Source organism: Rhipicephalus microplus, chromosome 8 (genome assembly GCF_043290135.1).
Source record: "Rhipicephalus microplus isolate Deutch F79 chromosome 8, USDA_Rmic, whole genome shotgun sequence".
Classification (NCBI taxonomy): Eukaryota; Metazoa; Arthropoda; class Arachnida; order Ixodida; family Ixodidae; genus Rhipicephalus; species Rhipicephalus microplus.
Genome location: NC_134707.1, coordinates 30,328,485 through 30,616,842, shown reverse-complemented (window position 1 = coordinate 30,616,842; position 288,358 = coordinate 30,328,485). Strand labels below are relative to the sequence as shown.

Here is a 288,358-nt window from a genome sequence, read left to right as displayed (position 1 = left end):
GAGGGAACGATTTCAGAGGAATTCATTGAGTCTCACTGATGAAACATAATTTGCCCTTTGTGCTCAGTTGGACTCTTGGATATCTGTGCACCTAAACATTCCTATTGAAACGGGGTTTATTGGCGCAAGTAGTACTTGAACAGCAGGTCTACTGATGCGGAAAGCGGGCGGCAGCAACCGACGCAGGAAACACAACGCTTGGGGGAACAGCTCGCGCTCGGCTCCTCTTGCTAAAGACGTGACCCACTGCGGCACATATTCTTCTTCCTCTCTACAATACCCCGGCGACAAAGACGAGCCATCCTGTCAAGTCAAGGTGACGAGATTAGGAGTGGGTAGTGATATGGCTTGAGACGACTCACGTGGACAGTCTCACGACCAAGGCATCGCCTGTCTGTAGATGGCGTGACCGGCTCGATCACGTATGTGACAGGAGATCGACGTTCGACGACGTGATAAGGACCGTGAAACTTGGGGGCAAACTTAGCGGACAGACCTGGGGAGTGGAAGGGCAGTCGGAGCCAGACAAGCGAGCCCACGGCAAAAGTCTCGACTTGCTGGTCGCGGTCGTGGCGGTCTTTTTCGAATGCTTGCTTGTCCGAGGTCAATGATCGGGCCAACTGACAACACTCTTCAGCGTGGTGCAAAATTTCAGAAATAGGGCTGAACTCTGAGACGTCGGGCCGATACGGCAAAATGGTGTCAAGGGTGGAGCATAACTCACGCCCATATAGAAGAAAGAAAGGCGAGAAGCCTGTGGTTGACTGTGTCGCGGTGTTGTACGCATAGGTCACAAATAGGAGAATGACATCCCAGTTTGATTGGTCGGAATTGACATACATGGCGAGCATGTCTCCTAGCGTTCGGTTGAAGCGCTCAGTTAGACCGTTGGTCTGCGGGTGGTAGGCTGTAGAGGTGCGGTGCACCGTGCGGCATGCCTGAAGGAGTTTTTGTACAACTTCGGATAAAAAGACACGCCCTCGATCACTTAGTAGTTCACGTGGTGCCCCGTGACGCAGTACGAAGCGTCGCAAAACGAATTTGGCTACGTCACGTGCACCTGCCGTAGGCAGTGGAGCTGTTTCAGCATACCTCGTCAGATGATCGACGGCGACAATGATCCATCGATTTCCAGTGGCAGTGTAAGAAAGGGGACCATATAGATCGATATCAATGCGGTCGAAAGGGCGCGCCGGACACGGTAGAGGCTGTAATAATTCGGGTGAATGGGCAGCTGCCTTCGTCGTTGGCATAATCACCAAGACCGAATGTATTTTCGTACAAAAGTGTACATACCACGCCAGTAGTAACGCTGGCGGATCCGCTGATATGGTTTTAACACACCAGAGTGAGCATGTTGTGGATCGGCATGGAAATACTCACAGACATCAGATCGCATGTGGCGTGGTATAACCAAGAGCCATTTACGACCATCCGCATGGTAGTTTCTGCGGTATAGTTGCGCGTCCCATATCGCAAAATGTGTGGCTTGGCGGCGAAGAGCGCGTGGGTACGCAGACGTTGAAGAGTCGGAAAGAATGTTAAGGAGAGATGTTATCTATGGGTCTTTCCGCTGTTCAGACGACATGCTTGTGACGGAAATGGGAGCGATGGAGAAGTTGGTGTCCGAATGCAGGTCTGCGGTGGATCTCACTGGTGATCGTGAGAGGGCGTCCGCATCAGAGTGTTTTCGTCCTGAGCGGTAGACGACACGAATGTCGAATTCTTCTGGGCGAAGAGCCCAACGTCCAAGGCGACCTGAAGGATCTTTTAGCGACGCCAACCAACAAAGTGCATGGTGATCGGTCACAACGTCAAAACTCTGTCCGTACAAGTAAGGACGAAACTTGCTTAGCGCCCAAACGATTGCGAGGCATTCTTTTTCAGTTATGGTGTAGTTCATCTCCGCTTTTGTGAGTGCGCGGCTTGCGTATGCGACGACGTACTCTGGAATACCGGGCTTTCGTTGCGCGAATACTGCTGCCAGACCAACGCCACTTGCATATGTGTGCACTTTAGGGGGGCCACTTGGGTCGTAATGGCGTAGAATTGGTGGGGACGTAAGTAGGCGGCGCAGTGTAAGGAAAGCTTTGTCGCATGCCGGGGTCCAGTTAGAAAGATTAGCTGGACCGTTCAGTAGTTGTGTAAGTGGGGCTATTATTGTTGCAAAGTTGTGGACGAAACGACGAAAATACGAGCACAAGCCGATGAAGCTCCTAAGTTCTTTGAGTGAAGTCGGCTTCGGAAAGTCGGCTACGGCTCGAAGTTTGTCTGGGTCGGGGCAAATTCCATCCTTTGACACAACGTGACCAAGTATAGTAAGTTGGCGAGCCCCAAAGCGGCACTTCTTTAGGTTAAGCTGGAGGTTTGCCTTGGTAAGACACTGAAGAATAGTGCGCAGACGGTCGACGTTGGTAGGGAAATTAGGAGAAAATACGATTACATCATCGAGGTAACATAAGCATATCTGCCATTTAAGGCCACGTAAAATGCTGTCCATCATTCGCTCAAACGTTGCAGGTGCATTGCACAGACCGAATGGCATAACCATGAATTCGTATAGGCCATCCGGCGTAACGAACGCTGTTTTGGGACGGTCACACTCTGCCATCGGAACTTGCTAGTAACCTGAACGTAAGTCCAGCGAAGAAAAGAATTCGGCACCTTGTAGGCAATCGATAGCGTCGTGGATGCGGGGAAGAGGGTATACATCTTTCCGTGTAATTTTGTTCAGTCGCCGGTAGTCGACACAAAATCTAATCGAACCGTCTTTTTTCTTCACTAGCACAACAGGTGAAGACCAGGGGCTAGAAGATGGTTTGATGACACCGCGCTGAAGCATATCGTCCACCTGCTTTGCAATTACACTTCGTTCCTTGGGTGATACGCGGTAGGGGCGTTGCCGCAAAGGAGAGTTCGTTCCGGTGTAGATTGTGTGAGCGACGGTGTTAGTTTGACTCAGTGCCTTTTGAGGAAGGTCAAAAGAATCTCGGAATTCATGCAGTAGGGTTATTAGCTGGTCCCGTTGATCCGGAGGAAGCTTGCTGTCTATGGAACGATTGAAGATATCCGAGGAGTAGTCATCCCGCGTAAAAAAAGGAGTTCAGTTGAAGTTGCTGGCCAGGGTCGTGGGACTCAATAGGCACAATAACGTTGTCATCAACAGGATGAACATAGCCCAGTGTTTCGTGAGCTCTTAAGGTCAGAGGGCATGAGCTAGGATTGCAAACGACAATTCCGAAAGTATCTTAGTGAGGTGGCAGAACAGCGTATGGCAGAGACGTACCGTGGCGGCGACTGAAAACGTGAGATGGGGAGAACACCATGGTCGAGCCGGACAATTCAGTGCGATTGACGGGGACAACGATGGCACTAATAGGAGGAACATCAACGTCGGAAGCAACAAGAAGCTTGCCCAGGTGAGTGCGCTCATTGTCTGTAGATGGCGCATCTGAAAACACAGATAATTCCACCTGCGCGCGAGCGCAGTCAATCACGGCGTGGTGGCGTGACAAAAAACCCCATCCTAGTATCACGTCGTGAGCACAAGTGGTCAGCACGAGAAACTCGATGTGGTACAGGACGTCCTGAATGTTTACTCTCGCCGTACATGCTCCGACTGGTCGAATTGGTTGTGCACTCGCTGTATTCAGCAAAACGTCGGAAGGCGGCGTCGTTACTTTTCGTATCGAACGGCAGAGTTTCTGACTCATCACAGATAAGGCGGCACCCGTATTAACGAGCGCAAGAGTTCGTAGACCTTCAACAAACACTTCCAGAACATTTGTGGGGGGCGGGCGAGGACCTGTACAATGCTACGAATTCGCAGCTCGTGCCTCCGGAGCTGCGGCAGTCAGTTTTCTGTCTCTACAGGGTTCGGTCGGCGACGCAGAGGGGACGGAGAACGGTAGCGGCGTGGTGAGGATGAGCGACGGGGACCGAACGATCGGTAGTCGGCAGCAGGGCAGTGGCCTAGTTCGGTTGGTGATGGGTCACGTTCCACTGATTGTCGGTCGCCTTGACGTGGCAGTTCTCGTTGCGCGTTGTACGGGGCCGGTAAAGAGTAGTCAGGGTAGCTCGGAGGTGCAGCCGGGCCTGTTGCGAAGGGCCGGCGACAGAAGCGAGCCATGTGACCTGGATACCCACATGCATAACAGATCGGGCGATTGTCAACTGTGCGCCAAGAGTTTCCGTTATAGCGCTGTTGTGTTGCTGGAAATGGCGTCGTTGATACTCGTACAGGCTGGGGAGTCGGCCCAAGCGGAGATCATGGCGGAGTAGCAGCAACAGCAGCATAAGTCAATGGCGCGGTGACGGGTGCTGTCTGAGAGACGGACGGCAATGCCTCAGAGACCTGCGCCTGTATTACCTGCCTGATGGCGGGCGCGAGACGCTCAGAAGAGGGTTCCGTTGCCGGTAGATACGACAGGCACGAAAGTTGTCGGGCCACCTCCTCGCGCACATATCGTTTGATTTCGGACATGATTGTGCTGTGGTCTCCACCCAGGCTTAATGTCGCGAGAGTTTCATCGGTAGCCGCTGGACGCCGTGTCATGACCCGTTGTTTGCGCAACTCCTCGGAGCTCTGGCAAAGGGTGGCGAGTTCGGACACGGTACGTGGGCCCTTGGCCAGCAGCATCTGAAAGGCGTCGTCGTCTATCCCCTTCAAAATATGTTTGATCTTGTCTGCCTCTATCATTGAAGGGTCAAGGCGCTTGCACAAGTCGAGCACATCCTCGATGTAGCTTGTGAATCCTTCTCCTCGAGGCTGTGCGCGTTCCCGTAGGCGCTGTTCAGCACGGAGCTTGCGTACCTCGGGGTGACCGAACACATCGGTAATGCGTAGCTTAAAGGCACCCCAAGTGGCGAATTCCGAGTGGTGGTTGTTAAACCAGAGACTCGCCACCTCTTTCAGGTAGAACGGTACATATTGCAGCTTCGATGGGTCGTCCCACTTGTTGCTTGCGCCTACTTTTTCAAATGTCGACAGCCAATCTTCTACGTCTTGCTCATCAGTACCGTCGAAAAAAAGTGGATCGCGCAAGCGTAGCGCAGTGGGCACGATGACGGTCGGAGGCTGGGTCGTACCTTGCTGGGTGTTTTCTTCAGCCATGTCTGGGATGGCAGGTAGTTTCCTGTTGCGTAGTTCCAGGTTGAGTTACCCAGCACCTCCACCACTCTGAAACGGGGTTTATTGGTGCAAGTAGTACTTGAACAGCAGGTCTACTGATGCGGAAAGCGGGCGGCAGCAACCGACGCAGGAAACACAACGCTCGGGGGAGCAGCTCGCGCTCGGCTTCTCTTGCTAAAGGCGTGACCCGCTGCGGCACATATTTTTCTTCCTCTCTACAATATCAACATCATAAGCCGAACTACGCGTGGCACCCTTCGCTCTCGTTATTTTGAAAGACGAGTGATCAGTGGTTGTGAACCAGTACGAAAATTTTATTGAAAAAGATTTCTTGAACGCGATATCTTGATGAAGAACATTTCCTGAAAGAGCTTGCGGTTTGAAAGTCAGTGCAAAGTCGTCGTATTTCAAGGCAGTTTTTCAGGCTTTTTGCATGTTTGATTTTTTTCGTTTGGGCTTTCTTCTCGAGGTTGTGTGTTGTGTTTATTAGTAGAAGTTCTTTAGCGTGTCCCAGCAAAAGACTACGCAGTTTGGTTCTGAATGGGCTCAATACATAAGTGTTACTATTACTGAACTCTTAGCGGTAAAGGTAGTAGTGGTGGTGCCGTACTAGTTATTATTCTTTCCCACAGATTGCTGGAATAGTATAGCTGCAAGTGACTTCAGGCCAACCTGTACCAAAAAAAAAAGCAGTTGAAGCGATATCGCTATATAAGGTCTTGCCTTAATGAGAACATCCATGAATGTGCATGACATCGCGTCACTACCCATCTTCGGATAGTCGTTGAAAACGTTCTTTGCCTCTGCCAGCTTCTCGCGATGAAACTGGCGCATCCTGTCCAGGTCTCTTCTAGGCCGCTGCACATACCACAAATAATCATGTTTCAGTGACTTTGTAAACTTTGTGAGACATTTGTACTTACGCTTTTCATTACTGATATATAATGCTGTCTGGCTTTGTCCGTTGCTGCCACATTGGTGGCATTTGCAGTCGCCTGGAAGAGCACAGTGTCTTAAAGAAAGTTCATGGTACTACTTTCGGTACCTCACCATAAGCATGGACGCTGGCACCGGCAAGTCACTTCCTTTGAAAACTTCGACATAGGTCTAGAAGAGCAGGCTTCATTAGTAATGTGGATGTCGTATGGACACTATGCCTGCTTACCTTGAAGTAGGTCATTAGGTGCTCGCACGATAACCTTTTGCCGTTAACCTCCTTGACCAACAGGTTTTCTGGTGCGAGGATGGAAGAAACAAACTCTTGAAGCTCATCTAGAAATTCTTCACTTATGTCTGCAAGACGACCGTCGAACGACGTGTCACGCACCACCTACAAACAAGTGAGAAAAAAAGATGATTACTGTGTTTTCCTTCGTTAAACACGCAGCGTTAAAAAAGCTATATTGGTGAAACAGAAGCATGAGATATAAATCAAAAACGCTGCTCCTCAAGGTAGTGTCATGATGTGTGTGGATTCGCACCAATGTCTACAGATACGCAGAAAAGATTTTGCAATGAAATACTAACGCTTACGGAAGAAACAAAACCGAAGCAAGAACAAGTTGGTAGCTTCTCAATGTACTCATCAATTTACTCATATATCTGTTTTCACTGTTACTGCTAATTGAGTAATTTTTGTAATCCCAATTTGAACATGAGGTCCCCCTGCAGCCTTGTGCTTTCAGACCTCTTTTGTATATTATATACTTTGTATGCTGTTCTTTTTCTGTGTTAATAACTGAAAAATGAACTTGAAACTTGAAAAATTATTTTATGCGGCAGTAGTGGAGGGCCCCTAAAAACTTCATTCGGTTATCAGCGCTCGTGTCGTCGGTCCTTACCTGTTTCTGTTATCTTGTTGTGTGCTCGCTGTGTCAAGATGAAGATCTATAAGTAGCCAAACGAACTACTTTTATCGCGTAACATAAGTTTTTCCAAACCATCGAGAAATGTCAACTTCAAGCACAGTTACAGTGTCTCTACTAATTCATATTTTTTAGATATTTATAAAGAACGGAGTACACGTCCAATAGGCAACACGCGGACTCAAGCATCTGCCCCTTTGCTCATGCTATTGTTGGCGATTATCTCGATTTTTACGCCTGAGCACTCGGTCATGGGCAGGCGTTCAGTTACCTTCTTCTTTGTGCTACATCATATGTATTGAATACTCGTGAAGTTCTACTCATCTGCCACACAATATTACCCGTAGCTGTGACACTAATCCCTCATTACTTAACATTCATGTACTTGCTTTCTCCGGAGCAATTCGGAGCTCGGTATAGGCTCTTTGGCAACATACCTACTTACCACGCAGGTGGCCTGGGTCTGATGCGCACACAAATTGAAGATTTATTGTTACTTATTTATTTGCAATTATGCCTACTTCAATGTTTCGGTATTGAACAACGCCAACATTTCAGTCATAATCAGCGACGCCGACACCGACGCCAACAAAAGTATTACGTCGAAGTCAGCTTTATAACGCCGTTGCGTCAAAACAGTTTACCTTCTGTCCAGGACTGGGCATGAGGAAGCAGTCGATGTCTGAAAAGCAAGACAAGAGATCCTGCCGCAACGTCTTGAGCTCCGAAGCTTGCCCTCGCGTGATCTTCAGACGACTCGCGATGAGTGATCTACCACCGCGGAAACCAAACTCAAATTCGTGTGGCCAGCTCCAGTCTCGAACCAAAAACAAAAGCTTTTGGAAGGCTTGTGTTTTCTTGCCCTGCAGTGACACAGAGCTGTCAGTAGAAAGCGAATCCCTGAAGTTACGCTGTTGTTGTAAATACCTTTTGAGCAAGTCTGCCGTACTGAGCGAAAAATTGGAGGTGTTGAAGATCATCCTCTTTTATATTAGTCATGACGTTGTAAATCTGCACAGAGCTGGTCAACATGGAGAGAGAGAATATGACGGTGCTTTCTTTCATTGTTGACTCGGAATCGAAGGTCCCTTGAGTGTCCATCAGTAAAACCGCCACCTCTTCGCCATTCGGATCGTTCATCTGGAAAAATGGACGCAATTGCTAAAACAGCTTGGCTACTGTGTAAGAGGAAGGAAGGAAGAAAGGAAGAAAGAAAGGAAAGAAGGAAGGAAGGAAGGAAGGAAGGAAAGAAGGAAGGAAAGAAGGAAGGAAGGAAGGAAGGAAGGAAGGGAGGGAGGGAAAGAGGGAGGGAGGGAGGAATGGAGGAAGGGAGGGAGGGAGAGAGGAAGGTAGGTAGGTCTGGTTTGCTTTGTAAGAGCCCCACCAAAAACACTTCGTTCCAAACCAGGATTCCCGTTGTCTCTCGAACACTGCCCGGCCGCCATTGAAAGCCATGAAGTGGGGCATGTGTGTCTTCCATCCAGTCGGATCGACCTTTGTGTCTCAGGTACCGCAGTAAGAAGCTCAGCAGAAAGGACTTTCCTTGTCGGTACGCCCCGGCCACCGATATTACGACGACCGGGCGATCTTTCACGTGGTCAGCCAAGAGAATTCGCTCCAGCTCACGCTGGTTGAACTCGATTCTTTCTCCATCCCCGACTCTTAAGATTTGAACTGGTTCTCCGCCCATCGTAGCAACCACCAAGGGTGACCTGCACATGGGCAGGAGATTGGTTGGTATTGTTTCAATAAATGTGCTATTTAGTTTTGTCCGTTATAACTGAAACATTTTACTATACCATCATCCGAGTATCCACTAAAGATATGAGAAGCTTGGAAAGAGTCAGTAAAGATAACAAAAAAGAACATTGATTATCCTTCTGTCATGGCTATTTGTATGACACAGAAGTGAAATGCTTGTCAGATGCGTAAAAATAGAACACTGCTCTTCAGCGAAACTCGAAGAACGCTTGAGTTTATGCAGAAACTTGAAGAACGTGACAGCGTCATCGGCCATCGTAGGCATGACCTTTTCAATTGTGAGCCTCGGTTCAGTACTGCGTGGGTACCTCCACCACATTGCAAGGAAGCGAATGTCTGTGCTCGTAATTTTTCTCGCTTCAAGCTATCCTACAATGTGTACTGCAAGTACAGTTGTGCAGGGTCTAGTTCTGCTTGGGGAAACCACAAAAGGCCCACTTCGTGTCTGTAAGGCAACACGCGAGCAAGGAAAGCTGCTGACTTTGTTGATGCTCTTGCGCATGATAATTATTAAATACATCTGTGCGCTCTGTGACTAGTGAGCCAAAAAAAATCCACTGCTTGCGCCATTCCCCTGCTTTGACACAGGGCGTGGCTCGACGCATCTGCTACGCACCCTCACACGCGTTAAGGAGAATCCTCCCGCCACACTATATCTTTAAGGAGCTTTGTTCTGAAGTAGTTCTTTGTTTAGAAAAAAGCGTGGCTCTGCAACATTTAATGAGCAACGCCATTACTAGGAAACTAATTCGAATCGACTGAACAGGATTTGCTTGCTCTTGTGAAGAAAGGGCCTATTTCGCCAATGCACAATTGATGTTTCTGAGGAGTGGTGCATACAGAAAGACAAACTGCAAAGTCCAGATTAGGCAGCAAAGGCATTTTTGTATCCCGGAATACCACACACTTTATTGAATTTGTTACCTTTTCACCTTCAAAAGGAGGCGCTTGTCTACGTCAAACCACTAGAAATGTCGATGGCGCCTGCATACCCAGATGAGCAGGTACCGTTATTTTAAAATGAAATTAAATTGACTTATACGTGACGCTAAACTAAGTGGTCATAAGAGCCCCCATCATGCAGGATTATTAAACAACACGATAATCTCCACTATGCAAATTTTTTGCCAGAGGTTTTTTAAGGAATGTGAATAAAATGGCATATTCAGCTATACGAAGTCCTCAAGCAACTGCACGACAAAGCATACTTTGAAACACTTTTTATTTAGTTTTTGTGCTTATTTGTGATTTTCGAAATTATTTAGAATAACTGCCATATGAGCGTTTTGGTAGGCGTTCGTGATTAAGAACTGAAAAAAGCACTCAAAGTAATGGCATTCCACAAGCGAACTACTTTTTTCTCAACTTGCCATTTTCATTCAAGCACTGCTATTCTCTACAAGTCTTTCAAAAACGTACCGCGCTAGTGATTCCCATTCGAAGGAAGAAAAGAACTGAGCTATAATAAAACTAAATCAATTACAAGGCACAATGCATTCAGAACAAGAAACAAGCACCAAAGGTGTTAGCAATAAACACGGAAACTTGATTCGGCGTACAATCGAGGTCATATTGTAGAAATCTGATGCGGACTAAAAGCCATAGAAGAAGTCGTGCTGTGTGTAACATTTATATGTAGCAATATATCTCCAGATATATTAATATGCGATGGGTCGTAATATACATAATGGTCGCATTCTCGCTTAGATCACCATAACTCAGCAGTCGCATTTTGATGCGGGTGAAATGAAAGAGACCTGTGTACTGTGCAATGTCGGCGCACGTTGACGCACACCAAATGGTCGAAATTTCCGGAGCCTTCCGTTTTGCTGTCTCTCACAATCGTAAGTGATTTAGAGACGTAAACCTCACATAATATTATTGTTGTCATTAACTATTTCATTGATATTATTACGATATGATGAATTACTGTTATATTATTATTTTATTATTGGTATTGATTCCTATAGCAGGATTTTCATCAACAAGAGAACATAGTGGTGGACTTAGAAATGTTTAAGGCCACATTTGGTTACAGAAATGTAACATGAGTATGGCCAACCGGCTGTTCACTTTTCATCAAAATAGGAGGGACGGCGTGCCATAGCGAATACACCAGTTTGGAGAAAGGAGGAAGGGAGGGAGAAGCCAGTGCGTGGGCTGAACGAGGAAGTGAGCAGTGAGCCGTTACTTCCATTACTCATTTTCGCTGCTCGTTGCAAGAGGTCTGCAATGCCAAGCTCCCGAGCCGCCGAATTCGGCGACAGTGTTAAGAAAGAATTTGTATTGTTTTTCTCAAAGACCTTCGTTATCACGAAGGTGGTTGACGTTGTCAATCCTGGAGTTGACATCAGGCATTCATGAAAGTGTGTGTTTTAATTTTTATTCGTTAATTTTTCGAATGTAACTAACAACGGTTATATGGTGCAACCAATGTAGACTGGCGCTAAACGTGACTAAATAAATCTACTTTATTGTTTCTTGCACAAAAGACGTTGCACCGATGCAACTAGCATCTCTGTTCTAACCTCTCAGCGAACGTAACGTGGGGTTATGAGTTACTCTTACAGCAGTCCACTTTCTCGGACTAATACTACGATTGTAAACAACTACTCAATTTTCACAAACAGATCGATGCAGACTGTGTGGCACTTCGTTACAAAAAAAAAATCTTCATCGCTGGCTGCTTTGCGTGTAAATTACACCCATGGTGCGTCGGGTGCATGCATTTTATCTCCTCACGAATGCACTTTCCCTACGTCTTGTGTAATAAGGCTTTACAATTTCGATACTGTTACACTGTAGCGGCCGCATCACGTAGCTATCGTACCAGTTAGCGGCATAAGACGAAACCTCACACGTAAACAATTTGGGCACGCTAGCTGACTGTCTAGATCTGTCTCGACTCCTTTTATCGATGGGAGCCACGACTGAGACACAAACACACACACGCATATACATACGCTCGCACACCTCCGTCTTGTACACACCTTCGCCTTTCTCCGCCTTGTACAAATATGATCGCTCTTGCGATGATAAGTTATAAGTATTAACTTTTTGTACTATATTTGTTACGGCATTTGCAAAATGAAATGCCGTATTCAGAAAATAATGGCGAATTTTATTCAATATTGCCTAATTTCGAATGAAGCATGAAATAGTGAGACGTTGCCACAAAAGCCTGTCGCGAAAACTACATTGCTCAAACCGACCAGGCTTGGCGTATGGGCCGGGCGGAGCCTTGTTTTTGTGTAGGCCTGAACGCGTGCTGTTCTCAAACTGCGCAAGCAAGTCAATCGCTGTTGTGAAATTCACTCGTGGTAGATTGTCCCCAGCACTGCGCCTCTTGAGAGTGGCTCAATGGCGGACTTTGGCAAGCAGTACGCGCGAGAAAGTATGCGCTTTTCATAATCACGATCAAATGACTTCAGCCCTGTGTCTCTTCTATTGAAGTCTCAAAGTCTTGCTTCGACTCTTACTTTTGTTCTACAGCAGAAGGTACTGCTTCCGTCTGTGAAGGGTGCATGAGTCATATCTAGCTGCAGATGCCAAGTGTGTCGGCGACGTAGAGTGGAAGGCACCTGTGTCACGCCACAACAAGGAACCGACACTGCAAGCCAACGTTGACACACGTTTTTGAGTCATCGAACAATGATTTCAAGTGCGCGTATCAGTTGCGACAATTGCGCGACGTAGAACGTTAACGCTTGAAGCTATGACGTGGCTGCGATGTTAGCTGCCGCCGTCTGACCGATTAGATCATGCTGTTATCCTATTTCTCCTTCGCGATGGTCATTAAACCATGACGGAAAATAAACATACAGTATTCACAGGCCCGAACTATATCCAGAACTTTCTCGCCCGTTACGGTTTTCGGCCATGATCGGTCTCGATGCAACCACGTTGCACAAGCACGATCGAGTTCAATTTCGTGTAAAGGCTACGCGGAACCCTACTGAAAAAAAAACTGATCTGGGACATATGTCCTATAACTAATAATCTCGTATGATCAAACAAAAACGCGTATGATTCATATGGGCTCATACGAGATCATTGGAAGTGTGGCGTATGTGTCACCAAAGTGAAATAAATAGCAGTAGTAGAACAAAGGGAATGTAATGAATATATTTGTTATTCAATCATTTTTTCCTGCAATATACGTAAGCTTTTGTTTACGAAGAAAGATTTACAAGAGATCGGGGGAAGGGAGGGGTGTAAAAGTTCTCAGGTCACTATTGCTGGGAACGTTTAACCAGGACTGTACATAGAAAGAAAAACATTCCGCGAAGCATTCTCCAGAGCGGCTACTAAGCACCAACACAGATCTGCTGCGGAAGCAGAGATGTTAGAAGGCGTGACTGTCCGCTGCATCGGTTTTACGTGTTCAATCATATAAAGTGCAACTTCAAGCGAGTAATTGTGCCACAGGGGGGTTCTTCAACACGATACTGCACGTATCAGCTGCTCATGTGCGTAGTGGCAAGGTGAGAAATGTAGCATTTCCATACCTCTCAGTGTTTGCCACGCTTGTGGGTAGGCAGCTCAATGTGCGACCACTGCCTATATCCCCGCAGCTAGCAATCAATATCGCCGACACAAATATGTGGAATGTTTTTTATCGTTGATGGGACACCAAGACGCCCATAAATTCGTACTCAACGTGTTTTGCGAGTTTATATATATAGCAGTGTGATGACAGTAATTGAATAGGCGCGTCGAGAATTCCACGTGTGCTTTATGTGAGCAAGTTACAGCAGTCCATAGTTTTCAAAACTAGCATCGCCCAAGCTTAGAAAAAGCCTGGCAAAGGATAACTGAAAAGGATGCGAAGTACACGCTCTGCCTACCCAGCTTTCTAGCTTCCTAGGTGTTCCCAGCTTCCTATAGGAAGCTAGAAAGACCCCGACACTGCTAGATGGCGTTCTTTTTTAGCTCTAACGCTTTAATTTACACAACTGGTATAAAGTTCACACGATTAACATGTTCCCGGTGGTGACTGTGTGTGTTGTAGAGTCTGTCACAAAATAAAACGGACCCCTTGAGGAACGGCCACATTAGAATTATCAGCGTGTAATGCCTAGCTGTATTGTGTTCAGTGTTGGCGTCTGATCGTGCAATGTTTTTATTCATTCATTGAACGGCGACAAACAGCCCACACAAAAGCGATAGTACTGCTTCCCTGAGAAAGTGTTAGCCTCCACCCTCTATACTTCGGTAAATCTCCAGTTTTGGTAACGCCAATGTCGTAACTGCGAAATAGTGTCCGCTGACAATATCATGGGCGTACGGAATAAAGACCAGTTAGTGCTTGGCCTAAAAATGTGAACTAGTACTACAGTCTATAAAATAGACCTTGGGGCTCATAACACACCTAACGAAATGGCAGAATGACATGTAAGGTGACAGTTCATTAGACTAACCTCAAATAATACAGGCGGTGTCGTTCTCCATAAAATCCAGATGATTCCGTCATAGCAATTGAAAACTACGTTCAATCAATGCAATTAAGTCATCATAATACAACGTTTCTGCTATAACAAGAAGAGTGAGCCCTACTTACAATCAGGAAGCTGGCACACGCATAAGCATTGATCAAGTAAGTAGTGGGAGCAAAATCTAATTCCTGCATGAGGGTGCTACAAAGTTCGAGAACTTTCTTAGCTGCTCCGAAATTTTAGTCAACCACAAAGAATGTTTCGAGCATCCTGCTTGAAGCAATACTCAAAACCAAAGAACGGGGGACAAGCCACTAAATGGCTATAGAATTGACATCAGAATCATCACCTTCAGTCACTGGAGACTCTTCGTTACACCTGCCTACAATAACATTGACCTTCTCCTTCCACATCAACCTTTTTACACAACTAAACAAGGTATGTTCATATTTCGCGTGCGTAAGCATGACATTGAGTCGGAAAGCGTGCCATTCTGCCACCTAATAAATGCTAATTTGACTACATTCCTTCAAAACATAGCTTACTCTAGCAGATGGTTGCCCAGAATTGTAGCAAACAGACATAACTGGGTTCTGATGCTTATTTTTGAAACTCACTATTTATCTCATTTAAAAGGTCAACAATGTAGTGATATCTAAAGTACAAATAGTATGTATTTAAACTTTGGCTTTCTTCCCAACACGCAAATGTTGGAGGTTAGCCCAGGCAAAAACTGTGAAAATCAGCTTAAAGCGAATGAATAGTCTCCTAAGAAACGAAGAATGTTAACTTCTTAATTGCCATAACTGAAGTACAATTTTTGTATAATAATGACATAATTGCTAACGTTATTTTATATTTTGAAGGTTGTTGGACTGTTTCATGCCTTACGTACTTAACATTCACATCCATCTGTTTCTCATGTATTTTAGTTTTGTTTTATGCAATATTGTTGCAGTGCATATTTTTAGAATATCATTCCTGTATTATTGTTTTTTATTTCAAGTACTTAATTAGCTATTTCTTGCTGCCTTTTGCTTGTCCAGAATTCAATCGATGCGATATCCCTAGGGAATCCCCCTTGCAATGTTCATATGGGGTTCTCCTTGTAAAGCACCTGTAAACTAAGTGACCTGTATTCTCATGATGTTATACAGACTCAATCTCAAACAGCGTACGACGTCGTTACAGAGAATTCCTACTAGACGCACGGGGCACTGACCAACAATTGAAATTGTATTGAAACCAAGCAGCCTTTTCTATTTTTGTGACCATAAAAAACAAGATTTAAAAGTCATGTGCAGATACAACATTAGTGTTCTCAAAAAGTGACGTGCCTCGAATTTAGCACTCAAAATACTTGATTTCTCTTCGTTGCTAACTTTTCAACCTGAGTAGCCTAGCTTGCAGTGTGAGTGAGTTCACGGTTATTTTCTTCTAATTGGCAATCGATGCAACGTTAGGCCATGAGGCCACAAATCCGCGGGACATTGTAGTAGTGGTCTTTCAACAATAGTTCGACCCTACTTGAGGGTCATTCTCGCATATAATTCACCATTACCAAGGCAGAAATGAATCTAATTTTTCTTACATCCGACGAAGGCAAACCCGACACCCTGTTCTTTCTTTCTACGCTTATAGCGTATCGCTTAAATGGCCGCGTGCTGTTTTCGCTTGACTCTCATCAAAACAGAAGGTAATATCAGTTTGCAAGTGAGAAGAAATACAGTAAACTACCAATATTCTACGCAATGTGGAGCGCTATTCTGTGCTGAAGACCGCACTTTTCATATGCCTACAATTTAACTGTAAGTTGAAAGCTGTGCTGTTCAGGCTTTCTAGCAACATTAACAGCGAAGAGAGGATGTTTCTCTCCACTTCCAGTTTTGTGTAGAAGATTTGCTTCCTTAAACATGGTGCGGACTGACGATAAAGATGGCGCACTTCTAATATACTTATGACACCAGGAACCTTGAAGAAGGCCCTTGGTGAACTCCAACCAAAAGGATCAGGTTGGCTAAGCGTGAGGGCCCGCGACTCTGCGATTTCAAGGTACCTTCTACTTAGAGCACATATTTGAAGCTGCTTTCTACACAACGGCTTTTTCACTTAGTATAACGACTTCACAGCCAATTTCATATTAGGTGTTCGAAAGATAGTTCTACCACTCACCCAATCTGCTCCAACACTTCTCAGCGTGGGGATGTTTGGCGATCGCGATGGCTTGACCGCTGTAGTTGTCGCGGCCAGCGCTGCTCGTCGAATCCGAGTCGAGATTCGCTCGGACTCGCGGACGTCCGCTCATATACTGTGCAACTTTGTTGTAGCCAGATCTGTGAATAGCAGCCGGTGCAGGGGGGGTGAGTCACGTCCCTTGGAAGAGAAAAATAACCGATGAAAGAGGGTGGCGGAAGGGCTCTTAACAGATAGCACCAATCGACACCGGCAGTTGGAGGGCGAGCAATCCCTCTCGACGTTTTCTCCTTCCACCGAGCGTGTCAACGCCATGCGATAAGGGGGAGCGGGTACTAAAAAAAGGGCGTGACGCCAGCACCAAATATCTATCTATCTATCTATCTATCTATCTATCTATCTATCTATCTATCTATCTATCTATCTATCTATCTATCTATCTATCTATCTATCTATCTATCTATCTATCTGTCTATCTATCTATCTGTCTATCTATCTATTTACCTATCATCTATCGATCTATCTATCTATCTGTCTATCTATCTATCTACCTATCATCTATCGATCTATCTATCTATCTATCTATCTATCTATCTATCTATCTATCTATCTATCTATCTATCTATCTAATCTATGAAGGCGTGCACCTCTTCGTAGTCTGTGGCTGTTTCGTTAACTAGACACACGTCAAAACTGGCAAAAGCGTACCCGAACATTAGCTACCGGCTATGACGCGAATATCTTGCGAATTACTTCACCAACATCCTGATAAGCATTCCGCGATTTATGTGCTCTAGTGGATATTTCGTGAAGACCATGTTGCAATGTTAACATCGCATGACATGTGCGCATGACACTCATACAGGTCAATGGCCAGCTTCGTGCCGCAGAACACGAAGAGAAGCACGCGTGGATAGATAGATAGATAGATAGATAGATAGATAGATAGATAGATAGATAGATAGATAGATAGATAGATAGATAGATAGATAGATAGATAGTGCTGGTGTCACACCCTCCTTCCAGCACCCTCTCCCCCTTATCGCGTGGCGTTGACACGCTCGGTGGAAGGAGAAAACGTCGAGAGGGATTGCTCACCCTCCAACTGCAAGTGTCGATTGGTGCTATCGGTTGATAGCCCTTCCGCCACCCCCTTGCATCGGGTATTTTTTTTTCTTGCAAAGGACGTGACTCACCTCCGCTGCAGCGGCTGCTATTCACAGATCTGGCTTCATCAAAACTGCACAGTATATGAGCAGAAGCCCGCGAGTCCGAGCGAATCTCGACTCGGATTCGACGAGCGGCGCCTGCCGTGAAACCTACAGCGGTCAAGCCATCGGGATCGCCAAACATCCCCACGCTAAGTAGTAAGTAAGCAGATTGGGTCAGTGGTAGAACTATCTTTCGAACAACTAACATGTAGTTGGCTGTGCAGTATTTATACTAGGTGAAAGCAAATTTTCGAGACAAAGCCAGTCGATAAAAAAGCCTTTGTGTAGAAGGCAGCTTCAAATATGTGCTCTAAATAGAAGGTACATTGTAATCACAGAGTCGGGGGCCCTCATACTCAGCGCACCTGGTCCTCTTGGTTGGAGTTCACTAAGGACCTTCTTCATTGTTCCAGAAGCCATAAGTGTAATCGATTAAGTGTGCAATCTTCATCGTCAGTCCACAGTATATGAAGGAACAAATCTTCAAGACAAAACCGGAAGTGGGGAGAAACATTCTCCCGGCGCTGTTAGTATTGTTAGCAAGCCTAAACAGCACCATTTTCAAATTACTGATATATTGTAGTTATACGGAAAATGTGGTCTCCAGTATAGAAGTGCGCTCCACATTGCATTGAATATTGGTTCTTTACTGCATTCCTACTCACTTACAAGCTGGTCTTCTCTTCTGTTTTGATGAGAGTCAAACCAAAACAACACGTGGCCATTTAGGTGATGCACTAAATGTGTAGGAAGAGAGAACAGGGTTTCAGCTTTCTTTTTCAGTAAGTGGAGTTAGCACACCAAGGTGTTCTCGCTATACAGCCCGCAGTTGACCGCAATAGGTTTGTGATATGCGTCTTTCAAGGTGGCTGCCCATAATGCCTGCTTTCAGTGACATTCTGTCCCAGTGAAAGTGCCCTCACGTGCATATGCTTTATTCACGAGCTTTCAATTTATTTCAGTTTATAATTTAAATATTTTGCAACACGAAACTCTCAGATCCGAATCTGTTAATGGTGAAATTTCGTTTGTAGTTGTCTCAGCACAATAGCTTAATCTAAGTTTGCGTGGAGGTGTCGATAAAGTTGTCATCGAAATAATATGCTTGGCGAGCTGGTTTATACCTGCCATATTCACAGCTCAACACGGCGACAGGAGAAAGAAGGCACTTAGATGACACGCAGTGTTTTCTAAGCACTTAAATTTAACAAAAACCAGCAAGGCTTTCAAGGCGTGTAGGTTACACATTTATACACTCGCTGAGCATCGCAACGTCGACGAGTGAACTAATGAAACCGATACAGCCAGCTGACATCTACGAATTAGCATCTTTCGTTCAGTAGCTGCCGTTCAGTTCCTTTTCGTGGTTGCCCTTGTAAATGCCTCTCGCAATGTTTTCTTAACGTATATACCTGTGTTTATTACAAATATGTTTTGGCATCTTGCTTTAAAAGAGTATATTATCTATTTTCTCCAGTATTACTTGTTCCCTTGTGTCTTTTATTACGTGTATTTCTTGAATGGAAAAATACCCGTCTGCTTTGTAGTACACACTGCCATCCACACCGGCCAATATAGGCTAGATGTCATAGAGCTGAGTGCGGGCACCTAATTTCTGCACGTCCCCACCTGAACTTCGCATTTGTTAGGGAAGGACACTAGTTAGGGCTGATAAAGAAACATCAGCACATGCCGACACGTCAGATCGCCGGCCAGACAGTACAAAATTTCGAACATTGTTATTGCAACTGTATCGTATTGTGTTGCATTGCTATTGCAACTGTATGTTTGGCTTCAAGTATGCACTCAGCGGCACAAGTACACTCGTCCACGCCAGCACTCCTTATCAGTTGTGCGTGAAACGGGCGCTTACACTCCTCGACATCGCTGACCTTTTTATGGCATGCGGCCAGATAGGAACCATATGCAACTTCAATAGAACGAAAGCGGTACCCTCTGCAGTAGAACAAAAGTAATTGTTGACGCTGCTTTTGGGGACTGGAACCGGACGAATAGACATATCTCTGCAAGTGATTTCATCATCCTTCTTCGAATCGCATACTCGTTGGTTGGTACAGCTCACTTATTGCCACCATATTGTTCTTCTCAAGCGCTGCAATTCTGTTTACAATCCTGCCTAAGTGAATGCCCCTGCAATAGGCTGACTTGATTGATTGATTGATTCGTTGATTGATTGATTGATTGATTGATCGATATGTGGGGTTTGAAGTCCCCAAACCATCATGTGATTGTGAGAGACGCCGTATTGGAGGGCTCCACAAATTTTTACAACCTGGGGTTCTTTAACGGGCACCCAAACCTGAGAACATGGGCCTACAGCGATTCCGCCTCCATTGGAAATGCCACCGCCGCAGCCGCGATTCGATCCCGTGACCTGCGGGTCAGCTGCCGAGTACCTTAGCCACTAGACCCCGGCGGCGGGGCAGAATTGGCTACCTTGTGAACTTGAGAGCACTATAGACGTGCTCGAGCTCAGACGTGTCAGTTCGAGACGAACCGCGGTAGCCTAGTGGTTGTGTCACTCGGCTGCTAACCGAAACGTCACGGGATCGAATCCCAGTGGTGGCGGCTGCACTTTAGATGAAGGCCAAAATGTTTGAGGCCCATGTGCTCAGATTTAGGTGCATGTTCACGAACCCCACGTTGTCGAAATGTATGGAGCCTTCTACAACTGCATCTCCTAAAATCATGGTGACGTTTAGGCGCTCTAAACCTCAAATAATATTATCAACGTGCCAGGTGAGCCGAAAAAAGTTATCCTTATGATAGGCCAGTGTCAGGCTAGGTTCTGAAGCTCTGGGCTCACGGTTAAACCAATGGTTCGTCTTATGAACTACGGTCGGGCTGGCCTTCGTCTTAGATTGGTTGTTAGTATTGTTCCACAAGTGTTATGAATACAGGTATTTTCTTCTCATTCTGTGTAAAAAAAACTATTTTTATGGGGGCAAGCCATTCTTGTAAGTTATATGGGTGATTCTTTTACTGCTTGCATAAGAGGCCGCTTGATGATGCCGAACGGAAGATGCGTAGCTACTAAACTTCATTGAGGTCACAAGAAGTCTTCCTCAATTTTTTCATTGAGAGAGGACCACGGGCCGCTCAAACGTCGGTGCGGTACACTAAGAGTAGATATACCAGGTGCCTATCTCACAGTATCACGATTCCGTGCTACTCGTGATTGTGCTAATATTTCTTATCTATAAGGTCATTCTATGATTGTAGGGATCCATTTTATGTAATTAATGTAGTACCTTTAACTTATCATCAAAAGAGCGATCGCATTTATCTAAATTGAAGGAAGGGCTTGAGAAGGTTAGTTGAATTTACGCATTACACGCCAAGTATCAGAATCACTTTCATAGGCATTCTTTTTTCGGGTTACACCACGGCTTCTAGTAGTCGGGTGACGTGAGATGGTCGTAGTCAGCCTGCACCATGTGCTCAGTTTTTCACATTAGGGAAAGTAGCACGAGTTTCCGATACTTGTTCCACCGCGGCCACGGTACAAGAATACTTTGAGTGAGCGAACTCCGGGACTATATCCGCTGCCCGATAATGTTCTTCATCGCAAGGAGTCTGAGAGACGGTGCTAGAAACTATGCTCCAGCTCCACCCGAGCGCCTCTTGATGTGGGAAAGCTCCGTGACGCAGAAAAGTAGCGGCGCTCGTTTAGCACGGCCACAACACCCCCACTGCCCCGTCAACCTTCTCTCTTATCAACCCCGCTTTCATTTCGCGGCACCGCTCTATGCGTGTTGCATGGTTTATATCGCGCGATAACCTGGTTTTCTCAGATTTGGAAACCATCGCTCAGGTGCCGAATGTGCTTTGCGGAATGTCCCAGCAGCCCACCATGGTCTTGAGTCCGGTCAGACAACTGTCGGCATGCCGCAAACGAAAACACAATCGGTACGTCCCGGCCAAGCACTCGCATCACGGCGTTCTCTCACCTAAGGTATTCTTTCACCGTAACCGTGGCGCAACTTCAATCGTGAAAGTGAATGCACTCGCGAAGAAAAACTGGCATTGTCACGGCCTCGTGGCATTACCGAAGGCAGCAGTCGGAATAATCAAGATGAAACATTTCAACTGAAGAGCGTGTGTCCCGAAACAAAATGTTCGAAGAACAAGCAATTCCAGTTGTGTATACTGACAGCTGCGAATAGAGCGGCGGTCATCGATAACCTGATCTCTAATCAGGTGTGTAGACATTTATGAATGCAGCGAACACTCGAGCTTTATCGCTAATGCTTGCGTGAGCTCCGTCTAATGTCGCGAGGCTTTTGAAGTATTGAGGCCCACCGGTCGGTGCCGACCGTTACTAACAGTCCAGTCTTTGTGGGTGTAACGTGAAACCTAAACATAACGCACCCCTGTGACTATATATATATATATATATATATATATATATATATATATATATATATATATATATATATATATATATATATATATATATATATATATATATATATATATATATATATATATATACATATATATATATATATATATATATATATATATATATATATATGTGTGTGTGTGTGTGTGCAGAAGAATGAAATAACTTTGGTTGCCGCAAGGTTATAAATATAAAAGTAGATGTGCTTTGACATATCAACTGTTTATTCTGCCGACGTTTCGATGGGAGCCCCGCCTTTTTCCAGGCATAATATTTTTTACACATGCTCGGTGTCTTCTTATAGCCTGTCGAGACAGGAGGGAAAGGGGTCAAAAGAAAAGTAAAAAAAGAAAAAAAGAAACAACGAAACGGGAGGAGAAACGTTAAATAAGTATAGAAAATCTAGGAGAACAAGCAAGACCGACATGGCGCAATTAGAAAGGGGCAGCATCTCAACAGAGTAGGGCAGAGGTAGACGAGCAATGCCATCATTGTTAACAATGCCTCCCCCGCACACACTCTTCCTCAAGTGGGCAGTGTGCCGCCGTTCTTGTATTTCACCTTCCCGTGTAATCCCCTGGCGGCTCGTTCCTCTTTGAAGTTTAAGACAAGTTGATGGGGAGAGAGAGCCTAAGCGCTTCGAGTGCGTGCTGGTGGAGTCGGGAGGAATGAAAAAGTTGGTAATTGAGGCGCCGCCATTGATATTCATTATATGCAATGGCTCCTGTCAGTGAAGGAACAGAAAATGTACGTTCAAAATTAAAGAAGAAAAAAAATGGGGGGGGGGGGGGGAACTGTACGACATCCTAACTACTTGTACGTTCCGGCTGTGCTTGATGAGAAAAACAATTTCTATGTTGTCAGATGCGTAGGTTAAAAGCTATATTAGCGGGTAATAGTACTGTCGTAATGAGAACGGACCGATTAGAGAGAAGCATTCGCGTCTTTTATCGGTCGAAACGCTGACAGAGTGCCTGGGTGTTCATTTATTCCGTATTTTATCGTGTTACATTTGTAGATAAAATAAGATTCCCGTTGTTCCCGTTCTCTGATTGTTCGAAAGTTGTTTTAAAATAGTGTAACCCTGTGTAACCCTGATGTCATCAAAGCTGTGGTCTTTTAATGTGCTGTGTTTTGAAAGTAGAAGGCCTGGCAGGGATCGTACATGGGCCCGATGGTTGTTGAATCTAATTATAAACACATTGTCTGTCTGGCCGACGTATTTCTTGTTACATACCCCACAAAATAAGATTATATATTCCAACAATATATATATATATATATATATATATATAGGCAGGCATGGTAGTTTAGTGGCCGTAGCGTTGCATATAGCCCAGTAGATCCTTCGTGAGCGGTCACAACGTGGTTTATTTCGACGTTCCGGCCTAGAGTCTGGCCTTCATTAAGATGGCCTGATGAAGGCCAGACTTTAGGCCGAAAAGTCGAAGTAAACCACGTTGTGACCGCTCACGGAGGATCTACTGGAGTATATATATATATATATATATATATATATATATATATATATATATATATATATATATATATATATATATATATATATATATATATATATATATATATATATATATATATATATATATGAGTGTGTGTGTGTGTGTGTGTGTAAAGGAAGTGTATACTTAAGGGCTCGTTTTTCCGTGTTTTGGCATAATTATACCAAGGAAAGTATACGGGAAAGTATAGAGTGTCCTTCACTCGCCTCCATAGCTACTGGTGGCGCTGACTGACATTCCCACGTTTAAATTCACATATATACCCAATAAAGTGGCTGGGGCCACCGCGGTAGCTAAGTCGTAGAGAATCGAACGCGTTATTCGAAGGTCGCAGGTTTGGTTTCTGCTCCCGGCAAGTCATCGTTTCACCGACATTTTTTTTTACACTTTAATAACGGTTGGGTCTAATACCTTCCCCTATGCTTTCCTTGGCATTATTGTCTGATAGTCTCTCTCTCTCTCTCTCTCTCTCTATATATATATATATATATATATATATATATATATATATATATATATATATATATATATCGCTCGTAGTTTTACGCGTCAAAACTACATGACCACAAAGAATTTCGGTTTTTTCGACTAGCACCTAGATATAATTAGGCCTGCCTCCAAAAATTCTCTTCCACCCTAAACATACCACTGTGGCGAACATCAAATCGACAACTTTTCTGTTAGGAGCAGAGCTCTGTAAAAATTGTGCCATTGGACATTAAGTAATGAGAAGGAGCTTCGCTTACCTTCTTGATCATAATTATGATTATCACGATGATGTCGGCTACTCGGCACCGGCCCACTCATGGCAATTGTCGAAAATTTTGGTGGCTCACGTGAGCGAAGTATATCAAATTCTGCTGCTGAACCTGCAGGAATACAATGAAAACTGCTTTTCACATTATGCACGTCATCACATTCTAGCGTGTTTGTCATTTCAATAAAGTCGGCCCCTCTGAGTACCAATGTTACGTGACGCCATAGATGATGGGCTTTGTTCGTCCGTGTAGTCGACGTGGAAGCCACCCCCATAAAAGATTGAACATACTTTAAGTCAGCGCACGACTACGTGGATACAAGAGAAGAAAAGACAAACGAGAGGAGGTTGTCTAATTTTCAAGTGTTGTCAACATCTGGCCCAGTTTCAAATCCTTCTACCCATAACAAAACCCACAGCATGGTGTGGGAGAGTAGTGGAGTAGGTGCCTCCTTCTTCTTAGTGTTGCTTAATCCAGTAAATAGTTTTCTCAAAGTATGTATTTTCCTCATATGGTGAAGCCCTTCAGCATGTGTGTTTTCACTCAACCCCACGAAAAAAATCTTTGTTACGGCCCTGCCTCCGATATATGCAGTGCTCAGTCCAACTCGCACCGTTTGACTTGAATCACGAATTATATAGAGCAAAGGCCACCAGTGCCCACTTTTTTTGCGTAAAAGACTCCAATAATCTACGCCACCAGCCAAATTTTTGCCCAAAGGGCAGGAACATTGCTCTTTCGGTGTGTTAGATCGAATTAGTCGAATGCTGGTGTTGAGCACAAACAATTAACAGACAAACGAGAGAGTGTGAACGCATCCGATGCGTCTACGTCCTCTCGGTTGTCTCTTGTCTAGTGTTTGCGCTAAACATCATTATGATTGCCCAGAGGGCGCACCAGCACGTGATCATCTGACCAAACGGCAGTTTCATACAAACCCTCGCATGCTACCCAAGGCGTCAAGCGTGTACGGGCAAAGCCCTCGATATCGAAGTTCACCCGAAAAACTGGCCTGGTCTCTGGCTCACACTATAAACGCACCTAACACGACGTCGAGGCAAAAGCCGTGGTGTTCTTTTTAGTCCATCAACCGATCCTGCCCCGTCCATCTTCGAAAGCTTTGAGCACCTTATCGAATTTACCACTGGCTCTGGGAACGAAAGCCATTAACATGCTTTTTCCAGCTCCTGAGATCGGCCCGCCTTTAACCAAGCTACGATGTAATCTAGTGGTGTTATCATGTGACGTTACGTCATGTGATGTCACCTCAATGTCCCAATGGCACCATAAACACGTCACAAAGTTTGGAGATCTATCTTGTCCCAGGACATCATCACGTGATGTTTCGCACAACTAGTGTAGACGGCGCCAACTGGAACGCACACGAGGAGCGCTACTCAATTTTCATGTGTTTGAAGATACATTTAAAATTATATATATATATATATATATATATATATATATATATATATATATATATATATATATATATATATATATATATATATATATATTATGTGTGTGGGGGGGGGATTTGTCGGCTTAAAACCACCATGTGACTATACATGAGACACCGTAGTGCAGGGCTTCGGAAATTTTGACCCTTTAGGGAACTTTACCGAGCACATGGGCCTACGGCATTTTCGCCTACGTGGAAAATGCAGCCGCCGCTGCCGGGATTCGATCCCACGTCCTGTGGGTCATTTAATGCTTAAGCCTTTAAAGGTTATTCCACGCACTTCAGTTGAAACACTACAGAAGCTGCACGCTCAACATATACAGTGGGTACCGAAGCAGCATGCTGAGATTCTTGCGAGTTTCTATTCAGTATTTTGGGAGTAATCATAAGGATTTATTGCTTCCCTACGTTGTACTTTACATATGAAGGTACCACTTATATGCTTTGAATGATACGCTCATTGAAGGAGAAAACTTCGTTCTATTACAGGATAGTGGCAAAATACTGGACATTCGCATGCTATAGTTTACAGGTGTTAAAGGTAGAGAAACTATTGCATCTCTTCCCTTGGAATGATCTAAAACACGGCTTCGTAGCTTCATGATACGAGCCACTAGCGGCGCTCCACTCACCCAATCACCCAACCTCGAAGTGGTAGAACGGACTGTTCTTTTTTTTCTCTTTTGTAGCTTCTGCTCACTCTTCCCGGGCTTCCGGTATTTCTGATTTTTATAGTAATTATATTCAAGCTAAGCACTTACCTCATTATTATAAAAAATATTAGTATGAACGTTTAATATTATTATGATAGTTATCAAAACTACTAAACTGCATTTTTTTTTTCAGATCGCGCACTGTGAGTTCCACTATGGGTGGAGAGCCTGTGCAAATCTTGCGCGTCATTGATGACCAGAGAGTTGAATTCAAGGACACTGAGCTTCAGCGCATTCTGTTGGCCGACAATGTGAAAGATAAGCCGGTCGTCGTGATATCGATTGCCGGATCGTATCGACAAGGAAAGTCCTTTTTTCTAAGCTTCTTTTTGCGGTACCTGAGGAGCAATGATCGATCGAAATGGATGGAGGACACAGATGCCCCTTTACGTGGCTTTAAGTGGAGGGCCGGCTGTGAGCGCGAGACAACGGGCATTATGGTTTGGAACGAAGTTTTCACGGTGAGGCATTTGCACAGTAGACATGGTGGTTGAGTAATTGCGCCCATTTTTCTAGATGACCGACTCGAATGGCGAAGAAGTGGTGGTATTGCTCATGGACACCCAAGGGACCTTCGATTCCAAGTCCACAACGAAAGAGAGCATGACCATATTCTCTCTCTCCATGATGACCAGCTCTGTGCAGATTTACAACGTAATGAACAACATTCAGGAGGACCATCTACAGAACCTTCAATTTTTCGCTGAGTACGGCAGGCTTGCGCAGAAGGTATTTACAAGACCCACGTAACGTACTCTTCACAGCAGCTGCAGCTGACGCGTACCGTTGCAGGGCAATGAAACAAGGCCTTTCCAGAAGCTCTTGTTTCTGGTGCGAGACTGGAACTGGCCGGACGACTACGAGTTTGGCTTCAGTGGTGGCAGATCACTCGTCGAGAGTCGTCTGAACATCACAGAAGAACAAGCTGCTGAGTTGAGGACGTTGCGGCAAAGCATCTTGTCTTGCTTTTCGGAAATTGAAGGATTCCTGCTGCCCAGCCCTGGGGAGAAGGTGCAATTTTTTTCTTACTATTGTACGGTTCAGTCAATCAAGCGTTGAAGTATTTTATGATGAATAGTGCTTCATATTTCACGCGTGGGATCATTATACTTAGTGCACTATATACGTTGAAATATTTTCAAGTAGAACGAATAATATATATAATTGAAGAGCAGATGTTTCTTTGTAGTAAAGGCACATTTGAGGCACTACCTTTAAAAAGTGCGCCACCGCTTCGGTGGCAATACCGTTTCAGTGCTTCCCTGCTGACGCATAAGTCACTGTTTCTGTTTCTTCTGTGGCTTTAAAGTTTGAATGGAGGTAAAATGCTTCTAGCGGTGTGTACTAGTTGATGACAGGGCATGATAAAATATACCAGAGAATCTATTCAGCAACAGCACAACATGGAGCAAAAGACGGTAGACGAGAAGACCCACAAAGAATCGCTATCAATTCATGCTTTGTTTCTCTAAAAATTCTTAATCAGTTTTGGAAGTTTGCAGAACCCTTCATTAAGACGTGCTTCATAACGGTATCCTTATCTTAGCATTTAAAATCTGTATATTATTACTATAAGGTTTAAGTACATAACTTTGATGCACTATTTTACAAAAGTTTGATGCACTGTTCCGTTTAACCAATGAACACAAGTAATCTTGTGGTATTAGAGAAATTTTAGTAGCAAAAAAATGTAGAATAGATTTGGAGTGGGTTGGGCTATGTAAGGGGAATGTCGAGAAATTTGGGACAGTTGGAGGAATAAGTCAGCGCGTATATTCATTCTGCAGTTACTTCAAAGGCGTTAGCTGACAGCTCATTCAATGGTGCTGGCAAACTGAATGCATAATTGCATTGAAGAGCGTCTTCGGCGAACGAAGCTTTGTGTAGCTCGTAGTAACTTTTTCACGTGGCAAAAGTAAGTTTCCTCTACCACAGTTGTATTGCTCTCAGAATTCAATTCTTTTGCGGCGGCTACTATCAATTTTGTTCCGAAAACACTCTTCATCGCTGTACTTGTTTTGTTTAAAGTTAAGGCATTACGAGAAGACTTTAGCCATGGAAGGTCGTTTACTTTGGAAAACGTAGCTTCAAAGGCATGGGACAGTAAAGCTGAGTGAAGAATGGGCACTGTCCCAATAATATCTTACTTCTACACCATGGTACCAAGTGCAAAAAAGAACAGTTGGGAGGCATACGATTGAACAGGAACTTACAGAGGTCAGCGCAACAGTCTTAATATACATAGCTCATCCCTCCGTCGTAGGAATTGATATCACTCAAACGAAAGGGAAATGGGTTTTAATAGTACAGTAGTGCTTATTTTCCAGTGATATATGAGAGATAATACAATTTACGTTTGTGCTGGGCATCTGTAGCACAGATTGACGTGAGGACTAACGTTCATGACTACGATTGAACCATTGTGATGGCTCAAACGGTTAACGTATACGCAGACACAGCGAATCGTGAATGTCGCAATAAGATGACGTCAAGAGGCACATAATAAACACTGACACTTGATAGTCCCTTCTTTAAAACGTCGTCAACTAAAGAAAGAAAGGACATAGTATACGCTTTCGAACAATAGGTAGCCGGCGCCTGCACTCCAGCTACATGGGAGACCGACGTGCATAGCTTGGGCACCAAACGTACGCATGTGTTGCACGTCCCTTTAGACTCGGTCTCTCTCTACGAAGCCACGACATTCGCCCGTTCACATCGGTGTCTGTCTGCAGAGCTTATTGTAGCAGTTTTGTTAGTCGTTCTTGAGGCACTCTAGGGAGTCAGATTTCACACAATCTCGAAGGTTATCTTTTAAGCGCGTGAATGACGTTCCCTATCGATACAAGCATCTGTCAGGGCACGTTGCATCACTGTACCGCACACGGATGATGACATCACCCAGCTCGTTTGCACTGCAGCTCACCCTACCCTGCCGACGATGAGCATTTTGCGATAAAGTATGTGCGAGAGATCCGAGGCGCGCTCTTGAAGTACCTGATATGTGTCCCACTGTCTCAGTTAGTAAAGAAAAAAAATGTCCCGCTATCTCAGTAGGTGAAGCGTCAGGCACCTGCCGTCACGTTCGATGCGTCATAGCTTTCGTTTCCAGCGGCTGATATAGTTGTTGTTTTCAACCGGTTTTGTATATTCTACCACGCACCATACACGTGGCGGCACTACGTCACTGGAGTCATAGTGGACGATCGAATAAAGCACTTTCATGTTAAAAGAAGCGCAGCACAGTCGAGCAGCCATTACATCCCACCCAAAAAAGAAGTAAAATAACGTTTCCTGGAAGATTGCTGTTTTTCAAGTAAAGATGACAAACTTGCCGTGACGGATTAGACAACGACATGTCAGGTTTCGATATTGACTGGCATGACCTCAGTGAAATCAACTGAGCTACTGAAGATACAGAAGTGTCGAAATTCAATGTTAGTATCGTCTGTTTACGTGAAAAAATGGCGCTCATAACATGGTCGAAGTCTGTAGCTCTGATAACATGTCAATGTCACTGCGCAGTTCCTGCGGAACAAAACAAAGGTGCACTAAGTTATAACTCCCTCCTAAAGAAGATACGATTATCTATCCAATTACGGGCATTGTGATGATGCTCCCAATGTCAAGAACTCTCGATGCAGCAAAGTTTTATATTGAATGTTAGCCATTGGCTTATAATAATCACTGAAGACATTTGTATCATTCTATTACAGATGCTTTTTTCCTCTGTCCCAGCCACTTACTATACAACTGTACGTGGTAAATAAACTAAACTAAACTCGACTCAACATGTCTCAAACCTTCCAAACCATGTCTCTCTTCACCCACTGAGGTGGGTGTAATGGGGCAGATTTTAGCTATCACAAAATATTTTTACAGCTGTACCAGTAGCCATAGGAATCATTGCGTCTCAGATGTTTTAAAGCTTGTTTAGAATTGTATTGCAATCAATCAAACACCCTTCTGCATTTAAGTTCAATCAAATAAAAGTACAACTATGAAATGTGTCACAATACTTCTTACTGGCTCTATAGTGTAACGAGTCATAAGCTCCCAACAGTCGCCTTTGGTAGAGTAAACGGTCCCGCCACCAGTGTTCTCTGAAGCATTGTGCACCAGCAGAGAAAAAAAATTGTCATAGCTGGGAGGAAAATAGTAATTGTAGTTTACAAGCGTCACAGTTAATACTTCCCTGTGTCTGATCACAGTGAAGTAACAACTGAGACGCTTATTCGCGTTCGTCTTAACCTGTGAGCACGTTCTGTGCGTTATTTGTGCGAGAAAAATGCGGGGCATCTTTCAATCTGCTTGCCGTTCTGAGCGTGACGTTCCAATTTGTTGTGAACGCATTCATTGCTTTGTTTTTGGGGCAATGCTGTGACTTTTTTTTCATCTTTAGTTTTTTTTATATACAGATATTATACATATACGGTGCGTGATGGCAGCTTTGCCAACGGTAAAAAACCAGCCGAGACTGTCCAGCTGGTTTCTATCACAATAATATTTTACAGCTTCGTTTCATCATATGGCGCTGACGGAGAAAAAAAAATCGTGCTGCGAACGGTAGAGAAATATTTGGATTGCCGCTGTACGGGCGCACCTCTTTGCTTTAGAGTAATTGGCACATCGCTGGTCTGCAAAGTTATGGCTAACAGCACAGCAGTCAATTTTCTTTCTTGCAAAATCGTAGTGACCGCAAAAAGTTATTGATACCTCGCAAATTTTTCGGACTTGCAGCAGTCGCCTTAAGAAAGTTCACGACATTCTGCATGACGTCACTGAGCCCGCTTAGCAGTGCTTTTTAAGAACTTGTTCCGGATTTCTTTTACACATGTTTATATTTCTCGAAATGTCTGGTTGCGCAAATCTGTGGACATTGGCGCAGATGATCACATAATTATATTGGTTCGCAGAGAAGGTTGTTTCGCTTACATCTTACGCTGCCGTATCAGTAATAGAGCTATATCTTAATACGAATTGTTTCAGGGAAAGCGACAGACCCATTTTTCTTTTTCTTCGTAGGTGGTGCGGAAAAAGTCGTTTGACGGCCGTCTTGCCGATATCAATGAAGAGTTTTTAGTGGGGCTTCAAGAGTTAGTTCCGTCCATCCTCGCACCAGAAAACCTGTTGGCTAAGCAGGTTAAAGGCAAAAGATTATCGTGTGAGCAGCTTATGACCTTCTTCAGGGTAAGTAGGTGCATCGTTCATGCAGCATCTGCATTACTAATAGCACTTATTCTTCCAGACTTACGTAGAAGTCTTCGGAGGAAGTGGTTTGCCTGAGCCAGAATCCGTGTTTCTGGTGAGTAACGACAGATAATGCTGACAATGTCGTTCTGATGTTCGATTCCTCTCTAGGCGACTGCAAAGGCTACCAATGTGGCTGCTTTGGACCAAGCAAGAAAACATTATATATCTGCGATGGAACAAGTGAGTGAAAATGTCACACACTGTGGTACAAATGATTAAAGTGTAACTGTTTTTCATCTGTGCAGAGGCCTCGAAGAAGTCTTGTTCGACTGCACGAGTTTCATCTCGAGAAGCTGACAGAGGCAAAGAAAGTGTTTGACGACTATCCCAAGATGGGTGGTGACGTAATATCTGGCACGTTCATGGATATTCTCATGAAGGCAAGGCTTAATGCTTCTTTAATTATCTTCCTGAAAGAAGCTGGTGTAAAAGCCATGAGAAGGTATACTTGTTCAACAGTGAACGATAGGGAAGGACCGCTGATTCTACTCTTTACTAGTTATACCAACCACAAATAATAATGGTAAAATATTAAAATATTATGGATATTTATTATCAAATGCGAATCATTTCTTGGGGAACCTCGGTTAGTCTGACCGTATCTATCTATCTATCTATCTATCTATCTATCTATCTATCTATCTATCTATCTATCTATCTATCTATCTATCTATCTATCTATCTATCTATCTATCTATCTATCTATCTATCTATCTATCTATTTGTCTTTCTGTCTGTCTGTCTGTCTGTCTGTCTGTCTGTCTGTCTGTCTGTCTATCTGTCTGTCTGTCTGTCCTGCCACCTACGGCTCATAGCTCTCCTGGCCGTTGAGATAATAACATATATACAAAAAGTTGTATATCATAACATGACTGTATGACGAGCTTAAGTAACTGCTTCCAAGATGAAATGAAAATCATGCCATGCATGTCATGAATGTAATAATTTCAATGTCATGGTCATGCTGCTCCTGCGGTGGTTTCGTTCACTTGACAAATCACATAACTGGTATGGTAGGACATGACTCTATGGCGAACATAAGGGACAGGCTTTCATGTGGAAATCATGACACGCGTGCCATGAAAAACATGACTAGCACATAACACGCCCATGATGTGCTCGTAATCATTTCGCTAGATTCCTATATACCAAATTTGGCATTACGTGACGTGAATGATTGGAGAAGCTATAAGACTGGTTCGAACATGATAACCCTGGCGTGCATGTCACCAAGAACATGACTGCATGCCACGCTAATGATGCAGTAGCGATCCTTTCACCAAATTCACAAATACCAAATTCGGCATTACGTGACGTGAGTGGGTCACGAAGGTATGAGACTGGTGGAAATATAATAATCATTACATGCATGTCATGTAAAGCATGACTACATGCTACGCTTATAGTGTGCTCATGGCCATTTCGCTAGCTTAATATATACCAAATTTGGTATTACGCCACGTAAGAGATGACGAAGCTATGTGACTGATGCAAACATTATAATATGACATGCGTGTAATGTAAGAACATGACAACTTGGCATGCTCATGATGCGCACTCAGCCGTTTTGCTAGCTTCACATATACCAAATTTGGTATTACGTGATGCCAATGGACGTCCAAGGTAAATGGCCCGTCCAACACGATAATCATGACATTCTTGTCATGTAAAACGTGACTGCATGCTACGCTCATTGTGCCTTCGCGACCATTTCAGTAGCTTCCCACATACCAAATTTGGCGTTACGTGGCGTGAGTAGATGACAAAGGTATATGAAGAGTGCAAACATGATAGTTATGATATGTATGTCAAATGAAAATATGAATACACATCACGCTCACGATTCGCTCGTGGCCGTTTCGCTAGCTTAACGTGTACCAAAATGTGGTATCACGTGACGTGAATAGATTACCAAGGTAAATGACACGTTGAAACAGGATAATTATGACACCTGTGTCATGTAAAACATGACTTCATGGTACGCTCATGGCTGTTTCGCTAGCTTGAAATATACCAACTTTGCTATTATGTGACGTCAATGGACGACAAGCACGAACGTCAGGCGCAAAAATGATAATCATGGGATGGAAGTCATCTACAGAACAATTTGTCTGCATCGTAACGTTGTGCTGATTTTGTTTGTTCATTTGTAGCCCGGAATTCATGACAGATACCAACTCTGAAGGATTGGCCAAGAAAAAATATAGTATTGTATCGACAATAACTGTACTGCTTCTTGCAAAAAAAGAAGAAAAAAACAGATATAGAAGAAAGACAGTATATTAAAAAAACACTTTCAGAGAGTGAGGAAAAAACAACAAGAAAATAATCCCTAATATAATACCTATACCGTTATTTTGGGAGCCGACCAGACATTTGAGTTTGCCAAACCCGATTATTTTAAGATGTTTCTCTCAGACTTATCCACATTTCAAAATTTTCTTCCCAACCCACTTTTCTTTGTGAGTATTTGTTAAAGTGTGCCTTGTGTTGAAATACGTTTAGTCTTGAAATAAATTACATACCGCATCGCATACGTCTCTGTAGGAAATTCCCAAAACGGAGGCACTAAAATTTAGAGCATTTTCAGTGATTAATTTTAAACCTTGCTTCACGAACGGAATAGCTAGAAGTCTTTTCTTATATACTGCGTAGTTACGACATGAAACAAAATAATGTTCAATAGTTTCTGATTCTTCGCAGAACGAACGAATAGGGGAGAGTGTCAGACCAGCTTTGTCTAATGATAAAGATTTAATGGGGGAACACGGCACCTAAATCTGAAGATAACAACTTCAAGTTTTTTTTTTCGACAGACTCCAATGAGAAGTCCATGGAAATTTGAGGTGCTGATAATCTCACCATTTTGTGATATATTTCAAACCATCCGCAAAAAAAAATAGAGAATTTCTTATGTTTAGCTCTTGCTAAGTATTCCAACCTAATGTAACAATTCAGTGTTTCTCATTTGTGCTTCGCATATTATTCATTTCCACTTCACGTGTCATCTACCAATTTTATTATTATTATTATTATTATTATTATTATTATTATTATTATTATTATTATTATTATTATTATTATTATTATTATTATTATTATTATTATTATTATTATTATTATTATTATTATTATTATTATTATTATTATTATTATTATTATTATAACAGATCATGCCCCGCCGCGGTGGTCTAGTGGCTAAGGTACTCGGCTGCTGACCCGCAGGTCGCACGATCAAATCCCGGCTGCGGCGGCTGCATTTCCGGAGGAGGCGGAAATGTTGTAGGCCCGTGTACTCAGATTTGGGTGCACGTAAAGAACCCCAGGTGGTCAAAATTTCCGGAGCCCTCCACTACGGCGTCTCTCATAATCAAATGGTGGTTTTGGGACGTTAAACCCAACAAATCAATCAATATAACAGATCATGCATATTTAGCCAGCCTAGGACTCACTGCAAACTACTTCTGTGAAGACACACAAAACAATACTACTTATGGTGATGCAAAAGTGTCTCAAGAAAAAATACGAACTAAAAGAGCCAAAATGTAAGAGCGAAACGCATGAACAACGGATAAAAATACAACCTTGCAGGATAAGTCACACTACATTCAGCAATGTGCAAAATAGTACGAAAGATGGAGGAGTATATAGTATGTACGACTCGCAACACAAGCAAACTGCAAAGCGCCCTTGACAATAATTATTGTGACGCATAAAATTTACAGATATGAAAAATGTAAAAAGTATTGAGACTTTATTTGCTGTGGGCCTTTGAATGTGTGCAGATTCAGGCATATATATGAAACAGTCTTTGTTATTCGGTTACCTTACGTAAAAAAAAGAAATGCATACATTTGAGTAGTTGGAGCCCTTATGGCTAACTACTATCTCTAAAAGGAAGTAAATCAGCGAGATGGCGACGGCAAGGAAGCAAAGGCGAGAATAAATAAACAGTACAAGACTAGATGCAAAAAATGCGTACGTGCCACTTGCTCGTTCTACATTCCATTTACTGATTTTGCATCTGCTTCCTGCTACAATGACTGCAACTACACTGTATTAAGTGGCAAGTCTTTTTTGTGTTTTAACTAAGCAGACGGCTACCAGCTATGGCACCTTAACACGTCAGTTTTTGCGCTGCATAAAACGACGGCGCATATTGATTTGACGGCTGTGATGGTGTGGGCTTGGACGATGGTGAATTGCAAAAAGCACACACACACAAATCTAGGAACATGGTAAAGTATATTGGTTCGCCGAAAATTTATCTGGAGCACATCCAGTATGACGCACCTCTTAATTGCCCAATGGATATGTATTAGTCCTACAAGAATTTCTAATGATGACATCGCAGTTCTGGCAAAAAAACTGAGGTGATAAATCTATCAAAGCTTTTACTGTTTATATTATGTGGTTGTTCGATCTAACTTCTGAAGGTGTGATTTCACAGGCCACGTGACTTCAGGATGGCTTTCAATCCATTCACCAGGAGCATGTGTTATTCTTTTCGTCGTGAACCATCAAATTTATTCGTCAAAAGTCTTTTTATTGATTGATTTGTTGGTTTTAACGTCCCAAAACCATCATATGATTATGAGAGACGCCCTAGTGGAGGGCTCCGGAAATTTCGATCACCTGGGGTTCTTTAACGTGCTTCGTCAAAAGTCTGTCATTATACTTTGCTAGCTTTGGCATGTTTTAAGGAGCCAGCAATGAGGGACAGAAGAACGGACGGTTGATGAAAAAAAAAACACGGCGCCGGCAAGGTGTGTTTCGTGTGTTACACGGCCACGCAATAACCAAAAGACGTACAAGGTTTCTCGGTTATTGTCTCGCCATTGACGAAGAATCTTTCTGTTTCCAATATGGGTATCGTCACCGTATCTCGTACTGACAATAAAGAAGTAGTTGCAGTTCTTTTTCAACACAAAAAAAAAGAATTTTGAAACTGACCATCTATATGTGTCACGCAAACAAACTGAACTGTGAACGCATAATATATGCAGCCTGAATACTCTAGCACGTAGTGTGTCCTCTACGTCTGTTCAGTTTGTTCTTCGCTAATACATATTGTCGCTTTTGTCTATTGTAGCTAATGATCGAGCTAATCCACTTACTCCATGTTGCACGCATATTGGTGGGATCACCCGTTTACTTTTTGTTTTTATTTAGCAATAACATATTCATGCACCCTCCGGCATTTGTCGGCCACTTCTGCTGACCTAAAGTGCAATATTTCCTTGACATGAAGATTATAAATTTGATGCGGTAGCCTTATAGCAAGAGAACCTTTAAACGACAGTGATATTTTATTTGAGAAAATTCAATTTCGTTGATTCAGTGCCCTGTTCGTTTGCTTGCGTCTGTTTAAATGCTAAAGATGGCTTTCCACAACGTACAACTTCATAGCGGCCTTACTTTTTTTATTACCATGTGAATTAACAATCAGTGTTCAAGTAAATATTTTGCGCATATATCTACTCAATAGAAATATTTATTTATAGCTCTTCCTAAAAGCGCCCTCCGACATCGTTTTGATGTTTCACCATGGAACGTGCAATAGGTTTCATCGACGCCGTTTGTGACGTGAAATGAGCAGCTGCGAGGTGCTCCTGATGCCGAATCACCTGCGCCATTGTGCTCAGAAACGAAAATTGTTTGGGCTGTGATCTGCTTCAAGATGAGAATTTAGCTGGCCCGAGTATGCATCTCTCCTTATCACCAGAGGACCACTACCAAATAACTTCCGTAATCAATGCCAACTCATCATCAATGCAGTTCATCATCTGCGGATATTTTATGTATTCTCTGAGCTTATACGGCGAGCGAGTTACTGACGCCACTGGTGCAAACGTAGAAGATCATGGCTATTACCATGGGTCATGTGTTGATATGGTAATATTTTTTGCATATCGCTTCATAAATGGTGACCACATGAAGAATACAAATGTATAAAGCTTGGTATTAGGTATAATATTTGTTCAGAGCACCCTCAACATCTTGAGTTGATTAAGGTGCTGAGAAGGACTCGTAATTTAAAGGAACTGTGAGGAGGTTTATTAGCCGTTAAAGACAGCGACCAGACAGCGTGAAGAACCGTCCAGCGATCGGCACAGCAACGAACCGAAGCACGAGCCGAGAGAGCTGGGCGTTGGCGATGCTGCTTGCTGCAGACACATCTTCTTCTTCACAATCACCCCCGCTGAAAAAGGAGCCATCTTGGCGACCTAAGAAGTTTAAGGGAGAGGCTCCTGATATGGTTTTAGGCGGGAAACATGGACGATGTCACGTGCACGCCGGCGCATGTCATCCGATCGGGAAACTGACTCAATTAGGTAATTAACCGGAGAGGTTTTCTCTAAAACGGTGTGAGGCCCCTCGTACCAGGGGACAAGTTTTGATGAGAGTCCCGGAGTTTGGTATGGGATGGCAAGCCACACGAGAGACCCTGGGACATAGTTGGGATCTGGAAGACAGGTGCAACGGCTTTCTTTCTGGCGTTGCTGCTGGTCCGAGGTGAACGCACGGGTGAGCTGGCGGCACTCTTCGGCTTGTCGAGCAGCATCGGAGATAGGTGGACATTCGGAAGCATCAGGATGGTAGGAAAGTAGAGTATCAATTGTATAGGAAGGGTCACGTCCATAAAGAAGAAAGAAAGGTGAAAACCCCGTGGTTGTTTGTATTGCAGTATTGTATGCAAATGTCACGTATGGGAGAACACGGTCCCAGTTGCTATGATTAGATGCCACGTACATTGAGAGCATATCACCCAGCGTGCGGTTAAACCGTTCCGTTAGCCCATTAGTCTGCGGGTGGTATGCTGTCGTTTTCCGATGAATGACGTGGCATTCCGAAAGCAGAGCTTCGATGACCTCGGAGAGAAAAGCGCGGCCTCTGTCACTAAGAAGCTCTCGAGGTGCACCATGTTGAAGGATAAATTGACGTAAAATGAAAGAGGCAACATCCTGAGCGGTAGCGCTCGGTAAAGCGGCTGTTTCGGCGTAGCGTGTTAGATGGTCGACCGCCACTATAATCTACCGATTGCCATCTGGTGTCAATGGAAGGGGGCCGTAGAGGTCAACGCCAACGCGATCAAAAGGCTTGGCAGGGCACGGAAGTGGCTGCAATTCACCAGTAGCACGTAGCGGTGTTGATTTGCGTCGCTGGCAGTCAGGACAGCACTGCACGAATTTGCGTACGAAATTGTGCATGCCGCGCCAGTAATAGCGATGGCGAAGGCGTTCATATGTTTTGAACACCCCGGCGTGGCCACATTGTGGATCGTCGTGAAGAGAAGCGCATACCTGCGATCGCAAAGTGCGTGGAATGACCAGTAGCCACCGGCGGCCATCAGGAGAGTAGTTGAGTCGATGGAGAAGTTGATCGCGGATGGCAAAATGGAAAGCTTGACGTCGGAGGGATCGAGATACCGGAAGGTTGGGCGTACCGGATAGGTATTCGAGAAGAGATGCGATCCACGGGTCACGACGTTGTTCGGTGGCAATTGAGAGAAAATTTAACGATGACAAGTATGGAGGCACGTGTTTCCGCACGTCGGATCTGGTGGCAAAGGTGAGCGGGACAGGGTGTCAGCGTCAGTGTGTTTGCGTTCACAGCGGTATACGGCGCGAATGTCTTACTCCTGGATGCGGAGTGCCCATCGCGCAAGGCGGCCAGAAGGGTCTTTCAGCGTGGAGAGCCAGCAAAGCGCGTGGTGATCAGTTACTAGATCGAACGGGCGGCCGTATAAGTATGGCCAACACTTTCCAAGCGCCCACACCAGAGCCAAACACTCTTTTTCTGTCACGCTGTAATTAGTTTCGGCTTTCGTCAGAGTGCGGCTAGCGTAGGCTATATGTATACAACGTATTCTGAATAGCCGGGATTTCGTTGGGCGAGGACAGCACCTAGCCCGACGCCGCTGGCGTCGGTGTGCACTTCGGTAGGAGCCGTCGGGTTGAAGTGGTGAAGAATAGGTGGCGAGGTGAGCAGAGGGCGCAGAGTAGTGAAGGCAACGTCACATGCAGGGGACCAGGAGGAGAGGTTCACGTCACCGCGAAGAAGCTGGGTTAATGGTGACATGATGGATGCAATATTGCGAACAAAGCGCCAGAAATATGAGCATAGGCCTACAAAACTGCGAAGTTCCTTCATGGTCGTCGGCTTGGGAAATTCTGCGACTGCTCGAAGTTTTGCTGGGTAAGGTAATACGCCGTGCTTTGACACGATGTGGCCTAGGATGACGAGCTCGCGTGCAGCGAAGCGGCATTTTTTCAAGTTAAGCTGCAGGCCAGCATTGGTCAGGCAAGTCAAAAGCTGCCTGAGGCGAAGGAGGTGCGTAGGAAAGTCGTGCGAGAAAACCACGACATCGTTGAGGTGGCAGAGGGACATATTCCACTTGAGGCCACGTAGCGTATTATCCATAAGTCGTTCAAACGTGGCGGGCGCGTTACAAAGTCCAAAGGACATGAGGTTAAACTCGTATAGTCCGTCATGTGTAATAAATGCAGTTTTTTTGGTGATCGGCTTCAGCCATTGAAACTTGCCAGTAGCCAGACCGCAAATCTAGTGACGAGAATTCCGCTCCGTGAAGGGTGTCAATGGCGTCATCAACGCGTGGCAAAGGATATACGTCCTTGCGGGTTATCTTAATCAAACGACGATAGTCTACGCAAAATCGTATAGATCCGTCTTTCTTACGCACCAGGACGACAGGAGACGCCCAGGGACTGTGAGATGGTCGAATGACGTCTCTACGAAGCATATCTTCGACTTGATCGTTGATGACGCGGCGCTCTTCAGTGGAGACACGGTATAGTCTTTGACGCAGTGGCTGGTGTAGGCCGGTGTCAACATGATGCATGACTTGCGACGTGCGGCCTAGTTGAGGTTGGGACACATCGAAGGAATTCCGGAACTCATGCAGAAAATCAAGCAGGTCGGCATGTTCGGTGGGAGTGAGGGTGTCGGCGATGGCGCTGGAAAACGTATCCTTGGACGACTCCTCGAAGGCCAACAGTGATTTTGGGTGGTCGCAGTAGTCATCCAGGACTTCAACCAAAGACGAAGGGTCGAGATCCTGCACGCGGCTGAGACATTCCCCCGCAAGCAAAGTGACAGGTGTGGAAAGCGGGTTGAGTATGAACATATTGCTTCTTCCGGCGCCAAGGTCAATCGTTGCGAAAGGCAGCGGCAGAGCTCGACGACTCGTGAAGATATTGGAAGGCATAAGAAAGACTGTAGCGTCAGTCTAGGCGTTGCATGAAGCTGGAACAAGTGCGAAATTTTCAGGTGGAATATCAGTGTCTTCATGCACGAACAACTTCGGCGGCTGATGAAGAGCGTCAAGTAATGGGACATCACAAAAGGGTGAAAACTCAACTTCAGCGCGTGCGCAGTCAATGACGGCATTATCGCGGGATAAGAAGTCCCATCCGAGGATGACATCATGCGAACAGTCAGCGAGGACAATAAACTCCACAATGTAAACAATGCCTTCGATGGACACTCTTGCAGTGCAGGCTGCGAGAGGCGTTACTTGCTGTGCACTTGCGGTGTGGAGTGACAGTCCCGAAAGCGGCGTCGTGACTTTACGTAATACACGGCAGACATTAGCGGCAATAACAGAAACAGCGGCGCCGGTGTCTACAAGGGCGAAAGTAGAAGAACCTTCAACAGTTACTGCGACCACGTTAGCAGGAGAGGGGCGAGGGCTTAGACAGTTTAAAAATGGCGCAGTTTTTGCCTCTTGAACTGCGGTGCTTAGTTTTCCTGGTCACAAGGTCTGGGCCGGCGACGCTTCGCGGAGGGCGATCGCCGACGAGGAGAGGGTGCGCGCAGCATCATGAAGTCGGGGTCGTTAGGAGGGGCATAGCGAGGTGACAAGACCGGCCCGTATTGCGCGAAGGGTTTTGCTGCCGGGATGCGATGATCGGACATGGTCGCCGAACGTCTGAGGTCGACGGCGGCAGTAGCGGGCAACGTGTTCGAGAGTAAAGCAGGCGTAGCATATCGGTCGGTTATCGGGCGTCCTCCGAGAATTGGCGACTGGTGGTGCCGCCCAAGGTGCAGTATAAGCAGCCGGGTGTGCGGGCTGTGAGCGCGAGGTGTAGGGTGGTTGCGGAAGCCTACGCACAGCGTCTGCAATGTGAATAGCGCTGCTACCGGCTGCATCACTTGCGAGCAGGCGACAGGAGGAGCCACAGGCTGCGCTGCATACGTTAGGAGCGCGGCCACAGGCTGCACGGCTGGCGGATAGGCGACAGGAGGGCCTACCAGCTGCGCGGCACGCTGGCAGTGCGCACGGCTGGATAGAGGCGGCTTGTGGTGAGCAACAGGAACAGCTTGGGCTACCTCTTCCGAAATAGCAGTGCGAAGCGGGGCAGGTAGACGGGTAGTGGTCTCGTGAGTGAAGGGCACTCGGGAAAGTTGGCGGGCGACTTCCTCACGGACGAAGGCTCGAACTTGCTGAAGCAGCGGTGAATCGTCAGGCAGGGTGTCGAAACTGGACTGTGACTCACCACCATGCTGAGGCTGCCGAGTCAGAGTGCGTTGCTTCTTCAACTCGTCGTAGCTCTGACACAAGCTGACGACTTCGGAAACTGTGCTCGTATTTCTTGCCAAGAGCATTTGAAATGCGCCGTCGTCGATGCCCTTCAGGATGTTTTTGACCTTGTCAGATTCGGGCATGGTGTCATTCGCACGTCGACAAAGGTCGACGACGTCCTCAATATAGCTGGTAAAGGTCTCGCCAGTCTGCTGAGAGCGGACGCGCAAGCGCTGTTCTGCCCTCTGCTTGCGAACAGCCGGCCGACCGAACACTTCAGCACATGACGTCTTGAGGACGCTCCATGTGGCGATGTTGTGTTTGTGGTTATTAAACCACGATTCGGTGACGCCAGTGAGATAAAATATAACGTGGCCCAGCTTGTCGGCTTCATCCCACTTACTGTTGGCGCTCACCAGTTCGTAGTGCTCGAGCCAGTCTTCGACGTCGGTCCCATCCGCACCGCTGAAGACCTTCGAGTCCTCTAGGCCAGAGCAGTTGAGTCATCCTAGGCCAGAGCAGTTGGCCATCCTAGGCCAACTGCTCTGGCCTAGGATGGCCAGAGCAGTTGAACTGGAGCGAAGGCGTCGATGTAGTGGCGTTGGCAGTCGTGACAGGTGGTAGCGTGCGGCTTCGCAGCTCCAGGGTGTAGCAACGGGGATTAACAGCACCTTCCACCAAATGTGAGGAGGTTTATTAGCCGTTAAGGACAGCGACGAGACAGCGTGAAGAACCGCCCAGCGATCGGCACAGCAACGAACCGAAGCACGAGCCGAGAGAGCCGGGCGTTGGCGATGCTGCTTGCTGCAGGCACATCTTCTTCTTCACAGAACATTCATATATTACTCATTAGGTAACTAATATGAGTGAAAATACGTGAAGTTCACGCTCTTCAAAGAGCGTGCAGTCGCTGTCATGTGTGAAATCGTGGATTTATTTTGAACCGCTTACCTCTTTGAGAAACACAGTATTAGGCAATTGAGTGCAACTGAATTTTTAATTTGAAAAATAATGCTCGCGAAAGATGATGCTCTTATTAAACTAATATCAACAAGAACAAGATTGATAAATATACTCAGAACAATCAAGACAGGGAATTCAAAAACTTGCCTTTCCTATGATAGACAAATGCTACACTAGTGGCAACTCTGCCACCCTACTGGCTTTGTAGTTTTAGTGTTCAGCTGCTGATGTAAAATACACCAATCAGTCCCTTCGGCTTTGCACAAAGTTCCATACATTAGCGCTGAGAGCATTAAATTTAAGGAAAAAGCCAGTTCTTAATAAACAAGACGTTATTAGTGGTACCTAAAGCAATTACAGCCTCTTGGCGTACCACCACACATAATAATAGTCATAGAAAATTTCCCGCTCGACTGTTAAGCGGGCAATCACTACTATCTTCAATGCTCGTAAGGCAAATAGTGATTGTTTCACCAGGCATCTTTTGTAATTGTCACTTGGCTCGTAAAGGTAGTATCGACTGTTTCACTACAGTGTCAGAGCGAAGTGACAATTATTACAGATTAAAAGCACCGTGCAGTCGAGCTTTCTAGTGTGACTGCAGCGCCATAACGTAATGGCTAGTGGAGAAAAAACGCAATAATAGGCTGGGGTCAGTCTAAAAGGAGCGCGATGGTGGCGTCTCCCTGCCCAGGTGGGTGAGCCGATCGCAGCAGAGATACACGGGGGCGCCTAACGGCCAACGTCAACGAACTAAGCATGGGTAGGGCCAGGAACGCAGCTACCTCTGGTCAGCGAATGGTGCCTATAGGCATCTGTTATAAGTGTTACTTGGTTATGTTTGCACCTTTGCTTCACGTGCAATAGAAGGACAGAGGTATTGAGAAGACACAGGTATTGAAAATAGGTATTGAGAAGTTCTACGTAACTATCTCATTCGCATGTCTTGTGTTTACAGGACCTTGAAGAACTGCTGAGTCACTTTGTGGAGGATGAAAAGGAGATCATCAGAAAAGAGCAGGAAGAGAAAGTGGAAAGGGAGAGAGAAAGACAGGAGCAGCAGAAAAGGGAAGAAGAAATGAGACACGAACAATTGCTGGAGAAATTAAGGCAGGAAGCGAGAGAGGCGGAATTGAAGAGAGAAATAGAAATGTTGAGAGAACAGAAGACAAAGATAGAACAAGAACAAGCGCGGGACAGAGAAGTTGACGCGAAGATGGAGAGATTGAAACAGGAATACAATATGAAAATAGAGCTCTTGGAGCTGAAATTGGCGGAAATGAGAAACGCAAGTGACAAGCCACCATTGATATGTGTCATTTCGTGAAGTTGCATGTGTAACAACAGTATGTAACACGTTGCGATGACATGTTAAGATTATGATACACCCATGTGGAAGAATTCCTTTCTTACGCAGCTAGCCCTGAGGGGGTTTTGTTCGATAACCACAGGACTTTAGATGCAAAGGATATAATGATCAGTATGCTGTGGGATTACTTCGAAGTTCAATTTTCTTCAGGGTGGATAGAAGTATTTAGCTGCTGTATGGCGACAAATAAAGCAAGCTAAATAAAACACGCTGTTGTAGTTAATTTCTTTGTGCAGCTTTGCAGTACTTAGCGCACATACTGTGACCGCAAAAAATATGTGAGTTGACAAAAATTTTCGAGAGCTACAAGAACTATCATGTTTTGATTGATTGATATGTGGGGCTTAACGTGCCAAAACCACCATATGATTATAAGAAACACCGTAGTGGAGGGATCCGGAAATTCTGCCCGCGTGGGGTTCTTTAACGTGCGCCCAAATCTGACTACACGGGCGAACACCACTTCCCCGTCCATCGGAAATGCAGCCGCCGCAGCGGGGATTCGATTCCGCGACATGCGGGTCAGTAGCCGAGTACCTTAGCCACCAGACCACCGCGGTGGCGCGACGCTGTCACGTTTTAGTGCACTTCGAAGGATTCTTGTATTTATAATGTTTTATAAAGCTAAGTGAGTGAGTGAGAAAGGAAAGGCCGGGAGGTTAACCAGATATTGGCATCTGGTTTGCTACCCAGCGCTGGGGGTGGGGAAGTAGGGGCAAGAAAGAGAGGTTAGAGAGAGGGGAAAAAACGCACGCGCACTCATAAAAAAAACGAAAACACACACTGGAGGGCGTCCCAGCTACAACCGTTCAGCATGGCCGGTCAATCGCAAAGAGTTCAGCAGCACTTTCAGGGCCCTCTTCTGTGAAGTCGCATCCTGACGATACTGCAGAATTTCCTGCTCCGACAGAGGCTGATCATCTAATTTGTTGAGTTCCCTGCGAAGGCATAGTCGCCACCTACTATACGCTAGGCACTCACAAAGAACATGTTGAATGGTTTCCTCCTTGCCACAGTGGCCACAGGCTGCGGTGTCGGCCATCCCAATGCGGAAAGCGTAGGCGTTGGTAAATGCAACGCCCAACCACAGCCTACATAACAGGGTCTGGTCTGCTCGGCGAAGCCTCGACGGGACTTGAAGACTTAGCGTAGGGTCAAGCGAGTACAGTCGCGCATGCTTGAAGTGCGGCTGATTCCATTGCGATGTGGTTTGCCGGCGAGCAAGTCTGCGGAGCTCTCGTGCAGCATCCGTCCTAGAGAGTGGTAGTCGCAGTTTATGATTTTCTGTGTGGGCTGAGCGGGCAGCTTGATCGGCCCGTTCATTGCCGATGATTCCGCAGTGACTGGGCAACCACTGAAATGTAATTTGGTGCCCTTTCTCAGTCAGGTGGTGTATAATCTCTGCTATCTCTAGTACCAGCTGCTCGTGTGGTCCACGGCGTAAGGCTGATAGTAGAGACTGCAGTGCCGCCTTCGAGTCGCAGAAAATAGTCCACTTGCGCGTAGGCTGATCAACTACAAATTGCAACGCGGCACGAAGTGCTGCCAATTCTGCTGCCGTTGATGTTGTTGCGTGAGATGTCTTGAATTTAATTGTCGTGGCCAACCTTGGTATCACTACTGCTCCTGTAGAGCTGTCCGGCTGAACCGATCCGTCAGTGTAGATATGTGTGGAGTCTTGATATTTCTCATACAAGAGAAGTAGTGTGAGCTGTTTAAGAGCCGGTGACGACAAATTGGCCTTTTTCTCGACGCCAGGTATGTTAATATTAATTATTGGTTGAGCGAGGCACCATGGCGGAGTCACAGGTCTAGCGGCAGGAGAGAACGAAGTTGGGATCGACTCACCATGTGCGGTCACTGTTTTGCAGTAAGATGTGCATGGTCGGACCACTGGTAGAGAAGCTAGGTGATGTCGAGGGGTTCGAGCAAGGTGTCGTATATGTGTCCTCAGCACTTCCAGATTAATGTGGGTCTTGATGAGGTTGTCCCTTGTGATGGCGGTAGTCGCCGCTGTTGATGCACTTTGGGGCAAGCCTAAACATATCCGGAGTGCTTGAGCCTGGACACTTTGAAGCATTCGTATGCTTGTTTTACTTGCGTTGGTTAACACAGGTAGGCTGTACCGAAGGAATCCAAGGAAAAGAAACCTGTATAGTCGCAACATAGCAGTTGTGGACACTCCCCAGTTCTTTCCAGCGAAGAACTTGAACAAATGACAGATGCCTGTCAATCGCCTTTTCATGTATGATACATGTGAGCTCCATGAGAGGTCTCTGTCAATTATAACACCTAGAAACTTGTATGATCTGAGGTGACGCATTCTTTCGTTGTTTATCAGAACGCTGTAGTTATGCATTGGTTTGCGCGTAAATGCCACTAGTGCACATTTCTCAGAGGAAATTTCCAGACCTCGTTGACGGAGGTAAATAGCAACTTGAGTGGCAGCTCTCTGAATTCGCGCTCGCAGCTGTAGACGTGTTACTGCAGACGTCCAAACGCAGATGTCGTCCGCGTACATTGACAATCTGACAGTACTTGGCAGATGCTCATTTAGAGCTATTAGCGTCAGGTTGAATAGTACAGGGCTAAGTATGCCACCCTGGGGAACACCACGGTGGCTGTAGTGTAGCGTAGTGTCACCATCCTCGGTTCTCACGAAAAAGGATCGCTCAGAGAGATAGCTGCGTATCCACTGAAACATCCGACCACCCACTCCTACCTCCTTGAGAGCGGTGAGGACAGCTTCATGGGTGACGTTATCGTACGCCCCTTTAACATCAAGAAATAAAGAAGCGCAGAGACGCTTACGGCCTTTTTCGTGCTGCACGTAGGTGACCAGGTCTATGACGCTATCAATTGATGACCGGCCACGGCGAAATCCCGTCATAGCGTCCGGGTAGATGTTGTGATGTTCCAGGAACCATTCTAGCCGTCCAAGTACCATCCTCTCCATCACTTTGCCCAAGCAACTAGCCAGTGCAATCGGGCGGTATGATGTGAGCACCAATGGTGACTTGCCAGGCTTCAGTAATGGAACCAAACGGCTGGTCTTGCAGTTAACTGGGAGGGTGCCCTCTCGCCACGAGTCGTTGTATATCTCGAGGAGGGCACTCCTCGCACACTCACCAAGGTGACACAGTGCTCTGTATGATATTCCATCAGGCCCGGGTGCTGATGTCCGTCTACACAAAGCCAGTGCTGCTTGAAGCTCATGAATAGAAAAAAATTGGTCCAAGGGGTGATCGTGAGATGTCGTGCCACCGCGTGAGAGCGTGGAGATGTTGGGATCTGCGAGTTGACCAGATAAGTTGGCACAGAACTCTTCTGCCACGTCGACCTCCGATCTCTGTTGAGAGAGGGCTAGAGCCTTGAATGGAGACCGCTGAATGGGAGATGTCCGGAGCCCTCTTATTGTCCTCCACAAGTGTGATAAAGGCTTGCGAGGATCTAACGAAGCGCAGAAGGCTGCCCAACGTTGTGACTCTAGCTTGTCTATGCGGCGTTGTATCTTCTTCTGAAGACGTCTAGCGATTCGTAAATCGTCGATTGCTTTCGTGCGTCGGTACCTTCGTTCCGCACGCCGTCGGAGAGCCCGAAGTCGTTCTAATTCCACATCAAATTCGGTTACTCTCGAAGAGCATGTGAGGGTGCACACTGTGTCTTGCACTGTGGACTTGATCACCTCTTCTAAGTCAAATGAGGTGTTCTCTTGACAGCGTTCTTCCATGAGAGATTCAAACTTGGTCCAGTCTACTCTTTGGATAGTTTCGCGTACCTTGCAAGGTGATAATCTTCTGATCTTGACATATGTGGGAATGTGGTCGCTCCCATGTGTTTCTATGTCCGCAAACCATCCGGAACATCTGACAAGACCTCGAGAAACAAAAGTCAAGTCAAGGCAACTGCTGTATCCAGGGCCACGTAAAAATGTTGGGCTGCCATCATTTAACAAGCACAGCTCGTTGTCTGAAGCAAACGTTATCAGACTTCTACCCTTTGCGCTGATCTTCGGGCTCCCCCATAGCGTATGGTGGGCGTTGAAGTCTCCGATGATCACCCATGGGCCAGGAGTGGATGATAGGATGTGTCCTAGTCTTCTGTGGTCAAATCTACTTGATGGCGACAGGTATGCACCGACAACAGTGACAGTAAGACCCCTTTTCTTCACTGTTAAGCATATATATTGGTTATCGTTGTCAGGTGGTACAGGCCGAATAATGTAGGTCAGGTCACGTCGAATAAACAGCAGGACCTTGCTGTTTCCACTATAACAAGCCGACATAAAGGATTCGTATCCGGAGAGTCTAATAGCGCTCGATAAATTTGGCTCGCAGATGACGATGATGGGAAACATATTAGTGAAAACGAACCGACGGAAATCTGCAATGCGTGACTTCAGTCCCCGTGCATTCCACTGAAAAATTGTTGCTTTTTTTGACCTCTTCCCTGAAAGGCAGTGGCTGGTGGGCCATTATCTACTCAAGAGCCGCCAGTACTGGACTCAGAGCGTCCAGTACTTGAAGTGCACTTTTGGCTGACGTTGTGCGCATGTTGTTTAACACAGTGCGAATGGCATTAATTATGGGTCGTAGAAGAGCAATCACTTGCTTATCCAAGTTCCGCTGCTCCTCTGTTGTCGCAGCTTGCTCTGATGAATGCGGCTTCTGATGTGGTTCTTCCACAAGTTGCGTGCGCGTAAGTGGCGGCCAATCTTCAGTAGAGAGAGATCTACTTGTTTTCTGTTTTCCATCGTCTGCGTTCGCCGTGGTGTATTCTGCAGTGGGCGCCGTTCCCAGATGCGTTGGCTTACTTCTTGTAATTGACTGCGGTCTTCGCGAAGATCTTCGACGGTGACGTCGTCGTCTTCGCCGGACTTTTTCTGCGGCCTCTTTGTGGGTAGAGCTGTCTCGCACCATTTGTTTAAGAATAGTAAACTCCTTCTTTATGCGTGGACAGTCTTTGGAAGATGCACTGTGGGCACCTTGACAATTAGGGCACTTTAGTATGGTTGCGCTGCATTTGTCCTCGGTATGTGGTTCTGAGCATCGGGGGCACACTTCGGAGTTCCTGCACGCTCCCTGCACATGGCCGATCTTCTGGCACTTATGACATCGCATAGGTTTTGGAATAAATGGTCGGACCTGGTGACGAAAGTGGCCAACCTTCACATGGGAGGGGAGACTGTCCCCTTTGAACGTAATTCTCACACAATGTGTGTTACCAAGGCGACTGACATTCACAATGACGTTATCTTCATTTGCCGGTTTTATTAGCACTGAAAGATCCGATTCTGGAATTTCAGTGGCGATGTCATAAATTACTCCTGTTGACGTGGTGCTATCAGCTGGTATTATAGACTTGACACTGATGTTACCCAGTTGCGTTACTTTCTGAAGCGCGTTTAGCGCACGTGGGTTCAGCACATCGATTGCCAAGATGTTCTTTCTTGCGTTTAGACGTATTTCTTTGATCTGATTTGGCGTAATATTCTCGAGGTACACAGAGAGCGCTTGCCTGTTCAGCCCGCGTAGACTGTCGGTAGCCTTCAGTGGCACAAACAGGATAGAGTGAGGCCATCGCTGAGGGGCAGTTTTCACGGTAGTCGTGCTTGATTCCGAAGATGCATTGATGATCCGTCGTTTAGCCTTGCGGTACAGGACGGGTTGGAAGCCGTCGTCCGAGGACTCGTCGCTTGATGAGGAGTATAGCTCAGTGTCCTCACTCTCACTGAACGCGTTTCCTCGCTTCCTCGAAGCAGTCCTAGCGGTCGAACCGGACTCGGACGGTGCCCCGTGAGGTTGAACATCCATCACCACGATATATGGGGCGATAGACCCCACAAAGCTTTTATAAAGCTAAAAATTCTGCATCATTAGGAACCTAATCGGAGATGAAGATATTCAATTAGAAAAAAATTACGAAACCATCAAGTTGCATAAAAATCAATGGGTAGATTGGACAACCATGTCACGTCCTCTAGATGCAATTCGCCTCCTAGGTGGTGGTTCATAAATCAACAGTATGCAGTAGGTTTTGTTTAAAATGTAGCTCATAATGTTCTCGACCACACCAATATAGTGCATTTCTCGACGACACAAGCATTGTTTTTTTTTTTGCTGCCTGCGATAACATAATTTTTTTACAAACTAACGCAGTTATTCGTTCTTGTAAACAAAAAATTCTGCAGGGCGCAAGTCACCTGTATTGCATACTGTTTTAGTGCTACCGATTCTACACATACATCGCAAATAATTGATTGATATGTGCGGTTTAAATTCTTAAAACCACCATATGAATGTGAGGCACACTGTGTACTGGAGGGCTCCTGAAATTCTTGTTGCGTTGGGTTCTTTAACGTGCACCCAAACCTGAGCACGGAGGCCTACAGCCTACAACTACTGCAATGGCCAAGCAACATAACAGTATCGTGAGGTGCTCCATCACGTTCATGAACTGGTGAAATCCTAATACCGTAGGCATCTAGCGGCAAATATTTTTTATAGTTCTTTGCAGAAACTCCCAAAAGAACACTCCTCTCGAACAATGCAGCTAGGCATGTTTGATGGCTTCAGCCTCACAATGAAGCAAACAGTGCTTTGCTGACTATAGAAACAGACCGCTCTTTCTTTTGAACATCTCTAGTCCCTGTATGGAGCCTTTGACTTGTACCTTCTATATTATTAGTTGTAATAAGTTTGAGCTGTACATTACAGGCAACGAATCCATACTCCTGATGCGAAGCCAACAAAAGTGGTATAACAAAGGGGTTTGATATATCATACAAAGAATAGAACCTATCTAAAGCAGACGAACAGATTCTATCTAAATAAACTTTACGAAGCAGATTTTTAGTCGGCGTCACACAAAGATATTTGTCGAAGTTCACCCGTAACGGTGAGTACGACAGCATGCAGTCGTATTCAGTAGCACGGCATTTTTTTTTTCTTTCGAGATACCGTAAAGTTTGGTCATTTACTCATGTGCATTACCATTATGCACTGCTCGAACCAGTCCTTTATAATATTCAGGTTGCTATGGAGGGTTTTACTATAAAATGCAAATGAATCAACGAAAAAAAAAATCAAAAGTAAACGGTTTTGAGCGAATAATTTAATTTCGACGCCAGGGCAAATGACATTAACAATATAAATGATATTGGAGGTTGTTTTGGGGAAAAATTACGGATGTCTTCATCGGAGCTGGGCAGAGATACTTGAAAAAGGATTTCTGAATACAGATTTCTCAATACAGTGGTTGGAAGTCAGAAATACAAATACTGCAATTCATTTTTCGTTGACGAAAAAGGATATTTCAGAGATACGTATGCCACAAGTCGCCAAAAAAAAATCCCAAATACAGATACAGCAGTGCATCTATAGAAATACTTTTTTTTTCTTTCTGTGATGACCATATTTTGCAAATACACTAATTAGTGCACGATTTTGTAAACAATTTCAGAGCACTGAGCATTACAGTTTATATTTTTATTGCGGTACGGACAGCGCCTCTAAGACATCACATTGGTGGAGGAAGGACTTATTAAGCACATCACCGGCAATAATTACATAATTACAAGTATCTATTGCAAATAAGAAATGGCTTGCCGCCAAAATGAGTGGCTTGCCACAAACTTACCACACCAAAAAATTAGGCGTGCTGTTCTGGCATTAGCGACAGCGACGTTCAGAGACCGACAACACTGCCTCTGCGCTCCTGCACATTAGTGCGTCGTGGGCTTTGCCACATTAACCATTCTTTATTTGAATGGAAAGTATCGTTGCCCTTCCTATGTGACCGACCAGCGGCACACATTTCGTGTTCTTTGCACGAAACCAAAAATATTCAAAAATCTTCAGTTACCGCTCAGGAGCACTGAAAACGCGCCTAAACTCGGTTTTCACAAAATAAAATTTGAAGAAAACAACCACGGCCTGGCCTCCATAATATCGTGATACTATCAATACATCATAAAAGTTATTTGCTACTGAGATACCAATGCGTTTTTCAAACGCCCTTGCAAAAGACTGCGTCTGAAGAGTGGTATTGCAGCCGTGTTTCGCAACTCTTCGCAACGGTGTCCCGTTCACTTTCTGGCTTACCATTGCCCCCGCGCTTCTCCTTCCTTACATCTGGCGTTCGCTACATGGCGCCGTCTCAAAACAACTGTTACAACAACAGTTTTTGTACTTTTATCACAGCATAATAATGTCCAGTTGGTTTTTAATTAGTTGCATCTTCCTAACCAGACGTGATCTAATAAATATTTGTAAAGCGACAGCACAATACGTTGTGCTGCTAATCAGATTGTGGTTATAGTAACAAAAAACAACACAAGATTGACAGTAATATTACGATCATAGTCTACAGTATTTATGCATTTAAAGCGCACTCTGTTGCGTATAAATACCCAGCAGTCAGTCCCACCACACAGAGAACATTTCTGAGCAAGAGCGCTATAGAACGCTCAGTCATGCTTCCATGTTTATTCCGGTCAAATCTGCTGTGTAGTTGTTGTTGTCGCTATAGCATTATGTTCTGTCATTGACTACGTTTTTGCATCATTCGCGATTTTTTCGTAGGTATTTCACTGAACTGACATCCCAACCATAATAACTTTCAAAGCACTTCTGTGGTGGCTGGCTTAAGTATAATGATTAGATAAAAACCGTATTAAAGGAGCATCATGTATATGACAAGCTTGCAATAAAATAACTGAATGAAAACTAATGTACAGTGGGCCGTATGGTAAAACTTGTTGATGGTATTAAACATTTACACGCAAACACACAGATATATATATATATATATATATATATATTCATATATATATATATATATATATATATATATATATATATATATATATATATATATATATATATATATATATATATATATATATATATATATATATATATATATATATATATATCATCGGCCTGACTACGTCCACTGCAGGACAAAGGCCTCTCCATGTTTCGCCAGTTAACCCGGTCCAGTGCTTGCTGCTGCCAATTTATACTTCTTAATCTCTTCTGCCCACCTAACCTTCTGTCTCCCCCTAACCCGGTTGCCTTCTCTGGGAATCCAGTTAGTTACCATTAAGGACCAGCGGTTATCCTGTCTACGCGCTACATGCCCGGCCCATGTCCATTTCCTCTCCTTGATTTCAACTATGATATCCTTAACCCCGTCTGTTCCCAAATCCACTCTGCTCTCTTCTGGGCCCTTAAGGTTACACGTACCATTTTTCTTTCCATTTCTCGCTGCGTCGTCCTCAATTTAGGCTAAACCGCCTTTTTAAGTCTCCAGGTTTCTGCTCCGTAGCTAAGTACCGGCAAGATACAGCTGTTATATGCTATCCTCTTGAGGGATAGTGGCAATCTACCTGTCATAATTTGAGAGTGCTTGCCAAATGTGCTCCACCCCATTCTTATTCTTCTAGTTACTTCAATCTCGTGGTTCGGCTTCGCGGTTATTACCTGCCCTACGTAGACATAGTCTTTTACAACTTGAAGTGCACTATTACCTATCTCGAAGTGCTGCTCTTTTCCGAAAATGTTGTAAATTACTTTCATTTTCTGCAGATTAATTTTGAGACCCACCTTTCTGCTCTCCTTGTCCAACTCCGCAATCATGAGTTGCAATTCGTCCTTTGAGTTACTCAGCAATGCAATGTCATCGGTGAAGCGCAGGTTACTAAGGTCCTCTCCATTAACTCTTATCCCTAACAGTTCCCATTCTAGGCTTCTGAAAACCTCCTGTAAGCACGCCGTAAATACCATTGGGGATATTGTGTCCCCCTGCTTTACACCTTTCTTGATTGGTATTCTGTTGCTTTCTTTATGAAGCACTATGATAGCAGTTGATCCCCTGTAGATTTCTTCCAGAATGTTTATATATACTTCATCGACGCCCTGATTCCGCAATATATATATATATATATATATATACTGCGTACCAGTGTATGTTTTTGTTGTTTTTGGATACACGTTTAACACTTTCGTTATTGCTACAATGATGCCTGATATATAGCAAATTAGATAATTCATGGCGGTAAAGGGTGCCAAGTAGGTGAACGTAACGTATAGTCAATGCAGCGAAATATAGGTGTACTAGAATGAGTAAATATGTGAAAGATAAGTGATCGAGGTAGCTCGCGCCACAATTTGTGCGACCAGGCCAGTTGAATTGAGCTAGAAACGGTAACATAAGGCACAATATTAGCTTCTCGTACCGGAGCGAGAAATTAACGACAGCCGGATAGAAGTTTGTTATAGGAGTTAGCGAATTCAGAAAGAACCGCTTCAAAGTTGTTTCATTTACGGGAACTTTCACATAAAAGCGGACATGCAAAAGATGGAGTAGGAAGCGCGAATGAGTTGACCAAAGAAGCATGTTCCCGAACAAGCGAACGGATGCTAACGTATACAAGGGGCTGCTCATTCAATGCAATACGTGCGTCATACCCAGCGATGGAAATACAGGGGATGCCCGGCAATGTGCGAAAGAGTATGTTCGCTACAAACAGGCAAGTATAGGAACATCGACAAACATGTGTTAGTCTGCAACGTGCTTTCGTAGCTAACCAGTTGTATATCAACTGGTGTTTTCATTCGTTTAATCTCTCTACTCCTGGTAAGCTGATATGCTGCGGCCACTGTTCCGGATGCACACACTTCACGGTATCCATTTCTAGTTCAGCGTCGTTTTTTCAGCGACAGTTGTTATCTCCCCTGCCCTACCTTTTTCTTGGTCGAACACGTAGATGTCGTCGAGCTATTGTTATTTCTCGGATGTGCCAGTCACCTTCGTTTTCAGTGACGGTGATGAATTAGGAAACACAGCACCTGTTACTTTATATTGATGAACCAAAGAAAAATATGTAGGTGATAAGTTTCTTGCGACACTTTACAACCAATCTAACTGAATCGCTTCGCGGTAAACGCGCTGTCGTAACGCGCCGGTGTGTCAAATAGAATCCGCGAGTATCACAATTGATTACACGCAGTCAGTGCACTTACTCGGCTCTTTGTTTCGCATTCAGCTCGCAGTTTTCTCTTCTCAATCGACGTTATACAAAGGCGTTGTATAGCTGAGAACAAAACATTGGCACAATTTTAGTATGATTTTGAGCGTTGTGAACTAGATAACTAGCGCTAAGTGATATCTTTTTGCTTTGCTTCTTGTTTTGTCATTAAAGGACATCGCAATAGTGCTGATGCGAGGTCTTATGTTCTGAAGTGGCGTGAATATGAACATTTTCGCATTTTGTTGCATTGCACCTACAGCTTGCCTTGTTTACTTGGTACTACGCAAGCGTGGAGGTAACCCAGCGCAATGTTGTCTAGGGGCGAGATTATCAGTTCCGCCAGCCAGCAGCCCGAGTTATAGACAGGGAAGACTTTGCTGTGCAATCTTACTACAAACACCCTAGTATTCTTTGGCTTTTTTTACGCGTTTATTCACGGTTATTGGTGTAACACGCCTATAGCTTGACAATTTATCATTATTGACAGGCTTCTGTTTTTCGTGCCCTTATGCGCCATTTGGTACATCATGCTACCTGAATGCATGCAACCTCTTTCAGCTGATGAACCGTCTGGGGTAAGTGTAGGAAGATTTGCGTGAGTCACTTAATTTTTACGAATGCGTGCGAGCATCGACGAGCAAGGCGCGCGTACTTGCCACTTCAAATCGACGCGCAGCGATGCGAGGAGGCTACGAGGAAAGGGAAGGTCCGGCCCTCCAGCTGCAGTTGGCTCCTTCTTCCAAGGCCGCGACCGCCCAAGATCCTCCTTTCTGTGTCCTACCTTCTTGGTGGTGGATGGTTCGCTTGTTAGTTGCTGCACAGTCGCACGAAGACCGTCGAAAAGAACACATCTTGAGTCGGCTGCGCGGAGCGCCGGCCGCCGACAACCCTTCCCAAACCTGGCCTTCAGTTTTGCCATATCATTCGAGGCAAGATAAATCTAGGTGAGCTACACCGTTGTTAAACACCTTTAAGGTATAGAAGTGGTTGTGAAAACCCAAGCTTGCGCTTCAAAATAGACAGTTTAAAAGCTGGGGCCCAATATAGGCTTGCGTAGGCTACGCCTTGCGTACAACTCTGCCCCACCCTGGCCTTCAGCTTTGGCGTATCATCGAAGCGATAAGCACTGAAGGTAAGCTAATTCGTTAATAAACACTTTTAGGGTATTAACGGCTCTAAAAACTGAAGGGCGTGCTTTAAAGTATTAGTTTCAGTGCTGCAGCCTCCAAGGCCCGATAGTGGCTCAGATATGCTAAGCCTCGCGTACAACCTTGGCCAACCTTGGCTTTCAGCTTTTCGCGTACGATCTAAGGCAGAACACAAGGTGAAATAATCCGTTAAGAACGCTTTTCAGGTAGTATGACTTGTGAAAGCGCAAAGGTGCGCTTTAGAATATGCAATTTTGTGTCAGGCCCCAATAGTCGCTTGCGTATGCTAGGCCTTGCGTACGTTAGGCCTCCGGTTCCTTTGTGTTATATATCGGTGGGGCGGGGAGCTCAAAGGAATGCGACATTGTGCCTATGCAAGCCACTTTGAGCCTCTGCTCTGCAACGGAGATTCATAAAGTTGCTGGAGATTCCTTGGATTTATATTGGCATTGTTCGCGACGCACCCGACGATATATCGAACGTGCCTGGATAGACACGTTTCTTTCGTTAAAGTGTTTATTCAGTACTAAAGCACCAGTACCTCGCCAGCTCTTTTGCAGCATTTACGCAAACCAGTACTGGGCGATTCTCGGAAAACCTAAATTGCCTCTGAATGCCTAAACCACACGACAATACTTATGAAACGATGTTGACTGAAATGATAGCCCCTGTCGTTACGCAAATATTGCGCCTTCTTACGACGAAGTGTTCTCTTTAACGTACCTTAAGAGAAAAACAACTTGCTTCACCACACTTTTAACTTCATTTGAGACGCGATGAAAAATTGTTCAACACGGGGTACCACTACAACCCATGTTTTCAACTTAATTCAACTTAAACTATGTGCTCATACGAATAATGCATTATGCACTGCACCAGGTAGCTAGAAAAAAAAAAATGAACACGTGAAGCTGGTTTACACACCACAACATTGTTTTAGTTTCTTTCACCTCGGAACTCTTTATACTGTGTAAAAAGAATGTGTATGACTTGATTTTTATTTAGTCTAAGTGGAAAGTGAAATGCTCCGTGCGCCTGTATAATCAGACGAGCTAAACTTCCGTGTCTTCAGCGAATAGTCTTGTCTCGTCGTTATAACGATTCATTTGGTTACATTACTTGTTCCCCAGAAATATGTAAATCATTTGCAAGGAGACCGAATAACTTTATAACCAGTGATCCGCAAGAGCACTGTGGCATGCTGGTGTTTTCAATGGTTCCCATGTTTTGTGCAGGTCACGTGATGAGCGGAGAACCAGTGCAGATCGTACGAGTGAGGAATGGACGTGACATTGAGTTTAACGAGGCTGCCCTCGAGGACATCCTACTGGCGGACCATGTAAAAGACCTTCCTGTAGTGGTTATATCGATAGCCGGAGCCTACCGGCAAGGTAAATCTTTTCTGCAAAACTTCTTCGTGCGTTACCTGAGGCACAATGGTCAACCGAGCTGGATCGAAGAGATGGACACTCCTCTACGTGGCTTCGAGTGGCGCTCGGGCAGTTCCCGCGAGACAACGGGCATACTGATTTGGAACGAAGTGTTTGTGGTGAGGCTCCTATACTGTACTATTGGTAGTGTAGTAAGTATTAGCAGTAGTAGACTAGTTATGGTAGTAGTAGTAGTGGTAGTAGTGGTGGTCGTACGAGTAGTGGTAGTAGTAGTAGTAGTATAGTAGTAAAAATAGAAACGATTCACTCACAGGAAGCAGAATACAGAGCCAGGCACTCGCAGAGCTCCCTGCATGCTCGAGGACTAAAGGCAGAAAAATCTGACATAGGCCCCTATGTCTTTTCTATCCTAGATATTTCTGCTATTTCGTGGTATAAGCTGTGGTTGCTGCATATTTGGACTTTATTTTTCAGGTAAAAACAATCGATGGAGATGAGGTGGCCGTTTTGCTGATGGACACCCAAGGCACCTTCGATGGCGAATCAACTGTGCAAGAGAGCACTACAATATTTTCTCTCTCCATGATGACGAGCTCGGTGCAGATTTACAATTTGATGAAGAACATCAAAGAGGACGATCTACAGAACCTTCAATTTTTCGCCGAGTATGGCAGGCTCGCGAAGAAGGTATTCATGACATAAATTTTCATACTAGTACGTTAAGGGGTAACAGGGTGCTAGTGTCTATTAGAGTTTCAGGGCAAAATGCTTCAGCCTTGTTACAAATTATCGGTGAAACGTCGATTCGCCCAAACTTCGCGTGACACGATGTGACTTGTCGCCGCTTTGTCGCCTGATAAAGTTCATTAAAAGTTTAGACGTTCCAACGTCAATGCTTTACGTTAACCATATCGGGTCGTCTTCTGAGGTTTCGTAGAAGTCTTTATTTAATCCGAAGCAAACAACACGACACAACAGTAAACAAAGTTACAAGTGGCAAGTGCGCTCGAAGCCACAAGCACGATGACTAGACAAATCCAGGTACCTCCATTATTTTTGTTGTGACGATACAACCGCAACGCCATTTTTCATTTTCACAAATATAGTATCAAACCATATGATTTAAATAAGCAGTCGTTACTTGCACTTACGCAAGCCCCTGAAATGACAAAATTGTACCATCGCAGGAAACAGAAGCAACGCCCTTTCAGAAGCTTCTGTTTCTCGTTCGAGACTGGAGCTGGCCGAAAGAGAAAAATTTCGGGTTCGAAGGAGGCAGATCGCTCGTCGCGAGCCGTCTAGAGGTGAAAGACGGCCAGCATATTGAGCTTGCACAGTTGCGGCTGAACATCAAATCCTGCTTCGAGGACATCGATGGTTTCCTGATGTGTGACCCTGGAGAGAAGGTATTGGTTTATTCACAACGTCTAATGCATTGCTCATGTTTCGATAAAGTGTCCTACATTGTTTCAGTCATTTGAGATTCTTTAATGTACACTGAAATTGCACTACAGCCCAAATACTTTACGTCCTCGGGAATGCTCCGCTATGGCGGAGATACAACCTGCTACATATATAGGGTCAGTCACCACGCACCATAACGACTGGGTCAATACGGTGGCTTTTTATGCATATCAGTTCCTCTAATCTTTATACAACGTTTAGAGAGGCACCCGCACTCACTTTTCTCTCCTTAATCTTTTTTGTAGCTTTGCGAGAATTTCTTCAGAGAACTTGTCTGTATATAAAAAAATCAACTTTATTTCAGGTGATCTCCAATGACGTATTCGATGGTCGTCTAGCGGACATCAAAGAACCGTTCCGGGAGAATCTGGCGCAGCTTGTGCCTGCTCTTCTGGCCCCGGAAAACCTGCTGGTCAAGGAGATTAATGGCCGAAAGCTATCCTGCCAGGAGCTCATGATCTTCTTCAAGGTCACTACCAATACCGATCCTCCAGCACCTGCATTACTAATAATAACTCTTCCCACAGGCTTATATAGATGTATTCAAAGGAGGCAGTTTGCCAATGCCGACGTCTATGCTACTGGTAAGTCATTGTAAAGTATCGTTTACGAATTCTATCGAGGAAAACCATGCTTTTTTTTTTCAGGCAACTGCAAATGCAAGCAACGTAGCAGCCATGGACAAAGCCAGACAATGTTACATGTCGGGAGTAGCAAATGTGAGTGCAAAGAAAGCAAAAAATAACGTTAATGATATGTGCGTTGTGCATTTTAATCTTTGCAGAGGCCTAGGAGGAATCTGGAAAGACTGCGCGAGTTTCATTGCCAGCAGCTGGAGGAGGCACAGAAGGTGTTCAGTGAATTTCCAAAGATGGGTGGCGACGCCATATCATCAACAACTATGGATGTCCTCACAAAGGCAAGGTTTCACCAAAGTAAAATGATTGCAAGTTGAGCATGTTGCTAGAAATTTTCTGTAGTATGGATCAGCACAACAGAAGAACGCACAAACGTAGGAGCTGAATAAGAATTCGACTTCTTTTGAATAATGTATTCATAAGTAGTCACAAAAGTGGCTACATGTAGTGAATTTCGATAGATAAGTATTGGAGAACTTTAGCACGCAGCTTATTAGGCATTTTCCTGAGAGCATTTGGTCCACTGTCTCAAGCAAGCCTACTGGAATGCGCATCATCCAACCTACGAGAAACTACAATGGCTCATAAAGTTAAAAAGATATTGAACTAGATATGAATGCGAGAAATTCTTTTTAAATTGATGGTTCTCACTCATCACTTCACTTGCCTTTATTATTTTGTTTTCTTTTTTTTTGTGGAGATAGCACAGGCTCTACATGGTATGTCCATTGTAACGACAAAGGAACAACGATTGAACGGAGAGAAACGAACATTGCTTGCTTGCTTGTTTTTTATCCCTGCCCCCTACGCGGAACTGGTCATGTATTCAGCGCTTAATAAGAGGGCGCACTATGATCTATCCGTGGCTGAATACGATTATTACAGAGTTGACCAATGTTTATGTTGTGCAGGAGCTTGAAGATCTTTTCAACCAACTCTTCAAGGAAGAGGAGGAGCTCATTGAAATTGAACAGGAAGAGGAGTTGAGAAGAGAGAGGGAGAGGCTGGAGGAGCTTAAAAGGGAAGAACAGAGGGAAAAAGAACGAATTGAAGAGCAAGAAAGGGCGGAAGCAAGAGAAGCGGAAATGCGAAGAGAGAGGGAGGCAATGATGGAGAGGGAAATAAGCCTGCGGAACAAAGCGGCGGCAGAACAAGCTGAACTGATGAGAAGTATGGAAGCAGAGAGAGCGCGTGGTAGAGAAAGGGCACTAGCAATGCACGTAGAACTGCAGAGAGAGAGAAAGGAATTGTGCAAGAAGATAGAAAAATTGGAGGCGAGAGCGAAGGAGTCCAGGAGCAATCCGCTCACAAGGACCTTTAAAGCAATCGGATGCGTTTTGGCAGCACCTTTTGCAGCCTTATTGCATCCGCCGGCTGCTGTCGAACTCATCGAAGAGGCAGGAGAAGCGCTTTCAGGGGGAAGTGGGCCTGCCATCAGAATCACGTGAGCAGAAAATCTTACCATCGGAGTCGCATGGTGGTTTCTTTTGGTTCTGAACGTTATACAAACGAGCGTAACCGCTCATCCAGCAGCCAATTTATTCATTATGCGCGCATCCCAATGGAATATGCGAGTCATGGGAATGAAGGATGCAGTATTCAGTGACTTGCTATTCAACTGCTTTTCTTTTACGTTTTTAATTACTTTGCGCTTGTACACTTTGATGGAAAACAAATAAAATATTAAAAACGTGTAAAATGAAAGAAATTTGAATTCTCGAGTTGTTCAATTACAGTCATAGGAATGACTGCTTTTCTTGTTTGTACAGTAATTTACCGCTAACAACCTCAGGCTATAAACGCAAACACTCATTTATGAACAAGCTATGAGGTGCTCAAGCAGTGTCAGTATTGGGGAAGTTCAAATCGGTACGACACCGAAGAGAACTTCGTTCCTAGAGCGTGACAGGCTGAGGTCATACACCGTCCCGAAATATAAGCTTTTTTCTTACAACGCATTGTATTCGCCATAAACATACCCCTCTATCTGATATCTATAGTAGTGCTTGCTATTAGATAAACATCGCGCTTATGTGGAATGGAGTCACCAGGTAATTGAGCAAACATACTGAAGAGATCCTTGGCGAAGCGGGAAGTCTAATTGCACTTAAAAAAGCTGCCTTTGTGTAGGTGCTCAGGAAATTCAGAAAATGAGTTTGCTCTTTCTTAAAGGTAGAACCGGCCGTGGGAGAGTCATAGGTGAAAACTTCCAACGAATCCAGGACATATAGCTGTCCCGACAGCTACGACGCGAGACTGCGGGCGCTACACAAAAAGTCGGGGCAATCGCGCAGATTTTGGCCCGGTTGGACCAGTGGTGCGAAAGCACATACTGTGGCCCGTGGAACAGGGATATTTACCACGTGTGTCTGTAGGAAAGGGTGTGATGACGTACGCGAAAATACTTTCACGCTACTCACGTCGCAACCAGCCAGGCACATTTTTCAAACCGTCATACCCTCCTGCAGCAATACTTCTCTACACTATGGACCCCGACATAGATAGATAGATAGATAGATAGATAGATAGATAGATAGATAGATAGATAGATAGATAGATAGACAGACAGACAGACAGATAGATAGATACGCTCAATATATATATATATATATATATATATATATATATATATATATATATATATATATATATATATATCAATGAAGGGTCAGCATTATTTTCATTCACTCCATCATACAATTTGAATCCACGTAACACAAAAAAACCGAAACTGCGGAAATGGGTTTTCAGTTATCATGATCTCCTGCGTGAGAAAACTTATTAACAAAGCTGTCAAATTATCGCACCATCTTCACAGATATTTCTGCTCCGTTTAAGGTGCACAATATTCTCTGTGTTGATACATTGAAAACAGTTAATAAAAACAACTACTCATGTGTCGATATTCACTAATTCTGCATGGCAATTCGAAGATGCATTACAATATCGGTCATACGTTCCCACTTAAAGGTTATAATGATTTCTCGGCTACTATGATTGCAATCTCGAAAATAAAATTATTCCGATTCGGGTCATACGTTTTTCTTGATCCTACGTTTATTTTCCACGTTTCTTTTTGTTTACTAAGGGGGGAGGGGGCAGAAACGTATGAAGAAGGTTTTACTGTATTTATTACGGTTATAAAATTGAAATATGTACATTAAAAAAACAACTACAATTAAGAGCTTTCAAATAGGTATCACCACACATTATGGAAAAACCACACATTATTGAACTGTATGCACAGTGAGCGATCACTTGTGTTGTCAAGATACAGAAAGTCCTTTCTTATTGTTATAATGATCACTGCATGAAGAGATTGAACTGGATACTGTAGCATGGCCGAAAAAAAAAAGAATACCACATTGTTCGCTACTTAAACTCAGTTTCAACTATATCGCACTGAGAGAGTACCAGAGTGAATATTCAGTGATCTATACTGAATTTCAACACACAGCTACAAACTACATCGAAGACTGTAGTCACGGTTGTGGAGGATATTACCTCATTCTACATAAGCATGCTATTACTTGTTGGTAAAAAGCAATTGTAAACAGTTGGAACCCTTGTCTTAAGTAAACTACGAAAAAATTGTCTCTGGACAAGAAAATGGTTCCCTTACTATTCGAAGTTATTAGAAGAACAGCCTATTTCTGTTCGGATCGTAATTAACATTATTCTGTTCCTGTTGGATTCGCTCGTAAAAATAAAACAAACTCACACATTCGTAAACAACTCATCCGATCCTATGCACGCTCGGCCATGCGTTCGCGTGCAGCCTTGGCCACTCTCTACTCCTGTCTCCGCGCGGAGAGCGACAGCGGCCCTCGCTCGCCCCGACGAGAGAAGCACGGGCTGTTGCAGGCGCATTGCATCTACCTTTGCAATCGCGTGCTCCGACTTCCTCTTTCGGATGGCGCAACGCTCACTGTCGCTGCATGCACTCCGGCACCGCTTGGCATCTACTCAATGTCGGGATATTCGACCGCGTGGTGTAGCGCTGGACTCTACCGAAGTACACCCATCTCACGCTGACGGCCGCCACTTGATCCAGTTTATATGACGCGGCCGTGTTCTCGCTCCGGCCATTGGCTGGGTGCGATGAGCGCAACATTGGCATTTCAAAAAAGATCATTACTATCCCTGACTGCTGCACTCACAAAAAACAACAACAACAGAAATAAAAACTACAACAGAAAACAATCATGTGCATTTCTTTACCGACACCATGATATGACCTAATATAGCCGCGGCAGTTGATCGATTGATATGTGGGGTTTAACGTCCCAAAACCACCATATGATTATGAGAGGCGCCGTAGTGAAGGGCTCCGGAAATTTATACCACCTGGGGTTCTTTAACGTGCACCCAAATCTGAGCACACGGGCCTACAACATTTCCGCCTCCATCGGAAATGCAGCTGCCGCACACGGGATTTGATCTCGCGACCTGCGGGTCAGCAGCCGAGTACCTTAGCCCCTAGACCACCGCGGTGGAGTATCACCGCGGCAGTCATATTTCGGTGGAGGAGAAAGGATAAAGACTCGGGTTCTTTGCGATGTGACAGCACGTTAAAGAACACCATATAGTCTAAATTTCCAGAGCTCTCTACTATGGCCTCCCTCATAATCATATTGGGGTTTTATGATGAAGAATTGAGATAATATAATGGTACCATGCAGAAAATGACGCCGGTTTGAAGTTGTTGCTCCAGTTCGCCATGACATCGCAAATTTTACTGCGTCTACGAGGTGTTACGTGGTCATTTATGGGTAAACATTAGTTATATAGTATTCTAACAGACCCAATGTCATAACTTAACTAGTTTGCAAAATTTCATTCAGCCGATGTCACCAAAAAACCCTAAAAGACTTTGGTAGTAGAGATGTCATGCTGCGGCTAATTCTGTGGCGCAACCGCAAGTTGCGCCACCAAATTCCAACATACGAAGGTTACCGTCACTTTCCCTTCAATTTAATAACCTATGATGACGACAATATTGGAAAATGAACTTGCGAAATATTAATTTTGCTTCCTAAAGTCCGATCATGGTTCACGTTTTTGTCGTTTTTAAAGGTTAGGTCGGGCCCTTAACCAGAAATTTTTCGAGGGGTGGGGGCGCTGGTTCACATGTTTATTGCTTTGAAGAACACCTATTTTTGTTATTTTTCATTTGTAAAATACAAGACGGTGCCTTGTTGAGCACCCTCCCCCCGCCCTTCTTCCGGCTACTGGTCTGATCTAGGCATTATGCGTTACTCCTTTAACTCAGTTCGGCTGCTGTGCATGACTGGCAAGCACCTAACGAATTGCATCTTGTGCAGATAACGACGGGTGAGCGATATTTTCGTGGACGAGGCTCGCAGCAATCGGACAACAGGTAAAATATTGAAAGCTGCAATTGCACGTTTCCGGCGCATCATTGACTACGTGAGACCACTGGTGCGCCTACGCAACAGCTAGGATGAAGAATGCCTTTGGGGAAATATAAGAGCGTATGACAACTGCACCTAGCTCTGAAAACCTTGCGGAAGAGATTTATACGCGTTTTTAAACTCAGCAGGCCCGTGTCTGTCGATTCAATAGGTGACCGGTAATATGGGCAATCGCTGGGAACTGTGGGATATGACGGCTTCCGGTTCGACGCAACACGCGAGATAGTGGAGGCACGCACGCATTTTTGTACGGGTCAATTGAAAAAAGCACCTGTCTGTGCATTGTCAGTGCTTTAGAAGTTGGTTTTTTGTTTATGCTAACCGTGACTGCGACGATGACAAGCTACGAAAGCCATGAGTGGTAAGAAAGCCTTCTTATTGCACTAAAATGATCTGCAATGCTTTTATGCTGCTTTACGTTAATGTCAGTTTGGATAGCAGATCAGTCGATACACAAGACAGTTTCCATTGTTGGATGAAAAACTGCAGATAAAAAATCACCATTTTAAAGATCTCAGGGAATGGGGATGACTGTAGCAGTGTGCTAAGAGTTCATTTCGGTATCGCTGCTTCGGCCGACATCGTCAGTAGATCGGCATAAAGCGCAGCACTTATTAGGGAGTTTTAGAACAGCGGGCCGCGAGCCCTTCCGGTGTTGTCACTGCAACTGCGCACGCATCGTAACGCGAGTCGCCATGCGCGTTCGCGGCCCGCACGCAGAAAATTCGAAATAGCGTGTGGTGATCGCAGCCTGCGAGACCCGCAAAGTGCTGTGAGTAGCTCTCATGCATTTGGGTTAGTGGTCGTGGCGAAAGTCCCCAGACTTTTCTCTAGGGGGAGCACACGCTATTCTAAAACTCATATGGTGCCCGCTAAGCCCGCAACGCCCGCAGCCCCGGCGAACGTTATTCTAAAAGTCCTTATCGAGTGCGTTGAGATGTCTTTCTTTTTTCTTTTAGCATTCAGCGCGCTATAAGATGCGTTTCTTAGTCGAAGCCACATGCTTATTCGAATGCAGTTCTTGGTAAAACTGCGAGGCACAGCTGCACATAAACAATGCAGTCAGACATACACGGCGCCGGATAATCGAAACCCTGTGTTTGTTTAACACACTTCTTTCTTTCTGCACCATCATGGCGCACATTTTGACCCAAATAAATGCCAATGAACTCGTAAAGCGTTGGTATAAACTTACTCTTAATTATGTGAAGCTTTCGCCTTTTTTTTTGTAATATATAGGGGTGCATTGGCCGGCGCTCATCTCGTATGGCAGGTAGATTTCACCCGTGCATTCCCATAATATATTTGCTAGGCGCCCCTGCACGACGATTTATTTCTCGATATGATATTTGCAGCAAATTCATGCGTAAGCTTTTTACTAGTGCGGATTATACACGTACTTGTGATAAAATGGTCTTCGCACACTCTGGCTTCAACGTTTGGTACCCAAAGGCTACCTATCGCTGTGGCTCTCTTCACAGTCGCGGCCCACCTCATTTGCATTTCTTCTTTCCATGGGAATCAATAGCTGCGTTTGCATTTCACGTTCAACTTGGAGCAGCCAACGGCTGAACAACCGACCGTGGCTTATCAAGACGAAGATAAATGGGCGACCGCATGCGCGAATCCTGAATAATCTGATGCTTGTGGCGGAGTGGTTCGCCGTCATCTACTCTTCTCGAACCGGAAGCCGGCATCCCACAATCCCTCGTTCTTTTGCTGGTCACCTGTTGCTAACTTTAGTGCACATATCAGCCTGAGGCAGCAACTAATATTGGCTCTTGATACCCACGGAAACAGAACACACATACTGTACACTTATTTCGGAAAATGCAATAAGCATTACATGGCGCCCTCATGAGCAAGGGGTCGTAGGCATCAACAAGGCACAAGAGCCACTGCCGAAACATTCCAACTTTTCGTTACCAAGTTCCGTGCTCTAAAATAATGACCCGGAACAGGCAATGTTTTTTTGTCGATCTTGTTTTTGTCGGCACTGAAAAAGGCCAAAATACTGCTCTCCTTGCTTGCCTACGCCAAAGATACAAGTTGTGCCAGTCCCATTTTTTTAGCCGTGCTGTTTTTTTTTTGTCTTTTTCGCACAACACTGCCTGAAGCACTCCTTTTATTTAGTTTGGTTTTCAATGGTTACGTCTGTTTTTTCCATGTAGCAGACATCGTGTCGGCAAAAAAATCGCGATAACATGTTTATTACTCTGTTTCGGAAGACAAATTATCAACCAAGCATCACACAATGCTAATTGCAAAAAAAGAGGGTTCATAAATGCTTCCAATCTATTACAAAGGTCCTCGTTCTTCTTTACCTATTAACTGTGGCGTGATGACCACTATGAGGGATTGACCAAGAATTCAGTGGTTTTATAAAATAGTAAGAGGTTTTGGAATATTGTATCGCTCACAAGTCTACAATGCTATCAGCTACGGCATCAAGAAAGAAAGCATGCCATGCGCTTTTAATGCCTACAAGGCTATAGCAGGTATCAAGCTTCTCCAAAGAATGAGGAGTAGTAGCACAGTTAATGCTTCTCAGACACTCAAGATGTGTGATCATTTATGGCGTAGTGTGTATCTCAAAAGTTACTTAGTTGCCAAGGAAATGCGCACACATGTATAACATAGCATTCTGGGGTACTAAAAAGACAAGCAGGTGCCACTTCATGCAAGTTATGTAATTTAGTGGGACGTTTATAGCTTCTGACCCGTAACAGAAATCGCAGATGTTATTCTTCAATGCAATCAGCCACTGGCTCAACAAAATGCACATAGCACTCTTCAGTTTTACAGCGAATACCTTGATTCTGCACAGAATAATGAATATTAGCACAGTGGGTGCTTTCATACTCCACAAAAGTTACGATGATTTCAGGCGTGCTCAGTACCATGAAGATGTACCGGTGCCCATGGCATTCGTATATCGTTCTGAAATGCGCTGTTTAGAGTTTTGTTTAGAAGGATTGAATAGAGATTGTTCTAGAGCCAGCCTAAGGGAGGGTATGCAGCTGTTCGTGAAGGTATTATCGCTTACAAGACTTTTCATTCATAGGCCGAGCAGATACAGAAAATTGTGGTCAGAAAGTTTAAGATAAAGTGAGCCTCAAGTTTTCAGCATTGAATAAGGGCTCTAATGTGTCGACAAAAACTAAATGGGGAGTTCTAAACTTGGCGCATAGGCACAATCAGCAAACGAAATTTTCCTATTTACGGCATATAGGATAGCATAAAAGGGCAAGACTACCTCTAATATTATTTTACTATGTTCCACCATAACCAGTTGCTTTTTTACTGACATTGTCGCGGTTGATTTGACTTCATCTGTTGCTTTAAAGGTCTAAATAACTACTTCTCAAGCTAGAGAGAAAAGAAAGCGGTAAAGACGAGGTAAAGTGACCAGCGATGTTAACGCCAAAGCTAATGAAGCGCGTATGCTGGTGAAGGTGTATACCGCAATTATTTAACTAAAATTATACTTTTTCGAGCTTTGTTTCGTTTTACTTACCTATTCTCACAGCGAAGCTGTTTTTGGTCGATCCTCTTACGTCCAGGTACTGTGGTAACGTTTGTGGTCACTAAAAGTGGTATGTGCCACGGACATTCGGTATCTCGTCAATCAAATCTCGTCCTACAAACTAAGGGCAACCGTTAGTTCAACAAACGGATATATGTGCCTAAGAAATATGCGCGGCTGCGAGAATACATCATAATCATAAAAACGCATGTACCACAGATGTTGAATACATCCTACAACCCACAACTTCAACTAAAATGAAAAACAAATGGCGTGCGCTTAATCATTGCCACGTCACTGGGACACGATACTTCCTGATTTTAATGAACTGTGGCTATACTACCACTTCAAATCTTAAGAAAGAGTGATTAACAAAGAGCAGAAATACAACGTATTGCTACGTGCCAGTGCATGGAGCTGAAGAAGACGAAGGACATAGACTGGCGCGAGCTAATCTGTGTGCTAATCTGCTTCAGACCAGATTCTCGAGATTGCAGAGATTAGAACGTCTGTCAGGCGTCAGGCGAACGCGAAAAGCGATTCTGGTTCCTGTTCCTGTTCGCGTTGATCCTGTTCTGCGCTGCTGCTCACGGGTTGGAACGGCTTGAACGACGGGCGGCGGGATTGCACTTGAGTTTAACGTTTGCTTCTTTGTTGTTTTAGTGATTTTTCGGCAGTTGTTTGTGCCATATGATTTTCTGAGTTCAAGCGACTCAGGCTATCTAGATGTCGGTTTCTTCGCCTGGCCAAGGGCCTACTCCTTGGCTAGCATCTATACCGGTCAAGGATTGGCCAATTGATTCTTTTCTTTGCAGTGGGGTTATTAACGTCCCCGTGGCTTTGGTACCGACCAATGGAGGTACGATACCTATGAAGAACCCGAAGATGATTCAAATGGAGCTTCGGAAAGCCACAACACACTTTCAAAAGATCACTGAGGTCCGGCATTTCAGTCGTGGTGGTATTTTGTGCTGCTCTGCCGATCAGGAGTGCGTCCGAGAGCTTCTCAACTGTTCCGAATTTGCAGCACAGCCGGTGAGCCCGTTTATTCCAGCGCATCTGGCATGTTCGAAAGGCATAGTCCGCGGTGTAGATACGAGCCTGACCCCTGCAGAAATTCTTAAGTTATTTTCAGTAGCAGGTGCAGTGTCAGTATACAGGTGCACGCGTCTGGTTGACAATAAAAAATCACCTACTGAATCGGTCATAGTAACCTTTGCGGGAACGATAAGACCATCTGAAATTAAAGCTTGGCCTCTTATCTATAAGGTAGAGCCTCTATCCCCTAAGCCACTGCAGTGCTTGAATTGTTGGAGATATGGCCACAGCGTGAAAGGGTGCAGATCAACTGCCAGATGTCGACTATGCGGAGAAAATCACGACAGCCGTAAGTGCAACTCGACGGAAGAGAAGTGCTGTTTATGTCATGAGGCGCATCCTGCAGACTCTTCAGATTGTGAGGCGAAAGAACGAGAAGTTAAGCTGTTGGAAATTGTGGAACGCAGGCGTTGCTCCCGGAGGGAAGCTGTGACTGAATTACAAGAACGCTCGAAAGGTTACGCAAGCGTAACAGCACGACACACCACTGCTATGGATGCATCGTTAGCAAAATATATAGCAGAGGCTGTAGAGAAGGCAACGGAAAAGGCGATGGAGCGTCTTGCCAGCAGTATTATTGGAGTCGTGGCTGAATTGTTAACATCTCAGTTGACCCAAATCATTGCTTCAGTGTCTATGAAAAATCAGACTTCACAGGATTTGGAGGTTTCAAATTGTGCCGGGACAGAAAGTCCGATAGCTCCTACACGATGCTCATCTCCTAAAGCAGGACCCTCCAATAAGATACTGCGGACAGATCTAGAAACCGTATCAGATGACACTGATGAATTCACAGATATGGATGCGGAATCTCATAATTTCTTGAAGCGCGCCAGATCTCCCCTATCGAAAAAGTCTTCACAGAAATCAAAATCTAAAAAGTTCCTGTCAAAGAAAGACGTTTTGGAGAACCTCTCCAAAAAAGACTTTTTGAAGAAAGATCTTTTGGATCAAGCAGTCTCTGCGGCGGGTTTATAGAATCAAAATAGGCTCCTTAAAAGTATTACAGTGGAATTGTCGATCAATAGGGTCGGCTACCACAGATTTATTGTGTATTTCTTCGCAAATTTCCCCAGATATTATTACTTTACAAGAAACTTGGCTTACAAACGGACAAAAATTTTACCTAAAAATTATCGCTTATTTCGTTTAGACAGACCTAGCAGAGGTGGTGGACTTGCCATTTTTATATCAACTAAATTTAGTCATAGAGCGAAGATTAACTACCTGTGCATGGATTCTAACTATGAAATTATGGTATTAGACATCACTCTGCCAGGCTGTTCCCCTTTTTCTTTTGTTAACGCATACTTTCCGGTAGGAGTACAGGACACAAGATGCTTAGATGCAATGTTAGCTTCCTGCAGGAAGGATGTAATATTAACTGGTGACTTTAATTCACACCACGTGCCTTGGGGTTTCAAGACTGATGTAAATGGAAGACGCTTGTGGGAATGGACTGTTGATAATAACTTATCTTGTGCAAATTTCCCCACTGTTACGTTTATTAGGAGACAATCAAAGTCGGCGATAGATCTGACCTTTTGCAGCTCCTCACTAAACATTTCGTCGTGGAAAACCTTAGATTGCGCAACAAACAGTGACCACCTTCCTATTAGCTTTGATATTAACTTTCCCGGAATATTTTTAACTGGTAAAATTGGCTCGTTTGTAAATTATGAGCGCTTACAAAAAGACTTGAAGCCCACTTTGGTTCTTCGCAAGGACATGCAGGAAGACATTCGGGCTATGAGTCTGTGTGCGGTACTGAAAAGAGCAATAAAAAAGTCAACTTTTTCAATAACTTCAGGCACAGGCGGGTCGTTTAGCCCATGGTGGAACGCTGATTGTACAAGGGGGTATAGAAAACGAAAAGCGGCGTGGAAGCAACTTATCCACAACCAATGCCCAAAAAACTGGTGTGACTATAAATACGTGGCAGCAGATTTTAAACGCACAGTACGCAAAGCAAAAGATGACTATGACAGTAACAAATTTAGCTATCTTTCAAAACCATACAACAGAAAGGCGCTTTTTAGATTTTTGCGTTCCAGAAAAATGATACCACCATCAGACAATACTGATTCTTCAATTCTATCGCCTAGCGAACTCACTGAAATCTTAGAAAATGTTGCTAAAGGATTAGAAGAAAGATTCAGATCAACAATGCCAAGACACATAGTAAAGCCAATTGCAGGGGAGGAGTTCAACGAGGTGACATTAGCGGAACTAGCGGGTGTAGTGAGGCACTTACCTCCTACAGCACCTGGACCAGATGGAGTAACTTCAGCAATGATAAAAGTACTACATGACATTTCCCCACATGAACTCTGTAATATGGTTAATTACTCTTTGAAAACTTCTTGGATACCGGCGGATTGGAAACTTTCCAAAATAATTCCGATACTTAAAAAACAGGGGCTTGGGTATACACTTGACAATGTGAGGCCAATTTCTCTTACATCTAATTTGGTTAAACTAACTGAAAGAGTTTTGAATGCACGTGTGATAAAATACATTGAGGAGAAATCAATATTGAACCCCAGTCAAATTGGTTTTAAATCGGGATGCTCCATATGGTGTGCGCACGCGGATTTGGAGAGTCGTATACAGTTGGCTAGGCGTAGAAGAGAGTATTGTGCATTAGTTACTCTGGATTTGGCCAAGGCGTATGACAAAGTGGAGCATAAAATACTAATAGAGCAGATGGAAAGGTCACATTTACCAAAATACATGACATCATGGGTAGCAGAGTTTTTAAGGGAGAGAGAGTTTTATTGCTTTCAAAGGGGTTGTTTTTCTAACAGATATCGACAATACCGTGGCGTACCACAAGGTGCAGTGCTCTCACCGGTGTTGTTTAACATCTTCCTCAGTTCGATTCCAACACATAGCGATATTCATTTATATCTTTACGCAGATGACATTGCTTTCTTTGCGACAAACAGTGATCTGCAATTACTTTATCAGACATTACAGAATTACCTAAACATGATAGAGGAATGGCTTCAAAAAATTGGAATGTCTCTAAATGTAAACAAAAGCGCGCTTCTAGCGTTCTCGTTCAGGGATCCTGTTAACATCTCCTTGATGTATGGCACAGAGCAGATTCCCCAGGTGGATTCACTTAAATACTTAGGCATCATATATAACAGCTCGTTAAATTGGAAAAGCCACATCGATCACATTGCGTCCAAAGCAACACGAGCCATGGGGTGGTTACGCAAGCTCAGCAACATAAAAGGGGGGTTGCGAAGAAATACATTGGTAATGGTCTATAAAATGTACATTCGTCCTATCATGGAATTCGGCTGCGTCTTATTTTCGGGCAGTGCGACATATAAAATGAGACCGCTAATACTATTAGAAAGGGAGGCCTTACGACTGTGCCTTGGACTGCCCAAGTTTGTTGCTAACAACGTGCTATACATGGAAGCGCGTCTACCGTCATTGTTAAATAGATTCAAAATGCTTACTATCCAAACATTTTTAAAACTATACACTGTGCCCCAGAGAGCATCCTTTTATGCTTTTATTAAAGAACCAAGTTTATTTTTTGAAACTTGGTGGTCACGATTCCACTGCCCACAGATCTTGTTCGTTCAAGCGCTGCTAGAACCACTCAACGTCAAAATAAAACATATTTTCACAACAAGAGACGTTAACTTAGATCTTATGATAGAATTTGAGAATATTTATCCCTCTAACGCAAAGCAAATGCCATTTCAATATTTAAATGATCGGCTGCAGGATTACTTGGCGCATTTGAACTTGAACAACATAATTGCGACCGATGCATCCGTATCAAATGAAAAGGCTGGGGCAGGTATCTTCTCACGTTCCCTTGACTGGTCCTTTTTGGTTAGACTCCCAGATTACACACCAATATTCATGGCAGAATTATTTGCTATTGTACTGGCACTACGGAAACTTCCTTTGGGCGAATCGGAAGCAGTCGTAATTACAGATTCTTTTTCAGTATGTGCTGCTCTGTCTTCAGGAGCCAACTTAACACTTATGCACATGTTTCGACAACTCATACCGACAAACTTGAAAAAACTGCAGCTCTTATGGGTACCAGGTCATCGTGGCATATATCTCAATGAGATGGCGGATGCACTAGCCACAGTATCTCTTAGCGGTCCCATTATCCCGATTTTGCCTGATACAGCTTACGCGACAGCAATAAGGTTTAGAAACCTCTGTTTGCGTGAATACGACTGCTACTCATTGGATAAATATCGAGATTTCGCACATCTAAGATGCCGCTGGAATAGACAGTGGTGTGCAACACGGCACTTGGAAGTTACTTTTACAAGATTGCGTTGCAGAATTCCTCAACTGAATTATTATTTGCATAAAGTTGGTCTAAAGGCGTCACCTTTATGTCAGACTTGCCAAAAAATGGAAACGATAGATCACTTCTTTTTGTTCTGTCGCCGGTATTCTCATCAGCGGAAAAGATACCTGGTAGCTCCACTTAAAAAATTGGGATTAGAATTAAATGTGGCAGTAATTTTGTCGTTTGGCAGCATTAAATTCGGTTATAGCCACAGGGACGTCTGCTCTGCGGTATTTGAATACATAATTGAAACAAAGCGATTGCCATGTTAATCTGCCTATATATGTATATATGTATGTGTATGTGTATGTGTATGTATGTGTATATGTATATATATATATATATATATATGTATAAATATAATATATATATATATATATATATATATATATATATATATATATATATATATATATATATATATATATATATATATATATATATGTGTGTGTGTGTGTATGTATATATATGTGTATGTATATATATATATATATATATATATATATATATATATATATATATATATATATATATATATATATATAGACCCACCATTACCTCTGTCTCAAATCGCATCTGATGGCCTGCATCGCTCCCTGCTCAGATATACTCCTTTTTCGATTTTCGGCTTTCCTTTCTATATTTTTTTAGCCCAAAATTACGTTTTCTTTGAAAAACCATTAGCCTTTTAGTTAAGATCCTGCCGCCCGGTTCTTGGCCGATCCCCCTTTGTGGGTGTGCGCCAGAGTGTCAAGGATCATCATCATCATCATCATCATCATCATCATCTGTGTGGCTGGCGCTGCTCGCCTAACCGGCTGAAAATACATCAGTGACTACCCCTCTGAGTCATTCTCCTTCCCGTAACATATTTGGTGGAGTTTTGCGATCCCCGTCCTCGCCACGGAACTCCGAAGTGGACGCTTCCTCGCGGCTTACAACATGACCACCCAAGACTCGGCTACACCCTCTCCGGCCGCTCCCCCTTCTGCCCAACCTGTCGACCCAGCGCCCGCAACAACTTTCGTGACGCTTCTCGCGCTCAAAGACCCCGGCGTGTTCTCGTTCAACGAGGGTTCCGACCTCGACCAGTGGCTACGCCTCTACGAACGCGTCAGCGCCACTTACAGGTGGGATCCCACTCTTATGCTCGCAAACGTCATCTTTTATTTCGACGGAACCCCTCGTGTTTGGTTTGATAACCACGAGCATGACATTACAAGCTGGGACAGCTTCAAGGCAAAGATCCGTGAGCTTTTCGGCAACATCTCTCGTCGTCGTGAAGCTGCGAAAAATGAGTTGTCGACTCGCGCACAATCTTCCACGGAGCCCTACATCGGTTATATTCAGGCTGTCCTTTCACTATGCCGCCAAGCTGACGAAAATATGTCTGAACCTGAAAAAGTTGCGCATATCCTAAAGGGTATCGCCGACGATGCGTTCAACTTGTTGGTATTCAACAATGTGTCATCTGTTGATGCGATCCTTGAAGAATGCCGCCGGTTCCAACAAGCTAAAAGCAGACGCATCTCCCATCCGTTCCAGTGCCTCCCGAACACCACTGCGACGTCCTCGTGTCTCGACACATATCATCCACCAGACACCTGTGACAACTTGACGTGAATCGTCAGGCGGGAGCTTTAAGCGGCTGCTCCAGCTAAGGTGGGACCAACGTCCCCCGACCCCTCTCCGCCAATTACGTTGCCTCTCATTCAATCAGTCGTCCGGCAGGAAATCGCCGGCTTGGGAATTCACTCTATCTCACCGCCTCCCCGCACCGACTACCAGCCCCGATACACGCCTGCACGTCCCTTCCCGACCAGCTCTCCCTCAACGTTCCGTAATCCATCCGCATGGCGAACACACGATGACAAGCCGATATGCTTCTCGTGTCACAGAATCGGGCACATTTCTCGCCATTGCAGAAGTCGCTGGGGTCGTCCTGCACAACCGTCCTCTCGTCCCTTCTATGCACGTCCTGCCTATCGCCATGAGACCAGCCGCGACCATTTTGCCCAGGAACCTGCTTCTGAACAACGCTACTCCCGCTCTCCATCCCCCCAACGTCGCCAGTCTCGTTCTCCACAGCCCCGCCGACCATCTTACCCCGCCTTCCCACGAGGTTCTCCGACGGAAAACTAAGCGTTGCAGCCCCCGGAGGTGGCGCTGCATCGCTCGGACTGACCGAAAATCCTCTTTTGCCAATACCAACAAAACGGAATCTCAAAGACGTACAAGTAGACGGCGTATATGTCACTGCTCTTGTCGACAGTGGCGCCCAACTTTCCGTCATGACGAGTGATTCTCGCCGCAAGCTCAAGAAGGTTCTCACACCTGCGACCAGTCAGTTCGTCCGTGTTGCGGATGGTGGAATAGCATCTATAGTGGGAATGTGCTTCACTCGTGTGAGCATTGCCGATCGACACACTGTTGTTCTCTTAACCGTCCTTGATAAATGCCCCCACGACGTAATCTTAGGCCTCGACTTCCTGTCCGCGCTGTCTGCCCTCATAGACTGTTCGACCAGTACGCTCCGTCTACACTTGCCCGCAACAGAACCTCTTACACAACGGCCGAGTCGCCTCTGCACAACGGGACACGTGCGCCTCCCTCCACAGACACTGACCTACATAGAGCTCGTCTCAATACCACCATTTCCCGACGGTGACTATGTTCTGACACCTATCACCGATGTCCTCATAAGCCGTGGCATTACATTACCGCACACCATTGTGTCCGTCGCAGGAAGTTTTACGTGCGTCCCAGTTGTCAACTTTAGCTTGTCACCTCAAGTTTTGCCACAAGGGATCTCTTTGGCGTTGCTCTGCACCTTAGAAGACAATGCGGTAGATGTTTTCGTGATGGCCGCCCCTTCTGACCCCCACGCTCAACATCAATCTGCCACTTGCTCCGACAGCGCTACTACTTCGATGATCGCTTCTAATTTAACGCCGCAGCAGACTTGTGAACTCCACCGGGTTCTGCTGTCCTACATCGACGTTTTTGACATCAGCGACCGTCCGTTGGGGAAAGCTACCGGTATGAGCCACCGCAAAAACACTGGTAATGAGCATCTTATTCATAGGCGTCCATACCGGGTGTCGGCAGCCGAGCGTCACATCCTCCAAAGTGAGGTCGACAAAATGCTCGCCAAGGACATCATTGAGCCATCCTGCAGTCCTTGGGCTTCTCCTGTAGTGCTAGTGCGCAAGAAAGACGGTGCGTGGCGCTTCTGCGTGGATTATTCACACCTAAACAAAATTACCAAAAAAGACGTCTACCCTCTGGCACAAATAGATGATGCGCTTGATTGCCTCTATGGGTCCCACTATTTTTCCTCCATAGACCTTCGTTCCGGCTACTGGCAGATAGAGGTAGATGAAATGGACCGTGAAAAGACGGCATTCATCCCCCCCGATGGCCTATATCAGTTCAAGGTCATGCCTTTCGGCCTTTGTAACGCTCCAGCCACCTTCGAACGAATGATGGACTCCCTGTTAAGGGGATTCAAATGGTCCACCTGTTTGTGCTACTTGGACGACGTCATCGTCTTTTCACCAACATTTGGGACTCACATAGAGCGCCTCTCAGCCATCCTGGGAATCTTCCGTCGTGCTGGCCTGCAGCTCAACTTGTCCAAATGTCACTTTGGACGCCATCAAATCACAGTGCTTGGCCATTTAGTAGACGCCAACGGTGTACAACCAGACGCGGCAAAAATCAGCGCCGTCAAAAACTTTCCTGTACCACGATCTGCGAAGGATGTACGCAGCTTTATTGGGCTATGCTCCTACATTCGACGCTTCGTGAAAAATTGTGCGCACATAGCGAGGCCGCTTACGCAGCTCCTCAAGAAAGAAGTCCCGTTTTCATGGGGCTCCGAAGAGGCTTCTGCGTTCTCGACTCTCGTCGCTCTTCTCACTACCCCAACGATTCTGGCACACTTCAACCCTGCTGCCCCTACGGAAATCCGTACAGATGCAAGTGGGCATGGCATTGGTGCAGTGCTGGCTCAGAAACAGCATGGCCATGATTGCGTTATTGCATATGCCAGCCGCCTCCTATCCGCCCGTGAACGTAACTATTCGATAACAGAGCGTGAGTGCTTGGCTCTTGTATGGGCGGTGGCGAAATTTCGACCTTGCCTATACGGACGCCCGTTTTCTGTAGTTACCGACCACCACGCACTCTGCTGGCTCAACTCTCTGAAAGATCCATCAGGCCGCCTTGGTCGCTGGGCTTTGTGCCTGCAAGAGTTTTCCTATTCGGTGGTCTACAAATCTGGCCACCTACACCGTGATGCCGATTGCCTCTCCCGGTACCCTGTCGACGATCCTGAGGATACTGACGAGCCCACGGAGAACTCTATTTTGTCAGTGTCCGACTTTCTTAATATTGGGGAAGAACAGAAGCGTGATCAAGAGCTGCTTGACATCATCAGCCGTATGGAATCCTCCACAAATGATGCTTTCGTCCGCTACTTTGTCATTCAAAAGGGTGTCCTATACCGTCACAATTTCCGACCAGACGGGTCCGACCTTCTCATTGTTGTGCCTAAGCATTTGCGCCGCTGTGTTCTCACCAAACTTCACGACGCTCCCACGGCTGGACACCTTGGCGTACACCGCACGTACGAGCGCGTCCAGCGCCGTTTTTTCTGGCCAGGCCTTGCTCGTTCGGTACACCGATACGTTGCCACGTGTGACCTTTGCCAACGTCGTAAAAAACCGTCGCTGCTACCTGCTGGCCATCTTCAACCAATTGACATACCCGCGGAACCATTTTACCGTGTTGGGTTAGACCTGCTTGGTCCTTTTCCCACATCAACATTGGGAAACAAATGGATAGCCGTTATTACAGACTACGCTACACGCTACGCTATTACGCGAGCTATACCGACCAGCTGTGCAACCGACTTCGCTGACTTCTTGTTACGGGACGTTATATTGATTCACGGTGCTCCGAAACAGCTTCTCACAGACCGTGGCCGTACATTTCTATCCCAAGTCATCGCCGACATTCTGCGTTCTTGTTCCACGCAACACACACTGACAACCACTTACCACCCTCAAACAAACGGCCTCACGGAACGATTTAACCGCACTTTAACAAATATGCTCGCTATGTACGTGTCGTCCGACCACCTAGACTGGGACCTTGCCTTACCCTACGCAACTTTCGCGTATAATTCATCCCGTCACGACGCAGCGGGCTTTTTGCCGTTCTACTTATTTTACGGAAGAGAGCCGACTTTACCACTGAACACAGTCATCTCAGCACACACCTCGTCCACTAGCGAGTATGCCCGCGACGCGATTGCGCGAGCCGATCATGCCCGTCAGCTCGCTCGCGCTCGGCTGATGGCGTCGCAAACCAACCAATGCCGTCGGTACGATACGGAACATAGAGACGTACATTTCGCTCCCGGTACCCTCGTTTTACTCTGGTCCCCTCATCGTTGGCTGGGCCTATCCGAAAAACTTCTGTCTCATTACACGGGACCCTACCGTATATTGCGTCAAGTAACACCTGTCACCTACGAGATCAGCATTATCTGTTCATCATCAACTACTATGCGGTCCAGTGATATCGTACACGTCTCGCGGATCAAGCCCTACAGTAATGCGTCAGATAACGGCCTTTCAAGCACCGGGACGGTGCCTCCGCCGCCGGGGTCATGCTACGTGCCAGTGCATGGAGCTGAAGAAGACGAAGGAGATAGACTGGCGCGAGCTAATCTGTGTGGCTGGCGTTGCTCGCCTAACCGGCTGAAAATACATCGGTGACTAACCCTCTGAGTCAGTCTCCTTTCCGTAACCGTATTATGTCATCTTAAGCGAACGCTTGTTTATCAACATGTCCATAAGAGTTGGAAGGTGAATATACAATAAACCTATACTACCATGTGAAAGCTTAACAAAAGGTGTTTAATAATTAGCAGTGGTGCAACATAAGTGAGAGACTTCCAGTACAAGGAAATTGTTTTGGCCTGACGAAATGAACTCAGCAAGCTTCATTTTTTCATGGGTTTCTTAGAAACGGTGCTATTCGAATTTTCGTAGAATTTCATTACTCACCCTAACACTGCTCTGCCTATTGTTCTTCCACCTTTTGCACTGTGTAATGTCCAATTGCAATATCTTCCAGAAATGTGAGGCGTCCGTAGACAAGTAGAGAAGTATTGTTATCACTGATGCGACGCGACGACTTATATTTACTGTAATGTAATGTAATGTCCTACGGGCCCTGAGGGTATTCTAATAAATAAATAAATAAATATGCTGCCTTATCGGTTTGTGTCTGCATGACAACATCAATCTACGTCATGCAGCTCGTATTTTCCACGTATTTGCCGGCCAGCAAGCTAAGGTTGTCACGTGAACAAGAGTACTGGATGGAACAAAGAAGGTACGTCAGGACCAATCCGAATCTCCAGCTGCAATGGTATCATTGTTCCTAAGTGAATACCACCTCATCCCTCTTTACCCTTTCCTGCCAAAGTGGGTTTGCTTGCGCCCTTTCTATCTTATGCACGGTCATATATATTCGATGCTCTTTGGCCTTTCCGAAGAACATTTGAAAAGCGAGCCACAGCCCGACTTGCGAACTCCACCAACACCTGTCGTGGTCTTTGGCGCTTTCGAGATCGATGAATTATATCGGGTAGGGAAAGCACGGTGCCACGCCACGTAAGCTGAGCAGTTATTCATGCCATGTTGTCTCGTATCCCTAAAGCCTGCCGAGACCTGATTAGAGGAAGGTTAACCTGCTTGCCTCTCCTGTGCTACGTTAAAGCAAACTCTATAGCAGAGAATTTCAACCTTTGGTTTGTAGTTATGATGAAGTTCATTCAGGTGCTCCTTCATATTTTCTAGAAACGGCATATAACAAATAGAACTTGGCAGTTTCAAAAAAATTACAAATTGACTTGTTCCAAAGTAAAAAAACGAACTTTCATCATGCATAAATACCACATCACACTGGACATAATTATTGTAGAATTATTCTTTATCATAAAACAGTACCCAGTGCATTAGTGGTCTGTTGCTGGTAACTGACGCCACTGCAGATACCCTGCCAGCGCTAGGCATGCACTTTGACCTCCAGAAATGTCTTCTCATTTCGTTATTCGCTGCTCCAGATAGAAAATCGATGCATACCATCAGAGACCAACAAGTAATGTGACTAGATCCTCTTGTGGGTGGTATAGTCTTGAGCCCGCTTTTATTTTTTCTACTCTGCATTGTTTCCTTCGTTTAACCACAGAAGTAGCGCGGATCAAACATATTTCTGGGGCTGAAAATGTCCTTAATTTTGTAAGTGTGATATATCCTTGATTGATTGATTGATTGACTGATTTATTGACTGATTGATTGATTGATTGATCGATCGATATGTGAGGTTTAACGTCCCAAAGCCACGATACGATTATGAGAGACGCCGTTGTGGAGGGTTTCGAAAATTTTGACGCCCTGGGGTTCTTTTAACGTGCAACTAAACTTGTGCACACGGGCCTACAACATTTCCGCCTCCATCGGAAATGCAGCCGCCGAAGCCGGGATTTCATCCCGCGACCTACAGGTCAGCAGCCGAGTACCTTAGCCACTAGATCACCACGGCGGGGCAGCGTGATATCTCCTGTCATGTTGTTACCAAATTCTCACAATCTTCACTCCTGTAGCAATGCCCTACATTTAGCAAAACTGAAAAAAAAATCAATTTTGTACAAGTGGACGACAAGAGAACATGGTCGCAATATCTCCTGTGTAATTTCTCAAACGAACACGTATGAATAGTTTTATTGATGATTGCACCCAGGCCCAAGACACTGTTTGCAGCAAGCATCGGCGTCTTGCGTGTTACGTCCGTCAGCATTTGTAGCCCCTCACTTTAAAACCGAGGTGAAAAAATGCACAGTGTCAATTTTCATGAAAGGGAACTGCTGGCGGCGCGTTATAGCGCGATCGACAGCAACCACAGTCTTTTTTATTTTAGCGTCTACACGCGGTCAGCAAAACGACCATTCGTTGTTGACATGGTACCAGCGGCAAGATCGCAAGCCCCTCCCCTTACAAGGTGATTATCGGCTCTTACAAAATTACTTTGAAGGGGGAGGAAGTTGCAATCTTGCCAATATCTGTAATGAATGGTTCCTTTCATCGCCGCGAGATGACGCGGAAAGAGGCTGTGGTTGCTCTCCCTCCTGCCGCTGGCAGAGCGGAAAAGAAGACACAAACTCAATAGTTGGTGGGATGAGGGAGTTAAGAAAGCCATTGAGAGTTAAGAGAGTCAGGAAGCCTCTAGGGTGCACATACATACTAAGCAGCGGGGTGAACCGAGAGATGACGTTGAAAGAAAACGGGACAAGCTTTCTAAGCTGTAGGCGGGAAGCATCCCTTCTGATCAGTAAAAATACTAGAAGAAAGGGGGCTCAATGGCTGGCAGAAGTACATAAAAAGAATAGAAAGGCAGCTGCAAACTTTTGGAACCATCTGAAGTCCCTAAGAAAGGGGACGTGCCTAGAGCAGAGGTTTATAACTACAGCTCAAGGTGCTAGGCTAGGAGGGGACGAAGCTATTGAATATATGAAAACAAGAGTGACAGAAAAAATTCAACAAAGAAGTGCTTTATGCACCACAATACACAAGGACGAATCAAGTGGCGCAATGGTTCCATTTTTACAACGAGGGTGGGGAAGGGCTGAGAAGAGAATTCCTAGTAGTACATCAACAGGCCCAGATGGCATTCCAATTATGCTGATAAAGACATCGGGTCCAAAGTCTAAGCAGTCTTTGAGAGAGGCAGTGAGCAAAATAATAATCGATGATGACGTCCCCGATGGATGGAAACTTAGCAGGATGAGCATCATCTATAAAAGAAAGGGGGACAAAGCTGACATAAACAACTACCGTCTTGTAACAGTGATGTCAGTGGTGTACAGGCTGGTGAAGCAGATAATAAAGGAAAGACTACAGGCATGAATAGAGAATAAGGGTGGCTGGGGGATCTGCAGAATGACTTTCGGAAGCACAGGAAGTTGGAAGACAGTCTGTTCTCACTGATGCAATGCATCTAAATAGCAGAAAATAAACACAGGCCCCTGTGGCAAGCATTTTTTGATATCATGGGCGCGTACAATAGCCTGGTTCAAGATGACTTGTGGGGAATACTGGACAGACTAGGTGTGGAAGATTGAGTCACTATTTTTTAAAAGATATCTATAAAGGTAACAAGGTAGATATAAAGTAAGAAAAACAGGTATCCAAGCCCACAGAGGTAAAACGGGGGCTTTGGCAGGGGTGTCCTCTGTCACCATTGTTATTCATGATGTACATACAAGGATTAGAGGCCAAATGAGAGGGAAGTGGACTTGGCTTCAACCTCTTTTTCCTCAAACAAGGAAAACTCATTGAACAGGCACTACCAGCATTGATGTACGCAGATGATATAGTGCTAATGGCCGACAAAATGGAAGATTTGCAGGTTGATGGACATCTGAGGTAATGAGGGAGATAGGTTAGATTTCAGATACAGTAAGGAAAATTGAGCAGTCATGGTGTTAAATGAAAATGAAGGTAGTGGGCTTAGAATACAGGAGGTTACGCTAGAGATAACAGATAAATACAAATATCTGGGCGTGTGGATAAGCAATCGGACCGAGTACATAAGGGAACACGAAATATGCGTTACGACTAAAGGTAACAAGAATACAGCAGTGATGAAAAATAGGGCACTGTGGAATTGCAATAGATGTGATGTTGTGAGAGGAATGTGTAAAAGGGTCATCGTTTCTGGTCTGACGTTCGGCAATGCGGTCTTGTGCATGAGATCAGAAGCTCAAGCAAGATTAGAAATTAAGCAACATAAAATACGTAGGCTTGCCTTAGAAGCTCACGGGAATACACCAAATCAGGTAGCACAAGATGATATGAGATGGACATCATTTTAGGGCAGGGAAGCTAGCAGGAAATTAAACTTTGAGGAGCGATTGAGAGAAATGGTGGAGGAGCATTGGTCTAGAAAGGTTTTCAGCTACTTGTACATGAAGAATGTCGATACAAAATGGAGGAAGCGTACCAGAAAATTTACGGGTAAATACTTAGAAAACAGCAAGGGGCCAAACCAAAAAGCATTACACGTTCTCCCTAAGATTATGACTGAGCTCTGGGTCTGTGCCCGAAACGCCAAGCTTGCTTCCTCATATATATATATATATATATATATATATATATATATATATATATATATATATATATATATATATATATATATATATATATATATATATATATATATATATATATATATATATATATATATATATATATATATACGGGGGTGTGTACATGTAGATATGATTACAGAGCCAAAACGGTTGACAAGAGACAAAAAAAAGATTGACAATATCCTTAACAGCATTATTAAGCATGCTACGAGTAGCCTTTGTGACAAATTGAGGCCCCAGCGTTCTGTATAGATATACTATTATCACAACATTGTTGAAGATAGATTATATGACACCGTAAGTACCATCGTATCATACAGTATCATACAGTATTTAACACCCTAAGCTCTTCTGCGCAGGACGACAAAGATGCATACAGCACAATAACTAATAGATAACTGTTAGGTAACTGTTTAAAGCTATAACAAAAGGGAGGTTCTAAAGCATGTTTCCATGAATGGTTTAAGAAAAATTGCGACAATGAACCCAAGCCCATACTCAGTACCAAAAAGGTAAAAATTAAACATTTTAAAGCCGTGCACACATACTATCGCCAGAAACTTAACCAGTTGTCCTTTGTCAATGTGTCACATAATTTAGAAAGCCAATTTTATTGCGCCAAGTTTAACTGCTGAGACCCTCTGCGTCAAGTTAAAAACAATGACTCATATAAACAACTACAAAGATTTTTTATGATCGCATTGCTGTTTTTTCGCTTGTAGTGTTTTCAATCAATTATTTGCAAACACTGTGGACGCCCTATTTTTTTTTCTTTTCAATTTTCATGCCTGCAGTGCTGTTCGAAATAACAGTGTGACACGACTACAAACACCACAAGCAAAGATGCAAACCATCAGCGACGAGGATCGTAAAGGTGCCCTGGCTGGCACTGGTCTTGCAAGAGCGGTATTGCTACCTGCGGCCATGGATGCGGGACCTTTTGCACCACTGGTTGCAGTTATAATAGGAGCAGCTGCCGCTGGATCAGCAGCAGGATTTGCTACTGCTGCCAGTTTGCCATCAGATGAAAAGAAGTAGCAGGTCTGTCTTTGCAATGAAAAGGTAACAATTCAAATTGAAAAGAAGTGAAGAATCATTTTCTTGGTGAAAATTACCCACTGCGCAATCTTGAAGGAACAGAAGTGTGAAGCGTCTGAAATGGAGCTTGTTGGCATACATAGTAAAAAAAAATCGTGAAAAGAACGTGAACGAGGCAGACGAAACAGGATAGAGCACTCTGGCCTGCGCTCTGGCCTCTTTATTCTCTCTCGTCCTTGTTCTTTTCTCGCTGCTTTTTTTTTTACTTTATGACCAGAAGTGTATTTTCGTTTCAACGCGTTTCTAATATTTTGCAGTACACTAAAACGGCGGAAAAATGAAATGTAAGCGGGACAAGCAGTACCTTGTTTCAAACATTCGCTGTAGCTTGTCTAGGGTGCCAGGTACTTTTTATGCCCACCTGTTATGTTTTGCCGCTCATAAGTTGATAGTGCGGATGGGACAGCACCAGAAGCTACGTTATTCAAAGCTTCTTTCTCGACTCTCTCTCGGTATGCCTGTGTAACTGTACACCACTTATCTCTGGAATGCAAACTACGTCCGTCTCCTCCGCTGCCGGAGACAAACACACAATGTGAAACGAACCCGCTCTGCCAACCGGCTTGGAATGTTTGTGGTTTAGAGACAGTCGCCACTGCCGGGGGCAAACGCGCAATGGGATTAAGCGACCCCGTCCTGCCTCCGCTGCCGGGCGCGAGCTCAGTGGGAGTAGGCGACACGCTATGGCCTGGCGATCGGCTCAAAGTCACAGCGATGCACGACCCGAACACAAGGAAAGCGGAGAAAGTCAAAGGCCGATTGCTACCTGCGGGGGCAATAACGTTCTGCGCGCGATCATTTAACTTCCGGCTTTGAGGTTCGTCTCGGCTCGCTGGGTGTGGGAAAAGGCATGAATGTACCGGGTCTACAATGCCGATATCTCCCGAGCGAGAGAATTCCTGAGCGCTTGGGAGGTGGAGAGAGAGAGACAAGAAGGAAAAGAGTACCAAAACGCCTGTTTAAACTGTAGAAGCGCTGCTGTCGAGAGTAAGGTCAGCCCAGTAGGGAGTGACTTAATCTGAGTGGAAACAGATTGGATGAGAGAATGTTGAGGCGGACCAGCAGTGGCCACCTCCCCTTTTTCTTTGTTACCGCAAGATGCTTAAGACTGGGGGGAATCCGTTTCTCTTCAGTCGAGGCTGCAATCACTTAGCTGATAGATCAGTACGACTCCGTACGATGCAACTTTTGTCTGGGCCGTAACCACTTGGTGGTCGAACAGTGAGACTAAGTACGTTGTATGTAGTAACAGTGTTCTAGGCTCTAACTTAAGAAAAATTAAGTAGAAGAGTAAGACGCTGTTGATGTCTGTGTTATCATGAGTGTGCTTCGGCAAGATGTACATATGACTGTAAATATTTCGCTGTAATATACCTTCAAGTTTTCATTACCTCCAACCTGCCTCCTGCTTCATCGACGCCGATCATCTCCTTGACGACACTTCAATCCACATAAAGGAGATCAACGAACAAGAAGGAAAAGTTGACTCCAACTTTACCTACATGAATAATCTGCCACAAATAGAGAAATCTTGCCTTACAAAAGGCTGAGCTTATATTTTACGCTGACAGCTTTAAAAATGTTACCAGAAAAGGTTGAATATCTTGAACAGGTAAACCTCAGTATTAGGTTTTTACTTTTTTATCTAGACTGGATGCTATAAAACTAAAAAAAATTGCAGCGATTACTTCTAGGTACAGTTATTTGCATCTATGTTTTGCAACATTTGAAATAACCTCTAAACTTTCATGTTGTAATGCCTCAGAAACAACCATGTGAAATATAGCACTAGAAGAATTTCGAATGGGCTCGTAATAATGGATTAAGAAGATAGAGCAATTAAGGAAACGCTGCTAAGTAAGCCATGTGAGCAAATAAGCTGTTTCTTTGACAAGTATGGCAGTTTGGGCTCGTTGGTATGACATGACCGTAGTTTTAGCGCGAGAACGAAACGACGACAAAGAGACAAGAAGAACACGAGCACTCGTGTCCTTGTTTTTTTGTCGTCGTTCTGTTCTCGCGCTATAACTCTCTTCCTTTGAGGACTTGTAATGTATACAATTATACTGTATTCCAGGACGAATGTGAAAGGAAGCAACGTGGGAGATTCATCGAGTTGGGGGGTTATGATGCCTCACTTGGGGCACAGGTGTGACGGTGTAGCTAATATGCTTGAGCCACTTGAACTTCTGGTGATTCCGAAATCTTTCTTAAAACGAATAAAAGTGCGACGCTTCCGTATTCAGCTGACATCGAAGCTAATACTTTGTAACTTCACTTTCTTTGTTTGCAGGAACTTACACACCGGACTTCTACGATGGTCTCAGCAAGGCCACCTACGAAAAAATTTCTTGTGGTTATTTTGGCATCCTAGACGGAAAAGGTCTTAGTAATTATTGGTTAACTGTAGTGACAGCAATGCTTAGGTATTAATCAAATAATATTAGTTAATTGTGGTGACGGTAATGCTTAGAGGTCAATCAAAAAGGAGGAAATTTATGAAATAAAGTATGCGTTAGCAATGTATTCCTGTCTCGAACTTTTTTCTTGGGCAAAGCATTATTAATTACGGATTTCGTTACGCAAAGAACCTGGTGTCATAAGGTGCACAAATATTCGGCGCTCGAAAGTGGGCCTGAAATGCATGTGTATTTATATGCGCTTTGTTTCGATAACTGTTGCTTTCTCGATCTTTCACTTATCGAGGGTGAACCGGTTCTGTTATGGCAACATATCGCTGTTTTATGTTGTTACTGTTATTCTTGCCTGGATGTGAATTCATGATCGTCATTGTCTTGAATCGACTGAGTGGTAGGGCTGTTAAGCAAGTGTCTAAATGTGCATTTTCGGCATGAATGAAGGAAAAAGTAGGAGAGGACAATGCGCAATGGGATCGCATGAAAGAGACAAACAGCGGCTACAAAGCACGCATACGCTGAGCTTCACTGATCCTACCTTTTTCTATAGGAGAAGGACTTATAATTTTCAATTTTAGTGCTCGAAGTGAAGCATGTACAGTCCAGTAGTCGAGATGCGATTGCGCCAGAGAGGTTGTGGCAGCCAGCAATCTCTTATTGCAATAGCAATAATTTGGACAGCCTGGACTGGTTTTTCCGAAACTAGCCTCACAAGGCTAGTAGCTTTAGAATTGAACTCATCTGAGTTCAACAAATGACAATTGAGTTTCGACAAATGAGCGAAAACGCCATGGCTACCAAGCTCGCACCAAACCATGTTAACATTTTCATGGGCAAAATAGAAACAGAATGTCTGTCCCAAACCCATTTGAAACCACTCCTATTTGTACAGGAGGTACGTTGACAACGTTTTTCTTATTTGAAACTCAGTGAGGACGAACTTCAAAACTTTATTAATAGTACTCACAATACTGTGCATCCAAACATACACACCTACTCACATTTAACCATACATTTTCCTTACGTTACCATACCAATAGAAGATGACAATCTTTCCACAACCATCTACCGGAAACCAACGGATCGACAACAGCATTTCGATTACCAAAGTGATCATCTACGCCATTGTGAAAACAGCATTCCATAAGGCCAGGCCCACCGTTTCAAAGGAATTTACTCAAAAGAACACCGATTTCACCGCCGCGGTGGTCTAGTGGCTGAGGTACTCGGCTGCTGACCCGTAGGTCGCGGGATCAAATCCCGGCTGCGGCGGCTGCATTTCCGATGGAGGCGGAAATGCTGTAGGCCCGTGTGCTCAGATTCGGGTGCACGTTATAGAACACCAGGTGGTCGAAATTTCCGGAGCACTTCACTACGGCGTCTCTCAGAATCATGTGGTGGTTTTGGGACGTTGAACCCCACAAATCAATCAAGAGCACCGATTCCATACCACGATCATGATGCGATGACAAAAGTGGAACGCTTTTCTTGCCAGCATTGTAACGCATACACAGCAATCATCTTTCGAGTCTGCATTATTTGCGTTCCTTGAATGTGTTGGACAATCTTAGGCATTGCTGTATAACGTGTTGTGCAGCTTTTTCAATGTGCTCGCTTGTGAAAGCTTAGCTGTGTTATTTCTTGCTTATCTTGGTCGACAAACTATGTATCCTGCGCATCTTTTCTTGTCTTCTTTTCTTGATAAAAAAGATGTTGTCACTAATTACTGTATAAAACCCCCCTTATATAATGACCTAGAGGCCGTTAAGGTATATAAATAAATAAGATTTGCCGTTCCGCTCGCGGCCATTTCACTAGCTTCACATATACGAAATTTGGTATCACGTGACAAGAATGGACGACGAAGGTAAATGACACGTCGTAACATGATAGTAATGGCATGGAAGTGATGTACGGCATAATTTACTTCCGTCTCGTAACGTTGAGCTCATTTCAATGTGACATATCAACCTTCTTTATCCGAGCTTCGCATATCATGCATTCCCACTGTACGTGGTATCTGCCAATATTTGAATGTACCAACAGGAGACCGATATTTTTGTGGCAGAACTTCGCAACATTCGAACAACAAGCAAGATAGAAAGCTACAATCGTATTTTTCCTGCGCATCGTTGACCACGTGGGACCACTGGTGCGCCTTCGCAACGGGATCAAGACTGCCTGCCGGGGAATATAAAAGCCTACGACAACTGGATCTAGCTTAGCTCGGCAGCTGCACACGACTGGCAAGTACCTCATGAACTGCATTTTTAGAATTCCACCGAGGGACCAATATTTCTTCAGAAGAGCCTCGCAGCAGTTCGACAATAAGCATGATAGAAAGGTGCGACCATACTTTTTCAGCCCATCGCTCCCACGTGGGGCCACTGGTGCGTCTGCGCAACTGTGTGGAGACTGCCTGCCGGGGAATGTAAAAGCCTACAACTGGACCATTGTACCTAGCTCAGTTTGGCAGCTGTGCACAACCGGCAAGCACCTAACAAACTGCATTTCTTTCAGGTAAAAATATATACTGTGAACCGTTGAAATTTCAACGGAGCGTAATTCTGGTGCACGGCTACCGAACACTGCAAAGTGTCGATTTTATTGCTTTTTTTGGAAATGAGAGAAGGATGGTCGTGCTCCTGCTAAAGATACCAAAGATGATATCAAAGATCATATAAAAAACCATTGATGCAAAATACGTGCGTGAGTTGATATGGCCCTTCAAAAACATTAAACGTGACTTTCCGGTTGAAGTTTTCTACGTGAAAGAGTGTGTGTGTGTGTGTGTGTGTGTGTGTGTGTGTGTGTGTGTGTGTGTGTGTGTGTGTTTTACTGAGGTCTGGTAATATGTGAAGGGATTGGCAGATGAAATCAAGGATTTGAGAATAGAAGTGGAAAATCACAAATAAACACAGAACTAACCAAAGAATATAGGCTGCTGTCACAAAAGTGCCAAAATATAGAGCAGCACATGCGTCTAAACAGCTTTGAGGTTGAAGAATTATCAGCCAGTGTTGATCTAGTGACAGTGAGAGAGATGATAGCCAAAAGTGTTGGTGAAAAGATGTATTTACCTCATATTGAGAGGTGCCATTGGGTCGGCCTTTTAAAACCTGGAAGCTATAACATCAATATTCCTTTTATAGGAAGAGACATGCGCAATGCTCTGCTGGCCAAATGCAAAATAAAACGGCTAGACACGACTTTGCTGGGCCACCATGGAAGTAAGCCAGTCTATGTATACGTGCTCCTCACGCAGCGTAGTAAATCACTGTTGGCCACTGCGAAAAAAAAGGAGGCTAAGAAGAAATATGTTTGGATTTCTAGTAAACGGGTGTTGACGCGCAATAACGAGAACTCGCCTGTTGTCCGCATTTCAGATACTAAAGATCTTGACTGTATCCCAGCACAATCTTATGTGAATGAATTAGGCCACATTGGATTCCGCTTCAAATAAGAATCACGATTATTTCTCCACTAAAGATTGCAATATGAGGTAGGCACATTCTGATGAATCATTTGCCTCGTTACACATAAACTGAAGAAGTATAAGAAGATGGTAGATGACATTACTGTATTTTTAGAGTCATTATCTGTTAATTTTGATGTGCTGTCATTATCGAGAACATGGACCACTAAAAATGAATACCTACTTTGCCTATTATTTTATTTCCTTAGATATTTATGTCGGGATAATAAGAAGGGGGGTGGTGCTTTGCATTTCAAGGAAGATTTTCTCAAAAGGTACGAGAAAAGTATTCTATTATTATTGATTATGTTGAACGCATAGTAATGCTCCTTGAAAAAACAATTATTCCTGTTCTATACACACCACCATTGTAAAGAAAAATTCATTTTATGATTTTCATGGAGACTCTACTTTCTAGGTTTTCTTTTAACTATAAGCTTTTAACTTTGGGGGACATCAAGTTAGATATCATGTCCTATGATACATATACTACAGACATATTGATATTATTGTCTGCTCACGGATGCACAAACAACATCAACTCCGCCATTAGAATAACTAAAACTACGGTCAGCTGTTCGGCATCTGCGTCAATAATCTAAATAAAAAAATTTTTAAAAAGTAATGCTTTTACACGATCTAAACGATCATTTGCCTATGTCTTGCATTATGTGTTCGGAATCCGAATACGACTCACTCAATAAGTAGATATGTTTTAAAAGGCGTATGAATGATGCAGCTAGAAATACTTTCTCCGATATTGTACGTGTCATTGAATCGAAAAGTGCGTACAACGAAAATAACGCTGATAAAACATATGACTTATTGTTCAGGTTTTCAAAGAAAAATATATTATAGTACTTTCCGGTAAGCGAATACAGTACCGTAAAAGTAAAAAGTACTGAAAGCCTTCTATTATAGCAGCGCTTCGCAAACGAATCAAGGCGAAAACCTCGCTGTATCAACGCCTCTGTCGGTGCCTGTGCAATAAGTTACTCATATTGACCCGAACTTGAAAAATAAAAGTCCAAGACGCGTATACATTGCTGAAACGTAGTTTATTTCATAAGATAACCAATTTCAATTCTTGGCTAAAATTTACCGCCAGTGCAGTTGATTAGCGCTACTGGCCTCGGTACAGTACATGCTGCTTTTAAGAAAAATAACCAGCAGATTGTCTTCTGGAGGTGCCCTTGCCGTGCCAATCACAGGATTCGGTTGCACGCATTCCTGCAAAGTTGAAAAGACCAGTTGCAAAGACTTACTTCCTCGTGATGTTAAATACTTTAACGCTGTGTTTTTATTCATTCTAAACAGGCTTCCACGGTAACACAAACCATAAGTTGCCCTCAAAATATTTGCAATAAATTGCATCGGTACCTGACGGCGTGCCCCACAACTTGAAAACTCCACTAAATTTACATGTTTTCTTTCTTTATTACGTTAATCTAATACAGTAGCATTTTTTATGTTACCTGTTTTTATAAAAATAAACACGTGTAATGTTGTTCTATTGTGAAATATTCCTTTTATTTTTTTATACATTCTCACGCATAAAGTAACAAACAATTTCGAAACAATGTAGTAATGCACAGTTTCCATACAAAATATGGAGGCATTGTGATTTGCTTTTGGGGATCACTTATCATTGGCAAAGCTTAGCATTCGAAGAACAGTACTATTTCTGAAATCCGTACGCCACCTTCTTATCAATTTACATACAATTTGAAGTAAAATAAAAAAATGGCAGAGCCCATGGGGTGCGGATATCAGTGTCATGGGAAGCAGCCAGCGAGTAATTGTCAATGCTGCAACTTTTAGCTTCGACTGAAGCGCTGCGTGGTGTATTGACGTGTTTTGGTAAGCGTATGGCAGGTGTGTGCACATGGTGGCCTAACTGGGAACGTCGACAACACTGGCGTTTCAAGGGTAACTTATGGTATGATGTTACATCAGCACTTCCATTCAAGCAGCGCTTGAATATAGCTTACTGTAATATAAGAATGCAGAAGGGCTCTTTATTGAACTGCTATAAAAGTGGTGCCAACTCTTAAATCACAGTTGACGTTATGCCAACGTAATGACTCACTCCTGGGAGTTATAAAAAGTGTTTCTTGCTGTCTCATAAAGTTAGATGGCCAGTACTGCTGCCACAGTTACGGTGCACCAACATTTGTCACGCCACATAGAGTATTTTCCAAAGGCAGTTTCTACTTCATGCATGGCTAGGTGGTAGATTACGTAACTGTCCTGCCAAATGATTGAGTTCGATTCCGGCTGGTATTGTGAATTATAGTACTTGCATTTGTCGAGCAAATTATTTAAACTCTCGTATTCAAACTACCACTCGCCACTCCATGTCTGCGTAGAAATAAACTGTCAATCACCTGTGGTGCACACCTGCATACTGCGTTTGCAGGTATATATCGGTGCATTCGACTGATGTCAAAGAAAGGTTCGAGGACGCGCAAGAATTTTCAAAGAAGGGTTTGAGAACGTGCAAGAATTTACTTGTTGGTTATGTCGTGACCAGAGAGATATGATTGTCAGTTTTTTTTATCTTCTAAGGATAATTGCAGTTTACACCGCGTTATAGATGGTTCATTGTCTCTAATCACGGAATGCTCACGGGAAAAACGCCTTCAACAATATATTTGTGTTGTGATTTTTTTTATCTGATAGCTTGAAACGCCATAATTGAGGGCTCCAAAAATTTCTACCAACAGCGGTTCCTAAATGTGCAGCCAAATATAACTACACGGGCCTCTGGTGTTTTAGGCTCAATCGAAATTCGGCTGCTGCTGCCGGTGTTCGCTCCCGCGACCTTCGGGGGAATAGTGGAGTACCACAACCACCAGGCCACCAAGGGTGGTCAGGATATGATCAAACTTTCTCCCGACTTGTCACCTTTTTCAAACTCTCCATTGTAAATTACCATGGTGTATATATTTATTCATTTTATTCATCACAGCACCCACAGAAAGTAATGGCATTACAGTTGGGGTGGAGGAGAGATCACAATACTACTCTAGTAAGATCCAGATTCCAACACATCAACAATACAATAAACGTAATTCACTTTGAACTTTTAAAAAGATACATAGGATATACACAATGTAAAGCAGGTTTACAGTGATCTGGAATTCTCTTCAATTAGCATTGTCTATTCATCGAACCTGTGAACATCTGGTCAGCAGGCAAGCACTGTAACTGCCGCACAGACCGCGACGGACTCCCACGTCAATATTGCTCTACCAAGTCATGTACGTGATCACGAGAGCACCGAGGAGTAGGCGACTACGTAGATAGATAGAGAGACCAGTTTGCCCTTTTACACAAATTTTCGTTTACCCCAAGTTAACACGGTAATCACGAGAGCACCCAAAAGTAGGTGGCTACGTAGATAGATAGAGAGACCATTTTGCCCTTTTACACAAATTTCCTTTACCCAAGTTAACACGGTAATCACGAGAGCACCCAAAATGTAGGTGGCTACGTAGATAGATAGAGAGACCATTTCGCCCTTTTACACAAATTTCCTTTACCCAAGTTAACACGGTTATCACGAGAGCACCCAAAAGTAGGTGGCTACGTAGATAGAGAGACCAGTTTGCCCTTTTACACAAATTTTCGTTTACCCCAAGTTAACAAGGTAATCACGAGAGCACCCAAATGTAGGCGGCTACGTAGATAGATAGAGAGACCATTTTGCCCTTTTACACAAATTTCCTTTACCCAAGTTAACACGGTAATATCGAGAGCACCCAAACGTAGGCGGCTACGTAGATAGATAGAGAGACCATTTTGCCCTTTTACACAAATTTCCTTTACCCAAGTTAACACGGTAATCACGAGAGCACCCAAAAGTAGGCGGCTACGTAGATAGATAGATAGATAGATAGATAGATAGATAGATAGATAGATAGATAGATAGATAGATAGATAGATAGATAGATAGATAGATAGATAGATAGATAGATAGATAGATAGATAGATAGATAGATAGATAGATAGATAGATAGATAGATAGATAGATAGATAGATAGATAGATAGATAGATAGATAGATAGATAGATAGATAGATAGATAGATAGATAGATAGATAGATAGATAGATAGATAGATAGATAGATGTCAAAAGTGCTTACAATACGCAAAAAATGCTTCGTATTTGAAGTGTATTTATGCCATCAGAGTGTGTCTGGTTTGCAAAGAAATTTAAAGTAAAATACCAAGATAGAAAGACATTGAACTAGAGATATAAACAGACAGAAACAAACAAAAATAACACATGAAAGCTAAAATGAAAAATAGAGAGCATCATAGAAAGAGAAGAAAAGAGAACGCTAAAGAGAAAGAAAGAAAGAAAGAAAGAAAGAAGGAAAGAAAGATAGAAAGGAAGAAAGAAAGAAAGAAAGTCAAAGAAGAAATCCAAGAGTTACAAAGGAACAAAGAAGATGGCGTAGAGAAAACATACACAAATAGAAAAAAAGAGATATACCGAAGATACTGAGAAATTGAAAAAAAAGCAAAAAAATGAAAGGATGACAAATGAAGTAAAATGAGCGAGACATCAAGATAAATAGATAGATGAAAAAGAAGTAGTACAAAACACATAAAAATGAGATACAAGTAACAAAGAGTAAGATAAGCAAGCAAGGTATTTCAGCTACGCTCTTCTTTCAGGCTTGACACCTAAACCACAAGTGCGATGCTTACAAAACCTTTTGAACCTGATAGCGTCAAGTATACGCTGTGCCATTTCTGACTCGTTCTTTACTGTCAGAGCAAGAAATCATTCAGGTTTTTATACTGCGTGGTACATGATGCAAGGCGCACTAAGTCGATGAGGAAGAAAGATGTCAACGCAATATCACTTGAGGGGCTAAGTTTTCCCTCGGGCGCTGCATTAATGTGTTCCACAGAGTTAGTCACAAGTTTTTATACAGTGTTGAATCCATAAGTTAAAGGTCCCTTCGCCAGATTGATGATTAATTTGTGGGGTTTAACGTTCCCCGAGCCAGAGTTTTGTCGTTATTCTATACTGCACTTCCTATTCGAACATAGTACTATTTACTAATAGTTGTTCTAAGTAAGAAACTTGTTTATTATTTAGTTTTAATGACTATAGTTTATTGCATGCCACTGACCTGCTACTCCTCCTCATCACCTGGCAAAGCTGAAACTGCAACCTTGGCAACAGCTGCTCCAGCGCCGGCCACTAACATTCCAATCGCTACCGGTATGCCTAGTGGTCCCGCAACAGTTGAAACTGTTGAGGCAGCATTAAGGCAATATTCGGCAGCAGCCCCGGTCGAATCCTGGGCCTTTTGACGATCCGTGGAGCTAATGGTTCCCATCGTGGCCTTCGCTCTTGTCACAGAGAAGCTCCCCTTGCTAACAGTGAAACAGGAATTGAAACATACAGGAAATACAATGAAAGTTTGTGAATGTCCTTGAGGTGACAATCACTTAGAAAATTTTAAGGTAATCAAACACTGACTCTAATTGGTTACCTGAATAACTGCTACCAATTTATTGCACACTTTGCAAGCGTTTTTAGTGTGATAGAAATAACGTCACAAAAATGACATTGTGAGGTACATCCGAAACCTGCCAGCACGATTTATTCAATTTTCGAACTGTGATCCCAGAGAAATGTTTGTAACTTTGGTTTATACAACTTTTACTTCATTTAGTAAGCGCTGTTACAGATTCGGTAATAGTTTTGACGCCATGCTGAAAAACCTTCAGAATCAGGCGGCGAAATATCTCTGATAAATTTACATCATTTATTTGCTAATTGTAAACGCATTCACATTTAGAATGTTTCCGTATACAAACCTTATGTTGCTACTGTCTATTTTGTGTGAGCTGGGCGTTCGCTTTCGTGTGATGTCATTTCCCTATTTTATCTTTTTCAATACTTTTGACAATATAGGAGCTAAGAAACAAGCCTTTTAATGTCCTTCAAAGTATGAGCAAATGTATAGACAACTTAAATTTCCTATTCTTTTTCCTTGAATAGGTATAAATTTCTTCGAGGAAGACTAATAACATATTTATTGAAATGAACAAACAGGAGAGGTTAGTACCATTATGGTGGCACCGGCTACTCCTTCTACTTTGCAAACAAAATATGTCGCAACAAAAACATTAGGTGGTCAAAATTCAAGGCAGTGGAGCATACGATATGAAAGTGCCCCGCAGCTCTACATCACATGACAGTTCAGATACGGCCAATAGGTTCATATGTAAACAAGTTTCAGACAAAATGTCAGTTCACATCACATGACAGTTCAGATACCTATAATAAGTTCACATGTGAAGAAGTTTAACACGGAACGTTCGCATTGAGACAAATGTTTACACATAATATTATACACACTTTCTCAATACTGCACACTTTATCTAGTATGAAGGAAACGAAACGTCGTGTATAGTGGACCAACACTTCCGTAAAATATTAAATTCTTCAAGAAACTTCTTGAAGGCGGCAAGTGCGTTTATTAGGAAACCTTCAGTTGGTCATGAACATAGTAGTTATTTCACTGTGAAAGGCCTCCTGTTTGAAAGTTGCAAACTTGCTCGTAATACTTTGCGTTATTTCTCATATTTCTGGCATTCGAGAAGGAGATGATGTACAACTTCATCAGGGTGGCCACAGGAACAACCTTTTAGAGGCACCTTCTATCCTGTCCAGGAAGTGTCGTAGTCGGTGAATCAATGTGTCGAATCCCCTATTTTCTATCAACTGCGATGGAAGGGGTAGTCATATGCAAGGGTCCATTAAATATAAGCGTGAACTTTTAGACTGTTCATTGAAGCATTTCTCTTTGGTGACACTACAAGTTATCTGGGTGTCTAAGGAACGCAGGAATTTTCATGCGTGAGATTGGAGGGGTAGCTGTCGCTTCGTTATTGTGGGCTCTATTTGCTGTGGCATCCTCTGCAGCGTTCTCTAGAATGCTGCAGTGACGTGGTATGCATTGAAATGCGATCGCGTTGTTCGCCACTTTCGCTTCTGTGTGTTTTTTTGGGGTCTCATATAATGAGAGAGTGTTTAGAAAAGGTTTTTTTCTTTTTCAGCGAATGCACTAGGGTTTGTCGATCACTAAATATGACCCATTTTCGCGCCCTTTTTATGGGTGTTATATAAAGCGCAAGGCCGATACAACTACAAGCAGTTCCAAAACATTAGGCAATGTCAGTCTACATAATTAAAGTGTCTGCTATACTTCCATGAATTGCTCACAAAAGGTGAAGAGGATGAATTCGCATGATGAGAATGGTCTGTATACACGTGAATATACAGCAGGTATAGGTATAAATATAGAATAGTGCCAGCTACTTTGTAAATGTCATGAACATGTCCCTTCTAGATACTGTTGCCTCGACTTACAACTGTACTTTAGGTCTTGGTGGCTACCAAGGAGGGAAATTAACATCTAGTCTGTTCATGTCATAGCTTGGTAATGAAATATCTCTTCTAAAAGTGTTTGTTGCTGAAGAACAATAGCTAATGCCAGCAACACCACTGAGAACGGCAGCAAATTAGTAACTGAATTCCCTGCTCCTCGTATTAGGGCAGAAACATTTACGTTAAAGTGCTCATTAGGAGAGCACTCACGTTGCTTTGGTTAAAACTTTGTGCATTAGCCTAACGGTAATTGTGTTGTTGTGGTCATGTCTTTATCGATTATGTCGTCATCCTGCCTCATGCAGTTTCATAGAGCGATGTGCACAGTCTCTGCGAAAATATGTGGAGCATTGTTTTTTATGATCATTATATGAGATGAAGTAAAACTCTTCGGGCGCTACTTTTCATCAAATTGCGCTGTTTTCTAACGGCACTAAATTTGTTAAGAGTTCGTCTGAGTTTTCAACCTGTTCAAGGCTGAATGGTTTTATTTCATGTGTATATTTGTTACAGCCGTGCACTTTGAAAAAGAAAGAGGACAAAGCTTATGCGAAAAAAAATATGAAACAAGACAGTGGAGCTTTTCAAACTGTCAATAAATTCCGTTAATAAGTGTTTCCCAACTCGTTTACAAATTGAACTTCGCCGCTCCATTGCTTGTATTCAATTAGTGTTTATATTCAATTAATAAATTTGACCTGTTTGTTCTTTGCTGTTTCTCTTTAACAGCACAATCCTAGTGTTTATTTAACAAATTATTTTATGAAAATATTCTGTTTTTGGCCATCTCTCAGCGTAGTTGTGTGCAAAAAATTCAAGAAACTGGACTTGTCAATAGCCAAACGTGACAAAGGTGTAAAGAAATATAGTGGTGGCAAAACTAATACATGACTTTTTTTTGTTCATCTATTTACGAACATTTGCGTCAAGTACTGAGCAGCATAAAATTTGTATGATTGTGTGAGTATGTGCAGCAGCTAATAAGGACATATTGCGAGAAAGAACTTGCTCTGAAAGCAATCAACCATACAGATTCTCTGTACCACCTTCTAACTCATACTGAAATAACGAGAAATGTAACAAATATAAAATGATGCTCGTTCAAGAACAGATGCATATTTGAATTGATTAGGAGATGCTCTAACTGGGCAAAACAAGTTTGAGGAAAATGCAATTTTTGATCCTTGCACTCGCTCAGGCGAAGCAGAGTAGTTTGATTTTAGTTATATGCATAAATGTAATACAGCCTTCCAAGACTCCCTTTTTTCTTTCAAGATGTTCTTCCTAATACGTTATTCACGGTAGTTCTCAACCGACAAGATTGAAGTAATCACTGTCTTTCTCCAACGGCAAAATGATATCTCACTGATAGTTTCTGGGAGCAGTGGCGGATCGAGAGGAGGAGAGGGGTAGTAGAAGCGATCGCCCCCTCCCTCCTTTAAAAAAAGTCAGTGACACCACCCCATCCCTTACTTTAGTGCTTGGAGTCCACCTCCTGTGACCAAATATGACAAATGAGTGCAGCCACTGTCAGCATACATTAACCCTACTTATGCTATGGAGCGTTCTTCTGCTAGTAAAAACAAAAAGTCATGACCACGCCGCCTTTTCGGTGTTACTTTAGGTTAGCGCTCCTCTTAAAATGAGTGGCTGGATCCTCTCCTGGCCGGAAGTTCATCTTGCCGAACAACCCTGCATGTTCGAATGGCAAGTGCGATCATATGCACCGCTGAGCCACAGCTGTGCCTCCCCTCTCTATCTTTCGTCTCCCCCATCCCCCTCTCACGCGCAGGGTAGCAAATCAGCTGCCTATAGGCTGGTTATTCTCCCTGCCGTTCTTTTCCTCCTATTTCCCTTCCTTCCTTCCTTCCGATCATATGCATACGGGGTTGGCTCTTTTAGGAGAGAATATTATCAGGAATTAGTTTTTTTTAATGATGAAGTTACTCAAACAACAACACCATGTGGAAAGACCGATGTAGTTTGCACCACCTAGTTTCATTCGGAACAGCTGTCATGTTTTCATTCTAGTCTATCTGCTGTTGAAACTGCTTCGTTGACTATTCTGCTTCAGTGAGTCATTACTGCACCACTGCAGTTGCCATTCGCGTCTCATCGCCGTCTTATTAAAATGGACCCAGCATCGATTCTGAGGACTGCCGCTTATGATAGTGTAGGTATACAGAAAGAGATAGAGAGAGATAAAGGGAGAAATTAAAGCACGTTACAGCACACAGAGGCGCAGCAACGTTTCCTCGGTCATGATTGGGTGGGCTCCAAGGAAGAATCGGCGCATGTCATCAGCGTACATCAACGCTATTTATTTGTTCCACTGGTCCTTTTCAATAGTGGCCTTCGCCAGTTTACCACAGTCTAAAGAAGCGTTACTAGTCAATGTAGCTGGCGTGGGAGGTACACCCACGACCACAAACGAAGCAAGGTGATTCTAAAAAAAAAATCTACTTACGTGCTGATATCGGAATGCGAAAAAAGGTATTGTAAAAAAGTTTTTTGTATTTTCTCCCAACTGCTGAATCAGGTGACACGCTCATAGCCTTCGAGACATTCTTCCGTACCATCCAACCTCTCGTCCTGGCAGGGCTATGGTAGTCGGAGCGAGTAAACGAATGTGTTAGATAGTATCGTTTGGGCGTACCAGTACAGAAAATATTGACTGGAGCCACTGGTGTCCGTCAGTCACACAGAGGGCTATGCTTGGAGAGCTTATCTAGTATGTGACGAATGGTGCTTCAGTGAATACGTTTGTTTCGACCGTCTCAGGTCATTTGGTGTCCGGGCTAGGCCTGTGTAACACCGACCACGGTATTCACAAACGCTCCTCAACTCGACTTCCATCCTTCACTTGACAGAGTTGAGCACTGCGCCACCGCTCGGCTGAAAATGACGTTGCGCTACTCAAGAATCGCGGAAGATTATCACTAATATGCAGTGATTGCCGTGCTTAGACACGGCGCTCCCATCGGCTTCCTCAAGTGAAGGTGAAGCGTTGAGTGAAGATTTTAAGATCTATCTGCCAAGTGAAACGATAATATGGTGAACTGCTTGTCGCGCTGATAAGAAGGGCATCAAGTTTCACTGCTTGCGAATGCTTATCTCGCTTCGACTTTCGCTGAGCTCATTGCGGTGCGATGTCAGCTATTCGCAAATACAACTTGTCGCCGCGTGTATAGCTGGTATGCGTTATTGTGCGTCGTAACTATGTCGTCAATAGAGCTCGCCAAGGGTTCACCATATGGAAAACGTTAGGTTTCGGTATGCTAAATAGAGAGAAGGGGGGTAGTGAGAGTTTGCCACTTTGCCCCCAATCCCCCTCGCCCTAAGAGCGAGTGTCAGCCGCTTGGCTAGACATAACGGCTTGAGGGAAAAGAATATAGTTGGGAAGTATGAATTAATGGCCCGAGACAGACATGTATAAACAAAGATGGCTTCCTAAGATGGCCTGGTTCATTTCTAGGTGAAAATAAGCCACTAGGAGAACACAAATAAAGACGACGCGAAGATTTGAACAGCCAAAGAAATTTATCTTTGTCGAAAATTGCGTGCCATGAGTGCTTTTTGCCATGGTCTTTTACATGCGTGTGGAACGTAACAAGTGCCAACGAACATAGCAAGGAAGGTGCCAATTCCACCCAGAGACAGCGTGTCGGGACATACCGCTATCCTCAGTGAAACTCTACATTTATGCATCTATTCAAGAAATCCGAAAAGAGGTAGTTGGATCATCAGCTTTGTTAATCATTCTCGTTCAATAAGTATAGTGGCCTAGAAGTTTGTAATGCATTCATAAATACTTACAAAAAGGAACCGTTTCGAAAATAAATAGTACACGAACCGAAGTGCTTCACTCACCAAAAGTACCGCTTTGTAAATTAGAGACATGCTTACTGTAGACCTGTGTGGCAGAGCTGGTATAGGTTTTACGATGAAAAAATCGAGGCAGCATAGAACTTATGGAACTACTTTCAATTTTAGTGCCCATAAACAACCGGACTGTCTATGTGTCTCTAGGAGGAGCGAAATCAATAAATATTCAAAGAGGAAAGACTGTATTCCTTCTACTCCTAGCGCGTTTACGGTGCCATCGGTCACCAACTAAATAATAAAGAGCAGCTCATAGATACGGTCACTTCTGGTGAAATATACAAAAGAGCCCCTGCTAAACATGTCGTGCCTGAGCCTATCTCCTCGTGGGGACGCGCATACGATTGACTTCTTTGACTGCAAGTTTAGGAATACTTAAACTACTGGGTCATGACTGTTATTCGCGGTTAATAGTTGAGATTGAATAAGCACAATAGGCAGACAACCATTGTGGCCCCTAAACCAGTCTTGCAATTCACCGATACATTTCAATAGGTGCTTAGCACTTCAAGCAGATAGGCTGTCGCATGCTGCCGTCGTCCGTTATTGTAACGCAGGCGCAACCGCATATAGTGTAACCAGCTACAGTACACTAAAGGCAGAACCGCATGTAGTATAACCAGCTGCAGTGCACTGACTGCTCTCCAGCTAAAAAGCAGCCTTCTTTCTCTTATGTATCAAGCGCCTGGATGATGATATAACTTCCGGATATTTCTACCATGTCTAGGCCAACTCGCTAAGACAAACGATGTATAAAAGTTTAAGATGAAGCAAATGACAAGAAGGAGAGAGAAGAAAAGTAGGAAGAAAAATCTATATTGATTGGAAATATAGAGAAAAAAACCACACAAAGAACTGTAAAAGAAAACAGGAGAGAAAGAAAGCCACAGAAAACCAAACACCAACATAGAAGACTGCCTAGCTCCGCATACGTTTCATGCTTGTAGGACTAGCGCGAACTACCCTATTATTGCAATAGCAATTTTATGGACCTTCATAGCTGAATTTTGCCGCCGGTTCAGTCAGAGTATAAGTACACGTATCTACGGATATGAAAATGCAAGAAAAATATAATCCAGAAAAAGACCCCTGCACGCAGAATCGACCACTGATTTGCGAGTGCGAGGCGTTAGCCACTGAGCCACGAAGGAGCACCTCTTTCATCGCTCAAAGCTCTTTGTATCTTCCACTTACCGCTGGCGATGCACATCTTGTGGAAACTGTCGTGTTCAAGCATTAACAGCGAGATGGCGCACTGAGCGCTCTAGCTCGTAAAACGGGGGCTTAGGCAGGGGTGCCCCCTGTCACCCTTATTATTCATGATGTACCTACAAGGATTAGAGGCAAAATTAGAAGGAAGTGGACTGGGCTTCAACCTCTCTTTAGTCAAACAAGGAAAACTTATTGATCAGGCACTACCAGCATTGATGTAGGCAGATGATATAGTGCTAATGGCCAACAACAAGGAAGATTTGCAGAGATTGATGGACATCTGCGGTAATGAGGGAGATAGGTTAGATTTTAGATTCAGTAAGGAAAAATCAGCAGTCATGATTTTCAATGACAACGAAAGTAGTGAGCTTAGAATACAGGAGGTCACGCTAGAGATAACAGATAAATACAAATATCTGGGCGTATGGATAAGCAATGGGACCGAGTATCTGAGGGAACACGAAATATACGTGACGACTAAAGGTAACAGGAATGCAGCAGTCATGAAAAATAGGGCACTGTGGAATTACAATAGGTATGATGTTGTGAGAGGAATATGAAAAGGGGTCATGGTTCCTGGGCTGACGTTCGGCAATGCGGTCTTGTGCATGAGATCAGAAGTTCAAGCAAGATTAGAAATTAAGCAACGTGGAATAGGTAGGCTTGCTTTAGGAGCTCACGGGAATACACCAAATCAGGGAGTACAAGGTGATATGGGATGGACATCATTTGAGGGCACGGAAGCTAGCAGCAAGATAAAATTTGAGAAGCGATTGAGAGAAATGGGGGAATAGCGTTGGGCTAGGAAGGTTTTCAGCTACTTGTACATGAAGAATGTCGATACAAAATGGAGGAAGCGAACCAGGAAGTTGACTGGTAAATACTTAAAAAACAGCAGGTGGCCAAACCAAAAAGAACTATCGGTTAAGAAGAAAGTGAAGGAAACGGAGACTGACATGTGGAGAATGGGCATGATTGAGAAGTCCGCACTAGAGATCTATCGAACTTTTAAGCAGGAAATTGCCAAGGAAAGGATCTATGATAATACTCGGGGTAGTTCTCTACTGTTTGAGGCCAGGACGGGAGTACAGCGAACCAAGACATATCGGGCCAAATACGAAGGGGTAGACACAGTATGCAGTGCGTGTGGAGAGGAAGAAGAAACTGCCGAACACTTGATAATGTTCTGTAAAGGGCTTCACCCTATAGTTCAGGATGATGGCGCAGAGTTTTTCAAAGCACTGGGATTTAGGGACAGCGAGGGCAAAATAGACTTTAAGCGGGTAGACTTAACTAGAAGGAGGTTATCTGATTGGTGGCTAAAGTCAAGGCACGAGTGAAAATTAAATCCTTCACTGCGAAGCACGAATCCTCAACTTCATTATTTAAAGGGAAAAAAAGATAAATGTAATGGTTAGTTCACTAAGTATTATGGCTAGGTGGCGTTAGCCGCCACCCGATCTAAAGGGTACAGCCACATCCATCCATCCATCCATCCTCGTGCACTCTAGCTCTTTCGCCCGTGCATCAAAGCACTCTAGCGACGGCAGATCGTCACGACTGGGTGGTACGTGATCTCATCTCGCAAGCGTGTTTTGCTCAGCAGAGAAGGGAGGCGGGTGCACGCTCACGCGTGAGCTCGCTTATCTTGCGCTGGATACATTTGTGTGCCTTGGTCTTTCTTCGGAACGATTCTGTTGTGGTTACCGGGCGCGCAAAGGTCACAGCATTCGTTTCAGTCTCCGTTTGCGAAAAGGGCACGCTTTTCAGACACGGTGAATTAACAACTAAGACCCTTATTTGAGTTCTTCAGTACTTCTCAGTACGTTTCGTGCGTTATTTGTGCGGGAGAAACTTGGGGCAGGTTTCGATCTGCTTGTCATTTTACCGGGGCCTTCCGATTTGCTGTTATCGCGTTCATTGCTTCGCCTTTACGGCAAAGCTGATACTTTTTTTAGCAGATAACAGGCAGTGGCAAGCAAGTAGAAATACTGTGCATCGTGTAGCGAAATACTACACTACCAACGCAAGAGAAGCGATTGCAATACTGCGCTTTCAGACGGACACACAGTTAGACCCAAAAAGTTAATCACCTCACCTCAAGTTGGCTCGCCTTTTCTTGGCTGAGTTATTACGGTGGTCGAGAAGCCCTGGGTGTGGTAGAAACGTTGGCAAATATTGGCAGTCCTCGCGAGTGAGTCGGGATGTGGCTCTTCTCAAAGCACTTCATGGGAATAGCTGGGGGACCTAGTATATATACAGCAGTTATCGCGCAGGAAACATGCCAGCATGCATAAGAAGGAGGAGGAATGTGTCACGTGAAATATGTCCCCACGTGATATATTCCTCCTCCGCGACGGAGAGGAATGTGTTCCATCTTCAGATAAGGAGGAATATGTCACGTGGTGACGTATTCCACGTGACATATACCGCCTCCTCCATATTCCTTTTCTCAGTCAGCTGATCACGCGATCCAAACGTGCTAGGGTCAGCAGAGTAACTATGAGAGGGCTTTCTGTCGCTGCAGCCTTTGCCAGGAAGTTGAGAGCACACTAGTAAGAGGTGGACAGAAAGACAGGGACAAGCGCTTGTCCCTGTCTTTCTGTCCGCGTCTAAGTAGTGCGCTCGCATTTCAAAACAATCATGTATCACCAACTTGCACAATCAACCATATTGCCAGCAGTAAGGGCACAAGAACAGCCCCACGAGGCGAAGCGCAACCAGGAACAACGCACCGAAGATCCAGCAGCCTCCAGAGCTGAAAACAAGCGATAACTGCGAACCGAGGAAGCGTCGTCGGCGAAATAGCGCTAAGGCGGCAATGCACGAAACGCGTTCGCCGGGTCTGACATCCGCTTTCAGCGGGTTTCTCAAGCGGCGCTTTGGTTTCATCTGCGGCGTCGGCAACCGCACGTTTTGGTTTCGTTGGTTACCCATCTCTATGAAAGGCTTGGGTGCTGACATTTTTTTTTCTACTACACAGTACTTTTTCTTGCATGTTTTTGTCATTTATTCCAAAATGCAGGCTGCGAAAGTTCGCAGTTTGATTACAAATGAACGTGATTGATTACATCAACTTACCCACCTGGATCTCCCCAATTATCCGCAACATTAACTGTAATGTTGCTACGGCAGTGACGAAATTGCCCCTAGAGCACCTGCTGTTCACAAGGCAACAATTCTGGCCGTTTGGTCCATTTCACTTTCTTATTAGCGTGTCTGGGATGGGTGACACGTGTTGTTGCGCTGTGGGCTGCATACGATTCACCTAACAGTCTCCAAACACTAGCAGCTCCCAATTACCCTTCGTTTCTAATATTATCAGTGTGTTAGCTATTAATGTCGCCTTACCGCATGGATAATACGGTAATACGGTGCCGGCTGAAAAGTGTACTTGCACGAACTTTACCGTGTTGCGACACATCCCGACCGGTAAGTGCATGAAGACACGGACAAGGAGATTACACACAGAACGCTACTTCTATAGCTGGTATTTTGTTACCTGGCACGGACCCAGCTCCTGATTCAGTAATCTCCATTCATCATGCCCTGGCTTATACTTATACGATGAGCCCCACATTGTGCGGTAGGTGGCTCATACTTGGCCTATATTTATTATCATCAACCCTACCAATGCCGTATCAAACGTGTGCTCACTAACTTGCTTACGCATTATTCACACATTCATCACAAAAAGTAACAGTTGGCCCGCACACTTCTCAGAGTTAGCATTTCGCTCAATCGCACAGGAACAATATTGAACAGCTTGGACAGTGAAGACTACCTTGCCTGGAACAGGCGATGTCCGCCCGTCAAGGGAATTACAGGACGTCAATTTTCCCCACTTTTTGCAATTTCTATCTATCTATCTATCTATCTATCTATCTAAAAATAGAGTTACTGCAATAAGTTTTTAATAGGCGCAACAATCAGAGGTAGTAGTTGACCTTGAGTTATATCACCGACTCCTATACATTCTTGTCGGATGCTACAATTCTGGCTAACCTCTTCGCCTTTCTTTCTATTTATTCTTTCTCTCTTAGTCTCGTCAGAGAAGGAATTAGTACTGCGAAATTTTTTTCTATTCGTTGTTTTCAGGACAAGGATATTTGACCAATGTTATTTGCTTGCAAGAGTTTAAAAAATAGTTGCATCGCCTCTTCAACGAAGAAGCACTCATCAACGAAGAGGAAGAAGAGAAAGGGAGAAGAGATATGGAGAAATGTTTGGAGTGAAGATGGCAAGAAGAAAGAGAGGGAATGAGTGTTTGAAAAAAAAAGCCAGCAACAAGAGAAACAGAACACGCCAGATAGAAGGCAGAAACGAGGTGCAGGATAGTGTGAATGAAAAAAAAAATTAGTTAGTCTGAGGAAGATCCAGTAGCCAAATTCTTCAGAGGCTTTGGATTGATTTTAGCAACACCTTTGACAGCTGTGTTTGATCCTCCCGCCATTCCCAATATAGCGAAAAAACATTGAAATGTCATTCAACTCTTAAGGAAGCCAGCGATATGCCATATAACGCTAAAATTGCAGGCAAGTCCAACAAAACGATGCTCGTAGTTCAAAGAATCATCATCTGTGCTTATTACTCACTTGTTGTTGTCACGATGTGAAGTTCATGTGTTCAAATTCGTGCAGTACTTAATGTCAAAATGTACCGACAAAAACTGTGTGGTTCCGCGTTAACTTGAACGAAGAAAAACGCAGTTCTTTTTGTTCTACTGGTCGGGCCAGCTTCAACAATTATAAATCGTGTGTTCATGTCAGCGAAATACCTGAAATCTGCATTGTTCCTAAGCTCAAGTAGCCTCAGCATTGCACAATGAAATTCGCATCTGGCTCTTCAAGATTGCAAAAGTTCATTTGTGCTTGATGTAGCAATCAGAAGTCTGAATCGCAGCATATGAATCATATATGAACATCACCCGACGTTAGATTAACACTTTCCTTATACTTCCATCGGTGCCATTTTTAGTTGCTTAGGTGCAATAGTTATTTCTGGATTTCTAAAACGACTGCACCACCGGCATCGCTTTCGTGTTCTTCGCATTTTGAAATACTTCAGAGAATTCGTTTCTACTTCTACGTCTTCTTTGTATCTAGTTTTTATTATGCCGTCACAGATCAATAGTTTTTGAAGAAAAATAATTTTTACCTAATATCTGCATTTCAGCTTCATTCAATTTCAAGTATACCGTCTTGAAGTGAAACAGCGACAGGATATTGTAGTGCAAAGCTGGAAAAGAAACAAGGCAGAAAGAAGTACAAAGCTTGGCCGTTTAGTTGTTATATTCGAGGTCATCCTTACAGCACCCCCTTTTTTTCCGTAAGTGTGAACTGTCAAGAAAGCACCATAGATCCAAATAAAACAGATCAGACGAGGTCATGTTGCTTGTTTTGGTCATGATAGTTCCCGAGGCACTGGAATAATGACTCTGACTCAGTTTCAATTAAACAGGTGAAAAATCTGGCTGACTCTGTCATGAGAAATTGCCTTCTTGACTTCATGTTAAATTGAATAATTACCCAATATATTTTTTATTAAATATGGTTTTAAAAATAAAGGTACTTTGGCGCACTTTATGACACCGTGAAGTTTAGCCGAGTTTCGGCTTTTGAATTTGGCTTTAAAAAAACACACCCCATATAAAGCACAGGACAGTCGTCACGCTTTCGCCAACAGACTGTTTGAGGAACATTCATCGTTAGGAAGAAGCGAATTTCGCAAAGCAGGATGGTTAGTACGTTATAGTCTCCTTGTCAGCCACGTCGACGTTGGTTCATCTTTACTAGAGGGAAAAAAAATTCACGCATCTCTACGAAATGGATCAGGACGTTTTGTTGAAGCTCTGCGCATTGTATCAGTGAGTAACCGTAAATTACGCTGGTGTTGGCCCACATAAAGTAAACGTCGTATTCTCCAAATCCAGCGTTTTGTAGAGCTACGCAAGACTGCATTTAAAAATGTTAGCGGTCAGCATTACTTCGTATAACAATACAAGTGGTTGGTATAACAATACAAAGTGTGGGTGTTTCGCCAGCGTAACTGTTTGGCCCGTGTCGCTGGATGAGGGGAGGGCAAAACCCTGCGCCCTGAGGCTTCATGGGTCTGACTATTTTGCTTGCGTAATCATACTGCCTGTACCAGTCCTCTGTGACGTGCTACTCTACAGAACAGAATGACGTTTCTGTTCAAGGCATATGTCTCTGCCACATGAGGCGGGGCAGGACGTTTTGCAATTACGCTTTTATAACGTTACGCGAAAGCGCTCCAGCTCAGGAATGACTAGTAGGAAGGAAGTGACTAGAGGGTTGTGAATACTGATAGATTTGGGTATTCTCTAATTCAACCTGCTTTACGCTGCGCAATGTTTCGTTGCTGTTCACTGGAAAATGATTTGTTTAAAAATAAATTATTACCTAACTAAAATTAAAATGATTTGAACGCCTGAAAGCCACGCGATCCCTCGGTTTTCAGGACTTCACCTGTTTGCGTTTGTATTTGAGTTTAGACGCTCCACTATAATGTAATCCTCTCGCGTGCGTTGACAACATGATTCTTCCCCTAAGGTGCTTTATTACCTGTAGTTCCACAGAAAAATCAGAGATGCGTGTAGCTACACGGAAAGGAAATAATTCATTCCATGAGAAAGCTGTTCGTTGAGCAAAGTATAATTATTACTGACACTATTGACGTCACTACTAATGGTAGTCGCAATTGGTATTAGTTATTGCTGCCTAAAGATGCTAAGCACAAGTTTTTTTTTCTAGAGTTAGGCTTGGCATGCTCATGAAAGTGACATGATTTCAAATTATATACAAATGACTTACATAAATTCATGAAGATTTTCTAATAGCGGATGACTACGTTATTGTTGGAGCACATTTGGACGTTAACATGTATTGAAGCTAACATTTTGGTGTTCTCGATCACTATAGCCTATAATTATTATGACCAAGTCAGTTTTGCAGTAGAAGGTAAATACATAAGAGGAAAGGCATTTTCGGTAGGTGTATGCATTCACGTGTTTCTCTTTGTATGTGTACCCATACCATTACAAAACAATTGTGATTGTCAAGCACAAATTTTCACCCCATAAGGTCATAAGAATTTACGCGCTTAAGTGTAAGGTTTGTCACAGTGGACTAGTGGCTATCGGATGCTCGGCTTGTTGTTTTTTTGTGGTGCAACGCAATCTCTGTTAGAGTTGGTACATTGCGGTCGTCATTCACCGAACCGTCAGGGTCTTACTCCTTGAGCCCCAAGCATTATATTTGCGAAGCAGATGTATATTGCACTCGCCACCTTAAATTCAGAGTCCCGGCTTAATAAATAATCATTGGACCCAGGGGTGCCTGATACAATAATGAGCAAACGAAAAATTCACACCCCGCTTTCGAAATCGTCCACGCATGGGAGTACGCAGATCCGACCCGTCACCATTTGTTTGGGCTACGGCTCATGCAGCTCTTGAGGCAAAAACGCAGCCGATGCCACTGCCCGAGCGGCTACTCAAGTGGCATCACCTCATCCGCAGCCATCTCCAGAACCCAAATTCAAATCAATCACTCTTTCTGACTTGTCAACTCTCTTCAGCAAATCTTTTAAGTCCTCTTCAATTCCTCTGTGAATGCAACTCCAGGGTGTAGGAGCGCTGACTGCTCATCCTCATCTGCATCACTGTTCTGGTGCATGTTTGCTCTGTGAAAAGAAGTTATCTGACACCTAACGAATGGTGTGCGCATGCCACTCCTATTCTAACTCTCCGACCTCCCGCACCAGTGTTCCAGAGTGCACACCTTCATTTCAATTTTCTTCTGAGGTCCTGAAAATGTGAAATGATTCCAGATTCACTCCGCTTCCGGAGCGTCCACTCCGCAACATTGTCCCACACCCAACACCGTGGGACTATAGAAAGCTGTGCTGTTTGGCTGCCCAGATCTCCAAGCCTTACAGGCACTATCTGAATTAGTGAATCAAGTTTGAATTAGTTAGCTTTGACTCCCTTTCCTTTAAAGAAATTGTATTTCAATTCTAGAGCTCCTTTGAAAGTTGTTGCCTTGCTATTGAAAGCCATTCGTGTAGTGGTCTAATCGTGTTTGATGATTCGACGTCGTCCTCCACAGTGGTTCCGTTGTTATTTGGAAATCTGCGGTGGAAGCGTGTGACGTCGTGCGTGTTGAGATGTCAGTGCAGGTTACACAACACCAGATGGTCGAAGTTTCCGGAACTCTCCCCGACGGCGTCCCTCAGAACCACATCCTGTTGTTCGGACGTAAAACCCCAGATAATATTATTGATCTAAGGGATTGCATAAATATCTGAAATTTGGTTCTAAAGCTGATGTAGCGTGCACATGGACAAGAAACAGTACTGAGTCTATCCGCACTTAACCCGTGTCTTCGCGAGACGAGCGAGAGAGCCAGCCCCTCTCGCCGGTGAAGGAAACGGTGCGTTTGCAGACGCGTTGCGTCTGTCGTTGCAATCGTGCGCTCCAACTTCCTCGTTTGGATTACGCAACTCTCGCATCCGTTGCACTCCGCGGCGACTTCGTATTTGCGTTGTGTTCGCGCTGTTATACAGAGTTTCAAGAACTGTGTCGAATATCATTTAAAATTACAGAAAGGAGGCATCTGCGTTCTACCTGTGGCATTCCCTTCACTTTGGCAGACTGCATATTCAGGTGTGTGCAAACATTATTTGTGTCAGTAATTACAGACATTAAAGCAATTAAGTTTCGAACTAGTGAAAGTATCCGGTCGAGTCAAGTAGGAAATTCATGTCCTTCCTACCATTATTCTATAGCCACATATAAATTTTGGAAAGACGGCCATTGGTTATCACCGCGGAGTGGCGAAATGTGTCTAATTTGGCTGGCGAAGCCGAACCTGACGCTCCAAGCAGCAAATTCACCATTTACTTAGACAACGCCCTCAATGGCGACACTGTTCCCCTCTCCTTTAGCAATCGTCAATCTAGACACTTCGCTTTGTGGGCTCTATTCTTCTCCCCGAATGCGAGAGAACAGTTTTGTCAGCTGAATTATATTTTTGGCCGAATTATAACCCAAAACAACATGGCACTTTTGCAGCTAATAAAACAGTGTTTCATCGTGCCTTAACATCCGATAGAGGGTGATTAGAAAACAAAAATTCGTTCTATTATGCAACTTTGGTTTTCCCGGAATCTTAATAATATTAGGTTGATAACGGATGAGTTTTTTTTTTTTCATTTAGAAGAAATGTACACTTTGGTACATTCTCTTCAATAAAACTAGCATAAAATGAGTGGCATAGTGCAGAAAGAAAAAGGAAGTAAGTCGAAAACAGAGACATAGATAAAAAACAACAAAAAAGAAAAAGAGAGAGAGAGTAAAAAAGAGTGAAATCGCTAAAACGAAAAAAAATGGAAAAGAACAGCAGTAAAAAATACGAAGGCCAGAAAGAAAAGAGTAAGATAGAAAAATTAAAAACAAGCAAACAAAGCTTCACAACTTGGCACTTGCTTCCAACTTCGCACCGCTACCGCAAAGCTTGTGGTCTGCAAACCCAAGAGGGTCAAAATTTCCGGAGCCCTCCATTAAGGCGCCTCTCATAATCATGTGGTGGTTTTGTGACGTTAAACGCCATATACCAATATCAAAGCTGGCTCAATCATTTATCGTCCATGCGTGTCGAAACCAGAGAGAGCCATTCACGTGACTATGTCTGGCGGGGACGGCGAATTTATGTTTACGAAACTAACTTGGCACTTTGTCTTGGTCGCCCTGCCACATGCTCTTCAGGTCGGAGTGAGCGTGGTTCACCGATGAAAGAAGAATTGTAAACCATTGTATCAAGGGCGATCGCTGGGCTTCCGTAATGTTTACAGCGTGGCGAATGGCAGGACAAGAAGAAGACATTTAGAAAGCTGGCGTTGTAAGTGTCTACATTTGTACGGTCGTTTTGCGCTGCTTTCAACATTAAGAAATAAAAACCACTTCGCTCTGTGGTGGGGAAGGCACTTTAGCAAGGCTCCACACTCCTCCCCGCTCTCCAGCCGTCTCACGCGCACCTGGATAACTCGAAGCTTACGCACCTCGAATGTTTTGACGTGGTTCCTTCGAGCGTATAACACGCTAGCTTCGCGAAGTTTCTACAGGCTTGTAAGCCATGTACTATGCGAATCTAGAATGGCGGCCACCGGTGTGGCTGCAGAAGTGGTCGAGGCATTCATTCATTGATCTCAATGTCTGTGCACGTGCAATGCCGCTAACTGCACCTGGTGGTCATCACGCGATTCCATTGCACTCGGGAGCGGGAGAGTTAAAATGATTGATTGACAGGTGGGGTTTAACATACCAAAACCACCATATGATTATGAGGGACGCCGTAGTGGATGGCTCCGGAAATTTCGACCACCTGGGGTTCTTTAACGTGCACCCAAATTCGAGCACACTGGCCTAGATCCTTTTTGCCTCCATGGTTATATGCAGCCGCCGTAGCCAAGATTCCATCCGCGACTTGCAGGTCCGCAGCTGAGTACCTTAGCAACTAGACCACCTCGGCGGAGCGGAGAATTAACATGGAGAGTTTTTTCTCGCGCCTCCAGCTGCTGAGGCCGTCTTTTCTACGAATTTGCAGCAGAGTCGCCGTTCCACTCGGCGCCCTTTCTTGCTAACGCCTAACACTCCTCTCCCAGCAGCCCTCGCTGCATCGCCGTCGCGTCGTTGCGAGAGCCGCTCAGACTCAGTTTGTCGAGCGAAGGTCGTGAGCGTGGTGATCTGCATACGCTGTCGCTAGGGCTGCCGCCCGCCGTAACTGCTGCAACGCTTTTGGACTTCGTGGTCGGCATACATCACCTGGACAGTGCCGTTCAATAGTAGGTGAGAAGACCTATTATCACTGTTTTGTTCTTTATCGGCCTGATTGGCGGCGTATGAACAATATTGCTGCGAAGCGTGTTTCAAAGTGCATTTGTGGGCTAGTTGTATCACGCGATGTTTGGAAAGCGCGACGGAACGGCGGCCGAGAAGAGAACGCGCCAGCAGAACATGATTAGGAGGGAAAGCTGGGCTCTCCGCTGCATTCATTGCTCCCTAATTACCAGCGCAGAAAGTAGTAACCGGAACTATATATCTTTTGATAAAACGCTTGGCAGAGCTGAAACGGGCCGACAAGGGGGTATGCTTCACACTATCGATTTCGCGCTGGCTTTTCTCACTGTAGGCATACAGTGCATTAGAAATGCGGAAGTGTATCTCAATGGCTATCTATTGCTGCTGCGACGCTACTTCAAACAAAAAAGTGATACAATGCGCCATTATCTCTGCCTGCATGGAACGTGAAATCTGTATTCATTGACAAAGAAAGGGACTTGTGTTTTGCTCGGCTCTTTTTTTCAGCTGCATGATGGGAGGGAAAGTGCGTCTTTCACTATCCGCCGCGCTGAGCTATTTTTGGCATGCGACTCTATCAATGCATATTGTATTCGGTGGGCTGGTTTTTAAGTCAATATAGATTGAAAGTTTCTTTCTTTCTTTGGTGAAGTTTCTTCGTACTACCGAGAGGTATTCGTTACCGTTACTGCGTGCGTGCTGCTCCCGTTGCAAATATAGTTGCTATCGGCACCTTGCAAGCAAGCTGCGGAATTTTCTCGCTCAAACAGTACACTTGCTAGTCTTAAAAAATATATGTTTTTTTTTAATGATCTTACGTGGTCTTGATACTTTTGACGCGCTGCCAGATAATGAATGAACAAAAAAACAAGAAACGACACAGCTTTACTGTCACAAATGTCTGGAAATCTTGACCACACGGCCTTCCTCGAAGGGCCTTCGCAGTGAGAAGGGACTTTCAGCAACTACCCACTCGGCAATGGTGCTAGTGTGTGTTACGTGCTCCTGTACCGACAGAGGGCTCGTATGTGTTCGGAGAAAATGACCAAGGAGAATGCGTTTTGCTCGAAGAGAATTACAGAGTGTCCCGCGCAATGAATTCAGTCGGCTGCAACACCGGGCACCCTCTTCGTTTACGTAGGCTGGCGAGACCTTAGGTGGCACATGGTTAACTCCCATACGTGCACCACGAGCTAGGCCTGGTTCGTATGAAACTATTTATTGTGAGTTTTCGTTCACCCATTATTTTATTATACCCAGCTTTTAATAATCTCCTGCAGTATGCTGCCTCGCAAGTTGAAAATCCGAAGTGCCAGCATGATGTTCTCGTAATTATTAAATGTGAAGTAGTTCCTTTACTCACGCGTGTAACGCCGTACGAACGCACCGCAATGCGTTCCCTTCGCCGCAGGTGTTGGAGCGGTGTCAAGTAGGTCAGCTAAGTTGCACTGTGACGTCACGCTTCCATCGCAAGCGTTTTGCGTAGGTGCGTGCGGACGCCACTCTCTCTCACCCGCAGCACCCTCACCATAGCGCCCGCAGCTGCCGGCTCATCTGCCCGCTCGCAACACGCCTCTCTTTCGCTTTACTCTTGCCACTGCCAGCAATGCTCGACAGCACATTAAGTAGGAATAATTTTTCGGCTCATTCATCACTCATCACCCTATATTATTTTTGTTTTTGTTTTCTGGTCCGTCTTACACCAAAATATAATAGGTCGGCAATAGGGGCTAGTCAATCGTTATGGAGGTGCTGATAAATCACCATTTGCGCACCACTGGGCATTCTTTCTCGCTTTATTTTCTCGTCCTGTCTTACTTGGCAGTGCATGAAGTGCACCAAGAGGTAACAACTAGCACAGTGATGCCATATCACCTTTTGGGATAGCTGGAAAAGTGACCATGCAGTCCTCCATTTTGCGCAGGTCGCGCACCGTGACTTTCACAATGGGTGGTGAACCAGTGCAAATAATACGAGTCAAGGATGACCACAGCATTGAGCTCAACGAGCCTGAGCTCAAGCGCATCCTCTTGGCTGACCGGGTGAAAGATCGTCCGGTCGTCGTGATATCAATCGCTGGAGAATACCGACAAAGGAAATCTTTTCTATTAAGCTTCTTCTTGCGGTACCTCCAGAACAATTGTCGATCCAACTGGATGGATGATGAAGAAACCCCGCTGATTGGCTTCCAGTGGCGGCCGGGCAGCATTCGCGAAACAACGGGCATCTTGATATGGAATGAAGCTTTTTTGGTGAGTCTTGTAGGCAGTTTTGTGAGTTTAGTAATTGAACCTCTATTTCCAGATGACTAACTCGAAGGGGGAGGCGGTTGCGGTTTTACTGATAACACACAAGGAATCTTCGATTGCGAGTCAACAATGAAAGAGAGCACCATGATGTTTTCGCTTTCTATGATGGCCAGCTCTGTGCAGATTTACAACGTAATGAGCAACATCAAAGAAGATGACCTGCAACATCTTCAGTTTTTTGCCGAGTACGGCATGCTTGCGCACAAGGTATTTACAAGAATGTGCTAACTCTACCTATGCTACAAAAGACTTTCAACTGACTTAGCTGTACCATCGCAGGAAAATGAGAGACACCCCTTTCAAAAGCTTCTCTTTCTGGTTCGAGACTGGAACTGGCCGTATGAGTGGGAGTTCGGCTCTCGTGGTGGCAGAGCACTCATCGCTAGTCGTCTGGAGATAAATGATGGACAAGATACAGAGCTGAAGACATTGCGCCAGAGCATCAAGTCTAGCTTTTCGGACATCGACTGCTTCCTGATGCCGCATCCAGGAGATAAGGTACGAGTATTATGAGCATCTCGAGCCCCAGCTGGGTTTAAGTAACAATAAGAGGGAAATGCCTTTTTTTTAAAGTAGGTCCTGCTTTGTATGGTTCTTCGGTAATACTTAGTGTTCCATTCGTCAGAAAGTCTCCCTTTCATTTTCTATTTCAATGAACACCGACCTCATCGTGGTACAAGAAAATCTATTGCTTATCGCTTTGCGGTGCACAAATCCCAGAACTCCGACATGAGCCTTCTTAGCAATAGGCCTAAAAAATATAGTTGCCAAAATTCGAGAATATCGCGACTTTTTTTAGAGGCATCGTAATTAGCAGTGGCACCGAAAGATTGTTACTATATGGACGTTTATCCCGCCAGTGGTAGTGCGTGCCGTAGTTTCACGTGGATCAAAAATATTTATGCATGGTAAATAAACCAAAGATACTGTTTTGATGTGCATCAATGTCAGAGTAGTGCGAAGGGTGTAATCACTCTTTACATATGGTGGTCCATGTATTTACTTTGCGCGTGGGAATTTACGCATGCGAAATCTATATCGGTTGTTCAGAACCACCTGAATGCCTCTCCTTGCTACACCAATTATCAGAATAGCTGTATTTGCTTGAATAATTATTTCAAAGATGAAAAAATACTACTGACACTTGTAATTGCCGCAGCGTGCGAAGTTTCGAGAATCAACTCTCTCAATTTGCATCTAAGCTACCATGTTTGCAGTACAAAATTCTGCGGTATACCTTAGGTCTAACGAATGAAATTTGACCTGTTTTTGCAAGTGGCACGCGAGAAATCCTTCGATGGTCGTCTTGTAGACATTAGCGAAGAGTTTCGGGAGAAGCTTCAAGAGCTTGTTCCTTCCATCCTAGCTCCAGACAACCTGTTGGTGAAGGAGATTAATGGTCGAACACTGTCGTGCCAAGAACTGATGACACTCTTCAAGGTACACGCATAAGCTAGCTGTTTGTGCAGCATCTACATTGCTAATGATATCGGCTCTTCCAGGCTTACGCGGGTGTATTCAGTGGAAGTGATTTGCCGAAACCAACATCCTTGATGCTGGTAAGGTCCCAAAACATGTATTTACAAATTGAATGCCGTACGAAAACCCTTTCCAGGCTACTGCGAATGCATGTAATCTGAATGCTATGGACAAAGCAAGAAAACATTATGTGGCTGGAATGAGAAGCGTGAGTTGTGATAGTATAGGAAATATGTGACTATTCGAAACTAAGCACATTCCCGTATATTTAGAGACCACGAAGAAACCTGGAAGAACTGCGCCAGTTTCACAGCACCCTGCTGGAAGAGGCGTTAAAAATTTTCAAAGACTACCCAAGGATGGGCAGCGAGTCGACATCCACCACATCTATGGACGCGCTCACAAAGGCAAGGTCTTTTGTATTCTTCATATATTATCCTGAAAGTGGTTAGTTTCAAGACACGAGTAAGAGTAATGAAGCAGAAAAGTGCGAGAAGCAGTAAGTGAAGAGAACATCAAGTAACAGAATAAAAATTTACATCTTCGGTCATTTTCAGATATCTTAATTTTAAAGTGTTAAACCATTATTGAAGAAAACCTGTTAACATCGCTTATAAGCAACCTTGCAGCGATTGATTAATGCAGGAGGTGTCTAAACACACCTGTCTCCACATTTCTAAATTAATAACGCTTTGATTATTTTTCTTATATAGTTTCGTCATTGTGTCTCGATAACACCCCAACATCAGTGAGGAGTAGCTTGCACTGCAATTGTATAAAATACCCGGAAAAGTTGAGTGAATGGTGCCCTCTTGACAGACTTTCACGGTTTATTGCACCATTATATAGACACTTTCTAGTCGGGCCATTGCAAGCTTACCGCAAGGCAAAGGACACCTTTGTATTGCAGTACTTTTTCGCCACGCTCAAAATTGTTTTGGGGGTTACCTTTGAATTTTTTAATATAACAGCACACAACAAAACAAGCAGACTGATTGAAGAAGTAGCGACAAACTTACAAGCACTCTTTTTACTATCTAGAGAACAATTTATTGCAACTTGCAGCACTTGTTGGGCGCATACTTTTATCGCCTATCAGTGTGCTTGTTTTGGTGTCTGCTGTTACATTAACCAATCTACCGATGTCAACACGTCCAAGTTGCCGGATTACATTTTCGCTTACTAATTCTACTAGCGCCTTATAACACCTCACAGCCACCTGTTAAGCTGACGCGGCCCAGTCATGTTTCACTGAAACAATAACTCCAATGCGAAACTGGCACCTGGCTTTAGTTCCTTCGTCATTTTATAAGGTTTGCGTTGAATGTAAGGACTACTGATGTTGTCATGGTATTGCTTACTCTATGCGGAAACGCAACCTATGTGAAAGTATTTTTGACGCTTTTTCGGGACTGATGCGTAGTCATTTTTCTGCTTGACTTGGGGGTTATTATATTTTCTGTTGTATGTCCGGCGCGTAATTCTGAACAAATAGAAAAGTTACATATCCATAAGTTCAACAAATTGCGACACTTACAAAATGCGACCTTGTCGCTGCTATTCTGCTGAAACGAATGAAAATTCTCAAAGCTGTTGGTGGTCCTGTCATGTACTGTGTACAGGAAATTATAATATACTTATTGAGTTTGAAAATCGTACTTCAATATTCTAGTAGCCCGTGCGTGATGTTGATGCAGGCAGCAGTTGGCGTGCTACGGAATAAATATTTTTTTTTCGGGTGAACTTGTGGCCATGAAATAAAAAATTGAAGTACAAGCAATAAACAGTCCTTCCTTATGGTGCTAGACAGAGTGTAAAAGTTTGGGCTATGTCATCAGCAGTGCAGTGTATGGGCATTTTATACTTGTAGCGTCACCGCATTCAGCTTTATAAATTATGACAACGTGTTGCAGAATAAGCTTCATACTGTTTACGTGATGTGCTAAAGCTTTACAGAAGATTGGAAAAGAATCTGGAAGGCACTGACGCATTCAGGTGCTGCATTTGCAAGTCAGCGCATACAAGTGTAGTGCACAGATTACAATAAATACATAAAGACACGCTACAGCAATCTCTAAAAATAATCGTAGCCCATCTCTGCACTTTATATTTTTGTGTAAGTGAAAAAAAAATTGCAGTATTTACTATCAGAATTATTTTTATTTAGTGGTCTGATGAATGACATTAGGCACCACGGCTTATAAAAAAGGAGACACAATCATATCTAGTGCACAAGAGATCGCTTTCATTGGTTGCAAGCATTACAAATCACCAAACTGTGATACAAGTAATACTGCTGTTTTCAAGATTGGTGCATAAGTGCAATGAACTGCAAAAATCCAAACACAAAAACATATCTACTATTCCAGCCACTATATACATCTAAACTAATGCAGGGAAGATTTTTAAAACACTTTGTGATATAGAATAACTGTTCTTGTAACGATGAATTTTCCCAGTTTGAATGATCCCGTCGGCAGCGAATTCCATTCGGTAATCGTTTTGGGTCAATTACTCTCTCGTAGTCTTCAGTGGGCACAGCTTCATAGATATTCTGTAGTTTAATAGGTTACTGACTGGTTCTGCCACAAGGGTTAGTGGCTATGGCACTCGGCTGCTGGCTCAAAGGTCGTGGGTTCAAACCCCACCGCGGCGGTTGCAATTCTCCTTAGAGACACTCGTTGAGGTCCGTGTACTGTGGAATGCCCCTGCACCTTAAAACAGCAGATGTTCGGAATTCATGGAGTCCTCCACTACGGCTTTCCTCATAATAATATTTTGGTATTAGGAGCTAAAGCCCCTAATATTCTTATGGGATTATTAACTGGAACATTTGTTCACAAAGAGAGCAGCATTTGTAGAAACATTTCCTGATGCTTCCCGCGTCTACCGCAGGAGAGTGTCTCAGGCATCTGCGTTTCACGCTTGCAGGAGCTCGAACAGTACTTCGAACAGCTTTTAAAGGAAGAGGAAGAACTGATGAAAAAGGAACAGGAAGAGGAAGCAAAAAGAGAGAAGGAAAGATGCGAGGAAAGGAAGAGGGAAGCAGAAAGGGAGAGAGAACGAGTTTCGGAACGACTAAGAGTGGCAGCGAGAGAAGCGGAAATAGCAGAAGGGAGGGCGGCTATGAGGAGGAGGGTAGCACAGTTGGAAGCGAGAGAGCACAATCGTGACGGAAATGTATTTACCGCTGTTTTCAAATGGATTGGATTGGCTATTGGAGCATTATTTGCAGGGTGTATTTCACAATTCAGCCGTAAGACAGATACCTGAAGAGATGACGAACTCTATTGATTCATAGAGGCACGCTGCGGTAAGGCTCCTTGATGCAAGCATACAATGCGATCCTTAGATTTCTTTTGACTTGGTGAGCGTCTACACCATGATATTAAGTTTCATATGAGAAAGCTGACAAAGTTCTTAATGAACAGCACAAAGCAGGCCAAACTGTGGAGTGCTTAACAGATTATTTTGTAATTTCAATATGATCAGACTGCTGTTTGATGCATTCATTCTGCACTGAGCCTTTTAGAAAGATCGGCGAATCGCATTAGACTATCCGAATCAGCGCATTTGTCAGGACAAAGTACATGCAGGCTGTGTTTGACACAATTTTGAAGTCAAAATGTCCAGCAGGGCAGAGTGAACTTCTCGGCAAGAAGGATTTCGTTGTCTGTGAACACCCATGGAGAGAGTAATCTTTTGTTCTGAATGCACGTACTGTAATTGTTGTGTTTTTAATCATAAATATTGCTATAAGGAACATGTCCACCGATGGACATGTTCCCGATATGGCTACTGGCGGCCTAAGCATTTACCCAGTCATCGCCAGTTAGTGTCCTGGATGAGGTATTCGATTTTATTCCTGTGAATCCTCAACTATGGGACCCCAAACTAACGCTCTGATGGCCTCACTTGCGTTTTCTATGTATCCATTCCTCACTGTAACTTACCATGGGCTATCAAATTCATGCAATACGTGCACTGCCTAGGAGAATTCATTTATTGCCACCAACCGGTATATAATTAGCGAAGCCATTCTTGGTTGCGCTTTTCATGACTTGAATCCGTGGTAACGGGTGCGGTCTTCACGAACGGCTATGCACCGGAGACACTGGGTAAATCCTACCACTCACCACTGATCCGCTGAAAATGAAGCCGACAGTTAGACAAACAAACGCTATCTGCCCATAAATTAGCGCTGCCTATACCCAAACACTATAATTATCTTGAACACTTATGTTGCACAGAAATCGCGTAAGTCTGAATGCACACAATTACCATCCAAAATGAAGATTGAAGCAGTTGACCCAACCGATTGCGCGCACTTTATCATATTTTTACTGTCACGTGCGACTTTGTGATTACATAAGTGGTGGCTATACTACGACCTCAATGCTTAACAAAGAGTGTTTAGTAACAATCAAAGATACAATGTCTAGAAACATCTCGAAGTCATATTTCAAAACCTGGGACTTGCAAATAATGGTATCTCGTTAGCCTCCAGCTTCGCGGTTTCATCGGTGTGTGCGAAGTGGAGCAGGTTGCATTTATTCACCACCATATTTTTAAGATCACAGCTCCTTAGACAAGCACTCCTCCGTCGCCGTCGAAGCTCCCTGAGCCGGACAAGTGCACTGAACAAAACGACAGGTACGCACTCAGGGTTTCACACTTCCACTCTTCGATCCTTTTCTGGAAGAGAGAATATTTAAAGGTGTCAATCTTTGTGTGTATGGGTACAAATTGATTCAGATGGCTTGATCTGAGAGACCGTTAAATACGTGACATTCTGTTTTGTATGTATCTGTGAGCGTTAAAGTTGAAGCAACCATGTTTTATTGGTCGAATGTATTTTAATCTAGCCACACTGCACCAAAGCACATTTTTTATTCAAAACAAGAACTATCAGTACCTGTTGGTTAGGAATGGCCGCCGATGATACTACAGCAATTACGTACGATTGATAGAACGTTCATATTTATGCTCCATAGCTAAGTACCGGTAGGATTCAGCTGTTGTATACCTTCCTTTTGAGGGACAGTGGCAATCTACCAGTCATGATCTGAGAGTGCTTGCCAAACGCGCTCCACCCTATTATTATTATGATTCCAGTTACTTCAATTTTGTGGTTCGGCTCTGCGGTTATTACCTGCCCTAAGTAGACATAGTCTTTTACAACTTCAAGTGCACTATTACCTATCTCGAAGCGCCGCTCCTTTCCGAGGTTGTTGTACATTACTTTCGTTTTCTGAAGATTAATTTTAAGACCCACCTTTCTGCTCTCCTTGTCTAACTCCGTAATCGTGAGTTGCAATTCGTCCCCTGAGTTACTCAGCAATGCAATGTCATCGGCGAAGCGCAGGTTACTAAGGTATTCTCAATTAACTCTTATCCCTAACTGTTCCCATTCTAGGCTTCTGAAAACTTCCTGTAAGCACGCGGTAAATAGCATTGGGGAGATTGTGTCCCCCTGCCTTACACCCTTCTTGATTGGTATTCTGTTGCTTTCTTTATGAAGCACTATGGTAGCAGTTGATCCCCTGTAGATTTTTTCCAGAATGTTTTTCTATGCTTCGTCGACGCTCTGATTGCGCAGTGTCTGCATGACTGCTGATACTTTATTGAATCAAACGCCTTCTCGTAATTTATGAAGGCTATGTATAGTGGTTGGTTGTAGTCTAAGCATTTTTCTACTACACGATTGATATTATGAATGTGGTCGATTGTTGAGTAGCCTGTTCAAAATCTTGCTTGTTCCTTTGGTTGATATAATTCTAATGTTTTAGTTCTGGTACTGATTGCATTTCTAAATAGCTTGTATACGACGAAGAGCAAGCTGATCGCCCTGTAGTTATTCAAGTCCTTGTCATCTCTTTTCTTATCTATTAAGATGATGTTAGCATTTTTACAAGATTCTGGTGCTCTTCCTGTCAGGAAACACTTCGTAAACAGGATGGGTAATTTTACTAACACTACCTGTCCTCCGTCTTTAAACAGATCTGACGTTATCTGGTCCTCACCAGCAGCTTTGCCTCTTTGGATTCTCTCGAAGGCTTTTCTTACTTCTTCTATCATTACTGGTGGGATGCCATCTGAGATACTGCTAGTTCTTATATTAGGCTCATGGTTTTGCTGGCTACTGTAGAGCTCTCTGTAAAACTCCTCCGATATTTAACTATCCTATTCATACAGGTGCTTACTTTGCCTTCCTTATCCCTTAGTGCAAACATTTGGTTTCTGCCAATCCCAAGTTTCCTCTTCACTGCTTTGACGTTTCCTCCGTTCTTCAAACCGTGTTCAATTTTCTCCACGTTATACCTTGTTACATCGGATACCTTACGCTTATTATTCAGCTTCGTAAGCTCTGCCAATCCTATTTTGTCTTTTGTATTTGAGGCTTTCATGCTTTGACGCTTATTAATCAGGTTCTTCATCTCCAGGAACAGCTTACCTGTGCCCTGTCTAATTACAGTACCTCCAACTTCCACTGAACACTCCGTAAAGATATTCGTCATATTATAATTCATTACGTCAACGCAAAGGCTGGTTTCGCTGACTTACGAAGAGGGTTCAGCTTAAATTGAGGACAACGCAGCGAGCGATGAAAATGAAAATGATTGGCGTAACCTTAAGAGACAAGAAGAAAGCAGAGTGGCTCAGGGAAGAAACCGGCGTTAAGGATATCATAGTTGAAATCAAGAAGAGGAAATAGACATAGGCCGGGCATGTAGCACGTAGGCAGGATAACCGCTGGTTATTAGGGTATTAGGGACTTGATTCTCAGAGAAGGGAAGCGGGTTAAGGGGAGACAGAAAGTTAAGTGGGCAGATGACATTAAGAAGTTTGTGGGTATCAAGTGGCCGCAGCGAGCACAGGACCTAGTTTTGTGGCGGAACATGGGAAAGGCTTTTGTCCAGCAGTGGACGTAGTCAGGATGATTATGATGATATTGATGATGATGGAACCTAGGTCTTCATTACAGGTAAAGGGGACTGCCAAAGTATTTTCATTTGCAGGTAATTGTGAACCAACGTATCAACCAGACTTCGATACAAGGGCGTAGGCAGAATAGTTTAAATGCGAAGCAGCCCTTTGACTGACGTACGTACGTACATCCGTACGAACACACCGCAACGAGCTCCCTTCTTCGCAGATGCTAGAGCGGTGTCAAGTAGGTCGCACTGTAGCTTCGTGTTGACGTCACGCTTCCCTCGCACGCTTCCCACGCAGGTGTACGCTAACGTCATTTTCCCTCCCCCCCAGCCACTGGTTCCTCCGTTTACTTGCAACACACTTCTCTCTCACTTCGCTCTCTCCACTGCCCGCAACTCTCGACCATACATCAACTAGAAAAACTTTTTCAGCTCGTTTATCTGCGATGAAACTTGCAAGAAAGCCAACCTGCCTTCCATAACGTTGTGTTTAAGTCAAACGTTTACTCTAGCAAACACTACGCCGTATTTCGCTCCCAACTGTTCCTCCAGCACATGCGTCTCCACCCAATGCCGTGCGCACTGCTCCTTCTTCGGCATATAGACTGACATTTTAAAAGTCGCAAGAGTCTCTCCTAAATACAAAAGGGGTGATATCAATTAACCTGGAAGCTACCAGCCTATCTCTCTGCTTAGCGCCTTAAATACTGTATTTCAGAGGGTAATCTTGGTTCAGCTGAAGCAGTACCCAATCGAAAACAAGCTTTTAACACAATCTCAACATGCATTCAGAAGTAATGCATCCACATCATCAGCAGTGTTAAAACTGACCCAGAATACACGCACAGCTGTACACAAGAACGATTTTGCCGTAGGGTTGTTTTTAGAATAAAAACAGCGTTTGACACGGTCTGTCATTTCATACTTCTAAAAAAAGGAATATTCAAAGGTATGGCTTTAGCGAAGCTAAAATGAACCTTTCTTCAAGCTGAAGTAATGATCGAAAAATATATTTAAAATAGTTGATTTGCTTCCAAATATTCTAATATTGATGTGACAGTTCTGCAAGGATCAGTATTGGGGCCCATACTGTTCTGATTATATGGTAATGGCCTCCCAGCAGCTCTATAGTCATCAAAAGCTGTGGCTTATGCAGATGATACCACGCTAATAATATCATAGAAATTCCTTAGTGATTTGCAGAATACTCTAAATGACGAGCTATTTAGTATATCATCTTGGTTTGCGTGCGAAAAATTAACACTGAACAGAGACAAGACAAAGTACGTAGTACTCCGCTCCCCTTATGCCATATGTGACACAACAGGCTTGAAAATTCAGCTCGTTGGTGAAAACATAGAACAACTTTAGAGAACATGGAGTATTTAGCAGTATTATTGGACTGAAACTTTACCTGGACACCACAAATGTTTAGTGTATGCACTAAAATCTCCCTTCGTCTTTGTTATTAAAATGCTGAGATTTCACCCAATATTATCATACTTAAACTCGTTTGCTTTTCGATATTTCACTGTTGCACAGTATCTTCTTCTGAATCATGGTACGCTTTTTAAAGCATATTTGGATCCTATCGTTCACTTACAGAAACAGGCCTGCGCATTTTGACCTGCACACGACCACACGATGATAATAACTTGCTTTACAGTCAACTCTGTATACAACCGTTCTCCATGACCTGCGAAATGAAAGTACGAAATGAAATAGAATAAAATTGAAAATCCATCAGGGTTTACTTCAGCTAGATGTTCCATAATTTTTTTTTGGGGGGGGGGCAGGGGGGATTGTGGCACGTTATTGAAATGCTCATTTTCGCACTGTATGCTATGGTAAAAAAAATGGGGGGGGGTGCATGGATATAATGGGCCCACATTATTTTTCTCGTGTATTTAGTTGCAAAACGCGTAAATAAAAAAGAATTGAATTCACCTGATTTGGATTCATTATTTGCAAGCATCGAATACAAAAATACCAGTACTGCTTGAAATCTGGTTGAAATTATGATACAGCGCTTGATGATGCTCTTATATAACAGTCTGCTCACGCTTACCGGAATCTTGGTTCAAGTGGATCAGCTTTTGTCCGATAATTCTGGGCGTGTTCCAACCAAACAACTATCGTCTGGGCGCCAGCTAATCAAGACTTTCCCGGCATCAAGATCGCCAACATCATGGCTCGATATTTTACTCATCGAGTCGATGAAGTCTAAGGGCATGCATACTCTGGTCTCGTTCCACACCATTGCGTGCGTTACAAAATAATCCACAGGAAGTGCTCAGAACGCACAATATTTAATCAGAATCGCAGCGACTAATGGCGTCAAGTGTTATATCGAAAGTTCATGACTATATTATGGTAAAATTGTGTAATGTTTCAGCAAGGCAAGAGTGGTCGTAAGTTAAAAAACCGGTTTTAAACTTTAAAAAATATGCCCATCTTCACTACACTGGTTTATCTGTCTATATAGACAAGTGCTGTCTTAGTCAATATTTCGAGTCTCTTTTAGGCGCAATGGTAGATCATTCGCGCGCATCAGAAGAAAGCTCAATACTTGCTAGTAAATGCTGAGCTGAAACGGCAAGAAAATGCTACGTCGGACAGGCGTCCGACGTAGCAGGTGTCACTACAGCCACTTTAACAGGCAGGCGATAGCACAACCGGTGATAAAGTTACCTACAATTTGCTAAAAGGAACAGGCACCGTGATCATTCAGCCATTTTGGTGTATACTGGTGGGTAGTATAATAATGCGCCTAGCGTTCGCGCTTGCGGCTTCAAATGCACTTGTAGCTTCGTTTATAGTGGCTTGTCGTCTTTCTTTCGAGTAAAAGAGCGAAACGTTGTGATCTTCGGGCCCCGATTTTCATTGGTGGGCTAAAAACGGTTACGGTGGTGAAGCGCATATGCTGAACATTTGCTGATTGTCGGCTCGTGACAATGGGGCTCCAGTTCACGCGAAGCAATACGCAGCCGAAAAACAAAACACAGAAGATTAGAAACATTTTCGTACTACGCATGATTTTTATGCTAGCTGAAGCGCCATGCTTTGCAGCTTCCTATAATGTTAGCACCAGAGTTATCTTTGGTGTATTTATAGGAAACACTATGTTGCCGACTAGCTTTTATGCGGCATTTTCAGCCGGCCATTGCTCTATTTTCACGTGACTTTTGAAAAGGATACGCTAACAGCAGCAGCAGCAGTGCTCCAATATTAAGCGCACAATTTACCGACGCAATAACCACAAGGACTTGTTTATGTTATAAACTTTGCCAATTGAAATGTTTGCAGAGTAAAAACCTTCCGTTTAGAAGGTGTGCCCAACAGCCATTGTTCTGCGCAAATTAGTCCCTTTTAGTACTCTAGTGGTGAGAATGTCGGACTCATTATTCAGTCTATATATAAAAACGGGCATGACTCGGTTGTAGGGCGGACGACGACGAAGTGATTCTCTCACAGAACGCTTGTGCCCGTGTCTCAGTGTTTTCAATTTGTTTTCCTGGAAATCCTGGGAGCTGCCGCTCCCTCCTTTGCGGTGATGCTTCAGGACACACCTGAGAATGTTCCAGGCGTGCAACCGTCGCGCCGGACTTCGTCGTCCAGGAAGCGTAGCAACGCGTCGAGCGACACCGACAGTGAGGCAACCGATTTGTATTCGGACGGCTTTGAGTCATCGGATGATGACTTCACGGTCGTCATGAATCGATCTACAAAACGAAGACTGCTGCGGACGGCATCGTCGGCAAGTGTTTCCACCGTTAAGACTGCACCACAGCGGTGGCCGCACACCATGTTGTTTATGCCTGAAGACCCTGCATCTAACTTGCGACTCCTCAACAGGCAAGTTGTTTCTGTGCTTCTCGAGGAAACCGCGCCGAATGAGATCAAAGACGTGAAGATCAATGCACGAAAGAATGTCCTTGCTGTAGACGTTATGCACCGTAGCGCACTGCAAAGCCTTCGGCACTTAACAGAAATCGGCAACGTGAAAGTTCGGCCAATGGTCGCTACAGGTTGTAATGGCACTGTTGGCGTCATTTATGATGTGGATCTTTCCATCTCAGCTAATGACCTGCCAATACTAATAAAGCCAGCGACTGAAGGCACCCGCATTACGCACATTACCAGACTCGGCAACTCACGCTGCTTGAGGCTTGTGTTCGAGGGAGACAGCCTTCCCTCGTATGTTAAAGTTGGCCATGTTCGCCACTCAGTGCGTCCTCACATACCGAAGCCACTGCAATGCTACAAGTGCTTCAAGATGGGACACGTAAAAGGTGTCTGTGAGAACAAAGTTGTGTGTCCGCGGTGCGCTGAGTCTCACTCAAAAGACGCCTGCAGTGCCACCATACTACGATGTCCAAACTGCCACGGCGCTCATGAGGCCTCATCCAAAGATTGCCCGCGGGTGCGAAACGAGCACGCGGTACTCAGGCGTATGGTGCGGGACAATTCAACGCACAGGGAAGCGGCCGCTACACTACGCCGACGACGGCGTCGTGGGCGAAGACCATCACGGAAAAACGCCTCTACCGATAGAGAGATGTCATCCTCTATCAAAGAGGCTGACCCACAAACACCGAGCTCACTGAAGACGGATACTGCCAAACAGAAGAAAGGGACAGCAGTCGCGCCTTCCGAACAGTGGCCCTCTCTTCCACGACGTCAACATACTTCGGAGCTGCATCAAGTCCCGCCGCCCTCGACGACCCCTCAAACCAGTGATGCGATGAATGAAGATCAAGTGATAAGCTTGCTGCAATCACTGATGAGTACCATGCGTGTCCTACTGAGTAATATGAAGACTTCTGCTGCGCAGACCGCACTGCATGTGCTGGACACCCTGAGTCCGGTGCTTGCAGCTCTAAGATAAAACCATGGCCAGCGAGGCACCGTCGTTTCGAGCGGAAGTCAAGAATGCATCAGTCTTTCAGTGGAACGCCAGAGGACTGAAGTCGCGCATGTCTGACTTTAGACAATTTGTATTTGTGAACCGCTTCCCCATTATTGTGATTTGTGAACCCAACCTGTGTGCTTCAATCAAGCTGTCAGGATATGAGTGCTTTATGTCCTCCACACACAGAGACTGCAGCAAAGTTATTGTATTCATGCGCCATGACCTCACTTACGTTCACCACAGAGTCTCGCCTGATGAAGGGAATCAGTATGTGTGCCTTACTGTGAAGAAGGATAAGGTTGCTTTCACGATTATCGGAGCTTACTTATCTCCATCAAGCCGCCTTGACTGCGAGCTCTTACGCGGTATTCTGACATCGACTCCAAGGCCATGGGTGATCACTGGCGACTTCAATGCCCACCATTTCCTATGGGGAAGCTCCAGGGACAACTCTAGAGGTAGGAAATTGGTGTCCTTAGCCTCGGAGTACGAACTATGCGTTTGTAACGATGGAAGCCCTACATATTTACGCGGATCAGCCTATAGCAGCTGCCTGGACCTTACATTGGTTTCTCGCTCACTTATCAGGAAAGTGCACTGGTTTTCGGATCTGGAAACGCGGGGCAGCGACCATATACCAACTTACCTGTGTATAGGTTTCACCAGCTCCAAGTCCTCAAGAGGCCTCAAGTACACCGATTGGCCGAAATTCAAAATGTTAATGGAAGACTGCTGTACCGACGGCTCATCATATAACCTAGAGGACTCGATAAAGGATGTCCTGCAGAATACCACGCATACACATTTGACTAGTCACAAGCGCACTGATTTCGACATCGAGCTTGAGAAACTTCGCGCAATACGCCGTCGTGCAGAACGAAGGTACCGACGGACAAAGTGCATGGATGATTTGAGGCTGGCTAGACGCATTCAAAAGAAAATGCAGCGGCACATGGATAAACTGGCTAGGCGACGTTGGACATCCTTTTGCGAGTCGTTGGATCCACGAAAGCCCCTATCACTGATATGGCGAACTGTCCGGGGTCTTAACACAACCTTGGGTCAGCGACACCCGTTTACATCTCTGGCACTTCACCTTCGATGCAGAGAGATTGACGTCGCAGAATCTTTCTGTAGAAGAATCGCCGGTGATTCCAATTGCACAGGATCAAGAACAGTAACTTTTGACAACCCACCGCCCTCACGTGATCCCCATATGGAATGCCAGTTTTCTATGGATGAGCTAGAGGCGGCACTGGCTCTGTGCAGACGTTCTTCAGCACCCGGTCCTGACGGCATTACCTATCGTGCCCTTTGTAATCTTGGAGACGAAGCTCGGAAGGCACTCTTACGCCTATACAACGACTCCTGGCAGACTGGTACTGTTCCCCAGGCATGGAAGTCAAGTCGCCTCATTCCACTTCTAAAGGCTGGTAAATCTCCTTTAGATATTGCCTCATACCGTCCTATCGCACTTGACAGTTGTGTGGGAAAAACGATGGAACGAATGATTCTAACACGAATGGAGTGGTATTTAGAGCACTACGAAATCTATCCAGTATCCATGACCGGATTCAGGCGCGGCCATTCGTCAATTGACAACGTTGTTGATCTGGTGACATATGTTCAACACCAGAAAGCCTGTAAGAGACTGTGCGCCGCCCTGTTCCTAGACGTTAAGGGGGCTTACGACAATGTCACCCATGAAGCCATCCTTGGTGCTTTGGAAACAGTAGGTCTTGGTGGCAAGATATATATGTGGGTGTACAGCTACTTACAGCTGAGATCATTTTACGTGATGACAGCGAATGGCCCAACACCTGATTATTACAGCAGCCGAGGAGTTCCTCAGGGAGGAGTGCTAAGCCCTACCCTTTTCAACCTAACTCTCATTGGTCTAGTCGAGCAGCTACCTAGCACTGTAGAACTTTCTGTCTATGCTGATGACATCTGCATTTGGACATCAGGTGTGACAAGGCCTCAGCTTCGCGCCCGCCTTCAGAAGGCTGCTACAACGACGTCATGCTATCTTCGTAAACAAGGCCTCGAGGTGTCCTGCGGAAAATGTGCAGTGGTAGCGTTCACGCGGAAACCAATGTCTGCTTACGGTATATCGATTAATGAGGAATACATATCGTTCAGCAGAAGCCACAGGTTCTTGGGAGTCATAATAGATAGAAACCTGTCGTGGACTCCACACGTGAACTATGTGAAGAAGCGGCTGATCGCAACATGCCACATGCTCAAATTCCTTGCAGGAAAAAATTGGGGAGTGCCCATACCATCCATGCTACAACTGTACAGAGTGCTGTTTATCGGATTCTTACGGTACAGCTTACCTGCAATGTCTAACACCGGCAAGACCAACCTGCGTGCAATTCAGAGCATTCAAGCCCAAGCACTTAAGATATGCCTTGGAATACCCCGCAGTGCTTCAACGGCTGAAACCATTGCCATCGCTCAAGATCACTCAATAAATACGCATATTATTACCGAGACAATGCGCATGCACCTCAGGCATTATGCCAGGACCCCTTCTCACCACCTGGCGAGCCTAGCTGCTGAAAGGCCCCGCACGACATACGGCACTATTGTCTCCAAGCATCGTTCACTGTTTGCTGAGACATACGCACCTGCATCAAAGCCACTGCTTCCTCCTTGGAGCTTGAGCCGGCCGCGAGTTCACTTATTGATTCCAGGAATGAGGAGAAAATCGGACTTACCAACACATGCCCTGAAACAACTCAGTCTATTCCTACTGGAAGAAAACTACAGTAACCACGTGCACATTTACACGGATGGCTCTACTACGCCGTCTAGTTCAGGTGGAGCAGTGGTTATACCATCACAAGGGATAACTCGGTGTTTTAAGACTTCACATGTGACAAGTTCCACGACGGCAGAACTCGAGGCTCTGCGCAATGCACTGGAACACATCAATTCAGAAGAAAGACCAGGTAAATGGGCTGTGTTTTCTGACTCAAAACCAGGGTTACAGTGCCTGACATCAGTTCTCCGACGCGGATGCCACGACCAGTTGACCTACCAAACCGTGAAACTTCACCACCTGTTAATGCAAAAAGGCCATGACATCGTCTTTCAGTGGTTACCTGGGCATAGTGGTATAGGCGGCAATGTTTCTGCAGATCACGCTGCTCGCACGTCACATAAAGAAGCGAACAGCGTTCTGATACCGCTTTCAAGAGCGGATGCGGCGAGGCAGATTCGTCAACTGGCCCGCAGTCTCACACTGACTGAGTGGAACACACCAAGCATACGACGTACACGACTGCACGAGCTCGACCCTTCACTACAACTCCGGCCTCCGCCCGGCCTACATCGACGTGAAGCTTCGCTTCTCTATCGCCTTTGGCTGGGAGTTGCTTTCACGAAAGCTTATACCACGTTAATCAGAATTACTGACAGTGCGGCGTGCGATGTTTGCGGCACCGACGAAAATATCGAACACCTGCTGTGTCATTGTCCTCGATTTTCCTCAGAGAGACAAGTACTTGCCAACGCAATGCGACGACTGGATGATCGGCCTCTTTCTGTGCAGGTGCTATTACAGCGACGTACACATGCCTCGACAGCCCACAAGGCAGTGAAAGCCCTGCTGCGTTTCCTGAGAAAGACAGGCTTGTGTGAACGCCTCTGACATGCGGTAGAGTTCTACACGCTGCAGTGAAATTACTGTCAGTCTCTTTCCCACCCCCTTTTTCCCTTTCTTCCCTCTTTCTCGTCTTTCTTGTTCCCTTCCTTTACCCCCAGTGTAGGGTAGCCAACCGGATGTTTTTCTGGTTAACCTCCCTGCCTTCTCCCTTTTTGTTGCTTCCTCCTTCCATATATAAAAACAAAGTTGCTGTATGTGCGTTCCAGCACACTTATTGATCGCTTCCTTCTTGCTTTTGCTTCTTTCTCTCATGTTTTTACACCACTTTCCGAACCATCAAAGTGCAGTAGCCAATGAAGATCTCGAATTTCTGGCTCACAGTCGCTCTGGCCGATCGGCCAGGAATCAAGTAGTATGTATATATATATATATATATATATATATATATATATATATATATATATATATATATATATATATATATATATATATATATATATATATATATTCATTGGTCAAGATCAAGCACATTCATGGGCTCTTATTTCCGTACGTAATTACAAAATTGCTGGGAAAGATTTGTTACAGATAATGCATGGAGCTGCTTCGTTTAATCAGCTTTCTAAGACGGGAGTGAGTGCAGCATAAGGAACAGCGAAAAGACTGTGTGAAACTTGCACGATACCACCCTCTCTTGGAAAGAGTTCTTGGTCGACGCTCGCTCGATGATTTCAGATCGGGCGCGACTGCAGTAACCAATCAACCTTGCTGGCTTTACGTATGTTATTCTTGGCTTAATTGTTACGCCACTCCTTGTAGGCTACAGGTGAGTGATAACAATTGTACAGAAAGTAGAGATGACTAGTGTCTTTTATATATACGATTACGAACAAGTTCGAAAATGTCTTTTAACTGTATTCGCTGTAAAGCCATGTATATGAGTCGTGTTTTGGTTTGCAGGAGCTGGAAGAGGTCTTTCATTACCTTTCGAAGGAAGAAGAAGAGCTAATCAGAAAAGAGAGGGAAGAAGAAGAGAAGAGAGAGATGGAAAGAAAAGAGGAAGAAGAAAGGGAGAAGGAAAGAGACCGAGAGAGGGCAGAGTTGGCAGCGAGAGTAGCGGAACTTGATAGAGAAAGGGCGGCACTCCACAGTGTGGTAAATCAAATGAACTCGAACCAGCGGGGAGACCCTGCCGCTCGTTTCTTCGGAGGCGTCACGATGAGTCTACTGACACCTCTGATAGCAATATTTTATCCTCCCGCTCTTCAGTCTTGGTCCGACGCAATAGGAGAAATGTTTAGGCCGTGAAGGGCGCCAGACACCAGCCACACAACAGGAAGAGCGCATGTGAAATGAAGTCATGGTTGTATAACATATCTCCAGAAGTATTTGTGTTGCCTTTCGCTTGTTATCCGGAAATAGCATGGCGATCTGCAGTCCCGTTTGAAAGTACTTATAGCATACCATGATTGATTGATATGTGGGGTTTAACAGCCCAAGACCGCCATATGATTATGAGAGGCGCCATAGTGAAGGACTCCGGAACTATCTACCAGCTGTTGTTCCTTGACGTGCATCCAAATCTGAGCACGCGGGGCTACAGCATTTTCGCCTTCATCGAAAATGCAGCCGCCACAGCCGACATAGGATCTCGCGACCTGCGGGTCAGCAGCCGTTTATTTTAGCTACAGTATCAGCATAGAGGAACCATAGCATACCATGATTAACATGTAAAAACAAAGCCAAATTATTAGGCAATGTGGTGATTGTCATTATTAGACTGAAGCTTCATGTTGATTTACAAAACTGCACCCTTCACAAAAGAAAAAAAAATGGCTAGCTCTCCCGTAATTGAGCCTAAATATAAGTATTTAATGTCTACTGGCAAAAACAAATTGGTGTTTAAATTTTACTAGCCGCATTTCTAATGAAACGGAACTTGTTTAGTGTTTATGTTAAACATTTTAAAGAAGCATTCCAAGCCTATTTACTCATTTTACTGTGCGCTAAAAGGAGTGTTTGCAGGTTCATTTACTAGATGGCACAGTTAACGTATTACAGTATCAACATTCGATGGCGTGACCCTGTGGCTGATTGCGCCGACTTGCTTGCGTGCCTTGTGAATCTGTCTTGTTGCAGGCTTTACAGCATGGGCACTATTCCTCTACAGTCAACATCTTAACCCTATGACGTTTGTGGTTCCCACATATCGGAACTTCTTCAACGGCTTGACATAAATCCCTTGAGATTGCGAAACGACCCCACGTGTGCTTTCCATGCTCCGACGCACCGTATGCGTAAATATAAGATCCGACATGCTTCCAAACTTTGTGTCTCTTTGCAACGTGGTTCACAAGGTGCGTAGCTAGAAAAAAGGTGCGAACGTGGTCAAATTATGTTACAGCGTTCTACTCTTGAAAGCGAAACTCAAGTGTCATCCGACTTTTTGCAACGTTCATTGCAGCGGTAAAGTGTTAGCTACGCAGTGTAAAAGTGTTGTTTTCCAACTATTAACGTTGTTTGTGGTGAATAAACACAGCAATAATGTTTGTATTAGGTGTATAATGCCATGTTTCTGTCTTTCAAAAAGGTTCCCATTGCACAACAACACACTGGACCATTCTATACGTTTAGTTGACTTTCTGAGAGAACAAAAGATATGGACCGGAAGGCTAAGTAGCACTTATCAGTACGCAGAGTGGTAAAACGTTAATTTATCTCCAGTCCTTCTTCAAGGCGGCAATGACAACCGACTGCTTACAGGCAGCTGATATTCGTAGTGGTACGTATAGGTTAAAAACGACAATGGCGAAAGCTTCATCACATTGGTAGTCTGTTGCAACCAAATAAGACGAATGAACGCACAACAAAGAAAGTGCTTTATTCAGTTGTACAACGCTGCAAGCCAAGGAAATTTGGCTAACGGTAAGTCAGTACCCCAAACAAAATCCCAACTTCCTTCAGTATATCAGCCACATGTTGCAGCATAAAACCTACAACGAATCTTATTCACTGATGGATCACACTTGTATTGGAGATGAATAAGATTGATCGCCATGCTCTTGGAGTGAACAAGGCTTCACCATATGACTGCGAAGTGGCAAGGAATGTTTGGAACAGCGTCTCTGGAGGCGTTAATAGGCTTCACGAAAGCTGAAATGACACTTTGCAATACCTTTATGACACTTAGGCATTTAGAAACTGTGGGCTTGAATAAGTTTTTTGAATGGTAACCCAGCACAATTTTCGTAACAATTTAAGGAAAGAGCAAGAAAACTGGCATACAGCTGGAGGCTGCTCAATTTCTGTTATATTTGATTGAAAAGATTCGCGAAGCGTTCAGATTGAAATGTGCATGAGAATATTAGTGCTTTCACGTATATTTCACGCTACGAGACAAGTCTAAATATCTTTCACACTGTGGGGCGCACTTGTAGGAAATGGTAGTTTTCACTAATCTGCATAAATATAGTACCTAACAAATGCCCAATTTCAGTGTACAAAACGAGACAACAAATAGAACATATATACATTATTCACGACAACTCGGTTTTGTATATCGCTGTGTGGCTTTCTTGCTTTTGTGTTCCTGCAATACAACCTCAGTTTCAACTATAAAACCTGTGTTGCATACTTGTCCAGTATTTCATACCTCCAGTGCTCTCTGACGTATCCAGAGAGCACTGGAGGTATGAGTATCCCAGTATCCGCACCAGTATCCACACCAGTATCCGCACCAGTGGTAAGTTCATGCTCACTCCCAACCTATCAGTTGATTGTGTGGTGCTCGAATACTGTCTCCTTGGTTCTGGCCAGAGGCGTGAAGCGAACCCTGACTCTGGGTCCGTCGAGAGGTTCACCATCGTACAAGTTGTATGCGCTTATGCCGACTGTGCACGGCACGTTTGGGCTGAGTGTCGGCATGCGAAGCCCCGTCCTGTCCGCCTCGAGGGTAACGCTCGTGCTGTTGCCCTTCACCTCGCCGCAGGAGATGCTGACTTCGTAACCGCCCGGTGGTCCGTTCCACGACTCCGGGGAAAGCCACCTAAGTGTGTGCCCGCCGTGGTTTTCCTCTACGGCCACATTTCTGGGCTTTCCGGGTGCTGCAAAATGGTTTAATGTTAATAGTAGCCAGTAACATTTCGTCACAAGGCATTTAATGGTAATGTTCTGTTCAAAATTTGTCATTCGTTCACTAAGTTTACTTTCTAATATAGTAAATAGTTTTTTCATCTTTTTATTGCTTTACATGTCTTTAATTGACATTAGCAAGTCGCAAAGCTGATGGCTGCGTCGCGCTCTTCTGTTAGAGTCCAATTATTATAATACTTAGTGTTCGTAGCAACAGTAGCACTCTTCTTAAGTAAGTACTAGACAGAACAGTAAATAAATATACAAAATGAAAAGAAAACATAACACATTGAAACAAAATGAAGCTACCGAAAAGACATTCAGTATTAGTAAGTGCGTATACCGAGTGAACTTCGGAGTGAATGTTTTTGTCCATCTTAATTAAGAATATTGTAGTGAACACGGTTGATACAAAGTTGGTGCCATTCGCTTCATTAAACGCCAGTTTATTTCGCCGTGAGCTGTCCCAACTAGCTTCATGAACAAATGGGTAAAGATTGCTTGCGTCCAGTTCACCGTCCTAAATTGAAATCGAAAGACACCACCGGGTCACAAAACTTGAGCACGGTTGGAATCTTCTCGGGGCCGGAAGAGACGACGGCCACCGCCGACATATGCCGACGCGAGTCCCTGCTCTCCTTGAGTCTACGTTCAGGGTTTCAAAGGTTTCTTTCTTGCCCGGTGGCCGACAAAACATCATTCACTATGGCTTGATGAAGTACAGCAAAATATTCACTGTTATGATGGATCGTGGTAATGCATTATAGAAGACTTGTAAACAGGGTGCGCCGCTGAGAGCGAGTCTATGGTAGTGTAGCATCAAATATGCTTCAGTTTTTTTCGGTGAAGCAAGTTGGGCCAGTTGTTAGAGACAAATTGTGAAGAAAAAAAGTGATGGTTGCTAACTCGTATGACTCAAGAAAGATAAACATACCACACAAAAGTCGTGAACTGCATGGTCACAGTGGTAAAACGAAGGTGGGCAGGAGGTTCGTCTCTGTACGCACAGGAATGGTAGCGCCGCGCATCAGTCATATGTGCGGGTATGCTGGTGCGATAGCTGTTTACGCATCTAACGTCAAGTTAGTTGAAATTAAACAAAAACAAAGTACCACGTGCACTTCCAACTATACTTGTACCTAAACCAATATGATAAATCGCATTTGTTTTGACTGGTCCTATTTCGTCTATGTTTGCAAGTTGGATATAGTTGATCTTGAATATAACTATGCAACACTATGCTAAAGATCAGAACACAGACGAGCAAAAAGACACCAACAACGCCTGTTACGTTCTTCATTAGCGTCATGCTAAATAGTTCTTTGGGAGCCGTACGTTCTTGCGCAATATATTCACAGTGATCGTGTAAGAAAGTTGAATGACTAGGTTTATAATTTCAGGACTGCACCGTTAAAATCCGAATGCGATAAATTTCTATGTATTAGAATAATTTTATTACTACTACTACTACTACTACTACTACTACTACTACTACTACTAATAATAATAATAATAATAATAATAATAATAATAATAATAATAATAATAATAATAATAATAATAATAATAATAAGTACTATATTCTTCATCAAGCATAGGATGAGGGAGACGGAGAAAAAGCTGACCAGCAGCTTGACTAGCTCCGACCGCCCAAAAAATGTACATTTCGGCACATTTACAGCGGACTGGACTGAACACAAAAGGAAAACAAAAAATTGACAATCAGAAAGACAAAGTGATTGGCTATTAAAAAAACAGTGTACGTAAATATAACAGTGAATATCTCGCTCGTCGCTCATTTACAAAAGTATCACAGCATACTCGGGATACTCGGGTGCTTCTTTTACTGTGTTTTGTCGGAGAAACCAAGAATATTTTTTCACTCTCCAGTTATTGATGTGGTATTCGTTTTAAAACACTGAAGCCTGCATTCTCGTAAAGCGCAGACCAAGATACTTTGATAAACAACCCACTCATAGCCTGTTCTTCTGGCTGGCTCATACACGACGTGCACATTACATGAAAATATTTAAGTATTCAAATGTGATGTACGTACTGCCGGCATCAAATGAAAACTGAGCAGCGGCAAGCATTCGTAAAATTTATAGCGTGCGCTGTCTAGTTATTACCACAATCAGACGTCCATATACGCCAAATGCTGACGAACCAGATGGGCGGCACTTGTCACTGGTGGTGACTAAAAGGGTTCGCACTCAACCATCATGAATGTTTCCCTCGCTTCGGGTTTAATTTACGCCAATTCACATGATTAGCTTGAACATGTCAAGCGCTTCAGCAACAAGTTGTCTTTGCATTTGCTCTTATTTGACTTGGTGCACCAGGATTATACCTTAAATCATGAACGACTATCCTAAATGTCACCAAGAAGATAAAATCAATGGGTTTCAATGACTAACTTTGTTGTGGCCGTTCGCATAACGATATGCAACATTACTGAACTTACCGGATACGAGAGTTGTGAAGTCCTTGCTTTGCATCCTTCCAACGAAGAGCTGCCCGTTGCCAAAGACTGTGGGAGTCACGGTGACAGTATAGTTCGTCCATGGCTTCAGCTTATCCAATTCGATGGCAGAGTCAACTGTCGTTACATTTCGCACAATTCTTTTCCCTTCACTAACGCTACCATTGATTGCATTGTGCGAGTCAGTCAGCTCTAGCGTGTTATTTGTAGCCGCGTCTTGTGAGGTCGGAGTGCTCAGAACGACGTTGTAATGCACCTCGTTGCTTTTGTCGAAATCCCTCAATTTCGACCATGAGACCAACGCGGAATTCTCCGTTACATCCGCAACGCTTAGATCGCTCAAGCCTGAAATCTCGGGCACCCAGCTTAGGCCAGTGGTCGCGACTCCAGCTCCTTCGAATATGTTATTTTCTGTCTTGACCAAAGGCTGGACTTCGGCTACCAGAGTGGCAAAATTTTTCACCCCTGGAAACGTTACGCGCGTGAGTGGTGCATTGAGAGATTTGATGCTGCACCTTGGGTTGCTTGAGTTGGACCCAACGCAAAGAGAGACGTGGTATTCCACGTCGATGTCCGAGCTATCTGTGTGACTGATAGTCCAGGAGACAACGACGTCAGACGACAATAAGGTCCGGTTTGTCGTTGCGATGTGGACACTCCTAACGGCAGGCAGACCTTCTGGCTTCGTCGTTGCTAACTGGTGTAGTGCGCTACCATGCCACTTCACGTTACGCACCTCGTATTCTGCAACGACTTCAATAGCATAGGTTGTGTACGGCTTAAGACCGTCGATAACAACGTGTGTGCTCGCGAAAGAGACAGTACGCGTATTCTTGTCAGCCTTGTTCGTCTGGTTGGTGTGGTGTAGCCACCAGGACACGCGGTAACCTATCAGGTCATCCTGCACAACAGGAGCAGCCCAAGAAAGTCCAAGTGATGTGCCACTGAGCGCTTCAGCGGTGAAGTTGGTGACGTCTCCCTGAAACCCTAGAAAATAAAATAAATGAACACTTTACTTATGCATTTCCCACAGGAATGTTTTTTCGCTTAACTGCTCTTGATTTACGGCCATGTGAAATAATATCTCACGTGTCAATAGTGCCGTCATAACCAAAAAGGAACCAACTGCAAGGAATAATATGACTAATAAAGTAGTTGACTGCACTCTTTATACAGAAAAAACGTGCCTAGTCGCCATATGAGCGACGCATTTTGTACAAATGCAGCTATTCTCTATCTCGACAGCGTAAAGCATTTCTGGCACTAGAGTAAACAAGCGTAAAACATCATTTTGTCTACACTAATCACGTGTTGTCATGATTAAGAAAACACGTAGTGTGTGCGGGTGCGTTTGTGACATAATGGTCTCATTTAGTCAGCATTGCTGCTGCGAGAACAAGTTATTTTTTTCTTCCATGTAATCGAAAACCAATCGCTTCAACAGTTCCCGCATCGGAACGTAGCACGAAGACTGCAGAAGCGAGCCATGGTTCTCTACCCCTCGTTGCGAAGCGCGTGTGGTTGAAGTGCGATAAAGGTCAAACTGGAAGGTATAAAAGTACGCACGTGCGCGCCACAGGCTTTGAATTCCTTAGTTGTTTATTGCGCAAGTTTTACGAACGTCATGAAAGTGCATTTACTCTTCTTTTCCAATGCATCATTTCTTTCGAGCGCAAGCGGTGATTTCGTTACTCCAGATGTGCTGGAGATATCCCACGCAGCAGTTCGTTGCCAAGATAAGCGTACGATAACGAACTTCACGGGCGCGCATGAGAGCGTAGCCGCGACGGAAGCACGGCGAAAACTAAGCGGCGAAGTGAGTGTATTCGACCCCCCCCCCCCCGTTCAAGCAGGTGTGAAACCGAAGTTCACCAGCAAAATCAACATGCGCTCCACCTATCTTTACTTGCCGCAAACATGCCGCGTCCAACACTTGGCGGCGCTGGCGTCAGTCGAAGCGAAGAGACGCCGTGCATCGGACTGTTCGTGCCAACCGTGCTGACGGCTGTGCATCGGCTGAGATGAAAAAGAAGGTGACTTTCCTCTTCGAGTCGTCCTAGGTCTACGTCTTCGAGTCATCCTAGCCTGAGGAACCCTGTGAGTTTTTTTTTTTAATTTCGTGCTGGCGGATTATTTTTGTGTTGCGCTGGGCGTGCGCTCCGCGAGGAGCTGATCGCAGTGACAATTCACGGCATTGGACAAGACCGCGTGACATCCAGTTCTACTATCCCAGTGATGTTCAGCTGAGGTACTGGGCTTGTGCTGCGACCAGGTAACCTAGGAAGCTTTCCATGTAACCGTACAAACAAGCCCAATTTTAAGTTATTCCGTTTCAGCATCAAGCCGCGTTACGGTGGTCTAGTGGCTAAAGTACTCGGCTGCTGACCCGCAGGTCGGGGGATCAAATCCCGGCTGTGGCGGCTGCATTTCCGATGGAGGCAAAAATGTTGTAGGCCCGTGTTCTCAGATTTGGGTGCACGTTAAAGAACCCGAGGTGGTGGAAATTTCCGGAGCCTTCTGCTACGGCGTCTCTCATAATCATATGGTGGTTTTGGGGGACTAAAACCCCACCAATCAATCAAATCAATCAACCGTTTCGGCAACATGCCTGGTCTCGCTCGGGGCTTCTGCAGCGGGTAGTTGACCGGAGAAGTAGCGGAATGCTGCTATGAAATAGCTCTGACAATCATTTCTTCGTGAACCTTATGTTCTGACACCCGAGTGTCAACTGACTTGTGTACCACCTATACTAGCAGTGCTTCACGTCGATCGAAGAGTTAGCAACACGTTTCCTGACTACGCATGCGTGGCCGAGAGCCCCTTCGTCACGTTCACCCTACGTCAGCGGCGATCAACAGCATCGTTACGTCGAAATGTATCCATTTTTTCATCGATAGCGTGGCTATATTTTCAATAGGAACTAGCATTTTCCGCCTTTCTTTTCTCAACGCGATGCGCCTTTCGGTAGCCACGGCTTCGTGCTCTTGTCTCTAGAACAGTCTGTTACCATAACTGCTATCAACAGAACGGAACATTGATCGAGGCACACCGCGATCAACGAAGAATCACGATCATGCTACTAATAAACGATTTGAGTGATTGGAACAAGTTAACGATCCGCTGTGCGGTGGTGGAACACGCCAATGAATAACAAGTAGACCCGTTTCCAGACATCGCCGAGGAAGGTGGGATGTGGCGCATTGCTGTAGGTGACACGGACACGCAGTTTAGCACGCGCTCCCATAAGCCTAGGCATTTTTTGTTGACTGTAAGGTTGCCTTTGTCACAGCACAATGTTTCCTATTCGTTCACTGCATCTTTGTTGAATGAGACATGGGCTTGAAGGTTCGACAGTGGCAATCTTTAGAGCTGATGTTAAATCATGATGTTCAAATAGCTCCTACAGATAAGCATGTATTTGTTATCTGGTTAAGTAGAGTTTACCAACATACATATCTTGTAAGTTGTTTTGCTTACTATTTATTACCAAGTAATAAGCCGAGTTCACATCGAAGCTTTTTGTGCGCAACCACTGACATCAATTGTATCGCAGATAACAGCAAATGCTTACGTGCACATCTTTCAAGTCATGATTAAGTATACGCTAATGAACAAATTTCAACATCTTGTCTTGGGCAGCCTACCAGTATTCACAAGTCACGCTTTCATCAGCTGCACGAGACACCTTTTTTTTTTCTAAACCATGTTGCGGAACGCAAAATACAGTTTAAGGTGGCTGCAGGGTATTGTAACGCATATTCATTAGTATGCTCGAAATATGTGAAATTCCACTCTTTGATGCCCAGACAAAACCAGAGAACGTGTGAAGTTTTTTTTTATTTTTCAATAAACGCGGTAGTGTCATAGTACAATAAATGATGTTGAACCTGGAGAGCTGGGCACGTAATTGTAAAGTACAGCCGCATCCACGTCTGTGTATAACGCGCGAGGAGCTGGCCTTGCTCTGCTGCCCGACGTCGCGTGCACCGGACCATGCGCGGCGTTAAAGACATGCAAGCCTGCTTTGCACGGGCGATAACGTTGAAAGGTGTGCTCGTCATATTTTATAAGACGAAGGGCGTTTCTTCTAATAACACACTCCTAAATAAACGACGCACTCTTTGTGATTGGTTTCATTTTGTGGCTGTCGGCTTCATCAGGTTTTCATATATTCGCATGTATTAAAGCATCCACAAGAAAGAGAGAGAAAAGACTTTGGGGAATTATCTGGTGGACGACTACCCAGCCAAGCGCGCATCGTTGATGCAGGCGTGTGTTGTCTGTCGAAACGCACTTCGTCTTAGCAAATCAATACGACAAAAGTGAACTGATTGAATGATATGTATGGCTTAACATCCCAGAACTACTATAAGAATATGGGAGACACCGTAGTATAGAGAGGGCTGTGGAAATTTCGGCTACCTGGGGTTTTTTAACGCGCACCCTGTGGTGTCTGTTTCTAATATATGTGTTGCCTCCGTACACCACCGCGGGTTCGAGCACTGCGAGCTACAAGCAGGGGTATCGCGTCCTCGTTCATACTGCTGCGCACGCGAACTCGGACCGTCGCTACGAAGGGATGGTGAGCCCGCGTGCGCGCAGTGAGGGAGAACCGTGGTGACGCTTTCTAAATAGCTAGTTTATTACCGGGAATTCAGTGCAATAATACATCAATCACTCGATATTACCCAATCGTACGTGAAATACATAGACACGCCAATTAGATAATACAAGTTACCCGATACATCGAATAGTGGCCGCGAATGGCGAACCTATATAGAACAGTCAAATAAACAAATAGACAAAGAACCAATTTTGAAGCGCCCGCCTACCCTACGGCCAGCGCTCCCACGATCGTGCACCCTAGAGCGTGCGGAACAATGAGCAGAATAGACATGCATAGTGTTGAGAAGCCACCGAACACTGAAATGGGTTGAACTCTCAAGTGCTTTCTAGTGGGTCTGCCCAAAAAGAACACCGCTCGCGCGGAGAGTCCGTGCTTGGCTGTTACTGTCGCCATTGTGTAGACTCGCTGTGGACCGGCTAATAAACGTCATAACAAACTGGTGGAGAGTGCTACGATCCCCTTCGATGCCCTTGCAACTACGCTCACGTTTTCTGCAATCTACCATGTACCACGACGCCTCTCAGCAAACGCCTCCTCCCATGCCACCCCCTTGTCCCGGTGTCCCCAGGATCCGCGATCCACCCATTTTAACGGGCGCCGATTGCACTGACGTGGAGGACTGGCTCACCATTTACGAGCGCGTGAGCGTCCCCAACAAATGGGATGAGGACGGCAAGTTGACAAACTTGGGGTTCTACCTTGCGGGTGCTGCAAGTTTGTGGTACACCTACCACGCGTCCGAGTTCGAAACCTGGTGCGATTTCAAAACTGCTATCACCAATGTTTTTGGCCGCCCTGCCGTTCGCAAGCTGCAAGCCGAGCTGCGCTTACGCGAACGCGCTCAGCAGGCCGGTGAATCATTCACCAGTTACATTGAAGATGTCCTGGACCTGTGCAAGAAATCCAACGACAGCATGTCCGAATCAGACAAATCCGGAACGTCATGAAGGGCATTGACGATGATGCCTTCACGATGCTGCTAGCCGAAAACCCAGGCACAGTAGCTGAGGTCATCACGCTGTGCCAGAGCTACGAGGAGCTCCGCCGGCAGCGTTCGATCACCCGTCGCTCTACACCACGAGAAGCAGGGCTTGCTGGCTTGGAGGCGAGATGTGATCAGGTGGCGCTGCTGGCAGACCTAAAGTCCTTCATCCGTGAGGAAATCGTGCGCCAGTTCTCTATCCTTCCCTTTGCCCACCCACCGGCTGTTCAACAATCGGCAACTACTATTCTTCCACCCATCCTCTGAGCGATTGAGCAGGAAATAGCGGAGGTCATACCTGCGTACCACCCACAACAACTTCCGGCCCCTGCGCTCCCAAGTTACGCCCAAGTGGTCGCAAGGCCACCTCCAGTCGTTCAAGCGCCTGCACCACTGACTTACGCCGAAGCTGCCGCACGACCTCCATCCTTTGCAACGGGTATGCCAGCTGCGTATGTTGGCGCAACCCCTCAGCCTCATTTTCAGCCCACCATGCAGCCTTTCGGGCCACCGTTCCGGGCGAGACCCACCCCGGCAAACCGATGGCGCACACGCGACAACCGGCCCATCTGCTTTGCTTGCGGTGACGCCGGTCACGTAGCCCGTTGTTGCTCTCGACTACAGCCAGCTCCCATTTCTTCTCCTGTTGCTGGCCACCTTAGCTGTTCGTATAACGACGAACTGCCGTCTGTGTCACTGTCGTCTCCCCCAGGTCCGTCTGCTCGAAGGTCGCCGTCTCCACGACATCGGTCTCTGTCCCCCATGCGACCAAGTTCTTCTGCTCATGAGCGGGAAAACTAGTCGTCGCAGTCCCAGAGGCAAGGACTGCGACGCTATTGCATTGTGAAAGCCCTCCGAGCCGCCAATCTAATGTCATTGACGTGCTTAATGACGGTGTTCATGCATCTGCTCTCATTGACACTGGAGCTGCGGTAAAAGTTATGAGCGAAAACCTTTGCCGCTTGCTTCGAAAAGTGACCACGCCGATTTCTGGACTGTCCCTTCGTACCGCTAGCTCACATCGTATTAATCCTACAGCAGGCTGTACAGCTCGCGTTGTCGTTCAGGACGTTCTGTATGTCGCCCAATTCATCATCATTCCTGCATGCTCTCTCGACGTCATCCTGGGATGGGATTTTCTCTCCTGCAACGACGCCGTCATTCATTGTGCCGCCGTCGAAATTGAACTCTCGCCCTTCTCGCATTTGACGCCACAAGACAGTCCCTCGACACTGAGCAAGATTCTTGTGACAGACGATACTATAGTGCCTCCAAGCTCGGCGATGGGTGTATCGGTCTACTGCACTGGTCTCTCCAACACAATTGCACTCGTTTCGCCATTCTACCATGATTCCAGAAGGAGAGGGTTGCTAGTACCTTTCGCGACCGTGCAAATCACCCAGGGCAACGCCGCTATTTTCGTGACCAACCCATCCCCGTACACTGTTACCTTGTTTCGAGGGGAATGTCTCGGCAGAGTGGAACCAGTCGACGACGCACAAGTCCTGGACGCACCTGAAGACTCGCGTTGTCCCGATTCGCGTACCATCAGTGCTGTGTGTACTTCTGGCCCATCATCTCCTGATGTATTTGGCTCATACATTGATGACGGCCTAACGTCAGTACAGTGTTCCCAGCTTCTAGACCTGTTGCAAGAATACCGTTCTTCTTTCGATGTCGGGCGAAGTTCTCTCGGTCGCGCATTCACTGTTACGCATCGTATCGACACTGGTGCCCATCCACCATTACGGCAACGTTCATACCGCGTGTCGCCTGCTGAACGCCGGGAAATTAACAAACAGGTTGACGATATGCTCCGACGCGACGTCATTTGGCCCTTGGACCATCCATGGGCGTCTCCTGTTGTTCTTGTTGCGAAGAAAGATGGTTCTGTGCGGTTCAGTGTGGACTACAGACGGCTCAATAAGATCACTCGCAAAGATGTCTACCCACTGCCGCGCATTGACGACGCAATTGACAGCCTTCACGGAGCCCAATTTTTTTTCTTCTCTCGATCTGCGCTCGGGGTACTGGCAAGTGCCCCTGGCTGATGGCGCTCGACCGGAGACTGCCTTCATCACACCCGACGGCTTGTACGAATTCAACATCATGCCGTTTGGTCTGTGTAATGCACCTGCGACATTTGAGCGCATGATGGACACCGTTCTGCGCAACTTGAAATGGCACACGTGCTTGTGTTACCTCGATGACGTTGTTGTCTTCGCTCCAGATTTTTCCACCCATCTCCAACGTCTGAAAGAAGTTTTCGCACGTGTGAGCAATGCCGGCTTCCAACTAAATCTGAAGAATTGCCGCTTTGCAGCACGCCAACTCACCATCCTAGGGTACGTCGTCTCCAAGGATGGCATTCTTCCTGACCCAGCCAAGCTTCGGGCCGTGGCCGAATTTCCAAAACCTGCGTCCGTCAAAGAACTACGTAGTTTCATGGGTCTGTGTTCATACTTCCGACGCTTCATACGAAACTTCGCCACGATTATATCACCGCTGACGAAGCTCCTTGGAAGTAACGGGCCCCTCAATTCGTGGTCGTCAGAGTGCGACAACGCGTTCTTGAAGCTCCACCATTTGTTGACGTCTCCTCCCATTCTCCGCCACTACGACCCTACGGCCCCAACGGAGGTGCACACGGGCGCCAGTGGTGTAGGCCTCGGCGCTGTCCTGGCGCAGTACAAACCCGGATTCCCTGATTATGTTGTAGCATATGCAAGCCGTACGCTCACGAGAGCCGAGACAAACTACACCGTGACGGAAAAAGAGTGCCTGGAGATCGTCTGGGCTCTTACAAAGTTTCGACCTTATTTGTATGGTCGCCCATTCGATGTCAACACCGACCATCATGCACTATGCTGGCTGTCATCATTGAAGGATCCCTCAGGCAGCCTCGCCCGTTGGGCTCTTCGCTTACAAGACTACGACAACCGCGTGCTCTACCGCAACGGACGCCAGCATGCCGACGCCGACGCCCTCTCACGCTTCCCTCTGCCTGAAGCTGACGTGCTCTGCTCAGTATCCTCGGTTGCTGTTTCTGCCATTGATGTTGACATCATCGCTACCGAACAGCGAAAGGATAATTGGATTGCCCAACTGATCGACTTTCACTCTGATCCGTCCGCAACGCCATCCACGCATGCCTTGCGTCGTCGAGCTCACCATTTCGCCATTCGGGGCGGCCTCCTACACCGGCGCAATTACGACGCCGATGGCCGGCAGTGGCCACTCGTGATACCCCGCAGTCTGCGGTCGCAGATACGTGAATCCTTCCATTCTGATCCACAGTGCGCGCACTCTGGGGTATTAAAACCTACCATCGCATTAGACAACGCTACTTCTGGCGCGGCATGTACCGCTACGTCCAGCAGTTCGTTCGCTCCTGTCTCGCTTGCCAACGCCGCAAACTCTCCGCACACATGTCACCAGCCAGTCTGCAACCGTTACCTTGCCGTGACCGTCCGTTTAGGCGCATAGGTATCGATTTGTATGGACCACTCCCTCTGACGTCCACTGGCAACCGCTGGGCCATCGTCGCCGTAGATCATTTAACGCTATACGCCGAAACCGCCGCTCTCCCTGCGGCTACTGCGTGTGGTGTTGCGTCCTTCCTACTACATCGATTCATACTGCGCCACGGTCCACCCCAAAAGCTTCTCAGCGATCAAGGCCGTGTCTTCTTGTCAGAAGTCGTCGACGCATTCTCACTGAGAGCCATTCTGTCCATCACAAAACTGCTTACCACCCGCAGACTAATGGCCTGACCGAACGCTTTAACCGCACCCTCGGTGACATGCTGTCGATGTAAGTCGCCGCCAACCAGACGAATTGGGATACCATACTGCCCTTCGTCACCTACGCCTACAACACCGCCCCTTAGAGCACGACTAGTTTTTCACCTTTCTTTTTGCTGTACGGAAGGCACCCGTCCCACACCATTGACACGATACTCCCGTACACGCAAGACCCATCTGAGTTTACACCTATTTCCGAGACCGCCAGGCTCGCTGAAGAATGTCGCGAGCTTGCGAAGATTTTACGAGGCATGAGCAAGAGCGGCAGAAGAGTATTCGTGATGGTTCCGCCACTTCTGAGCCCACATTCCTTCCTGGTTCCCTTGTATGGCTCTCAATCCCGACCTCTGTAGCTGGCCTTTCTTCCAAACTACTCCCGAAATATGAAGGTCCCTACCTTGTGATCGAGCGCACATCTCCGGTCACCTATCTTATCGAGCCAATTGAACAATCTTCGGACATGCGCCGCCGCCGGCACGACATAGCCAACGTGGAGCGCCTGAAGGCTTACTATGACCCGATCGTAGTGACAAGCTGTTACGTCGCCGGGCGGCTCCCTCTTCGACCCCGGGGTAATTGTAGAAAAGCCGCCGAACACTGAAATGGGTCGAACTCTCAAGTGCTTTCTAGTGGGTCTGCCTAAAAAGAACGCCGCTCGCGTGGAGAGTCCGTTTTTGGCTGTTACAGTCGCCATTGTGTAGACTCGCTGTGTACCGGTTAATAAACGCCATAACAATAGCAACAGTTGAGGGGATCATACGGTGCCTCATCGCAAGGCGCTGCCTCGAGACTTCCGAGACCACCGAAAGGAGCGCGCATCTCTGGGGACCGGGGCCCCGACGAAACGACGTATAACCACCGGCCAGCGGCGACGAAAAACGAAGGATCGCCGCCAGCCGGAGAGGCCAAAACGCATACGCACCCTCCGAAGTCCCGAAGTGGCATCCCGAACCCCGTTTCGCGCCCCCGCTTGTCGGGAAAGCGCGAGCCGGGTCCACATCCCACCAAAATTAGGCCAATTGGACACTTTGTTAAACTTTGAGCGGCGGGGATGGCAGTGGGGGGTGGGTGATTTATGACCGGCTACCATCCATCCCGTCGGGAGGAGAAGCGACGCGAGAATTCTCCAAGGAAAAATGGCGTCAAGCACTGGCGCGGACGCCGTAATTTCCACAACTCAAATCTGAGCACGCGGGCCTGCAGCATTTTCGCCTCCATCGAAAATGCAGCCGCCGCAGCTAGGATTCGATCCCGCGACCTGCGGGTTGGCAGACGAAAGCGAACCTAGGGAGCATAGATTTTCGGCTTAACAAGCACACCTTCCGCTGTGGTCGCCCGTGCAGAGCAGGCCTGCATGTCTGTAACACCGTGCATGCTCTTCTACACGCGACGTCAGTACCCGCAATGGCCGCAAGGTGGTGCGCCGCAGAGCAAGTTAAGACAGCGTTTTCGCGTTGACCGTACAGTTTGTGAAGGTGAATAATATCAAGAAATGACATAAAAATACTGGCACTGGGCATTGCAACATTTGTTCATTGTTGTGGTGCTTCAATACATGATGTTGGGAGCGCGTAAAAGCAAGCAAAAAAACAATTCGACTTTCCTGCATGCCTAAAACAGCGGATGCAGTACAGTGGAGTTTTTTCATGAAATGGAACGTGTGAGCGCGTGGCCAATGCTCTTCGGTGGCTGCCTGCAGTCTCATCATTTGGCAGCGGAACGGAACATCCGGGGTTACGGCATCACTTGCTGGCGAGAGAACTTACGAGGCACGGCTGATAACGGCAGAATTGAAGAAGCGTGCTTGCTTGCTAGATTACACATTGCAAATAAGGTGAAGTGTAACGCTTACAAGCGAAGTGGCAGAACTTTTGTATTTTTTTGCAGTACACTCGCGACGAGCAAAATTGAAAGCAGCAGACCAAGGACGATAGGCCAAGTTTTTTCCGCCACCACCTGCAAAGGGGCTCTCTAGTCTTGCGGACATTTACCTATGTGCCGTGTCTGGCTGTTCTTCTCGTCAATAGATAACGCCGAAAGCTACAGAGCTGCGGCTTGAGCACGCACTTGCTCTCGCTTTCGCTTGCACCACAGGCCACTAGTTTACGTGTTCAGTACATAAAGGACCACACCCTACGTGGGACAGAGACAGTCTTATACGTAACAGCTGCACAAGAATCGTTTGTTTTGAGGCTCAGGCTCTACACGCACTAGTTACTTACTTTCAGAAACATGTCGTGTAATTCGAGCGAGATATTTACGTCTGCTGGTGATGATTAGCTAGAAAAATATAAACTCTCCTCTCCTTCGTTAGGCTGCTCACTCCGACGTAAGTAGCATGACGTTCACTCATGTAAGGCTATGATTTTCTTGTTAGATTAGAAAGACAACGTGATTTGAAAGCGACATCACGTGGTGAATCTTACGTAACATCAGCTCTTTCTACGGTAATCTTAAGCACCGCAATATTACTCCACATAGCTTAGGCAGGTCTACCTCTTATTATTTTGCCGCAGACTTACATTGTTTGTAGGTCTTCTGCTCCTTGTTTTTGTGAGGCTGTGAAACAAGTTTCTCGAGCTAAGTTTATTGCCATATTCATTTTTCAAGAAAGTTCGGATCATTTGGTCGACGGTAAATAGTATCGTGAACGATTCTGTTACAAATTCTTTGTTCTATTGTGTTAACAAGGTGTGCTGACATACCTTGAAAAGATATTTCGTCCAATGTGACACCCTGACAGTCTTTTATATCTGTGTTGTGTGGCTGACGGGCAATAAAAACAAAACACTTCACTTCACTCGCGACATTGCTATTGCGACCTGTCCTTCGATTGTGTGGCAGTCGTGCTCAACAAATGCTCTCACTTCCACCACGTAGTCTCTTCCTGTTGACGCAGACTGTGAGAAGATAGTCTTTTTAACGTCCGGTGTCGTTTTCCGGCTTTGGCAATCAGGCTTCCCGCCGAACGCTGCGATGGTGGCAGTGTCTCTCAAGGGGCACAGAACAACTAAATATCCTGACACTGGTGCACCACCGGTGTTTCTTGGGGGATTCCACGTCACCAAGCTCTTCACAGAACTGCCTTCCGTGAGAATGTCGAGTGTCAGGTTTTCAGGCGGGTCACTGGGCAGTGGGCTTGTGGTCCCCTGACCAGTGATAAGTTCGAGTACGGAGCGGTCCTTGTATTCTTCCCTCCAGGAAGTCACATAAACGACGTATGCAGTGTAGGGCTCAAGATCTGTGATCACAAATTCACGTTTATGGTAACCTGGTGAGAATGAGATGGTCCTTGTTGCGACTTCACTGGGAAGGTTGCTGCGCTTTGGTCTCCAAGAGATGCTGTATTCTTGCGGATTCTTCGAATCGGAGCGATGTCGTAGCCACGTAGCCTCAAGGGCACTGTCATTAAGGGCTTTCACGGTGACTTCAGGTGATGAGTCAGTGCTGTCTGTTGTAACGAGGTGGTGGGGAAAAAGCCAGATGAGAAAACTGTTACAGAAGTCATTTCTCTGTGGCAGTCACCCTGAGTGTGTATTAAATTTTGTCGTATTAGATACAAACGTCCTTGAATTAAATGAGAATAAGCCAGACAAACTAGCATGCTCGTCGTTTAACGAAGTGAACTTCAAAGTACTTATGCAAACTCACATCGGTTTAGAACGGCGACCCGGCAAATATCAATGAACCCACAAATCCATGGAAGTTGTGGAAAATGAGTCAAGTGCGTGACCACAATTGCCCGCCCTCAAGACATCTATAAAGGTGCTCTATTCAGCCGGTTGTGGCATATAGGCTTTTTGGGCACTGGTTAGGGTGTCGGCTTGCGGCTAATAGTTGAACAGCAGTTGTTCATATATTTGAACATCTTTAGTCGGTATATGCCCGACGCCTCGCTCAAGCTACCTCCTCTCTCTCCTAAGGGAGAGCGCACACGTGTGTTTAGCGCGTGGCATAGTTAAAAAAAGTCTCGCAGCCAGTGGTCTTTTACAGGGTTCCATTTTACAGTGATGGCGTCCCTAGAAGCTAGGCAATTTGTTGCGCATTCTAAAATTTCTTCGGGTAGCGAACCAAACGTTACACGTGTTCAGGACTGAAGATAAAGCACATTGGGAACGAAATCAAGCGTTTTGAACATGTTTTCCCGTGTGTTTTAAGAAACAAGAAGAAAAGCATTGAAGATGCCTATATATTTTTGCTATAAACCAGGGTTTGGTGTGGCCACAATGAGGCTCTAACATATTGAAAAAAAAATAACGTGAGGTAGTGAATGGTTTTATAATGCATATAGATTTCAATTTTTTACGGTGATTGTGCTATGAGAGCTTCGTAACGCGATATTGTATTTGCAAGAAAGTTTATATCCTCTATTTCTTGGAAACATATAACGAATTTTGTTTGATAACGTTACCAAAGACAGATGTTAAACTTTTGATTAAGCTAACTTACCTACTCGCTGAAAGCAAGAAGCCGCGCGTGTTCAGCACACTCACAATACTTCTCTTCTCACTAGATGTTGCCATCTATGCACAATTCATAAATTACGGCGTGAATACTGAGAGCTAGCGCACCGTGACTCGATCCAGACCATTGCATAAACACAGCATTTCAATACAAGGTGGTGCGGAGTGAAAGCCGCTCGTCTTTAAGTATCGTAAACCATGGCGAATATTCGAAGTGTTGTTGGAAAAAGGAAGCGCTAATAAGCACAGCAAGAATCCTTATGGCAGTAATATACTTGGTTTTCCCTGCAAGCAGCACAGCTGTATAGGCGCTTACGTTGCATATGTTCGCTTCACCTGCAAAGAGCGGGCCAAGTAGCTCCCAGGATAGCGTAGCCTTGGATGGCATAATCTAATTCAAAATTCTGAGAGGCGCTGGTGAGGAGTACTGATATGAGGGTAAAAAGGAAGGGAAAAAGGCGAGAGGGTGAACCATAGGCTATGTACAGCGTAGCGTCACAACTGGTAGGAAAAACACATTAGGATAAAAGGAAGTATAGTGAACGTTCGGAGGATGAAAGAAAAGAATAGTGGGCAGTGTAGAAAGAGAAAAGAAGGAAAGAAAGGACCATGGCAAGAGAAAATGCAACAAAATGTAGAAAGAAAGAGAAATATCAAGAAGGGTAAAAGCACTGTTTGTATTCGCAAAGTTGTGGCACTTGCTTAACAGTTCCGCTGTTTACTCAATTTGCACATACATGCAGCCGGATTGATTTTTCGCTATCACATACTTGTCACCAGCATTATTTGTGGTCTGGCAATACGTGCTAATTTCGATATGAATTGAATGTTTTTTTTCACTAAGCTAATGTACCTACTATGTTAAAGCGTTTTTGAGTGTTCCTATTTCCACGTCCATCATATCGCGGTTAAACGGCAGTTTATCAATAATAGACAAAAAAAAAACGCTCGCGGGTTAAGTGTACTAGTTTCCCATCGTTCAAATATTTTCCCAAGTAGATGATCCACAAAATATGCAGCGTTAAACTAGAAACATTATTCTAATTAAAGGGCTGATTCAATGTCCACACTTACCTACTGGGAGTGTCTTAAACTCCATAGTGGTATAGCCACCACAGTGTCGCCGCTGCCTCCTGATGAGACACGTGAAAACCTCCACAGAATAGTTTGTACCCGGTTCCAAGCCTTCGAACGTCAGCTCTGTCAGGTTACTCGTCTTGTCCGTCTTAAGCTTCAATGGCACACTCTGCAGACTAACGTGGTAAAGAACAACATAGTCGTCAAATCCCACTGGTCTACGCCAAAACACTGTCACACTGGTAGCGGTGACGTCAGCGTGAAGCGTGTGTCTTAGATCTGGCACAGGCGGGGCTGGAGTACGGATGTAGATGACCGCTGGCTCTCCTTGGTCAGCGCTGTTGTCGCTTCTGTTCACCACCGCTCGCACAACGATGCGGAAGTCAGTCAGTCCTTCCACTTCTGTGAAGACAGCTTCCGCGAGACCAGCAGACACATTTCGTTGATCGCAGTACTCGAATTCAACATCTGTGCTATTTCCTGCGACAGCGCACATGTCAACTATATATCCACGCAAGGGCGAGTCTTCAATACGCACTGCGTATGCATCCCATGTGACGATCACTTGTGAGCTGTTTGCCTTATACTCCGTGCGTAAACCGGTAGGCTTCAAATAAGGGTCCGGCTGCGTGCTTGCTAGCATCTCTTCCGAGTCCGTTCTGTCTATCCCGCTCTCCTTGTAGACTCTGGTGACGTTTACGTGGTAAGTGGTGTTAGCGTCTAAGTCATTAATGATGAAGCTTGTTCGATCTGACGGCACATTTTTGCTATAGGTAACCCCGTCCGGCAATGTTTCGTTCTCTTTCCACCATGTAACTACGTATCCCTCGATTGTCGTGGCGTTTGTCAATGGCGTGGGCCAGGTGACGAGAAGAGCAGAGCTGTTGACGGCTTTGATGTGCAGGTGAATAGGTTCTTTGGAGACATCTGCAAACAATGATAATCTCTATTAGTAGCTTTAACAAAGACAATGAACGAAGTTCGTGGCAACAAGTCAATCTACTGACGCGTAAAACTTATAAGTGGCAACAAGTTTCGCTGCACAAGACTTTTCACTCAACTATTCTCAGACATACTTTAGTCGTGCGGTTGTACACAAGCATGCGAATGGTCAGACTTCCCAAACAATACTGTATTGGTAACTACTCTCTGTTTAAATCCGGATTTAATGAAAGTTATCTCTAATACACAGCCTTCTTGGGTTATATTAAAACCACAGAAAATAAAAGCACCTGAAGTGAACCAATTAACAATAATCAAAAGCAGGCCGGAAAAGGTGCGGACAGTATTTCTACCCAATAAAAAGCTATAGGTTGACCATTTCGAAGACGCGTTTATAAGTCATTGTCGACACCTCGAGAAGCTTTGTATACAAAATTCCATAGAAGTCTGAACGGACACATACGTCGAATGATATATTATTTACTAACCTTTCGAAGCTGTCTTGAATAAGGTGGTACTAGAATTGCCACACTTTCTTTGAATCCCGCTCACGAGGCATGCGATGATTGTCACAGTGTATTCCGTAGAAACATCAAGGCTCTCGAGTGTCGTTTCTGTAGCATTCGTTTCCGTTTTATACAGGACGCGTCCTGAAGCGTCTTCAGTCAGCACAACTTCGTAAACCACGTCATACTCTCTAAGTGCCTCAGGGCGTATCCAAGATACCTTCACCGAAGTTCCTTCGACCGTATTCAACACTACTGGATTCTCAATAGCTGGTATCGGTGGAGGAGAGGTCATAGCGACCGTCACGTAGTTGTCTCCTTTGATCACTCTCCCGTTGATGGTCACGTAAGCAGTTATCTCGACTGCATATTCAGTGAAGCTTCTTAGCCCTGATGCTTCAACGAGCATTGAAGACGAAGACGTATTGTACGTGTGGCAGGCGGCTGTTCTTTTCGGAGTCTCGTAACGAGGACAGATAGACACAATGTATCCCTCGACAGGGGTGTCAGAAGGCGTGGTGGGTGCGTTCCAGTTGACCACCAGTGAGGACGTGGCGCCAGAGGAGTTTGAGTCAAAGACTACTCCAGTAGGCTTCGCGAAAGGCTTTGGGTCGGTGACAGTCTCGCTTCTAGCGGTGACTGCTTCCCACCGCGAGCTTCCGTCGGTGAAGACTTTTGCAACTTCGACATTGTAACTCTCGAAAGATTGCAGATTGGAGATGATGAAGCTGGTTGCATTACGTGGCAGAAAGACCGTCCCGCTTTTTTCATGCGACGTGTCGTTTGGATTATGTTTCGATGTTGACCAAGAGATCTTGAATCCTTCCAAATGAGGCTCCAATGCAGCGTGTTGGTCCAGAACCACTTTAACTGCCGTACTGTTCACTGTCTGAATCCATACTTGTTTCTGGTCTTGTGCTGCTAGAATGAATAAGGCGAAACAACCCATAAAAACTGTGCAGTAGACCCCACAGTGATACATTCGTACTTTTGATAAAAAGAAACCCACACCTTTATGTTGGCATCTACCAAAGTCGTCTAATAGGCAATCAATCTACATGCAATCTCGTTTAATTTAGAAGATGCCATTAATTCGTATGACCGCAAAGTTATTTCTCTACAGCACAAAAATAACGACGGCTCAATCATAATGCTAATTGCTAAGCATTTAGTGGACAAAATTTTACATGAAAACTACAAAGTATTACCGCACCAAGAACTCTTTTCAAGATGAGTACTGGGGAGGTGTACACCCTAATAAGCGTGTACAACAAGAATCACGCATGGAATATTTTTTAGCCTTTCTTTTTGCAGAACTTCTCAATAGAAGTTTTTACACATCAGGGATGTGAGCAGAAAGTTGTTATTAAGGTAATATTCAGCGACTTTTCTCAAATTTATTAAACATTGCATGTTACGATAGTGCTGAATCTCAACAATGCAGACGAGTAAGAGCAGAAACTGAGTGTCTCACATACTTTATCATTGTGAAAATGAAGCCACGCTCGTCAAAATGAAGCTGCGGCAGTTGCGCTCTGCTGGTTATCAGTTTAGGTTTCGCTGACATAATTGATTAGATTTCATTATTCCCAAATCATTGCGAGTGGAAGCTTTAGACTAATCTGAAAGTGGTAACATACGCTTCAAAGGAAGAGTTACAAGTTGTCTGTTTGACCCTCCCGATTGTCTGCACTAAATAGGAGGTGGAATATCTTGATGTTTTTAACAACTGCCGTAGTTGACGCCTGTACTTTTCACAAGATACCTACCATCACGGCAAAATTAATAATGAAGGCTGTTCGAAAATATTATTATACGCACTTTAGGGGAGTTTTTGTTATTTTAAATACCCTGTATATTCAACCTACTCATGCGTGTGAAGTTATATTTTCTACGCACGAATATATTTTATTTATTTTTATTTATTCAGTACTGCGGAGTCATGGTTCATGCAGGGTGACGGTAAAACAAACACAAAAAGCCTCGATCACGCAGAAGCTAAAAACAAGTGAAACAATGTTAATTTGCAGTCTGATCGCATTCGTTAGTAAGACAATTTCATTCACTAATTATTCTTGGAAAATATGAATACTTCAATAGGTCAGTACGAGCAAAATATGGGCTTATGGTGTTTGCGTGATGTTGTCGGTAGGGCCTGAAAGCTAGTGCTGTCAAATACGGGGATGGATCTAGAGCTAGTTTTTTGTTCCAAAGTTGATAAAGAAATTCTAATCGAGCTTTTTGCCTCTGTGCTTCTAATAAGGGAATGTTATTTGCTTGCAATAAATCTAAAGAGGAGTCTAAAAGAAGAAAAGCTTGTTAAATATAAATTCTATAGCTTTTGTGCTGCGTTCAAGAGTGTGAATATTGCGCTTTGTGTGATGCACGCGTACTCTAGTTTTGGTAGCATAAAGGCAGTGTAGCATAGCAATTTAACATTTCTGAGAGCAGTTTTAAGTTTATGCTTAAGAACAATATATATATATATATATATATATATATATATAGTGTTTGCGGTTGCGGATGACCTATCACCCCACTGCACCCCTCCGTTGAATTTTAGATTTACATCAAGTAGGTGACTCATCTGGTCCGCCCATAAGGTGACCGCTCCCCTCCTCTATCTTATGCGTACTCTCATTGAGTGTTTTACATAAAAATTCTAAATCTTGCCCCCGAGTGTTGCTGTTCACTTACCAAAGGCCAAGCCCTGGATGTTAGCTGCATTTGGTCTCCCGCAATTTGTGACCCCGCCTCGCACAATGCAGGCCTCGATGTGTATCGAGTAATCCTCTTGCTTGAAATTGGTGAAAATTAGTTCCGTGGTGGAGACTTCCTTCTCAAAAACGGGGTTAGCTGTGCTCTTTTGTACAACGCTCACTTTGTAAACTGCCCTCCATCTTGAAGCTGATAGGTCAGCTCCCATCCACGATATCTTCAGGCTGTCGTTACCGACGACTTCTAATCTGATTCCGTCAACTTTCAACTGAGGCGTAGGATCTGTGGTAATGAAGGTTTCCTCCGGGTTCCCGATGATCACGACGCCTTGATGTTTGGTGTATGCGCTTACAAACACGGTGTACGCTTCGAACCTGTTCAAGCCCTCTAGCACCGTGATTAAAGTGGTGGAGGTTGTGTTGTACCTCTTGCACGCAGCACCGTTGGGCGACTTGCTGGATGTCACAATAGGACATACGTCGACGTAGTAACCTTCTAGTGGCGGTCCGATCAGGTGAACAGGTGGTTGCCAAGAGATACTGACGCGTGTCAATTCGTCAACATCCCCGGAAATAGAGAAGGTTACTTTGACAGGTGGTGCGAAAGGCTGTGGAGCGGTCCTACTTCTAGAAATTACAGATACGTTTTTCACAACAGAATCTTCCAAGTAGAAAATGACTATTTCGACGTCGTAGCTCTTGTAGGCTTCGAGTTCCGTGATGACGAATTCGCTTTCGTTGGCGCTTGCTGAGTGAATTTTAGTGTGTTCATCCACAGTGGACTCGGATGTTTCATTTGTTGCGGAAGGCCACCATAGGATGCGGTATTCGGTAACGTACACCTCTGGCGAAAGCTTTGGCAGCTCCCATGTCACCTTCAGAGCGGTAGAATTCACAGCAACGACACTGAAGTCTGTTGGACGAGGCGTGACGTCTGTAACAACAAAGTTTTTGGACAGTTCAACATTCCTGAATGACGCCTTTGAAACTTCAGCTCAACAAAGCTGCTACTATGTACACACACATCTGCGCGCATTCGAAACGTTACCCTACACGATCAGTAGAGTGCCAAGATACTTATTTATTTCTAAATGATTATGTTAACTTCAAAACCGATAAGAATAAGAAATATTTATCTGCAACAGAGGGAACCATGAAGGATCACACATCAGTAAGCGTTCATTTGCATCTTTTTTGTTGTTGTTGTTCTCAAGAAAAAGGACTGAATGGGCCTTTCTCGGAAGGTTACTTGCACGTGAGTGGCGATAGGGTGTTTCTTGTTACTTTATTATTGCCACAACGCTACGGCACGAGCTCCCCGATTGGTATATGGGGTCTTTAACTTGCGAACAATACCGGAAAAACGTGCGAATCTGGACCTTCTAGATGGTTTACCAGAGCGCGGTGGACAATTTCGCTGGCTTCAGGTTCCCAGTTTCGATTTCGGCTATCTTTTTCTAAAGGCCCGGGAGAGATGAATTGTGTAAAACACGCAACTTCTTCGTTTCTGAGAAACGCGTAATTCTTTCTGAAGAACATGAAAAAGTTTTCTACTACCATGTCGGTTGCATAAGATTTACTAACCTTGTTTCGGAATCTCGAACCTCGCCTCGACCAAGTCACCACATTTGCGAACGTGACCTCTGACGTCACATGCCTTCACCCATGCTGTATAGTTCGTGTGCAGCTTCAGGCCCGTGAACGTTGCTTGAAGTGAACTGACGACGATGCCTTCTATTTGCTGTCTAGTTTCCGTCGATATTAGCTGAACTTCGTATGTCGTCGTGTTGCTCGATGAGACACTCGTGTCCACACTTGACTTCCAAATCACTGTTGCGACACCATCACTCGAAGTATACACTTCCACATCGGACACGACAAGGAGATATCTGGCATTAACGCTGATGCGCACTTCAGCAGATTCTCCCTTTACTACGGTGTTTCCAAACCTCACATATGCTCTTATCTGTACAATGTACTCCACGAATGGGTTCATATTGGTAACTATCATGGTATAGTCTGGTGTGACCGCATTCGCTGTGAAGACAACCGAAGACTTGCCCTCTTCAATGCGTTGAATGAACACTTCATATCGCTCAATATCAGCTTTTAGCAATGCATGGGGTGGTTGCCACGTTAGATTAATTGCGAAATGAGAAGTGTTTAATCTACGAATAGTGAACTTGGCATCTTGGGGTGGTGGATACGTGTTTGGGGTGGTTGAGGCTTCTACACGGGCGGAAGCGCCTTCCAGAAGAGTGGAGTTGTCCCTGTTTACTCGGCGTATCTCGATGACATAAGTGGCTGCCGACTGCAACTCGTCGATGACGTGCGAAGTAACGGGGCCTTTTAGAAGGATGGTCTTTTTAGGCAAGTCTGCTGAACCATTGCTGTCGTTGAGGGTGGCGTTGTTTAACCACCACGTAAGTCTGTACCCCATTAGTGGTCCGTTGGGGTGCAACGGCTCTTCCCACGTTATCTGTATGGCAGTACCATTCGTGATTGTGCGAACGCTGGTGGGCATGCTCGATACTGCAATTAGAGCATCAAACATTAGTGATCAAAATAGGATGTGCATGCATAATGTAGTACATCGGCATTGATGAGCCGATGCAGTAGTAGATAATAAAATTAATGTAAGATCAGTTGTAGATGTCGCAGCTATTACATAGGCGTTACAAAAAACTCGAGCAAACGACGTAGGTACGAAGCAACATATTCACATACACAGACATTTTAGTAAGCTTATATCTGAACTTAATCCAGTGGCCGAATTATAAGTTGAAAAATAAAACATTGCTGCAATGAAATGTGTAATTCATTATATTGCTTTATATCGCTTTTTCTTCGAGGCTTACTTCTCTAATGAAACATCTTACATTGAGAAAACACGAATACATAACTGGTATAAAACACAAGAAATAGATTAGGTTAGACTTTTGCGTAAATCCTGAACGAACGCATTGATCATCCGCAAACATACAACCATCGGGAAACATACCATTAGAAAATATTTGCTCACCTTTGAAATCAACGGTGGCCATTGTGGTGAGCCTTAGAAGAATGGTGGGAAAGATCCTTTTTTCTTTCAGAGCAGTTTGCCGAATTACGTCAAGCATAACTGTATTTAAACGCAAATTATTTATCATTGCTTTGTAACTGTACAGTGTAAAATTGGAGTTTCTGTAGCCAAGGCTACTACAGCCTCTTTCTGCAATGACTGATTTTGTATTATATAAGCAGCTGTGGTACAAGTGGCACTGCGTTTGCTGGATTCGCATGAAAACTTGAAAGCCTTAAGCAGGAAGGCAGTAAAATGACGATTTATGCAAGCAAAGTTTGTGTTGCTTAGGCAATTTCGACTTTTATCTTAGCGGGTGCGATGTAGCGGAAGCACCCATAGAAGCCATAGTTGCTGAAAATTAACGCGTTAGAAAGAAAATCTCATAGTGCATGCTTGTGCTTCAATATCACTGAGCGTGTTACTACGCGACCATTGAGACTAGGTCACAGTAAAAAAAAAACACAATACACTTAAAGATACAAAAAGACTGTGTTTATTGGTTCAGTGAAAAATTACAGGGGTATGTCTCTAATTACACGCCGTGACAAGACGGGCATAAAATTTTATCTTTCAGCATGTGCATTAATTTTGTGGCCTGCTTATACAATGCTATTTTCTTCATTTGTTTTTTTTTCCTATATACTGAAGTAACGCTTAGATGTTTCATTAGAGAAACGCGTGCACGTTCTTTTGAAGACAGTCACCACAAAACTTCACATGCGACACTTTTGGAACTAATGACAGTTCATTCAGAAATACGCAGACACACTTCAACACATACTTTTACGCATAACATAAAGCATTAAAAATACAACAACGGAATATGACATTATTAAGCAAATGCAATCTGTTTACCTGAATAGTCAATCTAGCTACATAGTTACGGAGAGAAGGAGAACGTATTGTTTCATCGCAGGTGTATTACAATATTCAGCTTCTATTGTGATATATTTGCCATAGGAAATGAGATTAGCTCTTTTCGTAGTCGGTTATTTCTGTACACACAGTAATCCCAAAACAATAATCTAACACGGCTTGTGTGAATTAGGGCTACGTGTTGGTGCGGTATATATGCGCGCTACGTAGTGGTGGATTCAAGCCAATATATCATTTAAATTTACAAGCGTTCATGTAATACTGTGTGCCTGAATTCATGCCGAGAACTCCATTCTCTACGTTTGGTAATTTTAGGTAACGATCGAGGATTTCGTATTGCTGTTCCACGTGTAACTAACTACGATAGCTGATGAGAAATCTCGCGAACTGTCGAGAGTTAAAAACATTATCGTGTGTGTGTGATTCAACAGGGCTGAAACATTATTACCAGCAGTTTTTCTGGTGTGAACGAAATTCAATAAACAAAATGGGAATGCGAGAAATACTTAGATCACACTGGTGTACATTTTTTTGTACCTTTTGTAAACCGAAAATTAACTATGAAGCCAACGTAGGGGTCGGCACATCAGTTGTCGACTGACCTGTCGGCGACGTCCGAACGACCACAGAAGTAGCAGTTCCGCAGTGTTGTTTGGATCCTCGCTTGGCGCACGCGGAGACCTGAATAGTATAGCTCGTCCACGCTTGAAGCTCCGTGAACACCGCACTCGATTCCCTAACGAACACTTGGTTAACTTTCGCACCATACTCACTCAAGGCGGTGGCATTGTACACAATTTCGAACTCATTGACCGAGTCCACAGGTTTCCACTCAACGTAGATGGTCGTTGCGTTGACTGCCGTTGCGTTAACGCTCGCGATCTCAGGTACCTCCGGCGCTTCCGTGCTCGCTGTAGCGGTGGCAGGTTCGCCCTCAACTACGCGACCATGGTTCAGCACGTAAGCGTTTACGGTGACGACGTAGTCCTCGAAGTTCGGAACGGCTTCGACTACATACGACAGCTGCTCCGCTGTAGTGTTGCCGTCCCAGCAATCTGTTTCGTTCGGCGCGATGCACACTTGAAGATGATAGCCTTCAACGGGTGGGTTCACGGTGGCGTTCGGGGTAGACCAGCTGCAGGTAAGACTGGAAACCGTGTCGTTGATTTTCACTGCCACCACTGTCAGGTCAAGCGGTGGCGGGCTTGGCTCGGGATCTGTAATGCCTTCCCCGTGGGCCGCAGCGCCTTCTAATGTCGTGTTGCCGTCGACGTTCACCCTCGCCACTCTAATGGCGTAGGAGGTGTAAGGAAGGAGGTCTGATATTTGTGCGGAAGTCGCATCACCTTCGAAGAAGACGCTCGAGACAGCGGTGTCGTCGTTTAGGCTGTGTGTAGCATTGTGACCCGTCCTCCACCAGCTCACGTTGTAGCCCTTCACTGGTCCATTCTTGTGACTCGGAGGTTGCCACGTAACCAGGAGAACAGAGCTGCTGAGTGTCTCTACAGTCAAGTTTGTCGGTTCGCTTGGCTCTGTGAGGTTGAAGAAGAAATAACGCAATATAAGCAATTTTATATTGCTCCAGATTAACCAAAAACACGCGACTATAAAGTTTGTTATTGTTTCAAATACTTCTTATACCATATTGTACGTACACCAATTTGTCTTATATCAGTTTAGCATATAGTTGTATATTGCGACTGTTTTATAAACCGGTAATGTCTCGCTTATTGAGGTTATTCAAATTTGTTACCTCCAGTTATCGTTATGTCGTCTTATGTGATTATTCAACACGGAAGCGTTCAAGTGAGGCAGTGTGAGAATACAAAAAGACCCCCCCCCTCGCTCCCCCCTCCCAAAGGCGTAGCTCAAAAAACTTGCCTACAAACGAGATGCCTACAAACGCACTCTTTCCCAAATCTGTTACTATAAAGTCACTTATACCTTGTAACCTTAAGAGCCAAGAAGAGAGCAGAGTGGATTAGGGAACAAACGGGGGTTAAGGATATCATAGTTGAAATCAAGAAGAAGAAATGAACAAGGGCCAGCCATGTAGCGCGTAGACTGGAACACCGCTGATCATAAGGGCAACTAACTGGATTCTCAGAGAAGGCAAGTGGGTTAGGGGGAGACAGAAGGTTATGTGGGCAAATGAGATTAAGAAGTTTGCGGGTATAAATTGGCAGCAGTAAGCACAGCACCGAGTTAGCTGGCTGAACATGGAAGAGGCCTTTGTCCTGCAGTGGACGTAGTCAGGCTGATGATGATGTTGATGGTGATGATGATGATAATGATACCCTGACGTGTTTGACAAAAGCCTCATGACATGCGGCGCCGTTGCAGACATTATGCAGGACTGTCAGCACGGTCCCTCTTACCCAATTTCCTCCCCCGCCTTAGAGATCTCCTGACCGTGCCCTTACAGGACACGTCGATAGGTGGTATCCGCCTCGATGCCAGGCTGTAAACCCAGCTACTTGGAAAATATCGGAAGAGGTAGCTCTCAGACACCACCTGAACGTCACATTACCGTGGAAAATCAATTTCACCGAGTAAATGTATATATACCCTAGAGACATGCTTTCCTTGTATTTTTACGCGTCTTGTATGTTTTGATCATTGTAAGAACATAGTTTTATAACTAATTCAAGGCATTTTAATTTACAGCAGTGCTCATACATATGCCGCAGTGTTGCAGAAAACAGAGCTAATTGGTAATGCCTAACAGAATAGCTCAAAAAACACGTGCGCCCAGCAAGACAGCACGAGCGCTCTTTTTTTAAGTAAGCACCCGTGTTGTCTTTTTGCTGTGTCCACGTGTTTGTTTGTTTGTTTGTTTTTTGTTTTTGTGCTATTTATTATAGATATACGCACGCCTTTTCTCCGGTTCGCGATGTAGTCAAGCAACGATTATCATCACGGCACCCACTTTTGTCGTGTCAAAGCCATTATACATATCAGTTGAAGTATATCACAATTATATAGGCTGGTGCAAACAAACATCTCCCTTCAAAACATAATGAGTGAGGCTCACCGCTCGGGGTTGTGGACACCGAAACGACTGCGACGTCCCCTTCGGCCGTTTTGTCGTCCGGGAGACTGTTGAATGCACTGACTTGAACCTCGTATTTGGCATACGGCTCCAGCCCGTAGAACGAATGGTTGTGCACATTCTTGCTAAGCGTTTTGTGGCGGCTGACGAGTCCAATCGCGGGGCAGGTTCCGAACTCGGGACAAATGCGCAGGCGATACCCGGCCACGGGGCCAGCAGGGTCCAACGGTGCTTTCCAGGAGACGTCCACTGCGGTTGCCCTCGTTCGCTCTACCTGCAGGTCTACGGGTCTACTGGGATCTGCAAAGTAACGAGGGAGGCATGCACTTCGCAATTCATCCCAGAATGTATTTTTAATACACCAGGACACGTATTCACATAGAACATGTTACGCTAAATATTGCAGTCAGAGATTATAGCACCCAATCACGGCAGGGGACACATAGAATTTAGGTATTATATGTACAGAAGCAAGACATGCGTTAGTCATCAGTGGTCCCACATAGTCTAACTTCTCAAGTATGGGAAGCTTCTTGAGAGCATGTGTAGTATAGGTGAGCCTTGATGGACTCTCTTACTATCAGTGCATAGCAAGGACATTTATTTAGCTTAGCCGCAACCTCCGTATTACAAACACGACAGTAGGAACCAATGGGCTGTAAAAGAAGGCCTCACAGAGTCCATTCATTGAATATTCTTATTTACCCCTCCCCCTCGAAGTCCGTACTGACTGAAGACTCAATAAATGTCTGAAAGCAATTACTGGTGTGTTTTAAGTCGTGCCGTTCTCCCTCGAAAACACAATTATTCAGTTAGGTCGACTTTCACATTCGTGAAAAATTAAGCTAATCTCTTTTGAAATTGGTCTATTGCTGTCGTTTTATTCTGCTGATGTTCTACTTGCTATGTCTCCTGACACGAGCGATTACTGATTTGTTTCTGAATATAACCCTTGCTATACAGAGTGTTAACATCTCTATTAGTTGTGCTTAGCAATTCACATAATATATCTACCTCATTTTTGAAATTGTGGCATTTTTTCGAAAATGGGGGATTTTTTATATTTCTACTGAAAATCAAGAATACGCTGGGACAAGGATTAACAGACGAGCTGGAAGTCACCTCTCCACCCTGCTTACCGACGGGGCCCTGACAACTCAACGCGCCCTATAAGTATACAACGAACAACCACGCAATCTGAACGTGACCATTATAATTAATGATCAGAATCTTAGTCATATTCAAAGTTTAAATGGACAAATATATGATAAATATCAGTCTTCGCAGTTTAATGAAGACATTACGAAGGCTGGATTATACTTTTTTTTTACTTACCACCTGGCCATGTCCTCACACTGGCACTTGAGACGGCGCTGTTTAGCCAAGGTGAAGTGAACTGCACCAGAGCCTTGATCATAAAGCGGTACTCTGTGTATGGCGCCAGCGGAGAGATGATGCCTTCTCTGACGTTCCCAACGTCCACGTTGAAGCAAGTCTTGTCTCCTCCGGTGCACCAGAACAGTCGGAAATGAGTTGGTGTCAGATCATATCGCGGTGGCAGGTCCCACGTCAGCTTCACTGCAGTGGCGCTCAGCGCTGTCGCCTTGAAGCTCTGTGGACCACTCGGAGCTGCGCGCAGGATAAGTATATAATCAGCCATTTCAAGACACTACTACTATCAGTCCCACTGCGTTGTACGTCATGCAATTTCGCAGCGGATACCGTGGATGGGGTGTTGTTTTTCTGTTCTAAATGTTTCACAGCAAGTCAGCAAGTTCTACATAAGCGGGACTTGCATAGCCAGGTGTGGGTAAAGCTGAACACCATTTGAAATTTGTGAATATTGAAAATGTATAAATACAAGCAAGACCATACATAATGGGCACCCACCACCGGAAAAGAATTTTTCATACGCTGACGGTGGTGCGAGACAGGGGTTCATTTCCTCATCCCCCGCCTCGCCAGAAAGAAATTGCCTGAGTTCTATTTCAATGAAGTTTATTCATTCAATCATGTGTTCCTGTGAATCAGAGGAACTAAACTAATTGCCAGCAGCTTGAAATATTTTAACGGGGTCCTTTTCAAGTTAACAACGCTGATAAATGTTAAGAAAACATTTAGGGTCAGGAAAGCATAAGAAGAACAGAGGAGCACTGAAATTGAAACTATGCGCGTAGCATTCAGACAAATTTAGCAATCTCCTTCTCAAACAATGTTGTAGTCGCGGGCTAAAATGAGTAATCTTTACTTGTTTCTGCAGGTGTACCTTGACTTGCCACGCATGTGCCTCTTTTAAAACGTGCGTTAACTATTGTTTCGGTCGCACCATTCTCTGACGAGAAAATGATAATCTCCGAATAGAGACGTGATTTTAAATATGGAGTCACTTACGTGGCAAGCCGGAGCTCATCAGAGTCTGAATTCCTTTTTTTTCGTCTTAGATGGTAGGATCGTAGAGCCTTTTTAGGAAAATTATTCGTAGAGTTCGTCAAATGCCATAGAAATCATCGTGAGAGTGCAACAAAGCACGACACACAAGAAGAAACAGAGGAGGACAGGGCCACACTATCAACTGGCTTTATTGAAGGAAGATTCACCGTTCTATCATTCAAAACGCTGCGCAGGGGCACCGTAACAACAGCCGAAAAATTAAAACCAATTTGTTTCTTTCGCACCTGGTTTGAATTTCTTAGGTGGTTGTGGCGCTGTCCCTGCGCAGTGGAGCTTACTTCAATAAAGCCAGTTAGTAGTGTGCACCTGTCCTCGTCTGTCAGGTGGTTTTTATCTAAAAATACCAACTTGCCCAACAGTCAACTCTGTAAAAGTACGTCAAATACCTTATGGTATGCTTTCTTGCACCATTCGCAAAATAGGCACAAAATTCATCCGCCTACAACTTACAGAATGGCATGGGCACGACGGTCCCCTTCACTTCTTCGCTGTATGCCCGCTGACTGTCCGTAGGGATGATGTTGAACGCCCTCACAGTGAACTCGTACTCAGTCCACGGCTGCAGTCCCGTGACAGACTGCGTGCCCGCGTTGGACTGCGCGATTTCGCGCGTGTTCACGTAATCGCCGTAGCAGCGCAGCTTGGGACACCACGTGAGCACGTATCCGTTGATTGGGCCGTTGGTGTACTTGGGTACGCCCACGACCACGTTCACTTGCGAAGTGGACACCTTTGTGAAGGACAGCGATGGCTCGGAGGGGTCTGTAACGTAGCGAACATAGAGTGGGTGCGTTAGCTGAGGTGTACTCTCGGGCTCAGGTAGGCTATGAAATGGCTTTAAAACACTAACAAGTTGTTCAAAGAACCTTTTCATACTGAAACATTCCTACACAATCTCTATAACTGGGCATGTTGTCGTATGGAATCCATATATACTCCCCCCTGTCTTGATATATTAACGATATCTTTGCATGCAATCTCACGGATACATACTAAATCATTCGGATCGCCAACGGAGCCTGTCTCAATGGGTAAGTGTTTTTCATAGGAGGTAATCGCATATTGTATTGAAACTTTGTTACAATATTTTTTGTTAAAGAAGCCATTTGACGTTTTCAAAACGAGTGCTTAGGCAATTTTCGATCGTTCTTCACAAGACATTTCTCATTAACATCCGCGAGCTCTTTCTGAAAGTGCTTGCCTTTAGGGACTCTTACTGGAACCGATCGTCGAGTTGACTGCAACATTGATGTGACGGGCTTCCAGAAAAAGAGCCAAACAAAACAACGTTATCACAATAAGTGATAACGTTGTTTTGCCCGTGGCTAATTGTAGGCTAGTGGCTATGTTAGTGTGCATGTGGGTTTTGACGCTTGCCTGCCGATAAAGAGATAGCGGCACGTTATATGCTCTTCGCACTGTGCTCGGTCGCAACACAAGATAAGAAACACAACTGATATCGTCAAGGTGGCATTACCCAGAGAGAGTATCGTATATAGGCCATCGCACGAGGCACGTATTTATTGTTTGTACTCAATTTCCACGATACCGTCACAGCACCGAAAACATTCTCTCGCATGAGTATTCTCTATTTTTTGTGAATACTTTTTAACTGCTGAAAAAAATATTGCGTAGCTGCATATACAAAGCATGTCTTTGGTGAGCACACAATTTTAGGCACTAAGATGAATGATTTTGCCCACCTCTTACTTTCTAACACAACACACCAGCTGCCTATAGCGAGTCAATATATATATGCATAATGCATCAATCAAACTGAAGCAAAAATTGCAATTAGCAAAGCGATACTTTCGCAGACCTCTTTCGCAAGCGAAAAGTTATACATTTTCAATAGGTGGTCGTTAGAGAAAAAGCATGCTGTCTACAGAAAAAAAAATGCGTGTTTATTCGCCACAGATGCCTGTCCATCTAATTTTCAGACATTCTAACGTTGAAACGGCAATCTATCTATAAATTAAAAAAATAAAACACTAGCTCATACTATTCTGTTTTGGATTCAAATAGGGGAAAGTCTATATTCGTATGTGTTTTCTATTGTTTCATAATGGTTTCAGTCGCCAACCCTGTCGTAAGTTATATATATATGGCCACAGTAAACGATCTCCGCCAAATGCTACAGAAAAACGACCGTTGTTCATAGCTCACGAATTCATTTGTTCCGTCTACATCGTTGTTTTATCATCGAAGTGGTTTAAGCCGTCGGTAACTTGTGCTCCATAGACAAATATGTGCCACATGAATTGGGTAAACCCCACTATACCGCGTACAGTATGTGTGTCCAACGAACAAAAACACGTGAATGAGATAAAGAAATCATCTCTCTCTCTCTCTCTCTCTCTCTCTATATATATATATATATATATATATATATATATATATATATATATATATATATATATATAGAGAGAGAGAGAGAGAGAGAGAGAGAAGAGAAAGACACAACTTAGTGGTTGTCTGAGTTTTCTTTCCAACGGTTTCGACCGGTGGACCGGTCTTTGTCAGGGTTAAGGAATAAGTGCCTATAGGCATTTATATATATATATATATATATATATATATATATATATATATATATATATATATATATATATATATATATATATGGTTGAATGTTGAATACACGCTGAAGCTTCGCAATAAGCACCAGACACCTCTGTGCGTAATAAGTACACACTGTAATATCGAGTTGTCGCATCTGTAAGACAACGCGTCTTATGAATAGTCTCAAATGCTATGTAAGACATTCGACAAATTTTAAAAAGCGCTGATATATATTACCTTTTTGTCATCTCAAGTAGCCACGCATATAGCTGTTATTAGTGTGGCTGTTATGCCTTTTATGCTTGTTTTTTTTTACAAAGAATGCAAGCTTATGCACTACCTGTGACATTACGCCATAGAGTTCGACATAGGATGATTCAAGCATCCAGCATTTGCATTCGCGCACTCACAAGTTGGCAGGGTGTACTCGCTGAGCGACGCTTCAGCTCCGTAAAGGGTCTGTCCACTGTGGGAATCCACGTTGAATCCGGAGACGTAGACGTGGTACTGGCGGTACGGCTGCAGTCCTGTCACTCGGAAATCGCGCGTTCGGTGATCGGGTAGTATCTCCTGGCTGGGCACGCAGTTGGTCGCTTGGCACCAACGTATACGGTAGCCGTCCAGTGGACCATTTAGGGTGGTCGGGAATCGCCAGCTCACGTCCAGGGATGAGGGGCTGTGCTTCGTTGCGAAAATCTGGTACGGCTGGTTTGGTGCTGTAGATGGGGATAATTGATACTTTTACTCAATTAAATAGCCTTCATGCATGCACAAGATCAAGCATTGCCAATGGGTAGGTGACATTCAAAGTAGTTTGGTCATTGTAGAGCTGCCTGCTGCTGAAATAGCTAAAGAGGATGCTTAGGCGAATTGGCCGGACACAGTTGAAATTAAAAAAAAGCGTGAAAAAAATTCCAGCACTAAAATGACAGACAGCAGTGGCAGCGATTTTCCAAGCAAAAATGAATGTAGTATGGCATGAGATTCATTGATACCTAGCCTAAACGGGATGACCCTGGGGAGGAGTTTGGAAACAACTTGAAGTTACTGTTCATTGGTGGGTGCAGACAACATATTATGTGAATAAATAATTAAGTTTGCTTAAACAATGTCAAATGAAGCTGCATGCCATGAGGCTAGAAAAACTCAATCAGTATTTTCAGTCGTTTCAGTTATCGAACAAGAGGGGCGGCAGGTAGGGGGTGCCATATGCGCAGCATTTAGGAATAGGAAAAGGCGAAGGAACCTCTGCTTTCTTTCCCCCGTCCCCCTCCCACGCCCTGCTATGGCTGCATCATTTAACTGATACCCCTTGCGTTACTACGCCGTGATGTCAACCAGGCTTGTGAGCCCCTTTTTGTGAGAAGAATTTCACTGAAAATCTGCACACTGTTTCACACAGTACGTCCCAGATGCCTAGCGAGTGGTAAAAGAGACGACAACACGTTTACTTTTTACTAAAAAAAGTGCAAACAACAAAAAATAATATAAAAAACGCATAGACCCCCATATTCTGTGCCCTTTAGGTAAATTGGTTTGTTGTTTAAAATTCATTCGCGTATTGTGCTGAATACCATCATGCATAATTAAAAACTTGCCAAAATATTTGAGAACGTAGAGTTAGCTTCGTTTACTCAAGATACTTTTTGGCGACTCAAAATGCTTTTTAAATGTCAAAGATAGTGCACTGTTTTCTTATTCCACGAAAGCACCACGGCCGCGCTCCATTATGTACCACTAGCATAATCCACGTCTTTACTCTCGGGGCCTTAAAAATCTTATACCTGACATTTTTTTTCCACACATCTGCAGAGACCTGCCGTGCAGTAACCGGCCTTGCTCTTTTTTTTTTAATAATACCATCTCGGCTCACCCAATGGTGACGTCCTGAAGGTCCTGCAGACAGCAGTGGAGAAGTTGCTGGCAGAACACTGCGTTTGCACGCACATGGTGTAGTTGGTGTACACGCCCAGGCTTGACTGTGTTCGGGTGTAACCGGTGACTCCCGTCGTGCAGACCTTTGGAGTGTTGCTCGCTGAACATGATTCGCCGTAGTTTCCCGGTGACATGCATGTGCAGTGCACAGGGCTTGGTATGTACCTGCACAGTATTATTGACAAATGCCAAGCATTTCTTTGTGTACTGCAAGCACTTTTGGTCTTTATCTGCGTGTATATCTATATGTCTATCTATTTATCTGCCGCCCACGTCTGGGTGCTCTCATGATCACACACCCTAACTTGGATTACACCAATAGTATAGTATGGGAGGGTAAGATGGTTTCACGAATATGAAGTGCTGGTCATGACATGAATATTGTCAATATCTTGACGCTTATGTCGTCAAACACTTCCCAAAAACAATGGCACATACCCTGGAACACACGCTGGTATGCGGGTATGCGCCACAAGTGATAGACATTTATACTCACCCAGGAATGGCGAGAACCCACATGTGTAATTTTATAAACAATTAAACGTTACGGAAAAGCTGGCATAGGCAGCGTTGACCAGACGCATGCAAAGAAGAAGGGTCAGTGCCCTAGAAGGAGTTGAGTCCCAGTTTTCTGCGTGGCAATCAAGTATTCTATCACAGAGCCAGGCTCGGTCTCGGGAAATACATTACAAATAGACCCTAGTGTTCGCGAAACACCCATTCTGGTTGCAGTACTGGCTATCCAATTTTATAAACATTACTTAGGTACTACTATGATACAGCCGTCTTGTCGTGTTAACGCCACTTGTATAGTTAGACGCTATCTGCTGAGGTTGATTTGTGTAGCGGTGTTGAGGGCGACCATCTTCGTAAGCACCATCACAAACATCAGCGCTTTTGGTGTTGCTGATATTCATGTTGGTGTTTGCAACTGTAAAGATCTGCTACTATGAAAACATACGGGGCTGTTTGACGCATGTGTGTGCGTCACTTTGTACATATATTGAGCGCCACTTCGTAACTTCTTGCTCAGTAAAAAAGTTAAAAGGCATTCACCTTGCATCTGCGTTCCATCGATTCCCAAGGCACGTGGGATCTGCCAAACTTTTATTATTCTTAATAGTATTAATATAATTGGTGTTTGTTGTTGGTGTGAACATTAATATTATGAAATGATATGGGCACTGAAATATCCAAGAACGTAGAGAAATGAGCCAGAAGTAGCCTGTCAACTAGCTCTTCGTAGATTGACCTAAACTACGATATCTCAAGGAAAACAATTGAAATATTTTATAAGCATTCTGACAAGCGAAAGCAAAAAAAAAAGGGGGGGGGGGTCGCTGATGCCTAGCTCTTTGTAAGAACGAAGTAGTTGTAGTAATGTGTAACATCCGTGAGCTGCCATTCATAATATTTGTGAGGGTGGCCGAGAGAGGGCGTTACGTGACGGCGTCATCATCATCGGGACTTGGCCGAGAGAGGGCACTACGTGACGGCGTCATCATCATCATTGGGACTGGAGTGGTGGGGGTTGCGTGTGTGGGGAAGGGGGAGTTCGGGCTGGTTGGAAGGAGTGGCAGGACGTAGCGGTGTGTGGTGTGCGATTTAGGGTTAGCGCGTGACAAGTGGGGGCTCGTCCGGGATGGCTTCAGACCCGACAACAGCAGCGGACGACATGCCTAGGCTCCAAGGTTTCGTTGAAGAGCTGTTGCTGGGCACCGACGGCTCCGCCATGGAGCGCGAACGAATCGCGGCGGTCGTGCGCGATCGAGTGATGGCGACGCCGCTGCCCACGGCTCCGCACGTGGGAGCATGGACTGGGGTCGCTAACACTGGCGCGGTCCCTCGGGCCACCGACGACTCTGCGCCTCGGCTCGCCGCTGCGCACCTCCCCCGCTACTCCGGTGCTAGAGACTTGCAGTCGCCGGAGGAGTTTCTTGAACGTTTGGAAAACTTCTGCCTCGTGACGGGGGTCGCCGTCGATAAGCGACTGACATACGGGGTACCGGCTGCCCTCGAGGGTGGCGCGAAGTTGTGGTGGCGGTTCGTGCGCGGGTTCGACTCGTGGGAGCAATTCACTGCCGCCTTCCGCTCCGAGTTCTCGTCGATTGACGCGAAGCGTCGCCTGAAGGCGGAGCTCGAACAGCGCACGCAGCACCCGGAAGAAAATTTGAAAGAGTGTATATATGCGATCGCTACGTTTTACGACCGCATCGGGGAAGAGGTCTCCGAAGCCGAGAAGGTGCAGCGCGTACTGAGGCAGATGCATCCTCAGTTGCAAGATTTGGCGGAGGGGCATGCCTACAACGACCTCGCCGAGTTGGTGAAGGCAGCCGACGGCCTAATGGAGCGGGCTTGGCGTCGCCTCCAGTACAGACCACCGCCACTTCCGAGCAACCAAGTAGCCAGAGATTTGGCGTTCCGCCCTAGCCAGGCCCCCGACCATCGCTCACTGCCGCAGCCGAACACTATGGCGACGGCGTCGTTCACTTCGTTTGCTGCTGCCCCACCGGCACCGCCGACTTATCACTGGCCACTGCATCCAGCTGCGCTAGACCCGTCTTACTGCCGGGACCGACAGTACTCGTGCGACACAGCGCCTCCGTTCTCACCCTACGGGCCGGGACCGATGCCGCGGCAGGAGCCCGCGAGTGGAGCAATGCGTGTGCAGTGCCATCGCTGTGGTGGATTCGGCCACATATCTCGTAACTGTGCCACGGGTCGACGAATGGGGCCACCCGTTTGCTTCCGGTGCCAGCGATCGGGTCACCTGCAAGCACAGTGCCCGGGAAACCAGTGGCGGTAGGTGCGGCCCCGGTGGGCACCTACGGCAGTGCGCACCAAGTAGCGACCACAGCCGGTGGCAAAGAGCCCCTTATGGACGTCCGTATCGGGTCGTCGACGTTCAAGGCCCTGCTAGATACAGGCTCAAGTGTAAGCTTCTTCGGACCGCACGCCGCGGCGGCGGCCCAAGCTTCTGGAGCCAAACCCAAGGCAGACGTACGCGTGCTGCGTTTGGCATCAGGCTGGTCGCAGTCAACCATGTCTCTGAAGTGCCAGATCGAGTGGGCTGCCGGTTGCCGCAGACAGCAGTTTTTGTGCGTTCCTGACCTGTGCCTTGACGTTGTCCTTGGTAGAGATTTCCTGACGGTGAGTGGCATCTCTCTGCACGTGTCACTTGGTGGGTGGACTGTCGGCACAGAACCACAAAGAATTGTGCCGTTTGTCAAGGCCGTTAAGGAACAGCCAGAGGCAGTGGATGATTTTGGAGACAGTCTGCGCTGCATTTTTGCTGAGGGCGATGCCAGTGTGTGTGCCAGTGTGCCGGAGGCGACTGCAGCCTGCAATGTGCTCATTCCCGGCCACTCGTCGGACCCAGACCCACGCATGAAACACATTTTAGAAGAGTTCAGCGAAATCTTCACCACAACTCCGGGCTGCACAACCCTGGCAGAGCATCGCATAGACACGGGAGACAACCCACCTGTTCGATGCAAACTGCGACCAGTGAATGCCAAGAAGCAAGCCATCATGGACAACTGCATTCAAGATTTGCTGGCACAGAACCCCATCCGCCCTAGCCAAAGTCAGCATGCCAGTGCTCCAGTCCTGGTTGAGAAGAAGTCTGGTGGCTACCGCATGGCCGTGGATTACCGCCAGCTGAATGCACGCACTAAGGTGCCAGTCTACCCCATGCCGAGGACTGATTGGTTGCTGGCACAGCTGGGACGAGCCAGGTGGTTCTCAAGTTTTGATCTTTCACAAGGTTTTTTTCAAATCCCTGTTCAAGAGCAAGATATCCCATTCCAAAGACAGCGTTCATTTGCCATCGGGGAACCTTCGAGTTCATGAGAATGCCCTTTGGAGTTGCCGGAGGTCCTGCCACATTTCAGACCCTCATGGACCGACTACTGGAGGGAATTAATCACCAGTTTGCCATGGCGTTTCTCGATGATGTCCTGGTGTATTCGGAGACCCTAGAGGATCATCTTGAGCATGTTCGGGAGATGTTGAAGCGGATAAGTTCGGCACAGCTGACCATTAACCCCGGAGAATGTGCACGTGTGCTGTCAATACCTTAAGTTCCTTGGCCATGAAATATCGCCCGGGCAGTGTAGGCCGGACAAGGAAAAAGTGCGAGCGGTGCTGGACTATCCTCAACCAACAACACTCAAACAGCTGCAGGCCTTCCTGGGACTAGCAGGCTATTACAGAGGGTTCATACCTCGGTTTTCTATCACTGCACGTCCACTCACAGAACTCCTTAAGAAAAACCAACGTTGGCGGTGGGAGCTGCAGCAAGAGGAAGCCTTTAGAGCACTTAAGCAGTCCCTGGCCGACGATGTTGTTGTAAACTTGCCGGACCTCAACAGACCATTCGTGGTGGAAACAGACGCCAGTGGAGTCGGCATTGCAGCGGTGCTTCTGCAGGCAGCCGAGAGTGATGCTCAACTGCGTCCAATAAGCTTCATTAGCAGGGTCCTCACTGAGGCAGAGCAGCGCTATACAGTGCAAGAATGGGAGTGTCTGGCTGTGGTGTGGGCAGTGGACAAGTTCCGACCATACCTTGAGTTCACCGATTTTGAGGTACACTGTGATCACTCCTCACTGTCCTGGATGTTCACCACAGACCAGGCCTCACCACGTGTAAAGCGTTGGGTTTTGAGGCTGCAAGGTTTCAACTGCAGAATCAAGCACAGGCGGGGTCTTGCAAATGTGCCAGCCGACGCCTTGAGCAGAGCTCCCCTTCAGCACCAGGAAGTTCCAAGCCCGAGTCTACACGAGACGCTGTCCCCTATGGCTGTTCCAGAGCCCAGCCCACAAATCAGCTTTGAGGCAGCTGCTGTAGCATCTGAAGTGGACGACACTACTGTCTTGAATGATGCAGGGCTCCTCGCCCAGGAACAAGAGCAGGACCCCATACTGTCAAAACTACGAACTGTGATGAAGGGAGGGAAGCTTCCGCCCACTGACAGTGATCAACCTTTGATCAAAGACCTGGCGGAGACGACCGAGATGGAAGAGAGTGTGTTGCTTGTACAGCACCGAGAAAACAGGAAAGTACCTTGGCTACCAAACCATCTCTGCAACTTGGTCCTGTGACTGTCCCATGACCACCCGATTAGCGGCCACTCCGGCTTTTTTAAGGCCCTCAAACGCGTTTCTCGGAATTTCGTTTGGCTGGGTATGCGCTCGGACATATCCAAGTATGTGCGATGCTGCCAGGTTTGTCAGCGCACCAAAGCCCACCGGCAGAAGCCAGAAGGGCTGATGAGCAGTCAATGGGCCACTGACCCTATGGAACAGCTCAGCGTGGACATAATTGGGCCCTTGCCTATGACGCCTCGACGCCACAAGTACCTTCTCGTGGTGATTGACAAGTTCACCAAGTTCATTGAACTTTTTCCATTGCGGGCAGCAAACAGCAAGAGTGTGGTGGCCTGCATGATCCAGGTTTTTTGCAGACATGGCACACCTGTCTCCATTTCAAGTGATAATGGAAAGCCGTTTGTAAGCAGGTTGTGGAAGGGCCTCCTTCAGCATTGGGGCATACAAGACCGACACACTGTTCCGTACCGCCCTGCCGGGCAAATGGTGGAGCGCCACAATGGCATTATCAAGCAGTGCCTTAGGGCTTATTGTTTCAACCACAAAGACTGGGACCAGCACATCCCTGAAATCGCCCTGGCCATGCGCACGGCTGAAAGCGTTGTCACGGGCTACACGCCTGCCTTCCTCTGTTATGGCCGGGAGCTGAGAACCCCATGGACACAGGCTGAGGCCAAAGACGACGCGGAGCCTCCTGCGACAGCATACCGTGCATTTGCTACTGAGGTCTCCAAGTGTCTGCAGGAGGTGCTTGACTTCTCCAGGACACACCAAAACCACATGTGGCGCGCCCAGAAGACTCGCTACGACCAGCACAGGCGGCCACTGACAATACAGGAGAGTGATCTTGTTCTGCTCGAAAGCCACTCCCTCAGCGATGCCACCAAGGGCTTCTCCTCGAAGCTTGCACCCCGGCGTTCCGGTCCCTTTCGGGCAGTGAGACGTGTAGGACAGAATGACTTTGTTCTAGTGGACCCCAAAACGGGTCGTCGCCACGTTGTGAGACACGCAGATCAGCTGACACTGTACCATGACGCTGCAGGCGATGTGTAGTGGTGGCTTCACATTTTGAGGGGGGGGGGAGACCTGTGAGGGTGGCCGAGAGAGGGCGTTACGTGACGGCGTCATCATCATCGGGACTTGGCCGAGAGAGGGCACTACGTGACGGCGTCATCATCATCATTGGGACTGGAGTGGTGGGGGTTGCGTGTGTGTGGAAGGGGGAGTTCGGGCTGGTTGGAAGGAGTGGCAAGACGTAGCGGTGTGTGGTGTGCGATTTAGGGTTAGCGCGTGACAGATTTCCTGGTGGATAAATAAGGCTGTTCATTGCACAGCTATCAGCATCTGTGAAGATCAGACACTCCTTAATATGCAAGCAAGACACTCGTTAAGTTAGATAGCATCCTGAAATGGTACATTGTTTATTTTCTCTCTAAAAGGGACAAAAGGCATTTTCGGGCTTTAAACGCAGCAGGTGGGCCCAAACAGATATAAAAGAGTCCTACAACTAAACCCGTCATTGTGCTCTGTAATAATATTTTCATTTATCAAACGGTTTAGAGGTCTTCTAAAAAGTATCGGTGAATTTCTGTAGGAGTACAATTAGTGTTCAGGTGTATTCGTTGCACACCTAATGTTTGATGCCCAAGATATTTCGTAGAGGTAGAGTTTTTACGGTGATCCTTATAAAGGTCAGTGAACTGCTTGTATTCACAGCCGATATCCACATATCTATTACCTATCCAGGAATCCGTTGTGATTTGGCTTTGTTTAGGGCCCAAAACTGCAATGCTGTTTTTTTTACTATGGTAACATTCGTAAGCCAACTGCGAGTAAGGGACGTTAGACGACAGTGCTTTTTGTAAGAAACGAAAGAAAGGATGATTGCAGCAAATACCTATTGGAGAAAAGCTCCATGTGGCTCTACGCCCTGAAGTGAATTCTTCAAAAGAAAATCTAGCGCTACCAATATCAGTGAACTTGAACCAAAAGCTGTCTTTTTGTTCTAGCCGCTGTCAGTCGTCAAGAAAGAAAAACTATACAGTGTACTAACTACCACGTAAGAGATTTTTGTGCGTGTGTGTGTGTGCACATCCACTCCAAACCTAACGTACCTAAATACCAATGTTTAGTTACCCTTGACGGCATAATAACCAGATGGTTCAAAAATTCTAGCAACGCGTTTATTCAAGCATGTTAAAGCAGCATTATCGAGGTTTTAGTAGAAAAAGAGGTTCCTAATAGTGGTAACTCACTTGGTGACATCCCAGCGAAATGTAATGGTATTGTACGCCACATCGGGTGCGTCAAGGTTTGATGGCATCGGGCAGCTCTGACCCTGATAAGAAAAATGTGCAAAAATGTTGTCATGCTCCTTTTTAGTGTCCCACGTATAGTCAAGTGCCGGATCTGCAATTGCCACAACGCTATAAAATGCGCGTAATCTCCTATAAACTTTACACCATCGAACGATTGGCTTGCTTTAGTGTGCGCTTTTATGTTTACCGTTTTAACCGGGTACGTCTGATGCACAAAATATATTTGTTCAGCTGGACGTTTTTTTTTCCGGGTTATATTTTGTGCTATACCAGTGAATAATGTTTCCCCACCTACATATTACTCTGGCAATTCATGTATGACTGTAAAAACTTATTTTTGTTATCATGTCCAGTTGTTCTTATGAAAAAACAATTTACTCGTTTTTTTCTTTTGAAGTTTATGTTATTGAGGCAACTCTTAATTTATGTGATTAACTAAATAAGAGTCTGAATTAAAATGGTGGCATAAAACACCATTGGTTTGTAATATAAACCTAATTGCACCTTTTGAAACGTCACTAAAACTTGTGAGAACATCAAAATAAATTGCACCGTAAAGTCAAAGAACGTGTTAAATTAGTAACAGTAAGCCATTACGTGTCCATAGCAATAGACATTGAACCCCAAAGTACGCGCAAAACGGCTCTATGAACATTTAGATTCCAGCACTACAGCTGATAACTCAACTGTCAGGCAGCAACTGCTTAAACATTATGCCATAGATGGCCACCTTCAAGTATCTTTATCAGTAGAATGCTACCACTAGGGCATGTACAATGTATGCAACAAAACTCCTCCTCTCGAAGCATTCTTCTGTAAGTCAGAACTTTGAATAGTAACGTTGGTGAAGTGAAGCGGTGATTATTGTTGAGACAAGGCCAGAGCACAGTATTTTTCAGAGAGTACTTGCAAGTACTGCTCTTATTTTTCATGTCACTGCTTGAATATGCCACAATATTAATTGATGTCAAACTTCGTTTCTATGAACTCTCTAAAACTATCAAACGGAATACCTTGCATATTCTTCTCTATTAAATTATTGTCATTTCGAGAGACACCACACGGCCAGCGAGTTGAGATTTATTCGGAATTGTGCTGCTTGAGTGTCCTTATTTTGAAGTATAACGCACAAAAACGGTGAAGACCGCCTAATTACGAACGCGGTCATCACCTAACTAACCATCAAGCTGAGCTTGATGGTGCCCAGGCCAATGAAGACTGAAAGATCCGCCGAGCATATTACGTGGTATGAGCGAGCTGTTTCTTTTAAAAAGAAACTATGATCATTAGCAATACACTAAGGGGCGCTAGCATTTGCATGACGCTTGTCGTAGTTTTAGAAGCTATGTGACGCAGGAAATAGCATCGTAAAACTCTGGGCACCAGAAATCAAAAGCAGCAATCCCCGATTTTTACACTTCTTTGAGAATAGAGACAGATAACACGCTTACCTGAGCGTTATTGGTTGCTATTGCGAGCAATGCAAAAACCAGCCGGAAAACGATATTCCATTTCGACCTGTCAGAAACTAACGCCATCGCAAAGCGTACGGATTATAGGAAAATCGAAATACAACTAGGACAGTCGCAAATTCCACAAGTCTTAACTACCCCGTACAGGACCACATGAAGTCCCCCCACACCAGATCAGTCAGGACCCGCACCTGAACTTTCGAATGGAGTAGTTCTGCATATATACGGCCGATGTGAGGAGGGCTGTCTCTCCTTCCGCCATTCCGCCGACGACGCGCGCACCGGGAAGATAAAGTTCCAAGCTCGCGGTGGCGGTCGCTGCCACCGGGGAGTGACGCCACGCTGTTGTGGTTGGGCCAGTCCCCCCGCTTCTTGCTCCACGCGCCGGCAACGCACGTGCCGCGATCTCTCAGCTAGGAGATGTGCAAGCCGCAGTAGAGGAGAAAGTGTGACGCGCTTATACCGTGTCGTTGCGCACTGTACGCGAGCTTTGACAGTTGATACGAGTCGGGGCGAACAGTTCAAAGTGACGGAGACTATAAGTGTCGCTGACAGCTCATTGTTCCCGCTTCGACCCTGGGTAAATCCATATAGCGGTGTGGGTCAAGTGTGAGCCGGCGTAGTCGGCTATGGCATGCTCAGTTCCAACGACCGAGTGCGATTGTTTAGCATTGTTAACACAAGTGTGGTTGCCAAGTTTCGACAGCTCGTAAACACAGCAGCAGTGGACTCAAGAGACTGGTCCTCAATGTTGCTCTAACAATGTTTTGTTTTTTGAGAAATAATTCTATTGATAATTCGGACTGCACGCGATAAAGCAACGATGTACTTAAGAAGGAAAAAATGTGTTTTTGGAGCACATTCCGAACACCTCAAAACATATGAGCACTAACCGAGCATCAGGGCACATATGAGGAGCAAGCAGATCATCGCGACACACATGGGCACTGACCGGACATCGGGGCAGATGTTAGACACAAACCGAGCATCGAGCACACATATGGGGAATAAACCGAGCGTTGGGATACATATAGGGCGCGAACCGAAGATCGGGGCATGTATGGGACACAAACTGAGCATCGGTGCCTATAAGGGCACAAACTGAGCATTGGTGCACATAGCGGACTGAACCGAGCATTGGGGGCAGATATGGGGCACAAGCTGAGCATTGGGGAACAATTTGGGCACCAACTGGGCGGGCATCGGGGCTCATATGGGACACAAACAGAGCATCTGAGCCCACATGGGGCAAAAACCTACCATCTGGGCACATATGATGCCCAAACCAAGCATCGGCGCACATATGATGCACAAATCAAGTATCGGCGAACATAGGGTGCACACACACCGAATTTCAGGGTAAATTTATTACCCATGCACATTGGAGTTCTTTTAATAGCTGTATATCATTAATTAACGTCATTTCGTTCCCGATTCTACTGCCATTTTTATTGTATGTTTCGTTGTTTTCATAGTTATGCACAATTACTGAACATTGTTTTGTTACCATTTTTACTGGCATGTTTTATTGCATGTTTGCGTTGTTTTTGTTACTATCAATAATTACTTAATCGCTTTTTTGTTGCCATTTTGTTGTACTTATCAACATATCATTTTCTAACAGGAGGTCCCCTTTCAGCCTTGTGCTATGGGACCTCCTTCTGTATATACTACCCCACTGCGTGTATATTTTTTGCGACAAATAAAGACAAGATTACAAGATTACAAGAAATGAGACCGAAACCCTTTAAAACCGAACATCGACTGCGCTTTACCGGTTCCTTGTATAGTTGAAACTTTAGGCGGTCTTTGCAATTTTCTCGCAATAATTATTCTTCTGGGAATCATTTCCTGTCCTACAAAATCTTTCCTGTTCAGAAGCGTTGGTTACAGAAAAATTATTCAGCTCGCATGCATCCATCTTGTAGAATATAACATTTGCACGTTATTTTTTTTTACCCTCAAATGCTTGCAGGGGAACGGGCACCCGACTTGACCATCTTCCGTGTTTGCGACAGATTCTGGCGAAAAATTCATTTGCGATGATGTTCAAGAGCGACCAGGAACCTCATTGATTATTTACTGCTGATTTCGTCTTTCTGCTGCTTGTCTATAAGTACTGTCAGTACAATCGATCGAGATATCCTTTGTGTATAATAAGGAACGAATAGCCATCCTAGTTTTTCCAGCACAAAGCATTAGCAAAAAGGCTTTCTGGAGAAATATCACGGCAATTATCATCACACTTATTATTGAACAGCGCACATATAGCGTTCATATGGCCTGCTGCCAGCATAGAAAAATAAGCAAAGTACTGCAGATGACATTTGTTTTGTACACACATCCAGCAAATGTGAACATCATATTACAATCTTCATGTGAAGTTACAATGTGTCATATTTGATAAATGTAGATGCTGCTGCGATGAAATAACCGGTAATGGGGCTCGCACATTGTCTGCATCTTTCAGTGCTGCTTTTATGCATCCGAAGCGCTGTGCAGGCTAGTATTTTTTTTTTACTGCCTTCGTAGTACGACAGCTTGGATAGCAGCCATACCAGCGATATTTGTTCAAGTATCCATTGCACCACGCTGCTATAAATATTGAATAGTTGGTATTTATTTCAGAAAACCCTTATCTTTGGACTCCTTTATTATCTGAGAGCTTTTGAGAGATGATTATAAAATATTTTGTTCCTAAATTATAGTTTATCTATATCACCGTGTAACAGGAAAGATTTAGTCATGGAACGTTTTATAACCACAAAAATAACAGACCTCATTTTTATTTTATTCACCCGAATCATCGCGAAGTGTTTATGAAAACATATTTGTCAATGGTACCTCCCGGGAATGTATTCAAAGAGGCAGTTCATGCAGCATAAGCAGTTAAATTCGCAAAGTGTCGTAAAAAGCATTGCACCAAGTCTGCGACCAATGCTATCATCTATGGGACTGTGCAGTAAAGGGATTAAAGGCAAATATTTCTTGTCCCTGATTCTGATAACGTACTTGCTGAAAATGCAGCTGTGAATCTGGTCCAACCTGCTGGTCATTACTCTTCCTCAAACTGCAGAAAATTGTCTGAGCTGCCCGAGCCGGGACCGTAGAAAAAGTACACTCACGCAAATGTTCATGGGGTAATCCCTTTCAGTTGGTATTAGCATTGCACGCAAAGAGCCGATGTACGATACTACCCAAAATTTTCAAACGCCCGTAAGACCACTCTACCTTGGACTTCGTTTGACGGTGATATGTCTGGACTTTGTGGGCCAAGCTAGTGCTTACACTGCGCTGATATCGTCTATGTTTGCCTCCCTGACACTATGACATATTTGTCACGAGATGGCACAGATAAGCGCGAAGTACGGAGGTGCTTCTGCGTTCAGGTAAAACCATGCAGCTTGTGCCAATGCAGAAAAACCCAGTCTATGACTCGGGTTTTTGTGGCAAGATAAGCGATATCTCACTGCGCTCAAGGTCACGACGTGCAGCCTTGTCGTGATAAATAAAAAAAAAGATCAGTGAGCGCAAGAGTGGTACAATGCTTGGATACCCTCTACGAAAGAGCTTTCAGTAAGCTGGGATGTCATTAATCCGTTGTCACCTATTTAAATACTGTGCGTGTTTCGTTAATGCTGCTTTCAGTACGTCAATTGTTATCGTGCCGGAACCGTTACAAAACGTGTGCGTTAACCTATTGAAGGTGCAACAATTATATGTACCGCAAGAATTTCTCGATCATCTGAGCACTGCTTCAGAAGAACAGTGTGTTTTGTGAATAAAAAGACGACATTTATACAGAAGACAACAGCGTATAGTAGTAACCAAAGAACATCGAGAATGGTTTTACTATAACCGCTACAATTTATTGTAAGCTGTGACTTCAAGTACAACATTACTGCTTGAAGGTGGTGCGCCATCTTCTCCTTTTTTGATCTCTATATGTAGTCGGGAATGAAATCTATTTTCGATTATAGCACTCCATCTTGCCCCGCCGCGGTGGTCTAGTGGCTAAGGTACTCGGCTGCTCACCCACAGGTCGAGGGTTCGAATCCCGGCTGCGGCGGCTGCATTTCCGATGGAGGCGGAAATGTTGTAGGCCCGTGTGCTCAGATTTGGGTGCACGTTAAAGAACCCCAGGTGGTCGAAATTTCCGGAGCCCTCCACTACGGCGTCTCTCACAATCATATGGTGGCTTTGGGACGTTAAACCCCACATATCAATCATCAAAATACTCCATCTTAATCAGTGAAGTGTTGACCTGGTCGCAATGTTCAAACATGCTGCATAGATGATTTCATATTGACTAAGAATCATTTCTGCCGAGCAGACAAAGTGCACGAACGAAGTTATCGGATCTAGATACGGACAACTTTGAAAACTTGGGATATTCCGAAGTAATGATCTGAAACTTTCATACACATTGGCATGAAACATCATAGTGGCACAGAGCTCACGCTGTGAAATTGAAGCAGCGAAAATACTACGTACTTTTTGCCTGGTTCGTTAGATGATGCAGGACTGGTCTGATTCAGCGACTAGAATGGGAGCCGTCCAAGTTTTCAAGCATTTGTTGATTTGGCGAAGCACCTGAAACGTGACGCTCAACCGAACACAGACTCGAAATTTCTGAAGTGCTAATCAAAATCATTCAGGAATCCTTGGTGGAATTTCACACATTTTAGAATATTTCTGCGATTACGGAGACCACATATCAGTGACATACGCTGAACTGAAACATTCTTGTTCATTTATTAGTGCAGCACCCTAGTTTTACGAAGTATCTTCAAAAAATCAAACTATTAAAAATGCTAAGCACTTCAGTATCTCTCGGCGCTTCAATGCGAATACCGATAGTTATAGCAATAGTTTGGACACAACCATTTTCTTTTGTTATGTAATAACAGAGCCGCACTGGGTGCGCGAAAGTGCGACCAAGCGATATCGGATTCATATTTCTCAATCTGTTTTTTTCGGCTCTTGAAGGTGTCACACGGATCCCGTTAACTCGGGAGGCGATTGCCGGGCTAATTCCAAGGGCCGAAGTATCGGCCCCCTGAACCGCACCACGAAAGCGTGGACAACTTAGAAGTGGTCCTTTTTGGCGCGCCAGCGGACGCCGGCTGTGGCCCAAAGAACAAGTCAGAGCCGAGAGTTGATAAACAAAACAAAATTATATTCTCAATAATGGCAGATCAAAACAATACACAAGTATGCACACTCCACAATAGTTGAATACAATATGTCCTCAATCAAACAACGTACTACACAGCACAATCAGCCACACTCGAAACAACGGACACAGACAACAATACGCACTACAATGCAGTCGCATGCATCGAACAACCAAGACACTTAAAGACTAAAGAGTTAGAAAACTTATTCAGTCCAAAGTTCTTGGAACAAAAGTCTGGATGATACTCTTCCGAGAATCATTCAGTCAAAGTCCAGCGTTGTTGTCGTTCCGCTGCCCCCGAAGTTTCTCTTCCAGGAAACCTCGCGTTCCGCTGCCCCCGCAGTTTCTCTTCCAGGAAACCTCGCCGAAGTTTCTCTTCCAGGAAACCTCGCGTCTTCAATTGGCCACTCTCCAGGCTTCAAACTTCTTCGCCGGAAACACGTCGGCTTCACACACGCAGCTGTTGCCACGCGTCTTCGCTCGATAGCGGTAAACACACACTCTTGCCTGTAGCTCGAGTCGTCACCCCTCAGGTGGAAATCATCTTCTTCTCCTGCTTTGTCTCTACGGACAAAACCTTCGCCGACTACACGGCGGAATCCCTACGCGCTCTGGCGCTAACTTCCGTCTTCTCCTGATCTCCCATCTCGGCTGCTCGATTAAATACCTTCCGCGCGAGATTCCAGAAAGTTCTCATCATTTCGTCGGCGCGATACGCAGCGAAGGCTGGGAAGAGGGCGAGACGGTTCGAAGGCCGTCCGCGACGGATGACGCAACCCGGCATCACCCCGCCCCTTTCCATCCAGAACATTCGAGGGCTTGCTCGGGCGCCGATGAGAGGAGGTTCGTCGGCAAACCCACGCTTCCGAGTGGAGAGGGACGCGTGCCCGGGGAGTCTTTGGATGCTTGTTTTCTTTCTTTTTTTTATCGTTGACCTCGCGGCGTCACTCCGGCGTTTCGTCGTGAGAATTCGGCGGCGCGCCCTTTTTTGAGCGCTCGTTTTGTGACACTGCCCCCCACTTTAAGAATATTATCTCATAATATTCAAAACCACACAAACGAGCGCGAACAGTCCCCACACTCTCAGAGACTGTAACATAGTCCGTCGCTCATGACACGTCACATTTACAATAGATCACTCAATACAATTGTACATTGTAATTCAATCTCACGACACAAGAAATATAACCACAGGTACACGAGTACAACACTCCACCACATATTCCAAACAATACAAATGTACAAAGTTCTCTCATTACAACAATTGTACAATACTATACATCACATCACAGCACAAACACTTCGACACTTGTGACACAGGATAACACAACATTAACACAACATATGACACTCAGCACTGCCAAACACATTCTGATTCGACCTCAGCACTTATCCTGTGTACTTTGAGCGGCGCTTGCGCCCTTTCTTGCGGTGCTCGCTCGATCTCTCCTTGTTTTTCCTCGTTTTTTTTCGGCGAGCCCTTTCCAACGACTGTATCTGAGGCGGCATCTCAGCCATCGTTGCCACTTCCGACACTGTTAACGGGTGATAACGTTCAACCGATCCTGTTCGGTCATTCACCCGCTTGTTCATGTCACGACATTGTGCCTGGCTGGCCGACTCCGTCATCTTTACACTGTCGCTCGGTTGAGGTCATGCCGACGTAAGTCCAGCTGCCCAGCATGTGAACTCATTAAACACGATCATCTTCTCATTCACTGACTCTTGCACCGCGGCTTCACCTTGGGCTCGAGTGAGATCCGTCACGGGATGCACCTCCACTGTATCTCGCGGTCGCTGGGTTGGCGAGGGCTCCATCTTCGGGTCTTCTCCCAATCGTTCTGGATCATTCGGCCCTCGCGCCCCGTCGATGTTTCCGATGATGACGTCGCACAGGGGGGTCGTCATGCATAGAGCAGTAACCTTCCCGCTGAAGTACGGGGTTTCGACCTCAATTTCTGCTTCGGGAAGCATCCAAACCGTACTATCCATTAGGCAAACTGGTTTCGATTTGCCTGTTAACTCACTTTCTCGTACCAAATTTCTTCGCACGATAACAGTGGAGCTACCGGTATCTCTTAACACCGTAACCTTCTTGCCCGCAACTTTTCCAGGCAGCGTTGGCATTCCCTTCGTAACACCGGTTGGCCGTTTTGTCATTACAGCACCAACAATAGGGATTTTCTCCCCATTTTTCAACTCTACGTATCCATCGGTGACGTCATCAACGGTTTTTGGTGCCACTTGCGCACAGGATACCTGGTGAGTTTGACTCACTCCGTTACGACATGCGTCTGCCTTGTGCCCAGTCTGACCACACTTGAAACATTTTACTACCGTAGGGCTCGTAAAGTTAGTACGACAGTTGTTCTCGCGATGACCCACTCGGTTACACAGAAGACATCGCGGAACACTCTCCGGTACACGCTTCTTTTGTTCGGGTGCCGATTTCTTCGAATCTTCGGGACACTCCTTCCTGACTCTGGCCAACTTTGTGCCACCTTGCGCTTCCAAGAATTGATCAGCCAATTCAAGCATTCCTTCAAGGGACTCAGCCTTCCTCTCTTTCAAGTACAGCGACAGGCTTGGGTGGCAACTAGTAAGAAATTGTTCTCTAATTAAGAGCTCTCTAAGCTCATCGTACTATTGCGCTGTCCCTGAAAGTTCAATCCATCTGTCGAAATAATGGCAAAGTCGGGCGGCATACTGCGTAGCCGTCTCACCATCAGCTGGCTTTCCGGTCCAAAATCGGTCCCGGAATCCTTCCACAGTAAATCTAAATCGCTTCAGTAAAGCAGTTTTCACCTTTGCATAGTTGGCTGCATCGGTCGGCGTCAGCCTACCGTACACACTGAGCGCTTCACCACTCAAGCAAGTACTCAAAGCAGTTGCCCATTGATGTTCCGGCCAATTCTGGCTCCTTGCAATCGTCTCAAATCGGTGAAGGTACGCGTCAAGGTCGTCCTTCCTTTCATCAAACGCTACGAGCAGCTTGCTTGGGTTCAAGCGGAAGCCGTGGTCCTCCCGTTCGCTGCTTTCAACTCTAGCTTGGACCGGAGTCTCACTTCGCTGTTGCAAACGGAGCCGCTCGAGTTCCATCTCGTGCTACCGCTGCCCTTCCCTTTCAGCCATCTCCGCTTCTCTTCTTTCAGCTGTCGCTCCTTTGCTTCTCTTTCTTCTTTCAGCTGTCGCTCCTTTGCTTCTCTTTCTTCTCTCGCCCTTTCAGCTGCCAACTTTTCTCTCTCCAGCTCCAACTTCAATTGCTGCTCTCTTTCTTCTCTCAACTGTCGCTCCTTTGCCTCTCTTTCTTCTTTCGCCATTTCAGCTGCCAACCCCTCTCGTTACAATTCAGCTGCTTTTTCTTCCTTGGCTCTCTCAGCTGCCAACCTCTCTCTCTCCGCCGCCTCTTTCTCCTTCTGGCTTACCCACTTTCGTAGCTCGGCGCCAGAAAGACCCATCTTCTCACCAAGACCTACTAACTTTTCGAGATCCATTGTGTCTCGCAAATGAAGTCTTGCCGCGTGCAAAAAGTATCTGCCTAAATCAGTCTATCGGAACACTCCCCTGCACTCGTTAACGAGAACACTAAACAACACACAAAATCGTTCCGATAGCAGTATCAACAACTCGAGGCTCTTTCTCACTACTTTGGACACACTGTGCACCAAAAGATCCTGTCGTGGACGCCAGAATAATTATCACACGGGTCCCGTTAATTCGGGAGGCGATCGCCGGGCTAATTCCAAGGGCCGAAGTATCGGCCTCCCGATCTGCACCACGAAAGCGTGGACAATTTATAAGTGGTCCTTTTTGGCGTGCCAGCGGACGCCGGCTGTGGCCCAAAGAACAAGTCAGAGCCGAGAGTTGATATACAAAACCAAATTATATTCTCAATAAAGGCAGATCAAAACAATACACAAGTATGCACACTCCACAATAGTTGAATACAATATGTCACCAATCAAACAACATACTACACAGTACAATCGGCCACACTCGAAACAACGGACACAGACAACAATACACACTACAATGCAGTGGCATGCATTGAACAACCAAGACACTTAAAGACTAAATAGTTACAAAACTTATTCAGTCCAAAGTTCTTGGAACAAAACTCTGGATGATACTCTTCCGAGAATCACTCGCTCAAAGTCCAGCATTGTTGTCGTTCCACTGCCCCCGAAGTTTCTCTTCCAGGAAACCTCGCGTTCCGCTGCCCCCGCCGTTTCTTTTCCAGGAAACCTCGCCGAAGTTTCTCTTCCAGGAAACCTGGCGTCTTTAATTGGCCACTCTCCAGGCTTCAAACTTCTTTGCCGGAATCACGTCGGCTTCACACACGCAGCTGTTGCCACGCGTCTTCGCTCGATAGCGGTAAACACACACTCTTGCCTGTAGCTCGAGTCGTCACCCCTCAGGTGGAAATCACCTTCTTCTCCTGCTTTGTCTCTACGGACAAAACCTTCGCCGACTACACGGCGGAATCCCTACGCGCTCTGGCGCTAACTTCCGTCTTCTCCTGATCTTTCATCTCGGCTGCTCGATTAAATACCTTCCGCGCGATATTCCAGAAAGTTCTCATCATTTCGTCGGCGCGATACGCAGCGAAGGCTGGGGAGAGGGCGAGATGGTTCGAAGGCCGTCCGCGACGGATGACGCAACCCGGAATCACCCCGCCCCTTTTCATCTAGAACATTCGAGGGCTTGCTCGGGTGCCGATGAGAGGAGGTTCGTCGGCGAACCCACGCTTCCGAGGGGAGAGGGACGCGTGCCCGGGGAGTCTTGGGATGCTTGTTTTCTTTCTTTTTTTTTATCGTTGACCTCGCGGCGTCACTCCGGCGTTTCGTCGTGAGAATTCGGCGGCGCGCCCTTTTTTGAGCGCTCGTTTTGTGACAGAAGGCTGTAGAAATCAAGTCATATATCTCATGATATTTCTTTTTACTGAAATTGTGACCTAGATGAACATGATACAGAAGCATATGAACACACGATGGCAGTTTTAATGACGTAATTTTATTTCCTCAGCGCGAAGCAAATGCGCGTTAAGTTCATGGAGAACTTCTTCGGTCCCTTTTTGGTCAATTTATGGCCAAAAGAAGGGTAGGTCACTATTGAGTGCTACTCATTGCCATGCCACAATCTATACATACGCATATGCATATTCTCCCATGACAACGGGGCATGGCAAGAAGGTTTCGGTGCTTTCAGCCAACATTTGTTCATGCGTAAGATTGTATGTATACGCATGTTGAAGTGAAAATGTTAGGAAATAGAGGAAGAGGGCAGGGCATTGACACCCCATTCACTCCACCTTACGATGTCAATGCCCATCATGCTAATTCTGGACATTCCTTGAACAACAAACAACAAATATCTTGAGGAAGAGAGAAAATTACACGAAACCTACGGGTAATATTGCTGAGTAAAGCATTCCAGGTGAAATTCGCTGTTTAAGTAAGGCGAAGTTATAAAATAAATGCAAATGAAAGTAGACAAAAGCAAGAAACAAAAGTTGGCAAGTACAGATTAGCAATGCCTTTGTAAATAGCATGATCTCTGTTCGACTCGGTGGGGACGTTTTGAAAATGCGTTAGTACTCACAACACCTGGGCTTGACTGGCACAAATTCTCGATAAAATTACCAGCAGTGCAGTGGAAAATGCGTCAATGATAGGTTACCCGCAATTCCAAAACTGCCACGAATATCATTCCGTAATATGTATAGATGAATACCACAGTCAACTTGAACTTGATATCTTCCAAAGTGTGATAAAGGGAGTTGATTCCTTGTCTGTAAGCACGCTTTTTATAACGTATGGGTTGAAATTAGAGAAAGTTTCACATCTCTTTTCTGACTGCCACCTCAGATGAAAGCATATAAGCAAGCGATAAGATTAATAGTTAGTGGTTATACTAACTATATGTCTTGAACAGCCAATGCCCTATGCGGTAAGATCGGGCGATGCACGCCATGCACTGTCATCGAACTAGACTTTGCCGTGAGAACAGTCCTACCCTTAATATACAGGCTCTCTGGTGGAATTCCTATATCTGAACGCTAAGCCGCGCTCTCATTTTCCTTCTTTGAGTTTCTCCATACGCACGTACGTGCTGACTACGCGTCAACAAGTGATGTCACAGTCATAAAGCAAGTATTTGCGGATGTGACGAAGTCTTCGTACGTGTTTCGTCTGGGAGGGCGCCGGATTTCCTTCTTCCGTTCTCCGACGTCTGCATTTCGACCACAGACGACACGTGCTAGCTGCGCAAAATAGAAAACAAAAAACGCACATCTCTTAGCTGGAAGCGGTTCCCCGCTGCGATTCCCTGCTGCAAACGGCCTTTGCCGCTTGCCGTCGTAAAACGCTAAGCATGCAAACGTGCCTTGAGATAGTGACCGCAACACTGCTTAGGTTATGTAAAAACAAAAAAGGAGAACAAGAGCAGGTAGGCTCGCACGGCGGCTTGTGTGTTGCAGTGCACATTTCTCCGACGTTCGTCACTGTGCGAATATTCAAACGACGACCTTATACAATTGTAGGCATCGGTTTTTCGTTGCCCACTTTGCTAATGATTTTCAGAATTGTTCGATGACATCAGGCTTTACCAGCTGTTCTCTGAAACTACCCCTATAATGATCTTAACTCTAACCGTTTTTTTTTAAATATTCGAGCTTACAGTCCGCATCAATTCTGTATAACTGCTTACTTCATAAGACAGTGTATAAATAATCTTCAGAATGCAACCGTTTACCCGCCTATATAAAGCGAAAACGTTAACTTCCATACAGTCATTACACGCCACAGAAATCGGCTGCTGACCCGCAGGTCGCGGGTTCGATTCCCGGCTGCGGCGGCTGCATTTCCGATGGAGGCGCAAATGTTGTAGGCCCGTGTGCTCAGATTTTGGCACACGTTAAAGAACCCCAGGTGGTCGAAATTTACAGAGCCCTCCACTACGGCGTCTCTCATAATCATATGGTGGTTTTGGGACGTTAAACCCCGCAAATCAATCATACACGCCACAGAAAAAAAATAATCTTGAAGAACACACCGACAGACTTCGTCAGCCGCAAGTCCTATAGCCCCTGAAGCGCACAGACAGGACATCCGCTGTCGTAATTTTAAAATATATGGTTCCCTCCGTACGGTCGCATTACTGCCTTAGTGACCGACTGTGTGCTTCCAATCATGATTTTCCCGCAATAGCCCATCGTACGTGCCTGCAGCGAAATTGCGCTAAGTTGCAGATAGCTCATGGCTGCGTCGATGTCGTCATAGAACGATCGTTTACCTTATTCATTACGACTGTTCATGTAGCATAAGAAATTTACTGTCCATAGTCTATGTAGCGGTTTCGTTCAACGAATGTTTTTTAATACTACTCTAGCTCTACTAAGTAAAAAAAAACAGTGCGAAACACTGGACAGTAGAACAGATGGCGCTTCGTCTGTTCCTTTCACTGCCCCATGTTTCGCACTTTTTTTTTCGCATCTTTGATCATATACCAACCGACCGAAATAAGCACTTATATAGTGTGGCAATACTGTTCACCGTTGTATACATACAAACTCATCCACTCTCACAGAGAACACGAATGAGAGGGGCCGCACTCCACGGAAGGCCCGTCCATATAACCTGGCCACGCATCACAGCAAAGCGAAGCATGAGCCTAGAAACGCACTGTATTCATGTCGCATCGTTTGCTATTGCACTGCGGCGTGCCGCTCTTGCTTTGCTGCCGTACAGCAGAGGCACGCTCCGCTGCGCCATCGCCGCTCCGATTCGACGCCTTCTGCGAAGCAGTGCCGTACTTAGCCATGTTGACGCAGACATTTGATGTCCTGTAATTTAGGAACGAGAAATCCGCAGCTATATTCTGAGATTGCAGGCTCTTTTCTGAAGATAATATTGAAGGGCCAGTCGGTAGTCAGTATACTAACAACCAAATGTGGGAAATTGTCGTCTCGCTCTACTTGACCATCCTGGTGATTTCGTGAACTTCATCGTCACCATATTCTACTTTAATTATTCTCATATTTCGCCGTATTGTTTTTGGTTCTTGAGCGTGCCACTTCTATTTATTACTTCATTTTTATTACTTTATTTTTCACATATATTCCACTTTTTAAAGAATAATCTCTTTAAATGATTAACATTAATAGACAGTGTTTAGCCTCAACTAATCTCGTAAACTTGCGATGGATTATTGCATTCCAGGTATATGCCTGCCGTAGTAATTGTACAGTGATTATTACGCTGACCAAAGTGCACACGCCAACGCTTCTGCCGCGCATTTACAGCTGCCCTTCAGTTACATCCACAACAGGAACACCAGACTTCGGTCTGTTCTGTGACTGTGCACGTCAGTGAAAACATTAGGGCAACTAACATATCTAGTTTAGGATGCTTAGCGGAGTAGCGGTCATTGGCTACAAGTGAATCAAAGGCAACCCTTAATGGTTGGTTTGACACTGATTGTTACTAGAGCCGGGATCTAGACCCGTCGGCTTATCTTAATGCTGGTCCACTGTTAGAAACGCTCATCTAAAGCGATAGTCTATGTTTAACTATGTTTATCTTCTTCAAGCCTGCGTCTTTCTCTCAACTTTTTTCTTGATTAGGCCTCTACACTATTGTAGCTGCTCTCGTGAGTATATTTTATACACATAAGGGAAGTCTTTTGAACTCTTGCATTCAATCAATATCTGTCTCTTCCATTCCCATGCTTTAGCGAATCTTCGCTGTGTGGTTACCTCTAATTTATATTGTCGCTTTTCTGCGAATTCTTCGGCAGGCCCGTTGTCAACCGAACAACAAAAGTGACGTGAGCACCCACAATGAAACATATTTGGGTGGCTAGTGGTTAAGCGTGGCCGCAGCGACGGAGCACCTTCCATGTTTTTTTGGATGCCACAGGAGGAATTCCCCTCCCCATGCCCCCTCCCATGCCCTCCCCCTCCCCATGTGTAGGGTAGCAAACTGGACGCATAGTCTAGTTAACCTTCCTACCGTTCCTACATTCCTTCTCTCTTTCTCACAGGAGGAGAACCGAGTAACATTTGGCGTCGCGAGTTTCCAGATCATTCCACCAAACATATTGGAAATTTAGGCAAGATGGTTACATGAAGCTAAGATGGCAAGAAAGTGTGAATTCGGGTCGCGAATTGTCCGCCACTGTGCAGCAGAAAAGTTGGGAGGCCACATGCTGTCAGTTTCAATTTTGGCAGGGCGAACTATAGGGCATGGGACCCGCAAAAGGTTCGTTCAAAATCATTTCGGCAAATGATTGTTGTTTTCGAATGCTGCACTATCTCTACGCTGGACGCTACGAGGTTTCGATGATTAGGCCGTTTTCTTAATGGAAAATTCCTGGTACGGTCCAATTACGGTCCTGGTATGGTTGGACCTACCACCAATTACTATACCTCCCGTGGCGTCCCTCAGGGCGCCGTATTAAGTCCCACTTTATTTAACCTCGTGATGGTAGGACTTCGTGAAATTTTGCCAAGTACCATCCTCATATCCATATATGCTGACGATATTTGTCTATGGACTTCGGCTGTAACTCGTCTACAAGTACGTGCAAGAGTCCAGCAGGCTGCCACCCTGACATGCTCATATCTCCGCAAGCAAGGTCTTTCCGTCTCAACGGAGAAATGTGCATTGGTTGCGTTTACTCGCAGAGCCATGACACAATACCCCGTTACCACCAATGGACAAAATATTCCATACCAGAAGAACCATCGCTTCCTGGGTGTGATTATTGACAGGTACCTTTCGTGGAGTACCCACTGCAATTACCTGAAGAGAAGGCTAACTTCCATCGTCCATATAATGCGGTTCCTCTGCGGAAAATCTTGGGGCGCATCGATAAGGTCAATGATGCAGCTATACAGGGCACTGTTTCTGGGATTTTTGCGCTACAGCTTGCCGTTACTGGCAAGTACGTGCAAGACGAACATCCGCACTCTCGAAAGTCTGCAAGGACAAGCACTACGCGTGTGTTTAGGATTGCCGCGATGCACTTCAACCTACGGGGCAATTATGATCGCAAGAGAGCATCCAATTCGAACATACATCCCCACTGACAATTTGAGAGCCCACATAAGACACCTCTGCCGAGTTCCTGGTCACCATGTTGCAGTGTTGCCACTTCAAAGACCACACGCGATGTTTTCAAAGATTATTTCTGCCCATAGAGAATGCCTTCCTTTTGGCTTCACTCCAGCAACAAGACCAGCGTCACCCCCGTGGTGCCTACAACAACCACAGGTGTGCCTCACTATTCCGGGAATAACGAACAAGAGCCACCATTCAACAATGGTCCTACGACAGGTGACATTGTCGCTACTCAACGAAAAATACGGCCAGAGGACCCACATTTACACCGATGGATCGGTCTCGGCTGACAGCTCCACAGGTGCTGTTGTCTTCCCGGCGTACCAGGTCACTATAAAGCTCAAACTGTCGCATAGGACAACATCCACAGCAGCGGAGCTTGCCGCCTTACGTGCTGCTATACTTTATATCGCGGAAGCCCGACCTCAAAAATGGGCTGTGTTCTGCGACTCCAAGGCATCTCTTCAGAGCTTTCAATCAGCTTTACGACAGAGGGAGCATCAACAACTAGTGAATGAAATAAGGGAAGTGATTCACGAAGTTTTATCAAAAGGACATGACTTGGTGTTCCAGTGGTTACCGAGACATTGTGGTATTGTCGGTAATGACCTTGCTGAAAATGCTGCCTGATCCGCCCACGCGGACGCCCAGACAACCCCAATTCCATTGTCGAGAACCGACACTGCAAGGGGCCTTTACTCGTTCGCTAACACCATGTCGGAAACTTGACTGAGTGACCCCAGTGTCAGGAACCGCCGCCTACACAAATTGAACCCATCGAGAAAGCTTAAAGTTCTATCGGACCTCTCCCGCCAGGATGCAACTTTACTGTGCCGCCTGTGGTTAGGAGTAGCTTTTACAAAGGCGTACTTTTTTCGCATAGGAATGGCGGATAGATCCCGATGTGAATTGTGCGACACTGACGAGACAATAGAACATCTACTGTGTTCATGTGAACGTTTTGCGAGCGAACGCGACTTGCTACGCGAAACGTTAGAGACACTAGACAGTAGACCTTTTTCCGAAGAGAAGATACTTGGCTCATGGCTCTACGCGTCGCTGGCCAGCAAAGCAACGCGGGCATTGCTAAGTTTTCTAAAGACGACCGGACTACGCGACCGCTTATAAGCGTGCAATGGACAAGGTCACATCTACACACACGTTGCCCTTCACTTCTCTCTCTCTTCTCCTTTAATCCCTTCACCCCTTCCCCCAGTGAAGGATAGCAAACCGGACGTGCGTCTGGTTGACCTCCCTGCCTTTCATTTCTTCCCTTCCTCCTCCTCCTCCTCCTCCTGGTACGGTTTCCGCGAAAGTCGAAATTTTATGAAAAAGTTGTTGCCGGGAACGTAAATTTCTCCAGGTAACTAGACCTGAATAAAGGGGACGCCGAATCATCGCTTCTTTTCTCTAATATCATTGCGATAATTTCTAAAACTCTTAACATGCTCTCCACACAAGGCATATACTTGCTGAAACAGTTTTAGCCCGTGTGGTCATTGCTGTAGGCAATTAGCACGCACACGTGGGCGTGCTGCGTTTTGTTAATGCAGCGATGCCACAATATTATGGATAATATTCGATGTTAATAACTTATCGAACGTTAGGTACCTCGAAGCGATGGCAGGGACTCAGTTATCAAAGGGCCCACCATGGCGATGTAGCCGTTGGGATGTCTCACTGCTGAGCCGAAAGTCGTCGAATCGAATGCCAGCACCTGCATGCAGTCATATTTCTCTGGAAGCCAACTGCTGTACGCACGTGCAGTTAGACTGATATGCGCGATGGAATTACAGGTAGTCAAAATTTCCGGAGCAAGTCACTACACCACTCTCTATAATTACTCTGTGTTTGTCGTAATTATGCTGGTACTACAACTGTAACAGTTACTCCACTAGTTATCCCAAGGCACCCTCATTGTCCTTATGCTTCGGACTCGACGTGAGCATGGATGCTTGCAGGATGCTGGAAAGGATCAAACAACTTGGCCAAACTTATAACACTCGACAACAAATATAGGTCCGTACAAGAAGCAGAATCAATCAGAATCACCTCTTATTAAGCGCAATATCACGTGTAAAGCAATAAGCTAGATTATAGTCGCCTGTTATTTGTTGACAAAAAACAAGATATTGATCACATCCGAGCAGCATAATGCAAAATAGTTCATCAGCAACAAAAAGAATATGTAATGTACAGCAAATGCAGTCGTAGTATTTCAGGAATATTTTGTTGAATCGGGCAAGGGTAGGATCCTATGAAATAACTGACCTGATGCTGATGACAAAATAACAGTGCAAGAAACTACAAATATATTGTAGTATACACGTAATAAAGGTAAGGCGCCTTCTAACAACAAATAAATTATCCGTATCTGCAAAAATGACCCGAATTCTTGAAGATACTCTCCCTCTATATGAATGGACTTCCGGAGACGTGTCTGCCAAGCGTGGAATGCACTCTGAACGTTCTCGACTGCAATGTATCGTAGTAACCTTGTAACATACTTTGTCATGTTTTTCACGATTTCGCAGTGTTTTCAGCTATCTTCGGAAGGCGAAACAAAAAAACTTAAGGTGCACAAGCCAAGAATCTGATAGGTATGGGGAATGACTGTGATATTGCCCTCGGTCAAAATGTTCGTAAAGATTACGGGCCTGTGGCGGCGGCATTGTCATGATGGAGCTTCACCGTGTCCTTCATGTCAGCCCTCGTGCGCACAACCCGGCGTTTCAATCGCTTGAGCACCTCCAGTGAAGGTAGCATGGACAGTTTTTTTCCTTGCGGTACAAACTCAATATCCTGGATGCTCAATGAATGGTCATAACTAAATAAATGGGCCCCGTGATGAACAATTTTCTTCATTACAGTTGCCGTTGAGCATATAAAACGGGGTTCTTCTGCGACCTCGTCTCGGCTGTCTTCACATGTCTTGCGCTATCTCCCGGACTGTGACCTTGAAATGGACCTTGTGGATGCCCGAAGACCTCTTTACGCATCCACAATGTTTCAGGGGTATTCCTTCAAGGCTTAAAGCTAACGTTGATCACGTATCGCTTTTGGAGCAAACGCCATGTTACAAAGTCGAAAATAACGTTTCGCGAGGAACCATGTCTTCTCACTGACACTGCTTGTAGAAAACTGGCGACCGGCTCAGTTTTAAGCACAAACATCCCTTTCCCGGTGATATTGCCCGATGTATTTCGCCACGCTGGCATGAATACTGGCGTGACAATAAAATTGCGCACCTAGATTTTGACGAACGCTCTATCTAGGCCAGAAAAGCATTTGAAAAATCAAAAAGAAATATTTCTGGTACCAGTAACGTTCAGTACGGTATACAACGCACATATTAGGATTTCATCCGAGTGTGCTGGCGAAAAGGTACAGAGAGAAACTAACCACGTGCTCATAAAAAAGAAACCACCTTTTTAGAATAAATTACATGAACTGGAGGATTGCGTGATGCGACTCGGCAAGTGATCGTAAATTGACTCGCTGGAAAAGTTGTCAGTTTGCCTACAGCTTTGGTTCGAATGACATTGATTAGACAATCTATCACGCCTTGATGTTACAAGAAATATTCTAAACCCAAGAAAAAAAAGGTTTCCCCTATGCTTTATGAGAGCATTGCCTGCAGCATAGAGGAAAGTATTGCGACTGAAGATATACGAGTCACGATCTCGTGCATGCAGCATGGCCACTACACTTCAAGGGCATGAAGGATGGCTAATGGTTGGCAACCATGAAATTCCTTGCCTTCAGAGTAATAGAGCGTCACCTTTGACCTGTGAACCCTGTCAAGAAGCAGTGAATTGTTGTACCCCTTTAATCCGCGTTTATTTCTGTCCACGTTTGACCAATACGTCGTAACCTGCAGTAGTTCACAGTCATCGATGGGGCAAGCCAGGTCAAGCTGATGACCTCGTCAGGTCGGTGAACTGACCACCCGCCGGCTGTGTTGCGCGCATACACACCATTTACCTGCAGGGTGCCTTATGCGGCAAGAGTGAACTGGTCACAGCCGCGTTAGCTTCAGCAACGTACCACGGGAGCGATAAATGTCTCTGGACGTTTAAAGTAGTAATGCTGAAATCCGGATGCGTATACGTCTTGCTTCGCAACGAACACACGTTCATTTGTGCTTACTTCTATAGTTAAGCCTACAACCGGCACCAAGCGGAAAATGTTTAAATTAGCGAGTGGAAGGTGAATCCGGTGCCCTCCGAAAATTTCATCACAAATGAAACAGTAAGAGGGACGAGTTGGTGACTGAAAACGCTGAGCGTGGAAGCCCACGACCCCCCCCCCCATTTTTTAATATATTGTAGCACGCTCCGCTAGCACGTCTAACATTTCACCCGTATATGCTAGGCGTCAGTATCAACTGCCCCCATAGCCCTCTAGAGTTGAAAATGCTTGAAGTGAGTCCATGTTTTTCTTTATTTTTTTAACAGTCTCATGTGACATCCGGTTGGTGATATGTTACAAATTACCTAATTCGAACCCATATGTGCAATCTTTTCCTATGTCCCTTGCATGGGCCCCCTAAAGTGCACAAGTAAATTGAGATCTGATTGGCAATTTTTTTTATTTGAATTCTGTTACTATTGCCTCATAGTCACAGTGGCTGGCATTGCTTCGTATAGAGCTCAGTAGTACTACGTCCACTCCGCACCTGCAGTCGACTAGTAACATGCAAGTTTGTTTCAATTGTTCCAAGTTGCTAAACACTACATTTCGAAAACATTGGCTCAAGATAAGTGCAGGTAGGCTGAATGACTGAAAAAGAAATGCTCCATAAATGCTCGCCGAAGTTTCAATAAAGGGGACTACATATGTCGACGGCTCCGTTGTTCCCGGTGAATGACACCTTATTTCATCGACATTCTCCTGTTAATATCAGAGTCACAGTGACTTTGGATCTTACATTTATCTTGATGTGACATACAGTAATAGCAAATATGTGACTAGCTAGAAATCAGCAAGTGCTAAACTCTTATTCGATTTGACGCTATGTAATAAGTCCTAATTTTTTTCTGTCCACTTAACATTGTTGTTGGGCATTATTTTGCAATGTCGTATACAGGGTGCCCCAGCTAATTCTAGCCCGATGATGAAAATTGGCCAGCGCACACAATCAAGACCCCACCAAATGCAATTTACTTATTATTTATTCCACAACAAGAGTGACAGTTTTTTTGCGTTATGAGTAATTGCTTAATTAAGCATGTTTAATAGGAAGCTTCCGAAGCAATAAGCGAGCGAGAAATTCTTTCAGGATGGTTCTAGTGCCATTGGCGAAACGTTAAGTTAGACCTTTTATAACTTCATATCTATTAAGTATGGGAGTGTTCATGCTTACTAAATGTGCTGGAGAAATGATAGTAACCTTCAGCGTGCAAACAATATGCTTCCCTCACTGTGGTTAATACAGCGATAAGTAGATGCAAGGGTCGTCGTTTTTGCAGCAACTAGCAAAATGTGCGTTATACAACAGCCACCACTGTCGCCGTGGCGCTGCTGCGGCAGGACACCCGACTAAATGTTATTGCGGCTCACACGCAAAACATCACATTATATTGTAATCATGATTCGTACAAGCGATATAGCAGCATGTCACGTTTGTTTTTTGCACATATAGGACCTTTGTATTAAGTGAGAAAAGACTAGTACTTCATAGTTAAAATACTATTGACCTTTTGTTGTTAATAACTGAAGCCTTTGACGGTGATCAGCAGCATGAAATGCTCGTTCAAAAAGTTCTGAAATTCGGTGTCTTTGTATAGTGAGCAAAGCGTTCAATGATCACAGATGTCACAGTAACAAATTCCGATGCATCGAAGGATAGGATTCACAGAAATGTCGTAACATATTTGTAACATTTAAAGGTAAAACACTACAAATTTTACACAAGGACTTCAAGAGTGCCACATCATTGGAAAGAAACCCGACATAAGAAAGGTGAGTTGTAAGAAGTATAAGGAATGTAGCAGAAATAACCTTTCTCGCACACGAATATGAGCCGGGGTATTTCAGGAGACTGGTTCGGTGCGAAAAGCTAAAAAAAAATATTTGATTTACTGATTCAAAATAATAAATTGCAAAAATAACCAATCTCATTTATTTGCCATCATAACTGACGAGCGGCGTTACAGGGTCATTACGTTACCAAGCAGGATTTCTTCAATTAAGTATCAAAATAGTACATATTTCGTTTTGCTGCTAAGCAATGACATCCGAACACCCGAAGCTAAGAGTAGATAGTTGAGTGGTAGTCTAACTCAGTCATTGTGCTTAGTGTGTTTGAGTGCAGTAAAAGAAAAGAAAATTGGCAGGTGCCCCGCACCTTGCAAATCAGTGTTATACGAAGTACGCAAATGTAACATGGCGGTTTTCTACTTTCTTGATCGAGCGAAATGTGGTGTTAAAAATGTGTACAAATGCACGCAAAGACACATGTTCAACAGTCGCATCCCTATCGGAAAAAAGCGAATGTTGGGCATGGTGCAAACCACCACCCACCATCATAGTATATTAATGTAGTGGGTGAATGGTGGGAAACGTCCACCATGGCGCATGGTGGGATATGGCGGGTGCTGCAGTGCCGGCAACGCTTCAGCGCGAAATGGCGTGAAAATCACCATGACGAGCTGCCACAAAAATAAAAAAGAATTTTATAAGAAAAGATGTAAAAAAAAACACCCGTCCCGTAAAAACAAAAAAGTGCCACGGAGGATCGAACGTGCAACCTGCGGATTCCCATTCGGAGACACTAACCACTGCGCCATTCCATTTTTTTTCTTTATTTCCGGTTAAACTTCACAAACGGGTTGCTAAGATAATTATATTACAACTCACAACGAACAATACAAAAACTTAAAAATAACTAAGCCCGTCAAGCATTACTATAACACATCACGTCCTATAATTCCTTCATGGTCAGTAGGGCTTCTACCCTTTCTACCCATAAAGATACACATTCATCTGTTCTTACTACCTCAAGTAATCTTGAGATGCTTTCTTTAAAATACTCTCTTGCTGGTCTTCTGTCTGGGTCACAATAAAATCCAGCCGGTCTAGAGTGCCACATACTGTGCAAGGCAGTCATCATGATAAAATCATAAGGTAATCCATCCTAATTCTCAATTGCCAAATACATGATCCAATGAGAGTCTAACGGGAACTCCATTTTGATTGTCTTTTGTAATACGTCCCAAAAATAAACTACCCAACAGTGCAGGAAAACATGGTCAATAGTTTCCGGTTTCTTACAGATTAGACAGTGAGATCCCCAAGGCATATAAAACCCACGCTCATCTAGGAAGGTTCTTACAAGAAGTGTTCCCGTCTATGTTCCCGTCTATGTTCTCGTCTATGTCGAGTACACGACAAACATAACTGTTGAACCGTAAGTTTGTATGTCAACTAACTATTTAACACATTTCCAACCTCATGTTGGTATGGCGCAGTTTCAAATTACACACTGCGCCATACCAACATGAGGTTGGAAATGTGTTATAGTTAGTTGACATACAAACTTACGGTTCAACAGTTATGTTTGTCGTGTACTCGACATAGAGAAGATCTGCACCTGCTACTAAAATTAGCACATTTATTAAACACAAGCAATTGCTGTCTGTAAAGATTGCCACTGTGTTAATGGCACCGGTGCTATTTTTTAACAATTCACAACTGCAAGAAAAAAAAAAGTGGACCGGGGTGCAGCTACAGTTTACCGGCGATGTCGGCCAAGTTTAATATCCGTTTCGCGCTCGTTCCAAAGGTTGACATCTGCTCATGCTTTACGACGCTTCTAGGCTCATTCCGTAGATACGCCCACCTAATTTATTTATTGAGTATTGGGATGCTTTTCGCACAACGTAGAGGGCAGTCGTGCCAGCGCAATGCTGTAGCTCTTTCGCTATAGCAACAACTACATAACGGCTTGGCCAAAACAAATGCAGTGTGCCGGAAACATTACGCTATCATATTGGTTCCCCAAGCATACGAATTGCCACGTGTGAGTTCTCGCATAAAAGCTAGAGAAGTGCCGGCGAGTGCGACCGGCGGCTGTCGGTGAGGGGAGACGTACGTTCTCTGGGAGTGCTTGAATCGCGTCGCATCGATGTTTGTTGCTTCTTGCGCGGACACCGTACACAATAAAAAATGCTTCATTTAGTATAATTGATGCCATGGCTGTGCTGTAGTGTCCTTTTTAATCGTCGAAATTGTGTATTCTGAAACCCAGAAGCGCGGATAACACAATTGTACGGGCTCGGTCGGTAGGCCTAACCTTTGGTGGAAATCATGGTGGTAGAACATGTAGTGTACAGATCCCAGCTTGGTACACTATATAAATTGCCCGCCATTATGAGCCCACCCATCATCTGCTTACTGTTTCCCAGCATTATCGTAATGGTGGGCAGAGCTTCTCAGCTTGGTACACTATGTGGCCCACCATAACAAGCAGCACCCATCATCTGCTTAGTACTTCCCAGAATTATCGCAATGGTGGGAAGAGTTTCTGAGCATGGTACACCATGTGGCCCACCATATTAAGCACCACCCACCATATGCTTAGGGCTTCCCAGCTTTATCGCAATGGTGGGCCAAGTGTCCCATGATTGCCCACTATCTAGCCTCTACTTTCCACCATCATTTCCACTTTACCCATCTTCTGTACACCATACCACCCAGTATGTCCCGGCATATCCACCATAATTTCCACTACGTCCCACCGAATCCATCATAATTTCCACCATGCCTACTATTATTTTCACTACGCCCACCATGTTTTCCAGTATCTACCATGGCAATTTTTCCGATAGGGATATGTTTCTATACAAGCACTCGTTTTTAGTATCGTCACAATGCCAACAGTAACCTGAATGTTAGTAACACCAGAAGCGGTAAGCTGATATGAAGCGCCTCTGCTCGGTAGGGTGATAGATCTGGGCACTGCTACATAAATCAACTTCAGCAGATGGCGCCTAACTACAATTTACGCTAACCCAACTTGATGGCTGTATCAAAGGGGCACATATGTGCTGCTTATAAAATTGGATAGCCAGCACTGCAACCATAATTGACGTTTCACGAACATTAAGTTCTACTTGAAAAGTAGTTCCGAGACCCGGCATAGCTCAGTGGTTAGATGTTTGATTGCTGCGTAGATAGCTGGGGTTCGATTGCTGCTGAGACCCTGACATTAATTATTTACATTTGTCAGATAAACGCTGCCAATATCAGCTTTTTGCGTTATTTTCTGTCTTTTCTGGCCATGTCTTTTCTGACCATTCCAGGGCAGACATAAGCTATCACCTGCGACACATACCCGCATAACTGTGGTTCATACTCGCCTGAGGCAATGTGCCACATGTCTGGCGGAAGATGTTGAGAACGTACACGACGTGATTGTAACTTGATTCATGTCATGACCAGTAAGTCATATTCCTCAAAACCCCTTAACACCTCACGCTAATATTGATTTATCCAAATTAAGGGTATGATCACAGGAGCACCATGATGTTGGCAGATAGATAGATAGATAGATAGATAGATAGATAGATAGATAGATAGATAGATAGATAGATAGATAGATAGATAGATAGATAGATAGATAGATAGATAGATAGATAGATAGATAGATAGATAGATAGATAGATAGATAGATAGATAGATAGATAGATAGATAGATAGACGGATGGATGGATGGACGGGTGGATGGATGGATGGATGGACGGATGGATGGATGGACGGGTGGATGGATGGATGGATGGACGGACGGACGGGTGGATGGATGGATGGATGGACGGACGGACGGACGGACGGATGGATGTATGGATGGACGGACGGACGGATGAACGGACGGACGGACGGACGGATGAACGGACGGACGGACGGACAGATAGATGCGTGCTGAAAGTGAGTGTGTTCTTGTTAGGTTAATTTCAGAGCGCATAACACTCAGTAAACCACGAGTTAAAGACTGACATTTAAAAGGACGTAAGTTGATACTGAAATGCCATTGCGGCTAAAATGGAGTCAGATGTCAAACTTTCAGTGCTGCTCAAATATGCTTGACGTTAGTTTTGACGTCAATATTGCAGCACGTGTAATTTACAGAAATGACGTAGACTTCATTGTTTGCGCCTCTCCTTCTGAAGTTTCATAGGTCGATCTACAGTGTCACTTGACTGAACGTGGTGGTTAAAGCGAGGCTTAAGTGAAACAATCTATTGATTTAGTTCATAACTGTCACTCCATGAACTTTAGTTTTCTTAATTTCACATTGAGAGGATTATTGATAAAAAATAAAGGTCAGATTTTCCTCTTCAAATTTAGTGCAGGAGTCTAAGTGCTTGATGTCACGTATCTCAATGTGTATTTTTCGTAGTATTGCGCTAATTGCTCAGCGAAAATTGTGGAATTTGGCAAATTTAGTCCATTGGCATCTCAGCGGAGAATGCACTTACTTCATTTTTGCCGGTTTCAGTAAATACCATACAGGATTATTTCAATACATCACAAGGTATCTAGTTATATGTGGTCAACGCTCTTAATTTATTGCAAGCAAGAAATCGACAGCCTCCGATGCCACATTGAATGAAATATGACCATCCGCGCGGCTGCTTCAACATGAGGGCTACAAAAAATTTTGACATCATCCCGTCGATTGATGCCGCCATGATGTTTATGCTTGTCACCAAAAGTTGTGCTGTCATCATGGCATCCCTATGACGCCACGTGAAGTGACGGCAGGAGGTGTGCAGAGAGATTGAGTCCATTCACCCGCTACTGCAGTAAATGGTTATCGACTGCTAACCCCAAGGTCGCGCGACCAAGTCCCAGCTGCGGTGGCAGCATTTTGTACGAAGAGAGCGCTTGTGGCCATGTACTTGGATTAAGGTAGCAACTTCAATAGTTAGGCTAATTGATAATTAAGGTTCCATATTATTTAAAGCAGCGCAAACTACAGGACGATGAAGCTTGTTGCTGCCTAAATGGTGTTGAGAGGTTAAAACTGTTTACCAATCGTTGTTTTTAGAGTTTCTTTAACCATTCAAGTGTGTTATGTCGGAGCCCACCATGGCTCTTCTGACGTATGTCCGTCACGGCTGTGGCAAAGTAAATATAAAAAATATTGAAAAGTTAGAAAAACCAGAAGAAAAACTTTCTCCGACTGGTGTCAGACCTGCGACCTGTCGCTCCACAGTGCGTCAGACGAAAATCACTAGACCTCAGAGGGTACATTGTCAAGCATGCTAAACAAAGGCTATTATTATACATCATTTACTCTTGGGCAAAGCTTGGCAGTCTCAGCGCGTTTTTGTCATCAGTAGCGAGATGGCGCGAAGGGTGCACTTTAGCCCCTCACGCGTTGCCCACGACAGAGTGCACCAGACATAGTCGCAAACCGACATTCTTTTCCCCTTCTTTGGACCACCAACAAAGCTGTGGAGAGGAAGAAGAAAAGGGAACGCAACCCCGAGTAGTTACCAAGTTGAACGAACAATAAAGTCAGTTGGTATCGGGACTCTCAGCAACGCAGTACGTCTCTGCGTCGCTCATCCGTTAACAGCACTGTGTACACTGATTGCATTCGTGCTCTGTGCTTAAGCTGCTTGCTCCGTTTCAAGCTGCTTGGGTTTCTTTGCTGGACATTACAGCTTAATGCTGTAGCATTCATTAGCCCTTGGGGTGAAACAATGCGAAATGAACGCTCAACTGGCAATAATTGCGGCGTTCGTTTTGGTCACTTCTTTTGTATCTTTTTTATGCTTCTAAGAAAGCTGCCAGTTTTGAGCAACAGGATAGAGAATTGGGCCGGTTGGTGGTTCATAATCGTTCAGCCAACTGGGAGCGCGAAGGAAAACACACAAAAATCGAAAGAGGCACACAGCACGTACGAGCTGCACCTTTTTGCTTCTTGTGTGTGTCCCCCATTGTGTCCACTCTTTCGTCTTGTCGTTTGTGCTGCTTTAAATAGAAGGGCTAAGGTCTACGTTAAAAAATCACCGGTGCCATGGTGGAAACTTCCAGAGCCCTTCACTATATGTTGTCGCTCGAATCCAGTTTTCGAGGGTGCAAAACGTGAACAAGCATCTTATGTAATAAATACATTTGATTGAGAAGAAAAATACCAATGCGTCTTCCATGTTCAAGTCGTCTTAAGCGAATGTATATGGTATAGAAGGGCCCTTTTCCTAATCAGTGCTAATTTGAAGCAATTGTTTGATTCACTGCCCTAAATAAACTTATTCAGCTACTCGACGCACTGGGTCTTACTGCAGTGAATTCATTTGATTGGAGATGTCCATCAGGGAAGAGGCAGTCCAATAAATGAAACACTAAGCTTATTTCCAATATTTATGCTGGCACAAACGAACTTCCGAACATCTCAAGAAATCCGTCATAGAAGCAGTCCTCACGTTTTTTGTCAACCGCTCATGTTCGTTCGCTTCCGCTCCACCATCAACCTTTCTTGCATACAGATCTTTTCCTTTCCCCTTATTTACGCATCCCTTTCCCTCAGTGGGCTGCCAGAAGCGGCGTCGTGCAAACCGGAAATGGCTATGTCACCAAGTCCTCGTTAACCAACCAAACACACGCGCTTTTTACAGCCGTAATTCCTGAATCTCGCACGCCGAGAAATGCCTGCCACATCGGACGACTCTTCTTGAACTTTAAGCACCTTTAGCTTGTGCGTTTATTTTTTAACATTGGCGTGTTACCATAATACCGTATTGCGTTTACCGTGTCGCTGTCAGCGTGTTTGTCAAAGTTTTAGCTCCTCATACATCAACGTTTACATTCCTAAGTAGGTACGTTTGCAAAAACCTTAGCTGTTGATGACAACTGGACTTAGACTACTCTTCACTTAGATGACTTTGAATCGCCACTGCGGCAAACACGAGAGGTTTTTTTTATCGTGTACAGTATACTTGTATGCGCAAAAGAGTGAAGAAACACAAGGTTACTGGACAATGGGTTGACATCTCATGACACTTCGCGCAACCACAGGTGAAAACCGTTGTTTTCACTTGATGCTTTAGAGGTGAGAACGATTTGAAATTGTAACTATATCATAATATTGCCGCTGTGAGGCCTTTTCACCGGAAGTAAATTGCGCTATCTTTCGGCAATAACAATTTCGTTGGTGCCTGGTTCAAACTGGCGACGCTAGATGGCGCCACAACTCCCGCTTGTCCGGAGCTATAGGACTCACTGCGTTTACGACTTCGGTGTTCTAGGACGTTTTAGATTATGTAATCTAGCTGAAACAGAGCGATCGCTATTGGCGCTTGCACTTCGGCATGTTTTGATTCGATGGCTGGAGTATCCGCAATGCGGTTCGTAGGGACTCCGAAATGCGGAGTCCCTGCGAACGAAGGTAGATTTGTGAGATAAGGCCGCCAACGTAAAGTAAATCTTTACGTTCGGCAAAGAGTCGCGCATGCGCACATTTTTTTGGTATCTGGTATCACCGTAAGGTAAGGAAGTAATACGTACAAGCTAACAGCCCTTTTTTACCACAACCATGTATGGTTCACCATGTGGTGAACCTTGTTTCACTGGGAACCTGTCAGTTCAGAACCAGAGGCTGTAACTAGGATATCTGCATCGCAAATGGACAAAAATAAATATAGGTTTGTGCTAATATTGTGCAGCTTCAAGAACGCTTCTAAAGTGCACTGTAAACCAAATTACACCCATATAGGTGTTTTATAGTGTCTATAACTCACACCCCAACACCCCACGAAATGGGTGTATCAAGCAGGACTACACCTATATCGTGGGGCGAATTTCCGAATATACACCCTATGGCACAAACATTTTTTAGGGTGTAAAGACAAATGTACACCCAAGTGGCCTTAAGGGAGTGAGGGTGTAAAAGCGAATGTACCCAAGTAATCTTAAGGGTGTAAGGGTGTAATATTGCTATGACACCCTAACACCCTTAAAAAACAAAAGTAGTGTAGGGGTGTAATTGCTCAAACAGCAAAAAGGGTGTGGGGGTGTTCATGCTGAATAATGCCCCAACACCCATGCAAAAAATACCATAATTCGAAAGTTACCCCTTTCCAGTAAGCCCCTGTGGAAGCACGTGAAAGCTTACCCTTTAGTTAGACCTTTCATGTGCAGATGTCCTATTGTAGTGGCTCCTGCCACAGTGTGGTAATCCTGGCCTTAGCACAGCTTTTATGGTGCATATATGAAGCACGGCATATAACACGTAATCCTAGCTTAATGCAAAGGCATCACTCAAAATGAGCTGCCACACATAACACAACGTTCACAAAGTCATGCCATTGTGCAAAACGAAATCAAGCTTTATTTTATTAGGCACAGAGCACATACAGGATTCAGAGACAAATTGTACCTTAATCAAAAGCCTTTTTCAATTGTGCAAAGCAGAATGCCATTTGCTACAAAAGAAGACCGGAAATCAGACGTCAATGATACGGCATGGAGCTCTAACGACCAATGCATACATATCAAAGTACAACAAAAGAGCCTTTATTTGCACTTAAAAATGAAGAACTAATTTTAACATGCTTCAATGCAGCACAAAAGCACAGTGCAGTGAAGCATACAAACAGCAGGAAGAGTAGTGCAATGCAGCATGCCTTGTTTCACCAATATACTGAAATAATATATCAATGCACACTACAATTACCACAATGATACGCCACAGTTTGCATGTGTTGTGGCATGCCTTATGCATATTATGCAAGGCTAGTGGTATTCTAATGAATGTAATGACAAAACAGTCTTAAAATGGCATTTTCATTTCATAATAACCCTTGTGTGTTCAGACATTCAGAATACTGGGGAAACAATAATACAGGAGTGAAAACAATAGGCAAAATTACAATAGCTTAACAGTGTCACTAGATACTAACCATGCAGAATAATTGATTTAAATATGTAAAATATCAAGCGCATCACATATTATGTCCCCCTGAAACAATGCAACATCAAAGAACATAAAATGGGCACACAAAAGCAGGGTGAAAGAGTAACCACTTACAGCTAGCAGAGGTGGAGCAGCCAAGCTATCATCTGGAGCAATATTTTTGAGCATCATATCTTGCTTTTCTAGGGAGAAAATCTAAATTTGGAGCAGGTTTCAGGAAAAACAAACACAGCATTTTTGAGCTTGAAATTTCAAATTTACAGCATTGATTGATATGTGCAGTTTAACGTCCCCAAACCACCATATGGTTATGAGAAACGTCGTAGTGGAGGGCTCCGGAAATTTTAAACACCTGGGGTTCTTTAACGTGCACCCAAATCTGAGCACCCGGGCCTACAGCGTTTCTGCCTCCATCGGAAGTGCAGACACCGCAGCCATGATTCGATCCCACGACCTGGGGGTCAGCAGCCGAGTACCATAGCCCCTAGACCACCGCGGTGGGGCTTCAAATTTACAGTAGTACAACAAATTAGACTGAATCAATCACACAAAAAAGTATATGTAGAAATTATTTGACATACGCTAATTCATTCAAAATACACGAGAGTGCAGCTATTTCAACAAAAGCACTCTTGAACTGTCCCACAGTGCAAACAATGATATCCTCCCTATATACGAATGCTCCTCGACTTGAATCTCATCCTTCACTTGTACTAGCTGAGCACAGCGCCACCGCTTGTCTAAAAATGACGCTGCGTTTCTTGAGAATCGCAGCAGATTATCCCTGATATTGAGTGACTTGCTCTGCCTAGAGACTGCGCTGGAATCAATTTTCTCAAGTCAAGGTGAAGCATTTAGTGAAGGGACGTTCTAAAATACGGGTGTAAAACTCGCAGTAGCATTTGGTGAGCTTGTCCAACTGTTTGACAGGCGACCCAGAAATTCCAGATATTCGTAAAGGAGGAGCTCAAGGGGGTGGCGAAAAGAAAAAAAGTGGCATACGATTTTCTTTATCGTCGCTTAAGGCTGCAAAAACCTCATAAATCACTCTGAAAGACGGCCAGCACTTATACTAGTACTCATTATTGAATGGCATCTGCATGGCAGAGTAATATAGGGACAAAAATATTTCGTGTCCTGTAAATCAAAAAGCGCTTTTCCGCCGAGCGAAAGCGTATTCTGGCAAAAGCGACTTAAAAAGCGTTATGGACGTCATAGAAAGGGGGGGGGGAGAACTTTCTTTTAAACCGTTCTACTGTTTTCTTTTGCTGTGAGGTTAGAACATAGCCAATTAAAAGTTATAATTACGGTTGGCACATCTGTATTAGATTGGATGATGATGACCCCGCCTCGATGGTTTAGTCGCCAAAGTACTCAGCTGCATTTTTCATGCAGGCGGAAATGCTGTAGGCCCATTTCCTTAGATTTGGGTGCACAAGAACCCCAGGCGGCCGAAATTTCTGGAGCCCTCCCCTAAAGCGTCTCATAATCAAATGGTGGCTTTAGGACATTAAACTGCACACAGCAATCAATTGGATGGTGATGCGCAAACTTAAGTTGAATAATAATGGATTTTATGTTTCTTGATAAAATTAACAATACTGAGAAATAATTGAGGCTGGTGGGGCATTTCATAATGGTTTTGTGCAAAATTAGGAAATTGTATCCAATTGACACAATTGGCACGGCTGCTGTTCTCTTGAACATGCAAATATGAATACGAAAATATCATGTAATATTTTGCTACAGACATTAAACATGTGCTGTGAATAGACATGAATGCCTGAATTGAATAGTCAATTTCACGTCAAAACCACGACCGCACAAAGAAAACACATGAACAGGACGGGTGCTCACTAGCAGCTGTTTGTACCTTATATTCATAATATACTATATATTCATACGTACAACCTTAAAAAGGTGGCGAGCCGGCATGAAGTACTGATCGTGTTCGTGCCCCTAAGAAACTAGCAAAATTGCGCCGGTGCATCGCTGAAAATCATGCTGAGCAGCTGAAAGGCTGTAAAAAGAAGCATGCGTGGCCATTCACGAAGTCTGCCACTGAAGTGGTTTACAAAATACCCCTATCGTGCAGAAAGACACATGTTAGCCAGACGACGAGGCGCTGCGTCAATGATCGAGCGAGGGAACACGCCCTTACGGCAAAGAATAACGACGGTGCCCGTTCAAGAGCACATGTCACTTCATGTGGGTTCACACCAAGAGCCATTTTTATGGGCTTTCACAAAAGAAAAGGGGTATCAATTGCGTTAGCAAAACTTCACTCATCATGTATGAGCTGGAAGCACGGTATCTAGCGATCATGTGTCCTATAGCGTGATTAGGTAAGGGACGACCCAAGTAGGTTGCACAAGCGTTGACAAAAAGTGGGTTTATATCAGCCTATTTCCTCAAGAAATCAACAATTGCAAATGAGTGCCCATTCCGTTTATGTGTTTTCTTCATTTGTGTGGTCGTCATTTTGGTGCAAAATTGACTAATATTTAATGCAAACATGCACCAACTATCCCAACAGCGAGTTCTACTACATACACAATATTAATACATACACGGAGTTTCCCAAAGGCTAAAGAAGGTCGCTGGAAAAATAGGTGTAAGAGTTGCGTTGTGCGCACGCGACAAGCTCGCTGGCCTATGTCGCAGGGTCAACAGCGAAGGACCTGAGAAAGAAGCATGCACTAAGAAACACGCTATGCGCCATGTTGAATGTGTTTTAGCTATTCTCTACAAAATATTATTTACTTGTGGACATCGGCCACACAGGGCGATGCATGAATGATCGGTTGAGGGAGCACGCTAACTCTCTAAAAGGTTTCCTTCCCAGCCACTTGGTAGACCATTGTATTAAGTCTTGTTGACAGCCAATTCTTGACAAGTGTTTGATCACGGGGGATATAAAAATCGGCTGTGAAGTTAGTTATCTGGGGTCCACTTATATGACCGGTTGTCGATAAGGTAGGCCGTATGGTGCATGTATGTGCAATTCTGCTTATAATGCGTGGTTATGCGCAGATTCTGTTTTCTGTATATTGCAGTTGGTTTGCAATAAACTTTGGTTGTTTGTTCAGGGCTCTGTTCTCGTCTCATCTTTTCTTTCTTGTCATTTGCGCTGTTAAGCACTTTCTTTGTGTACCATACAGCACCAACCAGTCGTATCAAGCACATTGTTAGTCTTGGAGGCGTATGTGCCAGTGAAATTGCACTAATATTACTGCGCTTCAAACACTTTACACATGAACTTGTACTTAACATGTAGACAAATTTTGGTATCGAAGCAATGAGCAGTACTTTTAAACTACCTTCCCACAAACCACACTGAAACGACATTCCAGTAAGTTCAGAAGGCAACTACGTGACCGAAAATTTTTTTTCTTTTGAAATTGTTTTACTGTTTCACTGTTTTCAATGCAGTAAATCATCACAATTTTTTTAATACATTTGAGATGGTCGCTAAAATAGCTGGGATGTTTGGCCTGGATTGACCCATTAGTGGATCAACCTTTTAAGCTGGCGACATCTAGGCCATCTCCGGTTTTTCATACAACTGTAACATTATGCATTGTGCACAGTTTTCTACACGTATTGCTGTTGATCTGATGGCAAACTGATACTTATATTGAAAATATAAATAGGTATATAGGACACATAGCTTGAGATGAAGCCTTTCCCATCAGAGGAATGTTCCTAAAATGTACAAGATATTTGGTGCACCCTATGAGTAGCGTCCACCACTGCTGCGACCCTTTGAGTGAGGTCGTGAGCCCGGAACAGCTGCTTTCAGGTTGTGATGAAGAGTGCACTGCATTGTCAGCACCCAGTCCATCGTAGAAGACGTAGTGTGCTTTCCTTTCAACATTCTGCATGTAAGAGATGCACAACATTCAACTAAGCATTTAAAAAATACTGGGAAAAATCAGAACCTCATTATAATGTGTCATATAATAAAAAGCTCCAGCTTCTCCACTTTCAGCTTTACCACTATTCACTTTTACGTTTACAAGCATCTGTGCATATTAGTGTACGAATGCAAGTGCCATGTTTGAGTATGGTTTTTTCACGACCGTGGTGGTGGTGAAAAAGTGCTTCTCTCTTGAATCATGCACCTACCAAGAAGCTTGAAATATACTGGGAAGCTCAAATTTCAGCGTTTATACCAAGTTTTCTTGCTAAGCTAGAATACCCTAACCAATAGGCCACTACAATGGTTGATACAAAAAATTATATAAACCCATTCAGACAGAAAAGTAGCAATATTTATCATTTACTTTGAAGGATCGTTGTGTAGACATGTACACATCACAGATGTATAATCTACTGTGTGAAAATAGTGTAAAACATCGAGCAAGCCCCAATATTTTAGGATCAACAGCACTTACAATATGACAACTGCTGCTGGAAAAACAGCACTGTGTATTTGTGGAAGCTCACCTCTAAATTTCTTCTCCAGTTACATAAATTTGGTGTACTCGATAATTTTATGTCTTTCACAGGTTGCTTATTGGTCAACAAACTGATTACTTTAGGCCACGAGTAAAACCGACTACTCTCAAGAATAAATAAGACGTGCTAACCCTATTCTTCGAGTGCATGCATAAGCAGCTCATTCACAGTTGAATTTTTTTAATTCATAAAAACAGCCATGCAACAGATAATGTATCACAAGTAAGTTAAATATATGCTCAATAAGCTCTGAACTGTTGGACCATAAATATGTGTAATTTAAAAATTGCACGACATATTGGAGAAGTAGCTAACAGGAATATATGCATGGAGGGCTTATTAGTTGGATCAGTGTGCTTACATTCGTAAGGATGAAACCTGCACAGACATAATGCATGAAACAGACAAGAGCTGTTAGGTCTGCCTGCTTTCATTTACAGCCACCTGTGTCGCCATCCTCATTTTGTTTTTCGCGAGCGTGTTCTTTAGTGGCTAACTATGCCTACACCATTATCATCTGTGCTGTATCAGTCTAACTGAAAGTTTTGTGTGCGTGTTTGTTGGTACACTTTGGCTAAGCTTTCATATGTAACCACATCGCAAAACCCTACACCAAAATATACAGAAATATTCTATTCTACAATATTCTATGTGCCGCAGTACAATGGTGCAAAAATGCAAAAAGATGTGTGCAATTGAGTGTGGCTGTTCAATCCCTTATTAAAGCAGATCAATATTTCTATATCCTGATTATTTACGATATACTAGTATAAATATAAACAAACCTAGCAAAGCATAAAAAGTGCGAATCACTGATTAAACAAGGTACATATAAATTCTTTGGTTAGCTGCACGATTTTTAACAAAACACGTCACGCCGCTGCAAAGCGCAGGCATCAAAGGGGTACTGATACAAAGTTTAAGTATTTTACAATTGTTGCTTTAAATAGCGTATTTACTCGCATTAAAAACGCACCCCTATCTTCAGTCATTGAAATCTGGATTTTTTTTCTCCCGCGTAATAAACGCGCCCCGTTTGTCCACTGCAGTCCCGCTAACTGACAACTGGCGCCTCTTTTACCGTTGATCTGCTTCGTTCTTATTATTATTATTATTATTATTATTATGCCATTTCTTTCGCCCACCTCGGCTCGCTCAGCCCCCCCCCCCTTGTTTTCTCACCCGCTGCCGAATGCCGTAAGGTATATCTGCGCGGGGCACATCCCCCCGTTTTCTTTAACCATGCCCCAAAGCGAGGTTCACGAACACTGCGACTGTTGAGACATCGCAGCTGATAAGCACACAGCGAGCGAAGGTCACGAAGCTACCGACGCCATGAGACGGTCGCTTCCTGCAATCACGAGTATCGCGGGCAAATCGGGAGTTGGCAGGCAGGCACGCACTTCTGCACTTCGTTGTTCGCATACACGAAAGCTTACCTTTTCAGCAATAGCACGAAATCCAAAAGCATTCTCCATGTAGCTCCCAGCGTACAGTCCGTTGATTGCTTGATCGAAAACACTGCTTGCGGCGGGCACAAGCTTCAACGAAAGCCGTTGACAGAGGACACACACTCCGCCGCACCGAAGTTGTTCTGTACTTGCCGACACGCCACAGATTGCAGTGACACGTACTGTATCTACTGTAAGCACAAGTTAAACTTAAACTGTGCAAGCCGTATTAGTACGCGTCCCTGACAAAGAAAGTGAATCGTAAAATAATAAACCACCGTCAGCCTGCAGCAAACACGCACACGAGATGTTACCACCCAATTCAAAGTCTGCCTGTTGACGATGGCGATGCGCAGTTGCCCCGAGACCTCAAAACCGAAACCGAAACACATAGCAGTACCGTTTTATGATATAATTTCCAAGCTATGTCAAGCCTCCAAGATATAGTGTAATATTTCATGCTTGACAACATATTTATTTGCTAGCAGAGCTTCAAAGTCTTTTTTTTTTTGCCACTGACGTGTGCAGGCGGCAAATGCGTAGCCTTCGTAATGTACATTTTTTTTTCCCGGGTGAGGCGTTATTGCGGCGTTGTTTCGACATTTCGGAGTCAAAATTTGTTACTTGCGGAACATAGATATAAATAAAAAGTTAGGGAAGGGTGGCAAGGAGGTTGTTTCATATTTGACACATCTCCCACCCTTTTTTATGTTCGTTTGAGGAGATATTTTTTAATTCACAATGGGGCAAATCTGGAACCGAAACAAGCTCAACTAACGCTGCCTTGACATATACATACTATCAACGTTCTTCTAGAACAGTAATATTTATAAATAATGTTTTAATATTACTGTTTTAGAGGAAACGTGAACGTATGTATGAGCCAATTGAGTGTCATGTGAGCTACTTTCGGGTCAGGATTTGGCCCATTTCGCAAAAAAAAAAAAAAAGAAAGCTTGCGATTCGGATCCGCACGTATGCAACTACAGGCAAAAATGTACATACAAATTGCGCCAGGCCCCCTTTTTTCCTCTTTCTGTTCCCTTGCACGAATAAATCCTAGCAACACCCCTGCTGTGCTATTAGCTTCTTTTAAATAACACTCTGCCAATCAGCAAGAACCGGGGGCTTTGCTTTTTTTACCGACAAAGTATAAAGGACGCTTGCTTTTATTTCAAGTCTTAAATTTTGTGTGAGCATACCAATGTGCGATTATCAGTGCATTGTAACGCGAAAGTAACAACTGTCAATTACAATGCTGCAATTAGTCAACTACTCTCCATCTTTGTGGCACGGGTACATTGCGCTAGTGTTGTCTACGATCGTTCACGTGTATATTATACGACGCGCAAGCGTGCATTTCAAGTAAATATAAAAAAAGCACTAAGTGCCCACAGAGTGGTGCGACCCATTGGAAGAGTTCACCCGTGCTTAGCGTATGTGCGCCAAGCTTGTCCTGCGGCGCAGCATGCGTGCACAGCAGCTGCATCAGAGTAAGCTTAGCCTGTTAATTGCAAACATGCCTAGTTTCGTGGCAATGCGAATACTACAAACATTCAATTTGAACTGACCCATGTTCATAGATCTAAATATAACTCACTGAATAAATCAGGGACCCGTGTATTGATGCGAAATACTTCAGTGTGAGGAAATATATGGACCCCCATTGTAAAAAATTGGCCCCGTATCTCCATGTTTCTGCAAATGTCGTCAAAAGACGATAGTCTTGCGTGTGGAGAGAGTGAACAGGACATTTAATTGGTGTTCTGCGCAAGAAAGTCGGTGAGTGGTATTCTGTAGGCACTGCGTTTGAGTGCCTCGAACGTACAGCTAAGGCGAAAAAGAACATCAAATCATGTCGCACGTGAGACATGAGCGCCATCTGGCAGTCTTCCTAGAAAACAAAGCGTGTGGCTTTGATAGGGGTGTGCGCGCCCATCTCAGAGGTGATAAGGTGTAGAACGCAAGGCGACGGGTAGATTCCACCACCTTAGCAAAGCGTTGGAAACACTCCCTGTTCCGTGCAAGCATTGCATGGTCAGCGCAGCGTGATAAGCGCTACGGCCCTTAATATTACTGATGTATGCTTTTTCTAGTAAAAGACGCACATGCAGAATATATACGTGTTGTTATGGTGCCACAGACATGCGCAATGATGGCTTTTTAATTGACGATTGCACAAGCATGAACGCTCAATCTTGAGCAACACTGGTGGGCGCTGCGGATGAGGTCGGCCATTTCAAGTACCAGATGCCGTATAGAGTGGACAAACCGACAAATGTACAGGCAGATAGACAGACAGACAGGCAGGCAGACCAAAATTTTTGCGTTGAAGGTCCCCAAAAAGACTATCGTCTTTAATAAATCAGGACCTCTGGTACAAAAAACTTAGTGTGATTTCCAATGAGAAAGCGCGCACGATAGCCTGTCGAAAACCGTGTGTAATCGTTTCATGTTATGTTTAAGTGCAACATAATCTCTTTTACTGATGTCTCTGTGAGAATTAGGGAAGAATGGACATAAGTGGCAGCAAAATATTTTTAGTGGGAATCCCAAAAAGTTAACCCATGAATTAAGTCATTGAACATGTGAGGAATCTTCTGAATATAATAAATAGGGGGTGGTTTAATAAATATAATACATAGCACGATATATTTTGGCGAATGAATTATGGGAAATGAAAACGAATGCCGCAACATCGATCTTTTCACCAGACTTTTGGCATGCGGTTTGACTGCATCCGTTGAGATGTGATATGTATTGATGCTCTAAACTATATACATATATGATATGTGTAACGTTCAAGGAAACACCCTTGGGTGTAATTTGCTAACATATACCTATAATACACCTAAAAATGAGAAATGGGCGTACAAAAGGTGAAATTGCAGAACTTACACCCATGCGGATAAGTTTGGCAGAAATAATAGGTGTAAGATGGGTGATTTATTCAAAAATCCACCCTTAAGGGTGTGAAATGATTTGCAGTGTGGTGGGCGTTTTTGATGACTTTTGCACCTTTCGAAGAAGGTTCATTTCTTGGTTATTTCATCATGACTTGATGTTTTAATTGCACTGTAGGCTCATATGCTTCGATTTGGATGCACACAAAGAACTCCAGGTAGTCAGAATTTCCGGAGTCCTCTCACTACGGCGTATCTCATATTCATATGGTGGTTTTGGGACGTTAAACCTTGCATATCAATCAATCATTGATGTTTCAAATGCCTCGCAGTTTGTAAGAAGCTGTAAAGTCTCTATTGGAGGGAAAATTCCCGATTGCACCACACGGAGGGACTTGACATCAATTACCGGTCATCTATTTTACAGTAGTGTACTAACGTAACTGTCAATGTTTTATCGTCACGCACAGATATGACGTGAAGGACTATATATGACATGATAATGTGATATGTGCTAAACCTATGAGAAGAAACAATGTTCAGAACCGGTGAATATAACCCTAATTGCTAGACAGCGCTGAAGATAAGCTTGGAAGTGTACATATTTTTTTCTTTTGTCAGTATATGACACGAAGTGCAAAGAACATCATAGAGTGCCGCTAACGAGCTACCTGAAGGGTGCCAGTGAGATATGTGTGACTCATCTTCATCTTTTTGCTCAGAAAAGTTCAAGGATTACCGTAAAAGCATTCACCCCAACGTTACTTGCAGGCACTATGTTATAATGCGCGTAGTATAATGTGAGGTGACCCTCACGGTGGAGAATACGGCTGTTGGGCTAATAAAGTATTCAGTGAGAGTACTTGTGCCCTGGTACCAGAAAGCCCTTGCACAAGCTGTAAACTGATTGCGGCGATCTCAATAGTCCACCGGCGGTAATGTGGTCAGCGGTAAAGCGCGTCGGTCTTAATAGATGTGGCATCGAAGATTACAGCCTTGTAGTTGGCGGCCATGATTGTTCCGTAATATACTTCTATGTTCACGCTGCGCACTGAGTTATGAGAACAGCTATAAATAAAGCAGAAGCTTTGACATTACCGCGCCGCGAATGGAATGTATTGGCTACACCTGAAGTGGCCGCGGAAAAGGTGCAAGCTTTAGCAGCTTCTCTCGCCTGATGTTTCAGGCCATTTCAGGCAAAATGTCAAAGAGTATACAGAGCTTCGCTGTTTTGAATTGAGTGGCTATGGTGTTACCGAGCAGGCATTTCTGTCGTTATCTCAATCGTCGTCGCTTCAGTGACAAATTCTTGTGTGTCTGAGGTGAGTTTCGCGTCATGCCAGCAGATTTATTGAATTACTGTTGCATAATTGACCGGGTTTTCTTCCTCTCGGGCATGTCCTGGTCCGCGTCGCGGTATAGCTGACCATTCTTCCGCCAGGAGCATCACGTTTTTTTTTTGTAGCCGCAGAGGGGTTTCAAGTCAAATGTCGGCTTTCTCTTTCCATGCCACGCCCGTGAATGAAGCCAACCTAGTGCAAAGAAATGTCTTATACATTGCCAATGTTTGCTCCTGGTTCTCAAAACAAGTCCTAGCGGGGCGTCTTTCAAAGTGAAAGAGACATGCCGCACATGTCTTCACGCCGTACGCTTCATGACATCTTTCAAGGTCTTCCAATGATGATCTACGGTGGGTTGGCGGCTACCTTCTTGGGTCGTTGTAGCCTAACCGTTCTGGCTGACGCAGCGGCTGTCGGTGGAACCTGTTGTCTTTGCCCCTTGTGCGTCCGCCATAGCGAATCAGTGGCTGAGGGGCTGGGCTGCTAAGGCGAAGTTCTTCGCGGGTTCGATGCCATCCGGGTCGGTACCATGTCGATGGAGGCGAAACCAAACCTAATATTAATATTTTTATTATTATTATTATTATTATTATTATTATTATTATTATTATTATTATTATTATTATTATTATTATTATTATTATTATTATTATTATTATTATTATTATCGCTTGCAGCTCTTGTCTTCTTTGGTTAGGGTTCGTACTTCGACTGCCATCCTTGTTGTTTAGGCCTAGCTTGACTGTCCCTGATGGCGTTCGTGTCTTCTTCGCTATTAGAAGTGTGGCAGCTTCGGCTAGTTGGTATGGCATCACGATAGTTATAGCGCGAGAACGAAACGACGACACAGAGACATTCGTCTCATTCTTGTCTCTCTGTCGTCGTTTTGTTCTCGCGCTATAACTTTCGCTATTAAGGCTGGGCTCGTGGCACGAACGAACCGTACCTCCACCAGATCTCACGCGTTCGTGAAGGAGAAAGAGAAGGCCGTCGCGCTATAGACGAGTTGTAAAAAAGGAAGTTCTTTGCGGTGTAATCTGTACGTATTAACAGGAAACCGCCAGTGATCGCCATTGTGTGTGAGCAGTCGCGTTAATGTGCCCTGCGTGCATTCTACCTGGATCACATCATTCAAATGAAACGCCTACCTCAAGCTCATGCTTGTTTTCATTCGTGGCCCCACCGCGGTGGGCTAGTGGCTAAGGTACTCGGCTGCGGACCCGCAGGTCGCGGGATCAAATCCCGGTTGCAGTGGCTGCATTTTCGATGGAGGCGGAAATAATGTAGGCCCGTGTGCTCAGATTTGGGTGCACGTTAAAGAACCCCAGGTGGTCGAAATTTCCTGAGCCCTCCACTACGGCGTCTCTCATAATCATATGGTGGTTTTGATGCGTTAATCCCCACAAATCAATCAATCAAATCATGTTTTCATTCGTGTGAGGGCCGCGTTCATGCGGGTATTTTTTTATTATTTGTACGCGGCTTAGCCTAAGGTTGCTTGGGCATTTCGGGGTTTTTTACAGTGTTGCGTGCGTTTATCAAATTAATAGAGAAAACTCTTTCTCTGAATAATATGTGCCCGGGAAACCAAAAGTCGAAGTACACGCTGTAAACTGATAGCGGCAATCACACTTGTCGGCTGGCGGTAATCTGGTCAACCGTAAGGCGCGTTGTGGTATAAAAGATTACAGCCCTATTTTTGATGATCATGGTAACTGTACTGCCAGTTATGTGGGCTCTAGCCCATCAGAAAATCTGAAATAATCGGGAATGTTGAAAATTCTGAAGCAGCACTTGGTAGACAGTGGTTACACGCATAATTGGTCAGTTACACAAAACAGAATTAGTGCGGCATGTAGAAAGTCAGCCAAGGCGCGGTTACGACAAAGCTGGCATACTGGTGGCGCCAAAATCAGCGCACGTCTTCTGAGAGCACAGGAAAAAAAGAAAAAAAGTGCGCGTCTGACTTCAAATCAAATCAAATCAAATCAAATCAAAGTTTATTTACATCCTGAAGATGTGGGCAAGCTTGGGCGAAAAGCGAAACATCATGGAAAGGATGGAAAATGTGAAGTTAACTTTTTTGTTTCCGCTCTAAAATTGTAGTTTTTCGTATGCCTCAGGAAAATATATATCCTTTCCACTTTTAAGTGTACTATAGCATGAAATGCAGCATACCAAATTTTGCACAACGAAATGCTCTTTCAAAATATATATGTTGTTGAGATATAAAATTATATTAGAAGGAATAAAGATGTGTGATTTTCGGTTGCCAGCTGGTGAACAGTGCAATAAAAGGCACTATATGCGCAAAAATATTGAAAACAAACAGAATTCAGAATATACATTTGGAGGATAAACTACCCAGAAACAATATAAACTAATAAATGTTGTGCAAAATGTTCCTATTCCCATAAACAAAGACAGCCGATACCGAAGTGCCACTTCATTGTCCGAGCCATGCGGTGAAGCGTTGCTTGATTTTGTGTGTGTCACAAGGCAACACGTAAACAGTTCTCAGTAATTGTTTGTGTTTTTTTTTGCGATAAGAATTTGCAGGTGTTCAACTATTGCTGGATTTCTATGATGTCAATAATTCCTCTATAAATAACATGCACGTTTAACTTCGCTATTTCGTCCAACGTCACCTCTTTCGATGAGCCGCCTCACTCAGCATAGGTTGACGTTCGAATGTATGTGTCATAGCATATAGATTTGCCATTTTGTACATTGCACATCGGAATAAAGAAAAGAGAACAATATGACACGCAGACCTAAAGCGTTTTAGGCCATTCCGTAGTTGGGGCCAAGATGCGCTCCGGTGGCCTTTTTGTCACAAAGAGAAGCTCTGCAGCCATCACCAGCATTCCATGCCACAGCAACGTGTAAAACTCGCACGTAAGCGGAATAGCTATAGGACTGTGCCCAAAGGCGAGCGGCTACGCATTTGCGGTGGAGGTGCAACATGAGGCCGTAAACAAAACATACCCAAGAATGGCTACGAATGGCTCAGGCTCATGCAAAACGTCATCGCCATAAAACTTGAAGCCGAGGTGCTGTCATCTTCGGACTTTAACCTCGTGCTCGCTCAATTCCGGTGTGATTGCAAGATAATTTCAAGTGGCGTGTTTTTTTTGTTTGTTTGTTTTGCAGCGTAGGTGTGGACCCATGCACACGTGACAACGCTGCTATAGCCGCGAATAGTAGCACGTCCTATGCTCTACTGACTGAGCAACCATGGTGGCTAACTCCCGGTCCAATTTTATAGAGTATATATGTATGATGATATAGTGACAGCAACAAGCACAGGACCGAGTTGACTGGTGGAATACGGGAGAGGTCTTTGTTCTCAAATAAGTTTTGCCAGTTTGATGATATGAGTTTTAAGTAAGAGAACGTCAGCCAGCGCCACCTGTTGCCATAGTGGCGAGTGTGGAACAATCTTCTTGCTTGTTTGGCGAGTGCAAATTTTCTACTGCCACAAGGCAAAATATTGTTGCTCCACAGCCCCTGAGTTGACCGTGCTTTATCTCTTTTTTCTGTTCTTTTTTCCTTCATGTGGCTTTCTCTCTCTTTTTTTACTTGCCTTCTTCAATTTCTCTCTTTCTATCTTCTTTATCTATCTATCCCTATCTCTGTTTAGTTGGTCTATCGTTTTCTAACTCTCTCTTTGTAAACTTTTTCCTTTGTTTCTTGCTTTTTTTGCTCTCGTTCTTTTCTTATCACTCGTTTTGTCTTTCTATCGTTCTCTTTGTTTCTCTCTCTGTGTACTGTGTACTCGATTGGTTGCCTTCTATATATTGCAGTTCATTTTGCTCCTATTTTTTTTCTCTCTCTCTGTAGTAAGTCTGTCGCCTTTGATTTTTTATGTGTTTTGTCACTTTCGTTCTATCCATTCGCCTTACAATTTTTATAGGCGTCTATCTGTACTCGTTCTAGCTTCTGAACTCCTATACCTCTTCCCCACCGTCACATTTCTCCTTCTCAACCTCAATTTTCTTTGCTTACCCCTTGCTGTACTATGTTACACATCGCTAGTCTTTCATCTGCCAGTATATTGAGATAGCCGAAGGGCTGAAACACTATTCCTTGGAGCGTGGGCGTACAAAATCAAAACTCACCTCGCCAAAAAAAAAAAAATCTGCCAAGACTTTAAAAACAACTTCTTGCTGGGCGAGTCGGTGCATACCACAGACCTGCCAAACCACTCTCTTTTTCTCTTTCTCTCGTTTTCTGTACTCACTCTCTCACCTATTGAATTTATACTTCTCTCACTAGACCAGCACACTTTTCTGGTAGCGAAGTAGAGGAGCAAGGTGATGGAAATCAGAAGGATGAACTCGCCTGCTCCCCCTCCCCCCCCCCTTTTTTTCAACGAAAAAATCCTACTTCCGTACGATTCATTGCAGATCCCACGTGATGGGTTGAGCCACTCCTCTTGGGTCCATCCAATCAACCAACCAACGATGTCGCGTGCAGGTTTGTGATGATACTAATCTTATAAATCTGCCCCACCGCAGTGGTATAGTGGCTAAGATACTCGGCTGCTGACCCACAGGTCGCGGGTTCGAATCCCGGCTGCGGCGGCTGCATTTCCGATGGAGGCGGAAATGTTGTAGACCCGTGTGCTCAGGTTTGGGTGCACGTTAAAGAACCCCAGGTGGTCGAAATTCCCGGAGCCCTCCACTACGGCGTCTCTCATAATCATATGGTGGTTTTGGGACGTTAAACACCACATATCAATAATCTTATATATCTATGATAGACAACATACCTCCACTTCAATAACTATAATGTAAAATGCACTTCGTTGTTCCGCCGGGATGTGTCAAATCCTTCATAAACCGAGTAAGTGAGAGCCTCTGATCATCATGTTTTATAAGTTGATTATTATCTTGTGGTACATTCTCAAGGCGAAAACGTCTCGTTTCTCGCTGTCATATGCTACATCGGTAGCAAAAACTTTCTTTATTTTACAAAGCGCACAAGAACCTTACAATGTGCACAGCCACTGTAGAAAACAAAATAGGTTTAGATATGAACGACGTTCTGCCGAGAGACGCTTCGTCATATTTGCCACAAGCATTGAACCTCAAGTGGGAATGATTTTTTTACGTGCGAATAAGCACAGTGTTATCACTCTGTGTTTCTACTACTCGGGTACTTGAGGTCGATCATTACATAGACAGCACCTAACCTGGAAATAATAGAGCAGTTGCTTTTATTCTGGCACAAATCAGTTCCAGTCTGTTGAAAACCCACAATGCCTCCGCGCTTCTTATGTCCCTTATTCTGGCATGCTTAGTGCAGGTTCTATCAAACCAATTTCTGAAAGGAGAGCCAAAGGTAAAGCTCAGTCAGTTGCAGTCTAACAATAGACTTAATGCATTGACGTGCATTTGCTCTGAATGCCAAGGCACGCATCAACAAAGACTCATAGAAGATGCTAAGAATCATTGTGAATGCCGTGATGATATTTATATAAGTCTAAATGCCGGACGAGAAATGTGTTTCTAAACCTTAGCGGTTCATCTTCGGCGCAGATGATGCGCTTTAGAATAACAGTCTTTCCACTTCTTATTTCGTTTCAATTTCTCCTAGTGGAAGGCAATGTATCAACAATTGCTCCAGAGAGTAACGCTACTAAGAAAAACGGCACTTCACAACTCCCTGTCTGGGCTAACGAAACTAGACTTGGAAAGTATCAGAACGCGCAATGGGTGAGCGCCGCTGTTTCTATGCCACAATTATTTTCTATATTTACGTCAGTGTCTAGGAATATTCCTTTAATGAAAGCATGTAGAAGAACCAAATTTTGTGAGAATTTTAAGACAGCCATCCAAAAAAGAAGCTTAGCACTATCAGATAATATCAACATTGATTCATTTTGAACACGTTATGAACAATTTGAATGAAATTTATTATTTCTGATAGTTTTGAACATCAAACTTTCTTTATTCTACGAAGTACACTAAAGAATCACAGCATGTCCAGCCCCTCTAGAAAAGAAAGAGGTTTAGCTATGTCAGGAATCTTTCCTTGCTTTTGGGCATGCTAAAATGCCGTTGTTTATTGTTTTAGGTCTTGAACGATACGAGCACTTTTTATCTCGTCAAAGCAACTTCCCCTGACAGAAAACAACTCTGGAACAATGGTTCGACATGCATCAGCAGAAGATACAACGAATCGAATGGAACATATATGACAGAGTTTTCGTTCATGAATGCGTCGAAAGAAAATAGGCAAGTAGCTCATTTTTATTATTCATTTAAATTATTACGAGGACAAGCACTATCCCAAGTACTCCGCTACCTAAGTGACCAATTCAAAAGGTAAGCACTACTGCTGCTCTACACGCAGTACTAGTACTCTTCACGCAGTACTCCGCAGCATGTGATATTAACTGGATATGAATTCGTTGCGCCTCATTGCGTGCACATTACCACGATCCAGCACGTTGAACTTTATGAGTACATCAATAACCACACCTCCGTAAATACATCCCCAGGAAAGTGATTCTTTGGCGAATGTGCGATAAAGCAACGGCAATACTTCTTGCAACACATTTGGGAAGAATGAATAGTGCGGTGTTGGAATGATGTTTAGTGTGAACTTATATGGCCGCCGTAACATTTTTTTTATATTATCAAAAATTGAGTACTCCAGGCTGTTACAATCATGTTAGCCAAATTTTGGAACGCTTCACAAGGAGTAGAAATTATCAAAAAAAATCAAAATCAGCCAGCGACAGCTCACTATAATCTTGACAATAATTTCATTTACCCAAAAAGTCAGCTTGGTCACGTATTGAAAGCACATACACATACACATGGTTAATAACTGATGTGAGCATAACGAGCTTCATAGTTACAAAAGTCCCCTCGGCATATCTATAGCCGCGCTCTACAGCAGGAAAATTACGCTATATGCAGTGGGCGTAGTCAAACTGATGATGTTGATGAATTGCGGCAGTGCGCTTGTGAGCACGCTGAAAGTGAGCCATGAGTTCATGGGTAAAAAAATTGACACAAATTAAAAAATTAACAGGCGTAAAGTTACGAAGCCCGTCTATCTTACATTCGTGTTATCCCAAAAAAATAGTTTTCCGCAGGCTAGCTGGTAAGAAAACAGAGTTGACACACGTAGGACAGAGCTTTGAATGTGCATGTTCTTTTCTTCTCGCTTTAAAGCGCACTTTTCACACACACGCTGCTTAATAGTTCCGAAACGTGAACATTCATGAAATTTTTCCTCGTGTTCATCACTGTGCTTAAATTTTACGGCAAGATTAAAGCCAGACCCAATGATCTCTAGGCCGCCTTGCAGACTGGCACCTGGTTCCAGTTTATCTGTTTGAATTTGTTAACTGCGTCGCTTCACCAAATTGTTTGCCGTCCTCGGGCCCGCCTGCATATTATGGTATTCAATGCGAAGTCCTAAGTTATGGCATTCCCGCACATTTTCACTGTGTGACTTTCCCAGGTCGACATTTTTTTTCATTTTATTGAATCTGAGACCAATTACTCCTGCTTGTTTGCACGTTCACACCGCTATCTTCTTCTCTCATGGTCTCATCACCTATCATTCTTTGTTCTATTGCATTCTGGGTAGTTCATTGCATCAACACATGTTTCTTTTCAGCAAGATGAACAGTCGGGCTAGTTAGTTTGTGTTCGCTTGCAAACAGCACAAAAGACAAAAGACTTAAATAAAGACAACATAGCGCTCGCGTTCTCATCTTTTTTTCTCTGTCTTTCGTCTTTTGAGCAGTTTCAAGATGACAAAGTTGGTTTGTTTTTCTACAGACTTCTCATTCTTATGCTAGAAAAAGTGAATCGACTTGGCAGTGCACTTTCCGCTTGCGCCAGTAGCATGTTATCGGTCATGAGCTCAGAATGCCTACCCTATATGGGCACAAACCCATACTTACTATTGAGCTAATTTCATTTACAAGATTAAGCGCCCTTGTTGATGTTTGGCCTATAGCTAGGCATAGTGTTCTGCTAATTAAAGTCCCTTGTCTATAACCAAATCTCGTGTTTCGCTAAACCACATGCATAATCAGCAGTTTTTCCTGCGTATTCCCCACCCACATGTCATTGACGCTTCAAGAACCATCTCCGGATGAAACGCCACCGAAACCGTGGCTATGTACAGAATGACACTTCTTTGAATTGTGATGCACATTAGTGGCTCCGGCTGCCGTAAGATGTAGTGTGTTGTCATCGTTTCATCTATAATGGCGTAACGCTGGCAAAAACCCATCTATAGCATAGCCATCTGTAGCTTACTGAGATTGCGCTCGCCCCAAGGACAAGTCTGCCTCTCATTCGTCAAGCGCCTCGATGACGATATCGCCATAGACCCTCTAATTGACGACAGTGTCATAGATACTGCCTTGCACAATTCGCACCACAATGTGTGAGGGCATTTCAGACACTTTTCGGGTGATCTGTTCTACGTGAGCGCACATACGTAAACCCCTCAGTTTTTTTCCAGAATCAACTCACGTGTTTGCATCTGCGCACCCAAGCCACATTGATAGTCTTGAAATTACCCAGATTGCTGAAATTCTAGCGTGGAATACGTAAGGCAGACTCTACACTTATTCTAAAAGAAGCTGTACAAAAATGATAAAACATAGTCCATGGAGGACAAAAGACAACGAAGAAAAACATGTAGGTAAATAATGGACTATGTTGCGTCCTCCTATCACTGCCCATACCTTCTGGTTAAGTACAAATTTTGATTTATATACTTGTCTATGCAACAAAAAGAAAATCAGAAGATTTACGCAACCAGCTGAAATAACCCCGTTACTTTATGAAGTAAACCAAGAACCCCTATTGTAGTGCTGTTTAGGACCCTCATCAAAAAAAAGTCTTAACACGGGAAAATGTTTCCCTTATGTTTACTTTTTTCAGCACTGTCAACTTGACAACGTCTCTCACTTCAACGTATAATTATAGCATTCCAAACGCCATTAATTACACGCTACCTGGTAAGTACAAACTCTTACGTCTTCTGGAGTGGTTTATGTTTTACGAAATCACGCGCAGTGCAGATCGCGGTGCAAACGGCTAACCGCATACTGAGAACAAGAATGGACCCTGAGGTACCCAGTCACATGTGAAGCATTGTCTTCGTCTCACTTAATTTGATGGCGTGTGCGAGTACCTCAAGAAAGGCGCGCTGATTGTGGTTTGGTGAATCCTATCTGTATTTACAGCGGCGATGCACTTGTTCTAAACATCAATAGTGTCAATAAATATTGGTCCTGATTGATCGGGCAGGCGTGACTGTTGGCCTACGAAAATGCAACTTATTCACCAAATTTTATCAGACGCCTAATGACCAAGAGCAATGTCTTTATTTCAATTGTAGTCAGATTAAACATAGTAAACCAAGCTTCCCTTAGAGTAAAGGAGTCAGTTTTTAAAAGTACTTGCTTTGAGCAATCAGAATTCCACGTTAGTTGCGATAAAATGCGTGTTTCCCGTCCAAAACTGAGATACTCAGAACATCGATCACGCAATGGCACACACAGACAAGCTTCACCATGAAATGCTTATCAACGCAGATAAACTTTGCCGTAGCATAATTCGCGCTAACCTTGTACTCCTCGGCTGCTGGCCCGCAGGTCACAGGGTCGAATCCCGGCTGCGGCGGCTGCATTTCCGATGGAGGCGGAAACGTTGTAGGCCCGTGTGCTCAGATTTGGGTGCACGTTGAAGAAACCCACAGGGCGAAATTTCCGGAGACCTCCGCTACGGCGTCTCTCATAATCATATGGTGGTTTTGGGACGTTAAACCCCACATATCAAATAATTCCAACCTTGTACCCACGCACAGCGTGTCTGCGCCCAGTGTAGTTCCAATTTTGAAGATACGTTACTACGCGTTAAAACAAAACTAGCATATAATTATTTTTCTTTCAGAGCCACCTCGTGCCGTGTACGAGTGTTGTGAATTCACAGGACATTTTAACGTTCTCCGAAGTTCTAAATACTAAATATATTCAACACTCTTGTCACCATCTATTCCGCAAACCTCTATGAACTTAGCTGATGACCACCACACCTGGCTAAGAACACCGCCAATGATTTAAATTTCCAAATGCGTTTCGCGACCATTTCAAAAACCAAAAACCACCTGTGCACTTCAAGCTTCATTTCCCGATATCCAGACATGCCGCCACCACCAGCATACCTTCGAATCACTATATTGGAACCGGATTCACGGGACATTATGAGCCCGAAATACGCAAATCGTTTTTAATTCACAAATTAAACGCGGCGACTTGTGACCTCAATGACAAGTGGGTAAACCGGCCAGCGTGCTTCAATAGGTCATAGTGTATACTCCCATGCTAGAATAAACTTGACTTCGTTGGTTTGGGTCTTCATTCCCTTGGAAAGTCTTTTATTTATTTATTTATTTATTTATTTATTTATTTATTTATTTATTTATTTATTTATTTATTTATTTATTTATAGGCAGGCATGGTGGTTAAGTGGCTATAGGGTTGCAAGTAGTCAAGTAGATCTTCCGTGAGCAGTCACAACGTGGTTTATTTCGACGTTTCAGCCAGAGTATGGCCTTCATCAGGATTCAATCCTGATGAAGGCCAAACTCTGGCTGTAACGTCCAAAGAAATACACTACGTTGTGACATCTCACGGACTATGAATATATATATATATATATATATATATATATATATATATATATATATATATATATATATATATAATCTAACAAACAATAATCCATGAGATTGTTACGGGAAGTTCTTAGAATTAATGTAATGTAAATAAAAAAAGAAAAGTGGGTGAAAAAATAACTTGCCGTGAGCAGGAATGGAACCTACGACCTTCGAATAACGCGTTCGATGCTCCAACTACTGAGCTATCACGGTGGCCATCCCCCCACACTCGCGCCATGGCTATATATGGTGCTCACTGACACTCCCACGTTTAAATTCACATATAAACCCAATAAACTGGCTGGGGGGATGGCCGCCGTGATAGCTCAGTGGTTAGAGCATCAAACGCGTTATTCGAAGGTCGTAGGTTCGATTCCTGCTCACGGCAAGTTATTTTTCACCCACTTTTCTTTCTTCTTATTTACATTACATTGGTTTTAAGAACTTTCGCTATAGATTCATTGGCATTATTGTCTGTTAGATCTCATTATTATTGTGTTAGAAACACGAAAAACGAGCCCTTAGGTATACAGTTCTTTCCCACTCACACACAAACACACACACACACACACACATATATATATATATATATATATATATATATATGTGTGTGTGTGTGTGTGTGTGTGTGTATAATATAAACCGCTTGTATGTATAACAATAGCTTTCGTTGCCGCAAAGTTATAAGTATGAAAGTAGATGCGCTTTCACATAACTGTTTATTCAGCCGATGTTTCGACGGGAGCCCCGTCTTTTGAATGCGTAGAAAACGACGGGGCCCCCGTTGAAACGTCGGCTAAATAAACACTTGTTATGTGAAAGCGCATCTACTTTCATACTTATATATATAATGAAAAAGAGTTTCGTTGGTTTGGCATGTGTAAACGAGCGACTTTATTCTTTATGTTTTATTCTGTCGCTGTCCGCATCCGCGTGACCTTCTCTCTTCCTCTTTCCCTCTCTCTCTCTCTCTCTCTCCACATATATATATATATATATATATATATATATATATATATATATATATATATATATATATATATATATATATATATATATATATATATATATATATATATATATATATATGACTATGTGCTTGCTCACCAATATTCCCAAGCACCGTAATACGAAATGGTCGCATGCAATTCACGCACACATTTTCACCGCCACAACCCCTGGTTGTCGGCCTTTTTGCAGACTGCACGGTAGTCAACGACACTGTTATCTTTACAAGCAATGGAACGTGCACGCTTATGAGCGTCATATCTGAAAATAACACTTTGGGTATGTTGAAAATTATTTCCTACAATTTGGTTCTAGAAATTTTCATAAATCTCGAGAGATTCATTATGCGCTGTACCAGGCGTACAATTGAACTGCCTATTTCCGTCTTAGTTAGGTCTTATAAAACTAATAAAAATTTGATTCATCTGTGCCTCATTATGAAAATACCGAACATCATGATAAAAACGCGACGTTGTGAAAGCAGTTCATTGTATACAGTTGTTACAAATGCGAGAGCAATAACAAATCTTACTAAAAAGACTGCCTACACCCACTAACTCTCGCGCTTATCAGCGAAACGACGCATGTTATGACATTCTAAATACAGCTCTGTATATGTATTCCAGTGAGAGACGAAATTAAAAGGGCGCTTAGCTCACACTTTAAACGGCATTCAAAGCACTTCCTTCCTTTGTAATACATGCATTCTGGCGTGGCTCTCCTGAGAGGAGATCATACGAACAATAAATAGACCTCTACTAAAGTAGTGAACCGAAATAGATTGATGTTCTTAAGTATTAGCAGTAAAACACAAGACATTGGCCGCGAAGATTTGTTTGTTTTTTGTGTCGAAGTCAGGTCCTTGAACTCATACAAGCCCGCAAGTCCTTCACTAAAGCTCTCAGGCGGTCAAGCGCAGTATCACTTCTCAACTAGTGTCATGGCTTGCATTGTGATTGATACGGTAGCGCAGCCAGTCCGCATTATGTGCAGCCCTACCTTGTGAATCCTGCCTTGTGTGTTAAACTAGTAATATTGGCGGCATGTTTTGTAGCGTTAGTTACACTGGCCGAGCCAAACTTGTTTCTCGTACTCGCGAAACAGCCGGGCTGCACACGATGAGGACCAACGACGTCATACGCCTCACCGAGGCGCGCCGAAGAAAGCCTAAAAGCACCTAGAGTGGCGTCTGACTAGAGCAGTGGTGCCTGACTCGCGTGACCTCACTTGCTTGTCGGTCCTGTTCTTCCATCCGTTCATAGCTGACGCCACGTGTATCCTGGCATAGACGAACTAAGCCGCTGCGAATTTTCGTTCTCTATCATAAAGTGACATAAAGATCAAGTGATCAAGTGACATAAAGATCACCTTCAAGCGTAATCACTATGCAAGCCAATTATTTAGCACATCTGTTATTGGTAATTCGTCTGCGACACTCAATATATTCATATCAGGCATCTACAGTCGGGCTGGCGATTTACTATATGTTGTAGCCATGAATTTGCTATTAATATGATTACAGTTATGCGGAAAAGGGCGGTGAATGGTGATTTCAACGGAAACCCCCCCCCCTTTCCCTGCCCCCTTCGTTTCGCCTCGGTCATGTCCAAAAGACAACATGCTTCAAAACCGATGAAACAAATATGAAGAATGCTTGAGCTTCGCTTATACTTGTTTACTATGCCTACTACAGTGATGCTTATTACAAATATAATTGCACAGTGCTTACTAGGCCAGTATTAATTTTGTGAATCGAACAGCCCACTACAACACCGTGAGGCAACTTGAGACAATACGCAGCTGCTTAAATGGCCGATGATGTTGCTGCTGCTGTTGGTCAAATCCACTCCACTCGTTGTGCGATTCCCTTATTTTGACCCCTGGCGTGATTATGCCCAGCTGTATTCACACGTTATTGCATGTGTTCATGAAACTCTTCTTACCACATGACGTTCATACTTTTTTCTTTTCTGAAGCAGTTTCGGCATTGGCGTGGCTCTGGGATAGAACACCTGCTTCTCATGCTAGATACCTGTGTTAAATTTTCACTCGAACCTAAGGCTATTATTTACTTTATTTGCACCTTTCTTAATTTTTTGCCTTCGGGTGAGGCTGAGTTTTACACCCACAAGCACTGACTCCAACACAATGCGAAACGTGCTTCTTAACGCTGTCGTATAAAACAATAAATAAAAGGATGGTAACATGAACTGGCTTTGATTCTTGGCCTTTTGGCAGTAATGATTTGAACTTACATATTTTGAAAGGCAAAATCAAATTCCTTCGGTCACCAATATGCCCGAAATCTTGTGTGGCCAAAATCTTACACTTAGAACTGTGACGTGAGAAGCCCAACTGAATAAACGCAAGAGACGGCCAATTTTCGACTACTGCTTGTCCACTAGGTAGAAAGGGAAGTGAACCGACCCCACCACCTTCCCCAGCACGCCCTTATCGATTTGACGAATTGCGGGTGCACTGTGAATCACAAAGCATACTCTCTTTCACTTTAAATAAGCATAAAGGCCTAACATGTTTCCCATCAAATTTGTCATTGCAGGTTGTGAACTATGGATTAACGAGGGTCGTCTGAGGAACGGAACTGTACCCAAATGTTGCTACTTCGTGTTTGATCTACTGTGCGCGAGTGAAGGCAACTATAGCATGTACAACAAATCACAGTGCGCATAAGTGAGCACATGTCATTGGCTGCAGCGGGGCATCGTTTGCTGCCCAAGCACAAGCACCAAAAGAGGGATCCTCTCACAGATCTTTTTTTTATTTAATAAGTGACAGAGATCTGTGGCATGCTTGATGATGAATTATGTCCACATTAGATTCGCCAGAGCGCGAGAAAGATACTTATAACCTTAAAAAAGCTACAATTTCCCTGTCTTTACAAGATGACCACTGCATCAAAAGTTTATTAACTAAGCGCCACACGTTTAATTATGTTTGCGCTTCAACGCAGATAAACCTACATTGATGACAGCTGCAAGCGCAGGAATTGCGTCACAGCTTCCACAGTCTTTTTATTGTTCTTCAATATAGATTATGTGAAAATAATATTTTAACTGAAAATGGTCTGTTCAACATTCTGTTCCCTTACGGTTCTCTATTTTTTTGTTTAACGCCTTATAATTGAGTGAAACATTTGTTTACGTTTGCCATTCTTGCTTCGGTTCATCAAATATTTCGCTGAATGAAAACAAATGAAGAAAACGTTATTGAGATACTTGGTTCAAAATACAAAACTATGGCATTTCATTTTTATGGTGGCAGAATATCTAAGAGCGCGGTGCTATAACTGCTACAGAGCACTATAATTAGCACTGACGCCAGGCGAAATGTCATGGTCCACGTAGTACTTAGGCTCTTTGTCGTGCATGCGCTGAAAGCCACGCAAAAACTTCGGTCCGAAAAAATTAAAAGTCTGCGAGCCTCACACTTTGATTTCGTTTTTGTAAACGTGGGCCCCCGGCTCAGGCTTCGTGCTGTCGGAATTATTCACAGAAGCAACTATAGAAAAATTGAGAGGCTAACCAAAACAGCCAAAATTTTCCGCCATATCTACAAGGTGAGTGACGCTAGAGGGGCTTGCTCAGGGAACCCGTGTATCCTTCTAACTTATCTTCTACCATAATAGATAGACGTGACACAATTGTTATATATTCTGGGCTGTCACCACAGCGTCTTGGCGGTGAGTCCAAGCTGCTGCTGCTGCATTGCGAGCTTGTGTAAGTTATTCCTAAAAGAGAGAAAAGAATATAAAAGTGAGCCTCGTAACTATCTGCACCATAGAGCGACACCTCAACAGTGGCTCACAAGAGATGGGGGTAAAGAGGGAATCACATAGATAGAGAATAATAAAAGAGATAGGCATATAGATTGGGGCAGGGACAGACAGACCCCAAGATAGGAAAGATGGACACGGTCGCAGGAGTCCGAGGACGGGGCGCCACTCAGCGAGAACTCACAGCGTCAGAAGATGGTGGAGGGCGAGCTGGTCAGCCAGAGCAGCGATGTCGTCGAAGATCGTGGTGGCACAAACGGTTGGCACGAAATCCAGTGAGCGAGCCGCTTTGCGAGCCTGCCACGCTACTGCCTCAGCTTCTGAGGTGTTAATGTGTCCTAGCGGAAACAAATAGAGTTCACTGCAAGAGCTCCCGGCGAAGAGAAAGGAAGTGCACGTGCTGACTGTGGTGCGCCAATGGATCTATGGAGGGATGCTATGAGCGTCCCCTTTATAACGGGGGAGGTGACATCTTTTAATGTTGGCCTAATGTCTTATCTCCTTTGAATAAATCGATCTTATTATGACAAAAAAAAATATTTTACGTTCTGTCTCTGACTCTTCAGGCAGAGTGACTTCATTTTGCCACTATTTGCACCTTCTATCTCTTCTTTACTGCCACCAATACCCTAATCGTCTCTAACTTGCTTCTATCGCGGACGTGTTTAGCTTTCCATGTTTCTCCGTAAAACCCAAAGCATCATGTAGGCTTGTACCCACACGTCTACCTGGGTGGATACCGCCGCTTTCGATCAAAACTTCTTGCACCGTTTCCTTAGCTCCCCCACAGCATGTACATTGTTCTTCCTCTTTATTTAATCTCGCTTTATAACTGCGCGTTCTAAAACAACCCGACTTCGCCTTAAACAGTAAAGCGCATCCTCTTGAATTATTATGAAACCTCTCCCGCCTTATTTCGTTCTTGTCCTTTGGGTAGGTACTGAGAGCCGGCTTCTTTTCCATCGCTGTCATCCAATCAATCATCTCCACCTCCCTAACTTTTCGCTTAATGTTCCTTGTTGCCATATCGCCCACACTGCCAGCCATATCTTCAGTGGTGAGCCTCCTAGTTCTTTTTCTCCACTTTGTGTCCACGCTTTTCTTATACAAACACCTGGACACTTTCCCGGCTGATTTGCTTTCCTTTATTTTTCTAAGCTTCTCTTGAAATCTTATTTGACTCTGAGTATCTCTTACATTAAAGCCTGTCCATCCCATATCCACCTTTACAGCTTCATTTGTCATCTCCCATGAGCGCCCAACGCACGGCGTCCCACAGTCCTTTGCTTTACATCCATTCCTGATTGCACCCGCGACTTCATGCACACCACTGAGTTTCCAAATGTAAGCCCTGGAACCATTACGGCTTTCCACAGACCTCAAAGAACTTCCTACCAATTGTCTCCCCATACCGATCTGTGCTTCATTATTGTAGCATTCCTCTTTTTTTTTTTTTTGCTGCCGATGTTTTTTCCTCCTGCTCCATATATCTATCTCCCTCATTTATCTATACTCCAAGGTACTTGTACTCGTTTACCCTCTTTATTTCTTGGCCCTGTATTGAGACAGCCTGGTCTTTGTGATCAATGAATACCATCAATCGACATTTTGTTGCACTAAATCCTTGTGCTAGAGCATCACCTTCCCTTCCGCATATATCTGCCAGCCACTGTATACCATCCTGACAGTCCGCAAATAGAACAATATTGTCTGCATAAAATAGATCTGGAAACTTCAGCTCAACCATTCCGTCAGCCTGTTTGTGTGGCATATTAAATACAATGTTGCTACCATCTAGCGGTTTTTCCATCATCACCATGTACAGCATGAATAACAGTGGGGACAAAGGACATCCTGCAGTCTCAGCCCCTTGTTAATTTCAACGCTGTCGTTGCTAATTATTTCTTCCCAATCTATGCAAACTGTGTTTTCTCTTTGTATTTCTCTCAAACGCTGTCCACAGTCATCACCAATGCCCACTTTCTTCAATAAGTCCCACAATTTTTTCGTATTAACGTTGTTATAGGCCCCAGTAATGTCCGGATAAGCTACGTATATGGGCATGTTTTCTGTTTTAGATACCTCTATACATTGAGCAAAAACAAACAGGTTATTGTCTAACCACCTGTCCGTTTAGAATCCATTCTGAAGTTCTCCCTAAAGTATCCTTTTGCTTTGCCCACGCTTTTATTTCTAATTTTACTGCCTGCAATGCCAACCTGTATAGCACAGAAGTAATGGTTAATGGTCTATACGAGTGATTGTTAGGCTTTTTCCCTTGCCTTCATAGATTAAGGTATTTCTACTTTTCCGCCAAGTGTGTGGTATTTTCTGCTCCTGTAAGCACGTTTCTACAGATTTTAGCAGTGCTTATTTAGTGATTTTCTCTAGTTCCCTAATTATGAGGACGGGAACCCTATCTAAGCCCAGACTAGTGCGCTTAGGAATTTGTCATTCGGCCTTCTTTCAATTGAAATCTTGAAGTACTACCCCTTCCTCGGTTGCACCCATTTTCATACTTTTACTCATCTTTTACTCACTAGATGGCGCGCCGCTGCTTGTAGCGGTGGCGCGCCATCTACTGAGCATCTCTGAAGTTACCGGGGAGCCAATGAATGGACGGATGTATCGGGCTGTGCCCTGTAGATTGTGCGGCGGCTCACGCCACCTACCCATGAAGTTAAGTACTATCACTATGACTTGAAGGCTTGAGTTCCACTCGCGCCTTGATTGCAGCCACCATTCAGTTACCCTCCTCCTGGATATTTCTACCCGTTTAAAGTCTATTTTGACATCACTGTCCCTAGGCCATAATGCTTCAAAAAATGGCGCGCCATTATTTCCACTATAGGGTGGAGCCTTTTACAGAATATTATCACTTGTACAGCTGTTTTCTCCTCTCCACACGCTATACATAACATGTCTGTACCTTCGTGTTTGGCTCGGTACGCCTTGGTCCGCAATACTCCCGTTGTCGCCTCGAAAATCACAGAACTACCCCGCGAATCATCATAGACCTTTTGCAAGTTCCTGCTTGAAAGTTCGGTAGGTCTACAGTGATGATTTCATAAGCATTCCAATCTCCCACATGTCCCTCTTTGTTTACTTCCCCTTCATATTAACCGATGTTTCCTTTACGCTTGGTATTTTGCTGATGTCTAAAAGCTTGTTTGACAATTTTCCAGTTTTCTTTCTCCATTGAATATCAACATCTTGTGTGTGCAAGTAGATGAAAACTTTCCATGCCCAACGCTCCTCTCCTATTTTTCTCAACCGTTTCTAAAATTATATCTTGCTACAAGCTCCCCTGCACTCGAACGATGTCCATCCCATGTCACCCTGTACCCCCTGATTTGAAATGTTCCTGTGTGCTCTCAAAGAAAGTCTACCTATGTCACATTGTTTATTTTCCAATCTTGCTTAAACCTCTGATCTCAAGCACAAGGCCGCATTACCGAACGTCAATCCCGGTACCTTGACACATATCCCAATCACTTTCACAACGTCATACCTGTTGTAGTGACACAGTGCCCTATCTTTCAGTACATCTGCATTCTTGTTACCCTTAGTCATCACGTATCTTTCGTGCTTCCTTACGTACTCAGCCCTGCTATTTATCCATACGCCCACGTATTAGTATTTATCCACTATTTCTAGCGCGACTTCCTATATCTTGTGCTCACTGCCTTCGTTATCATTAAGTATCATGATTGACGGTTTTTCTCTACTGAACTTCAAATTTAACTTATCTCCCTCATTACCACAGAGTCCATTATTCCCTGGTGGTCTTTCTTGTTGTCCGCTAATAATACTGTATCACCTGCATACCTCAATGCTGGTAATGACTGTTCAATGTGTTTCCCTTGCTTGGCGAAGGATAGGCTGCACCCGAATCGACTCGCCTCTAATTTGACTTCTAGTCCCTCTAGATACAGCATAAATAAAAAAGGTGACAAGGGACATTCCTGTCGAAGCCCGCGTTGCATTTCTATAGGTTCGGATACCTGTTCTTTCCATTGTATAACTACCACGTTACTTTTAAGGGTATCCTTTAGGCGATTAGTTATTCCGTCTTCCACATCTAATGTGTCCAGTATTCCTCACAGATCTTCTTGAATCACACTATTGTAAGCTCCCTTGATATCTAGAAATGACAGCCACAGGGACCTGTGTTTTTTTCCGCTATTTCAATACACGGCATCAATGAAAACAGTTAGTCGAAACGATTTTGTTGTTCTCCGAGCACCCCCTAATTCTCCACCCATGTCTTTAGCATTTCCTTTACTATCTGCATCACCACCCTGTAACCTACTGATGCCACTTTTATAGGACGGCAGTTGTTTATATAAGCTTTGTCCCCATTTCTTTTATTGATCATGCTCATCCTGCTTAGATTCCACCTGGGGGGGCGGGGGGGGGGGGCTTTATCATCCATTATTGCTTTGCTCACTGCCTCTTTTATAGTTTCCTTAGAGTTTGGTCCTAGTTTCCTTATTAGCATAATTGGGATGCCGTCAGGGCCTGTTGGTGTGCTATTAGGAACCCTCTTCTCTTCCCTTTCTCACTCTTGTTGTCCCAGTGAAGCCACTGCACTAATTGGTCTATGCTCATCTGGTGTGGTGCATGCCGCGCTTTCTTGGTGTTTAAATTTTTCTCCCATCATTGTTCTTGTATATTCTATTGCCTCATCCCCTTCTAGTCTAACCCCTTAAACTGTAATTATAAACCACTGTTTCATGCTTGCCTTATTACTCAAAGAATAGAGAAATTTCCAAAACTTCGCAGCTGTCTTTGCATCCTTTTTGTTTATTTCCGCCATCCATTGGGTCCCGCTTCTTCTAATCCTCTAACTAATCAGATTTGACGCTTCCCTTCTGCAACTCAAAAAATTATCTGATTTTCTTTCTGGTTCCCCCCTCTTTTTAGCATAGCTGCGTTCCCTGGAGGCTCCTTGAAGTCTTACTAGGCTTTCTTAACTTCCTCATTCCACCAGCACTTGGGTTTGTGTCTCTTTTTCCAGGTTGATTCGACTGGTACCTTAGTGAGCTCTACCTCAAACAATAGAGTGAGATTTTGTGAACGTCCAGTCTGTTTTCGTATACTCTGTGATTATTCTGTCAATCTCCTCAGTTGCTGTTTCTACTTTCCTTTCTCAATTATTATCACCATGTGGTTGCTCATAATGTCTTCTTCCCATTCACATTTCTCTTCCAAAACTCAGCTTGATACGTTTGTGATCACTACCTAAGCTTCTGGACCCATATTCATTAATGTTAATCACCCTTAGCCGATCATACTGCCTATGTGACATCATTACGTTATCTATCGTCGACTGCAGCCTTCCGATATCTCATGTTATCTGCCCTTCGCACTTCTCGGTACTGTTGCAAATGATTAAATCATGCCTTTTACACATATCCATTAGCATTCTGCCTGTTGGGTAAGGATATCCATTCATATCTTCTATGTGTGCATTCCTATTTTGTATTATAATTACCTCACACTCTTCTCCTAATTCTTAAATGTGATTTTCTATGAACTGCATAATTCCTTGATTTTTCTTCTCTGGCGTTTGCCCCTGTTCACAAGTATACGAAACCCAGGAAAGTAACACCTGCCCTGCCACTTTACCTTTTAGCCATAATTGTTCCCTGCACTCCTGCTTGACCCTTTGCCAGTGTGTACTTTTATGAATAAAGGCCCGATACTACCTCTCTTTCTGTTGCCTTCTGTTCAATTACCATATTCCCATGCGTGGTGGCTGATTGCTAGTTGGTTTTTTCATGTCTTAAAAAATGTGCTTCTACAAGCCCATGTGCCATCAGCTTCTCCTACCTTAGCTGTTCTTCTATCTCTCCTAATTTCAACGTATTCCTGCCACCCTGCCAGTTAATATACCCTACGTCTGAATTTCCTCGGTCCTCGTGCCTACGTCGATTTCTCCCCCGGACTCTACGTGTCTTTGATATTGGTACCACTTTGTAATCGAATCTGTCTATACCCCTGTCAAAGAGTCTCTCTGGTTGTTTTCCTTGTTACTAGCTGTCCTGGGCCCCATAAAGCTCGCGTGACCCCCCCCTCCCCCTCCAAAAAAGCTACTGCGCGTCCTGCAAGTCGCCAACCCACCTCGTGACCTAGCCTCCTATCGAAGTTAATTCTGTCCCGTTGAAAACCCCCCCCCCACGCACCTCCTTGTTTATTTACACAACCTCAAAGCCTTTACCCCGACTCATCTGTCATATCTCTTTGTTTGCGTCGACAACCACTCTTTGCAGGTTGCCTTCACGCACCGTTACCTGCGGTAGCGTGCATATCACTACCTATACCTGAGGAGAGATGGCGCGCATGTCATAGACCCATTTCTCCAGTGTGCACGCTATTCCAGCCGATTCTTCATTTAAGACATCGTTTAGACCGCCCGTATTTATCTACAAGTTTCTTCAATTACCTTTAGTTGTGAGTTTTGGGCTCGCTTACCTCATGACTAATTACAGCTTGCGTGCTGGGAACGTCCCTACTGAAACCCTGTTTTCCGTGTCTTTTTCGCACTAAATTTACGCTTTAATGAAGCCCTCTTGTCGTCTCTAACCCTCTGTTTGATTGCTTCTGCGGATTGGTTTAAATTCAAATCCCCAGCAATTATTACGTGCTCCGACTATTCTGCTAAAGTGTCCCGCACCTGGAGGTTACTTGCGCTGGTACCTACAACTGCTTTGTCACCTCCCAGCCCCACCACTACTTTGCTGATGCTGGGTCTTGTGACCATTGAACCAGTTGAACCTATTTTTTTCTGAACCTGTTTTCCCTTTCTTCTCCGCCGTTCTGGTTGCCGGTTCCCTACCGTTCTCTACATCGAGTTCGCTTTCTCCATTTAGTGTCAACATTCTTCATGTACAAGTAGCTGAAAACATTCCTAGCCCAACACTCCTCTCTCATTTCCCTCAATCGCTCCTCAAATTTTATCTTGCTGCCAGCTTCCCTGCACCCAAACGATGTCCGTCTCATGTCACCATGTACTCCCTGATTTAGGGTATTCCCGTGTTCTCCCAGAGCAAGTCTACCTAGAACGTCTAGAGTGGTGGCACACCATCTAGTGGACATTTCCAAAATCACTGGAGAACTGTTCACATGACCACCGCCATAAAAGGCTCGAGCATAACAAGCTTACTGAACAAGCTCCTAAAAAAACGTGCCCTGCCGTGGTGGTCTAATGGCTAAGGTACTCGGCTGCTGACCCGCACGTCGCGGGTTTGAATCATGGCTGTGGTGGCTGCATTTCCGATGGAGGCGGAAATGTTGTAGCCCCGTGTGCTCAGATTTGGGTGCACGTTAAAGAACCTCAGGTGGTAGAAATTTCCGGAGCCCTCCACTACGGCGTCTCTCATAATCATATGGTGGTTTTGGGACGTTAAACCCCAAATATCAATCAATCAATCAATCAATCCTAAAAAACGTATTGACAGATGTATAAATGACGGCGTTCGTTTGTTTCTGAAGTACAATGCGCTCCGCCACGGTTTTCTTGTGGCAGAGGTACTCGGCAGCTGACCCGCAGGTCACGGGATCAATCCCGGCTTAGGTGGCTTCATTTTCGATGGAGGCTAAAATGCTGAAGACCCATGGGCACAGACTGGAATGCACGTTAACGAACCCAGGTGGTCGCCTTTCCGGAGTCCTCAACTATGGCGTCTCTAATAATAATGGGGTTGTTTTGCGGCGTTAAACTCCACATATCAGCCAATCAAATCGAAAGCGCAATGCATAAATTATTACTAGGTTTGAAAAAAAAGAAATAAAATCATATTCCAGTTGATAGAACCAGTGAACTAATTCTTGTTGTGATCGTATTTACTAAACGGAATCTCGCTAGCTTGTATAGCGTAGCCATTTATAATTAAAACACAATATAGCCGTTTATCATCGCCCGTCTTTGTGCTTATAGAGCTGTACGGTCGCCTGCACGCCTGTGAGGAGTGCGTTAGCAGCCGATTTTTGCTGTGCGGGGTGACAGCTTGCGGCAGTTTCGGACTCTTCATGTAGTGCGTTTTGGGAGCATGCGCGGCCCCATATTCATGCTGACCACGTTAGAGCCCGCAACTTCCACAAGATGTCGCCCCGCTGAGGAAAACCTATGGCGTCTCTCTGCGAGCTCATAATGATAATTCGAGTGACTGGAATAACGGAGCTCTAATGATGCTTATGAAAAAGACATCGAGTGACATAGGTTACTTTTTGTCTCGCAACAATGATAATCACCCGGCTTCTTTGCACTTCCTTTCTTCCAAACTCAGCGCTGGCCACTTTCTTATCCAGAAAACAATGTCACTCTGATAACGCACATGTCCTTTCTGACCTGAAAGTGCCGGGCCGATTGCCGGGCGCATGGTGATAGTGCTAAGAAAGAACTTCAACATAGATGACCACTATTGCACTAAGACGGTAAGTTGGGCCAGTTGGTTGGGATTCATCGTAAACTTGTTTACAGCGTAACACTAGAAACAAAATAAAAAACGGCACTGACTCACAACTGTTCGAACACTTGTGAGTCAGCGCCGTCTTTTCTTTCTCTTTTGCTCCTTCCCTGCCCTGTGGTTTTTGTGTGGCGCTGTAAACAAGTTTACGATGATGACGTATATTGTGGTGGGTCAAGAAACGACCTTTTTACTCGATCTTTTTTTGAGTGATCTTGAAAGAAATTCCCTTAAAATAAACTGCGCCTGGAGCGTCATTCAGTACGCATTGCCATAACAAAAATTTTCCTCTACCTTTCCGATACGTAGGTGAGTGCCACTAGCGCTCGCTTCTTGTCAATATGCAATGCTCCTACAGCTGCTCCCGAGCAGCTGCCAACGTTTTTTTCGTGTGACTAATATCTGTATACCATGGACTCTTTGAAATGCCATTGAATCAATGCCCGTCAAAACGTCACAAATTAATTGACTCGATGGAGTTGTTGCTCTCTTACACTGCAGTTTTCAACGATCGTTGAGTGGTTCAGGCGTTACTCGCACAAATTGTGTGGTGCTGCGGATCATTATTTTCATGTTCAAGTCTGCTAAAGTTAAATATTGTAAATTCACCTAAAACGTGAATATGCCTGTGCATGTTAATTAGGTATTTGAAAAAATGTTTATACTTAGCTTTGAAGCTGTTGAGCAGCGAAACCGCAGCGAGCGATACGTGGTGAGACACTCAGACAGCATACTGAAGACAAGTGCGTGGCTATTCTCGAGGTTATATGTGCAGTTAGGACATTTCAAGTGCCGAAAGCGCTCTATAAATTGAGTACTGAAAGTCAGATATGCTTTTAAAACATTGTGGTTTGGTACATTTTTTTTTCATTCATGTGTGTGAGCAAACTGTTAAAGAAAAAGAACGTTTACGCTGGTTCGGCTTGCATCGCTCAACTGCCATCGAAATTTCAACGGAGTATTGGAGTGCCGCGTTGACTGAATGACCTTCGAAACCACCCATCGTGCAGCTCGCACTTGATGGTTAAGTGAATAGACCATGGGTTCGATGCTTTCCAAATGCCCACGTGACACTGGTATAAGGTTGCATGGATGGATGATATGTAAAATTTAACTCGAACCTTCACCTGGCACACATATCTCTAACATTTAACCTCTATTAAAATGCATCACCAAGGCCGGGATCGACAAAGCGGTACAATGGCGAGCGCCCTCCCGTAAAACATGGTCGAAGCACGTGGCAGGAGGTACAGCCTCTCAATTTCCATGGTCGCACGGGGCTCTCTATGGTACAAAGATTGACGTTCCAGGCGTAGTTTTCTTCGGAAGCATGGCTTGTACCCCGGAGTGCGCTGCTGCTGTCCAGAGCCCCGTGCTAGACCACTCCAGACAAGTGTGATTCATACTGCACCAGAAGCTTCGAACCATGGCGGAAATAAAGGTGATAATGGGCGCAGCTCACACGCGCAATTTTCATCTCTGATTGCTGTGGATTGCTTTATTTAAAATTTTGGGCGCTTCGCACAAATTTTGGGCGCTAAGCAGGCGTTCTTCACTGCGAATGTCAAAAAAAGACGACAGCCTCCTGTCTTAAGGCCCTGTGTGAGATATGAACACCATCTCGCAGTAATGTTGCGGAACGAAAGTTTGTATAGAACGAAGAGCCACTGGCAGGTGGCAGCACCGTATCGCCTCAGCGAAGACTATAAAACATTCGTTTTTCGTGCATAGCGTCGCATTGTCAGCAGAGTGTGAGAAACATTAGTATCTTTAGAATTACGTATCTATTATTTTTATAGTAAAGAAACTCCCTGTCTAATACTTTCAAAGTGATGTTGCGCCTCATACATGCATAATATTTAGTTTTTGTTCCACGATGTTCACATTTATGAAGACAGCCGCCAGATCAAGATGGCTGGACGCTGAGCAAGGGTTTAAACTTCAGCCGGGTGGCTGAATCGGGTGTCCGACAGGCTAACAAAAAGACTGACAGAGACAGGTGCCGCTATAAGGGGCTTCACATAGGCTGCTGACGCCGGTTTGCAAGTGCTAAGGACGTCCCTGAACGTTCTACGTCAGGGGCGTCCGTCAGTACGAGTCATGGTGCCCGTCGCGTCTTGGACGCCTTCGAAGGCGCTTGTCTTCGACGTTGTTGTCCCTACGGGGACTAGTGCCGAGACCGTCGTTGATGCGACGACCTCAATAGTCAGCCCCTCAGAGGTATACTGCGTGCAGCATCAGGGAGCTCGAAACGTCCAAGTCACCGTGAAGAACGTGGCCTCCATGTCTCTAATCGTCAATTCTGGCTGCCTGGTGATTGGCGGCGAGCGTGTTCAAGTCGTTCCCGTTGGCCCACAAGTGACCAACGTCGCCTGCCTGTTCCTGCCATCGTTCGTCTCAAACGAAGCTCTCGTCCAAGCGTTATCCCCATATGGCAAGGTGCTCACTGTCACCAGTAATTTGATGAGCGGGCGACGCAGCGTACTCAATGAAATGTGGTATGTTCGAATGGACATGAACGCCGCTAATCCTGTGTCGAAATACCTGCGCATCTCCGGTCACCGTGCTACGTTTGACTACCGTGGTCTCCAGCGTGTATGTCGAAGATGCGGCTCAGGGGACCATCTACGAGCCCAGTGCACAACACCGTATTGTGGTCGCTGCGGTGTGCATGGTCACGTTAGTTAAGGATGTGACCCCCCGTGCCGACGCTGCGGGGACGGCCACCCAACTGTGGTTTGCCCTGTCCGCCGCTCTTACCCAGACGCTGCCGCTGGTGCCTTTCCACCACTGACACCGGCAACGGAACCAACTACCGACTCGGGGGACGCAGAGGAGGTCACCGACACTGTGCTGGCCTCACCTCTACAAGTTCCTTCAAACGAAGCGCACAACGAAAGCGCGATTGTCGATGCGACGCTTGGCGCGTCGGCCTCCCCGCTGGTGCAGGAACCGTGCGCTTCGAAAGACGCAACGCACTGCCCTGAAAACGGGGGAGACGCGCCATAGACGCCACGGCCGCGTTTCGCAAGCTGTCCGGGAAAACTTCTGTTTCTGACTGTTTAAGTCATTCAATGGCAACTTGAACAAATGTGAAGCTTTCTACGGAATCTACCGCATCATCTGAAGTGATTTCAAGTGAGTGCTTTGCAGTTCGCATCCACGAAGATCGACTTTTTGGCAGCGTTCGAATACCTCGGTGGGCCTACCGGCTAGGCCTACCGGCTAGGCTTACCAACATGGTCTTCTACGAAACAGAGGGAGAGGAGCTTCCCTCCTCCGAAGCTCTCGACAATGATGAAGGCAGCTGGCATCAAGTGTATGCCAGGGCGAGAAAGCCCGCTTCATCCCTGAAGAAATCGACGCCTGCCATCAACACTTCGCAAGAAGAGTCACAGAAAGCTCTCCCATAGACTCGTCGCAGTGCCCCCAGACCCCCTCCACTTCCAGCGGATGACTACAAAATAGTCCTGCGAATACGTGGAGGCCTCAGCTGTGCTGACACTCCACTTCCGAAGCTCATACATTCCGTCCTAAAAGCAGCAGCGCTCACAAGCTCCCTACATGACCAATACCGCATCAACTCTGTAAGCAACATACTGCTGATAAGCACACCGGACTCGGCACGCACCGAAGCATACCACCGTATCAAATCCATCAAGATGGACAAGCGCAGCTTTGAAGTGGTCCCCTACATTACCGATCAATCGAATACCTGCCGAGGGGTCATCCGCAATATTCCTTTAGAACACACATCTGAAATCATCTTGTCAAGTCTACTGGACTATGACAGACTAGGCCTCATCCTGACCGGACGTCGCATGGGTTCCACAACGTCTATCTTGGTCACCTTCAGAGGTACGCGCGTGCCTTTCTACATAAGTTATCAGGGTGGCATCACCAGATGCGTACCCTATCGTCATAAGACGGAAGCCTGTAATCTCTGCCGCAAGCTTGGCCACAGACAAGACGTATGCCCAGGCGCCCCTCAGCCTTTATGTCCACTGTGTGGCATTCCGAACCCACTCCTTGATCCCGAATGTGAACCTAAATGTGTGGTGTGCAACAGTGACCACCCCACCGGCTCGCCCCAGAGCCCACAGCTCTACAAGCCCAAACCAAAGCACGTACCCTCAACTTTCCAGCAAGATGCAGCTCCGTTCCTCGACCCAAGCCCATCTTTCAAGAACGCCCCTAGAGGACGCTCACCCAGTATTACAAGACAGCAAAGCCGAAAAAGTCGCAGCCGCAGCTGAAGCCGCAACAAAAACATTCATCAAGACCCCAGCCCTTGGACTGGCCCTGGACACGAAATGAGCTGGGCTGATGTAGCCTCCCCTGAAAGCTCCATTCAAAAGCAGCTTAAACTATTACAGGATGAGATGGCTAAATTGAGGGCAGAAAATGCAAAACTACGCCTAGAGCTTCAGTCCTTAAAACAACCACCATCTACCTCCACACACCTCTAGGCCCGTGTGCTCAGATTTGGGTGCACGTTAAAGAACCCCAGGTGGTCTGAATTTCCGGAGCCCTCCACTACGGCGTCTCTCATAATCATATAGTGGTTTTGGGACGTTAAACCCCACATACCAACCTACCTCCACACACCTCTCCACCTCATCTTTCACCCCTACACCTATCTCACCAGCACCGGCTCCTCTCTCAACCACCCCTATAGCTATGCACCCCACTCAACCACCTGCGCAAAAATGAAATGTCTCGACTCCCACATTGTCATTCGATGAGCGAGTAGAACAAGTCGAAGCGAAACTAGAGAAGGCTGACAAACAGAAAGAAAAAGTAACCAAACTTGAGGAAAAACTAGACAATTTTGTTACCTTCTCCACAGCTTCCTTGCAGAAGCTACATGAGTCCGTTGCCTCGATACAACAAGTCCTAGATAGAGCCACGCAGTGGATCGTCACGGTCCACGCTAATCATCCAGAGCTTGCCCAACCTCAGCTAAATCAACCTAGCGAAAATGGCTGCTCGTAACCGCACTGAACTTTGCGTATGACAATGGAACTGCGGGGGGGTTTCGCCGAAAAAAGGCAAACCTCCTGCAGTACATAAAATCACAAACTACCCCTCTCCCAATCATTGCGTTACAAGAAACAAATGGTGTAGTGCAGCTGGCAGGCTATATAACGCATCAAAACACGGCTGATACTAAACCAAACACTGCTGTCTTAACTCAGAAGTACCTTACAGTTACCTATTCAAAATTTGCTGACATCGACATTGAGCACGACTTTCTCCAAATACTACCTGATAAACTTAACTCACCATTCTTATACATTCTCAACGTATATAGTAGACCGCAAGAGCAAAGGCACCGCTTCGATTCCCTATTTGCCCGAGCTGCATCCTCAGCAGGCAAACACACCCTCCTCATAGTGGGGGATTTCAACGCCTCCCACCCAGCGTGGGGTTACACCGCATCTACGCCGAAATGTAGAGCCCTCTGGTCCCATATTCAGGCACATCGTTTTACACTGCACAACGACCCGGAGGAGCCTACTCGTTTGGGGAACAGTGTGAACAAAGATACATCGCCCGATCTTGCCCTCACTCACAATGCCCCCACAATGGTTTGGACTAACACCCAAACGAATCTTGGCAGTGATCATTACATTATTAGCATTACTTTACAACTAAAACACACACCCATTGCACCTAAACCACTGATGCTCACAGAATGGAACAAATTTAGAGAGACCCGCAAGAGCACCGCTCCCTCACGTATTGCAGACCATACCGAAGGGACCCAACAGCTTCAAAAAGATGTTGAAATTCACACGAAAACTCTACCCCCCGACACCCCGATAACTACTCTCAACTCCAAGCTTCTCCATATGTGGGAAGCAAAACAGTCACTTCTGCGACGGTGGAAACACCAGCGCCACAACAGGAAACTCCGCCTTAGGATAGCGAAGCTAGACCAACAAATCGAGCGATACGCGACTCAATTGGCGGGACAACAATGGGGTCAGCTTTGTGAAGCTTTGTGAAGGAATGCATGATCACATCAGTAATAAACGAACGTGGCAACTTCTTAGACATCTGCTAGACCCCAGCACTTCTCGCGCACGACACTCTCACGCTATCACTAAACTGTTACACGAGCACAGTGAACATTTAGGACAGCTCTTCGATAACCTCCGCACGTTGCATTTACCTCGATTGCGTAAGGATTCTATACCATCTTACACAGGGAAACCTAATGAGTCATTAGATGCGCCGATAACGGAAGCGGAAGTTAGGCACGCCCTCGCAACACTCTGTACCACATCGGCTTCAGGTCCCGACCGCGTTAACAACAAATTACTTAGAAATCTTGACCCTATTTCTATTAAAGCTTTGACTGAGTACTTTAACGACTGTTTTGACACGGGCACCCTTCCACCTTCGTGGAAAGATGCCAGAGTCATATTTATACCTAAACCGAACAAAGCTCCCTTAGTAGAAAATCTGAGGCCCATTTCCTTAACATCATGTCTCGGAAAGACTATGGAGCATGTTGTGCTTGCACGCCTCCAGAGACACGTGGAGGATAATGGACTAGTGCCTCCAGAAATGATTGGTTTTAGGCCCTCACTTTCAGCGCAAGTTGCGATGCTTCGCCTTCAACACGACATCATAACTCCTAACCAGAGCGAGGATACTAAGGCAATCCTTGGTCTGGACATACATGGAGCATTCAATAACGTAGCCCACTCAGCTATATATGCTGGCCTCAACTGCATTTCTTGTGGCGCTAAAATCTATTCTTACGTCAAAAGCTTCCTCACAGACCGCACAGCTACATTAACATTAGGACCAGAGCATTCCTCACCCTATACACTAAGCAGCTTTGGAACACCTCAAGGGTCAGTGCTCTCTCCAATCCTTTTTAACCTGGCTATGCTACCTATACCCAATGCTCTTCAACGTATCCCTGACTTGAACTTCTCCATCTGTGCCGATGAGATCACCTTATGGGTGAAAGGAGGCTCAGATGGACACATTCAAGACACCCTACAAACATCTGTAGATACAATAGCAGCACTAACATCTCAGATGAATCTATTGTACCCCAGCTAAATCAGAGTTACTCCTTCTACCAACTCATCGTCAGAACAAACACATTCCAATGATCGAAGTTCACATAAATGGGGCCTCATTCCTAGAGTATCACGCATTCGTGTGCTAGGTTTATTTATCCAAAACAACCGACTTATTACGTACACACTCAAAGCTTTGCGCAATACCATTGAAAACACCCTAAGAATGATAGGAAGAATCTCAGGGGAAAATGGAGGGCTCCGAGAGTCAGAGTTACTTTGTGTAATACAAGCTTTTGTGATTAGTAAAATCACATATACCCTTCCTTACCTTCACCTTAAATTAGCAGAGGAGGAATCGGTCAACACCCTTCTCCGCAGAGTTTACAAATACGCGCTAGGCATTGTAATCAATACCTCTAATGCACTGGAGTCCGCTAGGGGGCCAGGCAAGGCTGACGTGCCTCGCATGGGCTCCGTATTCTACGAAGTTTTTGTTGAACCAAGACTGCTTTTTTGGTGCCAACAGTGGTCTCTCTTGAACTTCAGCAAGTTGCCGACGCTGCTGGTGAGTGCCTCAAACCTCTTTGTTCTTGAGGAGCTTTGCAAACACCAACTCTTGCTGAGCGGGGGAACGCCGCCTCGTTAGCCCTAACGCCAACGGCACCGGCGTTGGGCTCGCGCTTCGACGCGCGTGCACAAGTTCATTCGGCAACGCAATGGCATACATGGGGAGTGGCACGGATTCACCTGCCACAGAATTCAACCCAGAAGAATGGAGTGTAGTCCTGAATGCCCGACAACGCTCACCTCGACAACAGTCAAAAGAAACTGAAGGAACGCAGTCAAGTAAAGCGGCGTCAGCTGCCGAAACGCCAGCACGCAAAACGGAATCACCGCCCAGCGTTTCCTCAAAGCTCGACAACACAGCTGTGGCGCGTCCTCGCTTAAAACGACTGCCACGGTTGCCAGTCGATGACTTCAAGATTGTCTTTCGTCCGAGTGCGGGCGTAGATCTGGCCCAATACAACGACGTAGAGTTACGAGCGGCTGTAGTCGCCAAAAGCGGACTGCACTCTGTGGTTGCCGACGAAGATATTGTGTGTACCAATCTGGCCAAGAATATTTTCACCATGTCCACATCTTGCGCCGACCGAGTTGCCAACTATGCAAAAATACGAGAACTCATGCTACGTGGTAAAAAACTGGGATTTCACGCGTACATACCTCCCCCGGACGGGTCTCGGGCAGGGGTCATCTATCGCGCTTGGAATGGTGAATCACCTCAGGACTTGCTTCAAGAATTACGTCGGGCGAATCCCCTTCTACCAATAGTCCAAGCAAGGGACATGGGGCGTACCTCACGCTCAGTGCTCATTCACTTCATGGCTGAGGAGCTTCCTCCGTCAGTCAAAATGTTTGGCATCCTCTACGCCGTTTTCAACTTTCGACTGAAGGTGGAAGCGTGCCTAAACTGCAGACAAGTCGGCCACCAACGAGATGTATGTCCTTTGCCAAATCGCCTCACTTGCTCAAGCTGCGGACAGAAACACCCGGAGGACTATCCCTGCACCCCACAGTGCGTCATCTGTGGGGACGCTCACAAGACGGGTGACAGGGCGTGCAAGCAATGCTTTCAGCGTGGCTTCAGCCGTCTCTCTCGGCCACGACAAAGGCCGCAACAAGAGCACCAGCAGGAGTAGCCCGAGTTCCAGCTTGAGAAGGAAATTTTTTCAAGCATCTACGATGGAAATCGTAGCAGCAGAAGCAAGAGTCCTGGACGAAACCGTAGCAGCAGAAGCAGGAGTCCTGGACGAAACCGTGGCAGCAAAGGCAAAAGCCCTGGACGAAGTGCATCACAAAGCCGCGACTTCAGCACCAAACTCGAAAAGGTGAGCTGGGCAAAGCAAGCCTTCTGCTCCTGTTGTATGCTCTCTGACGCTAAAGAAAATTCTAAAACTCAGGAGGCTATCGAACGTCTAATGCGAGAGAATCAAGAGTTAAAGCAACAGTTGGCTCTGGTGCTGGAACGTTTAAGTACACTTACAGCTGCCCCACCCGCGTCTTCTCCACCCCTATCTGTCTCCCCCTCTGTCATAGAGCCTGATATGGCAGCAAAATCAGCAACCGATATTATAGATTTCTCTCCAGAGCCAGCAAAAAGAAAAGGACAGAGCAACCCGAGTCATCGGAGGACGATTTTAAAAGCACCAGTCAAAAAATTCGGAAAGAACACCGCGAACTCAAACAAAAGGTTGATTTAGGCTTTACGCAAATTGCTGAACGCTTCAATAAGATAGAGAGTATTCTAGACGTGTTAGTTGCTCGGCTCGAATCTCTCCCACAATCTCAACCCTCTCCAGCGCCTTCGCAGCCATAACCCCCTCCTGCACCCTTGCCTCATCTTCACCCTCTTCCCTCTGCATATGGCAATGGAATTGCCGTGAATTAAGAAACAAGAGAGACAACCTCTCACTTTATATACAGCGGTCTACACGGACCCCTGATGTCATCTCCGTACAGTAGCCTTTAAAAGCTTGCAAACTCCTCGGCTATCAGGTTGTACATTCGCATCCTAGCTCCCCATGAGCTACCACATATATTATCTCGTTTATAGCGCATGATCTTTTCGATCTTTACAGTGACTGCCTTCTTCTTGAACTTCTCCTACGTCGTACAGGACATGGCACATATTTTATTTTGAATATTTATTCTCATCCTAGAGATGGCCTCATTGCTGTTTTTGAAGCAATCGATAGGGCCATTCAAATAGCAAACTCTGCTCTCATAGTTGTAACGGGTGACTTTAATGCCCCGCACGTAGAAATTGGGGTTACAGGAGAAACACTCGGAAGGGCACCAGGCTTCTTCAATACATTCAGCGAAACAGGTGCACTCTAGTCACTGACTGCATGCTACCAACACGAATTGGCAACAGTGTGAGCAGAGATACCACCCCTGACCTTACTTTCACTAAAAATGTGCTACAAGTTAACTGGACACACAGTGGGGTCAACCTCGGCAGTGATCATTACATCCTAACAATTACACTGCCCCATGCCAATTTTCGTCCACAGTTTCATTTAAAACATATTGTTGACTGGGATAAATTTCGCGAAATCCGAGACCGATACCCGAAAAAAGAAATTCAAGACTACAAAGACTGGGCGTCTCAGCTTAAACAGGATGTAGCCCTTAGCGAAAAAGTAGCCCCAGCAGCACATATCCGTGATTCAGTAGACAGCAGGCTACTCCACCTATGGGAGGCCTATCAGAGCTTGGAGAAACGATGGCTCAAGCAAAAATATAATCGTAAACTGAAACGCAAAATGTCACAAACACTCCGGCTTGTAACTGAACACGCGGCCGAACTTTCATCGCAGCAATTGAACCAGATATGTAACCGGCTCGACGGTACTCTACATATGAAGAACTCTTGGTCCCTGCTTCGCCATATGTTAGATCCATGCTCCTCGTGATGTGAAAGTAATAAGCGAATTACGAAACTCTTGTTTGAAGTAGAAAAACAAGGTCAAGACGTTGAAACTGCTCTTAAAACTACGTATTTCCCTGTCCCAAGGCGAGAATCGTTACCTACCTACAATGGAGCTCCCAATGCAGACTTGGATGCACCAATTGCAGAGGCGGAAGTTTAGGCTGCCCTAAGCAAACTTCGCACCACATCTGCTCCAGGACTAGATGGAATTACTAACAAAACACTTCGAAATTTAGACTCCAAGTCAGTGGCAGCTCTTACCGATTACATGAATCAACAATGGGAGCAGGGCACGCTGCCCCAGGAATGGAAGTCAGCTAAGGTGACTTTCATACCCAAACATAATAAGCCGTTAGACCTTAATAATTTGAGACCAATTTCTTTTACCTCAAGTACAGGAAAACTGATGGAGCATGTTATTCTCAATCGTCTTAATCGCTACATGGAACAAGAAAAACTGTTTCCCTCCACCATGTACGGCTTCCGAGCGGGACTCTCCACTCAGGATGTCATGCTGCAGCTTAAGAAGGACGTGCTAAATCCTACTTTTCCACACATCACCAGAGCCATCCTTGCATTGGACCTGACTAAGGCTTTTGATAATGTTTCTCACTCCTCGATTTTACAATCTCTTAGTGAACTAAACGTAGGCTCTCGCACGCACAGGTATGTGTCTGCCTTTCTCAGCAATAGGTCCGTCTGCCTACAGTTGGGCACTTTCAAAACCGATCCCTTCATGCTAGGTAGCAAGGGAACGCCCCAGGGATCGGTTTTGTCCCCGTTCCTTTTTAACGTTACTCTTAGACCGCCAGCGCGGGAACTTGCCAAACTTTCTTCTATCAATCACTCCTTGTACGCGGATGACATCACCATCTGGGTCAATACTAGCAACCATGGCGAAATCGAATCGAAGCTTCAGTTGGCCGCTGACATTGTTGTTAAACACGCCAACAATATTGGGCTCACCAGCTCGGCGGCTAAATCGGAACTCCTAGTAATTGACTTTAAAAAGCAAGATACATGTCTCATTCAAGTCATGCTTGATGACACCCCTATTTGCAGGGTCAATAAAATCAATATTTTAAGCCATAATATTTCCGAAAATGGCTCGAACGCTGACACAATAGTTAATCCGCACCTCAGTTCAAAATACAGCTTCCCTCATTAAGCGCATATCCAATCGTCATCGCGGCATGAGGGAAGCAGACACACGCCGCCTCATACAGGCCTTTTGCCTATGCAGAATTACCTATCCTATCCCCTACCTCTATCTCCCACTTACGGAGACCAAGCAACTTAACAGACTCATTCGTAATACCTATAAAACTGCGCTCCATCTCCCTAAATCAACAGCCACGGATAAACTACTTCAACTTGGGGTGCACAACACTCTGGGAGAGCTTGTGGAGGCGCATCTTTTCAGCCAATATCAAAGACTATCACTCTCAGAAACAGGACAGGTACTCCTGCGCCGACTTGGAATCAACGTTCCTGGTCACACCACGGCCACGCACGCAGTTCCCGTCACTGTTAGCAGCAACCTATTAATCCTGCCACTCCCCAAAAATACTCACCCAGAACATAATCAGGCACGACGGGAAGCTCGAGTCAAGTCCCTTCAGAAGCGCTTCCCTCTTTCTCCCGCAGTCTATGTAGACGCGGCCGAATATGTAGATCATCGAGCTTTCGCGGTAGCCGTCGTAGATGGATTTCAAAAACTGGTCGCTAGTGCGTCCCTTCAAAATTCGACAGAATCCCTGGAAGCAGAAGAGGCGGCAATTGCTTTAGCCATTGTTCACTCCTCCGCTGAGTATATTTTTTCTGATTCAAAAACTGCAATTCGTAATTTCGCCACTTTCCAAATTCATTCTCCGGCTGCTAAACTTCTTGAATCATCTCTTCCGCCTGATCACCTCATCACCCTCCTCTGGGTCCCTGCGCACTGTGGACACCCAGGCAACACGGCCGCTCACACCCAAGCCTGAGCACTCGCCAACCGGGCCCACAGCGACCTGCTTTCGCTTCGAAGTGCCAGGGATCGACTCCTCAGCTATCACGATATCACGCTATTTTAACGAAATTCCCGCCTAACGTATCCCCCGCCACATAAATTTCTCTCCAGAAGTGACCAGGCTTTGTGGCGCAGACTTCAAACGGCCACAGTAACGACTCCTTTTCTCTCTCTCTTTTTACACATGGCGAAACCTCGCCTCATTGCAACTTATGTCCTAGCACCAGAGCCGACTTCCAGCACATATTTCTGAATTGTCCAAACAAACCCAAGCCTCCGTGGCAAGGGTCAGAACACCAGGAGCGATGGGAGGCTGCTCTGCGCAGCTCGCAACCGGGTTTACAGCTCCGGACAGTGAGCTGGGCCAGAAAGGTCGCCGAAGCACAGCAGTGTCCGGCCACCTAGAGCGGCCCGAGGGCTCGTCGTCATCCTGATTCCACTTCCCCAACCACACACACCCTCAAATGATTCCTTCGTGAATCAATAAAGTTGATTACCTACCTACCTAATGCACTACTCCACCAGACAGGAGTCATAAATACCCTATGTGAAATCCGTAAAGCCCATTTAACAGCTCAGTACGCAAGGCTCGCGACCACTAGCGCAGGTCGCCACATTTTATCGTCTATCCAAATTAACTTCACCTCAATCACCAATGCTAAATACAACATTCCCCAAAACATACACAAAAAATTACTCATACCGCCACTTCCTAAAAACATGCATCCAACATATCATACTAAGTGCCGAATCCAAAGAGCAAAAGCTCTTCAGAAAAAATTGCATGGAGCCAATGACGTGCTCTATGTCGATTTGGCAGAATACCCATCCTCCTCATCCTATGCCCTCTCTGCTGTCGACTATAACGGCAAGGCGCTCACAACGGCATCCGTCACTGTCAACTCTTCGGAGGAGGCAGAGGAGGCTGCCATCGCTTTAGGTCTATCCATCCCCAATATCACTATAATTGTATGTGACTCCAAAACTGCCATACGCAACTTCAGCGCAGATCGCATCTCATCAACTGCCCTTTCGATTCTTAAGAAACATCCTCCCACGCAAGACGTTGCTGTCATATGGACGCCCGCGCATGCGTGGTTGAGTGGCAATGAGGTGGCTCATACCTGTGCTCGAGGAATGACCGGCTGAGCGCAGGCCTGTGATGGCGCGTTAGACCACGCGGCCTTTTTCAACGCGAGAGATCGTTTTTGACCTTCCACGATATAACAAATCACTACCACCTACAGCGCACTATATACCCCCCTAACATCATGGAGCTTCGCGCTACCATGAAATACTATGGCACCAGTTACAGACCCGTACGTTTCCTACCCCATCTTTTCGCCATCTTCTACACCCTGCGATATACCCCTCCCCTTTGTGCATTTTCTGTCAACAAAGAGCTAACCTAGACAATATCAAGTGGGGGTGTACTCGAAACCCGCCACCCGATTTTCTACACATTAATAGTAAGGAGCAGTGGGAGGCTGCTATGTGCAGCTCGGCGCCCGAGGTCCAGGACCAGATCTTGCATTGGGCCAAGACGGTAGCGGAGACCTACGCTGGGTAGGCTCCTCTGACACTCCACCACCGCACCTTTCCCTCTTGGGATGAATAAAGTTTTTCTCCTCCTCCTGAAAACGGCGTCGGCGTCTCCTCTCTGACGCCACTTGATGTTCAGTGCGCAAATGACCACAGTTCTCAGGCTGCTGCTGTGGGAGTTGACCCTACGAGCCCTGTTATTTCGGAAAACCATGGCGAAAATACCACAGACTCTCCTGTTGCGGCCACTCCGACCATTTCGACATCGCGTCGTACACGTAAAAAATCGCCCACACAAAGGGTGCCTACACCGGCCTGCCGAGACGTGGACGGTACTACCAGCATCAAGAATGTGGATCCAAGCTTGCCGGCGGCTCAGTCCCTACCTCTTCAGGACACGTCTTCGGAAGACGGCTTCAGCCTGGGACTGGATAGTAGCATCGGACTGTCTACCCTTGCCGATTTTGACGTCAAAATGCGAGTTTCACGTGAAACAAAGCGAGGGCACACTTCCAGCTCTTGCTCCAATGAACGCAGTGATGGCCGTAGTAAATCCCAACGGTCCAAAAAACCTCGACCCTCTTCTGGAGGGTCGAACAGTGCGTTGTAATTTGGTTGAGCAAGTGTCCCCTTGACACTTTCCAGGACATCGTCTAGAACTATGCGTCCAGGTTAGTCTTTACTTTTTATTATGGCTACTACGCTGCATATTATTTCATTGGACGTTCAGTGTTTTCGCAGTCCGGCGAAGCAGGCTGAAGTGATTAGTGTCACCCGCGCTGCAAATTGTGATGTTTTGTGCCTCCAGGAAACAAATTTCTTCTCGCTATCCGACGTGCTTGCTTTTAAACGAAAGTTCAACCAAGATTGTTATTTCTCTTTCGCTACATCTCGTTTTACGGGAGTAGGTATTATTATTTTTCATCGAGCTCTATTACGGGATCATCATGCTTTTTACGATGGCGTGGGCAGGGTTTTGGCTTTAGACTGTAGCTACTTTTCTTTCAGATCAAGGATACTGTGGGTGTATGGGCCAGCGAAATCTGGACAGTTTAATGACTTTTTTAGAGACCTGGATGTGTTTTTTCTTGACGGTCGTGATGTCATTTTGATTGGCGACTTCAACTGCGTTCTAAATACGTGAACCAATGTACAAGGTCCTGGCTGGGGCCGGTCTGCTTGGAATTCACGCGTGCTGCGTCGCCTTGTCCACCACTTCTCATTACTAGACGCGCACAATGTAGTGCACGGAAATACCTTTGTTTGGACATGGCGACGTAGACGATCCTCCACCAGGCTCGACCTGGCTTATATCCCACGAGCGTTAGAGGCGCTTGTCTCCGATTTATGCGTTCGTCCTTCCCACCTTCTCCAGTGTACGTACCTGATCACCGGCCTATTGTCTTGAAGCTCGAAGGTCCATTTTCTTTTTCGGAAAAGCCATGGCGTCTTGATGTTCGCGTCCTGCAGGACGCGCGCTCAAGATCAGATTTGTCACGCGCAATACGTGTGTCGCTCACGGCGTCTGGTCCTGAAGATTGGGATGCGCTTAAAACACAGTGGCGCCTGCGCTGCGCAGTAGAGGGGCGTTCGCTTCGTCGACGTGTTTATGAAGAGCTTGCTGATACTGCGATGAAGTTACGCATTGCTTTGTGCGCCGAGACGCCTTTGTGCCTTTATTGTAATGAGAGGGAATCTTTGGAGCACTTCTTTTTGTCATACCGAAAATTCAAAACTCAAAGGGAAAATCTACTAGAAGAACCCCTACGAAAGTTGGTCTTAAACTTGACTCTTCCGGTGATTCTTTCATTTGGCACAGTCGCATTTGGATTCAGCCACAGGAGCGTTTTTACCGCTGTTACAAATTTCTTACGAGAATCTAAAAGAATGGAATGCTAAAAATAAGTAACTTCAGTTGTTTGATGTATAATTTTTTTTTCTTTTTTGTATGTTTATATGCTTTCTTTTCAAAGTTTTTTTAGAAATTTAACACCTTTTTATTATTACCTATAGTACCTAATTATTCCAACCCTCTCTTTCAAGAAGTGAATTAATTTAAAAAGCAAGGCACCGTCCCATTCATGGCCTATCCCCCTAGGTGAGTTGCGCCAAAGTGTTGAGGAAACAACCTACCAACCAACCTTCTCCTCTGATGCGAGCATGGCAGCGTGATATGCGTGAACGCTTTCAACGCTTGACTGCTGCTTCGTCCCTGGCAGCAGCAGCATGGCGCTGTAGACACAACCCATGTGCACATCCCGAGGTGTTGCGCTACGCGAGACATTCGTTTTTTTTGGGCAATTAGAGCCATCTGTCTCTATGACAGCACAAATACCACCTGCGCAGCGGCTTCCTACGCGAGATCAATCTGTTTTCTTGGCGCATATTGAAGCAATGTCATGTTCGGCCATGCGGACTAACTGCGATGAAACACCATCAATGCTTAGAAGTTTGCCCCGTATTCCTCAACAAAGCTGCGGATTGCCTACACACCCCTCCGCCAGCGGAAGAGGTAAAGGTGGCACTGAAATCTATGAAACGTGGAATGGCCCCAGGGCCAGACGGTTCTCCTGTTGAGTTTTACTTGATATTTTGGGATGAGATTGGTGCTACCCTTACCGCGATAATCCGGCGATGCTACGAGGACGGTGTCTTTCCATAAAGTTTTCGAGATGGACGCATTGTGATTATTCCAAAGGGTGAAGCTTCCTCTGTTAATCCAGAAGATTGGAGACCTATCACGCTCCTCAACGTTGACTATAAGATATTCGCGGCGGTAGCCGTTCAACGTTTGAGGGGTCTGTTGAACACCCTGGTAGGTCATCACCAGCCTTTATCAGTGCTCGGACGAGAAATACACAGCTTGTCATTTACCACACGGGATATCATAGCCTATATTCTGTCGCGATCTGCGCGTGGTATCCTTGTATCTTTGGACCAGGAAAAAGCGTTTGACCTGCAGTGAAGAGGAATATTCTGCCGATACTGCCGTCGACGCGTTCCTATCTACCACCACCAGAGCTACCACCAGAGCTTCGAACCTGCCCCTTATGTGTCACCACGCCCTTCGTTCACAGGATCTCAGCCTCCTGACCAGATGTCATCCACCGCCCTCCTGTTAACCGTCGCTCGCCATCACCTCGACGCCGCTCGCCATCGCCGATGCGCCGTCGTCCGTCATCGCCGGAGCGGGAAAACTGATTGCCGCAGTTCCAGAGGCAGGAACTGCGTCGCCCGCGAAAATACCAAGGCCTCTCTCTTCCCCAACGAATGTTCTCAACGTATATTTGGACGGCGTCGCTGCACTCGCTCTTGTCGACACTGGTGCCGCAGTTTCAGAGATCAGTGCCAGACTCTGCCGCTTGCTCAAAAACGTTATGACGCCAATAGCAAGTATATCACTTCGTACAGCCAGCACAGAGCACGTAACGCCAGCTGCTGCCTGTACTGTTCGCATCGCGATTGATGGCCTCATCTATGTCGTCGAATTACTAGTTTTAGATTCCTGCTCCCATGATCTCATTTTGGGTTGGGACTTTCTCTTCGCTAATAAGGCCGTTATCGACTGCTCTCGCGCTGTGGTAGAACTTGAAGTGTTTGGCGACGCTCCGTTAAATGATGCTCTTGAAACCGGGGACAAACTATTTGTTGCTGAAGACGTCATCATACCGCCGCACTCTTTCGCCCTTACCATGGTATCTTGCAACTCGCTCGCCAAGTCGAGTGCCCTTTTCACGCCATCTGCCCTTTTAGTTCGCCGCAAGTGTTCGCCGCTACCTTATGCCCATCTAGAACTTCATGACGGCGTCAGCAGACTGCTCATCTCGAACCTCTTGTCATGTCCTGTAACACTACTTTGGGGCGAGTGCGTCGGGCGGGTTTACAGTCTCGACCCTTCTGCAATTTTTGACATGTCGACTGGTCCTTCCACCAAACACGAAGTCGCCGGAGTGACTTGTGCCTCTTCGCCACAGACTACTAGGCCTGACGTACTCAGCAGCTCCATCGCCAACACGTTAACCATTTCGCAACGTGCTCAGCTGCTACGACTGCTGGAGAAGTTCCGTTCTTCCTTTGACTGCCAGCATACTCCCCTCGGCCGCACGTCTGCTGTGTGTCACCGCATCAATACGGGTACCAATGCGCCATTGCGTCAAAGATCCTATCGCGTGTCCGCAGCCGAGCGCCAGGTTATCGATGACCAAGTAGCTGACATGCTCAAGCGTGGCGTCATCCAGCCTTCGAATAGCCCCTGGGCATCTCCAGTCGTTCTCGTTAAGAAGGACGGGTCAATTCGCTTCTGTGTTGACTACCGTCGTCCTAACAAAATAACTCGAAAAGACGTTTATCCCTTACCGAGAATCGACGATGCCCCTGACTGCCTCCAAGCTGCGGAGTACTTCTCTTCTATTTACCTACGGAGTGGCTACTGGCAAGTCCCTCTGGCCCCTGAAGGTCAGCCTAAGACGGCCTTTGTCACACCTGATGGCCTTCACGAATTTTGTGTCGTGCCTTTTGGTCTTTGCAACGCCCCCGCAACATTCGAGCGGATGATGGACAATATTTTGCGTGGCCTGAAGTGGAAAACATGCTTGTGCTACTTGGATGACGTAGTTGTATTTTCACCAGATTTTCCAATGCATCTCCGCAGGCTAGATGAAGTACTGCAGTACCTAACTGACGCTGGCCTTCAGCTCAACCTGAAGAAATGCCGCTTCGGCGCAAATCAGCTCACCATCCTCGGCCATGTTGTCTCTAAAGACGGTATTCTTCCTGACACCGCCAAGTTTCGGGAAGTTGCAGAGTTTCCTAAACCTGCGTCTCTGAAGGATCTGCGCAGCTTTCTTGGCCTCTGCTCTTATTTCCGCCGCTTTAATCGGAATTTTGCGATGATCACCACCCCCTTGACTGAACTTCTGCACAGTGACTCGAAAAGTTACGCTTGGTCACCCGCCTGTGACGATGCTTTCGAAAAGTTGCGCCACCTGTTGACCTCGCCGCCAATCTTGCGTCACTTTGACCCGACTGCTCCGACTGAGGTACACACCGATGCCAGCTGTGTTGGACTCGGCGCAGTGCTCGCGCAGCACAAATCAGGATGCGAGGACTACGTAGTCGCATACACAAGCCGTACCCTCACCAAAGCGGAGAAGAACTATTCTGTGACAGAGAAGGAGTGTCTGGCAAATATATGGGCTCTAGGTAAATTTAGACCATACCTATATGGTCACCCCTTCGACGTAGTCACCGATCACCATGCGCTTTGCTGGTTATCCACATTGGAAGACCCCTCCGGCTGTTTAGCTCGCTGGGCTTTGCGGTTGCAAGAGTTCGACATGCGTGTTGTCTACAAGTCTGGTCGGCGTCACACTGATGCCGACGCCCTATCACGTTCACCTGTGTCCTCCAAAAGCTCTGCATGTCTATCTGCCGTGGACGAAATGGTGTCGTTCCCAGAAAACTGTGACATGGCGTCTGAGCAACGTAAAGATGACTGGATCAGCACTCTTCAGCAATTCCTTTCAGACCCGTCGACTTCTCCATCATCTCGAACGTTGTGGCGTCAAGCGGCTCACTTTGAGGTCCGCGATGGCCTCCTTTATCGCAGGAACTAGAAGTCCGACGGCCGAAAGTGGTTACTCGTCACACCTCGCCATCTTCGTGCGGCAATATCTTCAGCTTTTCACACTGACCCTCAGTGCGCCCATGCGGGCGTCTTCAAAACATACGCTCGGCTTTCCTCCCGGTTTTATTGGCGAGGCATGTACACCTTTGTGCGCAAATACATTCAATCATGCCCTCAGTGCCAACGACGCAAAGCTCTCCCTCATCACGCCTCAGGTCCGATCCAGCCAATCCCTTGCCCAGCCAGGCCTTTCGGCCGCGTTGGAATTGATCTGTATGGGCCTCTACCATTCACGGCTTCCGGAAACCGTTGGGTCGTTGTCGCTGTCGACTACTTGACGCGATACGTGGAAACAGCCGCTTTGCCTGCTGCCACAGCACGCGACGTCTCATCTTTTCTCCTGCGGAACTTCATTCTGCGTCACGGCGCACCACGTGAATTTCTCAGCGACAGAGAACGCGTATTCCTCTCTGAAGTCGTCAACGCACTCCTTGCCGAATGCCGTATCATTCACCGCACTACCACCGCCTACCATCCGCAGACGAATGGATTGATGGAAAGATTCAACCGTACCCTAGGGGATATGATATCAAAGTATGTTGCCTCAGACCTCTCCGACTGGGACCTCATTCTGCCTTTTGTGACATACGCCTACAATACTGCTCCACAGGCGACTACGGGCTTTTCACCATTTTCCCTGTTATATGGCCGAGACCCTTCCAGCACACTAGATACCATTCTGCCCTACCACCCCGATTCCTCCGAGTCTACGCCCATCTCTGAAGCTGCCCGCCGCGCCGAGGAATGCCGTAAGCTCGCCCAGTCATTCACATCCATCGACCAATGGAGACAAAAATCTCGGCGTGACGATAGCCACCCGTAACCTAACTTTGTTCCGGACACTCTTGTTTGGCTTTTGGTTTCCGCTGTGCCTACAGGCCTTTCCTTGAAGTTCTTTTCAAAATACCAGGGACCCTACCGCATTGTCTCGCAGACTTCACCAGTTAACTACATCGTCGAATCCATTACGCCATCCACAGACCAGCGCTTTCGGGGACGTGAAATTGTTCACGTACAGCGGCTGAAACCTTATTACGACCCGCTCGTACTCTGTTCACCGTGAGTCGCCAGGATGTCTCCTTTTTCGACGGAGGACGAAGTGTAGTGAAGAGGAATGCCCACTACTGCAGCGACATCGACACGTTGGCGCGAGGCACGAGCTAAGACTGCCTGGTTGCTGCTGCGACGCTGCCCGTGTATACTTGGCCTGCTCTTGCTGCTTCTGTACCGACGCCGCTACCGCTGTTGACCTTGCATTTACATTATAGACCGACTAGAGCACGCGTATATCCTTAATGTGCTCACAGCCTTCGGCTTTTCTCATTTGTTTGTGGAAATGATTAAAAATACGTACACTGGTCTGAAAAGTACACTAGTTCTGAATGGTTGGGAAAGTGCCGCATTTTCCATAACACGTGGGGTCTGTCAGGGATGTCCATTGTCTCCTGTGCTATTTGTCCTCAGCCTTGAGCCATACTTGCGTGTTTTTGACGCGGATTCATGTGTCCGGGGTCTTGCACTTCCTGGTAGCGGTGTCGCGAAAGTCACAGCTTTCGCTGATGATATAACATTGTACTTTTTAGATGAAGATAGCCTTTCACGCAGCCTGCGTGTATTTTCCCAGTATGGCGACATTTCAGGTGCAGCGTTGAACATCCCCAAATCCCGGTATTTCTTCATTGGCTCTCCAAACTCCAGGCTTTCGCATTCAACCGGCTGCGTCCCTTCGTATTGTAGGTATTTTATACAACCACTAAGGAATTTGCGAATATGTTTGGTTAAACGCTCTCGAAGAAGTAAGACTGAAAATTCAGGATGCACGGGATTTTGACGTCCCGCTTCTTGAGCGGAGGTACCTAGCGCAGACTGTATTTTGCGGTCGAATTTGGTACCTTTCGCACGTCGTGCAGCCATCTTTACGTATCGTGCGATCACTGCAGTCTGCTTTGTGTCCCTTTTTTTTGGTCAGGCGGCACTGAGTTGGTCTCTCACGCGGCACTGGGACAGCAGCGTTCTCAGGGAGGCTTTGCTTTCCCTTCTGTGTCCATACGCTGTCGGCTGCTGGCACTGCGCTTCCTTTTGCGCCTAGTGCAAGGGGAGGAATCTCCCGCACGAACGCTTGCATATTACTTTCTGGGTACTCACCTTCGACATTTGATGCCTAATGTGCAACTTGACAGGGGGCCGCAGTCAATAACACTTCCTGCGTTTTATGCAACAACTGTTGCATTTTTTCGCCATGTCACGTCGAGCTGTCCTGGCATAGATGTTTTGAACAACCACAGAGATGAGACAACTGCTGCTTTGTTGCTTCCGTTGTTCCCGCCAGCCCGCCGTTCTCGCTCTAGGCGGGTGTCTTGGAGCACGTTAACGGCTTCTTTTCTGCCTGGACACCTCCGGGACTTCATGTGCACTCTAAGCCAAAAACGGCCGAAACGGGAGCAACGGCTGTTTTTACTCCTTCAGACCGACTGTTACTCTCCGAAAAGACCAAGCGGAACAAGATGGCCGACTTGTTCGAGAATGGGGGAGCAACTGTATTCATCTTAAGTTTGTAAGGGAGCAACGGAAGGAGCAACCGCTGTAAATGCTCTGGTCACACAACGGTTACTCCCCGGCAGGACACCGCACACAAATATGCATGCCGCCCACATTGATATTCCTGGGACAGATTATATTTTGTTCTGTGTGCCAAACTTCACCAAACCAAAACAGTGATTTATTTTAGCATCCGCAGATAATAAGATAGCAGCGCTGGCTGAACACAGAAGGTCTGAGAATACAGCTACGGCAAGTACCTAACACACGCAGCAGCAGAATGGAGAGTTGGCACGTCAAAGCGGACCGAACGCCGAAACACGTGCAAAACAACGATAAAAAAAAAGCCTAGACACGCCGTTCGTCCGCGAAGGAAGGGCGTCAAAGTCGATCAAGCACAGAAACACGTGCATAAGGAGCCCCCCCCCCCCCGATATATCGGAGAAGAAAAAAAAAAGCAGACACAGACGCTCTTTTCATCAGCTGCACACTTAGTTGCACGCTTCACCGTGTAGTTTGAGGGCAGAATGACAAATCTGCGCCATGTGCGCCCGCACGACAAATGTGGCGCTAGTGTAGCAAGCGATGTTATTCAGTGTTTATGTTTACTAGCACTAAATAAAATTGCACTAAATTTTTTTTATTTAATTATGAGTTTTGGTGTACCTCAGTTTTTTTATAAGTGTATTAGGAGAACACATTGAAAGCATTGCGCTGACGCCTGTGCTGCCACTGCTCGACGTTTTTTTTTTTTTTAGCGCAACTAGGTTCGCGTTCGCACTACTCATATTCATATGGTCTGTGCGGTCGGCGAGCACATGGACATGCGAGCTTGTGAGCTATGTTTTGATCGTGTGTGTGTGTCGCAGATTTGCGTTTCTACTTATTCGTTATGAAGGTTAGTGTATATTTATCTTTATGGAGCGCGAAGTTGTTGTGGATTTTGCTGCTGGGTGGAACAAACACATCAAAAACACGTCTTCAGCTATCTGCAAGCCTGTTCGCTCGTCGGACAAAGGACTGCGCATGCATCAGCGTGCAGGTGAGTGGCATTTGCAGCAGCATTTAATGCTCTTACAACACATTGTTGAGTGGTTGTGCTATTAAAAGAGAAATGATTTGCTCTTCCTTATTTACCGTATCCATTGCTAGCCGTATCGGACTAAATTACCTCTATTATTACCGCCTGCATACCCTCTTGCTTCCCCTGTCACCACTGCAGTGCCAGTGTACTTTTGCAGTTAAAAGTTCATTTCCGCAACACTACCTCGCTTGAAAAAACATTGGGGTGGGGTTGTAGCTGCCTTCATACTGGCACTTTTCTACCATTGGCTTTATGTAACGTTAACGGCTGAGTGTTGGGGCCTTGGGCCGCATTTTTTAGAGCTGTAAAGTGTATGTAAATTAGTAAGTGAACAAATCATTGTCGCATCACTTCACTGGCATAGCCAGGTGGTTGCGCACAGAATTTTTTTAGGCCGGGCGTAGGGAGCCCATAATGACGACCATTCTGCTGCTGCTGCTGCTGCTGCCATAGTGTTTTTTGATGTCGCCAGCCGAAATGGAAAAACATTTTAAAGAGTTGAAACAAGAGTTTCGCGAAATGCGGACTGCCCTGGAGAGAGAGCTGCGTAAGGAAATACGTGATGTGAAAACAAGTCTAGACTTTTTTAATAAGCAGTTTGAAGAAATTTCGGCTCTGTGCTCGCGGCTTGAAAAAGAAAACGGTGAGCTAAAGGCTCAAAATGATGTTCTGAAGACTGATTGCAGTCAGCTGAAGCAGGCCGTTCTCAACAATGAACGTAGGACTACCGCCCTAGAACAGTACTCGCGAAACCGAAATATTGAAGTGAAAAATGTTCCTTTCGTGGAGGGTGAACGGTTGACCAGGGTCGTTCAGAAGATTGGTGAAGCTGTCGGCGAATCAGTGAAAGAAGATGACATAGAAATTTGCCATCGCGTGACTGCTAAGGATGCATCTTGCCCTCATATTGTTGTGCAGTTCAACAACCGGTCTAAGCGAGACGCAGTTCTGGAAAAGGCGAAAAAGTTGCGCTTAACGACAGCTGATATTGGTTTCCCAGGAAAGACATTTGTCTACGTCAATGAACACCTATGCCCACAGTTAAAAAAACTACTGGGACAAACTGTAGCGCGCAAGAAGGAAGCCGAATGGCTATTTGCCTGGACGAAAGGCGGAAAAATTTTTGCGCGAAAGGATGAGAAGTCGAGGGTGTTTCAGATAACTACTGAGAGCGATCTCGAAAAGATTGTTTAAATTTGTTGAGCTTCATCCTTTAGCAAAAAAAAAAAAAAAAAAAAAAGCTAGAAGAAAAACAGGGCAAAAAGAAAATGGCTGCAGACTGCTTAACGCCACACCAGTTGAGCCTATTGGTATCTGGTAGAAAACACCACATTTCCTACCTTCATATAAATGCGCAATCAGCCAGAAACAAGGCAGATGAGATAGCAATACTGCTTGAATCGTTTGAGTTCTCCTTTGACGTCATCATGGTTACTGAAACCTGGTATCGCCATGAATCCGACGTTCTTCGTATACCTAGCTATGTCACGTATTTCTTAAACCGCAGTGATAAATTAGGTGGTGGTGTTATGCTCCTGGTCAAAGATGTGTTTGAGTGTGAAATACTCGAGGCTTTTTCTGTGGTTACTGACGATTACGAGATTATGACTGTAAAATGTTCTTCGGGTATTTTTTCTGTGGTATACCGCCCCCCCAAATGTAACATGTGCAACTTTTTTACGTTTCTAGACACTTTCCTGTCGTGGGTCAATGAAAATGGTTACAATCTTACTATCGGGGGTGACCTAAACATTGATATGCTAACTTCCAGCCCCCAACGTCTTGAACTTTGCAATATCATGGAATCAAACGCATTTAAAAATGTTATAAATCACCCCACTCGATTTCATGCCCAATCCTGCACACTTATCGACGTCATTATAACAAATAGCACAAGTGCACCTCTTTGCTCGGGTGTCCTTAAGACACATATTAGCGACCATTTGCCTGTTTACTCAATTTTAAGTCAAAAGAAGCTTCAACTTAGGGATGCAAAGCCACCGCCTACCCCATTCCGGTACATATGTCCTAGCACAATTGATATGTTCGCTGCATATATATCCAAGATAAAATGGGACGCTGTTTTCCGTGAAACTGATGCAGACACAGCGTATAATGTTTTCATCGAACGTTTTAGTGAAGCCTACAACAAGTGCTTTCCGCTCAAAGCAAAACGCAGACCACGCAAGGCAAGAAAGCCTTGGATTACTTCGGAATGCCTTCAAGCTATAAAAGTAAAAAATGCACTTTACCAGAAATTTCTAATATCTAGAGACAAAGAAGACTTGAAGACATTTAGAAAACATAGAAATACTACAAACTCTTTATTAAGGAAAAGCAAACTTGAATATTTTAGCAACCTTTTCAGCCCTGAAAAAACCAAAACGTCCGAAGCCATCTGGAAAAAGTTAAACATGTTGCTCCACCCACACTCGGATGATAGCACATACCCGACTAAACTCATTGTAGACAACCGCGTTCTAACTGGTGATGACCTTGCTGAAGCTTTCAATAAATTCTTTACCTCTATTGGAGAGAGCTCGCACGACAATAATTTTGCGCGATTCATGGGTTCGCAAGTAGGCGAAAGTGCATTTCTATTTCCAGTGACTACACAGGAGGTTACGGCAGATTTCATGTCACTGAAGAATAGCAGGTGTTGTGACGTAGACGGCCTGGAAATCCGTCCAGTTAAGCATGTTATTCATGTCATATCTCCTATTTTAGAATACATCATTAACTTAATCTTCTCATTGGGCACGTTTCCTAGTCGTCTTCAGATAGCCAAAGTTTCTATTATTTTCAAAGGTGGTGACAAAAATAGCATGACCAATTACAGACCAATTTCTATTTTACCTGTATTTTCTAAAGTAATTGAAAAGTTGTTACATAAACGAATAGTGTCATTCTTAACCAAGCACCACATTATGACGCCTTTTCAATTTGGTTTCACAAAGCAGCGCTCAACAGAAACTGCCCTACTAATGCAAAAAGAAATCATACTCGATGCATTTGAAAAGGAAATATATACACTTGGAATTTTTGTAGATTTCTCAAAAGCATTTGACAGAATCAACCACATTACATTAATTAAAAAACTAGAACACTACGGTTTTCGGGGGAACTTTATAAGTGTCATAAAAACCTATTTGAAATACCGACAGCAAAAAGTAGATATAAATGGCTACGCATCTAGTTTTAAAAAACTGTCACATGGCGTGCCCCAAGGAAGTATTCTGGGTCCCCTGCTTTTTAATCTGTATGTGAACGACTTGACAAACATTGATAACAATACAACATTTATTATTTATGCAGATGATACCAGCTTATTTTTTAAAGACTGCGATTTGCATAAACTAGTTGACAAAGCAAATAGTGTCTTGAAACTGCTGCACATTTGGAGCATAAGAAATTCGCTAATTATAAACACCTCAAAAACAAAATCTGTGCTCTTTCGTCCAATAAATAAGCCCGTAAACTGCGATTTATCATTAGTGATTGGCTCAGAATCTATAAGGATTGAACCGATAGTGAAAACTCTGGGAGTTTTTTTCCACGAAAACATGCTATGGAAGGATCAGGCTGAGTTTGTCCATGCTAAACTTTCTCGTACTGTAGGTATCTTATCGCGCTTACGTTTTCTCTTGCCACAAAAAATTAAACTCTTACTATATAATTCGCTATTTTTATCTACATTAAGCTATTGCTATCTAGTATGGGGCACCACATCGGAAAAGAACTTAGGCCGAATATATAGATTACAGAAAAAGGCTGTGCGCATAATTACAGGTGTTCCTCGCGATGAACATTCCAAACCCATTTTCGAAGCCCTTAATTTACAACCAATGCCTGAGATATACAATACAATTTTAATGAAGCGATATCGTACTTCCTTAAAGAATCACGACTCTTTTCTTACTGATTTAGCGCGTTTGACACCCTATACCTGCCCCTATAGCACACGAGCTACCGATGACTGGAAAATTCCTTACACACGTACTAACTATGGTCGCCAGATGATGAGCTACTTACTGCCACTAACCTTAAACAGTTTCTTACAATAAACCATTTATACTGCTCCGTTCTGTAAATGTTTTTCAACGTGTTAATAAAATGCAAATCGGCATGACCTTGAAGTACATGTTTTGATATTGTATAATAACTGATGATCTCATGCTGCTGTTGCTGTTGCTATGTTGTCAAATGGTGCGAAAGCCTTCGTCAAGCCTTAATGGCTTTTTGCTTTCGCCCCACAGCATCACTGTTGTGACTTTTGTAATGTCTCCTGTGATGTCGGAATAAACTGAATTGAATATTCGCTTGCCCGGCTTCCAATTCAGATAAGCGGACCCCCCCCCCCCTCTCCGCACGCCTAAAAAAAAAAATCTGCCTACATCACGACGTCACTTGCTTCACCTCTGCGCTGAACGTACTATTTTATAAGCGCACCATCAAGCGAGCAGTGTACATATGGACAGAACAATTAGAGGAGGAATGACCCAAATCTTTCAGATTTCTTTAGTGATGCAAAACATTCGCAAAACTGAATATTGTAAAAAACAATCATAAATGCTGTATGTTCTCGTTAGCGTTGTCATTATTCTGCATCATGAAATCTTTATGCGCTGTGAAAACTTGGCATGCCGTTGAAGTCACATATCGACGTTAATACCAATCGACGAAATTTGCCGCATGCACATAATTAGGCTGATTCCCACTTGGCTGTTCTTAACCTGACTTCACTGCTACCAAATGAAACGATATTTGATGCATGTCTTTTACTACTTTTTTTCAGGGATATGACACAAGTTTGGTTAACTGCAGATAAAGATGCTCCCAACGATGCTAAAGTACAGAAAGCAAGTGAATTTTGGTAAGTGCAGACTTTTTGTACTACGTATATGAAAGCATCGCTTTTTAGGGGCAAACTGTGTATGTGTTGGCCAGAGGATAGTTCATCATGCCACATCGTTACACTGGCACTGACAATTTGACATGGCTCCGCTGGCTCGTTTGTGTGCTCACACTGTTACCGTTAAGATAAAATGTTTATGTTTTCATTGCAGGGATTGCTGTTTGTACTAGAAAGCCAACTGCCAAGATTTGTTTATGCTGGTGCTCCTAAAAGTACGCTTTCCCTATTTACATGGATTTTGGCTTGCACAAAGCATAACACTTGGGCCTAGATTCACAGAGCTGTCCATGCGCAGGCTTTCATAACAGCGTTTCTTGACTTGCCTCTACCCTGTTTTCTGCAGATGTTTCGTGGGTTTAAAAGTGCCACAGCATGTTGACCTCCCCCACTCTGAAAAATTCGCCTTCAAAGTTCTGCAAGAGTGGGCTTAACTTTCTTGTGCACCTCCTTGCTGTTCCAAGATCCTGAAGTGTTATGCTCTTACTAGAGGCGGCAGTGCTTCTAATGTTTGTATTTCCATCACATTGACCAAGTATGCGATCTTGGCTTGACTGGTAGCACATCCTCAACAAATGTCTTTGTGGCACATGTAGAAGGCAGTACAAAATAAATAGGCAGACGTTCACACCGGGAGCTAACTTCTAATAATGCTTTTTTTTGGAAACCATGGTGTGCTTATTCCAATTTGTCTAACAAAGCAGAAACCTGTTTGGCTGTGGCTGTGAACCAACAAGACGTTGAACTAATAAAAGCTTCACATATTTTTGCTATCATATATATATGTATTGGCAAGCTATCTGTGACACTGTCAAACAAAGAATCAGAATATCTGTGCGTGCCTTAAGATATATTGCTTCGTTCACATATCTCGTGGCTGTGACTCGTCAACTGAGTGAACAAATGCACCCTAGTTTACTAAATATAAGCATTTTTTGAAGGTAGCATGGTCTACATTTATTTGTCTATAGTTTTGTCCAGCCGTTTGTGTCAGGTACAAAGAAATATACTGAAGATTATCATGTAGCCTATGCAAATGGTTGCTTTCAAGCAGGCTTTGCATGCTTGGCTTGTGCCTACAGGTATTGCACAATTCAAGATGCAGCAGCGTATGATAGAACAGTAGAATCGAGAGCAACTATGTGCACGAGCTAAATAAGTATTTTAACATGAGCGGACGGTACGTGTTATTTGCCACACACATGATCTCACTTAGAATGCCCATTGGTGAATGGGCTCATAGAAATGTCACTCAGCTGTGTATAGGAAACAAGTTAACTGAACCTAAGGGTATCTTTAACTGCTACAAATATGCCTTGTTGAGGTGCTGCACATTTTCTTCCAGAATATTGCTGTCAGACATCATGTGAAGAGTGTCTACCACATCAGCATTTATATGGCTTGGCAAGTAACGTTTGGCCGAACCTTCCTTTTTTTCACATTTCGTTTTGCAGTAGACATCCTAGAATGTAAGCGCTGCTGCAGTGTGTTTGACTCATTGTTATGTATTGATTCTGGCATGTTTAACCTCACACTTCTATTTTTTTTTCTTGCAGCAATGAGATGCTTCACATATGCCTGTGGTGACGTTCCGCTGCGCTAGCCTGATGGAAACACCAGCTGCGAAACTTGAGTCCTTCAGCATTGGAGAAGTTGCCCTTCTCTCACCAATGATGACACAGACTGCCCTATGCTGGAAATTCAAGATTGTTTTTCCACGGATGACGCAGAAAACCTTTGATGTATTATGGTGCTTGTTTAGTGCTGGCTGTGGTGTGGCGAAGTCTACTTTTACGTGTGCTCACACGTCGCCTCATAAAAAGAACAATAAAGCATTTATTTTCCTTTCAATATTGTCCACTTTTTGTGTTAGAAGCACCCAAGCAGTGCTCTTCCAAGGAGCTCTCGCCATGTCTTAAGCGTGTGACAAGCATACTCGAGATAGTCATTTCCCCAAGGAGTAACTGGAAGCATGTGCAGTTGATTTTCAGAGAGTAACTGTGAACACGTGGGAGGAACGGTAAAGAGTAACTGTTGCTCTTAGAAGAGCAACTGGTGGGAGTAACTGTTGGTCCGCAGGGAGGAACTGGAGCGAGTAACTGTTCATCTCCCTAAGGAGGAACTGAAAGGAGAGCAACGGTTCGTCCCTCTGCAGTTACTCCTTTTAGGGGAGTAATGGGAGTGGCAATGCAATTGCTCCCTGAAAGGTGCAACCCCTATACCCCTGTTGCCCCCTTTTGGCTTAGAGTGTGGCGCCTGGGATGGGGTGTGCTTCCCACTCTCGACCGCCTCAAAAGGTGGAGAATAGTCCAGTCAGCAACATGTCCGAACTGCTCCCTTCGGGAAACAAACTAGCATTTTCTGAGGCATTGTGTCATTGCTCGCGTTTTTTGGAGAGCCGTACATGCCGGATTTCACTGCCTCAAAGTATATTGCTTCGTTTCTTCTGGGCGTTGTTCGCGAGGCCGCTTCGCTTCTTTTCTCGTTGATGCCGGCTGTTTCTGCCTCTGGCGCAACCGCTGCGAAGCGGTTGCAGCGGGCCGCTGCCGCCATGCGCTTTACCCGATCCTAGAACGATTGTACTCGGAGCTGCTGTCCGTTTTGTCGGAGGAGCTCTTCTTCCTCGGTGAAGAGGAATTTCTTCGGCACTGGTCTTGCCCTTTTGTGTCGGTCTATGACGGACGAGTGAAACTTGTCTTTTGGCCGGCCTGGTATTGGTAGGCTGATCTGTCGATACGCTGGCAGAAATGGCCTGCCAACATGTAAATATGCAAAATGTACATATTTATGTTTTATTTGTGTCTCTTGTGTACCTTGAAGTATTTTTTGTGGTTGTGTTTGTGTGGAGGGCCACAGTGGAGGGCCCCAGAAATTTCGACTCTATAGAGTCACGTACAGTAAACAACTATACTAGTAGTAGTAAAACACTTTACTAGAGTCACGTACACATGTCTCTAAAATTTCGCCTTCATCAATATTCGAATACCGAAGCGGAGATCAAGCCCGCCATTTTCGGGCCAGCAGCCGACGCGCTTTAGCACTGCATCCACACAGCAGCCGCTATGGGCGGCTCTTTCGAGGTTACGAAGGCTTTTGGACAATTTGTTTTCTGATTCGGCACCTGCTGAGTGCCAGCAGCTACAAACGGGCCTGCGGATGTTTTAATTATTCACCTATCTGAAAGGTTGGTTCCTATAATACTAGTGAAATCGCCAGTGCCACTGCTGAACCTGATGGGATCTCACGTCTCGAATTTCGTGCATTCGCTTGAATCATTGCGTATGGTAGTTACCCACGGCTTAGCGACGTAGTTCTTTCCGATCGCAATGAGCTGTGCTTGCTTTGGCTTCTGCGTCATGAGATTAGAGACGTGGCAAGCACTGACAGTGCAACATTTATAACGCACCCTAAGAGTCGCTTGTCGTACGGTGCGCACCGTTAACGCAAATCGCTAATTACCCTTGTGCCTTTTAGAGGTAATGAATCTGTTAACAGCGCCTTAGTGCGAATGGCCACTTTGAAACCCAATGCTTTTCATGTGCAGTATGATTGTTGATATTATTGCATAATGATGCACATGCCCAGCCATAGCTGATAAATATAGAGTCATACTACCGAAAGCCTTTATATTCATGCAGCTATATACTTGTTTGTTTTGATATGATAACTTGGAAGATAGGTGATTATGCTTGCTTTGTAGTTGGCTCGCCTGTTTGTTCGTTTAGGTGTCAATGAAGTGTGTCTTGGCTCCTTTATTGCGAGACAATAGGGCTTCAGTTCTAACCCAAGTGAGGAGGAGGATAAAATTTATTGACACTAAAAAGGGTCAGGCATGAGTGCACCCTCAAAATTTGCACATCAGCTAACGGTATTATGCGCAGGCCAGACCGCTATAAGTAAATAATTGGGCGCTACCGTCGCTAACGCATTAAAATTGCATGTTGACTTTTACCAGACGTGCACAAAAGCAGAATGACACTTAAGGCATCATCACAGGAAATAGGCTCTAGCATCTGCCCAGGTTATACTAACACGCCATAGATATCTTGTACGGCCAGTCATTAAACACAGCAGTATTATATAGAATCCAAACTTACCTTCTTTACCAGCCGAAAGGAATACAAAAAATGCTCTCAGAGATATGTATTCAAAGTATAACGTGCTTACAGCACAATAGCACTACACCATAATGCAAACAGGGCACGTTAAGGCACTAAAAGTTCTCACATTTTTAATGGGATTTCTAATGACAGCATAATTTTAAAGAAAACTTACGTACCTAAAATCAGCATACCAGCATTACGCCAGGTGGAATTCCGACAGGAGTATCAGAAATCTCTTTCCTCTTGCAACACATTTAGGCATTCATATTTTCTGTCTGTCATGGAATTTTAAAATACCCTGCCACATGGCGAAATGGCCCCACCGTGGTGGTCTAGTGGCTAATGGACTCGCTGCTGACCTGCAGGTCGTGGTTTCGAATCCCGGCTGCGGCGGCTGCATTTCCGATGGAGGTGGAAATGTAGAACCCCAGGAGGTCAAAACTTCCGGAGCCCTCCACTACGGAATCTCTCATATTCATATGGCGGTTTTGGGACGTTGAACCCCACATATCAATCAATCACATGACGAAATGTTCCTAAACTCTGCCTTCGCATTCGCTGTGAATATTACAAACTTATTTGGTCGCTCAGCGGCACCGTTGCAGAAGTTGGCGCAGCTGCTCATAAAATGCGCAGTTTTTCATATATATACCACTCGTAGCTTCTATTCTCGAATCTGCGTCTTATTTCTGTAGCCTTTCTTATTAGTCTGGACTGTACATTATTTTAAAATTTTAGTTTTTGCTCCTAAATGTGGTGTTAGTTCCAATCTGCACCTTGTATGCAAGTCATTTATGAACATTTTTTGCACATTTATTTATATTATTATTATTATTATTATTATTATTATTATTATTATTATTATTATTATTATTATTATTATTATTATTATTATTATTATTATTATTATTATTATTATTATTAAATGCGGTGATCCATCCTTAATCTCTACCTACAAGCCATTTCACCGACGAGCTTACGCTGTAAATTACCAGACGACATCATAACGTGCACCATCAGCACAGTTCAATCAGAACAAAACTTCTTTTCCAACAATCCGCGCGGTTTCGTTCGCGGTCGTTCATGTGAAACTCAACTGTTTGAATTGATGCCCGCCGTGGTGGTCTAGTGGCTAAAGTACTCGGCTGCTGACCTGCTGGTCGCGGGTTCGAATCCCGGCTGTGGCGGCTGGATTTCCAATAGAGGTGGAAATATTGTAGGCCCGTAGGCTCAGATTTGGGTGCACGTTAAAGAACCTCAGGTGGTCAAAGTTTCCGGAGCCCTACACTAAGGCGTCTCCCATATTTATATGGTGATTTTGGGACGTTAAACCCTACATCTCAATCAATCTGTTTGAATTGATAAGACATTTAAACGAAGCCATACACGCTGTATTCATGGATTTTGCAAAAGCATTGGACAAGGTTCCACACATCTGCTTAATAATGAAGTTGACGAATCTGAACATTGACGGCAAAGTCATTACAAGGATAACTAATTTTCTAGCCAACCACAGCCAATCATTTTATGTGAATGGACGTACATCTTCACTTCACATGCAAAGTCTGGTGTTCCTCAGATATCAGTCTTGGGACCAGTTTTGTTTCTCCTTTACATCAATGACATTGGGCATGGTTTATCATCTAACACCAGATTATTTGCAGATGACGGCATCATTTACACAATGATTGACAGCACCCAAGCTAACGAATGATACAGTATGATCACAATAAACTCGCTCTTTGGTTTCACCTGTGGCAAATGCAAATTAAAACTTTCAAAACTATAGCCATGCCATTTATAAGAGCGCATAAAACAGAATGGAGCCAATATGAAATTCAAAGTGTCCCCATCAAAAAACTATTGATGTTTAAATATCCCGGAATTCATTCATCATCTAACCTATCATGAAATGAGCACATAGATATCATAACTAGTAAGGCGTCAAAAACACTTAAATTTATTAGAATAAACCTGTACTTGGTGAATTCTACCACGAAAATACTAGCGTACATTACACTTGTTCCTTCAAAGAGGAAGAAAGTTTAAGCGGAAAGACAGGGAGGTTAGCCAGTTCTTAGACCGGCTGGCTACCCTGTGCTGGGGAAAGGGGTGAGGGGAATGAAAGATGTTAAAAAAAATTTGCGAAGAGAGGGAGAAATTAAAAAAAATTGTGACAGAGGAAAGGCAACATCAAAGAGTATAAGACACTAAAGTCTGTCTCTGAGGCCAGTTGTCCGCAAAAAGCGCAGCAAAGCTTTCAAAGCCTTCTGGGCTGAGGATGGGCTCGGCCAATGACCCAGAATCCTTTGTTCCGACAAAGGCCGATAGTCTAGTCTATCCAGAGCTGCAGTGAGTTCTTGTCTTTGCGCGTTGAAATGGGCGCACTCACACAGAATGCGCGATGGTTTCTTCGCAACTGCAGTAAGTGCATGTAGGAGAGCTGGCCATCCCAATGAGATAAGAGTATGCGTTCGTGAAGGCCACTCCAAGCCACAGGCGGCATAGAAGAGTCTCCTCAGCTCGAGATATCCTTGGGGGAAGACGAAGCTGCAGATCAGGATCCAAGTTATGCAGGCGCGCGTTTGTGAAGTCTGTTGAGTTCCACTGTACCAGTGTGAGGTCACGTGCAAGCGAACGAAGTCTTGTAGCTGCGTCGGTTCTTGAGAACGGGATGGCTCTGTATTGGGTACAATCGTGTGCAGATCTAGCGGCCTCATCTGCGCGGTCATTGCCATATATACCGCAATATTCTGGTATCCACTGATACACAATGCTGTGCTGTTTCTCGATTGATTGGTGATGAAGAAGCCTTATTTCAGCTACTAACTGTTCATTAGGTCCATGCCGCAAGGGTGATATAAGACATTGAAGAGATGCCTTCGAGTCCGAGAAGATCGACCAAATTCCCGAAGGTTCTTTCACTATAAACTCCAGAGCTGCACGAATGGCTGCAAGTTCTGCAGCTGTCGACGACGTCAAATGCGATGTCATGAATTTAATTGTGATGTGCCTCGCGGGAATAACCACCGCCCCTGCAGAGCTTACTGAAGACACCGAGCCATCCGTGTAAATGTGAAGGCGTCCGTTGTGCTTCTCTTACAGGAAAAGTAATGTGGCCTGTTTCAGGGCTAGATGCGACGACTTTTTCTTATTTTGGATGCCAGGAATTGTAAGAAGGGCTTTGAGTGGGTGTAGGCACCGTAAAGGTATCGGCGGCTGTGCTGCATGCGTGAAGTGCAATGGAAGCACTGCGCAATGCTGAGCTACAGTTGCGCTGAACGCTGAGTGGGGCCTGGAAGTTCGAAATGAGGCGAGGTGATGAGATGGAAGCCGAGCGAAATGTCTTATGTGCATTCTCAAAGCGTCTACGTGGATGTCTGCGTTGACTGGATAATCACGCGCAATGATGACTGTCGCTGCTGTAGACGCGCATCTCGGGAGACCAAGGCATATTCTCAGGGCTTGGGCTTGCATCGACTGGAGGACGCGCAAGTTTGTTCATCGGATCCCGCAAAGCACGGGTAAGCTGTATCGCATATACCCGAGGAACAGAACAGTGTAGAGTTGGAGCATTGCTCGTACCGATGCACCCCACGTTTTTCCAGCAAGAAACCTCAGTACGTGGGTGATCATGGTGAGTTTAGTTTTCATGTGGGCGATGTGAGGGCTCCAGGAGAGGTCGCGATCAACTATGACTCCGAGGGATTGGTGGGTCTTCACGTAGTTGATCGTGTGTCCGTTGATTTTAATAACATATGGGCTCATAGCCTTATGCGTGAATGCTATAAGCGAGCATTTCTCTGATGACAGCTCTAGTCCCCGTTCTTCCAGGTACTTTGTCGCTATTGTAGCCGCTCTCTGAAGCCGGGCACGCAAATGAAGGCGTGTTACGCCTGACGCCCAGATGCAGATGTCATCTGCATATATTGATAGATGGACAGATTCTGGAAGTGCGTCAACCAGGCCGAGTAGCGCTAGATTGAAAAGTGTGGGGCTAAGAACACCGCCTTGAGGAACACCTCGACGGTTGCAATGTTGCGTTGCTGTGCCATTCTCCGTCTGTACAAAGAAAGTTCTTCCTTTCAGATAGCTGTGGATCCATTGGTAAACCCGACCCCCTAATCCAACATTTTCCATGACATCCAGAATGGCTTCATGTGATACGTTATCATATGCACCTTTCACGTCCAAGAACAATGCCGCAGATAAACGTTTCAACCTTTTTTGATGCTGAACAGATGAAACCAGGTTTATAACGTTATCAATTGCGGACCGCCCACGCCGAAAACCCGTCATAGCATGAGGGTATACCTCGTGGCGCTCCAGGAACCACTCTAGGCGAGTCAAAATCATCCTCTCCATCACTTTCCCGAAACAGCTGGTAAGCGCGATGGGGCGATAAGAGGTCAAGTGCAGAGGAGATTTACCTGGTTTAAGCACAGGGACGAGGCGACTAAATTTCCATGAATGAGGGATAAATCCGCTGCTCCACGAGTCGTTGTACACGGATAGAAGGGCCCGTCGAGCTGCTTCTCCGAGGTTGCAAAGGGCCATGTACGTGATCCCATCCAGACCAGGCGATGAAGATCGTTTGCATGCCGTCAAGGCCGCTTGTAGTTTTTCTAGAGAGAAAAAGGTGTCCATTCTTGGATCTCTGGAAACTGGAGCGTTTTCTAGGGGGCGCGTGGTGCACGCGGACGCATGACCGGCAACTTTCATGCAGAAATCTTCTGCTACTTCAATTTCGGTGCGTCCTTGGTGGAGAGAAAGACACTTGAAGGGGCGATGTTGATGTGGCGATGTTCGTAGGCCACGGACAATCCTCCATGTCGGCGTCAAAGGCTTGTGTGGATCCAAAGATTCGCACAGATATTTCCAGCGAAAGGATTGAAGTAAAATGATTCGCCGCTGAATTTTTTTCTGTAGGCGCCTTGCCTCCCTCAAGTCGTGAATGGACTTAGTGCGCCTATATCTTCTTCCTGCGCGACGACGGATCGCTCTGAGCCGTTCCAATTCCGCTTGATGTTGACAATAATCTGAAGTATGTTGAATATGATAGGTCGCTTCTTGAGTAGCACCTCTAATCATCTCCTCGAGGGTGTCAAGAGGAGGCGTTTTATTTTCTTGACACCTTTTTACCGTCAGTGACCTGAACTCTTTCCAATCGATGCGAGTCGAAGTGTCGTAGTTTGGTGATTTTTCCAGGCCCTTGATCTTCAAATAAGTTGGTATGTGTCGCTTCCATGAGTTTCATAGTCTGCGAACCACTTGACCTTTCCATTTAGGCTTCGTGACACAAATGTCAAGTCAAGGCAGCTGCTGTATGCCGTTCCCCGTAGAAACGGTGGGCTTCCGTCGTTTACACAAAGCAGCTGCTGCTCCAGAGCAAAGGAGAATACTTGCCTTCCGCGACTGTCTGTCTTCTGACTTCCCCATAGTGGGTGGTGAGCGTTGAAATCTCCGGTGATGATCCATGGTTCAGGTGTGGCTGTTAACAGTCCACGTAGTCTTTGAGGTTCAAAACGGTTTGAAGGTGATATATATGCGCCTACAAGCGTGAAATTGAGGTCTCTACGTTTAACTGTCAAGCAGACATACTGGTTGTCATCGTGAGGTGCTACACGGTGCTCGATATAGGTAAGGTCGCATCTGATATATACAATGACTTTACTCTGTTCGTTGCAGGTAGCGGACTTGAAGGCTTCGTACCTGGATAATCGTATTGCATTGTGTAGCCTTGGCTCACAGATAACAATAATTGGAAACTGTTTTTTTTAAATTTAAACACAAATTGTCGGATATCAGCAATGCGGGGCTTGAGGCCTCGGGCATTCCACTGAAATATCGAAGCTCCTTTGACCTCTTTACGAAAGGCTTGCAGAGGCGGAGCCATGGTGCCTTTCCAGACTTGATAGCACCGGCTTCAGCGCATCCACTAACTGAAGTGCACTCTTTGCAGCCGGACTGTCAATGCTAGTGAGGAGCATACGAATGGTATTCATAAGGGCCTTTACCATGGCTACGATTTCTTTGTCGCGACTATCACCGCATTCTCGTTCCGAAGTGATTGTAGACGAGGGATGCGGTGGCTCAAACGGTGGGTCTATCGTTGGCAGCGCTGGCCATGCTTCAGGCGAGCCGGTGATGCTCTTGTCTTGCTTGGAGGATTTGTTGTCGGCGTGTCTGGACGCTTGAGGTGGTATGCCGGCGGTCGTTTAGTGAGGTTCAATCCTTGCTTCAGCACTGGGTCTCCTCAGGGGCCTCCGGCGACGAGACCACCGGCGTCGTACTTGGGCATTGGCCTCCCTGTGAGTTGAGCCATCCCGGACCATTTGCCTCAACACTTGCATTTCCTTTTTCATGATTGGACAATCTTTTGACGATGCTTCGTGAGGGCCATGACAGTTTCGACATTTTCGAAGTTCTGCCTGGCAAGCGTCTGCGCTATGTGATTCTGAGCATAGCGAGCACAAAGCCAGGTTTGTACCAACAGCACTGACATGTCCCAATCTATAACATTTCCGGCATTGAAGGGGCTTCGGTACAAAGGGTCGCACTGTGTGTCGAAAATAGCCGACCTTGACTTGCGATGGAAGGCTGTCACCCTTGAATACGAGCTTCACGCAGCGTGATTTGCCAAGGTGACGAGCTTGCAGTATAGTAAGTTCTGCAGACACCGGTTTGATGAAAGTAGCAAAGTCACTTTCGCTGATGGAAATGTCGACGTCGTAAATGACGCCTGCCGTACAGTCGCGGCCATCAGGTATATATGAGTGAACATTGATGTTATCCAACATCTTGACGTTGCTCAGCACTTCCAATGTGCTTCGTTGAGTGACGTCTACGGCGAGGATATTCTTACGGCCATTGATCCGCACGTCCGCGATCTCTTCCTGGGCGAGTTCCTCAAGAAACCTAGACGTGACTTGACGATTGAGCCGGTTGAGACTATGAGCCGCATCGACCGGCACAAACAGAATTGTGTATATCGTGGGCTCTCGCGTCGTCGTCACATTCTTACTTGTTGTTGGAGACGGCATCACTAATCTTATTTTTCGCTGCCGTCTTGTCACAGGCACGAAGTCGCCTTCATCGGAGCTTTCGTCGCTGGCCGTAGAGTAAATCAGCGTGTCTTCGCTGTCGGCATCACTCGGGTGGCCCGTACGCTTTCTCGTGGTAGCTGCGGACGACGTCGATGGTTGCGGTGGAAGCCCAGGCGAATCCACGTCCATCGCCGCAGTCACTGGAACGGTGTCTTCCACAGAGTCGCAGAAAAACTTTGAAAATTACAGATAGTGACAGCAGTGTTCTACGCCAGAATCACTTCAAGATTCCTTCAAAGATTGTATATGCATCCATCATCTGGAATCGCCCCGCCGCGGTGGTCTAGTGGCTAAGGTACTCGGCTGCTGAACCGCAGGTCGCGGGATCGAATCCCGGCTGCGGCGGCTGCATTTCCGATGGAGGCGGAAATGTTGTAGGCCCGTGTGCTCAGATTTGGGCGCACGTTAAAGAACCCCAGGTGGTCGAAATTTCCGGAGCCCTCCACTACGGCGTCTCTCATAATCATATGGTGGTTTTGGGACGTTAAACTCCACAAATCGATCGATCATCTGGAATCCACATCAATCATATCTCTTCGATTGACTAGAAAAAATACAAAATAGAGTGGCAAGATTTATCACCAAGCAGTATTCTCGGAACAACAGCCTTACAGATAATAAGCACTCACTTTCATTACCCCTTCTTGAAAAACGCAGACTGTCGTCACTTGTGTCGTACATTTTATCATAGTAAACCGTACTGTCGTGAAGCCAACATGATCATACCTCATAATATTTCCAAATGTGTTCATCACCAATAAAAATACAGCCGTTGTTTGCACGCGCAAATATGTATCCGCAATCACCTATACGGCCAGCCATACATCACTGGAGCACACTACCGGGAGACATTGCTTTAATCATTAATCATGCCTTTTTTGTAAACGAGTTGAATATTTTCTTCGAAACTTGACTTGCCCATGTATGCGTATTTTTATGCACATGTAGTATTTATTTTTACGCTATTCTCATTGTAAATCTATTTCCTTTTTATGGCAGTTTTCTGTATATTTTTACACTTCTCCGCACTATAGCCATGTCTCTTTTATAGAGTTTTCATTCATGTCACCAAATTTGTTCCCCTATCACATCTTTTTCTGTGGAATGGTAGTTTACTTGTTTACCATTTTCAAAATATAATACCTGATTTGCAAAGGTATTGTATAGCTAAAACCTGCCTATGTAAGTTCCAAACGGGCCTTTAGGGTGTATGTGAATAAACAATAATACTGTTTATTTCTCATAATAAATATAATAAAAAGAGATGCAGATAAAAGCTGTTCTCCAAGAGAGGCAGCATGACAAGAGCCCACAGTCACTTTTTAACACGGCATCTGTGGCAAACGGTTGGCAGCACAAACTCAAATAGCATGCAACAA

General features: G+C 44.9%; 6 protein-coding genes and 2 long non-coding RNA genes across 15 annotated transcripts in view; 5 read left to right on the top strand and 3 right to left on the bottom strand.

The window, feature by feature from the left end:
- The window catches only part of LOC119164337 (atlastin-1), a 20,069-nt gene extending 3,550 nt beyond the window's left edge, over positions 1–16,519 (bottom strand). The window contains exons 1-9 of one of the 2 annotated variants that reach the window (XM_075871432.1): positions 16,365–16,519; positions 12,237–12,367; positions 8,381–8,708; positions 7,924–8,136; positions 7,641–7,859; positions 6,297–6,461; positions 6,182–6,238; positions 6,055–6,126; positions 5,855–5,989 (exon numbers count right to left, since the gene is read on the bottom strand). In XM_075871432.1, coding sequence (XP_075727547.1) covers positions 5,855–5,989; positions 6,055–6,126; positions 6,182–6,238; positions 6,297–6,461; positions 7,641–7,859; positions 7,924–8,136; positions 8,381–8,708; positions 12,237–12,283 — 1,236 coding nt within the window. In that variant the 5' untranslated portion in view covers positions 12,284–12,367; positions 16,365–16,519. The remainder of the gene's footprint in view (positions 1–5,854; positions 5,990–6,054; positions 6,127–6,181; positions 6,239–6,296; positions 6,462–7,640; positions 7,860–7,923; positions 8,137–8,380; positions 8,709–12,236; positions 12,368–16,364) is intronic. The other variant, XM_037416508.2, reaches the window with a different exon arrangement.
- LOC119164339 (atlastin-2) lies at positions 3,399–44,800 on the top strand. The gene is made up of 10 exons (XM_075871433.1): positions 3,399–3,419; positions 6,360–6,471; positions 26,606–26,933; positions 26,989–27,201; positions 27,265–27,483; positions 31,498–31,662; positions 31,721–31,777; positions 31,834–31,905; positions 31,971–32,105; positions 44,193–44,800. Exons 3-10 carry the CDS (start codon positions 26,628–26,630, stop codon positions 44,559–44,561), a joined length of 1,536 nt encoding a protein of 511 aa, XP_075727548.1. The 5' UTR covers positions 3,399–3,419; positions 6,360–6,471; positions 26,606–26,627; the 3' UTR covers positions 44,562–44,800.
- An 11,626-nt stretch (positions 44,801–56,426) lies between these two features.
- LOC119164338 (atlastin-2) lies at positions 56,427–61,987 on the top strand. Of its 2 annotated transcripts, none has more exons than XM_037416509.2 (9): positions 56,427–56,582; positions 58,022–58,335; positions 58,652–58,864; positions 59,365–59,583; positions 59,946–60,110; positions 60,169–60,225; positions 60,289–60,360; positions 60,426–60,560; positions 61,191–61,987. In XM_037416509.2, exons 2-9 carry the CDS (start codon positions 58,030–58,032, stop codon positions 61,725–61,727), a joined length of 1,704 nt encoding a protein of 567 aa, XP_037272406.2. In that variant the 5' UTR covers positions 56,427–56,582; positions 58,022–58,029; the 3' UTR covers positions 61,728–61,987. The 2 variants fall into 2 exon arrangements, with proteins under 2 accessions (XP_037272406.2, XP_037272407.2); XM_037416510.2 differs by lacking the exon at positions 56,427–56,582 and adding an exon at positions 56,686–56,770.
- A 7,358-nt stretch (positions 61,988–69,345) lies between these two features.
- Positions 69,346–88,529, top strand: LOC119164336 (uncharacterized). The gene is made up of 3 exons (XR_012885533.1): positions 69,346–70,275; positions 85,700–85,967; positions 88,297–88,529. It is a non-coding gene; the product is annotated as an uncharacterized LOC119164336 (long non-coding RNA).
- A 4,405-nt stretch (positions 88,530–92,934) lies between these two features.
- LOC119164335 (uncharacterized) lies at positions 92,935–107,158 on the bottom strand. Of its 2 annotated transcripts, XR_012885532.1 has the most exons (4): positions 107,144–107,158; positions 106,507–106,655; positions 97,045–97,291; positions 92,935–93,125 (listed from the first exon to the last, which is right to left on the bottom strand). It is a non-coding gene; the product is annotated as an uncharacterized LOC119164335 (long non-coding RNA). The 2 variants fall into 2 exon arrangements; XR_005108829.2 differs by lacking the exon at positions 107,144–107,158 and having other exon boundaries at positions 106,507–106,665.
- Positions 107,159–112,967: 5,809 nt separating this feature from the next.
- On the top strand, positions 112,968–137,100 carry LOC119164332 (atlastin-1). The gene is given in 8 exon segments (XM_075871428.1): positions 112,968–113,094; positions 117,212–117,539; positions 117,592–117,628; positions 117,631–117,803; positions 117,876–118,094; positions 119,212–119,283; positions 119,348–119,482; positions 135,496–137,100. Coding segments are annotated over 7 exon segments (1,290 nt in total). The 5' UTR covers positions 112,968–113,094; positions 117,212–117,233; the 3' UTR covers positions 135,844–137,100.
- A 297-nt stretch (positions 137,101–137,397) lies between these two features.
- Positions 137,398–183,331, bottom strand: LOC119165291 (phosphatidylinositol phosphatase PTPRQ-like). Of its 4 annotated transcripts, none has more exons than XM_075871424.1 (14): positions 183,084–183,330; positions 181,570–181,652; positions 174,144–174,370; positions 172,681–172,986; positions 170,159–170,470; positions 168,593–168,886; positions 167,240–167,557; positions 164,808–165,737; positions 161,850–162,797; positions 160,246–161,199; positions 157,531–158,469; positions 156,098–157,027; positions 141,131–142,135; positions 137,398–138,638 (listed from the first exon to the last, which is right to left on the bottom strand). In XM_075871424.1, the coding sequence occupies exons 1-14, from the start codon at positions 183,168–183,170 to the stop codon at positions 138,304–138,306; spliced, it is 7,668 nt and encodes a 2,555-aa protein (XP_075727539.1). In that variant the 5' UTR covers positions 183,171–183,330; the 3' UTR covers positions 137,398–138,303. The 4 variants fall into 4 exon arrangements, with proteins under 4 accessions (XP_075727539.1, XP_075727540.1, XP_075727541.1 ...); XM_075871425.1 differs by having other exon boundaries at positions 157,531–158,466; XM_075871426.1 differs by lacking the exon at positions 137,398–138,638 and adding an exon at positions 153,428–154,011 and having other exon boundaries at positions 141,891–142,135; positions 183,084–183,331.
- LOC142768899 (uncharacterized) lies at positions 143,002–238,641 on the top strand. 2 transcript variants are annotated; one of them, XM_075871431.1, is made up of 6 exons: positions 143,002–143,245; positions 227,892–227,961; positions 229,564–229,724; positions 232,407–232,483; positions 235,387–235,473; positions 237,755–238,641. In XM_075871431.1, the coding sequence occupies exons 3-6, from the start codon at positions 229,684–229,686 to the stop codon at positions 237,883–237,885; spliced, it is 336 nt and encodes a 111-aa protein (XP_075727546.1). In that variant the 5' UTR covers positions 143,002–143,245; positions 227,892–227,961; positions 229,564–229,683; the 3' UTR covers positions 237,886–238,641. The 2 variants fall into 2 exon arrangements, with proteins under 2 accessions (XP_075727546.1, XP_075727544.1); XM_075871429.1 differs by lacking the exons at positions 143,002–143,245; positions 227,892–227,961 and adding an exon at positions 229,008–229,202.
- Positions 238,642–288,358: the final 49,717 nt, after the last annotated feature.

Coding starts and splice junctions, on each gene's coding strand:
- LOC119164339 (XM_075871433.1), top strand. CDS start 26,628: ATGGGTGGAGAGCCTGTGCAAATCTTGCGCGTCATTGATGACCAGAGA. Junction 31,778..31,833: donor AGCCAGAATCCGTGTTTCTG/GTGAGTAACGAC, acceptor ATTCCTCTCTAG/GCGACTGCAAAGGCTACCAA. Junction 31,906..31,970: donor ATATATCTGCGATGGAACAA/GTGAGTGAAAAT, acceptor TCATCTGTGCAG/AGGCCTCGAAGAAGTCTTGT.
- LOC119164338 (XM_037416509.2), top strand. CDS start 58,030: ATGAGCGGAGAACCAGTGCAGATCGTACGAGTGAGGAATGGACGTGAC. Junction 60,111..60,168: donor AGCTCATGATCTTCTTCAAG/GTCACTACCAAT, acceptor CTCTTCCCACAG/GCTTATATAGATGTATTCAA. Junction 60,361..60,425: donor ACATGTCGGGAGTAGCAAAT/GTGAGTGCAAAG, acceptor TAATCTTTGCAG/AGGCCTAGGAGGAATCTGGA.
- LOC119165291 (XM_075871424.1), bottom strand. CDS start 183,170: ATGGCGTTAGTTTCTGACAGGTCGAAATGGAATATCGTTTTCCGGCTG. Junction 174,371..181,569: donor TTTCGCTGGGATGTCACCAA/GTGAGTTACCAC, acceptor AATACTGTGCAG/GTACATACCAAGCCCTGTGC. Junction 138,639..141,130: donor CTTCACAACTCTCGTATCCG/GTAAGTTCAGTA, acceptor ACCATTTTGCAG/CACCCGGAAAGCCCAGAAAT.
- LOC142768899 (XM_075871429.1), top strand. CDS start 229,026: ATGATGCGCTTTAGAATAACAGTCTTTCCACTTCTTATTTCGTTTCAA. Junction 229,203..229,563: donor AGTATCAGAACGCGCAATGG/GTGAGCGCCGCT, acceptor TTATTGTTTTAG/GTCTTGAACGATACGAGCAC. Junction 229,725..232,406: donor AATGCGTCGAAAGAAAATAG/GCAAGTAGCTCA, acceptor TACTTTTTTCAG/CACTGTCAACTTGACAACGT.